The 288,358-nt window shown below is 43.6% G+C and overlaps 1 protein-coding gene across 5 annotated transcripts; it reads right to left on the reverse strand.

The window, feature by feature from the left end:
- Positions 1–42,188: 42,188 nt before the first annotated feature.
- LOC147623534 (pseudouridine-5'-phosphate glycosidase-like) lies at positions 42,189–157,117 on the reverse strand. 5 transcript variants are annotated; one of them, XR_015269393.1, is made up of 14 exons: positions 156,751–156,909; positions 152,630–152,740; positions 152,421–152,541; positions 152,182–152,292; positions 151,994–152,076; positions 147,229–147,288; positions 147,043–147,103; positions 61,134–61,240; positions 60,820–60,897; positions 60,670–60,715; positions 60,252–60,383; positions 42,714–42,799; positions 42,563–42,623; positions 42,189–42,460 (listed from the first exon to the last, which is right to left on the reverse strand). XR_015269393.1 is itself a non-coding variant. In XM_086821717.1 (14 exons), the coding sequence occupies exons 2-14, from the start codon at positions 152,699–152,701 to the stop codon at positions 42,421–42,423; spliced, it is 1,047 nt and encodes a 348-aa protein (XP_086677843.1). In that variant the 5' UTR covers positions 152,702–152,740; positions 156,848–157,117; the 3' UTR covers positions 42,189–42,420. The 5 variants fall into 5 exon arrangements, 3 of the variants coding, with proteins under 3 accessions (XP_086677843.1, XP_086677842.1, XP_086677844.1); XR_015269392.1 differs by having other exon boundaries at positions 60,246–60,383; XM_086821717.1 differs by having other exon boundaries at positions 60,263–60,383; positions 156,848–157,117.
- Between the last annotated feature and the right edge of the window lie 131,241 nt (positions 157,118–288,358).

A 288,358-nucleotide genomic window follows, 5' to 3' on the forward strand; every position in this document is an offset into this window, starting at 1 on the left:
AGAAGATGTTGCGAAGACAGCATTTAGGACCCGTTTCGAGCATTTTGAGTTTTTGGTTATGCCATTTGGGCTAACCAATGCTCCAGCGACGTTTATGACACTAATGGACAGTATTTTACGTCCATATCTGGGAAAATTCGTAGTAGTTTTCCTAGATGATATTCTTGTGTACAGTAAGACACAGAAAGAACACATAGAGCATTTGCATCTAGTGTTCGAGTTGTTGCGCGAGCACAAATTATTTGCGAAGAAAAGCAAATGTGAATTTTTTGAAACAGAAATTCACTACCTTGGCCATATTATATCTGCCGATGGTATGCGGATGGAGCCAGAAAAAGTAGAGGCTATTCTTAAATGGCCAGCGCCGAAGAATCTCGAGGAACTGCAGATTTTTCTTGGCATGTCGGGGTTCTACCGACAGTATGTAAAGGACTACGCGAAGATCGCAGTCCCGTTGACTGACCAGTTACGGTCAAAAACAAAAAACATTAGTTGGGGAGACGCCCAACAAAAGAGCTTTGACAAGCTCAAGGTGACCATAGCAGCTGCACCTGTTTTGACAATTGTCGATCCAAATGAGCCGTTTGTTTTGGAAACAGACGCTAGTAATGAGGCCATTGGGGCCGTACTTATGCAAAGGGGACGCCCAATTGCATTTGAAAGTAAAAAGTTAGATCGTGCGCAGCGTAACTACTCGGCTTACGAGCGAGAGTTACTAGCGATAGTTCATGCACTGAAAAAGTGGAGACACTATTTATATGGTGCCACTTTTGAGGTCCGGACGGACCATGAAAGTCTGAAATGGCTTTCAAGTCAAAATGAACTGAAGGGTAGAAAAGCTCGGTGGGCGGAGATTCTACAGGAGTTTGACCTTCAGATACGTTACCAGAAAGGTAAATATAACGTGGTGGCAGATGCACTTAGTCGCACGCCACAGATAAATGAACTTAGTTTCACAGTCTTCAAGAATGATTTCTTGGAGTCCCTACGTGGTTTATGTGAGCACGATCCATCTTTTACAGAGGTCTGGCGTGCTGTATGCGTACGCACTTCTTCACAGACGCGACCACCTCCCTCGTTGGCACGTATTGCTAGTCCGGAGAGACTGGCCGAAGGTGCAACGGGAAGGGAAGCGAGAGTTAGTCCGGAGAGACTAGTCGTGTCTTCTGGGTATAGTTTGGAACCGGAGAGTTCTGACGTAGGCCCTTCATCACCTTTGACTGCCACGGCTTCAAAGGGGAGTGATAAACTTCGTCGGGGGGAGAAATATGCTAATTACTCCATTGACGACAGGTACTTACTCTACAAGGGTAGAATATGTGTACCAACTATTGGTGACTTTCGGGCCCAAATTCTTAAAGAAAGTCATGATAGTCCAAGTGCGGGTCATCCTGGGATTCAGAAGACCTATGCACTAGTAAAAAGACAGTTTTATTGGCCTAGTTTGTTTAAGGACGTCCAGACTTATGTGCTGAAATGCAATAAGTGCCAGGTCAATAAACATGAACGTCTTAAGGTTGGAGGACTACTCCATCCGCTAGAGATTCCTCAAGGGAAATGGGAAAGCATTTCCATGGATTTCATTACCGGTTTACCCAAGACGAGAGGGAATGACTCGGTGTGGGTGGTAGTGGACAGGTTAACTAAAATGGCAAAGTTTATTGCCACGAAGAAAACTGTTAAAACGCCAGAGTTGGCAAAACTCTTTATTGAACATCTCTACAAGCTATATGGCCTGCCCGCAGATATAGTGTCGGATAGAGATAGAAAGTTCAACAGTCATTTTTGGAGGGAAATCTTCAAAAAGTTGGATACTACTCTGAGTATGAGTACGGCAGATCATCCGGAGTCTGATGGTCAAACTGAAAGAGTTAACCAAATTCTAGAGGATATGTTGCATTCTTATGTTAGTAAGAAGCAATCTAATTGGAAAGAGTACTTGCCCTTATTGGAGTTTGCCTATAACAGCTCCAAACACTCAGCGACTCGATTTACACCATTCATGTTAATGTATGGATTCCAGCCGAGATCTCCGATGGCTGTAGGCCTAGGAAAGGAGAAGATTCAATCTGTCAAGGATTTCCTTGAAGATATGAATGATATGCTCAGAGCCGCACGTGAGAGCATTCGTAGCGCTCAGGATCGCGCTAAAACTTATGCGGATAAAGGACGAAGAAAGGTGACCTTTGCAGAAGGTGACTTTGTATTCCTCAAGGTTCCTGCGCAGTCAGAAACCATGAAAACGGGAAAGTGTAATAAACTTTCTCCGAGATATTGTGGTCCTTTTAAAATCCTTAAGAAGATTGGAGACGTAGCATATAAACTTGAGTTACGAGAGAGTTCTCAAGTCCATCCTGTCTTCCATGTCAGTAAACTGAAGAAATCAGTTCACGGGTTAGAGAACGCAGTTTCTCCAGAGATTTTGGTGGACTTGATAGAGCCACCAAAGATACCACATGAACCTGAAAGGATTCTACAGTATCGTGATAGATAGACCCGACATAAAGTGTACCAGGAGGTACTTGTTAAATGGACAGATAGGGATGAGGAGGTACTTGTTAAATGGACAGATAGGGATGAGGAGATAGCTACCTGGGAACGCCGTAGTGCAATTTCCAAAAGGTTTCCCCAGTTTGTTTTCCAGGACGAAAACTCTTCTTAAGGGGGGGGTAATGTCACGTAGGCTGTAATGCCTGACCGACGGTAGACCGGATGACCATGTCCGGGGTTCAGTGGGAGAGGACGCCCGTGCGGAGTCATGGGCGGCCAGGCTGGTGTGGACGGTAGGCCACACACTATATAGCCTGGGGGATGAGGGGCAATCCTCATTCTTCCTCTATGGCTGGGTGGTGAGCCAGAGGCCGTCCCCTCTCGTGGTAACACCCGTAGTGGCGTTACGGATATCTAACATTTATTCTCCAACAAACCCGTCAGAAGATATTTCAACCAAATGAATCCAGCACCCCGAGCTCAACATGAAGATGAAGGCAACGAAAACACCGAGGGAGAACAATATCTAAACAACAATGAGCTGGGGACTCGAAACAACCTGATTGTGGTTGATGATGATGTGCTAGAACAACAACAACAAGACTACAACACATCATTTCTTTCTGTGTGGGAAAGGACTGCAGACTTCAAGAGATCTATTGTGGAAGGACATAATTTTGTACCTCTATCACCTGAAGTATGTAAATATGTAGGCCTCAGTGAAGAAGATGGTTGTTTTCTATAGGTTTTTGATAGAAAGGCACTTCTATAGTATCAAATGTACAATGTCTCTTTTGTAAATAAGCCTTTCTGTTTGATGTATCGTCTAAGTCAGGTTTTTCTCTCAAATGTACATCTCTCTTTTCTTTATAATGTATATAGTTTGCTTGTATCAAAATTTTGCATATAAAAATCTTCCTTTTCTCTCGCCTAAAATTTACGTTCAAAATTAATTATGTTAAAAATTAATAGCCTTACTCAAATACATCTAAGGTTTCTCTTTTTAATTTTTCCTCCCGTCTAAACCTTTCAACCTTAATACATCTTTAATTTTTTGGACCAAAAATTGAAGCACCAACAACAAAAAATTAATTAATACCAAAGAGTAAATATGCACCCACAAAAAAATGTTGGAATTAGGGTTGCAGGAAAGCACACAAAGCTTGGAGAAGAAGAAGCAAGAATGCACACAACACACAATGTATTAGATTGTGTCAATGTACAAAAGATAAGTTAGCCCTAGAAGGATGGGCGTATATACAAGTCGGGGGTAAAAACCTCCTAAAGAGGGAAAAAGTGCCCCAGCGGTCCTAAGTGTGTTCACACACATCACTGCCTATATATATATATGACAACAAATCCCCCCTGGGAGTGATGGTGTGAACGAGACTGTCACTCATGTATAGGGGAGTGCCATGCCTGAAGTAGATCAGTCCACAAAGGAGAGCAAGCCCAAAGCTTTGCGGAAAGCTTCGAACTTCTCACGAGGAAGCGCCTTTGTGAAAAGATCAGCGAGGTTGTCCTGTGTTGGCACATAGGCCAAGCTGATCTCTCCTGCTGAGAGTCTCTCCCTAACATAGTGATAATGCACCTCAATGTGCTTTGTGCGAGCATGAAAAACTAGGTATCTCGTAACTGCCAATGCACTCTAACTTTTAGTGAAGATAGAGGTGGCAGACTCCACACACACTCAACCGTAGCTGTGAAAGCTGCCCTGTACTCAGCTTCACAACTAGAAGTGGCCACAGTAGGTTGCTTCTTGCTCAACCAAGATATGCATGAGCTACCGAGCATGAAACAAAAATTTCTTGTGGACACTCTTGTGTCATAGCAACCAGCCCAATCTGAGTCTGAAAAAGCATGTAAATCTGGCGGCAACGATCCCCCCTTGGGATAAAATAACCCAAGATGTATGGTGCCACTCAAGTAGCGAAAGATGCGTTTAACTGCCTTCCAATGCTGAGACCCTGGGCTATGCATAAACTTGCTCACCTATGAGACTGCAAACTGAATGTCCGGCCTCGTAATGTATACATAAATGAGGCAACCAACAGCTGTCTGATAGAGTGTGACATCAAAGTGATCTCCAGCATCATGAAGACTCAACTTCAAACCTGTCTCCATTGGAGTAGCAATAGGCTTGCAGTCTTCAAGGCCAAATCTCCGCAACAATGTCTCAATATACTTTGTCTGACACAAAGCAATACCTCCATCACACTGCTTAAATTGTATCCCCAAATAATGATGCAAATGCCCCAAATCTGACATCTCAAAAGAGGCATTCAAATCAGCCTTAAAATCAGCAATATGACTCTCATTTGGTCATGTGAGCAGCATGTCATCGACATAGAGAGCAATGATTAGATGTACACCATCCACACGTTTAACATACAAAGTGCTTTCTGTTGGACTATTCTGAAACCCATGTGCAGTCAAATATGCATGTATCTTTTCATACCAAGCTCGTGGAGCTTGCTTTAAACCATATAAAGCCTTTTTCAACCTGCACACTTTGTTTTCCTGCCCTCTTTGTTTTCCTGCCCTCTTTGAACAAAACCACAAGGCTGCGATACATACACCTCCTCATGCAAATCTGCAACCGGAATCTTATTCTAGAAATTGATTGTGGAAGAGTAGAGAATTCACAAGAATTAATTCAAGCATAGAAACCATTGCTTTGTAAGCTTCAACTAAATCAAATCAATTGGAAAAAATTAAACACTTAAACAAAAATACTTAGCTCAATAGACCATATTGGGTGCAATCTTCCCCCCTCTTGTGCGTGGCCTCTCCCCACATAAGAGTATTTCTTTATTAGCTTTCTTTTTCACCAAAATTAGGCCATAGCCCCCAAAATATACAAGATGTGCTTTTTAGAGAGCACGGCACTCTTCTTTAACAAAAATAGAGTGTCAAATATTGGGACTAGGGTAAAGTCATAGGCTTTAATAAATTCCACATAAATAAATGTATCTTTCCTAAAGTTCAAAATGGAAAAATCATTTGCTAAGGTTACAAGCTACTATGCTTGCCAAAAATGAAATGTGATGAACCAAGACATTTCTTCCAAAGTAAACTCGTCAATTTTCATAGTCTTCATCACCTGAAAATATAAGCCTGATTAATTATTAAATTAATCCCACAAATATTAAACAGGCACAAATCATCACCAACTCATGACTACCAGGCGTAAGTACCCCACGAATCACCCTGCCATACAAACCTAACTGAAATAATCATAGGTGGCCTCAAACATACGTCATATACCGCACGTATTAATATTTATAGTGGTGTCACCCACGATATTAACCTAGCCGGCATGACGCAAGAGTAATCTAGGCGTCCCCAAATTACTCAAGAGGGGATAAATAATATTTTTCTAGAGGACTTAAAATATATTCTCATGACATCTCTCTTGCTTGAGTTTGCAATTGTTCTCAATTGCGGATTTGTTGGGTTTGAAAAGAATGAAGAATTTCAGGGTAAACTCGGAAAAAATTCTCAGGCATCCATTTAGCATCTTCTTGAGGATGATTCTTGAAAGTCAAAAGATACTTGAAGTATTGATTACCTATCCTTGTTGTTGTTATCTCTTGGTCAATGATAGCATCGGGAACTAAGACTTCTTCCTCTCCTTCAATAAGAGGTGGTTCCTCATATGTTGGGTGAGTAGGAAGTGTTCCTCGAAAAGGTTTTCAAGAGATGGATATGAAAAGAATTGTGGATATTCCAATTAGATGGAAGCTCTAGTCTATAGGCCACATCATTAATCTTTTGAAGTATTTTAAATGGCCCATAATATCTAGGCGCTAGCTTCACATTGCAGGGAATTTTTCCACTCTTTAATCGACGTTTTTCAATTCTCAAAAGTACATAATCACCTTCTTGAAATGAAAAATCTTTGCGCTTCCTATTTGCTTGAGATGTATACTTCTCTTGAGCTCTTACAATACAATCACGCACTTCAGATAGAATGCGATCAAAGTCTCTAACATATTGGTCAGCAGCTTCAATCTTATGAGAGAGTCTAGTAGCCGGAATAGGCAATGCTCTTCCATAGATAATCTCAAATGGTGCTCGACCAGTAGCAATATGAGGAGTATTATTATAAGCAAATTGAAATAGGTGTATGTACTTATCCCATGCACTAGGTTGCTGGGAAACATAGGCTCTAAGCATATCTAAGATAGTGCTATTTGTGACTTCAGTTTGTCCATTCGATTCCGGATGGAAAGTCGTGGAAAAATCTAACTTAGTGCCTAAGTTTGAGAAAAGAGCAACCCAAAAGTGAGTACAAAATTTAGAATCTCTATCAAAAACTATCACTTTGGGTGGTCCATAATGAACAAAAATTTGCTTAACAAATATGTTTGCGGCTTGCTGAGAAGTTAGTGTCTTTTTACATGGAATGAAATAGGCTTGCTTACTAAATCTGTCCACTATTGTCCAAATCATGTCATGGTGACTGGAAGTAATAGGGAAGCCAGTAATGAAGTCCATAGACACTTGTTCCCATGGTCTATTAGGAATAGGTAGAGGCATAAGCAATCCTAAAGCTTTGCCTTTGTAGCTTTTAATTGTTTGGCAAATGTTACATTCAGCTACAAATTTAGCTACATCATTCTTCAAATGAGGCCAATAGAATTCTCGAGAAACTACTTGAAGTGTTGCGGAAACTCCTCTATGTTCCACAAATGGTGGTTGGTGCATCTCTTCCAAGACAAGTTGTCTATAAGGTTGAGTAATGCACAATCTTTTCTCAAAGAAAAGATAGCCATCATTATGAGAATAACTTCTGTGAGGTGTCCAATTGTTTTCACGCAATTTGATCCATATTTGAGAAAAATCTGGATCAACTTTGTAAGTTTCTTTCATAAGTACAAATGGTTCACTTTCAATTATGGAAATGTTGTTGATATTTGGTCTTCGACTCAAAGCATCGGCAACAACATTTTCTTTTCCAGGTTGATATTGAATCATAGGTTGGAAACTTTGAATGAAAGCTGCCCATTTGATATGCCTATCTGAAATAAGAGGTTGCGTAAGCAAATGCCTAATGCTTTGTTGGTCTGTCTTGATGAGAAATTCAGAGCCCATTAGGTAATGCTTCCAGATTTTCAAAGCATGCACTACTGCTGCTAATTCCTTGTCATAAGTGCTATAATTTTGCTCTGCAGGCTTAAGCTTTCTACTTTGATAAGCAATAGGATGGTTGTCTTGCATAAGAACAGCTCCAAATCCTTTGCCACTAGCATCAGTCTCACTACTATAAAGAATGGTCTTTGAAAATCAGGTAGTGTTAGAATTGGTGCTTGTGTTAAAGCATTCTTGAGTGTTGCAAAAGATTTATCTTGCTTTTCAGTCCAATAGAAATTTGTAGCTTTCTTAAGAAGTTTAGTTAAAGGATGAGCAATACAAGCAAAATTCTTGACGAACTTCCTATAATAACTACATAGGCCAAGAAAAGATCTAAGATCATGTATGTTTCTAGGCATAGGCCAAGAAGTAATACACTCAATTTTCTTAGGATCTACACGAATCCCTTCAGCCGATACTATATGACCTAAGTATTCAATCTCCTCTTGAAAGAAAGAACTCTTTTCAGGATTGACATACAATTCATTTTCTCTCAAAAGATTGAACACTTGTTCCAAGTGTTGTTCATGCTCTTGTCGATCCTTGCTGAAAACAAGAATGTCATCAAAGAACACTATAACAAAACTTTGAAACTTAAGGAATATGCGATTCATCATACGGCTGAAAGTAGCTGGAGCATTGGTCAAACCAAATGGCATAACCAAAAACTCATAATGACCTGTTTGGGTTCTAAAAGCTATCTTGAAAATGTCAGATTGAGTCATACTACGAACTTGATAATACCCAGACTTTAGGTCAATCTTGCTAAAGACCTTTGATCCTCTAAGCTTGTCAAGGAGATCATCTACCCTAGGAATAGGATATCTGTTCTTGATAGTAATCTTATTCAATGCACGATAGTCTACACACATTCGGTAAGTTCCGTTCTTCTTCTTAACAAGAAGTACTGGAGCTCCAAAAGGTGAACTACTAGGTCGAATAAGGCCTCTCTCGAGCAAGTCTTCTATTTGGCTTTAGATTTCTTTTTGCTCTAAATTGTTGACTCTATAGGGAGCTTTACAAGACGGAGAATTTCCAGGCAATAAGTCAATACTACGATCCTCAGTCCTAGACTTAGGTAATCCTGGAGGTAGATCTTCCATGAAACATTCACTAAATTTGGAGATAAAAAGATCAAACTTTGGACTTTTGGATGTGTCAGACTCAGCATCAAGCTGGTTAACCCATACCATATAAGTCTTGTCTCTTTTTCTTAGAGCTCTCTTTGCTTGAGTGTGACTCAACAAAGGACTCATTTCTCCTTTGACTTAATACTGGAGGATAATATTTTCATTGTCCTTCCTTAGAGAAATGCTATGAGTGTCATAGTCTATAATAGGATTGTATTTGTGTCTCCAAGGCATACCCAAAATTATATCTACCCCTTGTAAAGGTGCAACTAAGAAATCCCTCTTTTCTGTTAAAGGTTTGATGCATAAATCCAAATCTTTCACCTCTTACATGCAATTATACTTTGTTCCAGTAAATGCTACTTTGACTTTATAGTGCGTGGGTGAAGAATGAAGATTTAATGCTCTAAGTGCCTTTTCAGAAATGAAATCATGTGTACTACCATCATCATGCAAAATAAGAACTTCATGTCCATTTATCGTTCCTTTTATTTTAAGCAAAGAATGAACATGAGGTTTACCTTCTTGTTCTGAGTAATCTGGATCGGAATTACCCTCTTGCTCGAATGATTCTTCTTCATTGTCGTCTTCTTCAATCATATTGACTCGAGCTGTTGCTGCTGGTGTTGAATTCTTGGTACGCTCTGGACAATTCGGTGCTATGTGACCTTCTTTGTGGCACTTAAAACATTTGATAGGAGATGTCTTCGGTTTGCCACCATTGACTTTCTTATTGGTACTCATGGTGCCTTTAGCCTCGTCCTTGCCTTTGTCATAACCTGGTTTATACATCTTCTTTGAAACATAAAAAGATTTAGTAAATGGTTTAGAAGAAGTACCCTCATGTGCTTTAATCTCTTTCGAAAAACCATTTTTACATTCTGAATTAGTTGCCAAAGATATTGCAGAAGATAGTGAATGAGGTTGAAACATATTCACATCGGCCCTAACAGTAGATCTAAGGCCCGATATGAACTTCCTTTTTTGGTCTTTCTCGCTAACTCTATCCACAACCTGCACCTGTAATAAAGTATTCCAGAACTTTTCTACATGCTGTGACATAGTTTCCTTTTCCAATTGATGCAAAGTGTCCCATTGGTGCCTAACTTTGGACTTGAATTGTGAGGGTAAAAAGTGCTTTTTAACCAGCCGTTGAAATCTTTTCCAAGAATCTGGCTTGTCACGACCTTGCTTTATTACACTCCACCATAAAGCTGCATTGTCTACCAAATGATTGACTGCACATTTAATCTTATCACTCTGAAAATTTTTCTCCAGAAAAATAGTCATCTAGTTGACTAAGCCAAGCTAAAATGACCCTAGCATCCTTCTTTCCATCATAATTTTGAAATGTGAAAGCTTTCCGACTAATCTTGGATTCTTTTTGTGACCTTTGTGCTTGCAATGTAGCATTTACATCCCTTTGAATAGTGTCATCTTCGTCATCAAAAGATAGCAAAGAGTCACGCTTACGTCTACGACTTGTGAGCTGTCTTTCCAATTCAATACACTTCTCTCTTTCTTCTACAATTTGATGTTGTAAAGAAAGGAGTTGCTCTTGAATTGATGGCGAGATAGGCAAATCTGCCATAGTGCTTGTGTAAATGATGTAGATAAATAAAATTTTACTTTATTTGATGTGAATAAATAAAGCAAAAATAAGTACTTATCTTGTCTTTCTCCCGTAATTTGATCTTGGTTGAAGCTGAACAAAGACGTTGTTCAATGGCTTAATTGAATTCTCGTTGCCTCAAATAAATCTCGAACGATTTCGCGTGATTCAAGAGTCTTGGGCTAGTCGAATTGTTGATGAAATAATTTTTTTGCACTTTGAAACTTGCTGAAACAGTCCTGTAAACCTTGCCCAATCTCTGTAATATTTTTTTGAAATTTTTTCAGAATTTTTCAGAAGCGATTTCGGAATTTTCTGGCCTTTTCTAAGCAATTTTCAAGCCTTTTAAAACCTGTAAATCACTTTTCTGCACCCAGAAATTTTTAGAATTGAAAACCCTTGAAATTTCTCTTCAAATTTGAAAATAGGAGAAGTAAAGGTTCAAAAAGGAGTGATGTGACGTGTATGGGGATTGGGAAAAGTAAGAGTTGATTAAAAAAAAGTGATTAAGCTTGATTAGATATTATGGAGAGGATTAGGCTTGTAGCTTTTTTTTAAAAAATCTCTCCACACGTCGTTTTGCGCCGGCAGGCTGCTGCCGTGCGCCTCCTTCTCCACAAATTTCCTTGGTGATTTTTGATGGCTTTTACAGAGATTTACCTCCTCCGTCCATTATAGATTTACAGAGATTTACCTCCTCCGTCCATTATAGATTTGCTCATGCTTGAATCTTTCTGATTTCTGAGAGAAACCCGTGAGGTTTTTGGCTATGAGGATTTCATCCATACGGTCAGATTTTGATTTCACTGAGTATTTGGAAAAACCACTTTTTGATAGAGAGGGATGGTTTTGCAGGGTGGTGAGTGGGTTTGAGAGTAGATCTAGTTTTGAATCTTTGACCTTTGGATAAAGATCTACAAAACACCCTTCTGTCCACTGGATAAATTCCTGCACTTTCTTGATTTTTGAGAAGTTGAAGCCCTTTCCTACCTTCTCCACAAATCTCCTAGCCCAAGCTCTAATACCACTGCAACCGGAATCTTATTCTAGGAATTGATTATGGAAGAGTAGAGAATTCACAAGAATTAATTCAAGCATAGAAACCATTGCTTTGTAAGCTTCAACTAAATCAAATCAATTGAAAAAAATTAAACACTTAAACAAAAATACTTAGCTCAATAGACCATATTGGGTGCAATCTTCCCCCCTCTTGTGCGTGGCCTCTCCCCACACACGAGTATTTCTTTATTAGCTTTCTTTTTTACCAAAATTAGGCCATAGCCCCCAAAATATACAAGATGTGCTTTTTAGAGAGCACGGCACTCTTCTTTAACAAAAATAGAGTGTCAAATATTGGGACTAGGGTAAAGTCATAGGCTTTAATAAATTTCACATAAATAAATGTATCTTTCCTAAAGTTCAAAATGAAAAAATCATTTGCTAAGGTTACAAGCTACTATGCTTGCCAAAAATGAAATGTGATGAACCAAGACATTTCTTCCAAAGTAAACTCTTCAATTTCCATAGTCTTCATCACCTGAAAATATAAGCCCAATTAATTATTAAATTAATCCCACAAATATTAAACAAGCACAAATCATCACCAACTCATGACTACCAGGCGTAAGTACCCCAGGAATCACCCTGCCATACAAACCTAACTGAAATAATCATAGGTGGCCTCAAACATATGTCATATACCGCACGTATTAATATTTACAGTGGTGTCAACCACGATATTAACCTAGCCGGCATGACGCAAGAGTAATCTAGGCGTCCCCAAATTACTCAAGAGGGGATAAATAATATTTTTCTAGAGGATTTAAAATATATTCTCATGACAAAATCTCCATTCAAGAACGCAGTCTTTATGTCCAGCTGATGTACATTCCAACCATTATGAGCTGCCAATGCACAATACGAATGATAGTCATACGACAAGTGGGAGCAAAGGTCTCATCAAAATCAATGCCCTTTTCTTGAGCATAACCCTTTGCAACAAGTCTAGCCTTATAGTGATCAACACTGCCATCTGGCTTTCGTTTCAACTTAAAAACCCACTTACATCCAATGGCCTTTTTACCAATAGGCAAATCACACAAAGACCATGTACCATTATTCATTATAGCATCATATTCACTTTGCATTGCAGCCAACCAATTTTCTGATTTTTGTGTCTCATCAAATGAAAGAGGTTCTTCCTCTTCACACATACTAGACACAGCCAAAGCATAACAATCTGATGCATAAGAGGCATGCTGAAAACCTGAACGAGTACGACTACATATAGGTGCATCAATTTTACTATCACGCAAGGTTTGCACCAGTCATTTAGGCATACCTTTAGCCTGCTCATTTTCAGCCCTATCCTCAGAAATTACATCCTGTAAATCTGCATCAGAAATAGGCTGATCTATGATGTCGTTTGAAATCTGCATAGGCTGAATATTTGGCTCATTAGGACTTACATTTGAATTCCCACCTGTAAACAGAGAGGCAACAATGTATCAAATATATCCCGTGAGCTCACACATGTCTCTTTGTTACATGATAACAAAGGTTGCACAGCATTTTCTACAAAAACAACATCTCGACTAATCAAGATATACTTTGACTGTGGATGATGCAATCTGTAACCCTTGCTCTCAGCACTGTAGCCAACAAAAATGCATTTGACAGCCTTATCATCCAATTTTCTGCATTGTTGCACAGGCACTAAAGCATAGGCCAAGCAACCAAAGACACGCAAGTGACCAATAGAAGGCTTCCTGCCATGCCAAGCTTCGTATGGAGTAATAGACTGCAAGGCCTTAGTGGGACACCTGTTGAGTACATATGCAGCACACGACAGCCTCAAGCCAAAACGCATGTGGCAAAGCTTGGCTCTTGACCATACATCGTGCCATCTCCATAAGTGACCTGTTTTTCCTCTCAGCAATACCATTTTGCTGAGGGGTATACGGCACTGTACATTGGTGTTTTATCCCGCGACTAGCCAGAAATGCATCAAACTCTTTAGACATGTACTCCCCCCTTCGATCAGAACGGAGGGTGCCCACAGTACAATTGGATACATTTTCAACCATAAGAAAAAACTGTTTGAAGCACAAAAACACTTCGGACTTTGCCTTCAGTTGGATCCATGCATGCCTTGAGTAATCATCAATGAAAGTCACGAAGTACAAGTGTTTACCAAATGACGGAGTTTGCATAGGCCCACATACATCACTATGTACAAGTTGTAATTTGCGAGTGGCCCGCACAGAACCATCCTTTGGAAACGTAGAACGCTGCATTTTGCCCAAAATACAGCCTTCACAAACATGTTTCAATGGTGCCTCAAGAGGGGGCAATGAAGCAACCATATCAAATTTCTGCAAACGCAGCAAACTAGCAAAGTTCAGATGACCAAAATGAGCATGCCATAGTTTTGCATCTGAAACTGCCTTTTCATCAGAAACTACATTTGCCGAATCTTCCACACACTTGTCATAAGAATTGAGCCTATACAACCCACGAAACAAGGTGCCAGATGCAATAATCGTATCACCAGAAGTCAAATCATGAACAGTACATCTGTCATCCACAAATTTGACTACAAGTCCAAGTCTAGCAAGCGTAGAGACAGACAATAGATTCTTCTTTATCCCTGGCACATACAAAGCATCTAAAAGTGTGAAAGCGCTGCCATTTATAACAGTAAGCATAATTTTATCAACGCCCTTCACTGGGTAAGAAGCATTATTGGCACATGTGACAGTATTCCCATTAGAGACAGCCTCAAGACAAGTGAACATATCACGATGCGAGGTAATGTGCTTTGTAGCACCACTGTCAAAATACCATACATTAGAGTCAACAGAAACTGCCAAACATGCATCATGTACAGATGGGTCATACTGGCAATACACGCTAAACGCCCATTCTGTATCCTGCACAACATTTGCAGAATCTGCATTTGTAGAAGCATTCGCTATTGTGGCTGCATTTGACTCTTTCTTCTTTGTCTCTTTAGCCTTTAGCTTAGGGCAATTCTTAATGACATGATCATTTGCCTTACAATAGTTGTACCTGGTCTTTTTCTTGCCTTTATCAAGAGTCTTCTCAGACTTATTGTTGCTACCTGTGGAAGGAGAAGAAGTTGCAGACCTACTAATAGGAGAAGAAACAGTGGAAGGGACTGCCTTACCACTTCTTCTCTGCTGCTGGGCAGCAATAAATGCTTGATCAACTGCACGTTGCCTGGCCCTATTTTGCCTGGACTGCGCTTCTTGCAAGAGCTTGTTGACTAAAGTATCATACTTGACAACATCAGGTCTGTCCTCAGTAAGAAGTCTCCACGTGGAAGCAAAAGTCTGATATGTCTCAGGTAAAGCATCAAGAACAGTCTGCACAAGAGAATGATCAGGAATAATCTCACCTGCAAAAATCAACTGTTCCTTGAGATCTTTAATCTCAGCAAGAAAAACATTCATGTCATCATCTTCCTGCATAATCTTCAATTCTAGCTCTTTACGCAAGTAAGAGATTTTTGCCTCGTTACGACCTGCATACAAACCAGCTAGAATATCCCAAGCCTGTTTTGTTGTTTTAGTTGAACGAATATGTGGGGTGATGTTACGTTTGACAAAAAAAGCAATCAAGGCATGAGCTTGTGTATCTTTACCATCCCAACGAGCTTGTTCAGCAGTGGGTAAAACAGCAGCAACAGTAGAGCTGCTAGAACCTGCAACATCCTCAATAGATCCTACATCCAAAGAACCTAGACGTACATCCATACCCTGCACAATGTTCCACACTCCTTTTGCAACCAAAACATGCTGCATCATGTATGTCCAAAGTGGATAGTTGCTGTCTCCATCCAGTTTGTCTTTAGCAGACAACATGTGAAATACATCATTGTTGTTATCAGCCATGGCCACTGACTGAAACTAATGCAAAAGCTACCTGTAATGAAGCAAAGACTGAACAGAGAACAACTGTGCTATGTAGCACAGTCCACAATAATAGAATACGTATGCTTGTTTTGCAGAAAACTGCACTGTCGAAATTTCTGCACAAAATGACGAAAACACCTGTGCAGAACTTGAAATGCAAAAACGGAGCCCGCGAAACGACCTCAGATGCGATTTCTGAGAACGCTAAGCCCTGCGGGCCTATTTACAGAGTATAGGGACCTGTAAGCGCTCGTGAAAGCTCACCTCAATCGGAGAACGTGAGTCGGAGGGTGCTGGCGGTGTAGCCCTGGGAGCCGATGCCTGCTCTGATACCAATTGTTAGAATTAGGGTTGCAGGAATGCACACAAAGCTTGGAGAAGAAGAAGCAAGAATGCACACAACACACAATGTATTAGATTGTGTCAATGTACAAAAGATAAGTTAGCCCTAGAAGGATGGGCGTATATACAAGCCGGGGAAAAAAACCTCCTAAAGAGGGAAAAAGTGCCCCGACGGTCCTAAGTGTGTTCACACACATCATTGCCTATATATATATATATATGGCAACAAAAAATCTATTGGTTTAATCCATTTAAAACTATTATTAGTAGCTTTAAGCTTTTGTAAACATGCGTTGAGAGTACTTAACATCAAAAATAAAAAATTCATATTTTAGAAGGAGAAAAATAATATCTTACATTCATATGTAGGTGAGATAATCTTTAAGCTTTCTTGATTATCTCATTTTCTCATCTCTCTCTCTCTCTCTCTCTCTCTCTCTCTCTCTCTCTCTCTCTCTCTCTCTCTGTGCAAGACACGAGCAAGGTGGAGAGCTAATGGCGGTGCGAGTAAGAAGGAACATGTCAAGTCCCAACCAGTGGCTCAAGACACACACGACTACCTAAGGATGGTGGAGGCTCAAATCTCTTTACTACTATCAAATGCAATCAATGACTAATCGAAGCCGCTAGACCATCGATCTCGAGCTAGCGAGAAGCTTCTATAGAACCTTGCAAGATAGCCTTGTATTAATATAAATAAAAGATTGCCTCATTGTACGAGGGATGTACTTCATTTCTCTCATTATAATATAATCATTGAGTTTAATATCCTATAGAGGCTTGTATTACACTTGTATACATCTTTCACAACACTATAACATGTCGAGGGCATAGCAACAACATTTATTTTGTCGGGACATCGGGGATTTCAGTCGCTGCCCCGCAGCAAAATTTCACTGCTCCAATAGTGCCTATTAGCAGGGAAATTTTGCTGTTGAGCAGCGCGAGTATAATTGGAAAATTTTTCTACTATACTGTAATTTTGTTGAGCATCGAAATTTCGCTCTGCATAAAATTACAGAGAGTTATTGAGTGCTGAATTTAAGTTATACATGTCACATACACACAGAAAATGATTATAGTTTTAAAAAAACATCCATTAGAACCCTTGGAGCCATGTTTCGAGAAAAAAAAAAAAGATAGTTGAAAACTTTGAGAAGGGAAACAATGTTAAGATCATGAATCTATCCCATCTTGTAATAAATCCATATGTGTTGCTTCATCAATGTTTATATCTAATGGAAGCTCAATGAAAAGGTTCCATATCAATATCACTATCATTATCCAATGAAGCATTGCCATGATTGATAGGTGACTCATCATCTTGCTCGTAAATCGGCCTCCTCCAAAATGTTTTCTTCATCGTCTTCTTCCAATGAGCCGAGGTAGTACTTGCACCTCATCCAAAGATTCGACCTCCACATCTTGATCTTGAAAGATATGTTTTGAACGAGGGGAAACTTGTATAACATATCACCACTTTGGATCAATTTGATTAGTGTGAAACACAACCTAATATCACAAAGTAAAGGGGATACACTTTTATTATACTACATCAAGATTTATTATTAGGATTGGTTGGGTTACTAACCTGTTGACAATGTTGAGGAGGTAGTACAAAAGTATCTTTCTTATCATTCCAAAACTTGGTGGAATCAATTTGACACGACCCATTTGGGTATTTCTTCACAGTTGCTTGAGCACCTCTATATATCACCTTGAACCATTTGACATCAAAGATAAATAGCTCTAAACCCAACCTTAAGAATATCTTAAATAGTTCCACAATACTCAAGATTATCCTCAATGACATTGGTATGTCTACTAGCTCGACTTTCTTGCTCAAAAGTTGCCATCACACCACAATCAAATGTGTTTCTTTTAGAATCCACACGCTCCGTGCGAAAGTGCCTTCCCTCAAAAGTTGCCATCACACCAAAATTAAATGTGTTTCTTTTAGAATCCACACGCTCCGTACGAAAGTGCCTTCCCTCTAACCATATTGCATTATATAGTTTGTACTAACATTAAACAAAAGCATGACATTTGTAGCATTATATGGTAGCAATGTGTGTGAACACACTTAGGACCGTTGGGGTACTTTTTCCCTCACTACTAGGAGGTTTTTTTCCCCCGTGCATATGTACGCCCTCTTATCTATTTATTTTGGTGTGTGTACTTATCTTTTGTATCTAGCACAAATCTGTTCATTCGAATCTAGTGAGTTTGTGTGCTCTCAAGATTCTCTATCTTGTGTGTGTACACTGTTGCAACCCTAACCCTAATTCTAACAATTGGTATCAGAGCTAGCTTCCTTGACACTTGATCTAGTAGTTTGCCTCCCTCCTCACGACCCTGTTTTTCTGTCTCCGATTGAGATACCCTCTTAGGTATAATCGAGGTCTACAGTGCGATTTGGATGCGTTTCGAGCACGTTTTGTGCACCGCACAAGGTTTCTGTAGACGTTCTCGAGAGGCATTTATTTTGGATTGGTTCTACTCGATTTTGCGTGTTTGGGCTGTGTAGCGGCAAATATTTGGTGTGCAGCAACATCTACAGTGTCTTCAACAACATTGACCATCATACTTTCACCAGTAACACTCTTTTCTCTACTCTGTGTTATTTTTCATACACTTTGCATGTGATTTAGTCAGTTGGCAGCCACCCAGGGTTGCATTCAGTAAATGTTGAGTACTTGCAGTGTGTTGAAAGATTTTTCATTTGGTAGACAGTCATGGCTAGCAGTAGTGATGTATTCAACATGCTGTCTGCTGAGGATAAACTTGATGGGACTAACTACCCATTATGGTCCTATATGATGAGGCATGTACTGGTTGTTAAAGGCCTTTGGAATGTGGTCAGTGGTAGTGAAACTCGCCTTGTTTCATAACTACCAGTGCAACCATGTGTTGCAGGTACATCTAAAGTGGAATCTGATACAGTTGTGGCTCCTCCACATGCACTACCAGTACCTCCCACTGCTCCTCAAACGAGATGGGATGGAAGAGATGCACAAGCACATGCATTGCTTGCACTTTCTGTGAAGCGAAGCATTATTTCTCATATTCAGTTATGTAAGACTTCAAAACAGGCATGGGATGCACTTGATGCATTATACCAGGTGCACAACAAAGCACGTGTTGCATATCTACGCAAACAGTTGGAGTCTAAGCACATGATGAGGGAGACTCAATGGACAACTTCGTGACCAAGATCAAAGATTTTAAGGAGCAGCTCGCTAGTGTGGATGAGATATATCCTGATAGTACATTGGTGCCCATAGCTCTCAATGCATTGCCAGATTCTTATCAGAGTTTTGTCTCTACCCTTGGACTCATGATGAAGGGAAATCCAAATGCCCTTACATTTGATGAGCTGGTTTCAATACTCTTGCAAGAAGAGCAGTCTAGGCGCAAAACATATATGTTATGTGAGTTGGTGACCAAGCTTTCGTTGCCATTTAGAAAGGCAAAGGTAAAGCTTCTTCGCATGGTGGCTATAAGCCAAAAATAGAATCCTCAGGTAAGGATGCAGAGAAAGAAGTTGATAAGCCTAAAAAGTAGGACAAGTGTCACTATTGCAAGAAACCAAGGCACTACATAAATGAGTGCAAAAAAGGCTAAAGAAGGAGAGAAAAAGAAAGAATCGAGCATAGCTGTGTGGCTGATGCATCTACACCAAGTGCAGAGAAGAAAGAATCTGTAAGTTTTTCTCAAGATGATTGGGCATAAACTGTACATTGCAATTATGACCCTTCTGTTCATGATGTATGCATGTCAGTGGTAGAATCGAATGCTTGGTACTTTGACAGTGGTGCTAGTATGCACATTACTTCTCAAAAAAAATTGTTCTCATCTCTGGAATCTGTCCCAAGTGTAGGAACCGTCACATGTGCAAATGGTTCCTCATATCCTGTTAAAGGAGTTGGTAGAGTTGTGCTCACTGCTACAAATGGGGGTGTGTTTACTCTTTCTAAAGTTTTATATGTGCCAGGCATTAAGAAGAACTTGCTGTCAGTTTCATCAACCTCGGCCTTATCAGGCTTGATGCAGGCTTGATGGTGAAATTTGTGGATAACAGATGTATAGTTCAAGATAGAAATGATGGTTATTCTATCATTATCTCAGGTACCTTGTTTCATGGCCTATACAAGATGGATGTATTTGAGAAGCTGTAGCATGATGCTTGCTCAGTCTCTACAACTCATGCTATGAGTGATGCAGAATATTGGCGAATATTATTTGGCAAGCTGAATTGTGGCAGTTTGTTATGCCTTTGAAGGCATGATACGGTGTCTATGTTACCAACTCTTGAGACCCCTGTGCTAGACATGTATGTGAGGGGTGTATTCTTGGTAAAATGCAACAAGCATCATTTCCAAAGGATGGATTTGTGAGAGCTGTTAAGAAATTACATCTTCTACATAGTGATGTATGTGGTCCTATGAGAACACTATCTATTGGGGGATATCTCTACTTCATCAATTTATTGGTGATTACTCCAGATATAGCTAGGTTTAAAGCAGAAGTCATAGATTTTTATGTGTTTTAGGCACTTTGTATCCATGGCTGAAAATGCATGTGAATGTAAAGTTGGCACCCTTCGTTCAGATCGAGGGGGGGAGTATATGTCCAGGAATTTCATGCATACATGGCTGAAAAAGGCATCAATGTACAGTGCCATAAACACCTCAGCAAAATGGGGTGGTTGAGAGGAAGAACAGGTCTCTCATGGAGATGGCATGATGTATGGTGAAAGCCCAAGATTTACCTCATGGTTTTTGGTTAGAGGCAACTATGTGCGCAAACTATGCGTTAAACAATGCCTTACCAAGGCCTTGCAATCTAAAACTCTTTATGAAGCTTGGCATGGCAGGAAGCCTTCTGTGGCTCATTTGCATGTTTTTGGTGGTGTTGCTTATGCTCTTGTGCCTAAGCAACAACATAGTAAGCTTGATGATAAGGTAGTTAAATGCATATTTGTGGGATATACACTTCAGAAAGCAAGGGATATAGACTCTACCATCTAGCATCAAAGTGGATTTTGGTAAGTAGAGATGTTTTGTTAAAAAGTCAATTCATCCCATGCTTTCATGCAAAAAATAGTAGAATGTATGCTCACATGACATGTTTGATTTGCTCCTACCTTTGTTTAATGGAGGGCAGCCATATGTAGAGCAATTGAATGCTTAACCAAGTGCTGAAATTCAACCTTTGCAAGTGCAAAATCAGCCTACAAATTAGCCTTTTGATGAGGCAATTATTGAGGATGTAGTGGATGAGGAGAGAGCAGCCATAGAAGAATCTAGGCGTATGCCAAAATGGCTTGTGCAGACATTGAGGGATAGCAAGTTGGAAGCTTCTTTACCTAGCAGAACTCGTGCAGGTTCTCATCAGAACTCGTGCAGGTTCTCATCATGCAGATTATTCTCATCTGGATCATGTTCTCATTTCTACTTTATGTAATGAGGAGGAACTTGTTTCCTTTGAGGAAGCACAGGATGATGATCATTGGATGCATGTTATGTAGGATGAGTATATTTCTATACTCAAGAATGACACCTGGTATTTGATAGATCTACCTCATGGCAAGAAGGCCATTGATACTAAGTTGGTTTACAAGTTAAAATGCAAAGCATATGGTAGCATTGATCTCTACAAAGGCCAGACTTGTTCCAAAGGGGTATGCCCAACAAAAGGGGTATGCCCAACAAAAGGGGCATTGATTATGATGAGACCTTTGCACCCACATCTCATATGACTACCATTAGGTGTCTTGTTGCTTTGGCAACATATCATGGGTGGAATGTATATCAGTTGGACATTAAGACTGCATTCTTGAATAGTGATTTACATGAGGAGGTGTATGTATCACAGCCTCCTAGTTTTGCTCTGAAAGGAGAAGATTCTAAAGTATGCAGGTTGAAAAAGGCTCCTTATGGCCTTAAGCAGGCTCCTAAAGCATGGTATGAGAAGATTCATGCATATTTGGTTACAAATGATTTTTCAATAGTCCAACAGAGAGTACCCTCTATGTGAAGAGGAGTAAGGTCACATTTTTGGTCATCATTCTATACGTTGATGAAATGCTACTCATGGGACCCGATATAGATTAAATTTTAACCTTTAAGGCTGATTTGCAGTCATCGTTTGAGATGTCAGATTTGGGGCCCTTGCATTACTATTTGGGGATTCAATTCATATAGCACAATGAGATGGCATTGTTATGCTGCATTCTAAATATATACAGAAGCTATTGAAGAGGTTTAATCTTGAAGACTGTAAACGTGTGGCTACACCTATGGAGGTACTCGACTTAGTCTTCAAGATGCAAGAGACTCTTTTGATGCTAGTTTGTATCAGTAGGCTGTTGGATCCCTTCTTTATGTGTGCAACACAAGGCCAGATATACAGTATGCAATCTCACAGTTGAGTAGATTTATGCATATCCCAGGTACGAAGCATTGGCAGGCTGTTAAGCAGGTTTTCCGCTATTTATAAGGCACTCAATATTTTGGATTATTTTATCCAAAGGGGGGTGAGTCATAGCTGCATGCTTTTAGTGATTCAGATTGGGCTCAATGTTATGAAACACGAGTGTGGGTTTTGCTTTCACCTTGGTGATTCATGTATATCATGGCTTAGCAAGAAGCAACCTATAGCTTTCACTTCCAGGTGAAGCTGAGTATAGGGTAGCTTTTACAGCTACAGTTGAGTGTGTGTGGCTCAGACGTCTTATGGCTAATTTGGCTAATTTGTGTCTAGCACTACGATTTTCAATGACAGCTAGAGCGCATTATCAGTTACGAGGAACCCAGTGTTTCATGCTCGCACTAAGCACATTGAGGTGCATTACCACTATGTTAGGAAAAGGCTCTCTACATTAGAGATCAGCTTGGTCTATGTGCCTATCCATGACATGGCAGATTTATTCACGAAGGCTCTTCCTCATGAAAAGTTTGAAGCTTTTTGTAAGCTTTGGGCTTACTGGCTTTTTAGGATTGATCAGCCATACCCTGTACATGTTCACATCATCACTCCAGGGGAGATTTGTAGCATTATATGGTAGTGATGTGTGTGAACACACGTAGGACTGCCAGGACACTTTTGCCCTCACTAGAAGTTTGCTTCAACACCTGCTGATATGATGCAATGTCCTATGCTAATTCTGCCTCCAAACATTAGGATTCCTCAGAAAAAGTATTGCATCCTTGTATATCCTAATTCACTTCTCCATGATGGGACTATTTAGAATGCAGAATGTATTCACCTTGTGGTGTAATGTTTCATCTAATCTTCGTTACCTTCCTTTTCCTTGTGGCACATTAGTGATTAGTCGGTCATCCTCCTCATTGCTCCACAATCGTGGCATGGAAGGATCGATGTGAGATAGATGTTTTGAGATATACACAAGAGACTCTTGCATCAACCATCCCTCTGCCATGCTTGCTTCTGGCCTTGGTCTTTGTGTCACAAAGTCCTTTAAGGTTTTCATAAACCTTTCAAGGGAAAACATCCAATCGAACATGAACAACACCACAAAGCGCCACTTCATCAACCAAATGCACCACAAGATGCAATTGGCTAGTGAGGATTATTCTAGGAAAATTATCCTCGATCATACACACTGCCTCAATAGCATTGAGACAAGCCATCTCAATGGATGTAAGATCTATCTCCTTTAAGGATATATACCTACATACATAGTAATCATGTGTACTATTTATTATACATAACTTATGAGCGCATGAGAATACCAAATATGCAATATAACTTAGCTAGTGAATTGAAGAGAAGATTCATACCTCACCAAGCTTCTCATTTTGTAAATAGCCTCTCTCACCTTCTTGTCTCCACAACCAACTATAGCAATTGGAAGAATAAACTATGCATAGAAAAAAATGGAAGTTAGTATATGAGCCTACAAATTATGTACCATAAAGAGAAAATGAATAACCAAATATTATATACTTGTAATATCTTGTGCTCTTGAGGCCGTATAATTGTACCTCTCCTTTCTTTTTGGTCTTCGTGAAGGCACCCTTCCATGAATGCATTACGTCCGTTGGTGTATGAAAAGAAGCAATCACACTTTTCACCTTATTGTGCTCCTTGGTTCATACCCATGGTGCCGTTGGTAGGACCATGTTACCACTCTCAGTTTCAATTGGCCATGCACTTTGAAGGCATCCAATGTTTTGTAAGTCATCCCTTGCACCCTTTGTATCTCTTTTACCAATTAAATGGTCCCAAATATTTGTTGCGACATTCTTGAAGATATACATGGGATCTAAGAGATGATTGTCACAACAATATGGAAATCGAAAGAATTAAACATGTGTTGGATGCGAGGAATGAAATGGAAGTGTCTCAACACCTTCCAAGGAACTTTGTCTCCTTGCAAATCATCCCTATAGTGGCTCTCTCCACATTGTAGACATTGTGTTTATCATTTTATGACACCCATCTTGTGAGTTTGGTAATAGATTTTGAGGGAGAATAATCTTCTTGATAAGCCTACAACAAAACATAAGAAATCATAGATAATAGATTTTGAGGGGAAAGAATCTTCTTGAGAAGCTTACAACAAAACAGAAGAAATCATATATCAAAATATTTTCAAAGAGAGTATATAAAACATGAGACATTTTCTATTTAAGAGAATAGAATGAGGCGATTTTACCTAAGATGATTTGTGACACTTGCATCACTCCATACATAAGTTGTTTGCAAGTTTAATAGCTCTAAGTTTTCTTGCACTGTGGAGTACGAACATCCCTCATACAAAGGGACGCTTGCCTCTCTATGCAAGGTTTCCTCCTCTTGTGACATTGGAGCTTGCTCACTATCATCTATGACCTCCCATCCAAAGAAGTCATTCACCATGTCATCCATGATGAGATTCTCTTCCTCCTCACGTGGCAATGGTGGAGGCACCTCATTCATTGGTTGGCAAAGATGAGTCTCGGCCAAGCTTTTCATATGAAGCCTTCCCACCTTTTGCACTCTACTCGATGTCACCGAATGGTGTGGCATGTTGCCTAGCACTCTCTTATGGTTCTCCTCCATGTCATTATCCGCACTTAGTCATGCCAATGCATAAGGCTTATGTGCATAAGAATATGGCTTATAGTTAAGCCCTATGCTTATGGTTAAGCCCTATGCTTATGGTTAAGTCTTATGCATAAGCCTTTACTTAAGGCTAATGCTTAAGCCTTAAGCCCTAATGCATAAGCCTAATGTGTATTACTATGCATGCATAAAGTTTAAATGTGTAACTAATAACTTTTTCTCATGTTATATTTTGTAGGTCTTACATTGTTATCCTCTCCTTCGGCTTGACATTGTCAAGGTAAGCTCTCTTATTCATGTAACCTCATATTTATTGCACCATTGGGTGTCAGGTTTAGGGTTTAGGCTTATGCATAGAGATATGGGACATTATTGTAGGCCATCTAGAATGTTGGTTAAGTCAAGTTAGGAGTGGTTATCCGAGTAGGTGGTTATAGTGGAGGGGGAGCCCTTGATATTTTAACTATCCTTCTCTTGTAAAAGATAAGTTGTCTTTGGCTTTAATAGTGGGGAGTGTGTGGAAAGTCCTTAAAAGCTATCATCGAAAAGGGACACTATCCACCGTGCTTGTCTAAGCAGTATTGTATTGCCAATGTTCTAATATAACATGTTGCCTCTTTTGTTTAAGCTTTAAGCATTCTTCTGTTAGAGCATTCTTGTGTTGTTGCCTCTTTTATTTTTCAACTCTTGCACTAATCCTCTCTTTTGGGTTCACATAAGAGTGGTAAGCTCTCTTCTTCTTTTGATTGCTTACATGTTTGTCCTTTATATTGCACCCTTGGGTGTTGGGTTTAGGTTTAGCTTATGTTTACCTCTATACATAGGCTCTTACAAGCTCTATGCATAAAGCTTCTATACATAGCCTCTATGTATAATTATTATGCATAGGATTTATTCATAAGGCTTAAAGTGTAGGCTTTATGCATAAGGCTCTATGCATAGAGCTTTATGTATAAGGCTCTATGTGTAGCTCTATGCATAGACCTTTATGCATAAGGCTATATGTGTATCTCTATACATAAGGCTATATGTGTATCTCTATACATAAGGCTATATGCATAGGTTGTATGCAATAAGGCTCTATGCATAAGACTCTATGCATAGGCTTTATGCGTGGAGCTTTATGCATAAGGCTCTAGGCTTAAGGCTTTATGCATAAGGCCTTTATGTTTTATGCTTTAAGCAATTGACTCTTATGCATGTATTTGGGTTGGGTTGTATGTATAGGCAATGTCGATCAACCCATCGCAAGACCCAAATGTCGCAAATCTACTATCTATTATCAACAACGAACGATATGGGCAGCAAGCTTGGTCTCAGTTTACTCAGACATATGTATGGTTCCATCAAATCTTTTCACATACACAAAGTTAACCCTTTATGTATTCTATAAGACTTATCATTTAATCTTATATACAGGCAAGCTTTACCATCGGGCCAATCGACACCATGGGGATAATCTACCCCACTTGTAAGATTCCTCCCTCCAGCTTTTGAGGTGTAAAGGTGTAAGAGCCTCCCCTTCTGTTCTTGTAATTATTCCCCTCTCTGAAATAGGAGAAAGATCTTGTTTTATCCTATTTTGGCCTAGAGAGAGAAAATGTCTAGAGAGATAATCTAAAATTGAGATATATTTGGATATTAAAATCCTCCTAGTGTCTAAGATGGTTTTCCCTGAAATAGAAATTCAAAAAGAACTTTTCAATGTGCAATTGAAATTAATTAAAAATGTGTATAAAGGACCTTAGCCTAAGGGTCTAGATTTTCAAAAAAAATTGGATTATGGTCCTATTAAGGTTCCTATGGGCCAATAGGATTAATCCAAGTGTGGGGATGAGATAAATCCAAAGAGTTAAAAAAACCCAAAAATGAGTAAATGCTCACATAAGATGAAGAGTTGACTGAGTACAAGGTTTATTAGTTAAAAACTATGAGGTATTTTGGAATAATGATATATTTTTGACACCTTGATAAGGAGAGGGGAGACTTTGAGGTAGGCGCCTATTTCACACATGTGGATGAGTTTTTAATTCAAAAAAATTGTGATATTTTTATCTCTCCTCTCTCTTGGATCAAACCAAATCAAAAAGGGAGCCAAACTGATCCAAATCTTGTCCAAATTCAGCCAAACTGAAGCTGAAAAATTCTAGAACTTAGTTGGACTCAATTAGTGGCCTCCCTCACCTGTAAATAGATCCTTATTCTTTTGTATTCTCATCTTTGAGCTATACCATGCCATATTACATTAAAATAATGATATCTTCTATTATCTCTTAAAAATCCTCTACTTTTGGAGAGATTGGAGCTTCTCTCTCTCTTCAACAATCCTTGGAGCTTTCTTCTCTACTAAACTAGTTGATTGGTTGGGGGCTTCCTTCTATGATGATAAAGAAGCAAGCAAAAACAAGAGGTAAGATATAATTTCATGGTTTTCTTTAATATTCTCAATGATTTCACTTCTCAACCCCTCTCAAGCTTGAGAAGTTTTAAATAAATTATTTTTCAATGCAAATTACGCTTTCTATAAGAATTCCAATGATTAATCACAAAAAGTTTGTATTTATGTTTAATTAGGATGCTTTTTATGTATATCTCTCTCTCCCCAAAAGAATGATCATTCCTATGACTAATTCTTATTCAAATGGATGCTTCTCATTGATAAATTCTCAATTCAAAAATCAAACTCTATGCTAGTGAAGCTAGAGGTTAAAAAATGGTTTTTTTTAATGCTCTTATGCTAATAAAATTATAGTAAACTTATGATTTAACTCCATAAATTAGATTTAGGTCTAATGATAGTTATTATATCATAATTATACTACAGTCTTATTCTTTCCAAAAATATTAAAAATTATCAGTAATAGCAACAACGGAGCTATGGCAAAATTTTTAAAAATTAATACATAATTCATTTTTATGCATAATGTGAAAAGAGGACTTCCTACCATATTCTAGGATTTGACATCCTATGCTAAAAGAATGATTTTCATCACATTCTTGGAAAACTAATTTTTAGTATTTATGCATAAATAATTAAATTAAGAAAAAAAAATTATAATTTTATTTTTATGAGAAAAGAGAAATTTTTATGATAATGAAGATCCATGTAATTAAATGAAAAAAAAAATTTTGGTATATTAAGATAATGACTATTTTTATTTAAAGAGAAATTTTAGATAAATTTATTTTATGTATGAAAAAAATTTAAATGATAAAAGAGGAATTCCCATGACATTTGAAATTCAATCATTTAAATGGTAAAAGTAAAATTCTTGGCATATTTGGAATAATGGATATTTTTATTAAAAAAGAGAAATTTTAGATAAATTTATTTTATGATAAAAGAGGAATTCCCATGACATTTGAAATTCAATCAATTATATGCAAAAAGAGGAATTCCCATGATAATTGAGATCCAAGAAATTATATAGAAAAAGAGAAATTTTTAGCATAATTCAAAGTATGAGTATTTATCAAAAGTTGAATTTTGAGCATTATCGAAAAATATGGGTAGAATTGATTTTTGTAAATCCCATGAATCTTTTACACAAAAAGAAGAATATTGAATATATTTCACTTGAGAAAATTGAGAAAGAATATGAAAATATCCGTTGAGAAAAAGAACCTTTACCTAGGCCAAGCAATTGGCAGAAATTTAAAAAAGTCCCATCGGTATCAAAAATAAAAAATGTTACTAAATGAGAAATGGATGTGGATATGAATGAAGAGATGATAACGAGATGTGAGGATATGTGAAAGGATGTGATATAAATGGATGTGGATGTGAATGAAGAGATGAGAATGATATGTGAGGATATGTGAAAGGATGTGATGTGATGTAAATGGATGTGGATGTGGATGTGATAGGATGTGATGTGATGTAAATGGATGTGGATGTGGATGTGATAAGATGTGATGTGATGTAAATGGATGTGGATGTGGATGTGGATGTGGATGTGATGTGATGTAAATGGATGTGGATCTTCACCATGATGATGAGGATGTGGTAGGGAGTCTGGGGGGCTAGTAGACGTGCTAGCGGGGGGGGAGCAGGTTGCTTTTGCTTTGGTAAAAGCAGCACTAGGTCTCCCGATACATCTCCCCAGCATGGGGCTCTTCATTTGCTCATTATGAGACATCCCCCAAGAGACTGATTCCATAAATTATTCCATGGACCCTACCGTACAACGTGGATGTCAATGGTGCCCTCGTGATGGATGCACGAGGGAAGCAAGTCATGAACCGCATGCATGTACTTGCTAACCTGGAGTTCATGAAGCAAGTCATGAACTGCATGCATGTACTTGCTAACCTGGAGTTCATGAACTCCTTCAAAAAGTGGAAAGCACAAGACAAGCTTTCAAAGCAATATATCATCGAAGTTCCCTGTTCCACATGCTGGCCTTTTCTTCTCAGAGGAGTGGATGAAGAGAAGAATAAAGCTTTTGATCTCTAATAGGAGAGCAAAACTCAAGAGATCGACAAAGAATAATTTGAAAAAGCCCAACATTTGAATGCACGAGGAGTGGAGGCATGCACGTGAGAAAGCACCCACATGCTTTTCAACAACAAGGGCAGTGAGTGCTTCCCGTCAACGGAAGCAAGGGCCTTCACACTTTGGCTCGGGAGGAAAGTCTTCCTTCATTGCTCATTTTGTAAGTACCTATTCTACTAATCATTTTCTTCTCCTCTTTCATTTTGTTTTGTATATTTTCTTCTTTTTTTTATAGAGGGATGTTGTTGGGCGTGACTCAACAAAGGAGGAGTACGACTATGGCTACAGAGCCCCTCATCCACAATTGTGGGCATGGATGCGTGCATTAGGCGTACACTTGGACGAGTCTATTTTGGGGACTCAAGAAGACGAGGTAAGTAGTGAAATAAACCTTGTCTTATCTATATCTAATTGTATTTCATTTCCCTATGCTTACCTTGTACTTGATGGCATGTATGTAGGATGGAGGGGAGGAGGAAGAGAAAGATCCAGATTATGAGCATGAAGCAGTAGAAGGAAGTGAAGAGGAGGACGAAGACAATGAGGATGAGCACTCAGAATTCGATGAGGATTCCGATTAGCCACCTCTTCATTGATATATTTTTTGTATATATGGCCAAAGGCCTTGCACTTTGTGAAATATAATAAATTTTGGGCTCACTTGCATTCTTCTCAATCTTTTTTTTCATGTTTATGCTTGTATCATAAAACTATGACTCTATTTTAATTTAAAAAAAGAGTTGGGGTAGACTGGGGAGTCTTGTGCTGCAGACTCCCCAGTCTAGATGTTTTTTATTACGCAATACTTTTGCTGCTGATGAACAGCGAAAATAGCAGCAAAATATCGCTGCTCAACAATGCTATTTTGCTGCTGAACAGCAAAATTTTACTCCTCAACAGCGCTTTTTCGCTGCTTGACAACAAAAATAGTAGTTTTTTTAGCATCAAAAATAGCTCGACATCTCCCTACCCTTCTAGTTATAAAAGCGTTGCTATTTTCACTGTTACACCCTCATTCTCTTGTAGTGCAAGTAATACAATGGAATATCATTTAGTCAATACCCTTTCTCATATGTGCAGGCTTTGTAATGCAGTTATATACATCTTTCACAACAATTAATATGGTTGTAGGTTTTGTAATACAGTTGTATGCATCTTTCACAAGTAATACAATGGAATGTCATTTAGTCAATATCTTGTCTCATGTGTGTATGTGTCACGCCTAATACTAACACTGTAATCTTAGAAGTCTCATGCCAACGAGTAGTATATAACTAGCCAAGTCATACGAACTCTCTTGCAAGTAGAGTAAACGTATATGAGTAATCTAGGATTAGCACTCCTAGTACGCGATAGTAGCTACACGCTACCTAGAAATCCTAGAGCTTATATACTCTAACAAGTGGTTAATAGATGATTGCTACAAGCCTAGGCTGAGTTGAGGAGCATCAAAATGCTAACTATGCTAATAACCAATAGCATACTCATGGGGTTAACAGTAAGTACCAAACTTGACCCTCCACATTTGGCGATCATGCTAGGGATTGAAATCTCCTAGGAAGAAACCTATAATGCGAGGTCAGTTCCAAACTCTTAAAGAAGTAAGAAAATTCTTAGGATTATTCACATATTATAAGTTCACATGAATTACAAGCATTTAAAAAAATATTAGTTGGGGATAACAAGTCTAAGCAAACATAGAGTCCAAAAGCTCAATTAGAATTAGGGATTTTATATTTACATAATTACTTAAAAATTTTACGTTATTAATATGTTTCAATAACACACCAACGTCATTGACATCAAAAATGTTGACCTTGTTGTGGTGACCTACTATTTCTTGCCAGGCCCATTGGGCTTTTGCTATTTCTCGCTGGTCCCATCGTGCTTTTTCTTTTTCCTGCCAAGCCCAGCGGGGAAAAGCAAAACCCGAACGGGCCCGACAAGGTTATAAATATATCCCTCGTCGGGTCCGTCGAGCCCTACGAGAAAAAGCAAAAGCCCATCGGGCCTGACAAGGTTATAATATATCCCCCGTCGAGTCCATCGAGCTCATTTTCACTTTTTGAGAGAGAGAGAGAGAGAGAGAGAGAGAGAGAGAGAGAGAGAGAGAGAGAGCACAAAGAGGGAGTGCAGAGCTACATCACAGGTAAATTTTTTAATGTTTGAATTTAGTTTTTTTTAGAAACCTAATCAAAAATCGACGGTGTAATGTATTTTCGACATGTAGCATCAAGGATTGGCTAGGCTTAAGAGTTATGTCTAGGCCACTCCGTGCACAGTGTGGTGCTTATCTCTCAGCATTATATCGTAATGTTCGATTGTATATGCTGTTAGATAAGTATGTCCGCCATTTTGACAATTGGTCGTATCACTTGACCGTCATTGTCTCGTCATGGACGAGACACCTTCCCTTGTTTGAAAATTAAGATCGACACTAGGTTGTACTTCTTAGTCATACCGTGTCGCCTGTCAGCCATAGGGTGTGGTATATAGGATTTGACTCTAAATCTTATTGCTCCACTGTTTGGGTCATCTCCAGGGTATATATATAGTGTGTTAGGGTTCAACACTGGGTTGTATTGCTCGGCTGTCATGTGTAATTCTAGTTCATATTTTATGTGCATGTAAACTACTTCGACACTGGGTCATATTTCTCGGTCGCAACATGTCATCATTTAATTGTATATGAGTGTAACAATCTCAAATACATGAGATTGTTTTAAAATTTTAAAAAAATCTTATTTTTCTACAAAGTATCCAAACAAGTCATCTAATGTAAAATATATGAATTTACTAGCTAAGATGCTATTTTAAAATATGATGTCATAGTGTTTTTAAATTACAAAATTTAATTATTTGATGCACATCCCCTCCCTCTCTCTCTCTCTCTCTCTCTCTCTCTCTCTCTCTCTCTCTCTCTCTCAATGTGTGGTTTTGAAAATTACCAAAAAACATTTTGATTCATCATATAATTTGCTCCCTCTCTCTCTCTCTCTCTCTCTCTCTCTCTCTCTCTCTCTCTCTCGCGTACAACATCTATTTTTAGTTGAATGATTTTGAAAATTTTGATTTTCTATATAAAATATGATCTTCTTTAAAATTCATAGAATTAGGTTTTGTCAGTATTCACAATAGCATTGTTATTGTGCACGGCAAGGCATAATGGATCCTATGACAAAGCGAATGTACCGTAAAGAACTTTGCTAATAGAATTACTACGCTTGCTGAGGATGACATCGGAGACATCATCTCTAATGAACTCTAACTCTAGGGGCTCGCAAACAAGGAAGATTGTGAAAGCCAAGACAGTTCTACATATAGAAGATAGCTCCCTAGATGAGAATATGCACAATCTCCTCAATAGCATCATAGGGGATATGTACAAACGTGTTGCCGATTCGCGTACTCTCTCCCTCATAGAGTTAACATGCAATAGCTACAGTTTTGGGATGCAAAGTGGAAAGAAGAAAAGGCTAGAAGCAAGAGAGCAAAGGGAGTAGAATCCCAACACACACACACTATCGAAGCGCATTCACTTAGAGCAAGCAGTCCATGGGGAGGCCCCTCAGAGCAAAGAATCATGTCGTGTTTAGACGGAAGTAGTATCAAGTCGTGTTTGGACGGAAGTAGTATTAAGTAGTACGGAGCACTGAGGGATTACTTCCAGAAATGTGCAATGCTCACTCCTAATAGGGGTTCCTCTCACGAGGCCATCCTATAGAAGAGAAAGACCGGAGAGAGTGCCTTAGGGGAGTGTTGGAGAGTGTAATTTGAAGGCCTATCCTGCTTATCCTTTTTCCCTCCTCACATCACCTTTGTAGCAAAGAAAGACAAAGGCTCCTATTTGCAGAAGCATAAGTCATTCACAAAGGAGTATGGAATGTAAATATCACAGAGCAAGGCCTTGTGAGATGCATTGCATTTACCCGTCAGCCCCAATGGGTAACAATATTTCCTTATTACGACGGTGGTACGTCGGGATCCTTACTCATCATGAGCCTCCTCTTTAAGCACGGGACCTTCAGTGTATAATCACGAAGCTATACAACGAGGTATAATAAGATTCCCAAGAGAGGATCTTGTTTTAGAGATTCCTGAGATGGCTCGACTAGATGCCTTTTTGGAGGGGCTACCTAATATTATTCATGCATTAGTTGAGGCCATGGGAGTTGCTCATGCAGAGGGAATCATTCATGGTGATCTCCACGCATACAATATTGTGTTAAGGAATGCAAATATGCTCTACATGCACTTTGTAGAAGATAATCCAGTCACACTTTAGCTCCTGCTCAGATGTAGTGGAAGGAGGTAAACAAAGCAGTGTGACTAACCAAATGGTCTGGACTATCAGCGATAGGGAGATGAAGAAAGGAAGATGGAAAGTGGAGAAATGTTTGAATGATGATATAAGGGAAAATGTGAAATTTATATATCTTCAAGTCAAAGGTCATCCCTTACATCATGTAGATTGTCTTCTTTGGTATGCAAAGATGATGTACATGCACTTTGTAGAAGGTACTCCATTGGACTTTAGCTCCAAAGAAACCCATGAGGTCAGTACATGATATGCGACACTCAAGAGGAGCTTCAGCAGGTTATCCTTGGGGCTTCTTTGGAGGTGCATGATGAAACAAGAGAAGTGCTATGTACACAGCTCAAAAGCCAAGAGACACACCTTAAGAAGTGGTAAGATGTTGCCATGGCGCCTACCAAAGCAACTCAAGATAATGCGTCTTTGAGTAGTGCATTTAAGGAGCAAGTTGCAAGTTTAGAAGAGAAGCTCGATGTTAAGCATATAAGCACACTAATATCTCATCCATCGTCGATCGATAAGGGAATGCCCAATAAATCCTCGCAATGTTTGTCCAATTTGTGATAAATCTTTTAACGAATGGAACAGTTATTACAAATTGCCTTGTGGACATTACTACCATCTATCATGATTAATTCAATCAATGTTATTGGTTGACCGTTGTAAATTATGGGGGAAAACCATTGTCCCTCATGACCAACCCATCCAATAGGACAACTACGTTTCAATCTGCCTTTCCACTATGTTTCATTCTGATACTGTAACCTAGAGTAGAAAGGGAAATCAATATTTATGTGCTCCAAGTGGCCATGAGAGACTCTTGCATGTAGCATCGACCTCTTGCTTAAACCATGGTCCAACTGGCAGAAACCACCAAAGGATATTCACTCTTTCATTTTTTTAAGAAATCTGTGACGTGATGTGTTGTGCAATGCTCAGATGAAAAAGTATGCCAAGAGCGATGTAATGTGCAGGGTAATGCTTTGTACATAGTGGAGGCAACTATTTCAATTTAAAACAACACCCGTGGAACTCCTTTAGGGATTTTTTTTAATTGAAATTCTCCTCTAGCCACTATTTCAATTAAAAAAATGCCCTCCAAGAGGCTGCGTGTCGGCGCGGCCTCCTTGAGGGTGTTGTTTCAAATTGAAATAGTGGCCTCAACTATGTAGGTGAGCAAAAAATTAACTGTTTTGAGCAAAGCCTGTAATGTGTAGCGAAATGCTCTTGGCAAGGATAATGTGAATATTTTCTATTAAAAAAATGCTCTCAAGGAGGCCGATGATGCAGCCTCCTTGAGGGGAATTTTTTTAAATCAACGTTCCCTTCCCACCATCGGCTTGCATCCCATTTGTAGGCCTTCTGACTATAGGGCAGGCAGCTATTTCAATTTAAAAAAATGCCCTCAAGGAGGCCGCACTAGCACAGCCTCCTTAAGGGTATTTTTTTAAATCGTTCCCTTCCATCCGTTTGCGTTCCATTTTTAGGCCTTCTCACTATAAGATGATCCAGGCGACACGATCATGGAGGAATGCCTACAATCTATAAGTCGCGCGTAGCTAGTGTTGATGTAGCTTGTGTCGCTGCTTAGCAGCACTTCTCTAAGTACGTAATATAGCATGTTTTTAATTGAAATAGTTACCTCCTTTATACATAGTGGAGGTAACTATTTCAATTAAAAAATACCCTCAAGGAGGTTGCACTGGCGCGGCCTCCTTGAAGGCTTTTTTTTAATCGTTCCCTCCCCACCGGCTTGCATTCCTTAGTAGAACTTCTATGGTCATGCTAAGCTAAACGTCCTCCTCCCTCTTTAGTCGTGCCTTGTATTGTGTAAACAAACTCCCTTAACGAGGTCGTGCCTGTGCGACCTCCTTGAGGGTATTTTTTAAATCATTCCCTCCCCACCAGCTTGCATTCCTTAGCAGCACTTCTATGGTTGGATAAGCTAGATGTCCTCCTCCCTCTTCATAGTCGTTCCATGTGTTGTGTAGAATATCATCTAATAGCTGCTCCAAGTAGGGAGAATCTATTTAGTGCTAGCTTGTCCAACTCTCAGTGAAATCAAAATGAGTACGTGTAGTGGCATCTGTCAATTATTTCCAGGAAACGAGGAGGAGAAGGATTACACATAGGGATTACCTGGCATGTGTAGCCTTTACCTAGTGGAAGGCATTTCCGACGCCGTCTTTGGCCTTGGTGGCAGTGGATTCCGATGTGGATGTGTGTACCACAGAAATCTGTGATGGCTCTCTGTGAGGTGTCCTGTTGGAACCGGGGTTGTCTCTCAGCATGCTGCCTCAACACTACATCCCTGTGTCATCTAAGCTCCATCAAGTACATGCCCAAGCACCTCTAATCCTCGAACTATATCACCCGTGTGAGTGGTTCGAATCCCTCTCGGAAGGCCAAAAATTGATTGAGAAACAAAAAGAAAGAAAGAAAGAAAGATATATTAAGCGTCTACTAAAGGCCCAATGGGCCTATGAGACCAAAGTGGTACAATAATGTCCATGGCATATCTCATCATTGAATGGAAAATAAAACAGAATGAAAACATAAATATAGCTATCTCACTGGGGTGATACAAAACTGTCCATGGAAACTCGTCATGGAATAATAAGAACATAAAACATGGGAGCAACATCAGCTCTGAGTAGATGGTATACCACTCTCCAAAATGTCAAGCATGGGGTTGACGAGTATGGCCGAGAGGTCTCCCTCAGCTATGTCACGTGGAAAGGTAGCTCGATGGCGGTGGAGCATGTCCTGGATCTGGAGCTGATGAGGTGATTGTGGCCGACGGGGGGGGTTGAGAGAGAGAGAGAGAGAGAGAGAGAGGGAGAGAGAGAGAGAGAGAGATTAAGCATCTACTAAAGACCGAATGGGCCTATGAGACCGAAGTGATACAATAATGTCCACGGCATATCTCATCATGGAATGGAAAATAAAACAAAAAGAAAACATAAATATAGCTATCTCACTGGGGTGATACAAAACTATCCATGGAAACTCATCATGGAATACTAAGAACATAAAAACATGGGAGCAACATCAGCTCCGAGTAGATGGTATACCACTCTCCAAAATGTCAAGCATGGGACTGACGAGTATGGTCGAGAGGTCTCCCTCAGCTATGTCACATGGAAAGGTAGCTCGATGTACTATCTCATTTGGTGGAGAATAACACGGCTATATATTGGATGAAGGTACTCCGAGCTACACCTGTGGTTCGGAGTAATTAGTGAGGGAAAGCTAGTACATCACATGGTAGCCATCTGGCCATTTGTAAAGTAATTTTTTGTAATATATCTTCTATTACAAAGAAAAGAGAGAGAAAGAAAGAAAGAAAGAAAGCTGTATTAACATCTACTAGAGGCGGAACTCGACCTATGAGACAAATCAATGTACAACTGTCAATGTCTTTTGGATGTAAGGTAAGCATTTTGGATGTAAGGTAAGCATCATACACATCACTATCCAAAGATGTCTCTCATCGGTCGATGGCGGATATCCTCAATGTCCTCCATGGTGAGTACTCTGACTGGACGTCTCCCATGCCGTGCCAGTATGGTCCTAATCCTCTGTTGTAGTCTCCGCCGCCTCTCATCTTGGGGCGCCTGGACCGCCCCAGCTCTATAGCCCAATCAATCAGTGTACCTCTGGTCCGGCTATACTCTGGGGCTAGCTGCAATGCCTGCTGGCCTGACTGCTCAATCTCTGGTCGAAAGAAGTCTGTAATCTGCCTCTGTAGGTGTCTCTCCCTCTCTGATCCCCTCCCTCTCAAGAGACCCTCCCTATGTCTACGAAGCTCCAGCAAGTATAATCCGAGGGATCTCTGATCCTGGTATCTCATGACTCTAGAAAGTGGTCCGAAACCCTCTTTAAACAGGCAGTGAAAACGGCCTCGTATCTCATAATATACTGGACAGTGACATATGTAATGTAACTCTGTCTCTGGCTCCATCTGACAGCACAGCTGACAAATCCTGGCCTCAGTTGGTACTCCTTTGAATCTGCCAGTCTCAATCTCTAGTTGGTGTGAGGAAGTGCGCATCTGACCAATAGCACACCGTACCCCATGAGTATCCATGTAGTTGGGTCTAATCACAAACCCATCCTGCGTGAGCTGGAGAAGATGATCTCTACAGAAAGCCATCTTCGTACCAAGCTCGTGTGTCGGCTGTATCCATGTCCTCCTAGTGTCCAGCTGAATCAAGTCCTGCCTGATAAGTCTGGTAACCTCTGCCCGCGTGAGAGAGAGGGAGGGTGCATCCAGGGAGTACTTAAATGGAGGTAGCCTGTCCATACTAAAGCCATGCAGTTGGAACCAAGCTGTCATCTGTGCATACCAACATGATCTGTCTCCCTGTGATGCCAACTATCGTGAAGACTCCATGGCTAAGCGAGCATATCTGTCTCTAGGGAGAGCCCAAGTACTATGTATAAAGGAGACTGATCGAGTGAGTGCCTCTACTACCAATGGGGGGGCAGCCATCTCTGCACGGATAATATCATGTGGTACGGAGGCCTTGGCCCTAATCATCCGGGAAATCATAGAAACCAAGGGCCTCTCCATACGTCTCCATCCATCAGTGCTACCAGCTCGGCTGTGGTGATCCACTGAGGGTCCCCATATCTCCACTCCATACAGCATGGCTGAAGTGACCAAAGTGTCAAAGAGCCAAAGCTTTGTTCGAGGTTCCTGAAACTGAACCTGCGAACACATCCTCTCTAGTCTCCCCAATGCTGCATAAGCTCTGGTCAATCTGGTCTGCGCTGCTCTCCTCAAGGAAAATAGTGGGCCACTAAAAACCACACCAAGGTAAGTATATGCATCTGTATACTCCACTGTCTCCTGACCATATGTAAAGGTGGGTACTGACCTCCTAACCCACTGTGCTGTGGTGTTAAACACCATCACCTTGGTTTTACCAAGGTTAACAGACAATCCACTATCCTGTGCAAACGTGTGCAATGCATCCAAATGACGCTGCATCCCCTCTGGAGAATCTAAGATCAGCACAATATTATCAGCATACAATAACAGCAGAATCCATGTCCCTGCTAGCTGTGCTCCTCTGTCACCCTCCCGCTCTACATAGTCTGAAACCTCATCCACGTACATCCCAAATAAGGTGGGAGAAAGGGGGCAGCCCTCTTTCACCCCAATAGTGGAGTGAACCATCTTAGATATACCCCGAGTAGTACGTACCTGCCCCACAACTGTCCTGTATAAAGCCATGATTCCCCAAATCAGCTCTGTGGGCACTCCCATCTCCTGTAGTCTGCACATCAGTCTGGCTCTCGATACTGTGTCAAAAGCTTTGCGGAAATCCACAAAGCAATAATAAATCCTCCTGCCATATAATCTGCCCTCCTCAATAATAGCTCTGAGTGTCAAGATATAGTCAAGAGTGGAGAAACCTCTCCTGAACCGTGCCTACCCTGATGCACGTATGCCCTCTCTCTCTGCCCATCTACTCAACTCCTGCTCAAGAATAGATGCATATAATCTAGCCAATGTGTGACCAATCATGATGGTACGATAATTCCCAGGAAGCATGGGATCCCCTGACTTGAAGATAGGTACAATCGTGGACATATTCCAAGTCTCAGGAAAACCCTCACACATGGCTTGGTTAAACATCATAGTAATAAGCTCTGCAAGCATATCTCTGGCATGAATAAAGTGTTCTGCTACCAAACCATCATGATCATATGCTCTCCCAGTCCTCATCCTGTCAATAGCTTTCCTTACCATCTCAGCAGTAAAGAAAGCACATGTCTTTGGGCATGGCTCCGATGGGTCTGGCAGGGGCGACTGTCCTGCTGCTGCTGTGTACAGGGATGCTGCATACTCACCCCAAATCTCTATGGAGGTAATGGCTGGTGATGGTGAATGCTCATGGAATAGTCTCCATGCCTCGCCTGAGTCTTGACTCATAAAAAACTAATACAAATCCCTCTCTAATTGAGCAAGATAAGCCCTCTTCTTCCGTCGCACTAGGTGCCGGAAGGTAATCCATGACTGTCTGTGAGTGGTAACACCCATGAGCACACCTCTCTGTAATCTGATCCTCATCTCTCTGCACTCCTCATCATACCAACTGTTCTGGGGCATGTTCCCAGATCGTCTCCGTGTAGGCTGACTATGGGGATATGCCTCTGATGCTGCAGCATGAAGCGTCTCTATCAATATCTGAGTGAGCTCATCTAATGGCCGTCCCGGCTCCTTGGCACATAAGCGTCTGTATATCTCATCCGTGTACACGGTGTCAGTCTCCCTCATAAAGGTATAACGAGTATCTGTGGAGACCTGTCCCAATGGAGCTGTGCTGAACTGAAATGTGAGAGTGAAGGACAAGATAGCATGATCCACTGCTGTTCCAACCGGCCTAGTGCCTACCATAAAATCCTGAAAAAAGGGAATGAGACAGGGCTAAGCCATAACATAGTCCACTGTACTAGCACCATGCCTATGTGGAATTCTAGTGAAACCGCCCAATGTCGGGAATCTCTGTAGGCAATTCAGGATGGCCAATCCATGTGCAGTCCCCATGTCTATCAAATACCGCCCATACACTATATGTTCCTCATCCTGTGAGAGTCTAGATAGGCCCATATCCCTAACATCAAGCTCCCTCAACATCTCCTCTGAGGTATCATAAAATACTGTCTGGTTATGGGCGGTCCTGGCATTGAAGTCCCCAAGGAGAATGATGTCACCATCCTTGGAGAACTCCCAAATGTCATCATCCAAAATAGAAAAGGGAGACTGCCCGCTAGGTGATGCATACATTGATGTACTAGGATCAAAATAGCATATAGCAATGTAGAGATATCTGCCCGTCTCTGCCCTTAGTCTAACCCACATGTACCTAGCCTGCTCATCTCTGCAGACTATATGTATCAGTGGCTGTAGCTCCTCTCTAAACAATACTGCCACTCCTCCTGAGCCCCGTCCTCTATGCTCTGAACGAGTCTCCTGTCTACAAGCTGTCTCCCATCGGTATCCACTAACATGTGGCATGGACTGTCCAGGAGCCTGATGCGTCTCACAGTAGAAGATGATGTCCCTCCCAGTGAAACTATTCTCAAAAGCCCCTACATCAAGGCGTATAGATCCATTACAATTCCAAGTAGCAACTTTGAGTGTAGTCCCATAGGTCTCGCGCCGTCATGAAGAGCACCTCTCCATAATCACCACTCTACCATCTCTATAGAAGGCCACTTTCCCTTTCTCTCGGGCTGTCCTTATCTCTGGCATAACTTCTTTCATGTGGGCAAGTTGCGGGAGTGTGAGGTCATCTCCAAGAAATATTCCCGTCTTCTTGAGTGTAGGACGTCTCTTCAAGAAGTCCTTCTTCGCTTCCATGGAGGGGAAACGAATGATAAGTGCTCTTTCCTTAGAAGATTCGCCACTACCTTCTCTCTTCTTTCCCACTCTCCATGCCTTTGTGTGCGTGGCTTCAATGCCCATCATAGAGAAGAGCTCCTTGGTTTCCCCTTCCGTATCATCACGGTCTTTTAGACCGGACACTCGTACATGTAAGGCCCGGGTCTTCCTCCTTTGCACCTCTTCAAGGGTCATGTTGATGATGGTGGGAGTGGGGATGGGTGGCAATTCTTTACCTTCCCCTTTCTCGGCGACCTCGATCCATTTCTTCGCCTCGTCCATCTTCTTTTGTGTCTTTGTGATCACCTCCACCCATGAAGATGTCTTCTCTTTATGTTGCTCCTCCTCCTCTCGAATGATCCTCATTTGTTCCTTGATGGTATTCAGCTCTTCAATAAAGGAGGGCTGAAATTTTCCATCCTCAAGCTTGCTTTTTGAAGTGGCTTCCAACTCCTTTTTGAGGGCTGAGATTTCAGCCACTTGACTTTTAGCATGCAAATTGGCCTCCACTAGTTCCTCCTTTAAGGCTGAAATCTCAGCCTCTTGCTTGGAAGCTCTCTCTTCGAGCTCTTGGATTTTGTCCAATCCCTTCTCGAGTTTGGAGAGGCGGTTTATGATTGCGGTAACGGAAGAGTCGACCATCTTCTTGTTTTCTTTGATAATTGTGCCAAGCTTGTCCTCCACCTTCACGAGCTCCTCTTTAAACCCGGTCTTGGCCATGACTTTTTGCAGAACTTCCCACAGCCAATGGACTGAAAATTAATCCATGACACCAGCGCGAAACAGTAGCAATAGGGAGGGCGGGGGTTCAAGTCATGTAGGGGAAAGGGAAAGAGAGGAGATTCAGCAGAGAGAGAGAGAGTTATGTTGCTGCCTTGGGGGCCTGAGGAAGGGTGGGTGGGAAAAAGGAGGCGAAGAGACGGGCCAGCCCAGGCGGGAAAGAGAGGCGGCCGAACAGCGAAAAGGGAGAGGGGGAGAGAGAGAGAGAGAGAGCAGGGAAGGGCGGGGCGGCGCAGAAAGCGAAGGGGGGGCAGGGCAGCGCAGAAGCAGGGCAGGGCGGCGTAAGGGGGCAGGGCGGCAGAAAGCGAAGAGAGGAGAGAGAGAGAGATGCAGCGCAGGGGCGAAGGGGGGCAGGGCGGCAGAAAGCGAAGAGAGGAGAGAGAGAGATGCGGCACAGGGGCGAAGGGGGGCAGGGCGGCAGAAAGCGAAGGGAGGAGAGAGAGAGAGAGAGAGAGAGAGAGAGAGAGAGAGAGCGAGAGCGAGAGATGGAGATGGATCAATTGATTGAGGTCTTATGGAAGGCCAAAAATAACCAAAAAGTACATTGTTTATACAATCTATAATAGAAATGACATGGCAAAGCCTCGTTACTAATGAGCAAGAGTAACTGTATTAAAGCCCATTCAAAACCCTTCAAAGTTTATGTCATCTGAATGTAGATTGTTTTGGTGCTCTTCGCTTCATAGATTAGATCCTTTGGCCATGATATAGCTTTCTATCTCACTTCTACCATATCTACTTGTTTCTTCTTGTGTCTAAAACAAAGACAAAAACAAAGTGTGTTACCATTCAACATGACCTTCAAGCCTGAAAATGCCAGATCTAACAATCTAACTGCAAGGCCAGAACAAACTTACCGACTCAAGGCAACGGATATCTGTGCTCCCACCCTAGCATTGTTCTTCACCAGCTCAATATCTGTCATTTAGTTAAGTAGCATCCCTCCACAAAAGTAGAGGTCTCTCAAACAAAAATAGAGCATAAATAAATCTTCTTGTCCAAGGATACTTGCAGCAAGTGAGGCTCCACCAGTAAGTTCACTTACTCTTTTGAGCAGAAAAGGGGTTATTGCACTCCCACAAACATGTTGATCCCTAAGAAATCATAATCACATAAGATGAGGTGAGTAGGCATGTAGTGTACTTCCTTTAAAATTAAAGGGAGTGGTGCCGTGGACGTGCAACTCCTAGAAGCACAGAAGGATATGAGAGAAAGAAAGAAAGATATATTATGCGTCTACTAAAGACCCAATGGGCCTATGAGACCAAAGTGGTACAATAATGTCCATGGCATATCTCATCATGGAATGGAAAATAAAACAGAATGAAAACATAAATATAGCTATCTCACACAGAAGGATGAGAGAGAGAGTCTTTTGATGCCATAGTCAAGCCAGTGAACCGCATACGATATGATGGCTTATACATACAGGGAATGGGACTTTATCCCAGGATCTCTTGATTAGGAGCCTGATAGGTGTGTGCACGCACGCACGCACATGCCTGCACACACACCCACACACACACACATTTTTTTTGGGGTGAAAGAACTGTTATGTTTATTAATTAAATGTAGAAAGGAGTGTGTCTCACTGCAAGACACACACTACTCATCAGAAACAGTGATAAAACCCCTCTCACGGATTGTAAGGAAGCTCTCCAAGATCATGGCAATCTTGAAGAGACAGAAGAGGAGATCTCTTGAAGTGAAGCAAGAGAAATCAGCAATATGAAAGATAAGATGATTCCAGGCCATGTAGATGATCCACAGAGCCCAGAATCTCATCCAAGAAAAGGTGTATAATCTGGTAATGGTGGTGAAACTGTGGAAAACAACTAGAAGTCTTGACCGAATCTTTGACCTAGAAATTTGATGCTTAAACGTGTCAAGAGATTCTAGAGGAACTGAACGAGCAGAGGGGCAAAACCATAGCACGTGGAGGACTGTTTCTTGTGTTCGAGAGCATCTTCTATAATCCGGTGATGCAATGCACCTACGGGCTAAGAAAACCCCAACCGGCAGTGCTCCCACCACACCTCTCCATAGAAAGACCTTTTTCTTAAGAGGGAGATTACTTTTCCAAATACATGAGAGCACATCACGCCACCACCTTTGAGGCTTGTTTAGATGCCATAAGAGATCGCCATGTTGCTGAATCCATGGAGGAGGCAATAACAAGTGATATGCTTTCGCAACAAAAAGCAAAGGCATAGGAAAAGAGCGGAGTTGAGGCCTCCTTGGAACAAATGACCAATCATCTCGTCTCTCTTGGGTTTCAAGAGGAGGCATATAGGTGTAATGGGGCAAGCAATTCCACTACTGTATTCCAAATTTGCCTATGATGCATACCCAATCCAAGTCATTGCCTCACTTCAAGGAAGGAAAGTAGCATGCCATGCATATCAACCAAATCATCTATGCTATGCAATCCATGTGCATGAAGGAAATAAGATCTGCGAGGCTCTAAAGTGGCCAGAGGCTCTTGAAACACCCTACTCCAATGAATGTTTTCGAGCACAAGGAATTACCGATTGATTGCTACTGCCCATTCCAATGTAGGTATTCCAGAATAACTTGACATGGCCCATGGGAGTCTTAGCTTCTCCTGATCGGATAGGCGGAGCATTGGCCCCAACCTCTCTCGGCTGGACAGGTTTTATGTTGACGAGAGGGCTTGCAGCCATGGAGGCATGGTTGGTATTCCGGCAGGCACTACATTTTCAGATCATGCCCCAATTATTCTGTCCTTAGAGGACCCATGGAGGCATGACAAACATGCGAGCTCCATGATTCCAGACAGCCTCATTCAGGACCCCGAGATTTGTAGCCGGATTGAGCAGATATGGGCGGGACTGGACTTTTTCTCAGGATTTGCAGCATGCACTTTGGATGATGGCCTTGGGGAGGTCAGTGTTTTCTTATAGGAGGCAACCCAGAGTAGATGGGAGGGATTTCGGGAGCAGGAGAGGAGTCTGAGGAGAGGCCTAGCCTCTTTACAGTGTCTCCAGGAGAGCTCCCCAGACAGCCCGTGGATTGAGAGTCGGATCGTTGCCGCCCGCATGGAGATTCGGTCCATTGAGGAGAGGAGGGTGGAGTATAGATACCATGCGAGGGCTTCATTTTGGACTCGGGCCGGTGACAGAGTTACTAGAGACTTCTTTGAGATAGCCGGCCCACACAAGAGGAGAGACGGTATTCACAAGCTACGTGGCCAAGATGGAGCTATTGTTTCTGACCCCCCGCAAGTGAGAGCCATCACCACGGATTTCTTCCGATCTCTGCTCATTGGTGCCCCATTATCCCCTCAGGTGACGGATGCGCGCGAGAGAGTCTCGAGGCACACAAGAGAGGTGGTTCCCCCCTCCCTTCGGTCTTTCTTATTGTCCCTTTTCACTGCAGAGGAGCTGGCGGAGGCGGTGAAGGCATTACCCAGGTGCAAATGCCTGGGGGCGGATGAGCTTCCTGTTTCTTTCTTTCTTTGCCATTGGGACCTCATGGAAGGTGGCCTTCGCGCTGCCTTCAATGAGATTATGCTCACATGTGCCATGCCAGAGAGGCTCACAGATACATTTGATTCCCAAGGAGGGTGGTGATAGATTGGAGATCCGGCAGTGGAGATTCTAGGGACGGCCTCCAAGATTCTGGCCAAGGCCATCAGCAAGCGACTTCAGTCTTCCCTCCCAAACTTGATCCATGACACTCAGACTGGTTTTGTTCAGGATCAGAGTATTCTGGACAACATCTTTACCTTTTGGCAGGCAATAGCATTGGCCAAGATGCGACAGCAGGACCTTATTGTGCTACTCCTAGACTTTAAGAAAGCTTATGACAAGGTGGATTGGAGCTTTCTAGAGGGCACTATGAGCCATGGGATTCCCCATGGAGTGGATTCATGGAGTCTCAGAACTTTATTCATCACCTCACAGCTAGGTTCTCATTCACGGAGCCCGAGGCGACAGATTCCCCCTTTCCCGCTCGGTTCGACACGGTTGTCCTCTGGCACCGTACCTCTTTCTTTTTGCCGCCAATGCCACGAGTAGTTTTCTCTCCGCCCAGGAGACCGAACTTCAGGGATTGCGCCTTCCTCTCCGCACATAGGAGTTGCTGGACTCAGAGTTTGTAGACAACACGGCAACCTACCTTACTGGAGATGTTGGGAATCTCCACAGGTTTGTGGAGGCGATAAGAGAGTTTATGTCGTGCATCAAGAGCACAGATCAACTCGCACAAGTCGTGTGGTTTTTGGGTAGGCTCAACACCCACCCCGACTTGGTGACCAGTTGGGGCTTTCCAGTGGATACTGAGGGGCACTCCAGTCCGATACCTCGGTTGTCAAGTAAGCATTGATATCTCTCTCGAGCAGCAGCTCTCTTTTTTTTTTCTTTTTTTTTGGGAAAAACGATCCTTCTATTAGTTAATGAGAAGACGCCATAAAGCTACAAAGCTCACCTCACAAGGAGGGATAATAAATACAGTGAACATCGGAGCTCCACCCCCGTGGCTGGCCGCTCTCTGGGGGGGGGGGGGGGGGGGGGGGGGGGGGGCTACCTAGTAGTACATGCGGGAGGTGAGAAGAGCCAAACTGGAGGCCTATAGTGCCAAGTGACATCCTCGCCCCTCGCGGTGAGGAAAGGGCCAGGCTGCCAAGTGCGGAGGAACGCCTTGCGGCGATCTCTCATGCGATCTGAGTCGCCCTGAAGTTTCCCCCAGTGTCCTCTCAAGGTGTGAATGATGTCCACCCAGAGAGCCTGTATGACCTCCGCCGATGGAGTCGCCTGGCGGTCTATGGCCTCCCTGCATCGGGCTCTCCATATGTGCCAAGCCGTCATGCTGCTAATCATCTCCCATCTGTGCCCGTCCCCCTCCTGGGAGACTGCCGAAGAGAAATCTGATGTTGGAACCACCGCCATCGCCCTGTCAGAGACCTTTTTTCAGTACACAGCGAGGCTGGGGCGGCGGATCCAGAGGCACAGGATAGCGGGCACCCCGGCGACGGCCGAGCATTGGTGGCGACAGGGGCTCTCCCTTGCCTTCCTTAGGGACTTCTGGCAGCGCCTTTGGGACAGCTTCCGGGCCCGGAAGGTGACGCTTTTTCTCTGGCTTACAACGCATAGAGGACTGGTTGTGGGGGCTCGGCTAGCTTTTGGCAGACACCCAGCGTCCTGCCCTCGGTGCGGCCATGCACAGGAGTCGCAGCGGCACTGCTTATGGGATTGCCCACAGGCACAGCAGGTCTGGCAGCGCGCTCTCAGGATGGTTTTTGCAGGCTTGCCAGGTGAGATGATGGTGACGTGGGGTGCGGTGGCTCGCCAAAGCCACTCGCCTGGATCCCACTGAAGGCGAATAAGAGGCCTGCTGTCCCAAGCCCATAATCTCCAAGAATAGTCCTCCCATATCGAGGCCGGTGAGGGGTCTACATGCCACTGTCTCTGATGAAAGCCGACCACCCGCACCCTCTGAGAGATACAACCCTGGAACTCATCCAAATCTAGTCGGGTCCTCTGAAGCTGGCCTCCCTCTCCCACCTCGAAGGTGAGTGGGGCGACTCTCTCTGTTGAGCCGCAGACCGCTAGAAGGATCTCATGCCGAGTAAAGACGCCCATCCACTGTGGAGGTGGAGGGTCCTCTACTGGAGTCCGCCACTCCCGAGGGATGGCCGCCTCAATGTCCTGCCTCATCAACTCTCTGCCCCTCATCCTGCTGAGTCTCCTCTCCTGAACCTCTAGAGGCAGCTACTGAAAACATATCCAGTGGTCTAAGGACTGGGCTCGGCCGGAGCTCAACGGGCCCCACGACACAAGAGATCGCGATCCAACCATATGACCACTGGGAAGTCGGATCAAGGGGTTCCAGATCAATGGCTGCCTCAGGCGCTCCTCATCGGTGCCCGGGGGAGTCTGGAAGAGTGACGGCCTCAGATGCTCCCAGGCCCTCAGAAGGCTAGCTGCAAAACGCTCCTCGAAACCAAGGCCCACTCCTCTGGATCGCTGCTCTGTAAAGATCCACCTGATGCTGGGGGTCCAGGGGCCGCTAAGAGAAGGAGTGCGGCTGAGAATCCTGGAAACAAGAAACTCCTTCCACGGCTCAGCGCCTAGTAGGAGGCCACGAACCACCAACTTGCCAAGCAAAGCTCGGCTCTGACAAATAGGATCAACTATGCCCAGTGAAGACTACACAGGGTTAGGGTTAGGGTTTACAGAAAGAAAACAGACATGGAAAACAAGCAGGGAGTGAACACGACTGCAGTAGATTTCTCAATGATTGAAAAATGTGAAGTACAAGCCACATGATAGTGACCCCTAAAGGATAAGTGTTCACATGACCGGCCATAAATGTGCCGGGTGGACCAAAACACTTATAAACTGCATATAAGTGAAAATGAACTAAACTGGGGGAAAAAACCTCCACTAACTGAAGTAAAAAGTGCCCCAGTAACCTACTGATGATCACTAGCACTCCTCTGGGTGCATACACAGCATAAAACCCAACAAACCCCCCTGGAGTGATATGTGATCACTGTACATCATCCACCAAAAGGAAACAAATTCAAAGCATTGCGGAATGCTTCAAATTTCGGACGTGGTAATGCCTTGGTGAAGATGTCTGCCACATTCTGATCTGTAGGACAGTAGATCAGACTGATATCTCCTGCCTGGAGTCTCTCCCGAACAAAATGATAGTGAATCTCAATGTGTTTCGTGCGAGCATGAAACACAGGATTCCTGGCCACAGCAATGGCACTCTGACTATCAGTATAGATAGGTGTAGGCTCCTCCACTGAAATATCCATATCAGTCATAAGACGACGCAGCCAAACACACTCAACAGTAGTAGTGTAGGCTGCTCTGTACTCTGCCTCACAAGATGAAGTGGCCACAGTGGTCTGTTTCTTGCTAAGCCAAGAAATGCATGAGGCGCCAAGGAAGAAACAATTCCCACTAGTGGAATGTCTGGTATCAAAATCACCAGCCCAATCTGAATCACTGTAAGCATGTAACTGCATGTCACCCCCCTCAGGATAAAGCAACCCAAGAGACAAGGTACCCTGCAAATAACGGAATACACGCTTCACAGCTTGCCAATGTGACAACCGTGGGCTGTGCATGAATCTGCTCAACTGAGAGACTGCATACTGAATGTCTGGCCTTGTATTACACAAGTATATGAGGCACCCAACAGCCTGAGCATATGTAGTGGCATCAAAGGAAACACTGTCATCTTGTAGTGACAGTTTCATCCCAGGCTCCATAGGAGTACTAATAGGCTTGCAATCCTGAAATTTAAACTTCTCCAGAAGTTTAGCAACATAACGTGATTGCAACAACCCAATGCCTCTGTTATCCTGCACAAACTGTATGCCCAAATAGTAATGTACAAGGCCCAAGTCAGACATGTCAAATGTCTGTTGCAGTATCTCTTTAAATGCTGTAATTTTGTCATCATTTGATCCCATGAGCAAGAGATCATCCACATAAAGACTGATGACCAGCAGATCTGTCTCTTCTTTCTTCACATACAAAGTGGTCTCTGATGGACTGTTCACAAATCCCTGAGTGAGTAGAAAAGCATCTATTTTTGCATACCAAGCTCGTGGAGCTTGTTTCAAACCATACAAGGCCTTTTTCAGCCTGCATACTTTCCCCTCATGACCATGTTCTGCAAATCCCATGGGCTGAAAAACATAAACTTCCTCCTCGAGGTCCCCATGTAGGAATGCAGTCTTTATGTCCAACTGGTGAACAACCCAACCACGATGTGCAGCCAATGCAATGACACACCTAAGTGTCGACATACGGGATGTAGGAGCAAATGTCTCCTCATAATCAATGCCCTTCTTCTGTGCATAGCCCTTTGCAACTAGACGGGCTTTGTACGTGTCAATGGATCCATCTGCATGTCTTTTCAACTTGTAGACCCATTTAGTACCAATGGCTTTCTTGCCTTTGGGCAGATCAACCAAATCCCATGTTTGATTCTTTTTAATAGAATCAATCTCATCCTGCATGGCTTTGTTCCAATGCACATTATCTCGTGCATCCACAAATGAATCAGGCTCATCATCATCCTGTAAACTAGCTGCCATAACCAGATTCAAATCTATGATGTGTGCATGCTCATTGGTCCTTGTCTCCCTACGAGTACGACCAGCAAGAGGACCCTCTAAATGGCTGTCCTGTAGTGTCCTCAAATACCATCTAGGTATATGTCTGACCTGTGGTGCCTGCTGTCCCATATTTGGTTCAGCTTCTGGCTCATTTGGCTGCTGAATTTCTGCACCACCTACATCATTTGCTGGCTGTCCATTACCCTCATGAGTTGGATCACCAACTGTGGAATGAAACTCCATGGGTAGAAGACCTTCAAATACATCATTTTCAGCCTGATTTGACTCATAACCAGCCATGGATAATTCTGATTTTTCATCAAAAATCACATCCCGGCTGATAAATATCTTCCTGGAGAGTGGGTCATATAACCTGTAGCCCTTGCTCTCACGGCTATACCCAACAAAAATGCATTTTGTGGCTTTATCATCAAGCTTCCTCCTCAACTCTTTGGGTATGTGTGCATATGCAAGGCACCCAAAGATACGAAAATGCGATACAGAAGGCTTGCGGCCATGCCAAGCCTCAAAAGGAGTAATAGAAACCAATGCCTTTGTGGGACATCGATTCAAAATATGACAAGCACACATTACTGCTTCCACCCAAAAGATATGTGGTAGTCTTTTTGCCTTTAGCATACATCTGGCCATCTCCATGAGTGACCGATTTTTCCTTTCTGCAACTCCATTTTGCTGTGGAGTGTAAGGAGTAGTATACTGATGTTTTATACCTCTACTCCCAAGAAAAGTATTCAGCACATGTGACATATATTCCCCCCCTCGGTCAGAACGGAGAGTCTTCACCTTGCATCCAGACTCTGTCTCAGCAAGTGCTACAAAGGCCAAAAATGCATCATATACCTGTGATTTCTGTGTCAAAGGATAGACCCAGCATATACGTGAGAAGTCATCAATAAATGTTGCAAAATAAAAGCAACCACCTAATGACTTCGTCTGCATGGGACCACAAAGATCACTGTGTATAAGTTGCAACTTTGCAGTTGCTCTTAGAGCCTGATCACGTGGGAAGGAAAACCTGTGCATTTTTCCCAAAATACATCCTTCACAAATGTGATCTGGAGGCTTCTCCATGAGAGGTAGATCTGTAAACATATTATGTCGCTGCATAAGCATAAGACTACCAAAATTTACATGCCCCATGCGAGCATGCCATAACTCCGCATCAACCATAGCTGGAGTAAGAGTGAATGCATGATAAGCAGACTGATCCACTGGCTGAAATGCATCCAACTCATAAAGTCCATGACATAATGTACCAGTAAGCATCAAGGTCAAGGCATTTGCTTTGTCTCTGACCATGCATTTATCATCATCAAAGTGGACTTGCATTCCACAATGTGCTAAAGAAGAAATGGACAACAAATTCTTCTTTATCCCTGGTACATATAAGGCATCTGTAAGGCGGAGAATGGAGCCATCAATGGCTGTAAGCTGAATCTCCCCAATGCCACACACTGGATATGAAGCATTGTTGGCACACTGAACAGTTTTGCCAACAGGGGCAGGGTTAACATGAATAAACAAATCCCTTCGAGATGTGATATGCTTTGAGGCACCACTATCGAAATACCAAGTACATGCATGCTCTGTCATACTGAGTGCCTGTGAAGACCAAGAGGCATCATAGCTGCATGTATAGAAACAGTAATCCCTGTCCTCAACAAAAGAAGCAGTCTCTGGAGGAGCTTTAGGAGCATCATTAACAGACATCCCAGCTTCTTTTGCCTTCTCTCTTTGGCAATCCTCTTCCTACATTCCGTGATGTAGTGACCTGGCTTCTTACAGTAATGACATTTTCCCTTCTTCTTGGGCTGTCCATCACCTTTCTTGGTATCCTGTGAAGAACCACCATCACCTGAATTTTGATTTGCACTCTTTGGCTGAGATTTCCCTTTCCCCTTTTGACCTGTAGTAAATGCTTGTTCAGCATTTGTGTTCATATTCATATTCTTCCTCATTTGCTCCTCTTGTAGTAAGAGAGCAACAAGTTCCTGATACTTGAGGGGTTCAACAGCATTCCTCATGCTGAGGTTCAAAGAGGTATGGAAAGCCAAGTAAGATCTTGGCAAAGAGTGCAAGATGGTGGACACAAGCTGTGTCTCAGGAATAATCTCATCCACATTGATGAGTTGCTCTCTCAAATCCTGCAGCTTGTTCAAGTGGCTAGACATATCATCTCCTTCATTCATTTTCTGATTTTCCAGCTCTCTTTTCAAAAATGAGATCCTAGCCTCATTACGAGCAGCATACATTTGCTCCAAAGTCACCCATGCATTCTGTGAAGTGCCAGCTGAACGAATATGAGGTATAATGGACCTCTGAACTGACAATGCAATGAGTGACAATGCTTGTGCATCCCTGGCATCCCATGTCTTTTGAGCATTTGTTCTCTGAACAGGCAATGGCTGTCCTGGAGCCTGTACCTGTTGTCCTCGTCCACGAGCACCCCCTTGGGGAGGGGTCTCTGGAGCCAATGGACCTGGACGTGGTTCATCACCACTAACAAAATCCCAAAGACCTTTTGCCACAAGCACATTTTTCAGCATAAAACTCCACAAGGAGTAGTTCGTGCCATCCAATTTGTCTTCCTTAGACAAATATGTGAATACATCACTTTGCTGTTGATTTGCCATTATGCTTTACGCACAATGTTGTACCTGTTTACCAAAAAACCCAAAAGCAAAAACCCTGATAACAACTGTACTCCACTGAATACAGTTCACCCAAATCTGCCTGCACTCTCAATCCTCTGAATGTGCAGCTTAATGCACCAATGACTGAGTAGAGCAGCAAATGGCGTACACAATGCCAAAATGCCCCAAAAATGCCCAAATTGGCTGCACCCAAACTGTGCTAAAAACCTGTATATTTTTCTTGCTAGAAAAACTGCCTGTTGTGCCTGTATATTTTTCACAGAGAAAAATAAAAATGCCCAAAACTCAAAACCTGTAATGCTTACCAGCTGAGATAAGAGATGATGAATGTACTCGTAGACTGTTGTACTGTGCAGGTTCTTTCACGAAACCAGTCCTCTGTAAGCAAGCAGGTACTGTACGGATTCTGAGGCGACCACAGTTCTGCAGGTTCAGTCAGCGCTTCAAGTGTATGGCTGCGCAAGTACTCAAGTGACAGTAGGCACTGTCGTGTCTGCAGGCGGCGACTTGTAGTATTGTTAGCGCTGAAGGCTTAAGCGTACGGTGGCTAGTACACTTGCGCTGTACACGTGCGCTTAAGTTATAGGTGGCGTAGGCTATAACTGACGGCGCAGTACCCGACTGAAGGCGACCAGGTACGGGCAGCAGGCGCAGAGTAGATTTGACGGCGCACAGGTGTACGGGCTGAAGGCCAACAGGAGGCGACTAGACTCGGGCAAGTGGCGCTCACGTACAGCAGAAGGCGGCGCAGGCTTGGTGTACGGGCAGCATATGCTGAAGCCGGCGCTGACTCAATGTTTGTAGACTGTACGGGCAGAAGCAGCAAATGTACGGGTGTTGAGCAAAGCTTCAAAAGCTCTGATACCAATTGAAGACTACACAGGGTTAGGGTTAGGGTTTACAGAAAGAAAACAGACATGGAAAACAAGCAGGGAGTGAACACGACTGCAGTAGATTTCTCAATGATTGAAAAATGTGAAGTACAAGCCACATGATAGTGACCCCTAAAGGATAAGTGTTCACATGACCGGCCATAAATGTGCCGGGTGGACCAAAACACTTATAAACTGCATATAAGTGAAAATGAACTAAACTGGGGGAAAAAACCTCCACTAACTGAAGTAAAAAGTGCCCCAGTAACCTACTGATGATCACTAGCACTCCTCTGGGTGCATACACAGCATAAAACCCAACACCCAGGCCGCCTCTCTCCCTCGGCTGAGTGATCACAGCCCATGCCACCTTGGCCCTGGCGGGCCGCCCGTCGCCACCGGACCAAAGAAAGTTCCTGATGAGCCTCTGCACCTGGCCAATGCACGCCCGAGAGAAGGCCCAACAAGAAGTGATGTACCACATGGTAGCAAGCAAAACCTGGTTGGCCACAACCACTCGGCCAGCCAGAGATAAACGAGCGGTACTCCAATACAGAAGCTTCTTCCGAATGCTCAGAAGAAGGGGGGCTATCTGCTGCTCCGGAGATATGTCAATGCCCACATAGCATCCCAAATAGCGCACTGTAGTGCCGGGGGCCAACCACTGAAACCCATCAACTGGCCTCCAAGCGGGGGGGGGGGCACAGAACTGACCCACAACCCACACGACTTGTGCCAGTTGATCAAAGCGCCCGAAGCTCTGCAAAACCTGTCCATGGCTGAGGCGAAGCGGTGGAGGTTCTCCTCCCCTCCCTGAAGATAGACAGCAGTGTCATCCGCAAACTCCGAGTCTAGGAGCTCCTCCGAGGTGCGGATGGGGAGCTGGAGGCCCCGCAAACCTGTATCCTGTGCCGTCAAGAAAGTGCTCATGGCCTCCGCCACAAAAAGAAAAAGAAAGGGCGCCAAGGGGCACCCCTGCCGCACCGAGCGCGAGAGCTGGAACCTCTCTCCGCGCACGCCCTGTATCAGCACCTGGCTATGAGCCGATGTGTAGAGTGCAGAGACCCCATGGATCCACTGAGGGAGGAAGCCCATCCTCTCCATAGTGCCTTCCAAGAAGGCCCAGTCCACCCGATCATATGCCTTCTCGAAGTCGAGAAGGAGCATTGCCAGATCCTCTTGCCGAAATCTAGCCAAAGCCGTAGCCTCCCAGAAAGAGAAGATGTTATCCAGGATGCTCCTATCCTGGATGAAGCCTGTCTGCGTGGAGTGGATGATGTCCGGAAGGTGAGGCTGAAGCCGCCTGCTGATCGCCTTAGCTAGGACCTTGTAGGCCGTGCCTAGCAAGGTGATCGGTCTCCACTGTCTAATCTCCAGTCTGTCTCCTCCCTCTTTGGGGATCAAGTGAATCAACCCCTCTGCCATGCTGTCTGGCATGTCTCCCGACTCCATGATCTCCTGGAATGCCAATCTGAAACCCCTATGCAAGAGACCCCAGTACCTCTGGAAGAAAGCCACTGAGAGACCGTCCTCTCCTGGGCATTTGCCCCGAGGAAGTGCCTGAAGAGCCGCCTCCAGTTCCGCATCCGAGAAGGGGGAGAGAAGGGAGTGCTGCAAATGGGCCGGCACAACCGGTCTCGTGAAGCTCCAGATTGCCTCCCGAGCCTCTCTCACCCTGTCATCTGCTGGCTCAGCAGAGAGCAGATCCCTGTAAAAATCTGTGGCGATCGCCCGAACCCTGGGGGGATCCACCACTACCTGGCCATCAGCCTGCCGAAGACGCCTGAGACCCTCTCGTCTGAAGCAAGGCCCTGTCACCTCAAAGAAATCCTGAGTCACTCTGTCTCCAGCCTGTGTCCAAAAAGATGCCCGAGCATGGAATCGGAACTCCACCCTCCTCTCCTCCATGGATCTGATCTCTGTGCGAGCTGACTCCATCTGCTCTGAAATCCAAGGGCTCGTAGGATCCCTCTCTTGAAGTCTCTGAAGGGAAGCTAGACTCCCCCGCAGGCTCCTCTCTTGCTCTCTGAAAGCCTCCAGACGGTCCAGGGCAGCCTGTCTAAGCATCCTACTGATCTCCTGCAAACCCTTGTCAAGATCGCTGGCTGCCGATCCTCTCCTGAACTGAAGCTCTTGCCAGACCTGCTCAACTCTGGTCGCGATCTCGGGCTCCTCTATGAGACAATATGGAATCCGGACGCTCTGGCCTCGCTCTCCTCTCGTAGGGTCCTCGATCTGGAGAAGCACTGGAAAGTGGTCTGAAAAAGAAGAGCCTGCAAGTATACCCACAGTGCCACCTCTATCGCAAGCCCACTCATCAATGTAAAACCTGTTGATGCGGGAAAGGTTAACTCCTGTGGCCCGTCTATCCGAGCGCAAGAAAGATAAACTCCCCTGCATCCTGCCAAACTCCGAGAGAGTCCACGGATCCTGGCCTCTCACCTGCAGCACTAGCTCCTCCCAGGCAGCGAGCTCCGGCCCATGAATGGTCTCCTGGCTGCCCCCCATCCTGTCCTCTGCATCCTCCAGCATGTTGCAATCCCCCCCTAGGCACCAATGGTCTGCCATGGGGAGGGACTGCCTAATGGTGCTCCAGAACTCAGCTCTCCCGGTCGCCCCATTAGGGGCGTAGAAGTTGAGGAAGCCAATGCGGTCTTCCCCAACACGAAGGATGATCCACTGCGCTCGACCCTGAACCAGAGTGCCAGAATCCACAACCTCGGATAGAAGCTGCTCGCTGACTGAGATGCATACTCCACCCTGGTTCCCCTGGGAGCCATATGCCGGTGACCAAAAAGTGTGACTCCTGCCTGGCAAGATCTTCCCGCAGGTGCGGGTGCGCCCGGCAGAAAGGTGGTGCTCTTGGATGAAAAGGATATCTATGGGCCCTCCAAAGTGAGCCCTCTGGATCTCCTGGCGAAGTCTGCCCCGACCAATGTAGCAGCGATGTCCAACAAGACCCTGGATGTTCCATGAGAGGATCCTCATGGATGAGCTATGGCAAGTGAAGCAGCCGCCACTGGCTCACCCCTCTCAGCCGGCCCGGATGAGCTGTCCTCCACTCTGTGAGTCTTGGGCGCCGGCTTGGAGAGAGAATAGTCACTGTCTTGTCCGGGTGCGGAGTCTCTCCAAAAAGAGGGTGACCTATCTCTGTGTCCAGCCCCACTCCACCTTCGCCCTGTCCAGGGCCTAGGCGTGAGACCAATCCTCTGCATATATGTATCTAAAGGTAGGCTGCATCCTCGTGGAGGAGAATCAGCAGCACCGCCTCAACTGAGGTGTGGACCGGATCCGCCCGCCAATCTCCTATACCAAACAAGCTCATGCGGGCTGAGTGTAATCGGGTCTGCAATAGGTCCGTGAGCCCCAAGTCACTGAAGTGGTGAGAAAACTCCAGTATCTGATCACGCAAAACTTCCTCTACAGAGTTGCAATCCCATGCTGTGTCTGGGGCAACACTGAGAGGAGAGGAGAAGGCCACCGTGCTGCTCACCTCTGAAGGAGAACGAGAGGGATGGCACACCACGCATACTCGCAAGGGCGCGACTAGTGTCTCGTACGGGCCAGCATCCAGCTCGAGACACCTGAAGAAACCGTAAACCACTGGGAGCCCCATCACTCGCGAGGGCCCCCCAGGGGAGGCTCTGTGGCGGGCGAAGCTAGGATCGCCATCTCCACCGGCCCGGAGTGGCGGTGGAACAGCCGCTGAACTGAACTCTAGCCTACCCAGCTGCGCTGCCCCGAGGCAGTGGGTGGTCTGGAGGAGTATCCTGGAGAGGCCGAGGGAGGGATGGTGGCTCGCGGAGAGGGGGGGGGAGAGCGAGGAGAGGATGGAGAGGCATCTACCAGAGGAGAGGTGTCAGGGGGGCCGCCGAGGGAGGCGGGAGGGGGGGGAGAGGGGGGGGGAGAGGGGGGGTGGAAGGAGTGCTCTCCGAGTGAGGGGAAGAGGGGCTGGGGGTCACGGAGTGCGGCCCGGGATCCTCAGGAATCTGCTCCATGGAGGGAGCGGGGCCCCCCGCGGGGGAGGCGGAAGCGGGGTCTCCACATGGGGGGCTCCACCGGCGGCCTTAACGGGCACTGAGACTGAATCCTCGTCCATCGAGGTGGGACCTGCTGGCCGCCTATCCCTGACTGGAGCATAAGTGCGGGTAGGTGCCTGGGCGCCAGCCGGAGTCGCATGTCCGCCATCCTGTGCTGCCTGCAGGCGTCTGCGACGGTCCCTGCGGGCCGGGCGTTTCGCCGGCGAACCTCTCCGCATCGGACGGCTACACACTATCTTGCAGACCAAGGAGGAGGCCTCAAGAGCGGATACTGTGGAAACAAACAATTGATGATCTGCATCTGTGAACTCCAAACGGAGACCGGAATCGGCAGGGGTAGTCGGAGCGGCTTCCATGGAGTCCTCCAGAGGGAAAAGGCCAGAGACCGGGGTCACCAACGGGAGGGACACAGCCCTACGAGGAAACGGCGAGGCGGAAGGAGAGAGGATAGCGGGGGCGAAGCGGGGGGGGGGGGGGGGGGGGGGGGGGGGGAGGGGGGAGCTGAGGCGGGGGAGGAGAAGGGCTTGCACACCAGTTTTCAGAAAGCACTCTTATACCTCAGACCTGGCAGGAAAATTAGCCAGGATGATGCCTCGAGCAGCAGCTCGCTCTGTTTCTTCTGAATATTCGGAAGAAGCTTCTATATTGGAGCTCGGTGAGGCTATCCCTAGCAGGCAGAGTGGTGGTGGCGAACCAAGTACTGCTTGCCACCATGTGGTACATCACCTCATGCTGGGTCTTTTCTAGGGCTTGTATTGGCCAGGTTCAGTGTTTGATCCGGAACTTCTTGTGGGCCAGAAGTGATGGGAGGCCAGCCAGGGCCAAGGTGGCATGGAGGGTGATCATTCAGCCACATGGCAGAGGGGGACTTGGCCTCATTGATCCAGCTATACAGAGCCGTGCCCTGCTGGGCAAGTTGATTGTCAGAGGACTCCTACCTAGTGGTGAGCCTTGGAAGGATTTCCTCTTGGCCTGGATTTCAGCCCGCACTCCGAGCCTTGGAGGCCCGTGGCCGCAGAGTACTGGATCTTCACAAAGATGCGAGCCTATGGTTATAGTCCTACCTTTGAGGACAGATTCGCAGCCAGTCTACTTCATTCCTGGGATCATCTCACGCCGGCCCTCAGACAGAGCCCTCAGACAGATTGTTCTAGTGGCCTCAAAGAAGCAACTTCGGCAACCTTTGATCTAGAACCTTCTGATCCGTTTACCCAATGGCCACATGCTAGGGGCCCAACCGCACATATCCTGGGGCGCCTTGAGCATGGGACCAGCCAGGTCTCTTGGAGATTGGGTTGCACACAGGCAGTTACCTCAAGAGGAGCAGGAGAGAGGCCTGACAAGGATCCGGGGTAGAGAGGCTCAGCATCGACATTGGCTGCTATTCCTCCGGAGTGGCTGACACCGATTCCATACCCGACCCCCCAGTGTGGCTAGGCGTGTTCACCAGACACGATATCCTCGTGGCGGTCCATGAAGCAGATGAGAACAGTGGTCTGCTCACTTTTCCTATCAGATTACATAGCATATTAGAGAGATCAGAGCACCGCTTGGAGGATTTCAGAGGCTACACCTTGCAGAGGGTGAGGGTGATTGGTTTTCGGGCACGGGCATGGCACATAGATCCACCACCGGCCAAGATGGCCAGGGAGAGATTTTGGCGGTTATGGATCTCGGAGTGCTGATCATGCAGTTGTAGTGGGACCCTGGAGAGTGGACATGGCAGATCAAGTGGAGACTCTAGATGCCCCTTTCTTTGCATATACAGTGCGGCTCGGCCGCAGGATCCAGATGCCAGAGAAAGATGGCACACCGGCAACAGCAGCACACTGGCACTCTCAGGGCCTATCACAGCGCTTCCTTTCAGATTTTTGGAAGAGGCTTTGGGACAGCTTTCGGCAGAGGAAGATCGCTCTCTTCCTTTGGTTGACGGCACACAGGAACCTAGCGGTGGGTACTTGGCTGGCAGTCCGAGGTCAGTCAGTAGCTTGCCCGAGGTGTGGCCACCCTCAGGAGTCTCAGCAACATGCATAGCAACCTGGCACATCTGGCGTGCTAGATGTAGCGAGGCCATCGAGGGTACCCACACTCCGCCGTTTGAGATCATCAGGAGCATATGGCTCCACATCATTCACACCCTTCACAGTCAGTGGGGGAAGTTGAAGGGAGGTTCTGACCGTATGCGGAAGCGGCGGGAAGCCTTCTTGAGACTTTGGAGGCCTACCCCTTTCCTCACACTGCACAGATAGAGGCGGTGACCCCATTTGGCATTACAGACCACCTGTGTGGTTGTTCCCCCCCCCCCCCCCCTCCCCTTGCATGAGATAGCCTTCTCCTCATAGAGCGGCCAGCCGGAGGAGAAGCATCTCTTCCCCTTATGATCAATTGTGTTTCCCACCCTTACATGAGGCCAGTTTGTGTTTAGCCCTTCGCGGTTGTACTTAGCCCTTTGTGGCTGTTTTTTTTCTTTAACTAATTGAAGGATCTTTTTCCCAGAAAAAAAAAATGGTGGCGGATTGTCTGCCCATGCACGCTTAATCTCTGAGAAACCTTCCTGTAGAGTGTTTGCAAAATGCTGCACAGCTGAATTATCATAGGAATGATTACTAAGGTCTGAGGTCGAGACACCTGAAGCTTTCATCTTCTTAGATCTACCATAAACATGGAGAACTTCAGAGGAACCACCAAGAAGCTTCTGCGCATAGGATTCCATTATGAGCTTCACTGTACACGGACCCTTTCTCTCTCTCTCACACACACACACACTCACAAGGGGATGTACAGAGAAGAGAAACAAAAGGCAAAAATCAAAGGGTTGCAAGAAGTTACACACACACACACACACACACACACACAGTTTTCGTACGTTGCTTCTAGCAGAGCCCTATCAATTGCTGACTCGATGGGCTTTGCAACTGCTGCATGCTCTTCTGGTATTGGTACTCCTATGAGCACTCCACTTTGCAAGTCCAATGCAAGGCTTGCACCTATTTAAAATATTGGAAATTAGTTATAAATACCAAACCTGGTGCTTTAAATAATCTGTCATAAATACAAAACCTGCTGATTAAATTAATGGCAATCGGTCATAGATAGAAATCCTGCTGCTGCTTCTCCACCTGCCTGTCCCATTTCCCCCCCTCCTCCTCCCTTTCGAGCTAGCAAGAAAAAGCTTTATTTTGTGTCCAAAAATCCTTAATCCCTCACAACTCTCTAACATCATTCCCAGCTCTGTCTAGGCCAAATTTTATAAAGGTGTCAAAGTCAACTTACCAATTAATTCTGCACATTCAACTGGGGTATCCACACAACAAGGAACCTGGTTCAAGCAGTACATCACACTTCAGCGAACTAGTGCAGTGCATAGACATGTTTCTATTGGATGAAGGACAAATAATCACATAATAAAGGTAGGCATCTTACTTTGCATCCACTTCTACGAGTGAAGAAAGCTGGAAACTCTTCAGTCCCATAGCCTATGACCGGAACTCCTTGAGTCTCCTACAGAAAATCAAAGGCAAGAGAATGAGTGCAATTGGTTTTCTGGCTTAAGGTCTTTAATTTGCTAAGAGCTCTACCGTCTCAATGAGCTGCCTATGACATGGAGGCCATAACACTATAATGAAGACGTGCAACAATGGCCTCGCTCAAACCCATATTATATGTTACATGATGTGAAGTAGAGAACAGTATAAGACGCTCAAACATTTTTAAAAAATTGTGTGAAGTTATCTTACAAGATACTCTAGAGTTCTAGGAATGTCAAGAATTGACTTGACACCTGCACAAATGACCGCAACCGGAGTTCTTCCAAGCTCTGTTAAGTCAGATGAGACATCCATTGCTGCACATAAATCAACAAGTTAGAAGCTTCAATCGAGAGAGAGAGAGAGAGAGAAATGTTATGAAATGAAATGTTATATTAACGTCTTCAAAAGGCCGAAGTGACCTATGAGACCAAAGTTACAACCATGTGACATCTCATACACTGTCTGGAAAAGAAAAGAAAGAACTGAAGGTAAGTATCTAGCCCCACAATACATCAGTAGGGGGCATCCGGAAGCAACAACTAGGGAGAGTGGGAAGCTAATGCTACTAGTCAAAATGGGGTACATGAGTACATGGATACATAAATACATGAATATGGGGGAGTACAAAAGTGGCAGTGACTACAACAGTATATGGCTGGAGTCGTAATCATCCTAGAGAGAGAGAGAGAGAGAGAGAGAAAGCTGTATTTTCGTCTACTAGAGGACGAACTCTACCTATTAGACAAATCAATGTACAACTGTCAATATCTTCTGGATGTCTAGAAAAAAAAGGACAAAATCAACATGAAATAAAGTATGAAAGTACTGAGCTAGTGGGGGGGGTGTGATGGATGGAGCACTACTGCTAGAGGCTCAGTATGCAACCTATATGCGCAGGGTATACAAGAATGCAATGCAGATCTGTCTAGCTCCAACCAGTACCATAATGGGGGTGTAATATGTGATACATAGGCGATGGCGAGGCAAAAATACCTCGGAGCATGATCTCCGGGTGTGAGTGTGAGTGAGCTAGCCGCTCTTGGATATGGTGCTGATGTCGAGCCCGTATCTCTATGATCTCCCTCTGATGTAGTCTGGGAGTCAGGTAGCCTGGTGCTCTCGGTCTCCGTCTGGCTCGAAGGTCCGTAGTGCGCTGAAGTGTAACCCCCTCCTGTGTCAGGGTAGGCACTGGGATAGATCTCTGGAAGAAATCAGTGAGTTGGAGCTGTCGCCCACCTCTCCCTGTGGTAAGAGTCCATATCAATGTCTCTCTGTGGCGCTGTGTCTCTAACAAGAACTGGACAAATCTGCGCTAGTCTGCGGACTCCATGATCTGGTGGAGTGAGGGATGTCCATTGAAGATGGTGGTGTATCTCTCTCTAATGACACTATATGTCTGCATACATAATGTTCCTCACTCTCAACCTCCTCCTGGCATAGTTTGCATACCCTCTCTGCTCTGGGGATCCGTGCTGCCCTACCTGCCTCAATCTCAAGCTGATGTGATGACACTCTGAGCTGGCCAATCGCCACTCGGGCACTGTGAGGCATGTACACATCCATGTATCCAGGTCTCTGTATGAATCCATCCGCTGAGATACGCATACGCATACACTAAGAGAGAGAGAGAGAGAGAGAGAGAAATGAAATGAAATGAAATGATATATTAACGTCTTCAAAAGGCCAAAATGACCTATGAGACCAAAAAGGTTACAACAATTGGTGGATCTGATACAATGTCTGTGTAAGAAAAGCTAAAAACAACTAACTGAAACTGAAATAACTATGAGGAAAAGTAAGGTACTAGGAGCTCCTAAGAGAGAGAAAGAAAAGAAAGAAAGAAAGATATATTAACGTCTACGAGAGGCCAAAGTCGGCCTATGAGACAAAATAATACAACTGTGTTCTTCCGGTCATCGGAAGAAAAGAAAGAAAAGAAAAAGTGTGCATGTGTTTGGATACAACTGTGAATCATCATGGATCGGTGGAGCCCATATACAAACAATATAAGGGGGGGTGGGGATGTGGATGGAGTGCTAAGGCAAGATGCATCTCTATATGCTGAAGGGGTAGTACAAGCATGCTATGCAGATCTATGTCTAACTTCATCCAGTGCCATAAGAGGGATATAAGATATCATACATTGCCGATGCTGAGGCTGTCAATGGCGTGAACATGTACCCTAAGTCTGAATGAAAGCGAGCTAGCCTATCCTGTGTCTCCATCTGGTGTCTCATTCGGATAGCTGCTATCTCTCGGTGACGGAATCGGGGTGCTCTATGTCCAGTCTGTCTAGGTCTCCTCCTGGCTCTCAATTCCTCTGTTCTCTGTGCGGTCACCCCACGTGGTACATCAGCTGGCACTGGCATAGCTCTCTGGAAGAAATCTGTGAGCTGGAACTGTCTCCCACCCCTAGTGGAAGCGGGTGTCTGGAGGAGTCTCTCTCGAGAACTATGAAGCTCTAGTAGTAGTCTGCCAAGCTGTCGCTGGTCCGAGGCCTCCAACAACTGATGTAGTGAAGAGTGCTCCTCAAACAATCCTGCATATCTATCTCTGACCCCCTGGTGGGCTCTACATCTACATACAAAGTGATCCTCAATCTCCACCTCCTCGCGGCACAATCTCCATATCCGCTCAGCTCTGGGAACCCGTGCCGCTCTCCCAGCCTCTATCTCTAGCTGATGTGATGAGACAGGACATATGGCAGCACTACATACAGGAGACATGGACAACACCAGAGAGAGAGAGAGAAAATGAAATGAAATGAAATGATATATTAACGTCTTCAGAAGGCCAAAATGACCTATGAGACCAAAAAGGTTACAACAATTGGTGGATCTGATACAATGTCTGTGTAAGAAAAGCTAAAAACAACTAAACAACTAACTGAAACTGAAACAACTATGAGGAAAAGTACGGTATTAGGAGCTCCTAATGGATAACATCTGGGAGGAAAACTCCAACAACAAAGGTAAGCATCATACATATCACTATCCAAAGATATCTCTCATCGGTCGATGGCGGATATCCTCAATGTCCTCCATGGTGAGTACTCTGACTGGACGTCTCCCATGACGTGCTAGTATGGTCCTGATCCTCTGTTGTAGTCTCCGCCGATGTCGAGATGGGCCTCTCATCTTGGGGCGCCTGGACCGCCCCAGCTCTATAGCCCGATCAATCAGTGTACCTCTGGTGCGGCTGTACTCTGGGGCTATCTGCAATGCCTGCTGGCCTGGCTACTCAATCTCTGGTCGAAAGAAAGATGTATTAACGTCTACTAGAGGCCGAACTCGACCTATGAGACATGTAATGTACAACTGTCAATGTCTTTTGGATGTCTAGAAAAAAAAAGGACAAAATGAACATGAAATAAACTATGAAAGTTTTGAGCTAGTGGGGGGGTGTGATGGATGAAGCACTACTGCTAGAGGCTCAGTATGCAATTTATATGCGCAGGGTATACAAGAATGCAATGCAGATCTGTCTAGCTCCAACCCGTACCATAATGGGGGTGTAATATGTGATACATAGGCGATGGCGAGGCAAAAATACCTCGTAGCATGATCTCCGGGTGTGAGTGTAAGTGAGCTAGCCGCTCCTGGATATGGTGCTGTTCCTCACTCTCAACCTCCTCCTGGCATAGTCTGCATATCCTCTCTGCTCTGGGGATCCATGCTGCCCTACCTGCCTCAATCTCAGGGTGGTGTGATGACACTCTGAGCTGGCCAATCACCACTTGGGCACTGTGAGGCATGTACACATCCATGTATCCAGGTCTCTGTATGAATCCATCCGCTGAGATACGCATAAACTCATCTCTGTAGTAGTATAGCATCTTCGGCGGTAGAGGTTGATTGGGTGTAATCCAAGTCTCTTCAGTGTATCGCTGCCATAAATCCTGCCGAAGGACTCTATTCCTCTCACTGTGAGAGAGCTCGATGTGTGGTGCATGTATATCATACTGGAAAGGTGGCAAGTGATCTATGTCAAGATCATGCTGAGTGAGCCACTGTATCATCTGTGAATACCATGATCTCCTATCTCCACTCTCTGCGAGCTGCTTGGACGCCTCAAAAGCTCTATGTGAGAGTCGATCTGATGGCATATCTCTGATCCTCTGTATGAAGAGGATCGTCTGGAAGAGGGCCTCTACTAGCATAGAAGGAGCAATAAACTCCGTCCGGACAATGTCATGTGGGACGGAGGGTTTGCTGCGGATCATCTGTGAGAGCATGAGAATCTGAGGCCTCTCTATCTGAGACCATGTGGAGGTGGCGAGCCCAGGTGCCCATACTGCTGCAGCATACATCAAAGCAGGGGTGACTAGTGTGTCAAACAACCACCCCTTCGTGCGGGGCTCCTGGAAGTGTGCCTGGTGACACTGTCTCTCTAGCATGGCCAGAGCTGCATACCCTCGTGTGAGTCTATCCCTGGCTGCCTGTGCCATAGTAAATCTTCCTGGCGGAGTCCTAAATGTAATCCCCAGGTACACATATGAGTCTACCACCTCTACCTATCCTCTTGCTAGTGTGAAGATGGCATGTCGTCGAACCGGCCCTGAGGTGTGGAAAATCATGGCCTTGGTTTTCCGAAGGTTCACTGTAAGCCCCCTCTGTGTGCAGAAGTCATCGAGTGCATGGAGATGGTGCTGTAGTCCCATCCGCAACTCAGAGACCAGAATAATATCATCTGCATATAGCATAATGTGGACTGTGGTACCTGAGATGTCTACCCCGTCTCCACCACCGTGACCAATGAAGTCAGCCACCTCATCGATGTATAGCCCAAATAGTGTAGGAGAGAGTGGGCATCCTTGCTTCACACCTATGGTGCTAGCAATAACATCAGATAGCCCCCTGGGGACATTGTATGCGCCTGAAGACCTGCTCATATAAAGCATAGATGCCTCAAACCATCTTTGATGGGATCCCCAATGACTGTAGGCGCTGGAAGAGTCTCTCTCGTGGCACCGTGTCAAATGCTTTGCGGAAATCCACAAAGCAGTAGTATAATCTCTTCTCCCACGCCCTAGCCTGGTCAATTAGACTTCTCAGAGTGAATATATGGTCAATAGTGGAGAAAGCTTGTCGGAATCCAGTCTGCCCTGGTGCTCGCAGTCCCTCCTCCTCTGCATATTAGCTCAACTCTGCCTCGAGCACTCCGCCATAAAGTTTGGCCAATGTATGACCAATCATGATAGTCCTGTAGTTGCTGGGGTCTAGCATGTCTCCCGCTTTGTGGAGAGGCACAATGGTGTGCATAGTCCACTCAGCTGGTAGGCCCTCCACTAGTGCCCTATTACGCCTCTTACGGCGTGTGAGGATCCTCATCTGTCGGCTCGCCTATCTGTGTGTAATGGTCCCCAGTGCTCTCTGGGCACGGAGGTGTCTATATAGCTCTCTACACTCATCATCATACCACCGATTTTGGGGCATGCTCCCAGATCTATCTGTGTGTGCAATGTGTGTGTGATGGGGAAAGCTGCGGGTGGCGGCCATATGTAGTAGAGATGACAGCTAAGTGGTGAGTGTGTCTAGAGGTGACAGGGGATCCATCTGGAATAGCCCGTCATATACATAATGCTCATATATGAGAGAGAGAGAGAGAGAGAGAGAGAGAGAGAACAGCGAGCAAGGTAGGAGAGAAAGAAAGAAAGAAAGAAAGAGATTTTATTAACGTCTTCCAAAAGACCGAACTCGGCCTATGAGACAAATCGGAGTACCTGTATGGGGTATCCTCTGTCATCCCAACAAAATGAAAAAGTACTGAACTAAAAAGCTGAATCTGGGTGTGCAATAAGTACAATGAGTGGTGAAGGGTATGGAGCTCCACTACTAGGAGAATGCAAAGCTATATGCATGGAGTATACAATCATGATATGCAACCTAGCTAGCTCCATCCTGTACCATACTGGGGGTATAAAATGGTATACATCAGTGAAGGGGGTGTCCACAGCTCCCTGAAGAACATGCCTGGGTGTGCTCTGAAGCGAGCCAGTCGCTCCGCACCCTCTTTGTGAAACTGAGCTCTGATCTCTGTCATCTCTCTCTGGTATAGGCCTGGTGTCCGAAAGCCAGGTGTCCTCTGTCTCCTGCGGGCTCTAAGTGTCTCTGCTCTCTGGAGAGTAATTCCCTGCCGTGTAGGGGCTGGGAGGGGGGTGGATCTCTGAAAAAATGTAGTAATCTATGTCTGTCACCCCCCCCTCTGGAGCTGTCTGAGCCTGTAATAATGTCTCTCTATGGCGCTGTATGTCTAGAATGAATCTCCCCAGTATGCGCTGGTCTGCTGCCTCAAAGATCTGGCGTCTACTAAAGACCCAACGGGCCTATGAGACCAAAGTGATACAATAATGTCCATGGCATATCTCATCATGGAATGGAAAATAAAACAAAATGAAAACATAAATATAGCTATCTCACTGGGGTGATACAAAACAGTCCATGGAAACTCATCATGGAATACTGAGAACATAAAAATATGGGAGCAACCTAAGCTCCAAGTAGATGGTATACCACTCTCCAAAATGTCAAGCATGGGGCTGACGAGTGTGGCCGAGAGGTCTCCCTCAGCTATATCATGTGGAAAGGTAGCTCGATGGCAGTGGAGCATGTCCTAGATTTGGAGCTGATGAGGTGATCGTGGCCAGCGAGGGGGTCGAGGGCGTCGGGCATGCTGGAGTGCAGAGGCTCGGTTCGAGGTAACTCCTCTCGGGCAAGGTAGGTCCAGAGCAGCTCGTGGAGGGTCCACAAGATCCACTATGTCGGTGTCCCCCACCTCTTGGGTCCGGAAGAAACTGGTGATGGTTGGCTGTCGAGGGAGGGGGCGAGGTGGCTGGGGCATGTGTCTCTCGAAGTGTCCCTGTGTCTACGGAGCTCAAGTAGGAAGAGGCCCAGGCTACGCTGGTCCCGAAGGTCGATGATCCTGGGGAGTGGACCGAATCCCTCACGAAATAGACAGTGAAACCTCCCACAGATCTCATAGTATACTGGGCAGTGGCATATGTAATGCTCCTCCATCTCAACCTCTGTGTGGCATAGTCGGCAGATCCTCTCCTCTCTGGGTGTCCGTACGAGCTTCACGGCTCTGAAGATGCGCTCACCTCCACTTGTCTCCACTCTGAGGCGGTGGGAAGAAACCCGTATTTGGCCAATCGCAATCCGCATGGCATGGGACATGTGAACACTCAAGTTGCCCGGCTGCTGGATGAGTCCATCCTCAGTGAGTGTGAGGAAGTGGTCTCTGTAAAAGTGCATCGTCGTGGGGATCTTCGGGGATCCATGTGCAATGTGTGTAGAGGCTATGAAGATCTCACCGGATAACCCGGTTGGTATCCTCGTGAGACAGTCGAAAAAAGGGGAGTCCAAACTGTACTGAAGGGGGGGGTAGGCGGTCCATGCAGAGCCCATATACTAAGAACCAAGTGGAAACTAGTGCATACCATACTCCAGAGTGCCCCTCAAGTGCTAGCTGTCTGGAGGACTTCACGGCAAGCCTCGAGTACCTGTGGGGATCCATGTGACTGATGTGATGGAGGTATGTGACTGTCTGGAAGAGTGCCTCCACTACCATTGGGGCTGCAGCAAACTCTGCCTGGATAATCTGGTGTGAGACTGATGGTTTGCTGCGGATCATACGGGAGAACATCATGACCTGGGGCCTCTCAACCGGCTGTCAATCCTCATCGAATAAATCTGGCCCCCAAAAAGCTGCTCCATACATCAAGGTTGGTGTGACGAGGGTGTCAAAAAGCCAGCACTTCGTCCTGGGCTCCTGGAAATATGCCTGGAAGCACTACCGCTCAAGTAAGCTCAAGTAAGCTCAAGGCTGCATATCCCCGCCTCACTCTGGCATGTGCTGCAGGAAGCATGGTAAAGCGTGGACCACTGACTCGCTCGCATAATGGCTTGAGCTCTCTCACTAAGAACTCCTCTAGGGCGTGGAGCTGGAGCATGGATACGGGTGGTGGGCTCTGATGTCATAATAGAAGAACTATTGTGGGTAGTAGATTCCGATGTGGATGTATGTACCACAAAGAAATCTGTGATGGCTCTCTGTGAGGTGTCCTCTTGGAGCCGGGATTGTCTCTCAGCATGCTGCCTCAACACTACATCCTTGTGCCGTCTAACTCCATCAAGTACATGCCCAAGCACTTCTGATCCTCAAACTGTATCACCCGTGTGAATTCTTCGAATCCCTCTCGGAAGAGGCAATGGAATCTCCTCCGTATCTCATAGTAAGCCGGGCAACTGAGCATATAATGGGCCTCATCCTCTACTGCTCCTGTGATGCATACTGTGCATGTCCTCTCCTCATGTGGGATATCCTCAGCTCTACCAGTCTCTACTCTGAGGCAGTGGGAGGATACCCTGAGCTGACCGATCGACTACCTCAGAGTACCATGCATGTGTCGGTAATGTGTATACCATGTGCATGAAACCACTCGACTACCTCAGAGTACCATGCATGTGTCAGTAATGGTGGTGGCCGTGTCGCTGAGGAGGAGGGCAGTCCAACTCGTCTCAATCGCTCCCTCTCCCTCTCGCCGTATAATTGCATAGAGGACTCTAGTGCTAGTCGTGGGAGGCGATCTCTGTCAAGCGTGTATACATGCTGAATATAAGTGACAGTCTGAAAAAGGGCATCTATAATCAGTGGGGCCACCCCAAACTCTACATGTAGAATGTCATGTGGTATAGATGGCTTACTCCTGATATGCGTGACATCATCATCACCTATAGCCTCTCTATGCTCCTCCAGTGATCCTTCCCCAGAACTGGCCCCCAAAGGGCTGCACCATACATAGCCACTGGTCGTACTAGAGTATCAAAGAGCCAACACTTAGTGCGGGGTTCTTGGAAATGTGCCTGGAAACACTCTCTCCATACGGGCTAGGGAGGCGTGCCCCCTCGCAAGTCGGTCAGTGGCAGCTGTAGTCATGCAAAACAAAGGGCCTGTAAGAGTGACTCCTAGATACACATACTTCTGCACAATCTCCACTGGGGCATCTCTGTATATGAAAGAAAATCGTGAGGCGACTGAATAAGATGTGTTGAAGACCAAAACCTTGGTTTTGCCCAAATTGACCGCAAGGTCTCTCCCCTTGCAAAATCTGTCGAATGCATTGAGTGTTTCTGTAAACCCTCGGCTGAATCTGAGATCAAGACAATGTCATCAGCATATAGCAATATGGGCACTACTAACTGAGCCAATGGTGAACCTCTACCTCCGAAACTATCCACAAATATTGTGATCTCATCAATGTATAGGCCAAAGAGTGTAGGTGAGAGTGGGCAGCCCTACTTAACCCCAATAGTGCTACATATATCTCCCGAGGTCCCATCAAGTGCACGTACTCGGCCAAGTACTACCTCATTTAGTGCCATCACACCCCATATCATCTCATGTGAGAACTGGAGCTCCTGCAAGCGTCCTATCAAACGAGATCGAGGGACGGAGTCAAAGGCTTTGCGGAAATCCACAAAGCAGCAATACACATGTCTCTTTGAGGACCTCGCCTCCTCTATGATAGCCCATAAAGTAGAGATATGGTCCAGCATGGAGATGTTTCTCCTAAAGCCTGCCTGGCCTAATGCTTTGTTTCCCATCCTCTCTGCCATAGAGCTCATCATGTCCTCTAGTACTGCCCCATAGATTTTGGCCATTGTGTGACCAATCATGATAGTCCTGTAGCTACCTGGGTCCGTGGGATCTCTGGCTTTGTGGATGGAGACAATAGTGTTGGTAGTCCAGGAGGGTGGGAAGCCTTCACAGAGTGCTCTGTTAAAAAAACTGGCAAGAATGGGAGCCAATACGTGGTGCCCATGGGCGAAATTCGACAGCTGAAATGTGGCGGGAGAGGTGGTCCTCATAGATGTGGCCAAGATGATGATGGAAATGAATCCGGGTGAAGGTGGTGACGGGGGGGGGGGGTTCCGATGGGGCATGAGATCGTGAAAGAAAGTAATGCGTGGTCAGCTAGTATGGGGGGGAGGAGGCATGGTGAAGTTTGAGATGTGTGGTATAGGAGCGGGAGATCCATGAGGTAATCCACCGTACTAGTGCCTCCCCCATGGGGAAAAGATGTAAGGCTGTCCGGCTACGGCCATCTGGACAACCCATTATATATAACCAGCTCATGCATAGCCCCCATCTCCAAGAAGTGTCTACCATATGATGTTGCATTCCCTATATCCTGGTTGGCCCTCTGGAGGCCCATCTCAGCCAAGTCAATTTCTGACAACATAATGGCATCTCCGTAGAAGTCATATGTCTGCACTTGTTCCCCTTTTGTCCGTGCATTAAAGTCTCCTAATAGGAGGACCTCTCCCTGCTGGGAGAACTCTGCAATGTCTACAAATAATGGCGCATAGGGAGTGTCCCCTTTCTCTATCAACCTGCATGCATATTATGATTTCTTTGGTGGGAAGTAGCATACTGCAATATGCATCACGCTCAAGCCAGGCCTGGCTAATCACATCCACATAAAACAAGCCTCCCCATTGTGTCTAACCATTGTGAGCATGCCTCTCAAATGAGGGCGAAACAAGCATGCCACTCCTCCCGAGCCACGCACCCCCCCCCCTAGTGGTGCGTGTTTGTCCTCTGAAAGCTGATTCCCATGTATAACCCTCCACTTTGGGTAGCCCTCTCTCAGGACTTTGATGTGTTTCTGTGTAGAAGATAATATCCCTATCTGTGTAAGTCTCTATGAAGCCTCATGTGTCTGACCATAGAGTTCCATTGCAATTCCATACTCCCATCTCAATGCATCTATGGTCTCATAGGCACCGCACCATCATGTGGGGCGTTTATCCATGATGATGACTTGGTCATCACGATAAACGGCCCATTTTCTTGCCTTGTGGGCTTCCATAACTTGAACCATCCTAGCTTTCCACTGTTCCACCTCGGGGGGGGGGGGGGGGGGGGGGGGGGGGGGGGGGGGGGGGGGCGGGGGGGCGGGGGGTGTTGAGGTTATCTCCAAGGTATATTTTGGTGGTTCGGAGGGTGGCCTTCTTCTTCAAGAAAGCCAAACGGGACTCCATATCTTTGAACTTGAGGAGGAGAGGCCTCTTCCTCATCAAGTCCTTCCCGGCTCGCCAAGCATCTACAAAAGGTGTGTCAGTGAGGCCCATCTATCTACATAAAGTCTCACCATCCTCTTTTGGTGAGTTGTCTGCTTGCAAGCCTCTTACTCGCACATGTAACGCCCTAGATTGGCGACGCTTCTCTTCCTCAAGCGTGGCCGTCATGATGGATGTGGCATTCGGGGTGTGGACTGTTTTCTGCTTTTTCACAACCTCAACCCATTTGGAGGTTTCTCCAACCTCTTCTTTGGTTGCCTCCATGTCTTTTCGGAGGCCTACATGCTCTTCCCGGAATCCTAATTTGGCCAAAGAAAGAAAGAAAGTTGTATTAACGTCTTCAAAAGGCCAAAATGACCTATGAGACCAAAATGTTACATCATGTCCATGGAATACATCATCATGGTAATGAAAGTAAAAACATCCGTGAAAAAAAGAAAGCAAACAGCCTCAAGCTCTCGCATCAGCCAAGAATATCTCGAATAGGGCGCTACAACATGGTACCCAATGTAGTCGGGCTGATAGGGCAGGAGAAAGTCCTCCAGTGGTGGGAAATGATGGCTCTGATCCTCTTAAGGTGACATGAGCATGGGCAGCGGCCACTATGTCTAGGGCATCAGGCTTTGCATAGCTCGGTCGGTGGCTTTCTCTAATGTCACTCCTCTTGGCCGGGCTCCTACATCAACCTGGAGGTCGGGGACAGTGGGTGGGTCTACTCTCGGGGATCTAGTCTAGAAGAAGTCAAGGAGAGCTCTCTATGCTGGTCCTCAGGTAGATGCAGCTAATATGGGCTGCAGTAGAGATTTCCTGTGTCTACGGAGCTCCAGAAGAAACAGCACCAAGCATCTCTGGTCTGGAAAATCCATGATCCTAGAGAGTGGCTAAGATGTCCTGTCCTCTGGTGCAGCTCCTCTCAGTCCATATCTGGTTGTCTCAACTGGTGGGATGAGGTGCAGATCTGTCCAATCGCACACCGCACCTTGAATGAGAGATGTGTATCCATGTAGTGCGGGCATATGATGAAGCCGTCCTCCGTCATGTGAAGAAGATGGTCTCTGTAAAAAGCCATCTTCGTCCCTAGGCGTTGGAGGGGTGGATGTCAGGTCCTCTGAGTATCCAATCTCACAATGTCCTTCCTAATCACACTGTTCAGTTCCGTGCAGCTGAGAGCAAAAGAAGGGGCCCCTATGGTGTATTGAATGGTGGGAGTGCCCCCATCTGCATGCCATGCATACCAAAAAAAGGACCCAAAGAGCCTATGAGATGAGAGAAAACCAATACTTCTGAAAATTCTGGAGCCTCATATTTGGCCGCGAAGACTAGCATAAATAAAACATGAACTTTACCAAAGTTAGAATATTTCTAGTAGAGTCCCTGTGAGTAGGAATCTACATTGTTACTCACTAGTAGAAAGGTGTCCAGCTCCTCTTGCACCACTAGGGCCAGGTGTAAGAGGATACAACGTGCAGTGTATGCAACATAACACTTACAAGAAGGATCTTTCACAGCTAAAAACTCAAACTGGACAATAAAAAGAGATAAGAGAAGAATATTCTATTACTGATGTGATACAATAGATGGCAAAGCCCCACACCCGTGCGATCCTGTGAAGGGAGATTCGATGGCTGATCTCGAACTGCTACATCTATGTCATGGCCCATGGGCAATGGTGTGTGAACACTCTAGGACCAGCCAGGCCACTTTTTCCCTCATTACGAGGTTTTTTCCCCGTACAAAGGAACAACTTTAGGTCACTCTCACTTATCTTTTGTATTAGCATTGTGGTAAACTCAATTATCATAAAGTATTGTGCCTCTTGCTCACGACTACTTCATTGAGGTGTGTTTGCGTTGTGCATTGCCACAAACCCTAACCCTGATTCCAACATACTAAAGTGTCAAAAAGCCAACACTTGGTGCGAGGCTCCTGGAGGTGGGCCTAGAAACACTGCCCCTCTAGTCAGGCTAGGGAGGCGTGGCCTTTAGCTAGTTGATTAGTGGTGGCCATGGTCATGCAAAAGCGGGGACCGTAAAGGTTACTTTGACTAGCCAAAGGTGCTAGTCGATCAATGGCGGCCATTGTCATGCAAAAGCGGGGATGACCGTAAAGGCCACTCAAAGGTATATGTACCTCGTGACAATCTCTGTTGACACCAATAGTACTGCATATATCCTCAAAGAGTCACTGCCTCGTATAGGGCCATCACACCCCACATCATGTCATGGGCAGTTGCAGCTCTTGCAAACGTCGTAATAGCCAAGACTAGGGAACAGAATCAAAAGCTTTGTGAAAATCCACAAAGCAACAGTATACATGCTGCTTCTGTGACCTCGCCTCCTCGATGATGGCCCGTAGAGTGAAGATGTGATCCAGGGTGGAGAAATTCCTCTTGAAGTCTACCTACCTTAATGCTCTATCCCAGCCATAGAGCTTATCTCTACATCTAATACTGCTCCATAGATCTTGGCCATTGTGTGGCCAATCATGATAGTGTTGTAGTTAATTCGGATCCATGGGTCCTCCTGCCTTGTAGATGGGCACAATGGTGTTTGTGGTCCAGAGTAGTATGGAAAGCCTTCACAAAGAGCTCTATTGAATAGATTTGCAAGGATGGGAGCAAGCACATGTTGCCCGTGTTCCATGCATAGATATTCACGATTTTTGCTCTCCCCTTATGAAACTTTTTTAGTGCTCCAATGACACTCGTGGCATTGAAGAGGAAAGACGATGTGGATCGCGGAGTGTGTGTCATGTGAGGTATGAGCTATCCGGCACATCATAAAGCTGTCGAGCCTCCCAAAGCCTAGGATTTGCAATGGGCATGGTGATTCTTTTTCCTAGAGAATGTGGCACATGTCTGAGTTATCCATGCTCAAGAAGAGCTGGTATAACTCTTTTCTTCTAGCAAGAAATACACGCATCTTCTTGTGAGTGAGTCGATGGAAGATTTTTTGCATCTCACGTGGTAAGATCAATCCATATTCTCACGTACGAAGAGGTGTCGAAAAGAAAGGAAGAATGAAAGTTACATTAATCGTCTACAAAAGACCCAAAGGGTCTATAAGACCAAAAAGTGTACAATGATGTCCATGGAATCTCATCACCATGTAATCCATGTGGCCTGAATGTAAAGTCCGAGTAGATCATATCGGATCACTTGGTTCCTATTCTCTTGCGTGAGCCTGAGGAAGGGGGCATCTAGACTCTACTGAAGTTGTGGGAGCCAATCCACTTGGAGTCAATGAGCCTCAAACCATGCACATACAATAGCATACCATGAGGGCTGTCCCCGGGCTACTAGGGCTGCTGGGATGACTGTAAAGCAAGCCTCGGAAGTCATGAGGGATGCATGCCTCCACTACCATAGGAAGTGCATCAAACTTTGCCTAACTAATCTCATGTGGGACTGATGGTTTGCCTCCACTACCATAGGAAGTGCATCAAACTCTGCCTGACTAATCTCATGTGGGACGGATGGTTTGCCACACATCACGGGGGAGAGCATCAAGACCTAGGGCTGCTCTAGTCACTGAGAGGCGTCTCCTAAAAGATCTAGCACTAGGGTTGTATCTATTGTACCAGCCCATGTACTTGCTGTACCGGCTGAATGGAGGGCTGTACCGGCTGATTGGAGGGTTGTACTGGCTGTACCAGCCCATGGAGGCACCGTATCAAGGCTTTGCAAAAATCCACAAAGCAATAGTAGATCCGGCAACTGCGTGCTTTGGCCTCCTCCATGATGACATAAAAGGGTAAAGATGAGGTCCAGGGTGGAGAAGGTCCTCAAAATTCTGCCTGTTCAGGTGATTTGTGCCCCTCTCTCTCCACTACTGTGTTGAGCTCAAAGTCAAGTAATGACCCATAAAGTTTGGCCAATGTGTGAGGATCCATGCTCTGGTTTTATGGATGAGAGCAATAATGTGGGATGACCACGTGGTTGGAAAGCCTTCAGAAAGAGCTCTAAGCCAAGAGGGGTGCTAGAGTGTCTCCCAGAAGAGAGATGTGTTCAGCCATGCGAAAGAGAGAAAGAAAGAAAGAAAGAAAGTTATACTAACATCTATGGAAGACCCCAAGGGCCTATGAGACCAAAAGTAATACAATGGTACCATGGATATACTGAGCCATGGAAAACTAAAAGAAAAAGTAAAATGAAAACACCTGACAGTACATGTGATCAGCAGATGATTCTGTGTAGAGTGAGATATGTTGTGATCGGCTAATGACGATACCCGCCTCGGCCAGAACCGATCTGATGGTGGAGTGAATGTCAAGCCTCTGTGATGGATGGGAGCGTGACATGTTGGCGGAGAACCTCACGGCGTGGGTACGGGTGGTGGACTTTGATGTCGTAGTAGAGGAACTGTTGTGGGCAGTGGATTCCGATGTGGATGTATGTACCACAAAGAAATCTGTGATGGCTCTCTGTGAGGTGTCTTGTCAGAGTCAGGGCTGTCCCTCAGCATGTTGCCTAAACACTACATCCCTGTGTCGTCTGAGCTCCATCAAGTACATGCCCAAGCACCTCTGATCCTCAAACTATATCACCCGTGTGAGTGGTCCGAATCCCTCTCGGAAGAGGCAGTGGAATCTCTCACATATCTCATAGTAAGCCGGGCAACTGAGCATATAATGGGCCTCATCCTCTTGCTCCTGTGATGCATATTGTGCATGTCCTCTTCTCATGTGGGATATCCTCAGCTCTGCCAGTCTCTACTCTGAGGCGGTGGGAGGATACCATGAGCTGGCCGATACGCATGGCATGTGACATGTGTATCTGTATGTATCCCGGGATCTCGAAGAGAAAGAAAGAAAGAAAGAAAGAAAGTTATATTAATCGTCTTCAAAAGTCCCATAGGCCCTTTGAGACCAAAAGCTGACATCATAGTCCATGTTATATCTCGCCATGGAACAAAAGAAAGAAAATGAAATTGAAATTGAAAATATAACTGATTAATGAAAAACGAGAAACAGCTGCCTAGAAACTGCCATGAGAGATTTTATTAACGTCTCCAGAAGAACCAATGGGTCTACAAGAACAACATTCCATGTGTATAGACTGTGAACATAGACACAAAAAGTACTGAAAAAGGAGATCCACGCACTATGCGGATGTAGCAGGGCTGGTTGCCCAGTACACACTGTGGTGGCTCTCCTCTAGACCGTATGTCCAGAGTCCTCAATGCTCACGGCGCAACACAGAAGACACTACGCAGCGGGACACAACACAAGAAGAGACAGAAGAGACGAGACTGTGGAAAGCACAAAAACACTTACACAACTCAGAGAACCCTGATACTTGTCCTTCACTGTACCGTGCACACTCAGAAGAGGTCACAGTGAAGAGGATGACATAGCACAAGCTGATGATAGAACAAGCGGTACAAAGTGAGGTGGTATGAAGACTGCAAGATGAGGATGTCCTCCAAGTGAGAGAAGGCTGCAGGATAAGGATGTCCTCCATGATGGGTCAGGAGCCATATATGCCTGCTGAAGTCCAGTCGGTGGCATCACCTATCTTTGGTGGATGCCATGAGGTGGCAGCGTAGCCTCTGGTGGAATCTCCCATCTCTGGAGATGCGGTGGAGTGTCAGTCGGTGGAGATGAGGTGGAGTGTCAGTCAGTGCCGTTGGAGCCTTCATTGCACCGTGGTGGTGCATCTCCACTTGATGATCCATGCTTGTGACTCACCCGTCACGTTTTGCGGTGGACAGTCCACATTGGTGGACAGTCCAGTTGCATCTTGGTGGACAGTTCATGTTGCATCTTGGTGGACAGTCCAGGTGGACAATCCAATGTGTGGGCACCCTTGGTGGCTATAGGTCACCCACCACTAGAGTGCTCACCGTCCTCGGTGAGGATATCAAAGGAGGTTACCATGAGATGACGATTATGCCTGATTACAGTAGTATGCTGAACATGCAAGCATGCAGGGATTACAGAATGCTGATATATAATGAATATGAGAGTGCACAGCATAGATTACATTATGCTTGAGTACAAAGATCAAAATAGTGCAGACAAAATAACATTATAAAAGATGGTATGTAGTACAACTGAATGTCCATCATGAAATAGATATCTAAGTACTGCCGGAAGTGGTGCTAGGGGCACCAGAAGAAGTGCTAGCGCCAGCCAAGGATGTAGGTGGGGAGTCCCGTGAGAAGGAACTCTAAAGGGCGGAGGGATGCACAGAGGGAATCCAACTTGGTAGCCTGGGCTTGTAAAGCGACCAGCTCCTGATTTTGCTGCTCCATGAGAGCACGCAAGCCGACCACCTCGTCGGTGCTGTGCGAAGATGAAGAGCGGAGGTGGGTGAGCTCAGACTGTGTGTCCTGTAGACGCTGTAATGTGGAGACCTGAGACTGGAGACTGCGGATGGTATCCGCAACGTGGTGCGTGCGATCCCGCTGACGACGGCTATCACTGGACAGCTCGAAGATATAGTCGGTGAGATATGCCGAGTAAATGCCAAGATCTGCTGAGAGGCTGTCCAGGCATCAAACGATGCGGCGAGCTCGACGAGGATGTGGTACTAAGAGCTGCTCTGGGGGGTCAGGAAATCGGAGACATGGAAGATCGCCCACCGATATGTCTGGGGCACCATAGGAGAACGGTGAATCAAGAATCTCAATGCACTCCGTGTCCTCGTGATCAACACGGAATATCACCTCATGCAGGACTCCGAGAGTGGAAGTATGCAGTGAGGGCCCACCAGAGGCAATTGTGGAGGTAACTGTAGGAATGGCGGCAGTCACCATCGAGGGTGCCACCTAAGCTGCTGAAGGAGGGCATGTCGAGAAGGAAAAATCCGCCGATGGAGAGGGTGGTGAGGTAGCGAGGGTGGAAGTAGCTGCTGATGAGGATAGGATGGTGGAGGAAGCAGCTGCTGTAAAAGGGGGGGTGGTGGAAAGGATGGAAACAGCTACCGACGAGGATGGAGGACCAGCCCCAACGGAGGCCGAGGGTGTAGGGCTTCTGATAGGATGCTGAGGAGGAATGGGTGACAGGGCGGGGGAAGTAGTGCGGCGACAGGAAGAGGGTGGCACATCACTCTGTACTCAAGGGCGGATGCAAGAAGCACTAGGGTTGGGCGTATGAGGTTGTCGTGGAGAAGAGGATGTAAGAGGGATGGGTGGCTGCTGGAGGATGTATGTGAGAAACCGAGCAGAAGGCCAAGTGAAGGGGTGTTGTCCGAATGGCTGAGTTGGGTACGGAAGCAACGGCAACGAAGGCGGACGCACACATATAGCAGATGATGAAATGGGAAGGGGTGACCTGTGCATAAACAGTAGAAGGCTTCAGTATGATGGATGGAAACGAAGGGAAGAGGAGCAGTGGGGATTTCAGGGATCAGAAAAAAATAGTGGAATAAAACATAGATGGTGCGGGGGTTGGGCAGTGAAGTGGTGGGAGCAAGCAGGTTGATGGTGGCAGCAGAAAGTTCGACTGAGGGAATATCCAAGATGCGAGTGTCAGAGCGGCGACAAAGAATCGAGGAAGCGGAAGAGACAAAGAGGTGTGCAACATACGCGGAGGTGAGAAGTTGCCCATTAGGCAACAGGGGAAAGGTGCTGCGCAGAGTGACGTATCAGGGGGAGGCAGGGGTGGAAGGGACGCTAAACCTTGCAAGCCCAAAGTGGCAAGCTGATCAGAAGTAAAAATTTGTGAGTACTGTGGAAGTTGGAAGGGATGGGGATCGATGAAGTTAATGGTGTGGCAGAAAGGTGGAAAGGTTGGGTGAAAATTGGAGAACAAGAGGGAGGGCGAGGTGGTTGGTGGTAGACAGAATCCCTCACGAAATAGACAGTGAAACCTCCCGCGGATCTCATAGTATACTGGGCAACAGCATATGTAATGTCTCCAGGATCACTGACTTCCAGGACCAGCGTTGCTTGGGCCTCTTCCTGCTTGAGTTCCGCAGACACAGGGACACCTCTTGAGAGAGCCTCGGCCCCAACCACCCCGCCCCCTCCCTCGCCAGCCAACCATCACAAGTTTCTTCCGGACCCAGGCGGTAGAGAACACCGACATAGTGGATCTTGTGGACCCTCCATGAGCTGCTCCGGACCTACCTCGCCCTAGAGGAGTTACCTCGGACCATTCACCCTAGCCAGATAGCTATGTTTATGTTTTCTTTCTGTTTTATTTCCCATTCCATGATGAGATATGCCATGGACATTATTGTACCACTTTGGTCTCATAGGCCCAATGGGTACAGCTGGAGAGACCACAGATCTTGATGCTCTCGAGGATGATACGCAGCAAACCATCCGTCCCGCACGACATTGTTCGAGCTGAGTTTGCTGCACCACCTATGGCAGTGGAGGCATTGTTCCAGACGATCTCCTTTATATACAGGATGAGGGAGATGCCCACGGAGAGATTATCCAGCCGAGCTTTTGAGGCATCCAGACAGCTGGCTGAGGCTGGACACACTGGTATGCACAGATGCTACAGTGGTTCTCACATCATGGGATAGACATTGAGCGGTTGCCACCTTTTCAGTATGATCAGTCTGCTGGTTACCTCTCTCTCAATGAGAGGAACAGAGTGATGAGAAAGGACATATGGCAGCGCTACATATATCACAGGAGACATGGACAGTACCAGTTAGTCCACTACCACCGAAGATGCTGTATTACAGAGACCACTTTATGAGCATCTCAGGGGATGGATTTATACATCGACCGCGGTATATGGATGTATACATGCCACACAGCTCTCGCGTTGCTATTGACAGCTACAAGTCTCATCACATCAGCTAGAGATAGAGGCTGGGAGAGTGGCACGGGTTCCCAGAGCCGAGCGGATATGCAGATTGTGCCGCGAGGAGGTGGAGACTGAGGATCACTTTGTATGTAGAGTAGAGCCCACCAGGGGGTCAGAGATAGTTATGCAGGATTGTTTGAGGAGCACTCTTCACTACATCAATTGATGGAGGCCTCGGACCAGCGCGACAGCTTGGCAGACTACTACTAGAGCTTCATAGTTCTCGAGAGAGACTCCTCCAGACACCTGCTCCCACTAGGGGTGGGAGATAGTCCCAGCTCACAGATTTCTTCCAGAGAGCTATGCCAGTGCCAGCTGATGTACCACGTGGGGTGACCGCACAGAGAGCAAAGGAATTGAGAGCCAGGAGGAGACCTAGACAGACTGGACACAGAGCACCCCGACTCCGTCGAGAGATAGCAGCTATCCGGACGAGACACCAGATGGAGACACAGGAGAGGCTAGCTCGCTTTCATTCAGACTCAGGGTACATGTTCACGCCATTCACAGCCTCAGCATCGGCGATGTATGATATCTTATATCCCTCTTATGGCACTAGATGGAGTTAGACATACATCTAATAGCATGCTTGTACTACCCCTTCAGCATATAGAGATGCATCTTGCCTTAGAACTCCATCCACATCCCCACCCCCCTTCATATTGTTTGTATATGGGCTCCACCGATCCATGATGATTCACAATTGTATCCAAAAACATGCACACTAGGTACGTACTACTCAGGGTATATCTGAGATGGTTCACTCCACTATTGGGGTGAAACAGGGCCTCCCCCTTTCTCCCACCTTATTTGGGATGTATGTGGATGAGGTTTCGGACTATGTAGAGCAGGAGGGTGACAGAGGAGCACAGCTAGCAGGGACATGGATTCCGCTGTTATTGTATGCTGATGATATTGTGCTGATCTCAGATTCTCCAGAGGGGATGCAGCGTCATTTGGATGCATTGCACACGTTTGCACAGGACAGTGGATTGTCTGTTAACCTTGGTAAAACCAAGGTGATGGTGTTTAACACCACAGCACAGTGGGTTAGGAGGTCAGTACCCACCTTTACATATGGTCAGGAGACAGTGGAGTATACAGATGCATATACTTACCTTGGTGTGGTTTTTAGTGGCCCACTATTTTCCTTGAGGAGAGCAGCGGAGACCAGATTGACCAGAGCTTATGGAGCATTGGGAAGACTAGAGAGGATGTGTTCGCAGGTTCATTTTCAGGAACCTCGATTAAAGCTCTGGCTCTTTGACACTTTGGTCACTTCAGCCATGCTGTATGGAGTGGAGATATGGGGACCCTCAGTGGATCACCACAGCCGAGCTGGTAGCACTGATGGATGGAGACGTATGGAGAGGCCCTTGGTTTCTATGATTTCCCAGATGATTAGGGCCAAGGCCTCCGTACCACATGATATTATCCGTGCAGAGATGGCTGCCCCCCCATTGGTAGTAGAGGCACTCACTCGATCAGTCTCCTTTATACATAGCACTTGGGCTCTCCCTAGAGAGAGATATGCTCGCTTAGCCCTGGAGTCTTCACAACAGTTGGCATCACAGGGAGACGGATCATGTTGGTATGCACACATGACAGATTGGTTCCAGCTGCATGGCTTTAGTATGGACAGGCTACCTCCATTTCAGTACTCCCTGGATGCACCCTCCCTCTCTCTCAGACGGGCAGAGATTACCAGACTTATCAGGCAGGACTTGATTCAGCTGGACACTAGGAGGACATGGATACAGCCGACACACGAGCTTGGTACGAAGATGGCTTTCTATAGAGATCTTCTTCTCCAGCTCACGCAGGATGGGTTTGTGATTAGAACCAGCTACATGGATACTTATCTTTGTCATGGGGTACGGTGTGCTATTGGTCAGATGCGCACATCCTCACACCAGCTAGAGATTGAGACTGGCAGATTTAGAGGAGTACCAGCTTCTGAGGCCAGGATTTGTCAGCTGTGCCAGATGGAGCCAGAGACAGAGTTACATTACATATGTCACTGTCCAGTATATTATGAGATACGAGGCCGTTTTCACTGCCTGTTTAGAGAGGGTTTCGGACCACTTTCTAGAGTCATGAGATACCAGGATCAGAGATGCCTCGGATTATACTTGCTGGAGCTTCGTAGACATAGAAAGAAAGAAAGAAAGAAAGATTTTATTAACGTCTTCCAAAAGACCGAACTCGGCCTATGAGACAAATCGGAGTACCTGTATGGGGTATCCTCTGTCATCCCAACAAAATGAAAAAGTACTGAATAAAAAAGCTGAATCTGGGTGTGCAGGGGATGGAGCTCTATTACTAGGAGAATCCAAAGCTATATGCATGGAGTATACAATCATGATATGCAACCTAGCTAGCTCCATCCTGTACCATACTGGGGGTATAAAATGGTATACAATCAGAGAGGGAGAGACACCTACAGAGGCAGACTACAGACTTCTTTCAACCAGAGATTGAGCAGTCAGGCCAGCAGGCATTGCAGATAGCCCCAGAGTATAGCCGCACCAGAGGTACACTGATTGATCGGGCTATAGAGCTGGGGCAGTCCAGGCGCCCCGAGATGAGAGGCTCATCTCGACATCGGCGGAGACTACAACAGAGGATCAGGACCATACTAGCACGGCATGGGAGACGTCCAGTCAGAGTACTCACCATGGAGGACATTGAGGATATCCGGCATCGACCGATGAGAGACATCTTTGGATAGTGATGTGTATGATGCTTACCTTTGTTGCTGGAGTTTTCCTCCCAGATGTTATCCATTAGGAGCTCCTAGTACCGTACTTTTCCTCATAGCTGTTTCAGTTTCAGTTAGTTGTTTAGTTGTTTTTAGCTTTTCTTACACAAACATTGTATCAGATCCACCATTTGTTGTAACCTTTTTGGTCTCATAGGTCATTTTGGCCTTCTGAAGACGTTAATATATCATTTCATTTCTCTCTACTCATGAAGAAATGAAAGATCTCTAGCTCCTGTATCTCTGCGAAGGCCCGCCTTTTGCGGCGAGTAAGTCTCCTCATCTATCTCCTCGACTCCTGCTCTGTGATGGCTCCCAAGGCTCTCTGTATGCGGAGTCGTGAGTATAGGGCTCTGCACTCGTCATCATACCATCTGTTCTGGGGCATAGTCCCAGGTCTCGCAGGCTCTCCTGAGTGTACACGATGTGGGAAGCTCTGTAATGCAGCCGTGTGTAAGAGTGATGCGAGCTGGGCTGTAATGGTATCCATAGATGCCAGGGGATCCATGAGTAGGAGCCCATCCTCTACTCTGCCAGTGTATATGTCTGCCATGTCATGTGTGAAGTAGATGGTAGTGTGGTATGTGGGGGGCTGGTGATACTGGTGATCCGGCTAGTGAAAATGCCAAGTATGTATGATCTGCCCCAATAGGACGAGGTGGAATGGAGAATGAGGTGACAAGCTGTGATGCCTCCAAAGACCCCATAATGTAGTCTACCACCGTGCCTCCGGTCCGTGTATGACCCCCATGTGGGAAGCATGTCAGCCCTCCTGATCCCGGCCACTGTAGCATCCCGTTATAAATAACGAGACGATGCCTGGCTCCCAACTCTAGTAAGTGGTCCCCATAATGTCCTCTGTCTGGTCCAGTGTCCTCTGATGCCCGACTAGCCCCTATCTCCTCTGGATCCACAGGGTGGAGGATCTCCATGTCATCATAGTCATACACCTCACACTGTCTGCTCTGTGTGTGGGCATTGAAGTCACCCGTAAGAAATACTTCCCCTAGTGTAGAATAATGCATAATCTCCTCTGACAGACAAGTGTACGGCGAGGCTCCTATCTCCTCCTCCTGTGGCATGTCCTCTGTAATGACATAGGAGGATCTTGATGGAGAAAAGTAACATAGAGCTATGTATATAACCCTGTCCTGTGAGAGCTGTAAGCTGATCCACATGTATCTGGCCTCTGGATCCTGTGCTACCACTCTCAGTCTCCCCTGTAGCTCCCGTCTGAATAGGACTGCTACTCCCCCCGACCCTCTCGAGGTACCCTGGCGTGTGGTCCTCCTGTATGCTGACTCCCACTGGAATCCTCTACTCGAGGTAGCCCTCTCTCTGGGCTCTGATGTCATTACAGAGATAGCCCTGTCTCATGGCGGCACTTCAGAGAGCCCCCGACCCCGACACCTATTGCAGACCCACAGACATGGCACACATATGCAGAGGGTCTATACCATGCCCCACAGCAGCCACCTATACCTCAGCCACAGGAGCCTCGACCTACCACAGCTAGCTTCTTTACCCACTCGATGGTACAGGAAGCTATCCGCCGCCTACAGCATGGACGGGCCAACGACCATATGGGCCTACAGGGTGAGCATCTCATATATGCAGTAGATTCTTTAGCTCCTTTTCTTGCACACCTGTTTAACAGGGCACTAGCAGAGGGTTTGCCTGCGGAGTGGACGATGCACACCATTGTGCCGATTCACAAAACAGGGGATATGCTCGATCCGAGCAACTACAGGACGGTTATGGTTGGCCACGTGCTGGCCAAACTCTATGGTGCAGTGCTGGAGCAGGAGCTTAGCTTATATGCTGAGCGAGCAGGTTTACGCTCATCAGGGCAGGCAGGCTTCAGGAGAGCTTTCTCTACCACTGACCATGTATTCACTTTGAGATGTATGATTGATCAGGCCAGAGTGAGGAAGAGAAAGCTCTATTGCTGCTTTGTGGATTTCCGCAAGGCATTTGACACAGTACCACGAGAGAGGCTCTTTCAGCGCCTGCAGTCTCTTGGCATACCAGCAGATATGACATGGGGCATCTATGCATTATATGAGCAGGTTTTTGGACGAGTCAGATGTCCAGGAGGTATGTCCGAGACTATTGCTAGCACCATTGGTGTGAAGCAAGGATGCCCATTTTCCCCCACGCTATTTGGGTTATACATTGATGAGGTGGCTGACTTCATTACACGGGGAGGCGGAGATGGAGTTGATTTAGCAGGTACCTCAGTACATATTATGCTCTATGCTGATGATATTGTATTAGTGTCTGAGTCCCCAGGTGGTCTACAGCAGCATCTACATGCACTCCATGATTTCTGCACACAGAGGGGTCTTACTGTGAACCTTGGGAAAACCAAGGTTATGGTCTCTCATACATCGAGACAGGGCAGGAGTCAGCTCACATTCACTCTCGCCGGATGCCAGGTGGAGGTGGTGACATCATACGTGTACCTAGGGGTTACCTTCTCTGCAGCAGCCACACGCTTTACCATGGGTTCAGCAGCCAGAGCTAGATTGACACGGGGATATGCAGCATTGGCTATGCTAGAGAGACAGTGCCACCAGGCGCATTTTCAGGAGCCCCGGACGAAGGGGTGGCTATTTGACACATTAGTCACACCGGCATTGATGTATGGAGCAACAGTATGGGCACCAGGCCTTGCTACCCATTGGTGGACACAGATAGAGAGACCACAGGCCCTCATGATGGCACGCATGATACGCAGCAAACCGTCAGTACCTCATGACATTATCCGAGCAGAGTTTGCTGCGCCTCCTATGATGGTAGAGGCCATATTTCAGACTATATGCCTGCTAGACAGATTCAGAGAGATGCCACAGGACAGATTATCATACAGAGCTTTTCAGGCATCTAGACAGTTGGCTGAGGCAGGAGACAGAGGATCATGGTATGCACAGGTCACACATTGGTTCTCACAGCATGGCCTAGACATGGATCATCTACCACCATTCCAGTATGACAGGGATGCACCACATATCCAACTCTCTCATAGTGAGAGGAACAGAGTATTGAGACAGGATCTATGGCAGCTCTATACACGAGAGACATGGATATCACCTACACAGCCTCTTCCACCGAAGATGCTATACTACAGAGATCACTTCATGAGTATCACTGATGATGGATTTATAGAGAGGCCTAGATACATGGAGGGCTTTTTACCACACGGCTCCCGAGTGGCTATTGGTCAGCTCAGAGTTTCATCACACCGATTGGAGATTGAGACTGGCAGAGCAGCACGGATCCCCCGAGAGGAGAGGGTATGCAGATTGTGCAGAGAGGAGGTGGAGAGTGAGGAGCATTATGTATGCAGATGCAGAGCATATACAGCCATCAGAGAGAGAGATCCCATTTTATTCAGAGAGCCACATTCCCTACGCCAGATCTTTGAGGCAGCAGACCAGCGCATACTAGGGAGATACATTCTAGACATACAGCGCCACAGAGAGACATTATTACAGGCTCAGACAGCTCCAGAGGGGGGGCGGCAGACACAGATTACTACATTTTTTCAGAGATCCATACCCCTCCCAGCCCCTACACGGCAGGGAATTACTCTCCAGAGAGCAGAGACACTTAGAGCCCGCAGGAGACAGAGGACACCTGGCTTTCGAACACCACGCCTATACCAGAGAGAGATGACAGAGATCAGAGCTCAGTTTCACAGAAAGGGTGCGGAGCGACTGGCTCGCTTCAGAGCACACCCAGGCATGTTCTTCAAGGAGCTGTGGACACCCCCTTCACTGATGTATACCATTTTATACCCCCAGTATGGTACAGGATGGAGCTAGCTAGGTTGCATATCATGATTGTATAATCCATGCATATAGCTTTGCATTCTCCTAGTAGTAGAGCTCCATCCCCTCCACACCCAGATTCAGCTTTTTTTTATTCAGTGCTTTTTTATTTTGTTGGGATGACAGAGGATACCCCATACAGGTACTCCGATTTGTCTCATAGGCCGAGTTCGGTCTTTTGGAAGACGTTAATAAAATCTCTCTCTCTCTCTCTCTCTCTCTCTCTGCCCGCTTCCCCCCCAGCTCGCCAGTTCGCCTCTCTGTCCCCAGGCTTTCGCCCCTTCGCTGCCCAGTTCCAGTTCGCCTATTTGCCCCCCTTCGCTGCCCAGTTCCAGTTCGCCTCTCTGCCCGCTTCCCCCCCAGCTCGCCAGTTCGCCTCTCTGTCCCCAGGCTTTCGCCCCTTCGCTGCCCAGTTCCAGTTCGCCTTCCCCCACCTTTCCCCACCCACCCCTGCTCAGGCCCCCAAGGCAGCAACATAACTCTCTCTCTCTCTCTCTCTCCTCCCTGCCTGTGGGAAGGACTGCAGAGTGATTTGGAGGAATGGCCCCGAGTCTCCAAGAGAAACTCGAGGCCCTCGAGATGGCAATGAAGGCATTAATCAAGGAGAACAAGAAGACATCCGATTCCAACCTCAATGAGGTGGAAAACAAACTACACAAGCACATCATAGCTCTCGAAGCACGGGTCACGAACCTCGAACAAGAGAACACGGCACTCAAGGAGGAGGTGAGTGCATTGAAAGTGGAAATGGTAGCCATCAAGAATGCTGAGAAGGAAGAAGGGGAGATCAATGACAACACTCTCACGGCCATCAAAGAAGAGATCTCCAAGGAGATCACAAAGGACATGGAGGGAAAGCTCGAAGCCAAGCAGTCAGGATGGGTCGAGGTGGTGAAGAAGAACATCCGTAAAGAAGTGAGGGAGGAAACTCAAAGGGAAGAAAACCAAATCATTCACACCACCATTGAGGAGGAGAAGATGAGGCATGCCCGCCGCCTCAACATTCGAGTCACAGGTATAGCCGAGACACCCGACTCCACTCCCGAGAAAGATGGACAGCTTCTATGCATGAAGCTCGGTTACAAGGAAGAGCACCCTCTCCCCTTCACCAAAGCATGGAGAGCCGGGAAAGACTCAACACGCAAGCGAGCCCTCATCCTACAGTTTGCAGGAGAGACGGAGAGGGTCACCTTCATGAGGAAGAGGGTCATACTACGGGGTTTAGAGGGAGCTCCTATTTTCTTGGATGATGATCTCACGAGGATGCAGCTTGAGCATAGGAGAGCTTGCATGCCACGAGTCTTACACGCGAGGAGAGAAGGCAAGAAGGCCTTCTATCGAGATGGTCGGGTCATCATTGATGGCCGGCCCATGGATTAGCGGTTTGGGGCCTATGGGACACAGACCAGGCCACTGACAGAGATACACATAGCAGTATGGAACTGTAATGGTTCACTATGGGTGCAGCCTGGACGACTGGAGCATGTTATGGTGGGGAGAGACATCATACTTCTGACAGAGACACATCAGAGCCCAGAGAGAGGGCTACCTCGAGTAGAGGGATTCCAGTGGGAGTCAGCATACAGGAGGACCACACGCCAGGGTACCTCGAGAGGGTCGGGGGGAGTAGCAGTCCTATTCAGACGGGAGCTACAGGGGAGACTGAGAGTGGTAGCACAGGATCCAGAGGCCAGATACATGTGGATCAGCTTACAGCTCTCACAGGACAGGGTTATATACATAGCTCTATGTTACTTTTCTCCATCAGGATCCTCCTACGTCATTACAGAGGACATGCCACAGGAGGAGGAGATAGGAGCCTCGCCATACACTTGTCTGTCAGAGGAGATTATGCATTATTCTACACTAGGGGAAGTATTTCTTACGGGCGACTTCAATGCCCACACACAGAGCAGACAGTGTGAGGTGTATGACTATGATGACATGGAGATCCTCCACCCTGTGGATCCAGAGGAGATAGGGGCTAGTCGGGCATCAGAGGACACTGGACCAGACAGAGGGCATTATGGGGACCACTTACTAGAGTTGGGAGCCAGGCATCGTCTCGTTATTTATAACGGGATGCTACAGTGGCCGGGGTCAGGAGGGCTGACATGCTTCCCACATGGGGGTCATACACGGACCGGAGGCACGGTGGTAGACTACATTATGGGGTCTTTGGAGGCATCACAGCTTGTCACCTCATTCTCCATTCCACCTCGTCCTATTGGAGCAGATCATACATACTTGGCATTTTCACTAGCCGGATCACCAGTATCACCAGCCCCCCACATACCGACGCCACACACTACCATCTACTTCACACATGACATGGCAGACATATACACTGGCAGAGTAGAGGATGGACTCCTACTCATGGATCCCCTGGCATCTATGGATACCATTACAGCCCAGCTCGCATCACTCCTACACACGGCTGCATTACAGAGCTTCCCACATCGTGTACACTCAGGAGAGCCTGCGAGACCTGGGACTATGCCCCAGAACAGATGGTATGATGACGAGTGCAGAGCCCTATACTCACGACTCCGCATACAGAGAGCCTTGGGAGCCATCACAGAGCAGGAGTCGAGGAGAGAGATGAGGAGACTTACTCGCCGCAAAAGGCGGGCCTTCGCAGAGATACAGGAGCTAGAGATCTTTCATTTCTTCATGAGTAGAGATAGCCCTGTCTCATGGCGGCACTTCAGAGAGCCCCGGACCCCGACGCCTATTGCAGACCCACAGACATGGCACACATATGCAGAGGGTCTATACCATGCCCCACAGCAGCCACCTATACCTCAGCCACAGGAGCCTCGACCTACCACAGCTAGCTTCTTTACCCACTCGATGGTACAGGAAGCTATCCGCCGCCTACAGCATGGACGGGCCGCCGACCATATGGGCCTGCAGGGTGAGCATCTCATATATGCAGTAGATTCTTTAGCTCCTTTTCTTGCACACCTGTTTAACAGGGCACTAGCAGAGGGTTTGCCTGCGGAGTGGACGATGCACACCATTGTGCCGATTCACAAAACAGGGGATATGCTCGATCCGAGCAACTACAGGACGGTTATGGTTGGCCACGTGCTAGCCAAACTCTATGGTGCAGTGCTGGAGCAGGAGCTTAGCTTATATGCTGAGCGAGCAGGCTTACGCTCATCAGGGCAGGCAGGCTTCAGGAGAGCTTTCTCTACCACTGACCATGTATTCACTTTGAGATGTATGATTGATCAGGCCAGAGTGAGGAAGAGAAAGCTCTATTGCTGCTTTGTGGATTTCCGCAAGGCATTTGACACAGTACCACGAGAGAGGCTCTTTCAGCGCCTGCAGTCTCTTGGCATACCAGCAGATATGACATGGGGCATCTATGCATTATATGAGCAGGTTTTTGGGCGAGTCAGATGTCCAGGAGGTATGTCCGAGACTATTGCTAGCACCATTGGTGTGAAGCAAGGATGCCCACTTTCCCCCACGCTATTTGGGTTATACATTGATGAGGTGGCTGACTTCATTACACGGGGAGGCGGAGATGGAGTGGATTTAGCAGGTACCTCAGTACATATTATGCTCTATGCTGATGATATTGTATTAGTGTCTGAGTCCCCAGGTGGTCTACAGCAGCATCTACATGCACTCCATGATTTCTGCACGCAGAGGGGTCTTACTGTGAACCTTGGGAAAACCAAGGTTATGGTCTTTCATACATCGAGACAGGGCAGGAGTCAGCTGACATTCACTCTCGCAGGATGCCAGGTGGAGGTGGTGACATCATACGTGTACCTAGGGGTTACCTTCTCTGCAGCAGCCACACGCTTTACCATGGGTTCAGCAGCCAGAGCTAGATTGACACGGGGATATGCAGCATTGGCTATGCTAGAGAGACAGTGCCACCAGGCGCATTTTCAGGAGCCCCGGACGAAGGGGTGGCTATTTGACACATTAGTCACACCGGCATTGATGTATGGAGCAGCAGTATGGGCGCCAGGCCTTGCTACTCATTGGTGGACACAGATAGAGAGACCACAGGCCCTCATGATGGCACGCATGATACGCAGCAAACCGTCAGTACCTCATGACATTATCCGAGCAGAGTTTGCTGCGCCTCCTATGATGGTAGAGGCCATATTCCAGACTATATGCCTGCTAGACAGATTCAGAGAGATGCCACATGACAGATTATCATACAGAGCTTTTCAGGCATCTAGACAGTTGGCTGAGGCAGGAGACAGAGGATCATGGTATGCACAGGTCACACATTGGTTCTCACAGCATGGCCTAGACATGGATCATCTACCACCATTCCAGTATGACAGGGATGCACCACATATCCGTCTCTCTCATAGTGAGAGGAACAGAGTATTGAGACAGGATCTATGGCAGCTCTATACACGAGAGACATGGATATCGCCTACACAGCCTCTTCCACCGAAGATGCTATACTACAGAGATCACTTCATGAGTATCACTGATGATGGATTTATAGAGAGGCCTAGATACATGGAGGGCTTTTTACCACACGGCTCCCGAGTGGCTATTGGTCAGCTCAGAGTTTCATCACACCGATTGGAGATTGAGACTGGCAGAGCAGCACGGATTCCCCGAGAGGAGAGGGTATGCAGATTGTGCAGAGAGGAGGTGGAGAGTGAGGAGCATTATGTATGCAGATGCAGAGCATATACAGCCATCAGAGAGAGATATCCCATTTTATTCAGAGAGCCACATTCCCTACGCCAGATCTTTGAGACAGCAGACCAGCGCATACTAGGGAGATACATTCTAGACATACAGCGCCACAGAGAGACATTATTACAGGCTCAGACAGCTCCAGAGGGGGGGCGACAGACACAGATTACTACATTTTTCCAGAGATCCATACCCCTCCCAGCCCCTACACGGCAGGGGATTACTCTCCAGAGAGCAGAGACACTTAGAGCCCGCAGGAGACAGAGGACACCTGGCTTTCGGACACCACGCCTATACCAGAGAGAGATGACAGAGATCAGAGCTCAGTTTCACAGAGAGGGTGCGGAGCGACTGGCTCGCTTCAGAGCACACCCAGGCATGTTCTTCAGGGAGCTGTGGACACCCCCTTCACTGATGTATACCATTTTATACCCCCAGTATGGTACAGGATGGAGCTAGCTAGGTTGCATATCATGATTGTATACTCCATGCATATAGCTTTGCATTCTCCTAGTAATAGAGCTCCATCCCCTGCACACCCAGATTCAGCTTTTTTATTCAGTACTTTTTCATTTTGTTGGGATGACAGAGGATACCCCATACAGGTACTCCGATTTGTCTCATAGGCCGAGTTCGGTCTTTTGGAAGACGTTAATAAAATCTTTCTTTCTTTCTTTCTTTCTCTCTCTCTCTCTCTCTCTCTCTCTATGCATGAAGCTCGGCTACAAGGAAGAGCACCCTCTCCCCTTCACCAAAGCATGGAGAGCCGGGAAAGACTCAACACGCAAGCGAGCCCTCATCCTACAGTTTGCAGGAGAGACGGAGAGCGTCACCTTCATGAGGAAGAGGGTTATACTACGGGGTTTAGAGGGAGCTCCTATTTTCTTGGATGATGATCTCACGAGGATGCAGCTTGAGCATAGGAGAACTTGCATGCCACGAGTCTTACACGCGAGGAGAGAAGGCAAGAAGGCCTTCTATCGAGATGGTCGGGTCATCATTGATGGCCGGCCCATGGATTAGCGGTTTGGGGCCTATGGGACACAGCCAGGCCACTGACAGAGATACACATAGCCGTATGGAACTGTAATGGTTCACTATGGGTGCAGCCTGGACGACTGGAGCATGTTATGGTGGGGAGAGACATCATACTTCTGACAGAGACACATCAGAGCCCAGAGAGAGGGCTACCTCGAGTAGAGGGATTCCAGTGGGAGTCAGCATACAGGAGGACCACACGCCAGGGTACCTCGAGAGGGTCGGGGGGAGTAGCAGTCCTATTCAGACGAGAGCTACAGGGGAGACTGAGAGTGGTAGCACAGGATCCAGAGGCCAGATACATGTGGATCAGCTTACAGCTCTCACAGGACAGGGTTATATACATAGCTCTATGTTACTTTTCTCCATCAGGATCCTCCTACGTCATTACAGAGGACATGCCACAGGAGAAGGAGATAGGAGCCTCGCCATACACTTGTCTGTCAGAGGAGATTATGCATTATTCTACACTAGGGGAAGTATTTCTTACGGGCGACTTCAATGCCCACACACAGAGCAGACAGTGTGAGGTGTATGACTATGATGACATGGAGATCCTCCACCCTGTGGATCCAGAGGAGATAGGGGCTAGTCGGGCATCAGAGGACACTGGACCAGACAGAGGACATTATGGGGACCACTTACTAGAGTTGGGAGCCAGGCATCGTCTCGTTATTTATAACGGGATGCTACAGTGGCCGGGGTCAGGAGGGCTGACATGCTTCCCACATGGGGGTCATACACGGACCGGAGGCACGGTGGTAGACTACATTATGGGGTCTTTGGAGGCATCACAGCTTGTCACCTCATTCTCCATTCCACCTCGTCCTATTGGAGCAGATCATACATACTTGGCATTTTCACTAGCCGGATCACCAGTATCACCAGCCCCCCACATACCGACGCCACACACTACCATCTACTTCACACATGACATGGCAGACATATACACTGGCAGAGTAGAGGATGGACTCCTACTCATGGATCCCCTGGCATCTATGGATACCATTACAGCCCAGCTCGCATCACTCCTACACACGGCTGCATTACAGAGCTTCCCACATCGTGTACACTCAGGAGAGCCTGCGAGACCTGGGACTATGCCCCAGAACAGATGGTATGATGACGAGTGCAGAGCCCTATACTCACGACTCCGCATACAGAGAGCCTTGGGAGCCATCACAGAGCAGGAGTCGAGGAGAGAGATGAGGAGACTTACTCGCCGCAAAAGGCGGGCCTTCGCAGAGATACAGGAGCTAGAGATCTTTCATTTCTTCATGAGTAGAGATAGCCCTGTCTCATGGCGGCACTTCAGAGAGCCCCGGACCCCGACGCCTATTGCAGACCCACAGACATGGCACACATATGCAGAGGGTCTATACCATGCCCCACAGCAGCCACCTATACCTCAGCCACAGGAGCCTCGACCTACCACAGCTAGCTTCTTTACCCACTCGATGGTACAGGAAGCTATCCGCCGCCTACAGCATGGACGGGCCGCCGACCATATGGGCCTGCAGGGTGAGCATCTCATATATGCAGTAGATTCTTTAGCTCCTTTTCTTGCACACCTGTTTAACAGGGCACTAGCAGAGGGTTTGCCTGCGGAGTGGACGATGCACACCATTGTGCCGATTCACAAAACAGGGGATATGCTCGATCCGAGCAACTACAGGACGGTTATGGTTGGCCACGTGCTAGCCAAACTCTATGGTGCAGTGCTGGAGCAGGAGCTTAGCTTATATGCTGAGCGAGCAGGCTTACGCTCATCAGGGCAGGCAGGCTTCAGGAGAGCTTTCTCTACCACTGACCATGTATTCACTTTGAGATGTATGATTGATCAGGCCAGAGTGAGGAAGAGAAAGCTCTATTGCTGCTTTGTGGATTTCCGCAAGGCATTTGACACAGTACCACGAGAGAGGCTCTTTCAGCGCCTGCAGTCTCTTGGCATACCAGCAGATATGACATGGGGCATCTATGCATTATATGAGCAGGTTTTTGGGCGAGTCAGATGTCCAGGAGGTATGTCCGAGACTATTGCTAGCACCATTGGTGTGAAGCAAGGATGCCCACTTTCCCCCACGCTATTTGGGTTATACATTGATGAGGTGGCTGACTTCATTACACGGGGAGGCGGAGATGGAGTGGATTTAGCAGGTACCTCAGTACATATTATGCTCTATGCTGATGATATTGTATTAGTGTCTGAGTCCCCAGGTGGTCTACAGCAGCATCTACATGCACTCCATGATTTCTGCACGCAGAGGGGTCTTACTGTGAACCTTGGGAAAACCAAGGTTATGGTCTTTCATACATCGAGACAGGGCAGGAGTCAGCTGACATTCACTCTCGCAGGATGCCAGGTGGAGGTGGTGACATCATACGTGTACCTAGGGGTTACCTTCTCTGCAGCAGCCACACGCTTTACCATGGGTTCAGCAGCCAGAGCTAGATTGACACGGGGATATGCAGCATTGGCTATGCTAGAGAGACAGTGCCACCAGGCGCATTTTCAGGAGCCCCGGACGAAGGGGTGGCTATTTGACACATTAGTCACACCGGCATTGATGTATGGAGCAGCAGTATGGGCGCCAGGCCTTGCTACTCATTGGTGGACACAGATAGAGAGACCACAGGCCCTCATGATGGCACGCATGATACGCAGCAAACCGTCAGTACCTCATGACATTATCCGAGCAGAGTTTGCTGCGCCTCCTATGATGGTAGAGGCCATATTCCAGACTATATGCCTGCTAGACAGATTCAGAGAGATGCCACATGACAGATTATCATACAGAGCTTTTCAGGCATCTAGACAGTTGGCTGAGGCAGGAGACAGAGGATCATGGTATGCACAGGTCACACATTGGTTCTCACAGCATGGCCTAGACATGGATCATCTACCACCATTCCAGTATGACAGGGATGCACCACATATCCGTCTCTCTCATAGTGAGAGGAACAGAGTATTGAGACAGGATCTATGGCAGCTCTATACACGAGAGACATGGATATCGCCTACACAGCCTCTTCCACCGAAGATGCTATACTACAGAGATCACTTCATGAGTATCACTGATGATGGATTTATAGAGAGGCCTAGATACATGGAGGGCTTTTTACCACACGGCTCCCGAGTGGCTATTGGTCAGCTCAGAGTTTCATCACACCGATTGGAGATTGAGACTGGCAGAGCAGCACGGATTCCCCGAGAGGAGAGGGTATGCAGATTGTGCAGAGAGGAGGTGGAGAGTGAGGAGCATTATGTATGCAGATGCAGAGCATATACAGCCATCAGAGAGAGATATCCCATTTTATTCAGAGAGCCACATTCCCTACGCCAGATCTTTGAGACAGCAGACCAGCGCATACTAGGGAGATACATTCTAGACATACAGCGCCACAGAGAGACATTATTACAGGCTCAGACAGCTCCAGAGGGGGGGCGACAGACACAGATTACTACATTTTTCCAGAGATCCATACCCCTCCCAGCCCCTACACGGCAGGGGATTACTCTCCAGAGAGCAGAGACACTTAGAGCCCGCAGGAGACAGAGGACACCTGGCTTTCGGACACCACGCCTATACCAGAGAGAGATGACAGAGATCAGAGCTCAGTTTCACAGAGAGGGTGCGGAGCGACTGGCTCGCTTCAGAGCACACCCAGGCATGTTCTTCAGGGAGCTGTGGACACCCCCTTCACTGATGTATACCATTTTATACCCCCAGTATGGTACAGGATGGAGCTAGCTAGGTTGCATATCATGATTGTATACTCCATGCATATAGCTTTGCATTCTCCTAGTAATAGAGCTCCATCCCCTGCACACCCAGATTCAGCTTTTTTATTCAGTACTTTTTCATTTTGTTGGGATGACAGAGGATACCCCATACAGGTACTCCGATTTGTCTCATAGGCCGAGTTCGGTCTTTTGGAAGACGTTAATAAAATCTTTCTTTCTTTCTTTCTTTCTCTCTCTCTCTCTCTCTCTCTCTCTATGCATGAAGCTCGGCTACAAGGAAGAGCACCCTCTCCCCTTCACCAAAGCATGGAGAGCCGGGAAAGACTCAACACGCAAGCGAGCCCTCATCCTACAGTTTGCAGGAGAGACGGAGAGCGTCACCTTCATGAGGAAGAGGGTTATACTACGGGGTTTAGAGGGAGCTCCTATTTTCTTGGATGATGATCTCACGAGGATGCAGCTTGAGCATAGGAGAACTTGCATGCCACGAGTCTTACACGCGAGGAGAGAAGGCAAGAAGGCCTTCTATCGAGATGGTCGGGTCATCATTGATGGCCGGCCCATGGATTAGCGGTTTGGGGCCTATGGGACACAGCCAGGCCACTGACAGAGATACACATAGCCGTATGGAACTGTAATGGTTCACTATGGGTGCAGCCTGGACGACTGGAGCATGTTATGGTGGGGAGAGACATCATACTTCTGACAGAGACACATCAGAGCCCAGAGAGAGGGCTACCTCGAGTAGAGGGATTCCCAGTGGGAGTCAGCATACAGGAGGACCACACGCCAGGGTACCTCGAGAGGGTCGGGGGGAGTAGCAGTCCTATTCAGACGAGAGCTACAGGGGAGACTGAGAGTGGTAGCACAGGATCCAGAGGCCAGATACATGTGGATCAGCTTACAGCTCTCACAGGACAGGGTTATATACATAGCTCTATGTTACTTTTCTCCATCAGGATCCTCCTACGTCATTACAGAGGACATGCCACAGGAGAAGGAGATAGGAGCCTCGCCATACACTTGTCTGTCAGAGGAGATTATGCATTATTCTACACTAGGGGAAGTATTTCTTACGGGCGACTTCAATGCCCACACACAGAGCAGACAGTGTGAGGTGTATGACTATGATGACATGGAGATCCTCCACCCTGTGGATCCAGAGGAGATAGGGGCTAGTCGGGCATCAGAGGACACTGGACCAGACAGAGGACATTATGGGGACCACTTACTAGAGTTGGGAGCCAGGCATCGTCTCGTTATTTATAACGGGATGCTACCGTGGCCGGGATCAGGAGGGCTGACATGCTTCCCACATGGGGGTCATACACGGACCGGAGGCACGGTGGTAGACTACATTATGGGGTCTTTGGAGGCATCACAGCTTGTCACCTCATTCTCCATTCCACCTCGTCCTATTGGAGCAGATCATACATACTTGGCATTTTCACTAGCCGGATCACCAGTATCACCAGCCCCCCACATACCGACGCCACACACTACCATCTACTTCACACATGACATGGCAGACATATACACTGGCAGAGTAGAGGATGGACTCCTACTCATGGATCCCCTGGCATCTATGGATACCATTACAGCCCAGCTCGCATCACTCCTACACACGGCTGCATTACAGAGCTTCCCACATCGTGTACACTCAGGAGAGCCTGCGAGACCTGGGACTATGCCCCAGAACAGATGGTATGATGACGAGTGCAGAGCCCTATACTCACGACTCCGCATACAGAGAGCCTTGGGAGCCATCACAGAGCAGGAGTCGAGGAGAGAGATGAGGAGACTTACTCGCCGCAAAAGGCGGGCCTTCGCAGAGATACAGGAGCTAGAGATCTTTCATTTCTTCATGAGTAGAGATAGCCCTGTCTCATGGCGGCACTTCAGAGAGCCCCGGACCCCGACGCCTATTGCAGACCCACAGACATGGCACACATATGCAGAGGGTCTATACCATGCCCCACAGCAGCCACCTATACCTCAGCCACAGGAGCCTCGACCTACCACAGCTAGCTTCTTTACCCACTCGATGGTACAGGAAGCTATCCGCCGCCTACAGCATGGACGGGCCGCCGACCATATGGGCCTGCAGGGTGAGCATCTCATATATGCAGTAGATTCTTTAGCTCCTTTTCTTGCACACCTGTTTAACAGGGCACTAGCAGAGGGTTTGCCTGCGGAGTGGACGATGCACACCATTGTGCCGATTCACAAAACAGGGGATATGCTCGATCCGAGCAACTACAGGACGGTTATGGTTGGCCACGTGCTAGCCAAACTCTATGGTGCAGTGCTGGAGCAGGAGCTTAGCTTATATGCTGAGCGAGCAGGCTTACGCTCATCAGGGCAGGCAGGCTTCAGGAGAGCTTTCTCTACCACTGACCATGTATTCACTTTGAGATGTATGATTGATCAGGCCAGAGTGAGGAAGAGAAAGCTCTATTGCTGCTTTGTGGATTTCCGCAAGGCATTTGACACAGTACCACGAGAGAGGCTCTTTCAGCGCCTGCAGTCTCTTGGCATACCAGCAGATATGACATGGGGCATCTATGCATTATATGAGCAGGTTTTTGGGCGAGTCAGATGTCCAGGAGGTATGTCCGAGACTATTGCTAGCACCATTGGTGTGAAGCAAGGATGCCCACTTTCCCCCACGCTATTTGGGTTATACATTGATGAGGTGGCTGACTTCATTACACGGGGAGGCGGAGATGGAGTGGATTTAGCAGGTACCTCAGTACATATTATGCTCTATGCTGATGATATTGTATTAGTGTCTGAGTCCCCAGGTGGTCTACAGCAGCATCTACATGCACTCCATGATTTCTGCACGCAGAGGGGTCTTACTGTGAACCTTGGGAAAACCAAGGTTATGGTCTTTCATACATCGAGACAGGGCAGGAGTCAGCTGACATTCACTCTCGCAGGATGCCAGGTGGAGGTGGTGACATCATACGTGTACCTAGGGGTTACCTTCTCTGCAGCAGCCACACGCTTTACCATGGGTTCAGCAGCCAGAGCTAGATTGACACCGGGGATATGCAGCATTGGCTATGCTAGAGAGACAGTGCCACCAGGCGCATTTTCAGGAGCCCCGGACGAAGGGGTGGCTATTTGACACATTAGTCACACCGGCATTGATGTATGGAGCAGCAGTATGGGCGCCAGGCCTTGCTACTCATTGGTGGACACAGATAGAGAGACCACAGGCCCTCATGATGGCACGCATGATACGCAGCAAACCGTCAGTACCTCATGACATTATCCGAGCAGAGTTTGCTGCGCCTCCTATGATGGTAGAGGCCATATTCCAGACTATATGCCTGCTAGACAGATTCAGAGAGATGCCACATGACAGATTATCATACAGAGCTTTTCAGGCATCTAGACAGTTGGCTGAGGCAGGAGACAGAGGATCATGGTATGCACAGGTCACACATTGGTTCTCACAGCATGGCCTAGACATGGATCATCTACCACCATTCCAGTATGACAGGGATGCACCACATATCCGTCTCTCTCATAGTGAGAGGAACAGAGTATTGAGACAGGATCTATGGCAGCTCTATACACGAGAGACATGGATATCGCCTACACAGCCTCTTCCACCGAAGATGCTATACTACAGAGATCACTTCATGAGTATCACTGATGATGGATTTATAGAGAGGCCTAGATACATGGAGGGCTTTTTACCACACGGCTCCCGAGTGGCTATTGGTCAGCTCAGAGTTTCATCACACCGATTGGAGATTGAGACTGGCAGAGCAGCACGGATTCCCCGAGAGGAGAGGGTATGCAGATTGTGCAGAGAGGAGGTGGAGAGTGAGGAGCATTATGTATGCAGATGCAGAGCATATACAGCCATCAGAGAGAGATATCCCATTTTATTCAGAGAGCCACATTCCCTACGCCAGATCTTTGAGACAGCAGACCAGCGCATACTAGGGAGATACATTCTAGACATACAGCGCCACAGAGAGACATTATTACAGGCTCAGACAGCTCCAGAGGGGGGCGACAGACACAGATTACTACATTTTTCCAGAGATCCATACCCCTCCCAGCCCCTACACGGCAGGGGATTACTCTCCAGAGAGCAGAGACACTTAGAGCCCGCAGGAGACAGAGGACACCTGGCTTTCGGACACCACGCCTATACCAGAGAGAGATGACAGAGATCAGAGCTCAGTTTCACAGAGAGGGTGCGGAGCGACTGGCTCGCTTCAGAGCACACCCAGGCATGTTCTTCAGGGAGCTGTGGACACCCCCTTCACTGATGTATACCATTTTATACCCCCAGTATGGTACAGGATGGAGCTAGCTAGGTTGCATATCATGATTGTATACTCCATGCATATAGCTTTGCATTCTCCTAGTAATAGAGCTCCATCCCCTGCACACCCAGATTCAGCTTTTTTATTCAGTACTTTTTCATTTTGTTGGGATGACAGAGGATACCCCATACAGGTACTCCGATTTGTCTCATAGGCCGAGTTCGGTCTTTTGGAAGACGTTAATAAAATCTTTCTTTCTTTCTTTCTTTCTCTCTCTCTCTCTCTCTCTCTCTCTATGCATGAAGCTCGGCTACAAGGAAGAGCACCCTCTCCCCTTCACCAAAGCATGGAGAGCCGGGAAAGACTCAACACGCAAGCGAGCCCTCATCCTACAGTTTGCAGGAGAGACGGAGAGCGTCACCTTCATGAGGAAGAGGGTTATACTACGGGGTTTAGAGGGAGCTCCTATTTTCTTGGATGATGATCTCACGAGGATGCAGCTTGAGCATAGGAGAACTTGCATGCCACGAGTCTTACACGCGAGGAGAGAAGGCAAGAAGGCCTTCTATCGAGATGGTCGGGTCATCATTGATGGCCGGCCCATGGATTAGCGGTTTGGGGCCTATGGGACACAGCCAGGCCACTGACAGAGATACACATAGCCGTATGGAACTGTAATGGTTCACTATGGGTGCAGCCTGGACGACTGGAGCATGTTATGGTGGGGAGAGACATCATACTTCTGACAGAGACACATCAGAGCCCAGAGAGAGGGCTACCTCGAGTAGAGGGATTCCAGTGGGAGTCAGCATACAGGAGGACCACACGCCAGGGTACCTCGAGAGGGTCGGGGGGAGTAGCAGTCCTATTCAGACGAGAGCTACAGGGGAGACTGAGAGTGGTAGCACAGGATCCAGAGGCCAGATACATGTGGATCAGCTTACAGCTCTCACAGGACAGGGTTATATACATAGCTCTATGTTACTTTTCTCCATCAGGATCCTCCTACGTCATTACAGAGGACATGCCACAGGAGAAGGAGATAGGAGCCTCGCCATACACTTGTCTGTCAGAGGAGATTATGCATTATTCTACACTAGGGGAAGTATTTCTTACGGGCGACTTCAATGCCCACACACAGAGCAGACAGTGTGAGGTGTATGACTATGATGACATGGAGATCCTCCACCCTGTGGATCCAGAGGAGATAGGGGCTAGTCGGGCATCAGAGGACACTGGACCAGACAGAGGACATTATGGGGACCACTTACTAGAGTTGGGAGCCAGGCATCGTCTCGTTATTTATAACGGGATGCTACCGTGGCCGGGATCAGGAGGGCTGACATGCTTCCCACATGGGGGTCATACACGGACCGGAGGCACGGTGGTAGACTACATTATGGGGTCTTTGGAGGCATCACAGCTTGTCACCTCATTCTCCATTCCACCTCGTCCTATTGGAGCAGATCATACATACTTGGCATTTTCACTAGCCGGATCACCAGTATCACCAGCCCCCCACATACCGACGCCACACACTACCATCTACTTCACACATGACATGGCAGACATATACACTGGCAGAGTAGAGGATGGACTCCTACTCATGGATCCCCTGGCATCTATGGATACCATTACAGCCCAGCTCGCATCACTCCTACACACGGCTGCATTACAGAGCTTCCCACATCGTGTACACTCAGGAGAGCCTGCGAGACCTGGGACTATGCCCCAGAACAGATGGTATGATGACGAGTGCAGAGCCCTATACTCACGACTCCGCATACAGAGAGCCTTGGGAGCCATCACAGAGCAGGAGTCGAGGAGAGAGATGAGGAGACTTACTCGCCGCAAAAGGCGGGCCTTCGCAGAGATACAGGAGCTAGAGATCTTTCATTTCTTCATGAGTAGAGATAGCCCTGTCTCATGGCGGCACTTCAGAGAGCCCCGGACCCCGACGCCTATTGCAGACCCACAGACATGGCACACATATGCAGAGGGTCTATACCATGCCCCACAGCAGCCACCTATACCTCAGCCACAGGAGCCTCGACCTACCACAGCTAGCTTCTTTACCCACTCGATGGTACAGGAAGCTATCCGCCGCCTACAGCATGGACGGGCCGCCGACCATATGGGCCTGCAGGGTGAGCATCTCATATATGCAGTAGATTCTTTAGCTCCTTTTCTTGCACACCTGTTTAACAGGGCACTAGCAGAGGGTTTGCCTGCGGAGTGGACGATGCACACCATTGTGCCGATTCACAAAACAGGGGATATGCTCGATCCGAGCAACTACAGGACGGTTATGGTTGGCCACGTGCTAGCCAAACTCTATGGTGCAGTGCTGGAGCAGGAGCTTAGCTTATATGCTGAGCGAGCAGGCTTACGCTCATCAGGGCAGGCAGGCTTCAGGAGAGCTTTCTCTACCACTGACCATGTATTCACTTTGAGATGTATGATTGATCAGGCCAGAGTGAGGAAGAGAAAGCTCTATTGCTGCTTTGTGGATTTCCGCAAGGCATTTGACACAGTACCACGAGAGAGGCTCTTTCAGCGCCTGCAGTCTCTTGGCATACCAGCAGATATGACATGGGGCATCTATGCATTATATGAGCAGGTTTTTGGGCGAGTCAGATGTCCAGGAGGTATGTCCGAGACTATTGCTAGCACCATTGGTGTGAAGCAAGGATGCCCACTTTCCCCCACGCTATTTGGGTTATACATTGATGAGGTGGCTGACTTCATTACACGGGGAGGCGGAGATGGAGTGGATTTAGCAGGTACCTCAGTACATATTATGCTCTATGCTGATGATATTGTATTAGTGTCTGAGTCCCCAGGTGGTCTACAGCAGCATCTACATGCACTCCATGATTTCTGCACGCAGAGGGGTCTTACTGTGAACCTTGGGAAAACCAAGGTTATGGTCTTTCATACATCGAGACAGGGCAGGAGTCAGCTGACATTCACTCTCGCAGGATGCCAGGTGGAGGTGGTGACATCATACGTGTACCTAGGGGTTACCTTCTCTGCAGCAGCCACACGCTTTACCATGGGTTCAGCAGCCAGAGCTAGATTGACACGGGGATATGCAGCATTGGCTATGCTAGAGAGACAGTGCCACCAGGCGCATTTTCAGGAGCCCCGGACGAAGGGGTGGCTATTTGACACATTAGTCACACCGGCATTGATGTATGGAGCAGCAGTATGGGCGCCAGGCCTTGCTACTCATTGGTGGACACAGATAGAGAGACCACAGGCCCTCATGATGGCACGCATGATACGCAGCAAACCGTCAGTACCTCATGACATTATCCGAGCAGAGTTTGCTGCGCCTCCTATGATGGTAGAGGCCATATTCCAGACTATATGCCTGCTAGACAGATTCAGAGAGATGCCACATGACAGATTATCATACAGAGCTTTTCAGGCATCTAGACAGTTGGCTGAGGCAGGAGACAGAGGATCATGGTATGCACAGGTCACACATTGGTTCTCACAGCATGGCCTAGACATGGATCATCTACCACCATTCCAGTATGACAGGGATGCACCACATATCCGTCTCTCTCATAGTGAGAGGAACAGAGTATTGAGACAGGATCTATGGCAGCTCTATACACGAGAGACATGGATATCGCCTACACAGCCTCTTCCACCGAAGATGCTATACTACAGAGATCACTTCATGAGTATCACTGATGATGGATTTATAGAGAGGCCTAGATACATGGAGGGCTTTTTACCACACGGCTCCCGAGTGGCTATTGGTCAGCTCAGAGTTTCATCACACCGATTGGAGATTGAGACTGGCAGAGCAGCACGGATTCCCCGAGAGGAGAGGGTATGCAGATTGTGCAGAGAGGAGGTGGAGAGTGAGGAGCATTATGTATGCAGATGCAGAGCATATACAGCCATCAGAGAGAGATATCCCATTTTATTCAGAGAGCCACATTCCCTACGCCAGATCTTTGAGACAGCAGACCAGCGCATACTAGGGAGATACATTCTAGACATACAGCGCCACAGAGAGACATTATTACAGGCTCAGACAGCTCCAGAGGGGGGGCGACAGACACAGATTACTACATTTTTCCAGAGATCCATACCCCTCCCAGCCCCTACACGGCAGGGGATTACTCTCCAGAGAGCAGAGACACTTAGAGCCCGCAGGAGACAGAGGACACCTGGCTTTCGGACACCACGCCTATACCAGAGAGAGATGACAGAGATCAGAGCTCAGTTTCACAGAGAGGGTGCGGAGCGACTGGCTCGCTTCAGAGCACACCCAGGCATGTTCTTCAGGGAGCTGTGGACACCCCCTTCACTGATGTATACCATTTTATACCCCCAGTATGGTACAGGATGGAGCTAGCTAGGTTGCATATCATGATTGTATACTCCATGCATATAGCTTTGCATTCTCCTAGTAATAGAGCTCCATCCCCTGCACACCCAGATTCAGCTTTTTTATTCAGTACTTTTTCATTTTGTTGGGATGACAGAGGATACCCCATACAGGTACTCCGATTTGTCTCATAGGCCGAGTTCGGTCTTTTGGAAGACGTTAATAAAATCTTTCTTTCTTTCTTTCTTTCTCTCTCTCTCTCTCTCTCTCTCTCTATGCATGAAGCTCGGCTACAAGGAAGAGCACCCTCTCCCCTTCACCAAAGCATGGAGAGCCGGGAAAGACTCAACACGCAAGCGAGCCCTCATCCTACAGTTTGCAGGAGAGACGGAGAGCGTCACCTTCATGAGGAAGAGGGTTATACTACGGGGTTTAGAGGGAGCTCCTATTTTCTTGGATGATGATCTCACGAGGATGCAGCTTGAGCATAGGAGAACTTGCATGCCACGAGTCTTACACGCGAGGAGAGAAGGCAAGAAGGCCTTCTATCGAGATGGTCGGGTCATCATTGATGGCCGGCCCATGGATTAGCGGTTTGGGGCCTATGGGACACAGCCAGGCCACTGACAGAGATACACATAGCCGTATGGAACTGTAATGGTTCACTATGGGTGCAGCCTGGACGACTGGAGCATGTTATGGTGGGGAGAGACATCATACTTCTGACAGAGACACATCAGAGCCCAGAGAGAGGGCTACCTCGAGTAGAGGGATTCCAGTGGGAGTCAGCATACAGGAGGACCACACGCCAGGGTACCTCGAGAGGGTCGGGGGGAGTAGCAGTCCTATTCAGACGAGAGCTACAGGGGAGACTGAGAGTGGTAGCACAGGATCCAGAGGCCAGATACATGTGGATCAGCTTACAGCTCTCACAGGACAGGGTTATATACATAGCTCTATGTTACTTTTCTCCATCAGGATCCTCCTATGTCATTACAGAGGACATGCCACAGGAGAAGGAGATAGGAGCCTCGCCATACACTTGTCTGTCAGAGGAGATTATGCATTATTCTACACTAGGGGAAGTATTTCTTACGGGCGACTTCAATGCCCACACACAGAGCAGACAGTGTGAGGTGTATGACTATGATGACATGGAGATCCTCCACCCTGTGGATCCAGAGGAGATAGGGGCTAGTCGGGCATCAGAGGACACTGGACCAGACAGAGGACATTATGGGGACCACTTACTAGAGTTGGGAGCCAGGCATCGTCTCGTTATTTATAACGGGATGCTACCGTGGCCGGGATCAGGAGGGCTGACATGCTTCCCACATGGGGGTCATACACGGACCGGAGGCACGGTGGTAGACTACATTATGGGGTCTTTGGAGGCATCACAGCTTGTCACCTCATTCTCCATTCCACCTCGTCCTATTGGAGCAGATCATACATACTTGGCATTTTCACTAGCCGGATCACCAGTATCACCAGCCCCCCACATACCGACGCCACACACTACCATCTACTTCACACATGACATGGCAGACATATACACTGGCAGAGTAGAGGATGGACTCCTACTCATGGATCCCCTGGCATCTATGGATACCATTACAGCCCAGCTCGCATCACTCCTACACACGGCTGCATTACAGAGCTTCCCACATCGTGTACACTCAGGAGAGCCTGCGAGACCTGGGACTATGCCCCAGAACAGATGGTATGATGACGAGTGCAGAGCCCTATACTCACGACTCCGCATACAGAGAGCCTTGGGAGCCATCACAGAGCAGGAGTCGAGGAGAGAGATGAGGAGACTTACTCGCCGCAAAAGGCGGGCCTTCGCAGAGATACAGGAGCTAGAGATCTTTCATTTCTTCATGAGTAGAGATAGCCCTGTCTCATGGCGGCACTTCAGAGAGCCCCGGACCCCGACGCCTATTGCAGACCCACAGACATGGCACACATATGCAGAGGGTCTATACCATGCCCCACAGCAGCCACCTATACCTCAGCCACAGGAGCCTCGACCTACCACAGCTAGCTTCTTTACCCACTCGATGGTACAGGAAGCTATCCGCCGCCTACAGCATGGACGGGCCGCCGACCATATGGGCCTGCAGGGTGAGCATCTCATATATGCAGTAGATTCTTTAGCTCCTTTTCTTGCACACCTGTTTAACAGGGCACTAGCAGAGGGTTTGCCTGCGGAGTGGACGATGCACACCATTGTGCCGATTCACAAAACAGGGGATATGCTCGATCCGAGCAACTACAGGACGGTTATGGTTGGCCACGTGCTAGCCAAACTCTATGGTGCAGTGCTGGAGCAGGAGCTTAGCTTATATGCTGAGCGAGCAGGCTTACGCTCATCAGGGCAGGCAGGCTTCAGGAGAGCTTTCTCTACCACTGACCATGTATTCACTTTGAGATGTATGATTGATCAGGCCAGAGTGAGGAAGAGAAAGCTCTATTGCTGCTTTGTGGATTTCCGCAAGGCATTTGACACAGTACCACGAGAGAGGCTCTTTCAGCGCCTGCAGTCTCTTGGCATACCAGCAGATATGACATGGGGCATCTATGCATTATATGAGCAGGTTTTTGGGCGAGTCAGATGTCCAGGAGGTATGTCCGAGACTATTGCTAGCACCATTGGTGTGAAGCAAGGATGCCCACTTTCCCCCACGCTATTTGGGTTATACATTGATGAGGTGGCTGACTTCATTACACGGGGAGGCGGAGATGGAGTGGATTTAGCAGGTACCTCAGTACATATTATGCTCTATGCTGATGATATTGTATTAGTGTCTGAGTCCCCAGGTGGTCTACAGCAGCATCTACATGCACTCCATGATTTCTGCACGCAGAGGGGTCTTACTGTGAACCTTGGGAAAACCAAGGTTATGGTCTTTCATACATCGAGACAGGGCAGGAGTCAGCTGACATTCACTCTCGCAGGATGCCAGGTGGAGGTGGTGACATCATACGTGTACCTAGGGGTTACCTTCTCTGCAGCAGCCACACGCTTTACCATGGGTTCAGCAGCCAGAGCTAGATTGACACGGGGATATGCAGCATTGGCTATGCTAGAGAGACAGTGCCACCAGGCGCATTTTCAGGAGCCCCGGACGAAGGGGTGGCTATTTGACACATTAGTCACACCGGCATTGATGTATGGAGCAGCAGTATGGGCGCCAGGCCTTGCTACTCATTGGTGGACACAGATAGAGAGACCACAGGCCCTCATGATGGCACGCATGATACGCAGCAAACCGTCAGTACCTCATGACATTATCCGAGCAGAGTTTGCTGCGCCTCCTATGATGGTAGAGGCCATATTCCAGACTATATGCCTGCTAGACAGATTCAGAGAGATGCCACATGACAGATTATCATACAGAGCTTTTCAGGCATCTAGACAGTTGGCTGAGGCAGGAGACAGAGGATCATGGTATGCACAGGTCACACATTGGTTCTCACAGCATGGCCTAGACATGGATCATCTACCACCATTCCAGTATGACAGGGATGCACCACATATCCGTCTCTCTCATAGTGAGAGGAACAGAGTATTGAGACAGGATCTATGGCAGCTCTATACACGAGAGACATGGATATCGCCTACACAGCCTCTTCCACCGAAGATGCTATACTACAGAGATCACTTCATGAGTATCACTGATGATGGATTTATAGAGAGGCCTAGATACATGGAGGGCTTTTTACCACACGGCTCCCGAGTGGCTATTGGTCAGCTCAGAGTTTCATCACACCGATTGGAGATTGAGACTGGCAGAGCAGCACGGATTCCCCGAGAGGAGAGGGTATGCAGATTGTGCAGAGAGGAGGTGGAGAGTGAGGAGCATTATGTATGCAGATGCAGAGCATATACAGCCATCAGAGAGAGATATCCCATTTTATTCAGAGAGCCACATTCCCTACGCCAGATCTTTGAGACAGCAGACCAGCGCATACTAGGGAGATACATTCTAGACATACAGCGCCACAGAGAGACATTATTACAGGCTCAGACAGCTCCAGAGGGGGGGCGACAGACACAGATTACTACATTTTTCCAGAGATCCATACCCCTCCCAGCCCCTACACGGCAGGGGATTACTCTCCAGAGAGCAGAGACACTTAGAGCCCGCAGGAGACAGAGGACACCTGGCTTTCGGACACCACGCCTATACCAGAGAGAGATGACAGAGATCAGAGCTCAGTTTCACAGAGAGGGTGCGGAGCGACTGGCTCGCTTCAGAGCACACCCAGGCATGTTCTTCAGGGAGCTGTGGACACCCCCTTCACTGATGTATACCATTTTATACCCCCAGTATGGTACAGGATGGAGCTAGCTAGGTTGCATATCATGATTGTATACTCCATGCATATAGCTTTGCATTCTCCTAGTAATAGAGCTCCATCCCCTGCACACCCAGATTCAGCTTTTTTATTCAGTACTTTTTCATTTTGTTGGGATGACAGAGGATACCCCATACAGGTACTCCGATTTGTCTCATAGGCCGAGTTCGGTCTTTTGGAAGACGTTAATAAAATCTTTCTTTCTTTCTTTCTTTCTCTCTCTCTCTCTCTCTCTCTCTCTATGCATGAAGCTCGGCTACAAGGAAGAGCACCCTCTCCCCTTCACCAAAGCATGGAGAGCCGGGAAAGACTCAACACGCAAGCGAGCCCTCATCCTACAGTTTGCAGGAGAGACGGAGAGCGTCACCTTCATGAGGAAGAGGGTTATACTACGGGGTTTAGAGGGAGCTCCTATTTTCTTGGATGATGATCTCACGAGGATGCAGCTTGAGCATAGGAGAACTTGCATGCCACGAGTCTTACACGCGAGGAGAGAAGGCAAGAAGGCCTTCTATCGAGATGGTCGGGTCATCATTGATGGCCGGCCCATGGATTAGCGGTTTGGGGCCTATGGGACACAGCCAGGCCACTGACAGAGATACACATAGCCGTATGGAACTGTAATGGTTCACTATGGGTGCAGCCTGGACGACTGGAGCATGTTATGGTGGGGAGAGACATCATACTTCTGACAGAGACACATCAGAGCCCAGAGAGAGGGCTACCTCGAGTAGAGGGATTCCAGTGGGAGTCAGCATACAGGAGGACCACACGCCAGGGTACCTCGAGAGGGTCGGGGGGAGTAGCAGTCCTATTCAGACGAGAGCTACAGGGGAGACTGAGAGTGGTAGCACAGGATCCAGAGGCCAGATACATGTGGATCAGCTTACAGCTCTCACAGGACAGGGTTATATACATAGCTCTATGTTACTTTTCTCCATCAGGATCCTCCTACGTCATTACAGAGGACATGCCACAGGAGAAGGAGATAGGAGCCTCGCCATACACTTGTCTGTCAGAGGAGATTATGCATTATTCTACACTAGGGGAAGTATTTCTTACGGGCGACTTCAATGCCCACACACAGAGCAGACAGTGTGAGGTGTATGACTATGATGACATGGAGATCCTCCACCCTGTGGATCCAGAGGAGATAGGGGCTAGTCGGGCATCAGAGGACACTGGACCAGACAGAGGACATTATGGGGACCACTTACTAGAGTTGGGAGCCAGGCATCGTCTCGTTATTTATAACGGGATGCTACAGTGGCCGGGGTCAGGAGGGCTGACATGCTTCCCACATGGGGGTCATACACGGACCGGAGGCACGGTGGTAGACTACATTATGGGGTCTTTGGAGGCATCACAGCTTGTCACCTCATTCTCCATTCCACCTCGTCCTATTGGAGCAGATCATACATACTTGGCATTTTCACTAGCCGGATCACCAGTATCACCAGCCCCCCACATACCGACGCCACACACTACCATCTACTTCACACATGACATGGCAGACATATACACTGGCAGAGTAGAGGATGGACTCCTACTCATGGATCCCCTGGCATCTATGGATACCATTACAGCCCAGCTCGCATCACTCCTACACACGGCTGCATTACAGAGCTTCCCACATCGTGTACACTCAGGAGAGCCTGCGAGACCTGGGACTATGCCCCAGAACAGATGGTATGATGACGAGTGCAGAGCCCTATACTCACGACTCCGCATACAGAGAGCCTTGGGAGCCATCACAGAGCAGGAGTCGAGGAGAGAGATGAGGAGACTTACTCGCCGCAAAAGGCGGGCCTTCGCAGAGATACAGGAGCTAGAGATCTTTCATTTCTTCATGAGTAGAGATAGCCCTGTCTCATGGCGGCACTTCAGAGAGCCCCGGACCCCGACGCCTATTGCAGACCCACAGACATGGCACACATATGCAGAGGGTCTATACCATGCCCCACAGCAGCCACCTATACCTCAGCCACAGGAGCCTCGACCTACCACAGCTAGCTTCTTTACCCACTCGATGGTACAGGAAGCTATCCGCCGCCTACAGCATGGACGGGCCGCCGACCATATGGGCCTGCAGGGTGAGCATCTCATATATGCAGTAGATTCTTTAGCTCCTTTTCTTGCACACCTGTTTAACAGGGCACTAGCAGAGGGTTTGCCTGCGGAGTGGACGATGCACACCATTGTGCCGATTCACAAAACAGGGGATATGCTCGATCCGAGCAACTACAGGACGGTTATGGTTGGCCACGTGCTAGCCAAACTCTATGGTGCAGTGCTGGAGCAGGAGCTTAGCTTATATGCTGAGCGAGCAGGCTTACGCTCATCAGGGCAGGCAGGCTTCAGGAGAGCTTTCTCTACCACTGACCATGTATTCACTTTGAGATGTATGATTGATCAGGCCAGAGTGAGGAAGAGAAAGCTCTATTGCTGCTTTGTGGATTTCCGCAAGGCATTTGACACAGTACCACGAGAGAGGCTCTTTCAGCGCCTGCAGTCTCTTGGCATACCAGCAGATATGACATGGGGCATCTATGCATTATATGAGCAGGTTTTTGGGCGAGTCAGATGTCCAGGAGGTATGTCCGAGACTATTGCTAGCACCATTGGTGTGAAGCAAGGATGCCCACTTTCCCCCACGCTATTTGGGTTATACATTGATGAGGTGGCTGACTTCATTACACGGGGAGGCGGAGATGGAGTGGATTTAGCAGGTACCTCAGTACATATTATGCTCTATGCTGATGATATTGTATTAGTGTCTGAGTCCCCAGGTGGTCTACAGCAGCATCTACATGCACTCCATGATTTCTGCACGCAGAGGGGTCTTACTGTGAACCTTGGGAAAACCAAGGTTATGGTCTTTCATACATCGAGACAGGGCAGGAGTCAGCTGACATTCACTCTCGCAGGATGCCAGGTGGAGGTGGTGACATCATACGTGTACCTAGGGGTTACCTTCTCTGCAGCAGCCACACGCTTTACCATGGGTTCAGCAGCCAGAGCTAGATTGACACGGGGATATGCAGCATTGGCTATGCTAGAGAGACAGTGCCACCAGGCGCATTTTCAGGAGCCCCGGACGAAGGGGTGGCTATTTGACACATTAGTCACACCGGCATTGATGTATGGAGCAGCAGTATGGGCGCCAGGCCTTGCTACTCATTGGTGGACACAGATAGAGAGACCACAGGCCCTCATGATGGCACGCATGATACGCAGCAAACCGTCAGTACCTCATGACATTATCCGAGCAGAGTTTGCTGCGCCTCCTATGATGGTAGAGGCCATATTCCAGACTATATGCCTGCTAGACAGATTCAGAGAGATGCCACATGACAGATTATCATACAGAGCTTTTCAGGCATCTAGACAGTTGGCTGAGGCAGGAGACAGAGGATCATGGTATGCACAGGTCACACATTGGTTCTCACAGCATGGCCTAGACATGGATCATCTACCACCATTCCAGTATGACAGGGATGCACCACATATCCGTCTCTCTCATAGTGAGAGGAACAGAGTATTGAGACAGGATCTATGGCAGCTCTATACACGAGAGACATGGATATCGCCTACACAGCCTCTTCCACCGAAGATGCTATACTACAGAGATCACTTCATGAGTATCACTGATGATGGATTTATAGAGAGGCCTAGATACATGGAGGGCTTTTTACCACACGGCTCCCGAGTGGCTATTGGTCAGCTCAGAGTTTCATCACACCGATTGGAGATTGAGACTGGCAGAGCAGCACGGATTCCCCGAGAGGAGAGGGTATGCAGATTGTGCAGAGAGGAGGTGGAGAGTGAGGAGCATTATGTATGCAGATGCAGAGCATATACAGCCATCAGAGAGAGATATCCCATTTTATTCAGAGAGCCACATTCCCTACGCCAGATCTTTGAGACAGCAGACCAGCGCATACTAGGGAGATACATTCTAGACATACAGCGCCACAGAGAGACATTATTACAGGCTCAGACAGCTCCAGAGGGGGGGCGACAGACACAGATTACTACATTTTTCCAGAGATCCATACCCCTCCCAGCCCCTACACGGCAGGGGATTACTCTCCAGAGAGCAGAGACACTTAGAGCCCGCAGGAGACAGAGGACACCTGGCTTTCGGACACCACGCCTATACCAGAGAGAGATGACAGAGATCAGAGCTCAGTTTCACAGAGAGGGTGCGGAGCGACTGGCTCGCTTCAGAGCACACCCAGGCATGTTCTTCAGGGAGCTGTGGACACCCCCTTCACTGATGTATACCATTTTATACCCCCAGTATGGTACAGGATGGAGCTAGCTAGGTTGCATATCATGATTGTATACTCCATGCATATAGCTTTGCATTCTCCTAGTAATAGAGCTCCATCCCCTGCACACCCAGATTCAGCTTTTTTATTCAGTACTTTTTCATTTTGTTGGGATGACAGAGGATACCCCATACAGGTACTCCGATTTGTCTCATAGGCCGAGTTCGGTCTTTTGGAAGACGTTAATAAAATCTTTCTTTCTTTCTTTCTTTCTCTCTCTCTCTCTCTCTCTCTCTCTATGCATGAAGCTCGGCTACAAGGAAGAGCACCCTCTCCCCTTCACCAAAGCATGGAGAGCCGGGAAAGACTCAACACGCAAGCGAGCCCTCATCCTACAGTTTGCAGGAGAGACGGAGAGCGTCACCTTCATGAGGAAGAGGGTTATACTACGGGGTTTAGAGGGAGCTCCTATTTTCTTGGATGATGATCTCACGAGGATGCAGCTTGAGCATAGGAGAACTTGCATGCCACGAGTCTTACACGCGAGGAGAGAAGGCAAGAAGGCCTTCTATCGAGATGGTCGGGTCATCATTGATGGCCGGCCCATGGATTAGCGGTTTGGGGCCTATGGGACACAGCCAGGCCACTGACAGAGATACACATAGCCGTATGGAACTGTAATGGTTCACTATGGGTGCAGCCTGGACGACTGGAGCATGTTATGGTGGGGAGAGACATCATACTTCTGACAGAGACACATCAGAGCCCAGAGAGAGGGCTACCTCGAGTAGAGGGATTCCAGTGGGAGTCAGCATACAGGAGGACCACACGCCAGGGTACCTCGAGAGGGTCGGGGGGAGTAGCAGTCCTATTCAGACGAGAGCTACAGGGGAGACTGAGAGTGGTAGCACAGGATCCAGAGGCCAGATACATGTGGATCAGCTTACAGCTCTCACAGGACAGGGTTATATACATAGCTCTATGTTACTTTTCTCCATCAGGATCCTCCTATGTCATTACAGAGGACATGCCACAGGAGAAGGAGATAGGAGCCTCGCCATACACTTGTCTGTCAGAGGAGATTATGCATTATTCTACACTAGGGGAAGTATTTCTTACGGGCGACTTCAATGCCCACACACAGAGCAGACAGTGTGAGGTGTATGACTATGATGACATGGAGATCCTCCACCCTGTGGATCCAGAGGAGATAGGGGCTAGTCGGGCATCAGAGGACACTGGACCAGACAGAGGACATTATGGGGACCACTTACTAGAGTTGGGAGCCAGGCATCGTCTCGTTATTTATAACGGGATGCTACCGTGGCCGGGATCAGGAGGGCTGACATGCTTCCCACATGGGGGTCATACACGGACCGGAGGCACGGTGGTAGACTACATTATGGGGTCTTTGGAGGCATCACAGCTTGTCACCTCATTCTCCATTCCACCTCGTCCTATTGGGGCAGATCATACATACTTGGCATTTTCACTAGCCGGATCACCAGTATCACCAGCCCCCCACATACCGACGCCACACACTACCATCTACTTCACACATGACATGGCAGACATATACACTGGCAGAGTAGAGGATGGGCTCCTACTCATGGATCCCCTGGCATCTATGGATACCATTACAGCCCAGCTCGCATCACTCCTACACACGGCTGCATTACAGAGCTTCCCACATCGTGTACACTCAGGAGAGCCTGCGAGACCTGGGACTATGCCCCAGAACAGATGGTATGATGACGAGTGCAGAGCCCTATACTCACGACTCCGCATACAGAGAGCCTTGGGAGCCATCACAGAGCAGGAGTCGAGGAGAGAGATGAGGAGACTTACTCGCCGCAAAAGGCGGGCCTTCGCAGAGATACAGGAGCTAGAGATCTTTCATTTCTTCATGAGTAGAGATAGCCCTGTCTCATGGCGGCACTTCAGAGAGCCCCCGACCCCGACACCTATTGCAGACCCACAGACATGGCACACATATGCAGAGGGTCTATACCATGCCCCACAGCAGCCACCTATACCTCAGCCACAGGAGCCTCGACCTACCACAGCTAGCTTCTTTACCCACTCGATGGTACAGGAAGCTATCCGCCGCCTACAGCATGGACGGGCTGCCGACCATATGGGCCTGCAGGGTGAGCATCTCATATATGCAGTAGATTCTTTAGCTCCTTTTCTTGCACACCTGTTTAACAGGGCACTAGCAGAGGGTTTGCCTGCGGAGTGGACGATGCACACCATTGTGCCGATTCACAAAACAGGGGATATGCTCGATCCGAGCAACTACAGGACGGTTATGGTTGGCCACGTGCTGGCCAAACTCTATGGTGCAGTGCTGGAGCAGGAGCTTAGCTTATATGCTGAGCAAGCAGGTTTACGCTCATCAGGGCAGGCAGGCTTCAGGAGAGCTTTCTCTACCACTGACCATGTATTCACTTTGAGATGTATGATTGATCAGGCCAGAGTGAGGAAGAGAAAGCTCTATTGCTGCTTTGTGGATTTCCGCAAGGCATTTGACACAGTACCACGAGAGAGGCTCTTTCAGCGCCTGCAGTCTCTTGGCATACCAGCAGATATGACATGGGGCATCTATGCATTATATGAGCAGGTTTTTCGGCGAGTCAGATGTCCAGGAGGTATGTCCGAGACTATTGCTAGCACCATTGGTGTGAAGCAAGGATGCCCACTTTCCCCCACGCTATTTGGGTTATACATTGATGAGGTGGCTGACTTCATTACACGGGGAGGCGGAGATGGAGTTGATTTAGCAGGTACCTCAGTACATATTATGCTCTATGCTGATGATATTGTATTAGTGTCTGAGTCCCCCGGTGGTCTACAGCAGCATCTACATGCACTCCATGATTTCTGCACACAGAGGGGTCTTACTCTGAACCTTGGGAAAACCAAGGTTATGGTCTTTCATACATCGAGACAGGGCAGGAGTCAGCTCACATTCACTCTCGCAGGATGCCAGGTGGAGGTGGTGACATCATACGTGTACCTAGGGGTTACCTTCTCTGCAGCAGCCACACGCTTTACCATGGGTTCAGCAGCCAGAGCTAGATTGACACGGGGATATGCAGCATTGGCTATGCTAGAGAGACAGTGCCACCAGGCGCATTTTCAGGAGCCCCGGACGAAGGGGTGGCTATTTGACACATTAGTCACACCGGCATTGATGTATGGAGCAGCAGTATGGGCGCCAGGCCTTGCTACACATTGGTGGACACAGATAGAGAGACCACAGGCCCTCATGATGGCACGCATGATACGCAGCAAACCGTCAGTACCTCATGACATTATCCGAGCAGAGTTTGCTGTGCCTCCTATGATGGTAGAGGCCATATTTCAGACTATATGCCTGCTAGACAGATTCAGAGAGATGCCACAGGACAGATTATCATACAGAGCTTTTCAGGCATCTAGACAGTTGGCTGAGGCAGGAGACAGAGGATCATGGTATGCACAGGTCACACATTGGTTCTCACAGCATGGCCTAGACATGGATCATCTACCACCATTCCAGTATGACAGGGATGCACCACATATCCGTCTCTCTCATAGTGAGAGGAACAGAGTATTGAGACAGGATCTATGGCAGCTCTATACACGAGAGACATGGATATCGCCTACACAGCCTCTTCCACCGAAGATGCTATACTACAGAGATCACTTCATGAGTATCACTGATGATGGATTTATAGAGAGGCCTAGATACATGGAGGGCTTTTTACCACACGGCTCCCGAGTGGCTATTGGTCAGCTCAGAGTTTCATCACACCGATTGGAGATTGAGACTGGCAGAGCAGCACGGATCCCCCGAGAGGAGAGGGTATGCAGATTGTGCAGAGAGGAGGTGGAGAGTGAGGAGCATTATGTATGCAGATGCAGAGCATATACAGCCATCAGAGAGAGATATCCCATTTTATTCAGAGAGCCACATTCCCTACGCCAGATCTTTGAGGCAGCAGACCAGCGCATACTGGGGAGATACATTCTAGACATACAGCGCCACAGAGAGACATTATTACAGGCTCAGACAGCTCCAGAGGGGGGGCGACAGACACAGATTACTACATTTTTTCAGAGATCCATACCCCTCCCAGCCCCTACACGGCAGGGAATTACTCTCCAGAGAGCAGAGACACTTAGAGCCCGCAGGAGACAGAGGACACCTGGCTTTCGGACACCACGCCTATACCAGAGAGAGATGACAGAGATCAGAGCTCAATTTCATAGAGAGGGTGAGGAGCGACTGGCTCGCTTCAGAGCACACCCAGGCATGTTCTTCAGAGAGCTGTGGACACCCTTTCACTGATGTATACCATTTTATACCCCCAGTATGGTACAGGATGGAGCTAGCTAGGTTGCATATCATGATTGTATACTCCATGCATATAGCTTTGCATTCTCCTAGTAATAGAGCTCCATCCCCTACACACCCAGATTCAGCTTTTTTATTCAGTACTTTTTCATTTTGTTGGGATGACAGAGGATACCCCATACATGTACTCCGATTTGTCTCATAGGCCGAGTTCGGTCTTTTGGAAGACGTTAATAAAATCTCTCTCTCTCTCTCTCTCTCTCTCTCTCTCTCTCTCTCTCTCTCTCTCTCCCTCCCTCCCTCCGCTATTCGCCCACCTTTCTCCTGCCTGGGCTGGCCCGTCCCTCTGTCTCCCTCGCTGTTCGCGCCTGCTCGACGCCCCCCCTCTCTCCCTTTGTTCGCTTCCGCCGCGCCCCCTCTCTCTCTGTGCATCCCCTTTCCCTTCGCTTCTCTCTTCCCACCCGCCTTCTCTCTCTCTGCGCCCCCTTTCCCTTCGCTTCTCTCTTCCCACCCGCCTTCTCACTCTTCGCCTCCTTTCTCTTCGTTTCTCTCTCTGTGAGCCCCCTTTCCCCACCCACCCTCTCTCTCTTCGCCCCCTTTCTCTTCGTTTCTCTCTCTCTGCCTGCATTTCGCCTGCCTGCATTTCGCTTCGCTTCTCTCTCTGTGCGCCCCCTTTCCCTTCGCTTCTCTCTTCCCACCCGCCTTCCCTCTCTCTGCGCCCCCTTTCCCTTCGCTTCTCTCTTCCCACCCGCCTTCTCTCTCTTCGCCCCCTTTCTCTTCGTTTCTCTCTCTCTGCCTGCATTTCGCCTACCTGCATTTCGCTTCGCTTCACCCACCCTTGTGTGAGCTCGCTTCCCCCACCCACCATTGCTCAGGCCCCCAAGGCAGCAACATAACTCTCCCCTCCACCTGTAGCTGAGCATCTTGTAGGTCGCATTTTCTGAGTTTCCCCCAAAGGGGAGAGGGTACCCTTGAGGGGGGACTCGTTCCACCAACAGCCCTCTCCTTTATCAGCAGCAACACATGGAAAGTAAGAAGTCTTTTGCCTCAGTCACCGCTTCACGATTACCGCCCATTCCTCCACCCGTGAGCAAGCCGACAACATGGGAAGCCTACCTCATGCAAGAACTGAAGAAACTCCAGGGAGAATCAGCAACACTGAAACACGAGACTATCAAGAAAGATGAACAAATCAACGAACTGAAAGTGCAAGTGCAAGCCATGAAGACGAAGCAACAGGAAGCACGAGAAGGACCCATACCTACAACACTACAAACAGAAACGACAAACCATGTTTCAAAGGTAAATTCAGTTAACTCACAAGATTTTGTTAAAGAAGTCATATCAGCGGTCAAAGAAAAGGAACGAATGGAAAGTAACAAAAAGGTAATCAGAGTCGGTGGTCTTCCTCAAGGCTGGGATAGGACAGACATAGCTCAAGAGCTTCGAGAAGACTACATATTAGATACAGATGTACTTACAGCACAACTGAGCAAAGTAGTCCCCTTCGGGGACTTAGGAGACCCTATCTCTATTACAGTAAAGGGTACACAGGCAAAAGTCTCCTATATGGACAACAATGAGAAAATAGCAGTGATGAAGCAAACAAGGTCTCTCCAAGGGACAAAGGTATGGATAGCTGATGAACTCACCCCGCTACAACTCAAGAACAGATCGGCAGAGCTGAATAAAGTTAAAGAAGCAAGAAAGAATGGCAAATGGGCAATATACAGAGGAGGACAAGCAGTCATTAAAGAATTCCGTACCCCACCCCCCTCAAGAGCAAATCCATCCATGGATGAAATATAGCTATTTTTATTTTGAACCTCAATTTCGAACTAGATGCAATAGAACCCATTGTAACTTAAACTCTTAAGAGTCTCAAGAGTTCATTTTGAGTTATTTTTTTTCAGTTTTATGCCTCTTTGGCATCGATACCCAGAGTGGAATGTAAATGGATGTACCTGATCTGTCCCATAGGTCGGATTCGGCCTCCCGTGGGACGTTAATATAACTCTCTCTCTCTCTCCAGACTTCTTTTCGACCAGAGATTGAGCAGTCAGGTCAGCAGGCATTGCAGCTAGCCCCAGAGTACAGCCGCACCAGAGGTACACTGATTGATCGGGCTATAGAGCTGGGGCGGTCCAGGCGCCCCAAGATGAGAGGCCCATCTCGACACCGGCGGAGACTACAACAGAGGATCAGGACCATACTAGCACGGCATGGGAGACGTCCAGTCAGAGTACTCACCATGGAGGACATTGAGGATATCCGCCATCGACCGATGAGAGACATCTTTGGATAGTGATGTGTATGATGCTTACCTTTGTTGCTGGAGTTTTCCTCCCACATGTTATCCATTAGGAGCTCCTGGTACCGTACTTTTCCTCATAGTTGTTTCAGTTTCAGTTAGTTGTTTAGTTGTTTTTAGCTTTCCTTACACAGACATTGTATTAGATCCACCAATTGTTGTAACCTTTTTGGTCTCATAGGTCATTTTGGCCTTTTGAAGACGTTAATATATCATTTCATTTCATTTCATTCTCTCTCTCTCTCTCTCTCTCTCTCTCTCTCTCTCTCTCTCTCCCGTCGCCGCTGCAGCAGGGCCTGCCCCTCCCGTCGCCGCTTCTCTCCCCGTCACTTCCTCTCTCTCTCTCTCTCTCTCCCCGTCACTCTCTCTCTCTCTCTCTCTCTCCCGTCGCCGCTGCAGCAGGGCCTGCCCCTCCCGTCGCCGCTTCCTCCCCGTCACTTCCTCTCTCTCTCTCTCTCTCCCGTCGCCGCTGCAGCAGGGCCTGCCCCTCCCGCTGTAGTAGCAGCCCCCTCCTCTGCTCCTCTGCTCGCCCTTACCCTCTCTTGAGTAGGGTTTAAATTCAGTACCCCCCTGAGGGGGAGGGGGGGGGCTCCCTGTGGGCTATTTTCAGCACCCCCGTGATACAACATGGCCCCTAAACTGAAGTCATTTGCAACCATGGCCTCGAACCCACCCCCCCTTCCACCCCTTATCAAACCTCAATCCCCATGGGAGATCTTCATCATGGGAGAACTGAAGAAATTGCAGCAGGAGGTCTCCACCCTCAAAACTGAGCTGACACACAAGGAAACAAAGATTGCCAGTCAAGAAACAAGGATTGCTGGCCTCGAAGCTCAATTGCAGGACATCAAGAACAAGCAGGAGATTCAGGAAGCAGCCCAAGAAGCAACCCAAAAAATACAGGAAACACAACAAGAAAGCACAAAACCTCAGGTAAAATCAGAGAACTTTGTCAGTGAAGTACTGTCAGTCCTGAAAGAAAATGAAAGGGTCAAAAGCCTGGAAACTTTTGTTCGAATTGGGGGCTTGCCAGAAGATTGGTCAGTAGGTACCAACACAGATGAACAGCTAGAGGGATACATCTTGGATGTAGATATCATAAAGGAACGACTCACTAAAGTGGTACCTTTTATAGACCTTGGTGACCCAACTGACATTCAAATTAAAGGGAAACAGGCTAGGGTTCGATACTATGATATGATTGATAAGATCAAGGTAATGAAGCAGACTAAATCATTGCAAGGTACCTCGGTGTGGATTTCTGATGAGTTGACCCCACTACAACTAAAGAATAGAGCGGGGGAACTGGCCAAAGTCAGAGAAGCAAGGAAACAAGGGAAGTGGGCGGTCTATAGAGGAGGAAAAGCTATCATCAAAGATTTTAAAGGTCCACCCTCCTTTTGAAGGACATGAACTTGATACTTATACATATCTAATCACATTAAGCACATGGTGATTTTACCATTGTAACATGTAACTCTCATGAGTCATGAGAGCTTTGAAGTTAGTTTCTTTTTGATTCCACATGCACTTTTCTTTAACCGATACCCCGAAGTGGATTGTAACCAAAGATGTATTCTGATCTGTCCTATAGGTCAGCTTTGGCCTCGACAGGACGTTAATATATCTTTCTTTCTTTCTTTCTTTCTTTCTCTCTCTCTCTCTCTCTCTCTCTCTCTCTCTCGAAGACGTACAAGTGATGATGAAGAACATCAAGAAGGAGGTACAAGAAGATGTACACATGATGCAGTCTACTCTTGATGAAGAGAAGATGCGACGGATCCGGCGCCTCAACATCCGAGTCACAGGGATACCAGAGAGCACTGCCTCCACGCCCGAGATTGACGAGCGGAACCTATGTACCAAGCTGGGACTAAAGGAGGATGAGCCGCTCCCATTCACTAGAGTATGGAGGACAACCCCAAAGGACTCCACCAAAGGCAAGGCCTTAGTGCTACAGTTCCCGGACGAGGAGAGTAGGATGAGCTTTATGAGAAGACATGCTATCTTGAGGAGCTTGCCAGGGGACCCCATCTACTTCGATGATGACCTCACATGGATGCAACTGGAGCACAGAAGCTTATGCATGCCGAAGATCAAGGCGGCACGCAAAGAAGGAAAGAAGGCACATTATAGGGATGGTCACATCTACATTGATGGGAAGAGGGTCGAATAGCGCCATCTGGCCTGAGACACGGAGGAAACAACATGAAGACAAAGAGATACACATAGCAATCTGGAACTGTAATGGAGTCCTATGGACACATCCAGGGAGACTTGAGGAGGTGATGGAGGGCCGGGATATCATCTTGATGACAGAGACACATGAGAGCCCGGAGGGGGGCTTACCACAGGTTGAGGGTTATCAGTGGGGGTCAGCTCACCGACAGGGGATGAGACAGGCCACCTTCTGAGGTTCAGGAGGTATTGCAGTGCTTTTCAGACATGGGTTACATGAGCATGTTCGAGTCCTAGCACGAGACTTGGAGGCGAGATACATGTGGATTAGCTTACGCCTCTCGGAGACCAGATGGATTTATATCGCCCTTTGCTACTTTCCTCCGAAGGGGTCGCGGTTTGCCACCACCGAGGAGCCGGGTGGAGGAGAGGCTAGTGAGTCTCCATACTCTGTCTTATCTGAGGAGATCTCACACTATTCGACACTGGGAGAAGTCTTCTTGATGGGGGACTTCAATGCACGGACTCAAAGCAGACAGTGCGAGATCTATGACTTTGAGGATCCCTTGAGATTAGAGCCGCTAGCTACAGAGGATACAGGGACCACTCGGATCTCCGCTGACGGAGGAGCTGACAGCTCTGGATATGGGCAACATTTGCTGGAGCTTGGGGCCCAACACCATCTCGTTATTTATAACGAGATGACTTAGTGGCCAGATTCAGGTGGGTTGACTTGCTTTCCAGTGGGAGGCGGCAGTAGTACAGTGGACTATGTGATGGGATCCCGGGAGGCAGCAGATATGGTGTCTCACTTCACCGTACCACCATGCCCCATTGGGGCGGATCATACATACCTGTCCCTCACTTTCAGGAGCTTACTGGAGACCCACCCACCCATCATACAGCCACCACGCACTATTTTCCACTTCACTCAGGTCCTAGCCGATGTGTACGACTATCATGTTCATGATCAGCTATTTGCCTTAGATCCATCGGCACCCATGGCTATGCTCACCTCCCAGCTCTCACATGTACTGCACTCCGCAGCCGCGAGGAGTTTCCCATACCACATACAGACAGGACAGCCACCTACATCTGGGAGCATGCCCCAGAACCGATGGTATGATGATGAGTGCAGAAACCTTTACCGCAGTCTCCGAGTGCAGAGGGCTCGCGGGGAGATCACCCAGAGGCAGGCAGGCAGGCAGGAGGATGCATACTCTCACCCGCCGTAAGCGGCGAGCTTATGAGGAGGCTCAGTACTGGGACACGTATCACATGCTCATGAGCAGAGATGCTGCTGCTGCTTGGAGGAGACTCAGAGAGCCTCGTCCTCTCACACCTATTACCGATCCTCAGACCTCGCAGACATATGTAGAGAGACTTTATGATGTGCCTGCACAGCCCCCTATACCACAGCCCACAGAGCCATGCTCCACAGTCTCCACCTTCTTCACCCCACCTATGGTTAGGAGGGCCATATGCCGACTCCAACATGGACAAGCGACAGATCATACAAGATTAAAGGGAGAGCATCTCATCTATGCTATTGATACATTGGCACCATTTCTTGCTCATCTCTTCAACAGAGCTCCGTTAGAGGGGTTTCCGGCTGAGTGGACGATGCACACTATTGTGCTGATCCATAAAGCGGGAGATGTACTAGACCCCGGGAACTACAGGACCATCATGATTGACCATATATTGGCCAAACTATACGGGGCAGTTTTGGGGGCAGAGCTGAGCACTCATGCAGAGGTTGGGGGATTGAGAGCAGCATGCCAGGCAGCTTCCGTCGAGCTTTCTCGACCATCGACCACATTTTTACATTGAGGTGCCTGATTGATCAGGCCAAGGCACGGAGGGAACGGCTCTATTGTTGCTTTGTGGATTTCCGCAAGGCATTTGATACTGTGCCCAGAGAGCGCCTCTTTCGGCGACTACAGACACTAGGCATACCTTCAGACATCATGTGGGGCATATACAGGCTATATGAGCAGGTCTTTGGGAGAGTCCGATGCCCAGGAGGCTTGTCCGATACAGTTGCTAGCACCATTGGTGTGAAGCAGGGGTGCCCGCTCTCCCCACGCTCTTTGGGCACTATATTGATGAGGTGGTCGATTACATCACACAGGGAGGAGGCTCTAGGGTTGAGCTATCAGGTATTACTGTCCATGTTATGCTTTATGCTGATGACATCGTCTTGGTATCCGACACGCAAGTTGGGCTTCAAAGACACCTTGTGGCTCTTGATGGCTTCTGCGCACAGCAGGGTCTCACAGTGAACCTTGGGAAAACCAAGGTTATGATCTTCCACACCTCACCCGCAGTCAGGAGCCACACTACTCTCACATTAGCAGGAGGGCGGGTCGAGGTGGTGAGCTCTTATGTTGACCTTGGCATCACATTTACTAGCTCAGCTGGACGCTTCTCCATGGCTCAGGCAGTCCGAGACAGAGTGACCCGGGGGTATGTAGCTCTTGCTGGCCTTAAGCGTCAGTGTCATCAGGCACATTTTCAGGAACCCCGCACGAAGGGGTGGCTCTTTGATACATTAGTGACACCAGCCTTGATGTATGCAGCAGCGGTTTGGGCACCAGGGCTTGCAGCCTCCACATGGGTACAGCTGGAGAGACCACAGATCTTGATGCTCTCGACGATGATACGCAGCAAACAATCCGTCCCGCACGACATTGTTCGAGCTAAGTTTGTTGCACCACCTATGGCAGTGGAGGCATTGTTCCAGACGATCTCCTTTATATACAGGATGAGGGAGATGCCCACGGAGAGATTATCCCGCCGAGCTTTTGAGGCATCCAGACAGCTGGCCGAGGCTAGACACACTGGAACTTGGTATGCACAGATGCTACAGTGGTTCTCACATCATGGGATAGACATTGAGCGGTTGCCACCTTTTCAGTATGATCAGTCTGGACAGCACCAGAGAGCCCACTACCACCGAAGATGCTGTAATACAGAGACCACTTTATGAGCATCTCAGGGGATGGGTTTATACATCGACCACGGTACATGGATGTATACATGCCACACAGCTCTCGCGTTGCTATTGGACAGCTACGAGTCTCATCACATCAGCTAGAGAGAGAGGCTGGGAGAGCGGCACGGGTTCCCAGAGCTGAGCGGATATGCAGATTGTGCCGCGAGGAGGTGGAGACTGAGGATCACTTTGTATGTAGAGTAGAGCCCACCAGGGGGTCAGAGATAGATATGCAGGATTGTTTGAGGAGCACTCTTCACTACATCAGTTGATGGAGGCCTCGGACCAGCGACAGCTTGGCAGACTACTACTAGAGCTTCATAGTTCTCGAGAGAGACTCCTCCAGACACCCGCACCCACTAGGGGTGGGAGACAGTCCCAGCTCACAGATTTCTTCCAGAGAGCTATGCCAATGCCAGCTGATGTACCACCTGGGGTGACTGCACACAGAGCAGAGGAATTGAGAGCCAGGAGGAGACCTAGACAGACTGGACATAGAGCACCCCGACTCCGTCACCGAGAGATAGCAGCTATCCGAATGAGACACCAGATGGAGACACAGGAGAGGCTAGCTCACTTTCATTCAGACTCAGGGTACATGTTCACGCCATTCACAGCCTCAGCATCGGCGATGTATGATATCTTATATCCCTCTTATGGCACTGGATGGAGTTAGACATAGATCTGCATAGCATGCTTGTACAACCCCTTCAGCATATAGAGATGCATCTTGCCTTAGCACTCCATCCACATCCCCGCCCCCCCTTATATTGTTTGTATATGGGCTCCACCGATCCATGATGATTCACAGTTGTATCCAAACACATGCACACTTTTTCTTTTCTTTCTTTTCTTCCGATGACCGGAAGAACACAGTTGTATTATTTTTTGTCTCATAGGCCGACTTTGGCCTCTCGTAGACGTTAATATATCTTTCTTTCTTTCTTTCTCTCTCTCTCTCTCTCTCTCTCTCTCTCTCTCTCTCTCTCCAGAGCAGAGAGGATATGCAGACTATGCCACTAGGAGGTTGAGAGTGAAAAGTATTACGTATGCAGATGCAAAGCATATAGTGACATTAGAGAGAGATACACCACCATCTTCAGTGGACATCCCTCACTCCGCCAGATCATGGAATCCGCAGACCAACGCAGATTTGGCCAGTTCTTTCTAGAGACACAGCACCACGGAGAGGCACTGCTGCAGACTCATACCACAGGGAGAGGTGGGCGACAACTCCAGTTCACTGATTTCTTCCAGAGATCTATCCTAGTGCCTACCCTAACACAGGAGGGGGTTACACTTCAGCATGCTTTGCGGACCTCCGAGCCAGACGGAGACCAAGAGCACCAGACTCCCAAACTACATCAGAGGGAGATTACAGAGATACGGGCTCGACATCAGCACCATATCTAGGAGCGGCTAGCTCACTTACACTCACACCCGGAGATCATGCTCCGAGGGATTTTTGCCTCGCCATCACCTATGTATCACATATTACACCCCCATTATGGTACTGGTTGGAGATAGACAGATCTGCATTGCATTCTTGTATTCCCTATGCATATAGGTTGCATACTGAGCCTTTAGCAGTAGTGCTCCATCCAGCACACCCCCCCCACTAGCTCAGTACTTTCATAGTTTATTTCATGTTTATTTTGTCCTTTTTTTTTTCTAGACATCCAGAGGACATTGACAGTTGTACATTGATTTGTCTCATAGGTCGAGTTCGGCCTCTAGTAGACGTTAATACAGCTTTCTTTCTTTCTTTCTTTCTTTCTTTCAATTTCAGTTAGTTGTTTAGTTGTTTTAGCTTTTCTTACACAGACATTGTATCAGATCCACCAATTGTTGTAACCTTTTTGGTCTCATAGGTCATTTTGGCCTTTTGATGACGTTAATATATCATTTCATTTCATTTCTCACTCCAGCACAAGTGGCACACCGGCGTGAGGCGATGGTGACTGTTCATGAGGCCCGCAAAGCAGGCAAGTTGGCTATCTACAGAGATGTTAGAGTGATTATCACTAAGCGCCATCCCAAATAGGGACGCGGGGTCTATGAGACCAAGCACCTGGGGATGGCATGCTGTGGTCGAATCCAGGAGGCTTGAGTGAGATTCTCACGGGCAGGGATGTCATTTTTTATACAGAGACTCATCAGAGCCCTGAGAGGGGCTTACCATACATAGCCGGGTATGAGTGGGAGTCAGCTTTTCGAGGCGAGACCCGCACATCAGGAGGAGTACGTGGCTCTAGGGGGGGTAGTTGTCCTTTTTAGATCCCATCTCCAACAGATTCTCAACATCATCCCCGGAAGGACGAGGATGCACGATATCTTTGGGTGCGGCTACAGCTTAGCAGTGACAGAGTCATCCACATTGCTGTGTGTTATTTTGCACCACGCCACTCCCCTTATGCCACACAGCATGGCCAGTCACTGTACTTACCATTATATGAGGATATCATGGAGTTCTCATAGTTGGGGGAAGTCCTCCCGCTCAGGGATTTCAACGCCAAGACAGGAAGTCAGCAAGTCCCACTACTCGATCTAGACGACCCTATCAGACTACACGAGCTGAACATCACTCACAGGGCTGCAGTGATCATCACAGGACCGTGAGGAGGTCACAGTGTATGGGAGATATTTCTTAAAGTTGGGAGCTGCACATGGTCTCGTTATCTATAACGAGATGTCCCAATGGCCCTCCTCCGACGCCCTCACCTCCTTCCCTCACTCAGGAGGTAATAGCATTGTGGACTACCTTATGGGATCTCCGGCTTTGGCACACCTTATCCCCGAATTCTCCATTCCGCCACCCCCTTTTGAAGCTGACCATGCCTACCTATCTCTCACTCTTACCTGCACACCACCCGTCCCTCCACCCCGCCCCCCCATCTCACATTACACTCAAGTCCTCTTTGATCACGAGCTTGACCTTGTTTACTCCAACCACATCTACCGCCAACTCCACGATGTGGAACCTATTGGCCCCCTATCCACCCTCACAACACAACTCACCACCATACTCCACACATCCGCCACGGCTTCTTTCATCTGCACGCGGCAGTCGACCACCAAGCCACCTTGCGGTTCCATGCCCCATAACGGTTGGTATGATGACGAATGTCGGGCCACATGCTCCCGTCTTAAGCATGAGGTACGGATTGGGCAAATCATGAAGCGCTAAGCGCAACGGATTTCTCAACGGCTCACCCAACGCAAGAAATGGGAGTTTTACGCTCGAAAAGAGGATGAGTTATACCGACTTTTCTTAGGGCCAAACTACAAAGAGGCATGGAGGAAACTCCGAGAACATCGCCCTTATCACCTGCCCGGACACATGGCACTCCTATGCACGCTCCCTCTATCATATCCCCCATCAGCCATCCCTACCCCCACCACCAGATGCCCACCCCACCACCTCCACCTTCTTCACAAAGGGCATGGTCCTCAAGGCCATTTGTAGACTACGCAATGGGCGAGCCCAAGATCATGGGGACTCACTGCCAAGTACATCTCACATGCCCATGATACCCTAGTGCCCCTACTAGCCTACATGTTCAATAGAGCCCTTTGTGAAGGATTTCCACCCTCTTGGTCCACCAACACCATCACCCCCATCCTCAAAGCCGGAGATCCACTTGATCCTAATAACTACAGGACGATCATGATTGGCCACACATTGGCCAAACTCTATGGATCAGTGCTAGAGGCGGAGCTGAGTTCGTTTGCGGAGAGCCAAAGATGCACAGCCTCAGGACAGGCTGGCTTTCAGAGGAGCTACTCTACCCTTGACCACATCTTTACCCTCCATGCCATCATCGAGGATGGTAAGAGCACGACACCAGAGGATTTACTGCTACTTTGTGGATTTCCGCAACGCTTTTGATACTGTACCCCGAGCCCGCCTCTTACACCGTCTACAGGAGATCAGAGTTCCATCTGACATGGTTTGGAGCATCATAGCCCTCTATGAGTCCGTCACCGGACGAGTGAGAGCCCCAGGAGGTACATCACAGGAGATTTCCAGCACTGTTGGGGTGAAACAGGGCTGCCCTCTATCACCTACTCTTTTCGGCCTCTACATTGATGAGATCTCGAGCTTCATTGATGGATTAGGCGGGGCTAGTCCCACACTGGCAGGCATATTGATCCCCATACTACTTTATGCAGATGACATCATCCTCCTCTCAGACTCAGCCGAAGGGCTTCAGAGACAGTTGCATGCCTTACATCACTTTTGTACTCAGCGGGACCTCTCTGTTAACCTTGGTAAAACCAAGGTAATGGTCTTCAATACCTCTCGCCCCGTCACATCCAGATTGAGCTTCACATATAGAGGGGATCCTGTGAAGATTGTCTCATCCTATGTCTACCTTGGTGTCACTTTCGATGGCCCACGCTTTACCATGCTTCCCGCAGCACATGCCAAAGTAGCGCGGGGACATGCAACCTAGAGCTTACTTGAGCGGCAGTGCTTCCAGGCACATTTCCAGGAGCCCAAGATGAAGAGTTGGCTTTTTGACACCCTCGTCACACCAGCCTTGATGTATGGAGCAGCTTTCTGGGGGCCAAATTTATCCGATGAGGATGGGCAGCGAGTTGAGAGGCGCCAGGTCATGATGTTCTCCCGTATGATCCGCAGCGAAACATCCGTCCCACACCAGATTATCCAGACAGATTTTGCTACAACCCCGATGGTAGTGGAGGCACTCTTCCAAAGAGTCACATACCTCCATCGCATCAGTCACATGGATCCCCATAGGTACTCGAGGCTTGCCCTGGAGTCCTCCACACAACTAGCACTTGAGGGGCACTCTGGAGTATGGTATGCACTAGTTTCCACTTGGTTCTCAGTATATGGGCTCTGCATGGACCGCCTACCCACCCTTCTGTACAGTTTAGACTCCCCTTTTCTCCGGCTATCTCACGAGGATACCAACCGGGTTATCCAGTCAGATCTTCTTAGCCTCTACACACATTGCACATGGATCACATCGCCCTCCCACACCTATCACCTACCCGGACACATGGCACTCCTATGCACGCTCCCTCTATCATATCCCCCATCAGCCACCCCTGCCCCCACCACCAGATCCCCGCCCCACCACCTCCACCTTCTTCACAAAGGGCATGGTCCTTCTAGGCCATTCGTAGACTACGCAATGGGCGAGCCCAAGATCATGAGGGACTCACTGCCGAGTACATCTCGCATGCCCATGATACCCTAGGCGCCCCACTAGCCTACATGTTCAATAGAGCCCTTTGTGAAGGATTTCCACCCTCTTGGTCCACCAACACCATCACCCCCATCCTCAAAGCCGGAGATCCACTTGATCCTAATAACTACAGGACGATCATGATTGGCCACACATTGGCCAAACTCTATGGATCAGTGCTAGACGCGGAGCACAATTCATTTGCAGAGAGCCAGGGATGCAGAGCCTCAGGACAGGCTGGCTTTCAGAGGAGCTACTCTACCCTTGACCACATCTTCACCCTTGACCACATCTTCACCCTCCATGCCATCATCGAGGAGGGTAGAGCACGACACAAGAGGATTTACTGTTGCTTTGTGGATTTCCGCAAAGCTTTTGATGCTGTACCCCAAGCCTGCCTCTTACACCGTCTACAAGAGATCGGAGTCCCATCTGACATGGTTTGGAAAATCATCTCCCTCTATGAGTCCGTCACTGGATGAGTGAGAGCCCTAGGAGGTACATCATAGGAGATTTCCAGCACCATTGGGGTGAAACAGGGCTGCCCTCTATCACCCACTCTTTTCGGCCTCTACATTGATGAGATCTCGAGCTTCATTAATGGATTAGGCGGGGCTGGTCCCACACTGGCAGGCATATTGATCCCCATACTACTTTATGCAGATGACATCGTCCTCCTCTCAGACTCAGCCGAAGGGCTTCAGAGATAGTTGGATGCCTTACATGACTTTTGTACTCAGCGGGACCTCTCTGTACCAAGGTAATGGTCTTCAATACCTCTCGCCCCGTCACATCCAGATTGAGCTTCACATATAGAGGGGATCATGTGGAGATTGTCTCATCCTATGTCTACCTTGGTGTCACTTTCAGTGGCCCACGCTTTACCATGCTTCCCGCAGCACATGCTAGAGTGACGCGGGGATGTGCAGCCTTCAGCTTACTTGAGCGGCAGTTCTTCCAGGCACATTTCCAGGAGCCCAGGACGAAGGGCTGTCTATTTGACACCCTCGTCACACCAGCCTTTATGTATGGAGCAGCTTTCTGGGGGACAGATTTATCCGATGAGGATTGGCAGCGAGTTGAGAGGCCCCAGGTCATGATGTTCTCCCGTATGATCCACGGCAAACCATCAATCCCACACCAGATTATCCAGGAAGAGTTTGCTGCAGCCCCGATGGTAGTGGAGGCACTCTTCCAGACAGTCACGTATCTTCATCACATTAGTCACATGGATCCCCATAGGTACCCGAGGCTTGCCCTGGAGTCCTCCAGACAGCTAGCACTTGAGGGGCACTCTGGAGTATGGAATGCACTAGTTTCCACTTGGTTCTTAGTATATGGGCTCTGCATGGACCGCCTACCCCCCCTTCAGTACTTTTTGGACTCACCTTTTTTCCGGCTGTTTCACGAGGATACCAACCAGGTTATCCGATCAGATCTTCTTAGCCTCTACACACATTGCACATGGATCACACCTCCGGAGCTCCCCACGAAGATGCACTTTTACAGAGACCACTTCCTCACACTCACTGAGGATGGATTCATCCAGTAGCCGGGCTACTTGAGTGTTCACATGTCCCATGCCATGTGGATTGCGATTGGCCAGATACAGGTTTCTTCCCACCGCCTCAATAGAGCTGAGCGCATCTTCAGAGCCGGGAAGCTCGTACGGACACCCAGAGAGGAGAGGATCTGCCGACTATGCCACACAGAGGTTGAGACAGAGGAGCGTTACATATGCTGCTGCCCAGTATACTATGAGATCTACGGGAGGTTTCATTGTCTATTTCGTGAGGGATTCGGCCCCCTCTCCAGGATCGTTGACTTCCAGGACCAGCGTTGCGTGGGCCTCTTCCTGCTTGAGCTCCGCAGACACAAGGACACCTTCTAGAGACACAGGCCCCAGCCACCCCGCCCCCTCCCTCGGCAACCAACCATCACCAGTTTCTTCCGGACCCATGAGGTGGAGGACACCAACATAGTGGATCTTGTGGACCCTCCACGAGCTGCTCTGGACCTAGCTCGTCGCCCGAGAGGAGTTACCTCAGACCGAGCCTCTGCACTCCAGCATGCCCCACACCCTCGACCCCCCCGTCGGCCACGATCACCTCATCAACTCCAGATCCAGGACATGCTCCACCGCCATCGAGGTACCTTTCCACGTGACATAGCTGAGGGAGACCTCTCGGCCATACCTCAGGGCCGGTTCGACGACAGGCCATCTTCACACTAGCAAGAGGACAGGTAGAGGTGGTAGACTTATATGTGTACCTAGGGATTACATTTACGACTCCGCCAGGAAGATTTACTATGGCACAGGCAACCAGGGATAGACTCACACGAGGGTATGCAGCATTGCATTCTTGTATACCCTGCACATATAGGTTGCATACTGAGCCTCTAGTAGTAGTGCTCCATCCATCACACCCCCCCACTAGCTCAGTACTTTCATAGTTTATTTCATGTTCATTTTGTCCTTTTTTTAATCAACTCATCAGTTCTCAACCAGAGTTTTTAAAATCATATCAACCACATTCGAATTCATCATATGGATAGCATTTATGCTTATAATTTCAAGTCTTAGATTTACTCGTATATACTGCCAGTAAAGAGCTGCAGTTATATCCTCAGTATATACGGGTAGTCACAGTCCTTGGAATTATACCATCATGTCTAGGCCTCAAGCAAGTCAGGGATTCCATGCAATTGCGGTACTTCCATCTGAAGACCCAATTACTAATTTATGAATTTCAGTCTGAATATCAATTTGTATAAATTTCATCACAATTACAACCTTTTACTACTACTTCATAAATTTTTGACATTTTTGGCTTCTCGGTTGATCCACATTAGCTAATTTGCTCTGATACTACTACATTGATTTCTCTCATAGGTCGAGTTCGGCCTCTAGCAGACGTTAATACAGCTCTCTGCATAGCATGCTTGTACTACCCCTTCAGCATATAGAGATGCATCTTGCCTTAGCACTCCATCCACATCCCACCCCCCTTTATATTGTTTGTATATGGGCTCCACCGATCCATGATGATTCACAGTTGTATCTAGACACATGCACACTTTTCTTTTCTTTCTTTTCTTCTGATGACCGGAAGAACACAGTTGTATTATTTTTTGTCTCATAGGCCGACTTTGGCCTCTCGTAGACGTTAATATATCAGTGCTTTCTTTTCTTTTCCAGATAGTGTATCAGATGTCACATGGTTGTAACTTTGGTCTCATAGGTCACTTTGGCCTTTTGAAGACGTTAATATAACATTTCATTTCATTTCTTATGTACCCCATTTTGACTAGGAGCATTAGCTTCCCCCCTAGTGATGTATTGTGGGGCTATCTCTTTTCTTTTCCAGACAGTGTATCAAATGTCACATGGTTGTAACTTTGGTCTCATAGGTCACTTTGTAATTTTGAAGACGTTAATATAACATTTCATTTCTCTTCGCTATTCGCCCACCTCGCTTGCTGAGCCGCCTGCTGCCCTCTCTCTTTCTTCGAACCTGTGTCGCCTCCCTCTCCCGCCTACTGCCCCGCTTGCTGACGCTCTCTCTCTATGGGACACAGACCACGCCACTGACAGAGATACACATGGCAGTATGGAACTGTAATGGTTCAATATGGGTGCAGCCTGGACGACTAGAGCATGTTATGGTGGGGAGAGACATCATACTTCTGCTGACAGGGACACATCAGAGCCCAGAGAGAGGGCTACCTCGAGTAGAGGGATTCCAGTGGGAGTCAGCATACAGGAGGACCACACGCCAGGGTACCTCGAGAGGGTCGGGGGGAGTAGCAGTCCTATTCAGACGGGAGCTACAGGGGAGACTGAGAGTGGTAGCACAGGATCCAGAGGCCAGATACATGTGGATCAGCTTACAGCTCTCACAGGACAGGGTTATATACATAGCTCTATGTTACTTTTCTCCATCAGGATCCTCCTATGTCATCACAGAGGACATGCCACAGGAGGAGGAGACAGGAGCCTCGCCATACACTTGTCTGTCAGAGGAGATTATGTAGAAAATATGAAAGCAATAAACTAGAAGTGAAATGATAACAAGACTGAAAGACCAAGGGTTACCTTGAGATGAGTGTAGACAAGACACAAGCTTGATTGATTATTGATGTGACACCTACAATTTATAGGTGAGAAGTACAAGATTGAGTAGACTCACTTATGGGATAAATGTAGAGATGCCACATGGCACTAGACTCAAGACACAAAGACTCAACTGAAACTAGACTAAAGAAATAGTACACCTAGTGTGCACTTATTTCCAACACCCTCCTTAAGTGGACACTAGGAGGAAGACAAAAAGACAAGACTATGACATGACAAAAGATAAGACCAAGACAGAGAGACTAGACAAGAATTGAGAGACAAGCTAGAAGACAAGATGGACAAGACTAGAAGACAGACATAAAGACTGATAGACTGAGAGACAAAAGATCCTGAGACACCCCTCCTCAAGTGATATCCTCATATGGGTCCACAAGGGTAGGGACAAGATGGATCTAAAACAAGACACAGTCAGATTGATAGACAGATAGACAGACAACAGATAGACAGACAGACAAGACTAGATAGACAGAAGATTGACTGTAGACAAACAGATGGACCTTGAAGACATCCCCTCCTCAAGGGCAATCTCTGCCTCTTGGGTCAAAAAGCATAATGAGTAAGACACTAGAACCCCTTGACCTACATCATCGGTGGTCAAAGTGGTAGACAAGAAAGGTGAAGTAATCAGAAATCCCATTCCTCATCATGTGAGGAATGAACAGCAAGATCTCCTGATGTAGATGCTGCAGCAACATGGGCTGAGGTAGATGCAGGGGCTGATGTAGAGGTTTTCGAGTAGCAGTCCTTCTCCCGGTGATTATCACGGACACAAATGGTGCATGGATGAGCCTTGAAGCAGTCCTTCTCCATATGATTAGTTTTTCCACAATGGGTGGAAGGCTTTCTTACCTTAGAACCTCTTTTCTTTGCTAAAAATGCAGTGTCAGTTACCTTTTGTTGTTTTGTTCTTTCCTCTTCTTGGAGAGCATTGATGATACCTTCAAGAGTAGGATTATTGTGATACTTGAAGGTAGTGACAAGAGTAGCATAGTGTCAGGTAAGCTTTTGAGAAGCACAGCAATAGCAATATCTTCGGAGATGGGGGACTTCACTGATGCAAGCTGAACCATAAGACTGCGAAAATAATTGACATGAGAGGCTATAGTAGCTCCCTCCTGCATATATAGATCAAAGAATGAGATCATAAGTGCAATCTAGAGCGGGGTCCAAAAAGGGTATCCAAAGTGATCCATGCTCGAGAAGCAGACTGTATGTCGGAGATGTGATGAATGTAATCATCTCCAAGACCGAGCAAGATGATAGCATAGGCTTTGTCATTCTTGGCAGTGGGAGCATAAGTGATAACTTGCTCACTGTCGGAATCTTCGGGAGTAGCATGATGAACAACATCCCACAGGCCTTCTTTCATAAGATGGCACTTGATTTTGATTTGCCAAGTATGAAAGTTGGACCCATTGAATTTGTCGACAGACATGAGAGAATGGGTAGAAGATGCCATGTGGGAAGGTCTTACCTCTTGCTAATGATGCAAGGGCAGTGTCTATTCCCTTACAAGATAGAGTTCAGTTTTGAATTAATTTTGAAAAAAAATAGAACTGAAAATATTGAAGCATACAAAGGATAATCCACTTTGGTTTTTTCCTCAGGTCTTGGACCCTTTCAGGGGTAACCCGAGAGAGAGAGAGAGAGAGAGAGAGAGAGCTGCGAACAGAGATTTTTGCAAATAGAGAGAGATGTAGTACAGGGCCACGATACCCAGAGAGACCGGAGAGCGAGCAGAGGTGGAGAATTTGTTGCAGAACCTCGGGCAGCTCCTGGAGAAGTGCAGCCTGTTGAAGAAGGTGGCGCAGAATTTCAGGAGCAGCACGGGGGCCAGGAGCAGGAGCAGATGTCGGGGCCGATACAGCGCAGAAGATGGCGGACAGATATCTGCGCAGATAGGCAGCAGACCGGCGTCTTCCAGACCAGCTGTGCAAGTCCAATCTTGATGAAGAGGTATAGAAAGGGGGGCAGCAGGTGTAGAGGCTTGCGCAGCAAATGGCGGGGCAGAAATGGGAGCAGCTCCGGGAGAATGGCGGGCAGCAGCAGGGTAGTGGCAAGACTAGAGGAGCAAACCTTGCTCTGATACCATGTAGAAAATATGAAAGCAATAAACTACAAGTGAAATGATAACAAGACTGAAAGACCAAGGGTTACCTTAAGATGAGTGTAGACAAGACACAAGCTTGATTGATTATTGATGTGACACCTACAATTTATAGGTGAGAAGTACAAGATTGAGTAGACTCACTTATGGGATAAATGTAGAGGTGCCACATGGCACTAGACTCAAGACACAAAGACTCAACTGAAACTAGACTAAAGAAATAGTACACCTAGTGTGCACTTATTTCCAACAAATTATGCATTATTCTACACTAGGGGAAGTATTTCTTATGGGCGACTTCAATGCCCACACACAGAGCAGACAGAGTGAGGTGTATGACTATGATGACATGGAGATCCTCCACCCTGTGGATCCAGAGGAGATAGGGGCTAGTCGGGCATCAGAGGACACTGGACCAGACAGAGGACATTATGGGGACCACTTACTAGAGTTGGGAGCCAGGCATCGTCTCGTTATTTATAACGGGATGCTACAGTGGCCGGGATCAAGAGGGCTGACATGCTTCCCACATGGGGGTCATACACGGACCGGAGGCACAGTGGTAGACTACATTATGGGGTCTTTGGAGGCATCACAGCTTGTCACCTCATTCTCCATTCCACCTCGTCCTATTGGGGCAGATCATACATACTTGGCATTTTCACTAGCCGGATCACCAGTATCACCAGCCCCCCACATACCGACGCCACACACTACCATCTACTTCACACATGACATGGCAGACATATACACTGGCAGAGTAGAGGATGGGCTCCTACTCATGGATCCCCTGGCACCTATGGATACCATTACAGCCTAGCTGGCATCACTCCTACACACGGCTGCATTACAGAGCTTCCCACATCGTGTACACTCAGGAGAGCCTGCGAGACCTGGGACTATGCCCCAGAACAGATGGTATGATGACGAGTGCAGAGCCCTATACTCACGGCTTCGCATACAGAGAGCCTTGGGAGCCATCACAGAGCAAGAGTCGAGGAGAGAGATGAGGAGACTTACTCGCCGCAAAAGGCAGGCCTTCACAGAGATACAGGAGCTAGAGATCTTTCATTTCTTCATGAGTAGAGATAGCCCTGTCTCATGGCGGCACTTCAGAGAGCCCCGGACCCTAACACCTATTGCAAACCCACAGACATGGCACACATATGCAGAGGGCCTATACCATGCCCCACAGCAGCCACCTATACCTCAGCCACAGGAGCCTCGACCTACCACAGCTAGCTTCTTTACCCACTCGATGGTACAGGAAGCTATCTGCCGCCTACCGAATGGACGGGCCGCGAACCATATGGGCTTGCAGGGTGAGCATCTCATATATGCAGTAGATTCTTTAGCTCCTTTTCTTGCACACCTGTTTAATAGGGCACTAGCAGAGGGTTTGCCTGCGGAGTGGACGATGCACACCATTGTGCCGATTCACAAAACAGGGGATATGCTCAATCCGAGCAACTACAGGACGGTTATGGTTGGCCACGTGCTGGCCAAACTCTATGGTGTAGTGCTGGAGCAAGAGCTTAGCTTATATGCTGAGCGAGCAGGTTTACGCTCATCAGGGCAGGCAGGCTTCAGGAGAGCTTTCTCTACCACTGACCATGTATTCACTTTGAGATGTATGATTGATCAGGCCAGAGTGAGGAAGAGAAAGCTCTATTGTTGCTTTGTGGACTTCCGCAAGGCATTTGACATAGTACCACGAGAGAGGCTCTTTCAGCGCCTGCACTCTCTTGGCATACCAGCAGATATGACATGGGGCATCTATGCATTATATGAGCAAGTTTTTGGGCGAGTCAGATGTCCAAGAGGTATGTCCGAGACTATTGCTAGCACCATTGGTGTGAAGCAAGGATGCCCACTTTCCCCCACGCTATTTGGGTTATACATTGATGAGGTGGCTGACTTCATTACACGGGGAGGCGGAGATGGAGTTGATTTAGCAGGTACCTCAGTACATATTATGCTCTATGCTGATGATATTGTATTAGTGTCTGAGTCTCCAGGTGGTCTACAACAACATCTACATGCACTCGATGATTTCTGCACACAGAGGGGTCTTACTGTGAACCTTGGGAAAACCAAGGTTCATACATCGAGACAGGGCAGGAGTCAGCTGACATTCACTCTCGTAGGATGCCAGGTGGAGGTGGTGACATCATACGTGTACCTAGGGGTTACCTTCTCTGCAGCAGCCACACGCTTCACCATGGGTTCAGCAGCCCAAGCTAGATTGACACGGGGATATGCAGCATTGGCTATGCTAGAGAGACAGTGCCACCAGGCGCATTTTCAGGAGCCCCGGACGAAGGGGTGGCTATTTGACACATTAGTCACACCGGCATTGATGTATGGAGCAGCGGTATGGGCGCCAGGCCTTGCTACCCATTGGTGGACACAGATAGAGAGACCACAGGCCCTCATGATGGCACGCATGATACGCAGCAAACCGTCAGTACCTCATGACATTATTCGAGCAGAGTTTGCTACGCCTCCTATGATGGTAGAGGCCATATTTCAGACTATATGCCTGCTAGACAGATTCAAAGAGATGCCACAGGACAGATTGTCATACAGAGCTTTTGAGGCATCTAGACAGCTGGCTGAGGCAGGAGACAGAGGATCATGGTATGCACAGGTCACACATTGGTTCTCACAGCATGGCCTAGACATGGATCATCTACCACCATTCCAGTATGACAGGGATGCACCACATATCCGTCTCTCTCATAGTGAGAGGAACAGAGTATTGAGACAAGATCTATGGCAGCTCTATACACGAGAGACATGGATATCGCCTACACAGCCTCTTCCACCGAAGATGCTATACTACAGAGATCACTTCATGAGTATCACTGATGATGGATTTATAGAGAGGCCTAGATACATGGAGGGCTTTTTACCACACGGCTCCCGAGTGGCTATTGGTCAACTCAGAGTTCCATCACACCGATAGGAGATTGAGACTGGCAGAGCAGCACGGATCCCCGAGAGGAGAGGGTATGCAGATTGTGCAGAGAGGAGGTGGAGAGTGAGGAGCATTATGTATGCAGATGCAGAGCATATACAGCCATCACAGAGAGATATCCCATTTTATTCAGAGAGCCACATTCCCTATGCCAGATCTTTGAGGCAGCAGACCAGCACATACTGGGGAGATTCATTCTAGACATACAGCGCCGCAGAGAGACATTATTACAGGCTCATACAGCTCCAGAGGGGGGGCGACAGACACAGATTACTACATTTTTTCAGAGATCCATCCCCCTCCCAATCCCTACACGGCAGGGAATTACTCTCCAGAGAGCAGAGACACTTAGAGCCCGCACGAGACAGAGGACACCTGGCTTTCGGACACCACGCCTATACCAGAGAGAGATGACAGAGATCAGAGCTCAGTTTCACAGAGAGGGTGCGGAGCGACTGGCTCGCTTCAGAGCACACCCAGGCATGGTCTTCAGGGAGCTGTGGACACCCCCTTCACTGATGTATACCATTTTATATCCCCAGTATGGTACAGGATGGAGCTAGCTAGGTTGCATATCATGATTGTATACTCCATGCATATAGCTTTGCATTCTCCTAGTAGTAGAGCTCCATCCCCTGCACACCCAGATTCAACTTTTTTGTTCAGTACTTTTTCATTTTGTTGGGATGACAGAGGATACCCCATACCGGTACTCCGATTTGTCTCATAGGCCGAGTTCGGTCTTTTGGAAGACGTTAATAAAATCTTTCTTTCTTTCTTTCTTTCTTTCTCTCCCTCTGTTTGCTTCCGCCGCCCCCTCTCTCTCTCTCTCTCTTCGTTGTTCGCCCGCCTTGCCTGCTGCCCTCTCTCTCTTCGAACCTGTGTCGCCTCCCTCTCCCGCCTACTGCCCCGCTTGTTGCTGACGCTCTCTCTCTCTCTCTCTTCACTTTCGCCGCACCCCCCTTTATATTGTTTGCATATGGGCTCCACCGATCCATGATGATTCACAGTTGTATCCAGACACATGCACACTTTTTCTTTTCTTTCTTTTCCTTTTCTTCGGATGACCAGAAGAACATGGTTGTATTATTTTTTGTCTCATAGGCCGACTTTGGCCTCTCGTAGACGTTAATATCTCTCTCTCTCTCTCTCTCTCTCTCTCTCTCTCTCTCTCTCTCTCTCTCTCTCTCTCTCTCTCTCTCTCTCTCTCTCCGCTGCCTGCATCTCTGCGCCCCCTGCATCTTTCTCTCTCTTCGCTACTTCCATCTCTGCGCCCCTTTCATCTTTCTCTCTCTTCGCTGTTCGCCCGCCTCCCTCTTCGCCCCTGCATCTTTCTCTCTTCGTTGCTTCCATCTCTGCGCCCCTTTCATCTTTCTCTCTCTTTGCTGCCTGAATCTCTCTCTTCGCCTGCATCTTTCTCTCTCTTCGCTACTTCCATCTCTATGCCCCTTTCATCTTTCTCTCTCTTCGCTGTTCGCCCACCCTTCCTCAGGCCCCCAAGGCAGCAACATAACTCTCTCTCTGCTGAATCTCTTCTCTCTTTCTCTTTCCCCTACATGGCTTGAACCCCCCCCTCCCTGCTACTGTTGTTTCGCGCTGGTGTCATGCATTAATTTCCAATCCATTGGCTATGGGAAGTTCTGCAAAAAGTCATGGCCGAGACCGGAGTTAAAGAGGAGCTCCGCTGTTCGCCCACCCTTCCTCAGGCCCCCAAGGCAGCAACATAACTCTCTCTCTGCTGAATCTCTTCTCTCTTTCTCTTTCCCCTACATGGCTTGAACCCCCCCCTCCCTGCTACTGCTGTTTCGCGCTGGTGTCATGCATTAATTTCCAATCCATTGGCTATGGGAAGTTCTGCAAAAAGTCATGGCCGAGACCGGAGTTAAAGAGGAGCTCCTGAAGGTGGAGGACAAGCTCAGCACAATTATCAAAGAAAACAAGAAGATGGTCGACTCTTCCGTTACAACAATCATAAACCACCTCTCCAAACTCGAGAAGGGATTTGACAAAATCCAAGAGCTCGAAGAGACATCCAAACAAGAGGCTGAAATTTCAGCCTTAAAGGAGGAACTAGTGGAGGCCAAATTGCATGCTAAAAGTCAAGCGGCTGAAATCTCAGCCCTCAAAAAGGAGTTGGAAGCCATTTCAAAAGGCAAGCTTGAAGATGGAAAATTTCAGCCCTCCTTTATTGAAGAGCTGAATACCATCAAGGAACAAATGAGGATCGTTCGAGACGAGGAGGAGCAACATAAAGAGAAGACATCTTCATGGGTGGAGGTGATCACAAAGACACAAAAGAAGATGGACGAGGCGGAGAAATGGATCGAGGTCGCCAAGAAAGGGAAAGGTAAAGAATCGCCACCCATCCCCACTCCCACCATCATCAACATGACCCTTGAAGAGGAGCAAAGGAGGAAGACCCGGGCCTTACATGTACGAGTGTCCGGTCTAAAAGACCGTGATGATGCGGAAGGGGAAACCAAGGAGCTCTTCTCTATGATGGGCATTGAAGCCACGCACACAAAGGCATGGAGAGTGGGAAAGAAGAGAGAAGGTAGTGGCGAATCTTCTAAGGAGAGAGCACTTATCATTCGTTTCCCCTCCATGGAAGCGAAGGACTTCTTGAAGAGACGTCCTACACTCAAGAAGACGGGAATATTTCTTGGAGATGACCTCACACTCTCGCAACTTGCCCACATGAAAGAAGTTATGCCCGAGATAAGGGCAACCCGAGAGAAAGGGAAAGTGGCCTTCTATAGAGATGGTAGAGTGGTGATTATGGAGAGGCGGTCTTCATGACGGCGCGAGACCTATGGGACTACACTCAAAGTTGCTACTTGGAATTGTAATGGATCTCTACGCCTTGATGTAGGGGCTTTTGAGAATAGTTTCACTGGGAGGGACATCATCTTCTACTGTGAGAAGCATCAGGCTCCTGGACAGTCCATGGTGGATACCGATGGGAGACAGCTTGTAGACAGGAGACTCGTTCAGAGCATAGAGGACGGGGCTCAGTAGGAGTTGCAGTATTGTTTAGAGAGGAGCTGCAGCCACTGATACATATAGTCCGTAGAGATGAGCAGGCTAGGTACATGTGGGTTAGACTGAGGGCAGAGACGGGCAGATATCTCTACATTGCTATATGCTATTTTGCTCCTAGTACATCAGTGTATGCATCACCTAGCGGGCAGTCTCCCTTTTCTATTTTGGATGATGACATTTGGGAGTTCTCCAGGGATGGTGACATCATTCTCTTGGGGGACTTCAATGCCAGGACCGCCCATAACTAGACAGTATTTTATGATACCTCAGAGGGGATGTTGAGGGAGCTTGATGTTAGGGATATGGGCCTATCTAGACTCTCACAAGATGAGGAACATACTGTGTACGGGCGGTATTTGATAGACATGGGGATTGCACATGGATTGGTCATCCTGAATGGCCTACAGAGATTCCCGACAGCATGCGGTTTCACTAGCTTTCCACATCGGCATGGTGCTAGTACAGTGCACTATGTTATGGCTTAGCCCAGTCTCATTCCCTCTTTTCAGGATTTTATGGTAGGCACTAGGCCGGTTGGAGTAGCAGTGGATCATGCTATCTTGTCCTTCACTCTCACATTTCAATTCAGCACCGCTCCATTGGGACAGGTCTCCACACACACTCGTTATACCTTTACGAGGGAGACTGACACCGTCGGATGAGATATACAGACGCTTATGTGCCAAGGAGCCGAGACGGCCATTAGATGAGCTCACTCAAATATTGATAGAGACGCTTCATGCTGCAGCATCAGAGGCATATCCCCATAGTTAGCCTACACGGAGACGATCTGGAAACATGCCCCAGAACAGTTGGTATGATGAGTGCAGAGAGATGAGGATCAGATTACAGAGAGAGGTGCTCATGGGTGTTACCACCCACAGACAGTCACGGATTACCTTACGGCACCTAGTGCGACGGAAGAAGAGGGCTTATCTTGCTCGGTTAGAGAGGAATTTGTATCAGTTATTTATGAGTCAGGACTCAGGCGAGGCATGGAGACTATTCCATGAGCATTCACCATCACCAGCCATTACCTCCACAGATATTTGGGGTGAGTATGCAGCATCCCTGTACACAGCACCAGGATAGCCGCCCCTGCGGAGCCATGCCCAGAGACATGTGCTTTCTTTACTGCTGAGATGGTAAGGAAAGCTATTGACAAATGAGGACTGGGAAAGCATATGATCATGATGGTTTGGTAGCAGAGCACTTTATTCATGCCATAGATATACTTGCAGAGCTTATTGCTATGATGTTTAACCGAGCCATGTGTGAGGGTTTTCCAGAGACTTGGAATATGTCCACGATTGTGCCTATCTTCAAGTCAGAGGATCCCATGCTTCCTGGGAATTATCGTACCATCATGATTGGTCACACATTGGCTAGATTATATGCATCTATTCTTGAGCAGGAGTTGAGTAGATGGGCAGAGAGAGAGGGCATACGTGCATCAGGGCAGGCAAGGTTCAGGAGAGGTTTCTCCACTCTTGACCATATCTTGACACTCAGAGCTATTATTGAGGAGGGCAGATTATATGGTAGGAGGATTTATTGTTGCTTTGTGGATTTCCGCAAAGCTTTTGACAAAGTACCGAGAGCCAGACTGATGCGCAGACTACAGGAGATGGGAGTGCCCATAGAGCTGATTTCGGGAATCATGGCTTTATACAGGACAGTTGTGGGGCAGGTACGTACTACTCAGGGTATATCTGAGATGGTTCACTCCACTATTGGGGTGAAACAGGGTTGCCCCCTTTCTCCCACCTTATTTGGGATGTATGTGGATGAGGTTTCGGACTATGTAGAGCGGGAGGGTGACAGAGAAGCACAGCTAGCACAGACATCAATTCCGCTGTTATTGTATGCTGATGATATTGTGCTGATCTCAGATTCTCCAGAGGGGATGCAGCGTCATTTGGATGCACTACACACGTTTGCACAGGACACTGGATTGTCTGTTAGCTCGTGCCTGACATGTCCCAGACTGGGGCTCACAATCGGGTCACGGCATATGACAAAATATTCCTAAAAAAGGTATTCCTACTCTATGAATGTGGCTTGATGTAGAGCCAGTATGTCACATAGCAGTGCAGGGTGCATGTGACATTCTTGCCACTTGGTGCAACGGCACAGGACTCAAGGTGTTGACCCGTGGAGTCAACCTCTTGTTTGATTGGTAATCATTGTACTTGGAGAAATAGGTGCAGGCCAGTGAGGGTTCCCGGGCACCCATGATCTTGTACTTGGGAGCACACTCCTTTTGATAATAAAATACCTAAAAGGGGGGAAAAGGGGGAGAGGGGGGGGAGGGTCGGTCCATCATTCTGGCCCCTAGTGTGGTGCACAGTTTCATTTTAGTCATTTGTGATTTCATTATAGAGGACACCCAAGTTTGACATGTTATAGCACCAAAATTAGGTTAAATCAGCCAAAATTGATCCTCACTATCTCATAACACGATGCACAAGACCCCAAGAGGCCTCCCTGGTGAGTTTCCGTGCACAAATTAGCACGACTAGTTGACTCCAGCTTGCAATCCACACAAAGCAAAATGCAACATTGTTTTTTTGTGTACGCCATGGGTCATTATCAACTGAGACCCCCGGAAAAACGTTTTAAAAACACATTAAAAAAAATACCAATGAGGTGATAGCTCAAGTGGTGAAGGTGTTTGCCTACCCAGTATGTGCAAACCCTGAGCTACTTTGACAGTAACTCATTCAAATGTGTCTTCTTGAGGGCTCACAAAGGTCTATGCTACTATGTACATGTCATCATTTGTCTTGACAAATGCATCTGGGGAGTCCGGACTAATGCATGTAACATTGTTGTGTCAAACTAAAAATCAATTCCTGAATATTATATGCCTAACAAGTGTCTTGCCAAAACCATGGCTTGAACATTCATAAGGAATACAAGTATCCCACATGCAAGGGCGCACATTTCTTTTAAATTGTTATATGCTGTGGTATCTGCAGATACCCTATTAAAGGTGTAACTAATATACAAAAAGCTAGGGACAAGTCTAATATTGCATGGGACCAATACCCCTTCCATGTGTCAAAACCTAACTCATTGATGAGTACTACTAGCCACCTTGATTGTCCCGAGATTGAACTCCTGGGGACACCGAAAACAAGTAGGTAGGATCTCTGACACCTGCAGTCCCATAACACATGCACACTAACATTATGCTGTTTAGTGGATGGCAGGTACCAGATCTTACCTTTGGGAGTTGTCTGGTTTTTATGTTTCGAATTTTGATGTTGTAAATTTTACAATAATGATGTTTTAGTTCTTCAATAATGAGTACTTAGCAGGGTTTACTCAAGTAAAATACTTGACTGTTTGCTTTGAATATTTGTATGAGAGGGGACTGTCTGATTATCCACTAGATTGAGTGGTGGTCCCTGAGTAGGCTAGAACACACACACCCACACACACACAAGGCAGCTTCTGAATGATCTGCAATTCAGTACTTCTCCAACCTTGTTTGAATACATGCCTATCGAGGAAGGCCATTGGACAAGCATATTGACTCTTAAAAAGAGATTATCTAATCATACAAAACAGGAGGAAGAAACGTGTGATACTTACTACTTTCACCTCCTCGATGCACTCCTCCGATACCTCCAGTAACAAAAACATGAATGCCAACCTAAATGCAATCCAATTGAGTCAAGGCTTCAAATATATGACAATTCTGAAGAAACTTATGCACACATACACATTGCATGTCTATAGCATTATATTTACAAATAGAAGAGCCTATGTGGAAATAACCTTAGCGGCAAAAAACATGGTGGCTGAAACAGTGGTAGCCCCATTCCCTCTCCTTGCAACCTGCATGATGCATCACACAAGTTTTGAGTTAAAATTTCAATGTTGTATAGCTAGATATAAGAGCATATATAAAAAATTGTGCCTTCTTTTTTATTACTCTCCTCGTAAAGTAACCAGAAAACTACTCTAAACAATTGCATAAATACTCGCCTCACTTGGCCATCCTCATGGATGCATATCTTGGACAAACTCCTTAAATAGGCAGTAGTGCCATGCAGAAGTCAGGTCAGGTAGACTACAAACAGCCACATGCTTTTTTTTCTTTTTTTTCCCGGAGAAAAGATCCTTTCATTAGTTATAAAAAACGCCCGCTGGGCTACAAAAAACTCTCCTGCTCATAAGAAGGCAGAGCAGAGATCCAATCAAGGCAGCTAGGGAGACTCTCCCTAGGTGCAAAAAGGTACAAATATCAGTACAAATAACTGGGGGCTATATCATACAATAGGAGGGGGGAAAAGCCAAACAAGTGGCCTGTAATGCCAGCGGGGGGTACCCGCGTGTAGTGCATAGAAGGGGCCGCTGCGCCAAGTGGTGTTAAAGGCCTGGCGCCGCAAGATCGCCGCATCCGAGTCGCCCCGGATGCGGTCATACTGTCCTCACAGGGTGTGGATCAACTCCTGCCAAATCCCCCGAATAGTCTCTGCTGGTGGCTCCAGTCTCCCCTCAAAGGCCCTGAAACACCGGGCTGTCCAGGTGAACCAGATGGTGAGGCTGCTGAGGAGCTCCCACCGTAGATCCCTCTCCTGTGTCCAGCCGGCGGACGAGAAATCCAGTGAAGGAACAAGGCGAGGCTGGCCCCTAATGAATCTGATGGCCTGGCTGTCCTGCTCCATCTCGTATCCCAGAGCAGGCCCTGACGAAGTCGACCAAGCAGCGGCACCCCACGTATACATGCCCTCTGGAGAGAGGGGGGCCAAAATGCGCAGCATCCTCAGCCAAATCTGCTACGCCTGTAGACAGTCCCATCATAGGCAGTGTCTCTGTGTCTCCAATGGATGGCCGCATCGGACGCAGGCCGCCGGAAGACCACCGTAGACAAACCAGGTGCCAAAGCCCCTGTGGGCAACCAACCACTGGAAAGTCGAGATCCTGCGTGCCTGTCGACTAGCCCAGAGCCTAGTCCAAAAATCCTCCAGGAACTCCTGTGAGAGTCCCTGTAGCCGCCAATGCTCCGATGCAGCTGGAGAGACCATCCTCCTCGCAGTCAAAATATGCCTCCCCAACCGAACAGTATACTGGAAAAAGGTGATCTCTGTGGCCTCGGGGGACGCATAAGGATCATGCCACTCGTACTCGCCAGGGTCCCACTGGAGCCGGGCCAAGCGGCGCGCAGTATATGCCCATATGCGCCAATCAGAGTCCACATCTGCAGGGTCTGGATCAATATGCCACTTCCGGAAAGCGGCGGCCACTACCCGTATCCTCTGAAAGATGCACTCTACAACCAAAGGCGACTCCGCCTCCACTCTCTGAAGTCTACCCTCATCCTGGATCTCATAGTAGAGGCATCTACCATCCTCAGTGCAAGCTCTGACAGCAATCAGGATCTCCAACTGTGTAAAGGCTCCCATCCACCGTGGGGCCGTTGGCTCGAAAGGCGTGAACCACTCCTCAGTGAATTCCTCCTGAATGTCATCCCTCATATTCAGCCCCCCTCTGAAGTGACTCAGCCTTTCCACCTGGACCTCCTCTGGGAGACTGCAGAAGGCCTGCCAGTCTCCAAAACTGCGTGCTGGGCCTGCCGCCAATGGTCCCAGGCTAGACGCGGCCGAGAACCCAGCATATGACCCTGCTCAATGTGTACCGCGGGGGTCCAGATGAGCGGCTGTCTGGCCCACTCCTCATCACAAGTAGGAGGTCTCTGAGAAAGCCCCGGTCTCAGCAGCTCCCAAGCTCATAGGATACTCAAGGCAAATCTGTCCTCCCATCCTCTACTGAGGCCTGTCCTCCTCATCTCTATGAAGATCCATCGTATCTCTGGTGCCCAAGTGCCCCCTACTAGGGGAGCCCTAGCCTGCAGTCGCGCTGAAAAAGAAGCTCCTTCCAAGGCTCAGCGCTTAGAAGCAGCCCCCGAACAATAAGCTTCCCCAATAGGGCTCTACTCTAATCAACTGGATCTATAATGCCCAAGCCCCCTTGGGCCTGCGGAAGAGTAATAACTGCCCAAGCAACCTTAGCCCAGGCTGGCTGACCATCCCGCCCAGACCAAAGAAAGTTCCTGATCAGCGTCTGTACCTGGCTGATGCTAGAGCTCGAGAAGATCCAGCAAGACGTGATGTACCACATGGTCGCTAAAAGCACCTGATTTGTCACCACCACCCTCCCAGCCAAGGATAGCCGAGCTGTACTCCAGAATGCTCAGAAGAAGCGGAGGGATCTGCTGCTCAGGTGACAAATCAAGTCTAATCTGGCATCCCAAATACCGCACTGCTGTGCCAGGAGGAATCCATCTAAAACCCGGGTCTGGGCTCCATGCTGGAGCGGGAGCGCAACTGATCCAAAAGGCCACTGTCTTGCGTCAATTGATCAATGCTCCCGAAGCTGCACCAAAAACCTGTAGCGACTGCTCTGCCCTCTGAAGATTGGCCTCCTGGCCATGCAAAAACAATCCCGTGTCATCAGCAAACTCATAATCGAGCAGGTCCTCACCCCGGACTGGGAGCTGGAGTTCTCTAAACCAACCTCCTCTGCTGTCAGATACATGCTCATAGCCTTAGCAAAGGAGAGAAAAAGAAACGGGGCAAGAGGGCACCCCTGACGGACTGATCTCATCAACTCAAAACTCGGCTCCCGTCCTCCTGCCATCAACACCTGGCTACGAGCTGTGGAATATACAACCGCCACTCCTCGAATCCAGACTGGCTCAAAACCCAGGCGAAGCATAGTGCCCTCTAGGAAACCCCGATCGACTCTATCGTATGCCTTCTCAAAATCGAGAAGCATCACGACCAGGTCCTCACCGAGAAATCTAGCTCTCGGGCCGTCGCCTCCCAGAATGTGAAAATGTTGTCAAGGATACTGCGCTCCTTGAAGAATCCTGTCTGGGTAGCATGAATCAGCTCCCCAAGGAAGGGCTGGATCCTCAAACTCAAGGCCTTTGCCAGGACCTTGTAGACAGTATTGAGGATCGTAATAGGTCTCCAATGCCGAATATCATCAGACACTCCCTCCTCCTTGGGGATAAGAAAGAACAAGCCCTCTGAAAAGCTCTGTGGCATCACCCCAGTGTCCAAAACATACTGAAAGCCCCTGCGGAGGCTTGGCCCCAAAAGGTCCCAATAGCGCATAAAAAAGGCAGGCGTCAATCCATCCTCCCCAGGGCAACTATGGCACGGAAGGACCCTCAAAGCCACAACAAGCTTATCCTCTGAAAGAGGCTCACCCAGAACTGTGCGCATACGATCTGTGACCCTCCTCTGCACATGGGCCCACACAGTCTCTCTGCAAGCATCACGTGCCTCCGTGGCTGGCTCCCCTGAGAGCAGGTCTCTATAGAACTCAGTGGCAATGGCTCTAATCTCCCCGGGCTCAGTGGCTAACGATCCGTCCTGTCTCCTGAGCTGGCATACACCTGCTCGAGCATGGAGTGGGTCCGGTAATCTCAAAGAACTCCCCAGTCACTCTATCACCAAGCTGCGTCCACTGGGAGGCCTGGCAATGATAGTAGAACTCATGTCTCTACTCCTCTACCTCTCTAACCTCCTGGCGTGCCTGGCTCAGCTGGGACGCCACCCACTCACATGTAGGCTGCTGCTCCTGAAGGCGCTGGAGCGAAGCAAGGCTACGTCTCAAGCGACGCTCCCGCTGTCGTGTCTCTCCTAGCCGTGTCAAGGCTACAGCGTGCAAAAAAGAGTTTAGCTCGATGAGTCCCTGGGCACACTGGCCTGCTGCATCCAGGTCAGAGCTCTAGCTATCATGCCATATCCTCTCAATGTCCTCAAAAAGACTGGGATCTATAAGTATCCTCTCTGGGATCCTCAACTGCAAGCTGGTCTCCCGTGTCCTCTCCTCAAGTGTCAAAATAACTGGCGCATGGCCTGAAAAAGAGGTGCCAGCGAGAATGCCAACAGAGCCCCCATGCTCCCCGAACCTATCGCCCACATAGAAGCGATCAATCCGTTGATAGATTAGTCCCTCCCTGCCTGCGATCCGACCGAGAAAAACTAAGACCGTCCTGAGAGCGAGAGAAAGCCTCATGCTGCCATGCATCAGTGATCCGCAGTGTCATGCAAAATCGCTCCCAGGCTGCAAGCTCCGTGCCGTGCACTGTAACATGACTGCCTCCCACCCTATCAGCCGGGTCCTCAAGCATGTTGAAGTCTCCTCCGACACACCAACCCATGTGCTTTTTGAAAGCCAAACCAAGCTATATTTTCCTATAATTAATTCAATAAAGCTAGTAATACCTTACTGTATATAAAACCTTCCCGCATGTTTAATCTCTATATCAACCTCTATCTCTCTAGAGCCTAAATTAACAACCATTTAATCCATCCTACTCATTTCACTAGATGTCAGCACTGACCTACAGCCAGCTTCCTTGAAGTTTCTAAACCACAAATTCACCAACATTTCTGAAGCATTTATTGAACCCTGCCAGGCTTGAAGGTGGCTGACCAGCAAGGAATGGACCCAGTAAAGTATCGTTGTGATTGCTACATACACAACCGTGGAAAATGACACTGAAAACTTATGAGCAACATACCACATAAGAGATGTCTCTTTGAGCTGTCTTTGTGAAGCTTGACCCATTCTGAGCCAGCTCTTCTAACTCCCTGGCAGATAAACCTAGCTAGATAGCAAAATAAAAAGAGTTCAATCATGCACATGCATACCATGATGCATCCACAAGAGCCAAAAAACAGGCCTCTAATTTAGAGAATCTGTGCTTACCTATGCATGGCACACCTCTAATTATGGCAATAGTTGCAGGAACTGCCCCATTTCCTCTGATGATATTCTCAACTTCCTTGGCAGTTTGGAGATTTTGTGGGTATGGCATTCCTAGAAGTAAAAGACATAGCTTTTTTGAAATTATTTCTTTGAAGAAAGCGCTGCTGGTATTCTAAGGATCAGCTAAGATGCCTGTTAAGTCAAGAGAAATAAAGAATTTATTACTTTTTTTTGCCTACCATGTGTGATGATTGTTGATTCAAGGGCAACCACAGGAGATAATCCATCAAGGGCGTGGCGCACGCTTGGCTCGATCTTGAATCCCAGCTTATCTGCTACCTTTACAAGGTCCATGCTTTTCTGCAAAAACAAGATTCCTCAAATACTTGTCATTTTGAAACTTAACACTGGTTTTGAAAAAATGGCCAAGCAAAAAAGCAACACTTACAACAAGTGGAGTTGAAGAGGAAGTGAGATGATTGTGTATAGTTGCAAGCCGAGATTTGATAGTAGAACCCATGATCGGTGTAAGTTAGCGTGTGACAATGCTACAATTACACTGTCATTACAAGAACAGAGTCTAGGTTATGATCAATATGTATGTATGTGTATTTATGTATGTATGCATGCATGCATGTATATAAGTATATGTGTATATACATATATATGTATCTTTGCACACATCCTCCTTCATTGATAGCTTATTGGTAAAGTTCCGTGAATTTACTGTCGAAAAACTTCATGGAAGCTGGCTGCAAGGTCAGTTGGAAGCTACTTATGTCTTCTTTGTCTTCCTACTCCCTTGTTCAGTGCCGTTTACTAGTCAAGTTGTATGTATGTATGTATGTATACCTATATATGTAGTATGTATGTGTGTATATACCTATATATGTAGTATGTATGTATGTATGTATGTGTATATACCTATATAAGTATGTAGATGTATGTGTGTGTGTAAAAATATGAGTACATGTATACATGCAAATATGCATGTGTGCATGCATATAAATACCTATGTAGGTGATTATGCATCTCAGTATGTATATACGTATGTATGTATATTTGTGTATACACACATAAATATATATATGTATCTAAGTACATGTATAGATGTTTGTAAGAATACACATATGTATGTTGTGTTTGTATGTATGTATGCATGTACGTGTGTATATGTAATTTATAGCAAGGGAAATCATAATAAGAAGCGAGTGCCAACATCATCAGATCAGAGGCGGGGGCAATCTACTCAACACAGCAACTTTAATACTACACGTGCTAGAAGCATTAAGAACCAATAACGGAGTGTGCAGCACGTCCATTTGAAAGTAACAATGCATCTATTTTAGAAGGCACACATGTCAAAGGAACTTGATTCTCTCCATGTAATTAGGATAGCAAGGCATGATAAAGATATGTTTTGCCTGATCCACCTGATTCATCAAGGAAAAAAACACCACCATTGTTTAAATAAATGGCCTCAACGATGGTATCAAATGCTCTTGATTGACAATTATTAAGACTCCTTTCTAGTGAAAGAGCCAAATCAACTTGTTGAACAAAATCAAATATCATCTCTTCCATCAACAAACCATTGTTGACTGTAGCAACACTTGATCTATCAGGAAGACCCAAAATCATGTAGACATTTTTCATATTATTTTAAGAGGTCTTGCATGTGTAAGAGAGCTTAATTCTTCGCTATAGAATGATAAAAACCAACGTCAGCACATCTTCTCTACAAGCCAAGAAAAAAGTCATCTGAAGGTTTGGTGGAGAATTTATTCCAAAGTTGTCCGGGAGATATAGGCTCACAAAATACCACAATAATGATAAAAAGTTAACGCAGTTAGAATTCTGTTTTCTGAAATGTAACTTTTTGAAGACACATATACCACTCCTCATCACTCTCTAGCGCTCCTCTGGCTTCACACATGCAGCCTTGAAACAAGGATACAAATGTCCATTCACTGTTCATACATCCTCAAAATAGTTGCAACCTTTACACACTATGAGTAACATACATAAGTTGCACTTGGACTAACATAATACATACGTCTAATAATATTTTTCCTTTTTCTTTTAGTCCATGATCGAGAATCTGTATTCCACACCCACTTACAAGGAAAATCAACATATAGTAAGCTATTTGCATCTGCATGCAATTGATTACCTTTGAACCATTCAGTGAGAGTAGTTCTTTGGTTTACATCACGCAAATCATCATCGACATTGAATATAACATGATTTTTCATCGGAAGATGAACATGCAACCTTTGTATATCTGGTTTTTCATCATACAAGTAACAAATTATATTGGTATAAGCACCAACTTTCCTCTAACACAGACACATACTGTGCATCCAAATATTGACTAACACAGACACATACTGTGCATCCAAATATTGACTAACCTCATCAATAACCCCATATGCATCTTGCAACTATATAATAGCTCTATCATATCCTTTGTATATATAGTTATACAAATATTTCACAATAGTAATAATGGTAGAGCATACTTCTATGTTAATATGGGCTTTGTATCTCATAGAGAGAAAAGGATTATATGGAACAATCCATCAACTATCCACCCTATGATCCTTTACTTATATGAAAATACCATCGTCTCGCCGCATGTAAGTTGGATATCCATTGTCATCAATGAGCGATAGTAGCGTGAGAAAACTTTCGAGGATAACGATGTTTGCAACTCTCATAAACCATGCAAGGAGAGCGTATATTTAGTTTCCCACATGATCCATAGACATTACCATGAATAATTATGTTGTGCAACAGAGAGCTAATTAGTTGGTTAATGAATTGGCCGGTGAGGAAATAACCTATATGAAGTCAAAAAGAGAATCCCACACTTAGTTAGTGTGGTCATCAATAGATAAAGCAATTTGTATAATAAATAAAGCTAGTTGTTTGCTTTGGTAAAAGTCAAAAAATAAAAGGGTTATCCAAGCATTTCTTCAAGAGATACTTAGGAAAACATCATATCTAGCTGTACTAAAAATAACAAAAGAATGCAATTTCTAGGAATTCTATCCTAGCAACAAACCTCTATACGAAACATTTGTATAAAGTCGTAAGCAAACCTTTATACAAAACATTTGTGTAAAGGCATAAGGAGGAGTGTGTGTGTGTGGGTGTTTTTTTTTTAAATACAAATAACATATCCATAGCCAAACCCAAAGTATTTAGGAACCACACCAGTCTTGATAACTGAAAAGTTTAACATGATTAAAAAACCAAAAGTATAGCTACAATAATCATGTTATTAGTATTGAGAGAGACAGTATCTCCATTAGTACACCATGTTTCAAAAAGCTTAGACTGCAAGATATTTGAGAGGGTAGAACCTGTTACTTGCATCCATCCAACACAGAAAAATAAATCGTTTGCCTATGTGTGTTTTACAGTGTTTTAGGCCCTACCACATGTTATAGATATCACTCAAGTATCCCAAAGTTTAAGCTAGAGTTGGGTCAATTAGTCCCCAAATAATCCAGTCACAAGTCCATAATTCGGATAAATCACCCGTAAAGCTATAATGTAATCTTCCATAAGAAATGAATAGCAAACCATAGAGTGGATAGACACATGTGCCCTCATCTCCATGCCCATGCCCATGCAAGCCATTAGTACTCTAGTTCGTCAATCAACATACATATTATCGAGCCAATTAGCAAAGGCCACTGAAGCAAATAACCATAGCTGGCAAGAAATACAAAATGTCCGAAGACCCAAACAAGTTTGGGGCCCAAATCCATATGCTATTAATTCACTTGCTGTCATGTAATAGGAGCAAATCTATATATACCAAATAGTAGATCCTACAAACCGTCACTAATCGTATGCTTGATGAGATTCAAAACACAACTCCAAAGGATACACCAAACTGTCTGGTCTCAGTAACCAACTAAGCAAATCCCATGGGCAGTTACATAATAATATGTTATCTAATATTCAGAGCATATACAAACAGTAAAATCTTCAAAAATTAGCAAAAATCTAATCCATGAACCCACCACAGTTAGAACATTTGCACAAAGAAGTTTAGCCTAATCTTCCCAAACAAACAGCTTGGTTAATAAAGCTTGGTTAATGATTCGGACCGTACAGACAATTTCAATCCATTTCTAATAGCTAGAAAAAACTCTAAAAGGTTACTTCAGGTTATAACCCATATTACTAATGTAATCCAGAATTACTTATAGAATTAAGAATTAAACGATTCCACAATAAATTTATTATAAAAGCCTAACATATAAAAAATACAATATGTTTATCACTATTCACACTATTTGTGAATATCACCTTCAACATCATGCATGTGCAGCCATGTTATGCCCAAATCCTAATTAAAAGCATTATGCATGTAGGTTTTATAGTTTATAAAAAATCCCATGTCTCAATGGCTAAGATGGAGCAATACCTACAGTGTGTATATTTCATAACCATAAATATTAAATGGGATTCACAAGCGTAAAAACTTGATAGGATTCATAAACTATCCAAGACCATAAGGCAAAGCCAGCATCATGCCCCAAGCAAAAATACCTGAGAGGAAGAAGATCCGACAGTAGAAACCAAAACCAGTGCCATGGTAAAAGAACCCTTAAAACCCACAAAGGCTAAGTGAGTATTGTAAACTCACACAAACAGTGGTGGCCATTTTATACTCTCCACCATGAACCGATGGCACAGGTTATTAATGAGAATCCATCACCATATATTTCGCAAAGCTCCATCGCCAGGTCCCGCCAAGCAATCCATAGAGTTGCATAGCCCACCCATAAATAGAAATTGCCAAGCAGCTACTAATAGGGCATTTTACCTCCACAAATTATTCATGCAAGAAAAGTGTGTCATTGTGTGTGTAAACGTGCTCTAGCATGCAGTGCATTAAATTAATCCCATGCCAAAATTGATTTGATTTAGACCAACCATAGCACCCCATTACAAGGCCTTGAGATCTAATAAATTTATCAGTATATTCATAAGTAAAATTCTAAAAATTCAAGTCTTTAGGCATTGATTATCATAAACAAAAATGTTGGTTTAAAACCAAAGCTATCTGGAATGTGTGTGTGTGTGTGTGTATGTGCATTTATATATGTGTGTGTATATGTGCATCCACATGTGTGTGTGTGTGTGTGTGTGTGTGTGTGTAGCTAGGGCCACTAGTCCAAAATTTGCCTTCAACCTAGATATAGTTATATGTGTGTGTGTATAGCTAGGGCCCCTTGTTCAAAATTTACCTTCAACCTAGATATAGATATGTGTGTGTGTGTGTGTGTGTGTGTGTGTGTGTGTGTGTGTATTTATTTATAAATTATATAAACCTACATCCATTCACTATTTATATGAATACACAATTATTAATACCATGTGTGTGTGAGAAAGAAAGTGAGAAAGAAAGAGTAGTGTATGTGCGTGTTTATGTGGGAATCATATACAAGTAGTGTATGCATACATCACATACATATATACATATATAAACACTCATACATAATGTGTGTGTGTGTGAGAGAGAGAGAGAGAGAGAGAGAGATTATTCTATGTACTTATACACATGTGTGTGTCTTTTTAAATATAAATACACGATTACTAATTCTGACCTAAACAATCCACCCATCATCATTGATTCCTAATCTCAAAGTTTCTTGCACTCTAGAGTATCTAAACGCACGAGAGAGAGAGAGAGAGAGAGAGAGAGAGAGAGAGAAATGTTTTTTAGTATAGTTTTTTTTTCATTTTATAAAATTCTTTGAGAGCATATGAGTGAGAGAGAGTATTATGTTTTTTAACATATACATTACTTTTTAATTTTTATGTTTCTTTTTTGAAATCGCATGTGTTTATATATATGTTGTTGCATACATACACATATCACATCTACATACATATGTCGTACATCTTATTGTATATGTATGTATGTTTGTATGACATAGATGGAAGAGGTGACTTGCATATATTTTGAGCACATACGGAGCACTCTTTCCTATGAGGAAAGGGTGAAATTGGCTAAAGCATTCGAGCACCATTTCTTTTATAGGGATGGGTTATGCCATCATGGAGTGTCGAAGCTATTGGATGGGATGATAGATATCCCATAAGTATTATACATCTAGGGCTTTAAAAAAATTAGATGAAAATATAGACCTTATGTATATTAAATAAAATCTAGGTTTAATAGATTTTTATGAAATAGATTATAAGGTTTATAGAAACCAAGATCAAGTAAGACGGGTATTTGACAAAGTAATTAAATGTATCCCGAAGCATAAACTCATTAAAAATTAAATATGGGTTTTATTTTCATGATCATACATGTGATGCTTATTTTCATGATGAATAGTATAGCTAAGTTGATATAAGGTTTTTATCCTTTTGTTAGGGTGTGTCTTTCATTTGTGATTGTGACCATTGGTGCTAGAAGGTTTTTTAATGTATTTGAATTGTTTGTAATTTTAATGTTTTTTTTATATATACTGCCTCTGTCTCTCTCACTCCTTTCCTTTCTACTCTCTCTCTCTCACCCACTTAAAAAAAATCATGATTGTTATTTAATATAAAGTTTTGTTTACGTTTTATGCATAGATCCATCATTAGATATTTTAAAGGTGATCTATGAAAATAATAAATTGTTAGATACGTTATTTTTTGACGAGGTTCCACAATTCGGTGATCCTGAATACCATGTATAACAACCCAGCCCGAAATGGGAAGTTCATGGATTGTATGATGCTAATCCATGGTATGTTTATATAATGCTAGACCCCTATAGGCTAGATGACAATCTTAAGCTCCTCTTCATCAAAGAGGCATTAGGATTACTAGATGGGTTTTATATTGTGGGTAGTATATGTAGGACCTCTTCTACGGAAAAGCATTACAATTTTTAGGAAAATATTGAAGTACATTCTGGCAAGGAAACTTGTAAGATTCCTCCCCAGCCTCTCAAAATGTCCAGCATCTTTCCCTGTAATCAATCCCCTCTTCAGAAATATAAAAGATCTTATTTCTAACTGTTTTAACCTAGAGAGAGAAAATATTCTAGAGAGAGAATATTCATATTTTTAATATTTTTGGATAAAAAATTATCTCATCTTATTAAAATAAGTTCCCCTAAAACAGAAATTCAAAAAAGAACTTCCAATGTGCAATTGGAATTAAATGGAAATGGATATAAAGGACCTTAGCCTAAGGGTCTAGATTTTCAGAAATTTTTAGATTATGGTCCAATTAAGGTTCCTTTGGGCCAATAAGATCAATCCATGTGTGGGGGGGAGATAAATCCAATTTTGTAAAAGAAGATACCCAAAAATGAGTAAATGCTCACATAAGATGAAGAGTTGACTATGTACAAGGTTTATTAGTAAGAAACTATGAGCAATATTAAAAATATGAGATATTTTGGGTATAAGGATTCCATTTTGACACCTATGTAAGGAAGGGATTCCCTTCAATACTCACATAAGATGAAGAGTTGAAAATGTACAAGGTTTATTAGTAAGAAACTATGAGTAATATCAAAATATGAGATATTTTGGGTATAATGATTCCATTTTTGACACATCTGTAAGGAAAAGGAGGGCCTTCAATGAGGCGTCTAATTCACATGCTTGAATGAGTTTTAAACTCAAAAATAATGTGATATTTTTATCTCTCCTCTCTCTTGAACCAAATCAAATCAAAATGGAACCAAACCGAATCAAAAAGTAACCAAACTAGGTCCAAATCTAGTCCAAATTCAACCAAACTGAATTTGGAAAATTCTAGAATTTAGTTAGCTTTGGTTAGAGCTTCCCTCTCCTATAAATAGAACATGAGTCCTTTGAAAAAAATAGAAGAATTTTACTATACTAGAGTTATGCTGAAATAATGCTAATTTCTACTATTCTCTAAAATTCTCTCCAAATTGAAGAAATTGGAGCTTCCCTCTTTCTTCAATCCCCATTGGTGGCTCCATCAACATACTTAACCAATTGATTGGTTGGGGGCCTCTACCGTGAACAAAGAATCAAGCAATTTGTAAGGTAAATGGTGAATTTTGATCTTTTCTATAATTTCTCAATGCTTCTCTCTTCTCAACCCCTCTCAAGCTTGAGAAGCTTAATTGGAATGGTCTTTGAATGCTATTGAAGTTAATTGATGAATGGTAGTGAAGAGTTACATAATTTGATGAATGCTATTGAAGTTAATTGATTAATGATAGTAAAGAATTACATAAATTTTCATTTATGCTTAATTCTAATGGTTTTTATGTAATTTCTCTCTCTCACTCAAGAAATGGTCATACTCATGATCCATTCTCAATCCAAATGAAGCTTTTCATAAAGCTTTTTCTTAATCCAAGATTGATCTATGCTTGAGGCCAAATTAATGCTTTTTTCTATGCTTTTAGTTTATGTATTTCATGAATATTGATGATTCAATCCATTATTGGGTTAATGATCCAATTAGGGATCATTCTAATCATTCTCTTAATGAGCTTTATCCTTCAAAATAAATTGAGATTTATCAGTCAGTAGCGGAGCTATGGTAAAATTTTTATAAAAATTACACATAAAATAATTTCATTCAAAGCACTTCCTACTATATTCTAAGAATTATCATCTAGATTATTTGAAAGAATTTTATTGTAATCATGGAGAAATTGATTTTTATGTTATGCATAATTGATGATTATTTTATTATAAAAGTGTTACTTTTATCATATTTGGATTTCATGCATAGAGGTATGCATAAAAGATTATTATTTTAATATAAAAGTGTTCTTTTATCATATTTAGATTTCATGCATAGAGGTATGCATAAAAGATTATTATTTTAATATAAAAGTGTTTCTTTTATCATAATTGGATTTCATGCATAGAGGTATGCATAAAAGTTGATTATTTTATTATAAAAGTGTTACTTTGATCATATTTGAATTTCATGCATAGAGGTATGCATAAAAGTTGATTATTTTATTATAAAAGTGTGACTTTTATCATAATTGAATTTCATGCATAATTGGATTTCATGCATAGAGGTATGCATAAAAGTTGATTGTTTTATTATAAAAGTGTGACTTTTATCATAATTGAATTTCATGCATAGAGGTATGCATAAAAGTTGATTGTTTTATTATAAAAGTGTGACTTTTATCATAATTGAATTTCATGCATAGAGGTATGCATAAAAGTTGATTGTTTTATTATAAAAGTGTGACTTTTATCATATTTGAATTTCATGCATAGAGGTATGCATAAAAGTTGATTATTTTATTATAGAAGTGTGACTTTTATCATAATTGAATTTCATGCATAGAGGTATGCATAAAAGTTGATTATTTTATTATAGAAGTGTGACTTTTATCATAATTGAATTTCATGCATAGAGGTATGCATAAAAGTTGATTATTTTATTATAAAAGTGTGACTTTTATCATATTTGAATTTCATGCATAGAGGTATTCATAAAAGTTGATTATTTTATTGTAAAAGTGTTACTTTTATCATATTGAATTTCATGCATAGAGGTATTCATAAAAGTTGATTATTTTATTGTAAAAGTGTTACTTTTATCATATTGGATTTCATGCATAGAGGTATGCATAAAAGATATTCTTTTTATATATATACTAAAAGTGTGATTTTTCATCATAAATGGATTTTATGCATAACTTAGATACATAAGAGAAATTCTTTTATCTAAAAAGTGTAATTCCTACCAAATTGAATTTATGCATAAGAAGATGCATAAAAATTTGATTTTTAATTCAAAGTATCATTCTCATCTAAATTGAATTTATGCATAGGAAGATGCATAAAAGAATAGAATTTCAATTCAAAAGTGTTATTCTCATCCAAATTGAATTTATGCATAGGAAGATGCATAAAAGATGGATTTTTAATTCAAAAGTGTCAATTCTCATCTAAATTGAGTTTATGCATAGGAAGTTGCATAAAAGATTGAATTTTAATTCAAAAGTGTCATTTTCATTTAAAATGAATTTATGCATAGGAAGATGCATAAAAGATTATTTTTTAATTCGAAAGTGTTAGTCTCCTTAAATGGAATTTATGCATAAATAAATGTGTAGAGAAATCTTATATCAGATATAAGAATTCTCTTGTATTCTATAAAAAGACATGAAATGTGATAAGAGGTGTATGAGATGTGATAATATGTGATAAGATGCGTATGGGAAGTGATAGGATGTGATAAGAGGTGTATGAGATGTGATAAGATGTGATAAGATGCGTATGGGAAGTGATAGGATGTGATAAGAGGTGTATGAGATGTGATAAGATGTATATGGGATGTGTTAAGGCGAGAATGGATGTAATATGGATGTATGAATGTAGATATGGATGCGAATGTGAATGTGGATGTGTGGATGTGGATGTGGATGTATGAATGTGAATGTGGATGTGTGGATGTGGAAGTGGAAGTATGGATGTATGAATGTAGATGTGGATGTATGCATGTAGATGCATATGTATGAATGTGGAAATGGATGTATGAATGTGAATGATGTGGAAATGGAAGTGTGGATGTATGAATGTGGATGTGGATGTATGCATGTAGATGTGTATGAATATGAATGAAGATGTGGATGTGGATGTATGCATGTGGATGTATGAATGAAGATGTGTATGTATGAATATGAATGAAGATGTGGATGTGGATGTATGCATGTAGATGCGTATGTATGAATGTGAAAATGGATGTATGAATGTGAATGATGTGGAAATAGAAGTGTGGATGTGGATGTATGCATGTAGATGTGTATGTATGAATATGAATGAAGATGTGGATGTGGATGTATGGATGTAGATACATATGTGGATGTATGTATATGAATGTGGATGTGAAAATGAAAGTATGCATGTGAATGTGGATGTATGAATGTAAATCTGGATGTGTGGATGTGGAAATGGAAGTATGGATGTATGAATGTGGATGTGGATGTATGCATGTAGATGCGTATGTATGAATGTGAAATCGGATGTATGATGTGGACGTACGAACATGGATATGTATGTAGAATAATGAATGTGAATGTGTATGTGAAATAATGTGTAGTCTATATGAGTGAATGGATGAGAATGAGTACACATTGAATGGAATGTGGAATAAGTAATGTGGTCCGAGAGTGGATAATGTGGAAAGACAAGAGTTCGTTATAGAAATTGTATTTTGTGACTGTTTGTAAATGACTGTTTTATGTCAAGAATGCTGGGGAAGCATTTTGACCGTCTTGAGGATTAAGGTCATGAAGACCGAACTAATAAAGTTGCAACTACTAACGGAGAGTCAAATGAGGATATCTCGCGTCGCAAGGTCGATCGAGGTCTTGACCAGCCTTGGTTCGATTTAAATGGTGAGCTTCCGGTATGGTGGATGAGGGACCAAGGAAGCGGCTTATGAGTGAAGCGCTAGGTCACCTGCGAAGGATCCTAGAGGGTGCTGACCATACGGTGCTCGGGCTCTGGGTCGCCGACGATACCCACACGTGCGTCGTGGAAGATATTAGAACAAGGAATAAGAGTTGTTTTCTGAAATCGGGTATGGATCTGGTTGATTGACCTTGCTGGTCCTCAACGGATGAGTCCATGGCTCTTTTATATGGATCTGTGGGTTGATCTTGCTGATCTTCCACGGAGATTCCATTATGTTATATGAATATATTGCCGGTTACTATGAGCTAGGAACTATGGAAAAGGCCCCTGTGAGTGAACAGGTGGTGAGCGTTTTGGTTGCCAATGATGCCATAATGTTAACCTTGACGGACATTGAGACGTACTATGTTTTACGTCATTAATTTAAATATTCTGAGTCATGGGCCGGGCTTGTTGGCACCATATGTTAAGGATGAAGGGATTGGGTGATCGCCGATGAGAGGCGCACCTTGAATATCAGTAGGATAAGGGTTAGGGTCGGCCGGCCATGTATGGGCGCCCAAGTGTGAACGGCCAAGTCACCTATAAGAGTCAAATGTAACCCTAAAATCCTCATTCTCATGTGTTGTGAATACAAGAGTGCTCTTGCCTTATCTCTTTGGTTTCCTTCTCCTGTGTGTGTGTGTGTGTAAGAGAGAGAGAGAGAGTGAGAGAGCGATCGAGCACTGTGTAGCGGCACGGCGGCGGAGAGGCGGTAGAGCGGCGACGACGGCTCCTTCTTCACCACGACGCGGTAATCCTTCAAGGCGGCGGTTGAGCGGTGAGTGACACACCCTTTGCATTCTGTTTGAGCTTCCTTCCCTGGTTGTATGCTTGCAGCCATTCGTGGCTCGCATACGGTGTCTGGCAAGTCCCCAGCTACGACTTGTGCGGCAAAAGCGCCCATTTTTAGCGCCGCTGCCGAGGAGTTGCCCTGCACCAAGCTCCAGTTTGCAGCTTGGCTGCTGCGTGAAGTTTTTAATCTGCACTGTAGGAAAGCGACTGTGTGTTTGTTGTTGAGGTGTTTCTGTGTTTTGCAATCTGTCTTCTGCATTTCTGTTTGTTTTGTTATTTTTCCACTCCGCGTGTGGGCATGCATTCTGTTATCTGGTTATCTGAGTGCGGGGGGGATTTCTGAATCCCCAGATCTGTGCTGTGTGCGAACTGCGTCGCGGCCAAGGTTGAACCCTAAAGAAACCCTAGAAAACCTATCTTTAAAAAAACAGAAAATAAAAATTTTAAAAAAATTAAAAAATAAAAAATAAAAAATTAAATTTTATTCTTAAAGAAAGAACCAAACGTGTGGAGAGGAAAGATTTTCTAATTGGAGAAAAAAAAATTGAAAAGAAAGATCCCCAATTGTCCCACGACCCCGGTCTCGGTCTCTTGATATATATATATAGGAGAGTGAGCCTCCATAGCTTTCTTTCAAGTGAGAGCTTATGGGAAGTCGTGCCCTATATGTAGCCCACTCCCCAAGGAGTAAAGTGAGCATGTGGGATAAAGCCCTCACCCTTTCCTCCACAAGCAAATAGGCTTTTGCCCCTTCCCCCCAAAGGAAACGGACTGTTTTGAGGACTACAGGAGCTCTAGATAGGCGAACACGGTGCTGTAAAGCACACTAGGACCCTTTAAACGATACGCTCGTTTCGAGCTATCACACGCCCTAGCCCGGGTTCGACCATAAGTAAGGGGGTCAAAAACGGGTTAAAAACAATCTAAAAACAAGTAAAAACGGGGTGCAAAACACCTAAGAAACCACTTGTGTGAGTTTCAAGGGTAGTTACCAACGCACGTAGGGTACCCACATCACATGCATCTACGTTCTGGTCGGGTGCTAGAGCCTGAACCACTAGAAAGTGTTTCAGTTTACACAGGCTCACATCATCCCTCCACGTTAGCATCTTGGCCTTCGGCTGGAACCCAAGGGAGTGCAACCCAAGATCCACGAATAGTGGATAGTGACTCGTCCTCTGACTCAGAAGCCATGGAAGGACACCCTACTAAGAACCCTGAGGAGACAAGCCAAAACATGCTAGGTTGGGCCCCACAACCCGGATCTAGCATGTTTAGTTGTCTAATAGAGACCTTTAGTAGAGCTATACGCTCTGAACATGCGACAAGCGAAGTAAATGAAGAGGGTGGGGTAGTGGATTCGCCATTCACATCTCATGTAGACCCTACCCTCCCAAAGAGTGTCCATGTGGATATTCTACCCACTTCATTTAATGAGGGCCCTACTGAGCTACCACATTCCGATGCTCTTCCTAAAGTAAAGGTCCCTAGAAGCCAATCCATAAGAAGTGACATTGCGTCCACTTCAAGAGAACCGTTTGGCACACCAAGTCTAGATGGGATATTTCTCAATGAAAATTGGGAATATGATCTACACACAGAGACTCTAACTGACCTATACACGGGTTACACATACCATGTAGGTTGGTTAGAAGTCCTACGATCTACATCTAGCGCCACTAATCTAGAAGAGCAACAACAAATGATATGTGAGGTCATTCATAGAATTATCCAATTTGAGAGGCAAAATAGGGGAGTGAACCTAGTTTCCACTGGCCCTATGAGATTTTTGGATACGGGCAAGGCCAAACAACCAACCCTATCACAATTGGAGACTCCCTCGGTGAGTCCCATAGACCCTTCGTATGTTGTTTCGCCTGGAGTCTCAATACAGGTTGAGCCCACGAGTAGTAACTTTAGCTTTCCAACCTTGGCTCAACTTTCCATTCAGGAATCCACAATGCCTACCCCAATGATGAGCATAGCGGAAAATGCACCTGTTACCGCTGTAGTTAGTACAACACCGCTACCTAGTGGAACAGTACCTACAACAGTGCGTGCCAGTGCCTATCAACCATATGTACCTATCGCTACTCATGCTCATGTAGCTCCTACGCCTCTTAGTATGCCAATGGCGTATGCTCCACGACCACCTTATCATAACCATTATCCAAGGGGAGCTAGGCCTAGTCACATATCATATCCTACGTCATTTGCCAACATACTCAGACCAACGCCAACTCCTATCAGCCAGGCTATCCCAGAAGTGCCTCCACCAACTATGCCTGCTCACTTAGGTGATCTCACAGCATTTGCTCAGACGATCGGACGATCCATTGCGAAAAACATGCGGGGCATGCCTGAGAGAGAACCTAGAAGCAAGGCAGTACAAGTGGCTAAGCTCACTCAAAACTTTAGTGGTAACGAGGATGTTAGGAAGCACATTGAAGTCTTTGAACACGTGTGTGATTCCTTGGAAGAGCACAATGAGTTGCATAAGTGTAAAGCCTTAGGCTTAACCTTGAGTGGGAAGGCCGGAGATTGGTATCGAACCTTAAGGGTTGAAGAGCGCACTCACTACCCCACTCTCAAGAGATTGTTCTTGAAAGAATACATACGCGAGGGTGTGCTTTGGGGGGTAGCATCTCAACTTCAAAAAGCTGAACGCGAGGAAGGGGAGTCAGTGAGAGACTTTATAAGTCGATTGAAGCATCTAAATTCTCGCTGCACTCCCGATGAACGCTTCAATAACAACCAACTCCTCGATAGATTCATCCGAGGATTGCGCCACGAGGACATTTATAATGGCCTAGTCATTAGAGGTCTTACAATGTGGGAAGCAGTCACTGCCAATGCAATCCAGTTAGAAGACAACTTGATGATTGCAGGTAAAAAGGTGTCTTCAGAAACAAAATCCGTTAGTTCGCAAGTATCTGGGCACGAGCCAATGACGGTAAAACCTATTGCCAAGGAGCCCAAGATATCTGAAATGTCTGTGACCGACCTTACTAAGGCTCTCCAAGAATACTTTAGGGGTAATCGAGCTCCTCAGAATAGCCATATGTACCCAAGGAGAGAGCAACAATGGTGTTCGTGCTTAGGACCACATAGCACGAGTGAATGTCCCACATTCAGAGTCAAATTCAATGGGAATTGCAATGCATGTGGTAAGTATGGCCATCAATCTAAAGATTGCCTAGTACTTAAGCGAATGTTGGCAAATCAGGCACCACTAGCCTGGTCAAACACACCTCAAGTACCCGCGCTGATGCCTGCACAACCTGTCGAGCAACCGTCACAGCACATAGTTCCAAGGAATCCGAATGTAGTCCAGTCTGTGCCGTTACCACCGCCAGTGCTAGGACCACAACCTCCACATCCAAGGATTACCCCTGTAAACCAGATGGGTTGTGAGTCACATAGTGCATGTGGGAATTATGAAGAGGAGATAGACCCCACTGCTCCATATGGGATTGATACGTTTGAAATGATTCCCGAGTACTACATGGAGGATCATTTCGGGCAAGTTAAGCCTGTATATCAAGCGGCTGCTCTCGCCACAAGAGGGCAAAACCTTAATACCTTGGCGAGGAGACCACCTCTTCAATGCTACGATTGTGGTGGACCGCATCGTGTAGCGGAGTGCCCTAATAGGCTACAGAAGATCGCTACTCAAATGCAACCAATTCAAGGGGGCACATCAGGAATGCCGGTACTTACATGTAATCGTTGTGGCATAGATCATTTGATCGCTCAATGTCCACATAATCCTAATGCACCCAAGATTACGCCATTGAATTTGGTTGAGGTCACCAACCAAGCACGAGGAACCACACCTGTTGTACCCGCGAATGTAGTTACATGGTCAATGCTTCAAAATCAAAACTACATTCTTGAAGAGAGGGATACTGCATCAATCGCTCAGGCAAAGAAAAAGAAAACACGACGAAAGAGATCGCTTAATGCCACGAGCTCCAAGCCTAGTTTAAAGACTAACATAGGGACAGGAGACGACCCCGTGTATATGAATGATCCTGAAGATGATTCTGATTCAATAGAAACCATGGGGACCAAAGCCACTACCTTAAGGGAGGAGCCCACTCGGGAGCTCAATGAAGGAGAATCAAGCGAGTACATAAATAAGGGAAAACAGAAGGAAACTTCCTCGGCCCCACAACCAAGTCAGTTAATGCCCTCTCGACCACCCAAACTGACTGAGACCCCCCAAGACAAGCCACGTGGGCCAAAAACCCTCAGAGAAAAATCAAAATTCCAGACACAGTGTTTCCTATGCAAGTTCAGCCTCACCGGAACCATAAACCGTTAGCTACACCGAGTATCATTCGGGAAGAAAGTGAGGATAGGACATCCGGAAGTGGGCAAACACCCTTCTTGCTGGAAAGAATGTTTAGTGAGGGAATGCCTGACCCCATCGAAGAGAAAGTGATTCCATCTTCACCAGTCCCTAGTCAAGGGGCGATGTCTCGAAAAGTACCGTTGAATGTGTCCAAGCTAATGGATTTCATCCTCCGAGATCAGAACCACGATCATATCCAAATTATACGGAGATCCTGAGCTATTCTTAGCTCTTCGGGCATTTCTCAATGGAGAACCAAAGGCGGGGCTACCACAATTTGCAAATATGGATAGAGCCGACACGCTTCAAGATGAGGAGGAACATTGGGATCTACAACCCAACCAAGATGAAAACTCGGTCGCGTTGAAATACCTGTTAACAAGTTGGGACAGTACTTTGAAGGTGACGAATCTAATGCAACCCTCCCCATTACTACCAAGGGGTTAACTCTAAAGGGAATCCTTGATGGTGGTGCTGGCGTGAGCATTGTGACTAAAAACTGTTGGGAATCTATGGGAAGACCTCACCTTGAAGTCACAAACATAGTGGTTAAGATGGCAAACGGAACCATAGCTAAACCTATTGGAATGTTAAGGGACCTTAAGATCAAGGTCCTGGGATATAAGGTAAAACATACCTTCATTGTAATGGATTTCTCCAAGCATCCTATGTCATATCAAATGATCTTAGGACGTCCTTTCATGAGGGAAGCACAAATGGTACATGGCTGGTCGAAAAACCATGTCTACCTACAATTCTAGGACTCTGTCATTCGAGTTGATCTTGAGAATGGTCGTGCACATCCTTTAGGAAGCAAGGTTATCATTGATAATCAATCGGATACCACTATTCACTCCGCCCCATTAAGGTATTGCTATACATGCAAAAAAGAGACTGATGATGGGAAAGATTCTCCTTATATGGATGTCCTACCGGGTATGACTGAGTCGGATAACGTGGATTGGGTACACTTAGCGGCAAGCATAGACACATGGGGAAATAGAGGCACAAGTTGGGTAACACCTGAGGGGCAAGATATGCCACCGTTAGTGCCAATAAACATGATAGGTGTTATGCACTTGACTCCTGATGGCGAGAACGTGGCAAACTCCACCGACACTGTGAAAGTAGCGAAGACTCTGACCAATGCAACTCTGAGTATGAATCTCAAGAAGAAACTGACCCTGAGCCTGATGGGGAAAATGAATCAAATATTCACCCAAATGTGGAAGCAAGGTGCTCAAGGCCTAGGACAGTGGCCTCCTGCAGCTCATCCGAAAGTGAAGATCGACCAAGTGAGTCCGAATCTGATAGAAACAAAAATCAAAAACTTGGTAAGAAGAAAACGAGACATAAGCGCCAACGCTATCGAGCTAATGTACGAACTGCAATAAATAAGGAGAGATCCACTGCAGAATGGCTTAGTTATGTAGGAGCCATTGACGCTCATCGGAAGATAGCGGATAATTGGGGACAATACCTCCAAAGTGTCATGTGGTGTATTCCGCAACCTCATGACGTCGCCCAATTAGAAATCGAAGAGAAGCCAAAACTAAGTCGTACTGCAAGAAGGCGACAAAACCAAGAGTTGGCTCAGCAGCAAAAGGAAGCGGAATTGAAAGAAAAAAGCCTGGCACAACAAGAACCAGTAGACTTACACCCCGCCCCCGAGCATTTCAAATCATTCACTACAGGGGAACGTAAAGTGGTCTACACAAAAGCCCAACGAACACCTACCAATGGGAGTAGCGGTGTCTACGATGGTCCTACGGTAGTTAAGGAGATAGACTTAGCAGATTCGAGTGAGGAGTCTAAACTAGTTTTTATTGCTCAAGACCTCACCAAGGCAGAAGAATCTGCACTTACGAAGCTTCTTAAAGAATTCAAGGACATATTTGCTTGGACATATCATGATATGAAGGGTGTTCCACCCTCGGTGGTGCAACACACGATTCCAATGATTAGCACTGCTAAACCAGTTCAGCAACGTCCCTACCCAATGAATCCTAAGTACGCAAAGATTGTATAAGAGGAAACTGAAAAGCTGGTAAAATGTGGATTCATATACCCAATTGAGCACTCAGAATGGGTTTCTCCGATAGTCATCGTGCCAAAGAAGAATGGGAAACTCAGAGTGTGCGTTGATCTCAAAAAGGTTAATGCAGCCACCAGAAGGGATCATTACCCCTTGCCATATTCTGAACATGTGCTTGAAAGAGTGGCAGGCAAGGAGGCATATAGCTTTTTAGATGGGTACTCGGGTTACAATCAGATCATAATTGCAGTCGAGGACCAAGCTAAAACAGCATTTATCACGGAGTTTGGAGTGTTTGCCTTTCGCGTCATGGCTTTTGGCTTGACCAATGCACCTGCAACATTCCAACGATTGATAAACACGGCCTTTAAGGAATATCTAAGGGACTTATGTGAAGCTTTCTTAGATGATCTTTGTGTTCATTCCTTTTGGGATGAGCACTTGATGTGTTTACGAAAAATATTTGAAAGGTGTAGGTTATATCGCATCTCATTGAATCCTTTCAAATGCCAATTCTGGGTTAAACACGGAGTTATCTTAGGGCATATAGTGTCCAAAAATGGGATTTCCACGGACGAGAGTAAAATCAAGGTCATTCTGGAATTGCCCCCACCCACCAACTACAAGGGAGTCCAACGCTTTATGGGCCACGTTGGTCATTATCGAAGATTTATTCTATTCTTCGCCGAGATAGCTCGACCATTGTATAAGCTTCTCATCGAGTTTATTTGGACCGAAGAATGTGACCGTGCCTATGAGCTATTAAAGAAGGCCTTGGTGAGTGCTCCAATCTTGAGAATGCCTAACTGGGATTTACTTTTCCATGTGCATATTGATGCATCAAACTTTGCTATTGGGTGTGTGTTAACTCAACCTGGAGAACACAAGCTAGACTACCCCATTAGCTTTGCCAGTCGCCAGTTGAACGATGCTGAGATGAACTACACCACTACGGAGCGAGAAGGGTTGGCAATGATATATGCAGTAAGGAAATTTCGTTATTACCTCCTTGCCACCAAGTTTGTTTTCTATGTGGATCATCAAGCATTGTTGTATCTGGTAAACAAACCATGCTCCACAGGAAGAATCACACGATGGCTATTGATTCTTCTTGAGTTTGATTTCACGGTTGTTGTGAGACCTGGCAAGAAACATGTTATGGCTGATCATTTGTCTCGCATACCCAATGGTGAGGCTCCTACGGGGGTTGATGATGACTTACCTGACACTTCCCTATTCATGGTGGAGACAATGCCTGAATGGAGTGAGAAGATTGTTAACTTTTTGGTTAATGGCTTTCCACCCAAGGAGCTTCGTAAAGATCTAGCTCGAAAGCTAATCAAAGAATGCGAACCCTATTGCCTGATAGCCGGGACTCTTTATAAAAGAGGAAAGGATGACGTTCTTAGGCGTTGTGCCCGAGAGGATGAGTATCTATACATTTTGCAAGAGGCACATATGGGCGTAGCCGGTGGTCACTTCTCAGGAGACTTAACTACGCGAAAGATCTTACAATCAGGGTATTGGTGGCCCACTATGTTCCAAGATGCATCACTCTTTGTGAAGGGTTGCGATGAATGCCAATGATACAAGAAACCCCAACGGAAAGATCAGATGCCCCTACATCCAATCAAAGTAAACCAACCATTTGAAAAGTGGGGTTTAGACTTTGTAGGTCCGATTAGCCCAGCGGCCCGAAACACACAATCTCGCTATATTATTGTGGCCACTGACTATATGACCAAATGGGTTGAAGCGAAAGCGACACGTAAGGCAGATGCGAGGACAACAGCCAAGTTCCTTTTTGAAAATATAATCACACGCTTCGGTTGTCCTTTTGAACTTGTGAGCGACAATGGTACGCATTTTATAAATGAAGTGATTAAGGAGCTCACAACAAATTTCATGATATCCCATCATAAATCTACTCCTTACTATCCGCAAGCGAATGGCCAAGCTGAGAGTACCAACAAGACTTTAATCTCTGTTTTGACAAAGACAGTTGAAGCTCATTGCACGGATTGGGATCTAAAGCTTACGACAGCTTTATGGGCCTATCGTACTGCGTACAAAGTGGCTATTAATTGCACACCATTCAAAATGGTATATGGCCAAGAAGCAGTCATGCCGTGGGAATTTGTCATTCCTAGTCTTCGTGTTGCTACTCAAGAGGGTTGGGATGGTAATTCCTTAGCAGAGCGTCTGTATATCCTTGAGCGGCTAAATGAAGAAAGACAATTGGCTGTGTACAATGCCCTTGTGGAGAAGGATAGAAGGAAAAAGTGGTTTGATCGCCACCTAAAGGACAAGGACATCAAGGTTGGGAATAAAGTCCTGATGTATGGAGTGCGAAACGAAAAGAAAAAGCTCAAATATGCTGGTAAGGGACTGTATAGAGTATGTGAAATTACCCCGCAAGGTACCATCAGAGCGGAGACTCTCGACGGAGTTGAAACCATTGGATTCCTTAATGGGAGTAAATTCAAAAGATACTATGACCCCCTGAGCCAGGAGGAGTTACATGCAATCCATCAAAAGAAGGCAGCTAAAGAACAAGCTGAGCTTAAAAAGATACAAGCGAGAGTCGAAGCCAAAGAACGTCAACAGCGTGCTAGGAGACAACGAGAAGCCAACTTGGGAATTACGCAAGTATTTTTCGAGGAAGCAGAGGAGGATGCACTGGAATCTGACCCACCTCTAAGATACCCAATTGAGTTACAGAGTCCTTACGGGAAGGTGCTGTATAATGCATTATTGGATACAAGAGCTCAACACAATTTGCTATCATATGGCGTGTGGTGTCAACTGGGAAAACCACCTTTATCTAAGAGTTCTATCCAAGTTCAAGGAATCAACAAGAAGAAAACCCCTGTCTCAGGAATTCTACACACTCCGGTTGCTTATGACAAGGGAACCATAATTCAAAGCTTTTTGGTTATGCCTACTGGTACCATGGAAGGGACTGTAATCTTAGGGTGCAAATGGATGATGGCCACCAAGTGCAATATCGATTGGGCAACCAGACAAGTCACAACGCAAGAACCAACACTAGGTCTGACCGCTCAAAATCCCGTACCTAAGTCATCCACTCAAATATTAGATAATGAAAAATCACAAAGTCCAGTGGCAAAACCATCTTCGATTATTGGCCACCCCTCTAACGCTTCAACGCCAAGAGTGGAAACAGGCAAGGTGGTCTCTAAAGCTCTGCTTACTATGCCAAAGAGTATTTACAAATGGGTCCCTAAAGCTTCGTTAACAGCTACTTCCCCTGCTCAATCTCGTTCAGCCACCAAGAAGCCTCGTAAAAGGAAAGCAGCTACCCACCCGAGAAAGGGCAATGTAACATCGCGATGGATCCCTAAAAAATTATTAGTAGCCCAAGGGTACTACGAGGGAAATGACCAGATTTGGGTCCCTAAACATAAGCTGAATCCCTCTACATCACCTGTAAAACCTTGAAAACCAATTGTTGCCACCCCAATGACAATTCAAGACCGTGGTAAGGGAAAGGTAACAGAGTGCTCCGCACCACTTCTTCCAGAGTTAGTTTGGATTCCCAAACGATATCGATCATTACCACCTAGCTCAGGAAGGGGGGAGCCACATGAAGCTTCTAGCTCCTCATGCCAGGCACACACTCATATAGAAGTTTCTACATGCTCTACACCTACTCTTGTCAACACCCAACAAAAAACCGATGAGTCTACGTCTCCCCTTGTAATAGTATCGTCGGAAACCATTTCCTCCATTCGTCAATGGGAGCGTACACTACCATCTCTACAATTGGATGTGGCCACAAGGGTCATAAAAAGCTATCTGCCCACATCACAACCTATGACCCGCTGGACAAATTGGTTCCAAGAGGCTGCAACATCATTGCAAATAATATGATCTACCCAAGGAAAGGGGGAGCATGTACTCACGCTCGACATTCTAATGCTTCCTCCTTAACCTTCTCCCCTGACCATGTAATTTTTGCCAAATTCAAGGGGATGTATATATATAGCTTCATACATTTAAAAAAAAAACAAAAAATAGTAAAAAGAGCAAGAGCACAAAAACAAGAGAAATATCCGTATACAATCAAGAACTAGATTGACCTGTCATAAACCTACTGATGCTATATCTGTGTTGCAGATATGGCAGATGCCCGATCATCATACACTTCATCCACTCCTACCTTTGGTGAGAGGTATCATCTGTACCTTTCTCAGATATTCCACATGTGCTATCCCGTAATTGAAACTGAATGGGATCATATAGATGTACTAGCCAGAGAGGAAAATATTGAGGAATTAGAATGGCTAATTCGCCTATTGACCATGACTGACCCCTACTCCGTAGGACATATCCCCGATAGCCCAATGCTTTCCTTTTCCACAAGATGACTATCCTCGCATGGTTACATTTTTGATGAGTTTATGTGGATGGGAAAATGAAAAGGAAATATCTGACAATGATGAATGGACGGATGAAACTCATGGCACTACTGAGGTTGACTTTATTTGTTTGGATGATGCGGATAGAGGCTTAGCCTTAGGGCTAGAGCCAGGACTCTACAACATCCTCTTACCGTATCCTCAGTAGTAGTGTGGTGACTGGTAGGTAGGTTAGCGTTTTCAAGTTTTTTCTAGTTTAGATTCCTTAAACAAGTCTTGAAATTTTCACACTGATGTGCCTCTCGAGGTATAGTGCTTGTTAGTTGATTGTACAGGATGAAAAGTTTGCGCTTTCAAGTCCTGAGAGACTGCCGCAACGTTCATCAAAATATATCTACATCAAATTGCAAGCTGTCTCGTCAAATCAAGGAGATCTCCAATTACAGGTGTAATTCTTCCATACCCACTCTCTTTCGTTTTTACTGTTCAATTAATTGCATAAACTATAATGCATGACCACATGGAAATTGTCAATGTACTACTTAGTTTTTGAAGTTGCTTGCATGCTAGTGTAAATCATTAATGAGCTAAACTTTATTGGAAATATTCCTAGGCAGCATGACATCTTTAGTTAACCTTGGAATACGATTGTCTTAGGTCTAGGGTCAAACCATCTTAATGTTTGACACCTGGCCATGTGTGTGTTGACCTCTAGGACATAGCTATTACCCCTTTGTCGAAAGGATGCAAGACAAATTATAGTTCAGGAGCGAAGATCAAAAGAAATAGATTTTTTTTAAAAAAATAGCCTACAATAAATGGCAATAGAAGTCTATGATGTGCTTTAGTGTTGGCCTATCGCCTTATTGATACTTGGTAGGCGAGGAGTATTCTACTCCAGACCGATGCCTTGGTTGGTAGGGGGTAGCCTTGCCTAAAGTGAGCTAATAGATTCCTGGATAATGCCTTGTGTTAAACATGGTACTAGGATTGATGTTAGTTTTGCCTTAGGAAGGTCGCCATTGTGTGTAAAAATTGTCACGTGCAAAAAAAAAGAAGGCAAAAAGCTCCTGTAACTCTGATGTTTCTTGTTTCCCTAGGCTTGTGGTATTAACTTGTTCTTAGAGTAGACACAGTGTGGTCATGTGTTTATTTATTATGCTTGGTTATTTTCCTTGACTTCGGCCAGTTATAAACCTTGATTAACCTTTGACACCTTGCTTACTCTTGATTACTTTCAATAATTTTAAACTCTTGTTAATTTGCTACACTAGCTCATTCATGTGACCCTTAAACTAAGTTCTCATAGCAACATCCATTGTGGTCTAACATGCTTGAACTTATACACTTTATATCTTTTGAATTCCAGCATACCTTCACTCTACTTTCCTGTTTTGCAGACGGTCTACCACAACAACCCTCTCGAGCTTACCATACCATAGCTTCCGAGGACGGAATCTACATCAGGAAGGGGGCATGTTAACCTAACGGACATTGAGACGTACTATGTTTTACGTCATTAATTTAAATATTCTGAGTCATGGGCCGGGCTTGTCGGCACCATATGTTAAGGATGAAGGGATTGGTTGATCGCTGATGAGAGGCACACCTTGAATATCAGTAGGATAAGGGTTAGGGTCGGCCGGCCATGTATGGGCGCCCAAGTGTGAACGGCCAAGTCACCTATAAGAGTCAAATGTAACCCTAAAATCCTCATTCTCATGTGTTGTGAATACAAGAGTGCTCTTGCCTTATCTCTTTGGTTTCCTTCTCCTGTGTGTGTGTGTGTGAGAGAGAGAGAGAGAGAGTGAGAGAGCGATCGAGCACTGTGTAGCGGCACGGCGCGGCGGAGAGGCGGTAGAGCGACGACGGCGGCTCCTTCTTCACCACGACGCGGGAATCCTTCAAGGCGGCGGTTGAGCGGTGAGTGACACACCCTTTGCATTCTGTTTGAGCTTCCTTCCCTGGTTGTATGCTTGCAGCCATTCGTGGCTCGCATACGGTGTCTGGCAAGTCCCCAACTACGACCTGTGCGGCAAAAGCGCACACATAAGTATACCGATGAATGAATGACTGGAAATAAGGATTCAACCAGAGACTATGAGAATTGTCATCAGTGACATAATGGTTTCATTAAAAGAATTGTTTTAAAGTTAGCTGATGCTAAGAAAAAGGCAATTTCATATTGGGTGTGTAAATGGTGTGACTAGTTTTATGTTTGCATGAACTTCTGGCTAGGGGGCCTTGGAACTCTTTTCCTTGGTACCCGAGACAAAACCTAACCAAATTTTTAATTAGATCCCATCACTACAGTGGTTGGGCGGCTGGTTAACCCTTGGGACTGGATGGGGTTAGGCTGGACTGATGGATCCATAAATCGAGATTCAATTTCTGTTATTACGATAGATAAAGTAAATCCCGGATAGTAATTGTTCTATGGATACGAATCAACGGCTGTGCCTCTTGATGGGGAAAAAAGCGTTGATCCCAATGATCCAAGTGCAAGTTTCTTTCTTGATTTGACCAAGTATCTTTATAATTGCGGTCGGATCAGCTTGATCAGTAATGGTCTTGACTACGTTAGAGTAAAAAGTTATCCTGGTGGAATTGCTCGTGCTTTCCGGATAAGGGAAGTTTTTCCAAGGTTTGGTTTTGGAAAAATCGACGGATTAGTCTCTTGTCCGGATATCCGTGGGCGAGGCCCCGAGTGTGGGACCCTGCCCCACGCAAGAAGTGCTACTTCCGCTGCTAGTACCCTGAATCCATTGCGCGGTGGGGACAGGGATCTCACAAAACTCATAAAGATAATGATTTATTAATCTTTGAGATTATTAATGGATCTCTCTCTCTCTCTCTCTCTCTCTCTCTCTCTCTTTCTCTCTTTCTCTCTCTTTGTAACTGTTATGCACTATGCAAATTTCAATGAGCACCTTTATTATTCTCATTATCTCTCTCTCTCTCTCTCTCTCTCTCTCTCTCTCTCTCTCTCTCTCTCACACACACACACACACACACACACACACACATGTAACACACAAATAGTTCCTCTTACCTTTTGTGTGAAACGTAGCAGGGACAGTGTGAGAGAGAAAAAAAGAGAGAGGGATAGAAAGAGAGAGACCATAAGTTTTTTATTGTTTTGGTTTGTGTGTGTGATTGTATAGAGGCAAGACACAAGGTTGATAGCCAACAAGTTGGTGGTTTGGAATATCATTCTCTCTTACAACTTGAGGTTAGTTTTATTATAGCCCTTTCTCTCTCTATCTATTTGTGTGTTTATAGTTAATATGTGATGCTAATGTCAAAGATTTTATTTTTGTAAGACATATATGAGAGAGAAAGAGAGAGAGAGAGAGAGATAGAGACATAGACAGAGACAACAGAGACAAAGACAAAGCTAGTGAGAGAATAGAGCCATCTCACACATTCTCCTGTCTTTTTTCACACAAATCAATTATATTTTGTGTGTGCCTAGATAAAGGGATTTATTTATGGCGATATGTTTGGGAGAGAGAGAGAGAGAGAGAGAGAGAGAGAGAGAGAGAGAGAGAGAGAGAGAGAGAGAGAGAGAGAGAGAGAGAGAGAGAGAGAGAGAGAGAGAGAGAGAGAGAGAGAGAGAGAGAGAGAACGCACATAAAAATACGTTATATCTCTCATTGTTTGTTTTATAATTGATCATTAGTATGGCAAATGTGAATGTAATAATTGATTTTTGTGTGTTTAATACTTTAGGGTGTGCATATAAATAGAGTTTATTATAGTATTGTGCAAGGCTGGTTAATTGATAATTGGTAGGACAAATCTGAATGTAATAATAATTTTTGTGTATTTAATACTTTACTGTGTGCATATAAATAGAGTTTATTAGAGTGATGTGCAAGGTTGGCTAAGCAAGAAACTTTTCATTTATTAGCTCATTGTGTTTGATTGCAGAGAGAGTTCTAGAGAGAGAATATCATGGGCTTAAGAGAATATACATGCGTTAAATTATTTAAGTACTTTTACTTAGACTATATTAGCCTTAAAACAATAGAAAAATGTGCTTTAAAAATTAAGAAACTTTCTTTATGGTTGTTATAATACTAGACTTTTAGAGAGATGATTATATAGCATGCTAAGAGTACATATTGTTTCCTCTTTGCAACTACGAGGTATCTTCATGTATATAGTGGTCGTATATAGTTGGGTTATTAGGATTATGTTATATGTTGACTAAGGTTTAAAGAGATTTTTGGAGAGACTTAAGATGTGCATTTTGGATTTCAGCCAATGGAGATCTAGAATGATAACAATGGCTCAATTGCCATAGTGTCTACATATGGACCTTCCAATTCTAATTTAGCTTTATCTACCCCGCCTAAGATGATCAATGTTCGAGTTGTGAAACACCTTGCTCCATCAAGGTCTCCATCAAGACAGCCAAACTCTAAATGTCTACATACTATTACAGACATATACGAGCACACTGAGAAAAATTGGGTTGCTTGCAACAAGGAGTACTTAAATGCCCTTGGGATGTGATCTGTGGAAGAGTGGCACCCAAAGAGGAGATATGCTAAGAGATAAGTTGACACATCATCTTCATTGTGTTCATGATAGTAGTGGTCGCATGGAGGCCAACCAACTAGACATGATTTCATAATGGAAAATTTGCATGTTGAAATTGGGGAACGTCTAGGCGGAAGTATTAAGGAATGTAAAGAACAAATCAATTCTTTAAAAGAGCAAGTACTTACTCTAAGCTTGGAGGTATTGAGTCTAAAGATATATGTTAATTGACTCAATGTTATTATGAAAAAGATGAGCCATATTTTTGAAACCAAGGTAGTTGCCTAAAGATTTCATGAGAGTAATGACGTTTTGTTATTTAGTAGCTTTAAAATTGATGTATTTGTTCAAGGGGAAAATCTTATAACAACTTTCTAGCTTTGGCTTCTTCGTGGTGATATTTATGAATTCTCTATTTTCTCATTGTCTTTATATCTCTCTTTATATCTATATTCTCTTGCTCTCTCTTTTTCTACACTCAACATGTTTAATAGTTTCTATATATAAAAGGAGAACGTTGTCGTTCATGGCACGTGTCTATTTCTTTTGCCTCACTTGGGCCCTCACCTACAATGCCACATATGCCACTTCTTTTGGTTCCCTTGGGCCCTCATCTTCGACGCACCCTTTATACCTATATATGTAGAGCCATCACCGCCCTTTGCATGCATGCACTCCAAACATGCAGATTTGCAGAGTCACCCTTCCCAATTTGCAGAGCTGTCGATGCTGCCAATCCTCAAACGTGAATCCAAATTCAAAAATCTCCTTCTTCACGTTTCCTCCTCGCTTTTGGTTTTCATCTTGGCTACCGATTGTGTCTGTGGCTACTGCCTGTGTGGGTGAGGATGGGTTTGTGATTAGACCCAGCTACATGGATACTCATCTTTCTCATGGGGTACGGTGTGCTATTGGTCAGATTCACACATCCTCACACCAGCTAGAGATTGAGACTGGCAGATTCAGAGGAGTACCAGCTGAGGCCAGGATTTGTCAGCTGTGCCAGATGGAGCCAGAGACAGAGTTACATTACATATGTCACTGTCCAGTATATTATGAGATACGAGGCCGTTTTCACTGCCTGTTCAGAGAGGGCTTTGGACCACTTTCTAGAGTCATGAGATACCAGGATCAGAGATGCCTCGGATTGTACTTGCTGGAGCTGCGTAGACATAGAGAGGGTCTCCTGAGAGCGAGGGGATCAGAGAGGGAGAGACACCTACAGAGGCAGATTACAGACTTCTTTCGACCAGAGATTGAGCAGTCAGGTCAGCAGGCATTGCAACTAGCCCCAGAGTACAGCCGCACTAGAAGAGGTACACTGATTGATCGGGCTATAGAGCTGGGGCGGTCGAGGCGCCCCAAGATGAGAGGCCCATCTCGACACCGGCGGAGACTACAACAGAGGATCAGAACCATACTAGCACAGCATGGGAGACGTCCAGTCAGAGTACTCACCATGGAGGACATTGAGGATATCCGCCATCGACCGATGAGAGACATCTTTGGATAGTGATGTGTATGATGCTTCCCTTTGTTGCTGGAGTTTTCCTCCCACATGTTATCCATTAGGAGCTCCTGGTACCGTACTTTTCCTCATAGTTGTTTCAGTTTCAGTTAGTTGTTTAGTTGTTTTTAGCTTTCCTTACACAGACATTGTATCAGATCCACCAATTGTTGTAACCTTTTTGGTCTCATAGGTCATTTTGGCCTTTTGAAGACGTTACTATATCATTTCATTTCATTCTCTCTCTCTCTCTCTCTCTCTCTCTCTCTCTCTCTCTCTCTCTCTCTCTCTCTCTCTCTCTCTCTCTCTCTCTCTATCTATCTATCTATCTATCTATCTTTTACATGCCATTCTTATATTATCGATCACGTTCTACAAGCTATTTGAGAATTGTGCTATTGTAATTCCTTTTTATTGTTGTTTGTGTAGGCAATCCTAAGCTCCAGTGCCCCTAAGTACTTCTCCAAGTATTATCCTCTCTCTCTCTCTCTCTCTCTCTCTCTCTCTCTCTCTCTCTCTCTCTCGTTCTCATTTTTTTTATTTTTTTGTTTGTGTAGGCTAGCCCATCTTTGAGCCTTTAGTCTCCAAGTGGCTCTCAAGTGGCACTTCTTCTTCATTTAGACATATTTGTAGTGGGACAACATCTTTGAGGGAGTGGTCATGTCTTTCTTTGATTATACATTCCCTTGATTACTATGTAATGTGTGAGCAAGAAGGGGTTTGAAGAGAGAGAGAGAGAGAGAGAGAGAGAGAGAGAGAGAGAGAGAGAGAGAGAGAGAGAGAGAGTATTTGTTGCAGCTATGTGTGTAGAAGGAGATAAGGTGGAGCACTACATAAGCCATGGCCATTTAGCATGTGATATACATATAGTTATTTGTAACATAGTGCACGTGCCTAGAGAGATAATTAGTTGTTGGCTGTGGTGAGAGGAAATAACTTACATCATGAAGCCCGAAAAGACAATCCCACACTTAGTTATTATGGCCATAGATAAGGTAATTTTTATAATAAATAAATCCAGTCGCTTTAGTAAAGTAAAAAATAAAAGGGTTATCCAAGCATAGTAAAGTAAAAAATAAAAGGGTTATCCAAGCATTGCCACCATTCCAGAATTTACCTTCAACCTAGATATACTTGTGTGTGTGTGTGTGTGCATGTGTGTGTGTGGGTTTGTGTGTGTATAGCTAGGGCCTTTGTTCAAATTTACCTTCAACCTAAATATAGTTATGTGTGTGTGTGTATTTGTCTCTTATTTTGCTCCTCCAATATTCCCAACCGTTTATGAAAAAGGTGGTAGAGAAAATTTCAGATTTGGTACCTCTTTTCCTAAGTCTTCCAATGTTGATGGGTGGGAAGAAATTTGATGCAAAGGAGGTTAACAAGAACAAGGTATTTGGTGAACATCGTATCAATGACTTGAAGAGCAAGGGTTTATGCTTCAAGTGTGGGAAAAAATGGGACAGATTATTGGAAAGTGTGCAAAGCTAAGAACATGACTCTTGTCATGATCCTCACCAACACTTGCAAAGATGGGCAAAAGAGAAACCGAAAGACTATGAAGAGTGCCTTGAAGATGCCAATTATGCAAATGAAGTTGAAGATGAGGGTGAGTTTCCTTTTGATCTAGGTGAGTCAAAGAAGGGAAATTTTGATTATGATGATGATTTTTCCTATTTATGTGTGCTCATGTGATAACAAAGACCATGTGGCTGCTCATGTGGCTGCTTTGTGCAATTTATCTAGTGATACCTATGTGTCGGATGCAAAGGTGCACATACGTTAAGGCTCAAGGCATGCATTAATGAAAGAGTAGCACATGTTTTGGTTGATAGTGGGAGTACACATAGCTTTGTCAACAAGAGGTCTATGTGCAGTCTCAAATTTGTAAGGTCCCTCCCAAGTCATGTATGCATGTGTCTCTTTTAATATAGATTTCAATAAGGAAAGAGAGTGCACTTAGAGAAGAGTGAGACAATAAGGCTAGAAACATTAGGAAAGTGTTAGAATAAAAATATTAGCTCCAAAAATCCTAAAAGAAATAAGAAGACAAGAATAGTTCTATTAAGAGATAAGTATCTCCAAAAATATAAATTTGAATTTAGGTGATAGGAGGTCATATTTAGAGTACTTTAGCATATTTAGAGTCCATGCATACTAAAAATATGGAAAAGCAATGCGTTTTTAAAGATGGCGCGTTTGTGGCTATATACAGACGTTTTTGCCACGATAGCTTGTAGACTAAATACCTTCCAGTTCTTTTGACTGGTTATATAACCATATTCTGAGTTTTTATCAGAGTTATGGCCGAAACAATTTGTTGATTCTGTCAGGGTCTCTACACAGGAAAAACTGTAAGAAGGCAGCAGAGCAAGTAGCCTCAAGGTAATCCTAGAGCTTGAGATGTATATATCCCTTCATTCTTATCTAATATCTTAGAAAAGAAGGTTAGATTGCTATGGTCTTTCGGAGGAAGAGACCAAAACTCCATAGCTTTTCTTTCAAAGAAAAGAATAGTATGTCGTAATCCTGCAACAAGAGAAGGCTATTTTGCCATAGACCTTCGAAAGAGAGAAAAGCCACAGTATGAGTAAGAGGAGATAAAGCTTGAGGATGATCGGATGATTTCAATCGTAAGAGAAGGTATTAGAATACTCTATTCTCATATGTCAAGTTCTAAAGCTCTTGTTAACGAGCAAAGGCAATGATAAACAACAAATTTCTATAAGGTATATACATATTGTGTTTTTCAATTATATATCATTCTTAGGGGTTGAGGTATGGCCTCGACTTCTCTATTAATTGTTAATAGTAATCTATTTTATTGATTTACTAGTTAAAGTTTGTATTCTTTTAAACAACAGCATATGCCTTAATAAAGAATGTCTTATCGTAATCTCAAGTTGAAATGCTAAAATCTTTGTGGAAAGGATTGTTTTCTTAAGAAGGTAACATGGCTTCTAGTCCTATGGTTTAGTTGAGTAAATGGATTGTTATCTTGGTTAAATTAAGGTACAGGTACAACTTCTCCTTGCCTTGATGCTGCCCCGTTCTTGTGCTTATGTAGCCGGACGACGGAGACATTACTAAGGCCTAGAGAGTTGACCCATGGTATCCCTTATACCATTGGGAGAATGAGGTTCGCCGATTGAGGTGAGTAATTGTGATGCTACCTAGTTCTGAGGGCCCAGGATAGTGCGGTGAATTAGCCCACCCTAGTGTGTAGACATCCCTTTGAGGGGCGAGAGGATCGAGCGACGGAGCTTGAGAGGGCGACAGACTGGCTTAAGTCCTCACTAGTGGCCAATGATGAGGTGTATAGTCCTGTAGGGTTTTGCCTAGCATGTAGAGGCTGGAAGGCCGAATTCTAGATCATCGGTAGTATAAAGGAAAAGAATAAGAGAGCCGATTTTGGCGTGTATAGAATTGATTCTTGTATAAAGTTTTTCTCTATAAATCTTATCTTTGGCATTATTGTATTGTGGAAAGAGGCTGCTTAACAAACCTTGTAAAAGGGTCTTAATTAAAGAACATGTTTATTTATGTCAAACAATGTGGTAGGATCAATTAGAAAATAAATTGACACATGAGTAGGGTGGAAAGTGGGAGGATGGAATGCCCCCATGGCACCATCCTACACGGACGGGTGGACCCGATTAGTCAGGTAACTTTCCAACAAATTACTACGCTAGATAAATAGGTTCTCGGGCAATTCTATTCTAGAAGACTAGGCCAGCGGCTGTGCCTTGCAGCATGGATGAGGAAAAAAGCATTGTCTCTAGGAATTAAGACTATTAGTTATCCAAATTATGATCAATTACCCTATGGGTGATTTGATGTTTAGAAGATCACGCTCCCCCTGCTGATGAGTAGGAAATTTTCTCCAAGTTAAGACTTAGTGGACTATCTTAATAGTTTTTCCTATTTTGGAAGGGGGGAACCTTATAAAATTACAGCCCATAACTTTACCTTCATGGCATGAAGTTCAAGTGGCTAATGGGGCAAAAATGGATTGCACATTGGTATGCAAGAATGTGGATTTGGTCCTCATAATAAGTGGTTACACTTGCAAAGTTGATTTACTTGTTTTTGATATGGGTCCCATTGACATTGTATTGGGTTGTAATTGGTTGGCAACTCTTGGATTATTCCACATAAATTTACAACAAGGACATATGAGTTTCATGTATAGAAATGATGAGGTTACATTGACTGGAACTCATGTGCTAAGTATCAAGTTGATCAATGCAACACAACTTAAGAGGGAGCTTAAGAATATGGTATGCATATATGTTTTATAACTTTGCAAGAAATAAAGCAATGAGAAACCAAGGGAAGTTATGCATAAAGGAATTATTAAAGGAGTATGAAGATGTGTTTCAAGTGCCAAAGTGCTTGCCACCAAAATAGGAGGTGGATCATGGGATAGAGCTTGAGCCGCATACCAAGCCCATTAATAAACCAGCCTATAGATTGTCAAAAGTGGAGAAGGATGAAGTGGCAAAGCAAGTGCCAGAGCTTATGGACATGGGATGGGTTACTCTAGCCAATCACCTTTTGTATCACCCGTACTATTGGTCAAGAAGAAGGATGGTACTTTTCGTATGTTTGTGGACTATAGGGACTTGAATAAGTCTACAATCAAGAATAGATCCCTATTTCAAATATTTAAGGGTGCTTGTTTCTTCTCCAAGATTTATTTAAGATCAGCACCAATTAAGAATCAAAGAAGGTGATGAGTACAAGATGACATTTCAGATCAAGAGGGGTCTCTACCATTATTTTGTTATGTCATTTGGGTTGTGCAATGCACTGGCAAAATTTCAAGCCCTAATGCACAAAGTGCTTGGACCCTTTCTCTATAAATGGGTGCTTGCATTCTTTGATGATATTTTGATACATAGCAAGGTGGAGAAGTAGCACACTTAATGCATGTAAGGTTTGTTTTGTATGCCTTAAGTGCCAACAACTTGCATTCTTTGATGATATTTTGATACATAGCAAGGTGGAGAAGTAGCACACTTAATGCATGTAAGGTTTGTTTTGTATGCCTTAAGTGCCAACAACTTGTATGCGAAGGAGAGAAAGTGTACATTTATGGATCCTAAGAAGGTGGAGTGTGTTAAGAATTGGCCCACGCCTACAAATACCACTCAATTGAGGGGATTGTTGGGCTTGTGATCATTCGATATAGGAGGTTCATTAAACAATATGCTCATATTACCACTCCTCTTACCGCCGACAAGCTTAAGAAAGAGGCTTTCTTTTGGGATGCCATAGCCAATATGAGCTTCCAAGAGCTTAAGGAAATGCTCACATCAGCCCCAATACTTGTATGCCTAGACTTTACAAAGCCATTTTACGGTTCAAGTGGATGCATGTGGAAGAGACATTGGAGCTATTTTATTTTTTAAGATCATGGAGTGATTTTGAGAGCTGAAAACTTGATGAGAAAGAGATGGTTATGCATGTCTATAATCAAGAGATGTTAGTAATATTTCATGCAATAAAGAAGTGGCATCATTACTTGTATGGGAGTCACTTTTTTTGGGAAGAGTGATCATAGAATACTTCAATAGTTTTTGTCTCAACCTACACTATTTCCCAAGCAAGGATATGGGTGGCTACATTACAAAATTATGATTTCAAAATCTCTTACATAAAAGGGAAAGAGAATGTTGTGCGGATGCAAATTTTAGAGGTACATAAAGATTGGATATTGGATATCCAAGAGTCGTACCTATTGGACAAGGACGTGGCACCAATGTGGCAAAATTATAGCAAGGGTTTAGAGGTACATAAAGATTGGATATTGGATATCCAAGAGTCGTACCTATTGGACAAGGACGTGGCACCAATGTGGCAAAATTATAGCAAGGGTCCCATGATTATTTACTACATTTTGAGCTTGGTAATGGACTTATTTACTACAAAGTCAAAGTCTACCATGTTCCTACATCAAGCTACAAAAAGAGGGTGTTAGAAGAGATCGATTATCAGGGCACATAGGGTTGTTCAAGACCTTGAGAAGGTGTGGAAGAGTTTATATTGGAAAGGAATGTGGAAAGATGTGTATGCTTTTGTGACAAGTTGCTTACCTTGTCAACAAAACAAGGATCCCACACATAATCCCGATGGTTTTCTTTAGCCTTTGGCCATTCCTGATGGTAAATGGATGCATATTTCTATAGATTTCATCATGGGGCTACCTCACATGAGGAGGGGATGGGATAGCATATATGTGGTGTGGTGGACCACTTGACAAAAGTAGCACATTTTATTCCTTCCAAGGTTAAATTTTCAACATCTATGGTTGCAAAAGAGTTTGTGGATCATGTGTTTAAGTTACATAGAGTGCCACAACAAATTATTAGTGACTGAGATGTAAAGTTTATGAGTACATTTTGGAGAACATTTTTTGAGAGCATGGGGACTTTTTTGACACCTAGTGCTACTTATCACCTCAAAACCGATGGGCAAACCAAAAGGGTGAACAAGTGGGTGGAGACTTACTTGAGGCATTATTTCCATAATATGCAAGGTGTTTGGGATGACTAGTTTCACTTACCAAGTTTTCTCATAATAGTACGCATCATGAGAGCATTGGCATGTCACCTTTTGAGGCACTCTATGGGTACAAAGTTAATATGCCAATGATGGTTTAAAAGCAAGAGGGGGTGAATCCTAATACCAAAGAGGATATGGAAAAGTTGGATGCACTCTTGCAACAATGCAAAGCTAATTGAAGCAAGCTCAAGAAAGGATGGGACACTATGATAATACTAATAGGAGACCATTGGAGTTCATTATGGGTGATTGGGTGTTCCTAAGGATTCCCAAGACAAGATATGGTACTCTCAAGGAGGGTAACACAAATACCAAGTTAGCTCATTGCTACTATGGGCCATACAAGGTGGTGAGGCATGTTGGTGAAGTTGCTTATCGATTAGCACTTCCATCAACCTCAAAGATTCATGATGTGCTCCATGTGTTTCATCTCAAAGCTTACCTTGGGCCAGAGGTATTTGTGCAAGATGAGCTACCTCTAGTGAATGAGGAGGGCATGATTGAGTATGTTCCGGAATAATTTTGGGTACAAGAGAAAGAGGTCTTCGTAGTAGCCGTACATTAGTGGAGTACTTGGTCAAATGATGGCAAGGACTACCTAAGGAAGAATCTTTTTGGCAACCCGCTTCTACATTAGAAGGGTTTGAAGGGTTGTTGGATGCATTCTGGAAGTCTAATGAAGGTTAAGAACAGTGAATCAGCTTGCTAGAAATTCCTGGAAATTCACTATGGAGATAGCCCTATACCCTTGGATTTTGGATGCACAATGTTTGGAAGTTACACAAGGCTCTTATGATATTATGGGGTAGATATTATGGCTTGTTTTGAAGGCTTTTGGGCAAATTTATATCCATATACATGCAATTTGGCTTCCCATACATGGTGTGAGCATGAGCTTAATGTTTGACATAAGTCCATTGACATATACTCCATCCATGTGGATTGTGATTAAGTGGTATGGTCTCATATATAATAATGGGCCCAAGGCCAATTGACCATGCCCATGGACATTATTAATCATAGTGTGAAAAGGGTGGTCATGTATATATACCAACATATACCATAATTGGGGGCTAACTTTGATAATCACTTTGATAATGAGAAAACACTCTTTCTCTTCCTAAACTTTTGTTAATTATTTTCTAATGCTTGTCAATCCATGTTCCTAGGTTAATCTAGGTTTTGAGGCTAGTTACTTTCTTTCAATGTTAAAGATAAGTTTCACTTCATTTACATTTTAATTTCATGATTGCGATTCACAATATGATTTTAAATAAATTTATGAGTTATCCATTTCTATTGTAGATTTAGAAGGATTGTACTACGTGCTTCTAGAAACAACAATACAGTGCAAGGTACAAAGTCCAGTATTTTAGATTTGAAGAGATAATGCACTTTTGAGTTCTTTTATGGTAGTCATTTTCCAGCAAGCTTTGGATAAGTCAGAGAGGTACTATGCATTTAAAATGTCAACCAGCGCCCATCTCAAGTTTAGACTTACTGAACCGTATACATCAAATAGGAGCTGGTGATTTAAAAAAGCCATGGGTTTTCTTGATCACGTTAGCCATGTGCAAGGATGGATAACAATGGCTATACATTTGTATGATCCAAGGCACAATATGATCTTGTAGAACTACTAAAACTTGTTTACTTCCTTATAAATGTTACAAATGTTATATAATGGCATACAACTTACAATAACTTTTTACTTCTTGTTGTGTGAAATAAAAGAAGAAGACATAGATCCACAAGTTTTATTCTGGGAGATGATCAATGATGTTGTGGTGCACAAAGGCTTTCCAAATTGTATTTTTATGACTTTATAGCCGATGACATAGGAGCTAATTGGAGGTTATAGTCTATAACAACAAACCAAAAAATAAATTGGAAGGTCGTGAGTGGTCATGTCCTTCTCATTGGGAACAAATCTTAAATATCCATACAATTTAATATGTAGTCAAGAATTTCCAAGATGAGAACAAGAGACTTTGCCATCTTTGGCATTGTGCATTGAGTGAAGAAGAGACACTTTCGCAGTACAGGTAACAGGAAAGTCGTCGATGGTGGAAATTTACTAAAACCATGGATTGCTAGCTTAGTTGGTGCTTAGTTGATAGCACATAAGATACCTCCATTGGTGGAATCACCTTGTAAGGGTAAGTAGTACTCCTTCTGTTTTCAGAACATAGAGCTTGTGGTTTGGATCCTTATATGTTAATCTTTTTTGTAGGATGTGGATGACACCGCTTTGTCACACCGCTAACCACCAATATATGTGGTTTGGATCCTTATATGTTAATCTTTTTTGTAGGATGTGGATGACACCGCTTTGTCACACATGCTAACCACCAATCTAGCTGAAACAAAACATGCAAGCTAGCTAGCAAGAGAGGGTTTCAAGAAAACCATCAGTTTATATGATGCTATCATGGTGCAAGCCCTATATAATAACAAAGTTGATGGAGAAGGCTAGATCATCAAAAGCTTCAAGCCCATCAATAATCACTAGCACATTTGTGAGAGAAAGCAGTGAGTGGTACGCTAATGCATGAGTAGCCAAACTATATTGTTGATAACATTATAGTTACTCGGCATCGAAAACCAACATTTATATACCTTAAGGATGACAATGCATCACATTGTGTCATAGAGAACCAACCACTAATAAGAAAGAAAAAGGGTAAGAGGTTAAACTTTCCACCCCCTATTCCTACAACTACACAGGGTGGTTAGCACAATGAAAAAGGATTTTACAACTAAAGGTCAGAACACCTCTACAAGGATGGTTAGGTGGACAAGATGGCAAGCATAAGAACATTAAAAATTGTGGTTGAGGTGTTGCAAATCCTTCTTTCTATGGTATGAGAGAGTAGTCCAGGAGGACAGAAGAATCAGTTCCTATGGTTTTGCAACAATAGTATGGATTAAACTTGGAGAGTATGCAATACTATCTATCAATCACCTACAAGACTCCCAGTTGTATGGCCAGTTGTTGGAAGAGATACAAACCTTACTTTAGATGGATCTGAGCACTGGAGGCTCAAGGATTTATGTTCCGAAAGGGATTACAGCAATAAGCAAATGATGCAATACATTGGTCAAACAAGGTATAGACATGGCACATCGAATATGGCAGCTAAGAGGATAAATTTAACAAATTCAAAGATAGCACTGTCTTTGAGCATTTGGTCATTAAGGCCGTGAATAAGGCAGTTCTCTTTCTGGCTATCCTAGAGTCTTCTACGAGGACGTAGACAACCACCATAGGTGGTGGCTTCTTTTTTAGGGTACTGGTAACTTCAGCTTGTGTAACTAGGATCAAAAGAAAGAACTAGGGACTGTTGGATTTTGGGAGTGTGTTGTACCTCATGGGGTGTGGGTGTACAGATGGGTGGTACTTCATTTTTGGCTATAAGGGTTGGGTTTTCTAGGGTTAGGAGTTGGGGCCTTGGGTAGATATATGGTATGTCATGATGGTGATGGATGCTCAGGTAGTGAATTGGTGGTGCTATTGCCATAATGAAGGGGTTCCATGGCATCGAGACAGCGTGTGATAGGGTCGCAGGTGATAACCGTTGACTAGCTTCTAGAAACGTTTGCCATTGAATGTGCCAAGAAGGAAGGTGTTGTCATAGAATTTTTCAACTATCCACCGGTGCTTTACTTTTTTAGGATGCAGACCCATGTGAGATTGAAATAATAGAACTGGATCTTCTTCCTTGAATATGCAGATTTCAAATTGGCGGCGGTCGACCCGTTTCTTCCTTCTTTTCTAGATGACTATGGTGGTGATGAAAAAACTCTTGAAGCATGCTTCATCCAGCACAAGGAGCTGATCCAGGCGATACTCGCGATGCTGCAGGGACTCTTCTAGGCTTAACTTTTCAACAATGGCAATGCGGAGACTTGGTACTAGGTATTCCATTGGTACAACTACCTCTGTGCCATAAACTAGTTTGAATGTCATTCCGGTCAAGATCTTGTAGGCTGTGTGGAATGCCCATAAAGCGGAATACAACTTTTCTTCCCAGTCATTGCGATTTTGATTGACCAACTTTGTGAGGATCTACTTGAGGATTTTGTTAGTTTGACTTAGCTTGACTATTGGCTTGCGGGTAGTACACTCTGGAGTGTTTATTATTATGAATGATGAGATGTTGGGTGACCAGTTCTTTAATGACATCATTGACAAAGTGTTTACCTTGGTCACTAATCCACTTGATCAGGCATCCAAAACGAGTGATTATCATATCATAGAGGACTTTGGTAATTGATTGTGTTGTATTATCCCAGAGAGCATGTGCTTCTACCCATTTGGTGCTGTAGTCTGCAGCCACCAAGATAAACTTGTGACCAGTGAAATGGGCTGGGCGCTTAAATGGGCCAACAAAGTCAAGGCCTCATTTTTGGAATGGTTCTAGGGAGAGGATTGGGTTGTGTGGCATCTTGTCTTTATCTGTAGCCGAGATATTGGCATACATCACACTGTTTGGCCCATCTGTAGGCATCACCGAGTAGTACTGTCGAGCCACTAGAGTCCTACTTGGAGGATTTTCCTTTCGATTATTTCTCCGGCAAAGAGTCCTCCACTAATTCCTTGGTGAGCTTCTCTGAGGATAGCTTCCTACTAGTGTGGTGGGATACTCCTCCGGAGGATTTGGCCAATCCCTTTCTTATATAACTAGCCGGCTATGACTTGGAAGTGCTAGTTGTGGGCATGGCAATCCACTTTTGCTGATGTCTAGAAATATTATCATTCATTAGACCTGTAGCAACAAATGTTAGCACTTCATCATACCATGTCTACGGGATGGGAATGATTGTGTCAGTTTTGTGAACAACTTAGCATCCGGTAGGTCATCTGCTACTCCGCTTGGGGCTTCTCTCTGAACTCTAGCCATGATAGAAAATCTGCCACTATATGATTGGCACCTAGGGTGTGCACTATTGTGAACTCAAATTCTTGAAGTATTAGTATCCGTCTAGCTAGTTTTCTTGCTAGACTCTGCTTATCTACCAAATATGGCAAGGCGGAGTGATCCACATGAAAGGTAAACTTATTGCCCATTAATGCTGAAATTTGTTAAACTGAGTAGATCATGCCAAGGGCTTCTCTGTGTGTGGTTGAGTAGTTCTGCTCAACATTAGAGAGCCTTTAATTTGCATAGTAGATAGGTTGGAACCATTTCTTAATGGACTCTTGCATCAAAACACTCCCACCAATTGCCACATCAGAGGCATCTACAAAGACATGAAAGGGCAGTTTTTACCAGTTTGGGGGCTAGACAACAGGTGCTTTTGACAACATGATTTTGAGATGCCGGAATGAAATGTCGCATTCCTCTGTCCAGTTAAAATTTCATGCCTCAATTTCTTGGTCAGAGGTGTTTTGATTCTACATCTTTTTATTTAAGGGGGCTACTACATGGGCGAGGTATCTGAGCATTCAGCTGTGCCATCTGACTTGCCCCAAAAATCTTCTCAGCTCTTTCTCATTTTTTGGAGTTGGGGCTTTTCGAATCACCTCGACCTTGGTCGAGTCGATTGCTATTCCTTCCTTGGAAATAATGTGGCCTAATTGTTAAACAATCCTAAAATGGGATTGATCATGGTGATAGACATAGATTAAGCAACATAATTAAGGTGGATTAAACCACACAAAGAACTCCAAGAGAGAGAGAGAGAGAGAGAGAGAGAGAGAGAGAGAGAGAGAGAGAGAGAGAGAGAGGGATTGATCATGGTGATAGACATAGATTAAGCAACATAATTAGGGTGGATTAAACCACACTAAGAACTCCATGAGAGAGAGAGAGAGAGAGAGAGAGAGAGAGAGAGAGAGAGAGAGAGAGAGAGATATTGCACACTCAACACTCAATTCTATTGCTTTATTGCATTCACAAAATGAACCATACAATGATATAGGCTTTCTAGCCTTATCCCACTTTACATGTCATCATCCATGTGGCAACTCCTTTTCCACTCCTTTTGGTCAACACTCACACACCATTCAATATTACATGTGGCATTCTTATCTTGCCACAATATCTTGCACCTCTAGGCTGCTTTCCCACATACACAACACTGCAATTACATCTCTCAGCACCCCCTCTTAATTGAGGTGTTCCACAACTCACCATCACCCATATTAATGTAGCATTGTACAAACGCAATCACTACCTCTCAACACTCCCCTCAATGATACATTGGAGTGTCCATCAAACGAACATGTGTGCATGTGTCTACCATCTTAGACACCAAGTCCATTTTGAGCCAACTCGCTCACAGCGGAACCACGAGTCCGATTTGAATGTAGAAGTTCAGGTGGGAACCAACCCATGCGCATGCACCTCACATGTGCATTGCCATGCACACATCACAACAACCATTTTGAGCTTCTCGGTGAGCTGGGGTAGGGCAACCCTCATACCAATGGGTGATTACAAAAAAAATCCTCATTTTGAGCTTCAAGCTCGGGTACGTTACCCTTCTCATTCATGGGTGAAAAAAAAAGAACAACACATTTTGGCCAAAGCCAGGTAGGGCACCCACATATGTGAACATATAGAAGATTTTCCTTTACTTCATAAAAAACAAGCTTTCAAAAGCTTTTGACTAGAAAGTTTTGTGTGTGAATCAACCCTTGGTTTATTAAGGGTTATGGTAAAAAGAAATTTAAGCTTTAAAATTTAAAGCTTATGCTAGCACCACACATTCAAGGTTCATCCTACACCCAATGTTGTTGCACGCGGCCGTGCATTGAATACGCTACAGCCAATTTGGACCCATGATCTTCAGTTTTGTTTGTTGCTTGCCAGACTTTGCAGAAGCTAGTTGGAATTGGGTCCCTCAAGGTCTTCTTCTTCTCCAAGGCAATCAGTGCAACTACGCTGCTCCTTGCTCCTTCCATGGGTGGCGAGCTTACTTGCAGCAATCGTTGGCTTTCTTCACCAACTTCTTCAGAAGCAAGCTTACTTCCGTCATCTCCACAATTGACTCCATGGCTATCCGTCGCACTCCCACCGTGCCTCTGTTCATCATACTTCTCTACATAGTTGCTGTTAATAGAGCTTCTTTTATTGCAAATGCCATAGCCAAGATCTTGTGATACCTCTGCTTACTAGCACTCTCAACTGCTCTACTACATGCTTGTGCTGCCCTTGAATTCTTTTGCCATTCTGCGTGCCTCAAAATTTCTTTAATGATAACACCATACCTTAGCTGCTTCATCTCTACAGCCTTCTCCTATGCATTTTGGCATAAATATGACTTTGGTTATGTTGCCCTCATACTTTCCTTTGTGCTACCTATAGCGTAACTTCAACTGCATAAATTGATGCTTTTGCTTGGCATGTGAATTTACCATGTCTTGTACTGCTTGCTTCTATACAAGCCATCATAATTGTGACCTCTTTATTTGAGCACCAACTATGGGCGCATATATGCTCTCTCAATCTCCTTTCAATGAAGCGTCTTGGATAGGGACTTGACAGTGCTGACTCTTGGCCTTCTGTACACCCAAGTCTCCTTGCCTCAATCGGAAAACGTTTCCATAATAACCATCAACATGGCCATTGTAGCTATAATTTTGATGCTCCAAGTGATCTCTCCAAACTTCTATAATCTCCTTCTTGAGGTTAACCAACCATCACGAGCTTCTCATTGAGCTCATAAATCTTCATGCTTTCTTCCTTACATGCACAATCTTCAAGGGTGCTTCACTTAAGGTTTTCCACAAGAAACCGAGGTGCATAAACCATTGTGAAAGTTCCCACAGTTTTCACGATTTTTCTCATCTCCTTAAGTAACATCCACAAGTGCATCCTCTTCTTGATGCACACACATGTGAACTCCATTGAGTCCACCATCTTACTTGCTATCATCTTGACAAGCATGCACCTCCACAAGAGCATCCTCCCATGCTCAATAACCAAAAACATTGAGACAAAACGTCACAAATTACCTTCACAAACTTCTTGGCAGCTTCCTTGTTGACATCGAAGACTCCATAGTCTTCACACTTGCTGAAATCTCTATTTTCAACTTTCATGATGATGAGCAGGTTTCCATGTTACAACAATCCCATTTGCAACTCTTAGGCAGCTTCTATGCAACTCCTTGTTACAAATCTCCTCTCAAATCCTCACAAATGCAAATCCAAATGATAATATGAGTGTGCATTTTTTTTTCCATAAAATAACTGAAAATAATGCTTAATCAAAGAACTCATAACCAAGAAAAACTATACATGAATAATCACCATGACCAAGAGCCCACCCAAGCTCTGATACCATGTTAAACAATCCTAAAATGGGATTGATCATGGTGATAGTAGACATAGATTATAAGCAACATAATTAAGGTGGATTAAACCACACTAAGAACTCCATGAGAGAGAGAGAGAGAGGGATTGCACACTCAACACTCAATTCTATTGCTCTATTGCATTCACAATGGACCATACAATGATATAGGCTTTCTAGCCTTATCCCACTTTACATGTCATCATCCATGTGGTAGCTCCTTTTCCACTCCTTTTGGTCAACACTCACACACCATTCAATATTACATGTGGCATTCTTATCTTGCCACATGTAATATTCTTATCTTGATATAGGCCTTCTAGCCTTATCCCACTTTACATGTCATCATCCATGTGGCAACTCCTTTTCCACTCCTTTTGGTCAACACTCACATACCATTCAATATTACATGTGGCATTCTTATCTTGCCACAATATCTTGCACCTCTAGGGTACTTTCCCACATACACCCAATACCACGATTACATCTCTCAACACCCCCTCTTAATCGAGGTGTTCCACAACTCACCCATCATCCATCACCCATATCAATGTAGCATTGCACAAATGCAATCGCTATCATAATTGTGACCTCTTTCTTTGAGCACCAGCTATGGGCTTGTATATGCTCTCTCAATCTCCTTTCGATGAAGCGTCTTGGATAGGGACTTGACAGTGCTGACTCTTGGCCTTCTGTACACCCAAGTCTCCTTGCCTTAATCGAAAAACGTTTCCATAATAACCATCAACATGGCCATTGTATCTATAATTTCGATGCTCCAAGTGATCTTGTCAAACTTCTATAATATCCTTCTTGAGGTTAACCAACCATCAATATGGCTCCCACGAGCTTCTCATTGAGCTCATAAATCTGCATGCTTTCTTCCTTACATGTAGAATCTTCAAGGGTGCTTCACTTAAGGTGCATAAACCATTGTGAAAGTTCCCACAGCTTTCACAACTTTTCTCATCCCCTTAAGCAACATCCACAAGTGCATCCTCTTCTTGATGCACACATGTGAACTCCATTGAGTCCGCCATCTCACTTGCCATCATCTTGACAAGCATGCACCTCCACAAGAGCATCCTCCCATGCTCAATAACCAAAAACATTGAGACAAAACTTCACAAATTACCTTCACAAACTTCTTGGCAGCTTCCTTGTTGACATCGAAGACTCCATAGTCTTCACACTTGCTGAAATCTCTATTTTCAGCTTTCATGATGATGAGCAGGTTTCCATGTTGCAACAATCCCATTTGCAACTCTTGGGCAGCTTCTATGCAACCTCCTTGTTGCAAATCTCCTCTCAAATCCTCACAAATGCAAATCCAAATGATAATATGAGTGTGCATAATTTTTTTTTTCATAATAACTGAAAATAATGCTTAATCAAAGAACTCATAACCAAGAAAAACTATACATAAATAATCACCACCCACCATGACCAAGAGCCCACCCAAGCTCTGATACCATGTTAAATAATCCTAAAATGGGATTGATCATGGGTGGTGATAGACACAAGATTAAGCATGTGAATGAGGACTTATAATAGAAAAAGGACGTGTGTGAATATTCCCTTAAAACCTTAATTTAAAAAATTCTTTAAAAAAAAATTAAAGTCCTTGGCACAACACTTGCACTACTGCCCATCGCCCGTTCACTATACAAGTTCCCCGGCACCACACATTGCCTGCCATTCACTGCAACTGAATTGTCTTTTTGTCTGTAGCCCGGGTCCCACTCACAAGTACCATTAGGAAAATTTTGGACTCAAAAGAGGACTGTTTCAACAATAATATAATAATAGACACATAGATTGAGTGACATGTAATCTACGAACGATATTCACCGGTGGTGGGACCTCTGTACAAACCCACCCAAAACGTGGAGAAACTCTTATCTTCATGAAATATTTAAAAAAACCATCACCTTGTCTTAAAATATTTAAAACCGTTTTTTTGTCAGCACCTAACACAATAAAAGAATGTTTTTCACATTCCTGTGTTAGACGTGGAACACTAAAAAAATCTTTCCACCACCCCTAGAACTAATGAAGCTTGAATGCTTGGAATAGATAGATACACATTCTCCTGGTTATTCCCTCAACTTGGTTCCACTTTTGAATCTTGAAACATCTTTGGCGCCAAAAGAACACACCATCCCTCATTTCTTCTTCCCTCCTTGATCCACAAAAGCGGTTAGCTCAGTCATCCACTTTCTGCTACTTCTTCTTTCTCATACGTCTGTTAATCTATCATGGCAACCGAAAGTGGACTGAAACGAGCAAGGAGCAGTATCTCATCTGTTGTGTTGTATAACATAAAAGACGAGAACGAAGAATGGATTCCCCAAGTATACATGAAGTACTCTTGGGTCACTATGCAGCCAGGAAAACAAGGCCACTACCGAGTGAAGGGAAAGGCATCTGAAGACTTGGCCAAACATTGGAAAGGAAGGATCCTTGACTTTAAGATGGCACTAGGAGGGAAAACTGTCAAAGAAGTGTTGATCCAGCATGTATTCATGCAAAAAGAGATCAATGTGGGACCATTGGAAGACACAGACCACATTGTAAGTGCTTGTGTTTTGTATTTCAATGTTGTAAATAAGGTGATTGATATACATTTTTCTGCCTTGCACATATTTGTACCCATCCAATCTTCAGGAGTGGGAGCCTGCACAATGCTTGACGGGATTCTTGAATGTCGTAAATGGTGAGGTGGGGGAACTTCAATATGAAGGTCGTGCACCAAGTGATCTCGCAAGAAGTAGAACATATTTCTATGACTCATTTTATACCTTGCCCACTCAATCGAGTCAACATGGAAAGTTGGAACATATTTCGTTGCCCGCACTTCATAGTCCTGAGTGGCCATTGCTTGACACAGAAGTGATAGAGTCATACAGGACCAAAATGTTTAATGATATTAAATGTGCTATGAAGCCTAGCATTGGTGCAAGAAATGTCCACTTAAGTTTGTTTGTTCCAATTGCATGCTTTATTCATTTATTTTCTGATTGTAAACAATTGAGAAAAACTAGAACAACTTTTGTGTGCAAAGATATAGATGAAGCCTGGCTTGATCATTTGTTTTGTTGACAAAGGTTGGAGAGTGAAATCATCAAAGGGAGATGATTTGATCGAATGTCGATTGAACACCTCCAACATTGCATTTCGGTGAGTGTTATGACATTCAAATGTATTTTTGTGAAACAGTTACAACGCTTATTTGATTATACTCGAAAAATTATCCTAATGATATTTTGGAATCAGATACTATATTGCCAGGCAACATCTGTGCATGTCATTTACTTATAGAAGGTGGTGATGGATCAACAACAACTGGGAAAGCATGGACCAAGATACAAGAGATGGCAGCCACTCTTGCTTGATAGATATAGTTATGATTGGATAGGGTCACCCATCTTTGACATTGGAAGTGGAAGAGAATTGGACTCTCAAATATGTTAGGAAGGAATTAGAAGTAGCTATTCAGAATCCTCCAGATCAATTTTGCTTCAGATTATTTGTAAAGATGGTCGGAAGCTAAGTAAAAGAAGAGAGCATCAGATTATTTGTAAAGATGTTGCAGCCCCACATGAATTGGAGGCACTAGAAGATATATGATGTGACCATGTATACGATGACAATGTATTTTCCATATGCAATAAACTTATCTATTCAGAACATTGCTTTTGTAATGCTTTATTGTTTAAAACAATGTAATGAAGGCAAAAATTTTCCAATTGAATTTTTATGTACACAAAAAAGGCTTAAAGTAAGAAAACAAGCAGTGAAGGAACACAGTATCAAATTTGATCCTCTGATTTTCAAATTAAAAGTGCATTTAAAATTGATGTTCTCTCTCCAATAACACTAAATATGTGCAAGAAAATATAAATGTACATGTATAGCTGCATATTTACAAATGTACATTTGTTGGAAGAAGGAAAAAACTATTTATTACTGGAACCCATAGGTATCGGCTTCAGGATGGATCCATGGCTCTTCTCCCAAGTACGGAGCCCATGTAAGAGGCTCAGGGGGGCCTATCCTCCCTCGTGGATTGGGCGGGATGAAGTCCACTGGGCCGTCTGGAGGCATAACTTCAGCGACCTCGATCAATTTCGCAATCGTTTCCTCCCTAAACGTTTGGACGTCTAGGTCCACGTAGCGAGACATTGATGGAAACTGCCATCACAATTCATCAAGGCATAAATAAGATCAACATGACAATATACAAGAAGATAAACAAGAGTACGCATGCGTATGGGAGCTGAAAAATGCTTACATCCTCTGAAGGGAGCTGAAAAATGCTCCGTAGCAGCAACATTGCATTAAGTGCAACCCTCCACCCACAGCTGTAGCCATCTTCTTGTTTGGGGACACTAACCCTTCGGATGGTCGATCGATCTAGGGTGTCGATGTCCATGCTCAGGCTCTCGTAAGCTGCCATTAGTTTCCTAACACCACTGTAAACAAAGACCAATCATTATCCTGATCAATCCGGACTTCTAACTCAAACAATAATATGTATCTTAATGATTTTTACTTACAGCAAAACATTGCCATGGACACCAGATGTCGAATTTGCAAGGTAAATGACATTGTCTTGCACGTCGACTAGTACAAGACTCTAATGGGAACTGCATCACATCCAAACAGATTTCTATTAGTTTCAATCCAAAGGAAGCACTATATAACTCGTGTACGGTGATTCGTATAAACATCATGCAAGAGAGATAGAGAGACAAACTCACTTTTCATGATATGCCAAAAAAAATACTCGAGCATCGTCCAGCTGGACCTCCCGAAACCAGTTGAGCACATCGAGGTACAAAACTGACTCTACTAGCAATAGTGTTGAGACCAGTGAATCAATCTGGAACACTCATTGGCTGTACATCCTCGGGCAATTGTGAAATAACAAAACTTCACAAGGAAACATATCAAGAGTGAGGCATAAACTTTAAGAGCCAAGAATGAAAAATTGTGGGAGGACAGAGAAAAGAGTATACCTTAAAACACATCTGAGCACTTTGTCGTTGACTTCAGTTTTAGGATCAAACAAAATGTTGATTTCCTCAGCATGAATTGGGAAATAACATCTATGCCCTCTAATATTAAAGGGTACATAGAACTCCGGCAACAAAAATTACAGCGCCTCCCGATTCATGGCGTGGAGTGCGCGAACATTTTCCCTTTTTGTTTGCAATGCAAGCATTGCAGCTTGATGTTCCCTTTGAGCGCTTGTCATTAAATTTGCCCGAGTCTGATGTTCATGATCTGGACCTCCCTCGGTCACCTCTTCAATTCTCACTTTTTGTACAGGGCGGACATCCAAAATTTGTAACATTCATTCATCAGTAAACGTAACTGGTCTAAGTAACTTATTGTATCTGAAACGAAGGGCTACTAGGCTGAAAAAATCTTTGTTCATCACTCACTGTCACCCTATGTGCATGGGCAGCAAGAACGTAACTATCCAAAAAAAATTTGATCATCCAATCTTCTGTGGCCTCCTGCAAGCAAAACAGGGCCGATGCCTTCCACCTAAACAAGATTCCATTTTGCTCATAAATTCTCCTGGCAAGCCTCTGGAAAGGCAATCTTGGAATAGTAGCTATCATAAACTTTGTGATTTCTCGCAGAGCTGACGAATGCTCTGCGAAATGCCTTAGTCTAGGCTGCGTTTTGGATAATCGAGAAGGACTGCTTGATTTCCTCGATCTTGAGGCTTTCAGCGCGCCCATCTTCTTCCCAGTAGATGAGGGAGCTGCATTGTCAATGGGTCTAGCTCTATGCCTTACACGAGCCATCTGAAAATGCAAGAAAGAGCAGAAAGCTTAGCTATTCAGTAGTACACGATTAACAATTCACCATAAAGCGAGAGAGGGTGGCCAAGAAAGCAATATGCACTTCCTCACGTTATGGTGAATCCATTCACCATAACGCGAGATGAAGGTCCACAGAAACACAATAATCCTCCTCGCATTATGGTGAATTAATTGACACCAATAAGAGGCAGATTATCGTGCATCCTTTGAGCTTTGATCTTGCATTATAGTGATTTGATTCACCATAATGCGAGACTAAGAACCAGTCAAAGCAAAACAATCCTCCTCGCGTTACAGTGAATCGATTTACTCTAATGGAAGGAGGATTCTCGCGAATCTCTTACCATTCTGTCTTGCATTTTGGTGATTTGATTCACCTTAACACATAGAGCCGTATTGAGATTCTAATGACTCGCCGTCTGCTTTATGGTGAATCGAATCACCATGGCAGAGGGCAAATAGTCGAAGAGAAAACAATGGCAGAGGACAAATAGTCGAAGGAAAAACAAAACAATCAAGGATTATACAAGAAACTCACAAAACAATCAAGTAATACACTTTCATCACATTCTATGAGTGGGAATGGATGGAGACTGTCGTATAGGAGGTGAATTAATTGACATCAATAAGAGGTGGATTATCGTGAATCCTTTGTCCTTTGCTCTTGCGTTATAGTGAATCGATTCACCATAACACGAGACTAAGGGCCGGTCAAAGCAAAACAATCTTCCTTGCATTATAGTGAATCGATTTACTACAACGGGAGGAGGATTATCGCGAATCTCTTACCATTCCATCTTGCATTTTGGTGATTCGATTCACCATAAGACATGGAGCGTATTGAGATTCTAATGGCCCGTCGTGTGCTTTTAGGTGAATCGAATCACCATGGCAGAAGACAAACAGTCGAAGAAAAAACAATGGCAGAGGGTAAACAATCGAAGAAAAAGCAATATACAAGAAAGAGGTGGAATATTGTTCAGTACTGTGGCGGTAGTTGGAAGTCACCTAGAGGCAAGCAGGAGGACGGACAAGGTAAAATCGATAAGAGGACGAAAAGGTGGTGTGATTAACGGCTTTGATTAGTCTTTAGAGCGAACACACCTGCTGGTGGGCTGCCAGGGCGACTAGGCGGTGCTGATGTGTCGCATAACATTAAAAAGGGCTTTGATTAAACTTTATAGCTTGTACACGTGCCAGGTACACGACGGGCTACCACATGGCATTCATGGAATGGCGGGTGAAAACACGGCACTGACGTGTCGCATAGCATTAAAAACGGTTTTTAATTGCTTCTCTAGGATACCCATCTCATTTATTGCCTCTCTTAGAGTTCGTATTCTCATTTATCTCCCCACCAAAACGGCCTTCATCTCCATCAACTACTGACTATCTCCTCCAACCCTCCTTTATCAATCATCCTCCTTCATCCTCCTGTATCAAACGTCAAAGACAAACCTCCAACCTCCTTCATCTCCATCAAAGATAACGACAAACTCCATCTCCATCTCCTGTGACGTTTGTATACAATTCGTTTTCTTGGTATTTTTATCTCTTTTGTGCTTCCTTCTTCTTTTGTTATTTCGTTCTTTTGGTTTCATTCGTGCAGAACTCCTTGCTTTGTCTTTTCATCGCGTTAAGGTGAATTGAAAACCTACGACTCCTCGCCTTATGGTGAATTGACTGCGAAGAAGACTATTTTAATTCGTTTGACACCTCCTCTCTCAGTATGGGTACTTGAGAACTATCTTTATTTGTAATTCACCATAACGTAAGAGGCGACGCCAAAGGATAAAAAAGTCATCATGTTGCGGTGAATCAATTCACCATAACGCGAGCGAAGGTCCCATAGGGAGCACAATATTCCTCCTCGCATTATGGTGAATCGATTCACCATAACGCAAGAAGAGGTCCTTGACTAAACTGCAATTTTATTTGCGTTAGGGAAAATAGATTCACTACAACACGAGGAGGAATACCTTGATTCCTCTGCCATCTCCTCTCGTGTTATGTTGAATCCATTCACACCACACAGAGATTTGTTGTTTAAGACCGACTGTCTCTTGATTCATTGCTTGAACTAATACTTTCCATGTCTTATCTACACCCTTGAATTCAGCCATGGCGCAAGTTCAAGTCGAGTTTGATGTGGACAAAGAGATTAAAGAAACACCTGCAAACAACTGTGTTGTATGACTTCCTCTACAAATGTCGATGTCATGATTTGCACCCTGCAATTTCGTTGATGTTCAATTGCGATTTTTCTCTGGAGGATACATTTTCTAGCCATCATGGATACTTTGAAGAGGCAAAGCAAGAGTTTGACGAGCTCACAAATGAAGAACCAATGATGATTGATGGGAAAAATCATATTCATTTTAATCTCAAGGTGTCGCCGGAGAAGAAGCAGAGGTTAAACAGGGATTGGCACAAGGTACCATGTGATAAGAAGAGCTTTGCTATGCCCTTTTCACAAAAGAAAATGCCGCTTGATGGAATACTCTTATGCCTTCTTATGCTTCTTACACATGAACGTGCAATTAACAGATGAAGAATGTACAGAGCCGCATGCAACAAATGAAAGTGAAGACACGATTTCTCGTCAGGCTAGTCCTACCGTTGAGGATGTTGCTGAGAAGAGGAGGACACTCCTCATGTGATTGAGGAGTTCAATGTTGAAGAAGAGAGGAAGCTCAGTTTGGCGGTTGATATTGAGGCAGTGAGAGAACAAAACACTGATATAGGTCAGCTTGTGATTGAATCAGATGACTCCTCCCCCATTCCAATGCCATTACTCCCCTCCTACCAAGTAGGAGATTCAGAGGATATATTGCTGATAGACATACAACATGTATTTAACTTAAGGGAGGACCATTGCATAGCTTTCATAGCCCAAAATCTGGAGGTCGATGACAATTTTGTAGATGATGATGGGATAGATAAGTACTTACTAGTGGATAGCCATGTGAAAGACACCGAGTTCCTATCTGCTGCAGCAACACTAAAGATGATCTATGCTGATGCCCTTAAATATGAAGGAAAAGATGCCACAGAGGAAGAGCTACAAGAAGCAAGGGAAAGACTGAATATTACCAACATGGGAGGGTTTAGGGATGTGCCAAGTAAGTCAATAGAAATCGTTCCTAGTTTGAGCACTAATTTATGGCAAGACGCCTTGCTTGAAGCAGATGAGAACCAAGAGGTTAGTTTTTTTTGTTGTGTTTTCGTACTTTTGTTGGGGATTTGGCTTTATCAACTTTGTCCTGAAATGTTTGGTGATGTTGTTTCTGGCTAATGCTCCTTTATTTTTTCAGTTGAAAATATATGAAGACACATTCCTCAAACGTGCTTCAGGCAAGCGTATGGCGGGATTGGGCCACGATTCGACACTAGGAACATATATACATCGCCTAAAAATCCCTCAAATTGTGATATTTCACGCTAGCTTCTCCAAGGACAATGCAAGTTTTCCTCTGATGGCGATAAAGACTCTATCCAGGTATTTAGGTGGCTATCACTTAAGGCTGAATGCAAACAAGGCAATACTTCTAGAGCGACAAGCAGCTGTTCGAATTTTTGGAGAGGGACCTGGAGTATATTCGTTGTTGAGATGTAAATATTATTTCACATATGCTGCTTATGGGTTGGCATGTGGAATCACAGATCCTAATCTGTTGAGTGATTGCAGGAAGAAGCATCTTCTTAGAACAGCAAGGCCAAAGGTCCCTGTTGTGCCATTGATAGAGGATGAAGAAGATGATGCAGAAACTTCATCAAAAAAGGCTCAGCTGGGGGAAGTCTCTGCTCCAGATTAACAGATTTAGATTGTTCCAGTTGCTAAGAAGTTTCTTCATATTTCTCAATACTCTTCTTGCTTACCATTAAAAACTATGAAATGTATATATATTGAAAACATTTATATGGGACATAGATGAAAGCTCTTGTTCTTTTAAAATCTTTCACAGTTACATCATTGTTTTATAATATGTATTTCAATGATCAATTTTCTTCCACACTCTGCCCTATCTTTGTCGTTGTCTTAGCCATTCAGCATGATTCTGCTTTCCCTGTGAGGAGACATATATTGATCGTCTCCGTTCAGCCTGCATCTTTCTTATTGCACATGACACAGCTGATTCAGAGACTGTTTGATCTTCACACGAGCCCTCACTTGAATCTGCCTATACCACCACTGACATAGTTACTTCATGGGATTACTTTTCTTTCATTCCTCCTCCATGTTGTTTGATAGGCACAACGTGCTTGCCAATGAGATCTTTCCATGCCTTGGGTAGACCAAATCCCAAGGCTTCCAAACTCTTCCGCAAAAAAGGTTCCATGTGCATGCAAAATGTGCTACAAATGCTCAACAACAACAAGACATTTAGTATCGTACAATATTTTTTGAACAACAAAAAAAACTCAAAGCTATAGGTTTTCAAGTAATAACCATGTATTGTGTCAAGTTTGTCGCACCCCATGCCTTTTCATAGCTAGTGTAGAACTCTGTCACAACTGCCTCAAATTTCTCAACATCCCCATCTTCAAACCTTGCTTTTTGCAACAAAGGTGCTAGGCGAAGTGCCAACCACGCTTTGGCCTTTGCCACCCTTGCTTGTCCTGAAGAGCCTCGATTAGGTACAGTTGCATGAAGCTTCCTCCACACCTCAAAATCTGTACCCAGATGACCTCTCTAGGTATGATTAGATAAGAACTTTCTGGCTTTTGCACCTCCAAAACATGGTTTGCTAGGAACATTTCCGGTCTTCCCTGATCTTCTCAAGTCCTTCTCAATCTTCACTTGACCACAATGTAAACCTGCATCTGAAAGCACTTGCTCTATTTTTTTAATAGTTCTTTCACTCTCTAATGCTAGTTTCATATTCCATGAAAATTCGATGTACATGTAGACTAGTTTCTCATTTATTCTAACTAGCGCATGCAAAACACAAATATGAACTCTGATCAAAGGGATAGGAAGAATTGGATCCCAATTAGGATCCACTCCTGGAGCATCACGATTTGGGGCTTCACGCCTATTATTGATTGTATTTAGGCATTTCCATTCTCTCTCTTTTCCTCCTTTGGAGACACCTCGTTCGGTCATGCAATACAGGCAAGGATACTTGGCCATTGCTCCTTGGGAAATACCAAACATGCATTTCAAGGTTTTAAGATCTGCAGTCAGGTGCCATTCAACCTCATATTCACCATATCCTTCTACATAAAGCTTTTCGCCATTCGACTGCTGCTGGATAGTGGAAGGAAGCTCAGTCTGGTTGAAGCACCACTTTAGAATTTCATGGGTCTCTGTTGGAACCTGTTAACAACAATAGTTAAATTGTCTACAACATCATAACAAGAGGATAGCAACATAATATTCTTTTTTAAAAATGGATAGCAACGTCACCTCAAATGCAGCCAGCCACCAAATCTCATTTTTGGATTATACACTAAAGTGCTTCTCATCAGCATTAGTAATACTTGCATCCAAAGCTCTATTCATTAAAGTCATGCTAACCCTTTCCAGCTTCTGTCCTTTGATCACCTCACTCTCATCAAGTTTTAAAACAAATTTCAGCCTTCCATTGCACTCATGTACACTGATGTCATAAAATTTCACCATAGCCATTTGTAATTTCCGAACATCCATAATCAAATTGTTGAACTCTGTAAGCTCTATGATTTTCTGTTCCCCGCTCTTTTTAGTCACTGTCAATGTACTAGACAAGTGACAAGGCTCTCCAACAAGTTCAACCATTCCCAAGTTGAGAATATTTCGAGCTTTGTTCACGTGAAATGGTTTTGGAATGGGAATTACTGTTTTTTTTCCAAGCTTACAATTGAAACCCTCTTCAACTTTATTAAACAACATCCTGTAAGACTTTGTGCTTATACCAGCCATGTCACATATACCTTGTGCATCTGCAGGAGTGAATGCTTCACTCACCTCCTGCAAGGATTGCTTTGCTATGTCTGATCGAAGTCTTGCAAACTTAGGATGCTGTATTGCTGACTCCACAATGTCTTTTGTCAGTATATCAGAACCTTGCTCTTTTGGACCCACAACATCTGTGACCATCCTGAAGCAACAACGATAGCTATTTCAGTCCATCATTCATCTAACTAGACCACCCCCACCCCCAATCCCCCATCTCCAAAAAAGGAACTAAAGATGAAAATGAAAAGTGAGTGCTCAAAGAAATTTAAGCTCAAAGAAATTATAGATCCCAATACCTGCAAGCTTTTACACGACGCTTCCATTGGCCACCTCCAACATTGAGTTCTTCCAATGGTTTGATCTGTCTCTTGCGTAATCGAGCACCCAATGGAGTGTCTTTCAAATATTGTAATTTTTTGTTGAACTTTTCAAGTTGTTTTCGAAGGTGTGCATTTTCACTCTCCAATGTGAAATTGTTGATTTCTCGAACTGCCAAAATTTCATTCTTCTCTTTAATAGTGTCCTGCATCTTACAAATAGTCTGCTGCAAATGATCAAACTCTTTTTGTAACCGAGCACAAACTTTTGCTTTGTCCTCATTTGAAGCTTGCAAAGCTGTTGTGATCGATGCCAAGTAAAAATTCGTACCTTCAAGCATTTTTATTCTAGCATCTCTATCACTCAAATGTCTTTCAAAGATACTTTGACATTGGCCAAACAGTCTTTTGTAATATCCAAGCAATCCATTTTCACCCTCACACACAAACTTGAAGAAACTTGTCAACCCAAAGAATGACGGAGATTGAGAGGAGGTTGGATCTGGTGGGTAAATACTACCATCCAACCATAGGTCCATATTTTTCTTTCCTTCATTTCAAAGCTCAGTAATGTGGGCTTCGCATGCTGGCCTAGACTAATTTCTCTTATAGTAGTAGGGAGCATAATCGGCTTCTACTTAGAAGTGGATGTCCACCCTGAGAAGTGAGGTGGTAGTCGAGAGTGTTCATTCTTAAAATCCTCCTTTTCTTTTTGTAGTCTCTCACGTCGTTCCCTCTCATCTTGTTTACGGATTCTCTTATGGCTCTTACAGCATTTACGTTTAGGTCGGCTTCGAGGGATCTCTACTTGAACCTCCCTTCCTCTCAAGAGCAGGCGTACCTTTCCTAACTCTTCCTCAGGGATTATCACATCATTATCAAAATCAGAGTCCCATCCATCTTCCTTATTAGCATCATTAGTAGATTTGAGTGTTAAATCCTCCACTGAGACTTCCTCTACATGCAGTGCTGTTGTGGATGCATCCCCATAGTACAAAACATCTAGAAGGTCACGTGGTTGTACCATTCGTATAGGAATAATGTCATATCCATCTGAGTCACAAAATTGAATTAGCTTAGGTAAAGCACATGTCGATAATGTTGCAAGGACATGACTCCATTCTAGTGGATCAATTAAGTGCTCAAGGAAGGGTTGTGGAATGTATGCCTCATCTAATACACTTCGATTACCCTTAAGTCTCTCAGTGTTGAAATCCCTACATGAGGCTCCACACATCCACAGATCTTCTCGCCCATCAGCCCTCAGATGAAGCAGAATCAAACTCATCTATTGGAGACCTTGTTACATCACGATATGAGTGATTTTTAGGTTGACCCTTGTGATGACAGAATCATGTTGGAGGTATAAATAATTGTATCCCCAATCTTGAATCATTTGAAATTGTTGCATGAATGGTCTACCCAATATCACTTCATAGTTTGGATGTTTTCCAAAATCCACTACTGCAAAGGTGTGCTCATATTCAATCCCACATGTGGTGACCAATATGTTCTCAAGCAGCCCAAGGGGATGTTCTAAGCTTCCATCTGCTAGCTGCAAGCGCATCTTGGTACTCCTAATAGCTGGTTTGCCCCACTTTTCCCAAATGGACCTTGTCACAATGCCCACTCCTGCACCACTATCAAGTATTGCAGTTGAAGCTACTTTTCGCACTTCTAATGGGAGGGTAGCATTTCCCTGATTGTCCTCACAAAATTTTCCTACTTTGTTGATGGGAACTGGCATAACATGCTTTATCTCAGGGTGTATAGTACAATGATGGTGACCCTTTTGTAGCAATACCTGCTCTGACAAACATGTGGCAATATCATTCCACAACTCAGGTCGAAGCTTTATCAAATCAAGCAAAGGTAAGGTACAAGCCACTGGTGCTGACAAAATAGCTTGCACGATACCCATATCCATCTCCTTTGTCAACCTTCTATGCATGGAGGGTATCCTCAAGGTTTGAGAACAGTTCTCATATTCTCCCAAATATGATGGTAAGGTTTTCATTGTATGCTTACTTCTAGGAGAAACAATTGTTTGAACTTCCTCCTGGATGCTTGGGCGTCTAAAGTTGTCAGAGAATGGAGGTGAAATAATAGAGGACATATTCTCATTAACTTTCTCATGAACTGCTGCCCACATCTCATTTGCCATCCTCGTTAGCATCAATAACTTCATCATTGCATGGGAAGGCAAGGCTAGGTGGTGGAAGAATACCTTCTTTCAATGGGGTGGCAATTGGTGCAAACTTCTCGCTATGAGATTGTGAGATGAGCTCGCTTTTCATTTCCCAACTTGATGACACTTCTGGTATGGTTTTTAATGTTGGCTTAAGAGAGGTTGGGCCCCGAGGGATAGGTGGAGGTGGTCCCTCAAGTATTGATTGAGCTTCCCTAATGAGTTGCTGATGTACAGCTAGATTGATCTTCTCCTCACGAGGGTTTGGGTATTCTTGAAGCTTCTTGGGTAGCTCAGATAAAGCTGCAATGCGACTTCTATGAGCATCAATGATGGCATCTAGAGTCTCGTTCACCTTATCCATAAAAATAGAACCCCTAGAACTATCCTCGGTCGTACTAGCCTCATCTTGTTTAGCACTAGGCCCAGGTTGAGGTTGATGCTCCTCATGCACTTCTTGGGATGTAAAAGCTTGATCCCTCATGTTTTGTTTAGAGACTTCTTGAAAACTAGTGGATGCACTCTTAGTTTGCTTGTTGGGGTTCTTTTTCCTCCTAGTGGTCCTTTTTCTATTGGAATGTAGGGTCTTGTCCACTAGATTTGCCTTTGCATCCCTAGTTCAAGGTGTCTCATCAATCTGCATTTCGGCATTTCATGTCTGTGATCTAGTCATGACTCTAAGTGGCACGACATCCTCATTCTCTGATGAAGGTGGCGATGGAACTGCCCCTACAAAGTTGAGTGAGACCTTTGGTTGAGAGGTGCCTTCCTCATGTGGTTTCAACAAACAATCCTTTGGGAAGTGTTCTACACAACACCCTAGACAATATCTTTCAATTGGTGGAAACTGTGGCATTGTTGTATTGGATCGAGCTGCTTGCCTTGAGCGATGTGGACAATCACGAGCCCAATGGGGTTCTCCGCACTCACAGGGGCCCATTAGTTTGGCTTCTACTTTCCTTTGCTGCCATTGACCTGAGGGGCCTGGAGTCCTAGGTTGGTGGCCTCCTAGCAACATCAAAGAATTTTGTTCCGCTGGTTGAGCCTCCAGTGCTTGGCTTGGATATGCGGGACTTTCAAAGAGATTTTCTTTGGATGAATATGATGCATATTCCTCCTCCACATAGCCTGGGTTTACCAAGTCTCTACACATATTTGAATTGTCGTAGTCAACAACCCTCACAGGAGTAGTCCCAAGAGCAGGAGGTTGAGCTCCAAGAACAGGTCGTGCTTGCTCTTGTGCCATCGGTGGCTTATGTTCAAAATTAGTATACTGTTGATGCATTTGTGGAGTCACTCCACCCCTTTGCTGCTCACGCTCCTGTCTCATTCTTGCAATGCGAGTACGTTCCTGTGTTGTGTGCGTAAAGTTCCAAGCACAAGCCTGGCACCACTTCTTTGTGGGTTGGTTTGTGACTAGAGGAGAAAAGGTATTACATTCTTCGGTTTTATGGTTACCACCACATGCTCCACAAAGATGAGGACCTGTAGGTAGTACACTCCTCATTCGCTGCTGCTGTTGTTGTGGCTGCATGGGTGGGCGATAGGTTTGTCCCAATCTCCTTAGTACTAGGTTAGCTATCTAGTCTGGATTTACTAGCGCACTAGACCCTGAACTTTGGTCATCACCTCACTGATCCCTAGGTTGCACCTCAGGGCCAAAACCATCTTGGAATTTGAAGTTATCTGTGAAATCCATAGCATCATTGGCAACACTCATTGAAATTTGTATGCTTCTTTGCATAGAGATGTGTATGCAATGTTGAATTTTTGAGTCCTTTTAAGAAGAGAGAAATTAATCGACTCTGGGTGGGCTTCTCATCTTTTGGGCAACGATTACTACTTCATCCTATTTACACAATCTCTAACACTCTCAGTCTCGCCTTGCTTGAAAGAGCAGATGTTTGCTACCGTGTCATGTTGAATCCCCATCAAGGAAAAAGCAGCAATGAATCTCTCTTCCAGAACTCGTAAAGAAGATTTGTTTGAAGCCTCTAGTGCCTGAAATCAAGCAAGGGACTTTCCCTCAAGAGTGAGCCCAAATCCTTCAATTTGAGTATGCTTGTCAGTCACTTGCTCAGCCGGAACTGCTTGCCTAAATGCTGCTACATGGTCATATGGATCTCCCGACCCCTCGTACTTCTTTACCAGTTTCTGAAGAGTTGATGGCCTTACTTGTCTTGAATACTCATCATAGGGCCTACGGCCTCTCACTCTCAGTGGGAATTGTTCCTCTCTTTGGTAAGATGGTTCACATGCATCCCAAATTGGTGTGGGTCCCCTATTACCTGCCTCACCAACCCCCTCCAAAGATCTTGTTACCCACATTTCAAGAGGTGCATTTATGGGAGGCCGAGTTGGCTCCCCTACCCTCCGATTGTCATAGTGAGAGAAATGTTGTTGTGGTGTGATCTGTGGTCGCACTTTTGGTGTAGGATAATATCTTGGTGCTAGAGTTGGGCTACTTGCAGTTGTCCACTTTGATGTTGAGGGTCCCTCTCTAATGAACTCTCATAGGGGAGGAGCAGCAGTTTCTCCAAGAAAGACTCTCTCTCCTGGTTTAGCTGTATTTGTTGAGAACACTTCCATAAATAATGGTTGTCCTTTCCACGTGAGCTCCCGAATCTCCTTCCAATCTAAGGTTCAGTATTCATTGGCCCATTTATCAATGATTCGGTTCTTGTGTTCTGCAAGCTTCTCGACTACCACCACAAGTGCTAGAGGAAGATCTAGCTCTGGCAATCTAGTTGTGGCATAATATCCTTCTAAAGAGTCCTTACAGACCTCTTGAAGTGGGTCATCCTATAAGACCTTTGTCACTGGAATTTGTCGTACAAACTCCCATTGGTTCTCAGCCCCCTGATCCATTTTGCTCTTGCCTTTCCTATCCCTTTCCAAATTTAGATCTACAAGAAGTAAATCATCTATGGATGGCTTTGAGGACTGGGCATTGGATGGTCCAAGCATGTCCGGCTCAATGAGCCAATCATCTCTAGACTCCCTTGCTCTGGAAAGCTTTGATAAGTCTAAGAACTTGCTTTTAGAGAGCTCCCCTAATTTGTCTACATTCTCTGGATGATAGGTGACTTCGTAGAGTGAACACCATCTCCACCCATGTACATGTTACCCTGGTCATTGACTAGAGGTGCTCTATCAAGCTCTGAGAAAAAGTCTGCGGTCTTAACAAGATACCGTTGTTGTGGATCCCTAAAGATCTCAGCTCCTTGAGCATTCGTGTAGACATATTGAAGTCTCACATTGAGTGGTAACCCCATGGTGTCGGCTTCAAAATGGATTAAAAGATCTTGTGGGTGTCTTATTTGGGGCTAAGGGATGACTATTTGACGGCCCTAGATTGTCCATGGACAATGAGCTAGTTGTTCTGGAAAAGGTATCAGATTGGGATTCGAAAAAGTTTTCAGCAATATCTGCCAAATTTCCTACTGATTGGGTCCCACTTTCTTGCGTAGGTACTCTAGAAGGTGCCCTAGGCCCTATGGCAGTGTCTATATGACGTCCTGATCGCAAGTGCATAAGGTCAAATTTTAAAGTTATATATATATATATATATATATATATATATATAAACCCTACCTAACCACTAAATGCAACTAACATGAATATGTGTGTAAATACCTATCCTATTTTTATTTTTTTATTATTTTTTTATTTTTTTACTAATTACACAAAAATACTAATTATGCACAAAATTACAAAATTCTTAAAAAAAATGCAAGTTACACTAATTATGCAAAAAAAAAATTTACAAAAAATTAAAAAAATGCAGATTATGCAAAAAATATAGACTCAAAATAAAACACATAATTTTTTTCTTTTTTTTGTTTTATTGTTTTTTTCTTCTTATTATTATTATTATTTTTATTACAAAGAACATGAAAATTAACAGAAAATAAAAAATAAAAAATAAAAAAATTAAAAAATACTAACCTTTTTCTTCCTTATCGCGTCCGGATCGTGCGCTGGCTCCGGATTTCTCTGCTGCGCCGGCCGCCTTCACGTGCTTCGCCTTCGCCTACAGCCCCACCTTATCTCCAGATCTCTCCTATGCTCTCAGCCTTTAGTGGCCACCTAACCACTGCAGTAGAGCCGGCTTCAGCCACCTTCACCACCACCGGCCAGCCTTCGGCCTTCTTCTTTTCCACTTCTCTGCCTCTGCTTCTCAGTTGTGCAGGCGCCTGTGCTTCTTTGCCTTCTTGCTGCCGTCACCTTCGCACTGTGTTTTCTGCTTTCAGTCGACCTTTGCGCCCCTTTGCAGCTGCTCGTCGGCCCTCACCCTTCTGCAGTTGATGCTCGGCCAGCTCTTCGCCACTAGTCAACTCACCGGTGTGCTGACCGACATAGCCCCTCGCCGCCTTCCAACAGTCACCTTCTTTTCTACACCCCGCCAGCCTTCGGCCTTGGCTTCTTCAGATGCAGCCTTCAACGGCTACCACTTTCGCTCTCAATGTTCCACTGGTCATTTACCGCGACTTCAAATCATCCAACATTTTGCTGGACGAAGGCTTCTGTCCAAAGCTATCCGATTTTGAGCTTGCCAAGCTCGGTCTTGTGGGCGACAAATGCTCGGCCAGCTCTTCGCCACTAGTCAACTCACCGGTGTGCTGATCGACACAGCCCCTCGCCGCCTTCCAACAGTCACCTTCTTTTCTACACCCCGCCAGCCTTCGGCCTTGGCTTCTTTAGATGCAGCCTTCAACGGCTACCACTTTTGCTCTCAATGTTCCACCGGTCATTTACCGCGACTTCAAATCTCCAACATTTTGCTGGACGAAGGCTTCTGTCCAAAGCTATCCGATTTCGAGCTTGCCAAGCTCGGTCTCGTTGGCGACAAATCGCATGTCTTGACGCGGGTGATGGGAACTTATGGTTATTGTGCTCCTGAATATGCCATGATTGGCTAGCTCACAGTGAAGTCTGACGTTCAGCTGAGGCTCACCTTCGTCAGCTCCTTCACAGTTGTAGCCACCGCTTCGTCGGCCACCTCAGATGCAGCCGACGAAGCCGCCTTCTTTTCCTCCTCAGTCACCTTAGCCGCAGCCGATCAACTTCTTGCTGACCTTCGCCTCCTTCGCAGCCACAGCCACCGGCGGTTGGCTTTTTTTTGTTTTTTACCGCCTCGCCTTCTTCGCCACCGTCAATGCTGTAGTCGCCTGCTTTGCATTTGTTCATGTGAGCAAACCAAATTCAACCGTCTCCTAATCATTGCTACCTTGTTACATGTCCTCGTGGAGATAGTGGGCATTTTACAAGCATAAGACAGAAAATTTCTATACAATATCAAAAACATCATATGGAAGGGTGTGGACACATAGAATGCTACCAAACAAAGCAAAATCAGCCGAAACTGCTAGTGTACTATGCAAATTTCGTTTCCAATCTATGAACAAAACATGAACACAACAATGAAAGCAACCATGGAAAGCATAAACATGAATGAGAAAACATTAGCGGGAGTAGATCTCAACCGCACAAGTAAGTACTAATCTATTTTTTCCCTTCTAATCACTAGCTCTGAGATTCCACACTCATGCTAACCCTAAACCTAAAAACAAAAAGAAATAGTGGTAGTAATGCAAGCTTCTCAACCGGTTTTGTGTCTTCTCCCCAACAGCGGCGCCAATGGAGAGACGGAAACTCTCTCACTTGTAGCATGAGTAGTACGATCCGTGTGTAGCTCAATCCAATGGGATTTGCATCCCTTTTGGAGCTAGGGATTCAACCCGTACCGGTGCACAAAAGCTTATCCACAAATGGAGAGAATGCTAAGAACACCACTACCTTGACATAGACTTAACACACACACAAGCTCAATCTTGCCATAACTCATTCACTCATCATCCCACTCATTCATGCATCCAATACAAGAAGAAAGCTAAGCTAATGCATACACAAGCTCAAAGCATACTTCATTCTCAAGCACTTACTTCCCTAGCATGCACACAAACCTTGAAGCTATCAACAAAGAAACATGCACACTAGAGAATAGACATGAGAAGAGAGACAAACATCATCTCATTGCATTGAAAAAAAAAGAACATTGCTCATACAATAATGTAGATGGGGAGAGAGAAGAGCTTGCACCTCTATGAAAAAAGAGGGAGAGCTAGTCTCAAGAGAGCTCAAACATGAGTTTAGCCCAATGTGTCCATAAGCTCTCAAATGAGCCACTTTTTATACAAAAACTCTAAAACTCCCAAAACTTCCCATGTGGGATTATTCTTAAGTCCACTCCCACACTCATCTATACAACTTGGAACTCTTTACAGAATGTCACTTGTTTTCTTGCTCTTGCATCTTTGTGTTGCATCCTTGCATTGATCACCACTCGTCACACAACACCATCCTTTTTTGAGAATGATATCTTTCGACATTGTATCGATAGTCATAACATAAAAACTATCTTCCATGGGGTAAGAATTGATGTGGAAATTGAAAAGATGTAGGGGAGACGAGAGCTTGAGCTCTTGCAAGCACACACACACTCACAAAACCCTAAAAGAGAACACACAAGGTGAGAGGCTGAAAATCTTCTTCTTCTTCACACAACACTCAACACACCATATACAAAGATAAGAGTACACCACATATGAAAAGGTACTCAACTAAATACATACTAGGGTTCTCTATAGTGTGAACCCAACTAAATGAGCTGGCACTATAACTATGCTAGTCTCTAGAATGGCTGTCACATAGCCTGTCATCCCACTGGCTGCATATCACCCATGATCTCACCAACCATGCCAGTGGTGTAAGTGTGGGGCCTATCCTCCAGGCGGGTCATCAGTGTCCTCACTAGATGAGGTCGATATCTCAACACTCCCCCTCGAGCTCAACTCCATCTCATGTACACCAAGCCTTGAATCTACGGAGCTTCTTTGTACCCAATGCTTTGGTGAAGATGTCAGCAACCTGATCCTCTGTGCTGACATAAACAAGGTCAACGTCTCCTACCAAAATCTTCTCTCTGAAAAAATGATAGTGGACCTCTATATGCTTTGGTACGAGCATGAAAAACTGGGTTCCTGGCCAACTGTATATTGCTAATGTTATCACAAAAAATGACAACTTGTCTATCACTGATAGACCCAAATCTGCAAGTAGCTTTCTCAACCAAGCTACCTCACATGCTACCATAGCAGCACCTCTGTACTGGTGGATAGAGCAACCGTAGGCTGCTTCTTGCTACTCCAAGTCACAGCAGCACTCCCCAAAGAAAACATGAAGCCACTAGTAGATCTTTTATCTGAGGAGATACTACCAGCCCAATCAGCATCTATGTACCCATGTACACATATCTCTGTCCCAATTTCATAAAATAGTCCACAATGCAAAGTAGACCTCACATACCTCAGTATGCATCTCAATGCATCCAAATGCAGCTTCTGAGGAGCCTGCATAAACTGACTCACCTTCCGCTTCCTACTATGCACCTATACATAGTAGGATCCTCCCCAAAAACTCTCCTAAATCTACACTCACATTAGGGGAAGGTTGAGGTCTATAGGGGCCCTTTAAGATGCCATGTGATTAAAAGGTTATTAAGGAAAAGAGCCAATTGTGTGATGCCATGTATACGAAAATGTTGGTTGATTAAAGATGGTCAAAAGATTCTTTAGAAGATGCCTTTTTGTACTTTTCATTTCCAAAAGTGGGGGAAAAGTTTTTGAAATTTCGGACGTCCATAACTTCTACATATGAGCTTAAAATTTGTCGGAGATTTCAAATCTAGAATCTACTCATCGAGCTCTTTCCATAGATATGTCACATGATATAGTTTTGCTCGCTCGATTTCAAATTCAATTTTGGCGGGAAACTTTGAAATTCAACCTTCTAGCTGTTTGAAGAACAAGAAGGTATCTGAAGTCAAAGAAACTTAACGTTTTAACAAAAAGTCATTAAAATCATAATATGGTAGCTTAAAGGGCCCCCATAGACCTCAACCTTCCCCTAATGACTCGCCATTCTGATCCAATGGCACTGAGATAGGCTTACAACCTATCATACCATGCTTTGACAACATGTCCAAGCCATACTGCCTCTGCAGTAATCCAATACCATGTGGTGACCTAATCACCTCAATGCCCAAGAAATATCTAAGCTCCCCCAGATCCTTCATCTCAAACCTCTGTCTAAGCAAGATCTTTACATCAAAGATCTCTGCATCATGGTCCCCTATAATGATCAGGTCATCTACATAGATGACAACAAGCACAACCCCTCTATCACTGTGTCTCACATATAACGAGAAATCTACATTGGCTACATGAAAGCCAATAGTGACAAGATATTCAGAAATCTTATCAGACCATGCTCTTGGTGCTTTTTTTAAGCCATACAAGGCTTCTTCAACCTACAAACATGCTTGGGGTGACTCACATCCTCATGACCAGGTGGCTGCAACATCCTCATGACCAGGTGGCTGCAACATATACACCTCTTCTTGCAAATCCCCATGCAAGAATGCATTCTTTACATCCATCTAATGTAAAGACCATTGCTTTGATGCAGCCATTGCTATCACAACTCTCACTATTGCCATCTTGGTAATTGGGCTGAAAGTTTCCTCAATCAATGCCATATGTCTGCGCATATCCTTTGGCTACCAATCTAGCCTTGTACCTGCTTACGCTTCCATCACTGTTATGTTTTACTTTGTACACCCACTTGCATCCAATGGCTTTCTTGCCTTTAGGCAATCGCACTAGATCCCAAGTCTCATTTCCATATAGTGCATCCATCTCCTCATCCATAGCTTTCTCCCAACACACATTTCCAACAGCCTCATCAATGCATGTGGGCTCTACAACCTGCACAACTTTTGCCATGTATGCATAATGATGTGCCACATAACCATCATAGGTAAACCTCTACACAGGATTCTTCACTCTCCCAGATCTTCGCAGCTTTGCATTCATGGCTTCCATAGCCTTCTTTACACCAGGTGTTCTCATAGCTGGTATCCCAAGATCCTCATCAAGGCTCATCTCTGAGTCACTAGACTCTCCATGAACATGAGAATGCCCTACAAAAATGTCAGGCATACTAAGGGGCTCAACCACTTTCTCTTTGCCTTTATGTGATGTACTAATCACATTTGTAGGACTGGTATTATGACACAGCCTGCCACTCCATGGTCTATCAACTGAACCACTAGATGAGAACTCTTCTGGTCCACTGAAAGACTGTGATTGCTGACTTGCATTCTGTGCAACCACATTTCCACTCACATCAGCCCCAACAGCTTCTTTTTCAATAGCATACCAGTTGCTCATCTCATCAAAAACAACATCCTTGCTTACCCTTAACTCACATGTAGCAGGGCTATAACACATGTATCCCTTTTGCTCAAGGGAATACCCAATAAACACACATTTTTCAGCTTTTGGATCCAGCTTAGTTCTTAGCTCATTTGGCACATGAACATATGCAATGCATCCAAAGACTTTTAGATGAGACAAATCAGGTTTTCTACCAGTAAACCTCTCCTTTGGAGTTACATCATGTATGGCTACAGTTGGAGTCCTGTTCAACTGCTGTGAAAACAGCCTCAGCCCAATAGCTATGCGGCATATTCTTCTCTCCCATCAATGCTCGTGCAATCTCAGTAATGTGCCTGTTTTTTCACTCAGCAACTCCATTTTGCTGCAAAGTGTATATGCATGTAAACTGTCTCCAAATACCATTCTTCTTCAAAAAATCAGAGAACTCATTGGAGAAGTACTCTCCCCCTCCATCTGACCTTAGGCACTTTACATATTTTCCTGTTTGCTTTTCAACCATAACTCTGAAATTCTAAAAATGAGTGAACACCTCACTCTTCTCCTTCATGAAGTATACCCACACTTTCCTTGTGTGGTCATCAATAAATGTCACATAATACATGCAGCCTCCCATAGACATGGTCTTCGTAGGACCCCATACATCTGAATGCAGAACATCTAGTGCATTTCTGCTCACATTTCTGTCACGTGGAAATACATGCTTTGTTTGCTTTCCAAATTGGCATGCTTCACATATTTTCTGCATACCTTCAACTTTAAACTTTGGCAGCCCTGTCACAGTTCCTTTAGTCTACATAGACTTCATTCTTTGCACATTCACATGTCCAATTCTTTTATGCCAAATGTTTGTGTCTGCAACAATTCCTGAACCATTTGCAAACATCGTAGCACTTACTTCAGGCATGTTTACATTCAATGTAAACAATCTACCCACTCTGTTGCCTTTTGCAACCAGGCACTTGTCTTTAAAGTCTTTAACATAACAACCATTAGGATTAAACTGAACCTGCAAACCCTGCTCAATCATCTGGCCAACTAAAACTAGATTCTTTGTTATGTTCGGAACATGAAGTACATCTACAAGGTACTTCACTTTGCCATCCTGCATAGACAATGGCATATCTCAAACATGGACAATTGGATGAGCCCTGTCATCCCATGTTTCCACAAAACTTGGTCTTTCAAGGTTTTTTATCTCCTTGAACCACTCCCCACATGACTTGTCATATGGTTCGAAGCACCTGAATCAACGTACCATACATCATCTTTATGTGCTGGTTCAACATTTTCAGACATGGCATTAATGACATGTTGCATAACAAGCAACCTTTTATTATCCTCATTGTTTCTGCTCGAGGATGCATAGTTGTTTTGCTGCAATTTTTCATTTTGCATGTCAGCGTGCTTCTTATAGCAATCTGCCTGCACGTGTAGGCTTACCACAATAAAAGCATCCATGCGTATCATTATACTACCTTTGCCAATTTTCACGACCTCTTTGACTCCCCCTGTCTTTGAATTAGCCTCTTCCACCTGCGTGTTGTTGTTGTGAATTCTGGGCTGTTGTTGTTGCTGCTGGCCATAATTCTGATTACCTGTTCGGCCACCTCCTTGGCCGCGTCCACGGCCTCCTCTACCTCATTCTCTTTCTGAACTTGTGTAGAAGGCCTGTTGCTCTGAATTGTTTTTGTTTTGTGAAGACTGTTGGTCTTCACCCAAGCTCCTCTTCTATAATCTACATAGACACCAAATCTGTGAAATTAGGAATGTTTTCCCGAGTCTGAATAGATGTCTTGAATGCCTTGTATTGTGGCCCGAGACCACGTAGACAGACTTCCACCTTATCATCATCATCTACTACTGAAATGCCAATAGATGCAAGGGATTCCACAATACCCTTGATCTTCAATGCATAGTCATTCACAAACATACTCTTTTTCTCCACAGTATGAAGTTCATTCTTCAACTGTATCTTTCGTGCTTTGGTATTCGTTTCATAGAGTTTTACCAAGGTGTCCCACACTTCCTTGGGGGACTTGGCATCCTGTATGTTCCCAATCATGGTGTCCTGTATACTAATAGAGAATCAATACATAACTTTTCTGGCTCCTTGGTTCCAATCCTTGAACTCTTTCACATCTGTAGCAGTCAGATTGATCTCCGGTATCTCCCATGCCTCTTCATGCTCATCTTCTATATAGTCCCAATAACCCTTTCCCATCAAAAAATTTATCAACCTTAACCTCCAAGCATGGAATTTGTTCTTATCAAGCTTCTCAGTAACAATCTGGTTTATGCCATCATTTGACATCTTGCCAGATACACAAATTTACCAAAAATAGCACTTTGTTTTTTCCTGCACAAAGTGCTGTATTTTCTGTAGCGGTACTGTACTACACTCAAATGTCACAACCAGTGACCTCAATGTGTATACATACACCCACCAATGGCAACTGTTGACCTCCTTGCAGCACACACAATGTATGCACAGCCAATCTGTCTTCCTGCAGTTCTTAAAACAGAGTTCTGCAGAGAATCGATGACTTACCCGCAGTGCTCGAAATCGCCTGCTTTCTGAAAAATGGAGGCCCTAACGCGCCCAAAACGTGTTTTCGGCTTGAAAAATTTTCGTTTGATATAGGAATGTATAGTTGCCCTATAGCTTTACTCCCACACGAAGAAAGCTCCTCAATCAGAGATCGTTTGCCGATGCCTTCCGTAGAGCTCCCGAGACAAGGGTGTAGTCGGCAACACAAATAGGGAAGAGTAGATGAAGCTCTTACCTTCGTACCGCTTCCTGTGCTTCTCTTGCTTATAGCTCAGCCCTTAGCATGAACCAGGCTCTGATACCATGAAAAGATGCAGGGGAGAAGAGAGCTTGAGCTCTTGCAATCACACACACACTAACAAAACCCTAAAAGAGAACACACAGTGTGAGAGGCTGAAAATCTTCTTCTTCTTCACACATATACAAAGATAAGAGTACACCACATATGAAAAGGTACTCAACCAAATACATACTAGAGTTCTCTATAGTGTGAACCCAACTAAATGAGCTGATGCTATAACTATGCCAGTCTCTAGAATGGCTGTCATACAGCCTGTCATCCCACTGGCCGCATATCACCATGATCTCACCAACCATTCCAGTGGTGTAAGTGTGGAGCCTATCCCCCAGGCGGGTCATCAATGTCCACCGCCTCACTAGATGAGCTCGATATCTCAACAGAACTTAAGCTTTAACATCCTTTTACATTCATTATAAAGGCTTGAGACTATTTATACCAGAGCTTTGTTTGGATCAAGGGTAGGCTTACCTAATGAGACCCAAGTCTTATATGTGATATTCAGCTTCTTATTGCTTCTCTATCGAATAAAGCAAGTCTAGCTTTTATCTCCTTACTTACAAGGAAGTCCAAGTAAAACCTTGCAGGCTTCACCTTGCCCTTACTTTTAGAGGTGCTACTAGGCTTAAGGTCTTTGATGAAGCCTTGGATTGGTGTTGTTGGTGGCTTCATTTGAAGACATTTTTGGCTCTCCTTACCCTAGTAGGATAAGGTCTATTTTGAGAATCTCTAGTATTATAGTTCTAATATTAGCTTCTTGTTGTTTCCACGCTCTTCTCACAAGGTCAATTCTCGTGGTAGATTCCAGATCTAAGTCTCCCTTGAGATTTTTTTTTGTGAGGCACTTTTTTTTTGGATGGTCATGTTCATATTCCAATCTCATTCTTCTTGGTGGTTCAACCCCCACATGAATGGTGTCTATAAGTCTTCTTACTTTATAAGGAATATGAGCATGGGCACTCTCTTTTGTTGGTTCAATAAAATAGGTTCAGGAGTCATGGCATTTACATAATGATTTTATATCCCTATAGTCTTGCACCCCTAGTAATGTTTCTCATTGAGGTTTTGGAGGTATGACTATTGTATGTATTATGACTATTGTATGTATGTATTTTTGGAGGTATGACTATTGTATGTATTATGGGGTATCCAAGGCTGGTATCCAACTAGTCATAGGTACACTTTGCAACACTATGTTTCTTGTTAAGTTTTTGGAGGTAGGACTATTGTATGTATCATGGGGTATCCAAGATCCAAGACTAGTATCCCACTAGTCATAGGACTATTGTATGTATCATGGGGTATCCAAGATCCAAGACTAGTATCCCACTAGTCATAGGTACACTTGTAATACTATGTTCCTGGATTCTTGGTCTATTTACTTCTTGTTTTGGGTGAATACATAGGTACACTTGCAATAGTATGTTCCTAACTTCCTGGTCTATTTTCTCCTTGTTCTAGGTGAATACATATGACAGTTCTATGAGGGTAGCACTTCTCGTTCTCTCAAGAGGCACTTATTCCCTTTGCATGGATTTGGCCTCTAATTGAACTTGATGCTTTTCCTAGATCAGGTCTACAATGAAAAGAAGTTAGAACTCACCTTATTGTTTCTAGATTGGTTCATTGGATTGGAATAAGAAGTCATGTCCAACTACTATTGGCCTACCAGGTTTTGAAGTTATCTTTGCCTAGGAGGTCCTTCCTTCATTAGATCTTGAAGCTTCTTGTCCTTGGTTGACTATGGGTGGAAAGACTCCCCCTACTTAGACCCATTTAGTATCCCTTTCCTTGATAATTTTTGGGTGATAGGTGTTACCCTCTTTGTCAAAGTACATGGTTTCATTGGTGGCTTCATGGTAACCATGGGAAGCTGGGGTATAGAGGTCCTCATGGGCATCTTCATATTGTGTTGTTTCTCCCATGTTATTTGTTACTCTCCAAGAAGAAGTTACCTATAACACTAGGAGGTTGAGCTTAATTAGATCAATTTTAACCCTTGCCTCTTGCACCCTTCGAGGTATTGTGACTTTGGCTACCATTGCTTGTAACCTAATGCTCTCAAGGTACCAGGTAAGAATATACATAGATCCATGGAAGTCTATACAAAACTCCGAGTCATCCTGTGATGTTGCTACCACTATCAAGTTATCTAAGACTGCTCGTTCATTTCTAGGCAATGTCAACAATGTCTATATCTCTAAGAGTGTCCCATTTGCGTCAATACATACTAGAACTTTAGCAGTTTCATAACCATAGTGTTGTATCACACAGGTTCCCCTGGCTCCACTATGTTGAGCTCTTACCCTTATCCCTTATCTCCCCTATTGGTCTTATGGCTTGGGGCCTTTCGGCTCCTTCCGTGATGACTCTCCTATAAATACTGTGCTCTCATTCGACCACTCCTATTTTCAAGTGTTGAAATGGGCTATTATCCTACAATATCGATCTAGTGTGTCCTTCATTTTGAAGGATTCCTGGTCTGCATTTGAACTGGAATCTAGAGCTACTAGGATGGTTAGATCGAGCCTTGGTCCTATCCCACTCCCTAGTGTTGGCATGTACGATAATGTTTTATGCTCATGCTCAAATGTTTGGTCCAAGAATGAAGTTATAAATTGATTTGGCTCGAATGTAAATGCATAAGCAATTAGTCCAATGCCAGATCATTTGCTAGGATTCTTTTTATGGTGTTTTGATGTTTTTGGGTTTTCTATTCATTTTATATATATTTTAAATCCCTTTTTGGTAAAATTTTGGTATTTTTAGGTAATTTTTCTTGATTTTCTAGTGTTTTTGGTATTTATAAAAGGTTTGATATTTTTATGTTTTTCTTTAAGATTTAGAAGGTCAAAGTTTGAGGTTATGGTCAAATTCTTACATTGATAAGTTTTAATGCCTCTAGAATTTTATCACAATAAGATTGAACGATCCTTCTCGAGTGATTCACCTTTGAACGATTCTACTATAAAACAATCCTCCTCGAAGACGATTCCACTAGAAATGATATCATTAGTGATCAAACTAAAATGATTCAATTGTAGAATGATTCAAGAATTGGGTAATCCCATGTGGGATCGGAACGAATCAGACCAACATTTCTAGGTTTTGGATGGTTTCGTGTTAACCCACAATCCAAGACTAGGATCAGATGATTTTACTCTAGGATCGGTGATTGTATTTTTAGGATCAATGGATTCGATTGTCCAAACTGACAATGTCAATCAAGCGATGCTTGGACTGTAGTGTAATTATTACACCTTGACCAAATTATTCCCTGGAGATTTGGCAGGTATTGTGGCACTGACCCCTCCAACATTCATTAATGATTACTATTGCCATTAATGGCTCATTATGGCATGATCATGTCAGCCTAGTTAACGATCCAACACCAAGAGTTGGATGAGGCAATTCCACCCTAAACAATCCTGCTACTAGGATTGAAATGATTCAACTTTTTCTTAGTTTTTTGCTTGATACCAAGATAGTTATTCTACCATGCAAACATCAAAATGAATGATTTTTGGGGATAAATTGAAAGAATGGGCCAATTTTTACCCTTTGGACACACAGTGAAAAAAATAATAGTTTAACGTAATTAGCCTATTTAACCTAATCTAATGCTCATGACGTCAAGGGAAAGCCTACCAGAGAGATTACTAGCCTCAATTTTGTAAACAGGGAGCTCAACTTAACTATTCATCTTCACTTATGAGATTAAAAAAAATAAAAATCATAAAAAAGGGGTTATGGTTTAGAAAAAGCTTAATCTAATCACACAAAACACGCTTTTACACTTTAAATTACACTCCAAACTCAACACACAATCACTCTACCACTATTAACCACATTGATTAACATTATTTTTAAGCATGGTTACGCTTCATGTAACTCATTTTTATTTAAACCATGCTAAGCGCTTCATGTAAAAGATATATGGGATGACCGAGCTTACAACTTGTGTAATTCCGGCCATGACCATTTAAGCCTAGGTGTACATAGAGCTAGAAGAACCAGTTTTGGGGCCCCAATTGTTAAATGGGTAGCCGCTCATTGTAAAAAGAGAGCTCATGTATATAAGTGACTTATGAAATATGAAAAGGGACAATCCCATTATCACAATTGAGTTCCCCTCTCTGTCTCTGTCTCTGTCTCTCACTCTCCATTGGCTATGGTGGTAAGCTTGTGTGCATGCATGCTTGCTTTCTTGATTGTGCGTGTGCGTGTAGGTGATGTTCTCTTTGCTTACCTCTTCTTCTTCTCCTTGCTCTCTCTCTCTCTCTCTCTCTCTCACACACACACACACACACACACCTTCACTCTTGCACACATGAAGGCATTAAGTAGGAGTTGAGCTCTCCATAGCTCCTTTTCTCATTGCTCCTCACCTAGCTTGTGGAAATCTCCACTTGAGCAACACAAGTGGTGGTGGAGTGACAAGTGGTGGTGGAGTGAGGCCCTAGCAGCTTCATATCAAGGAGTTAACCCTCATTAGGGTTGGCTAAATGCTAGTCCTTAAACCCACCCTTGCAATTAATCTTGGGACATTAGATTTAATTAGGCATTCTAGGCATCATTGGATAGCTTGGGATTAGCCTAAACCATCCACAAAAAGAAAAACACAAAAAAAACATATTGGAAGGACTGAAATGAGTGAAAAACTAGAGGAGAATTTGGGCGCATTTCAGTCTTGGCCTGATTTTTTGAGAAGTGATATGCCCTTCACTTCTCAGAGGTACGACCATATGCATTTAAGCTATGCTCGTTCACTTCCTCTAGTAAAATCTTACCATATCTTCCTCATCAATATGAGTAGTGTGCATTAAAGAGAGCATAAAGTAGAATAAAGAAGGCATAAAGTGCATTAAAAAGGGTATAAAAGGAGTACACCTGTACTTTCAGGGGAATATCTAAAGATAGCTGTCAGAAGATACGTTGTTCTAGTGCATTTAAGATACCTGACAAGGTCTGTAAGTGTACGTCCGTACCTTCACAGACGTACATCCATGCCTTGACATGTGAACACTCATACTTTCCCAAGTGAATGCCCGTACCTGCACTCAAAATCCTTTTGCTGAAACTAGACATGGTTGCACCTTCCCTAAGTGAACGACCATTCCCTCACCAAGCAACGTCCGTTTCTGAGCATATCCATGGTATGTCCATGCACTGGGCAACCAATCCTCTTGTCTGGATGTTCGTGGATGTTCTTTGCTTTCACTGGTGATGTCAAGGACTAACACCGTTTGACTCCATATTCAGTTGACCGAAGGGTCAAATCTCACAAGTGATTGTATGTAGGATGGTTCAACATCGTCAAACAAAGGGTTGTTTCACACCAATTTCTTTGAGCAATGGTGCATGAATGTGTTGACTGACACTCCAAACAGGGAAATTTTTGCCCTCTGGAACCCAGAGGAACGGACATTCTTTCATGAAGGTATAAGCGTGGCTTAGTGAAAGTTACAATTGTATGTTAAAGTTGGTACGGTTGTATTTTAAAGTTATGGTTGTATGTTAAAGTTGGTACAGTTGTATGTTAAAGTTATGGTTGTATGTTAAAGTTAGTACCATTGATTCCCGAGCAAGACCTCGATCCCTTGCATATTTGCAAATGAGTGTTACTATGAGACTAAGAAAAATATCTTGGGAAATGTGCAATCAAAAGAGCCTCACCCAAGGGACATATGCATGGAACTATCACACTACTCTACACCCAAGAGAGTGGTGGGGTAGTGCACAAGCAATCAAATCTAGACTAATCCAGTAGAGAGAACTATCACACTACTCTACACCCAAGAGAGTGGTGGGGTAGTGCACAAGCAATCAAATCTAGACTAATCCAGTAGTATGGGGAGCCTTGCCAACTACTATAACAGTAGATTCATACTAAGACTGTAGGCTAGCATGAAACCTAGGTTAGGAGCTAGCTCACTAAGGTCCATAGACCTCTTATCAAAGAGAATGAGCCCTAGTGTTAAGTGCATTGTACTAGGCCATGACTCTGACATTCCGACAGCGTTCTAGATTGGCAATTGTCTAGCTTGGTGGTTGCCTAGCCTACCGACCCCAGCACCTGGCATGCTCGGTGGGTCAGATTCCCAATCCAATAGCTCAAACCCTTAGTCTTCCTCGATGTTGTTGGTATAATGGAGTAAATCAACTGGAGATAGCTCAAACCCTTAGTCTTCCTCGATGTTGTTGGTATAATGGAGTAAATCAACTGGAGATAGGGACCATGTTAGATGCTCCTTAGCATCCTCCTCAGCCTGTGTACATTCCTGATTTTGGATTGCAAATAGCCATACCGTTTAATCCTCCTCTGCAACCTTAGTGGCCAGGCTTGTGAACCCAATGACAGGCACATCCACAGTAGTGACATAGGTGTACAGATCCTCTTTGGCATCCTCCTCCACATTGCGCTTCTAAGCAATCCAAACCTTGACATGCTTGGGCACATTCCTGATCCCATAGGTCCAGAAGCTCTAGTCTTTGACTCTGCCCATCTCATCATCATCGTTGCTAGGAGGAGCAGGTGGGCTCGGATTGTTCGGGTTGGGTGGATTCGGGGCGAGGTTGGGGAGGGGCTGATGGTTCAGGGAATGCTAATGTAGAAAGGTTTCCATCCTCCTTTAGGCTTGGGGTTTGGGTAAGTTGGTTGCAACAACCCTGGCAGATTGTTGGCATTAGGTTGCCCTTTTACCGGATTACTACTTGCTGCAGGTCTGTGATCTCTGTTCGGGCAGAGGCGAGTTTGGCGGAGGGTCACATTCTTGGTCTCTTCGATGCTGGCAATGGCCGACTGGATATCCTTGTGTGTCTCATTGGGCTTCTTCTGCCGAGTTATGGGGGCCTCTTCCCTGTGACCTTGGATTTGAGCTCATCAATGTGAGCTTGCATTTTCCCCCTATACTCCATGGCCCTGGATTTGAGCTCATCAATGTGAGCTTGCATTTTCCCCCTATACTCCATGGCCCGCTGATGCTGGTCTTTGTAACAAAGACCATCTTTATGGCTACCATCTTGTCTTGCAGCTCGTCATAGTTCTTCTGGAGGGCCGTCACATGGTCTTTTAGGAGGGCTATGGTTGAGTCTTCCCTTGATGTGTCTCCCCAGAGTATGGCACCATTTCCAATTGGTGTGCAGGTTTTGCATGTCAATCGGCTCCTCCAAGTGTCGCTCAGGTTCGTGGATAGGGCAGTGAAGTTTGGCATTCTGCTCTTTGTAGTGGGTAAGCTCTTTCTGCACACCAACTAGTCCGTGTTAATGAGGAGGTCGTCATGGTCTACAAAGGTCGATGCTTTCAGTGGTGGTGGGCGGGGACTGGGTTGGAGCTATCAGGGCTCTCAGTACTACCGAGTGCTATTGGGCGGGCGTTCGGCTCGACGCTCCGGATTGAGCATTCCCTTTGTCATCCGAGTCAGCGACCTCTCTTGGTTGGATTGCCGGTCGCTTGCACTGGCCGATGAGGATCAAGCAGAGATCATCCATGAGGTGGTTTGAGAGATGAATTAGGTCATCCACTCTGTTGGAGAGCTCGAGAAGGACTTTGGTATCAATCTGGATGATACCAGAGGAGGGGCCGATAAGCGCCTTAAGCTGGGCATCCAGGATGTTGATTTGTGTTTTGTCCAGGATGTTGATTTGTGTTTTGTCCTTGAGGACGTGATCTTTGAGTGAGTCCAAGAAGAGAAGCCAGTGAAGAGGGCGGCAGCTTGGCTTTCAGCTTCCCTACCATGGTCACCTCGCTCTGTACATCTGCCACCTTCTCTCTTAGGGTGTTGTTCTCATGTTAAAGTTGATTGACGATGTCTTGCAAGCGGAGCGTTTGGGCCTCAAGTTGGTGGATGCCAAACGAATCCTCCCCCTGGAAGCACTGGGCTAGGTACTCAGCCGTGGGGATGTCAATGTGGCGGGTGTTAGGTGGAGGGACCCGCTGGGCTGGAGATGACAATCGACTGTGCAGGGGCGCCTAGGGCTATTGGGAGGGGGGTCTGTCAGTCGGCTTCATGGATGGCAGCTCCACCAGGATGCATAGCTTCTTTTATTTGGAGACTTGAGAGGCCAGCACTAGCTTGCATTTGAACTAGGACACCATGGCCATGGATTGGGTGCATCCCATTTCAGTGTTAGGCTGACGGTTCTCTCTGAACTGGCCATTTTGATCGGGTTTTGTGTAGTTTGTGCCTACGGCTATGATTTTGGAGGGTTTTGCACTTCGGCTGGTTGTTGGGATGGGTTTTGCACTAACTAGCCTATCTCGTTGAACGGAAATAGCACTGTGAGCAACTATCCTATCTTGGTGTGTGGGTGTTTCTCTTCTATAGGCGGATGGCTTCCTTTTGTAGCTTTGTGAAGCAGAGGGTGGCTAAACTGATATCCTCCCATTTCTCCGCCTTCCGGATCCATCCCATGGCTGTTGTTGCCAAGAGGGTTTCCATGAACATCCTCTAGCAGACAATGGTGGTTGCCCTCTTGTGGTTTCCCATGCTCTCCACTGACACAGTCGCCGCCAAAGTGTCGGACCATGCACTCGTGCTTAGCATGGGCAATCTCTATCAAGCCATCGAGGGGCAACTTTAGGCTCTCAGCCACATCAAAGCTTATGTGAGCTTTGTCTTTATGTCACTCCGATTGATGGTCATGCCCACACGCAGTTGGCTAACCTGGCCATCAGCTTTAGGGTGCACCGGGATCGTGTGCCATGGCATATTGAGGAAGTCAGCAAGTCGGGTGATTCCTAGCCATCCTTGCACATTAGCGCTATCTGTGGCAATGCTATAGAATGGCTTGAAGGTCATCATCGTCGCTGCAAGAGAGGAAGGTGTTTTGTGAGAAGAGAAGGCAACAAATGTCACAGGTGGGGCGACGGTTGTAAAGAGTTGGGCACAGGTGTAGGGTCGTAGCTTTGAGGGTTTTCTGTGAGAAGATGTGCTGCATGCAAAAAGATAGATACCACAAAAAAGTTAACGACATTAAATGATAATCTAAAAATAATTACCGTGCATTGTTCTGTACATGATTTCCATGCAGCTGTTGAGTGATCATGATGAAGAGGTATCAAATCATTTTGTAAGATTCCTCCCCAGCCCCTCAAGATGTCTAGTATCTTCTCCTGTAAATCATTCCCCTTTTCAGAATAATAAACGATCTTGTTTCTACATGTTTTGGACTAAAGAGAGAAAATATTGTAGAGAGAGGTAATTCAGGTTTTAGATATCTTTGGATGGAAAAATATCCTTTCTTATTATAAAAACTTCTCCCAAAATAGAAGTTTAAAAAGAATTTCCTAAGGTGCATTAGAAATAAATTATAATATGCAAAAAAGACCTTAGCCTAAGGGTCCAGATTTTTTGAAAATTTTGGATTAAGGTTGTGAGGGGCCAATAAGATTAATCCAAATGTAAGGAGGAGATAAATTGAAGAATAAAAGAAAACCCCCCCAAAAATGAGTAAATACTCACATAAGATGAAGAGTAGACTAAGGACCAAAGAAAACATTTAAAAAACTGAATTTTGACACCTTAGAGTGGGGATCTCCCCTCATGAAGGAGGTGCCTTTTTTCTCATCATTACCCCCCAGTTTTAAATAAGTTAAATGAGATATTTCATCTCTCCTCTCTCCTATTTCAAGTCTAGTTCCAAAAAGTAACCTGAACTGACCCACCAAAAATGGTCAAAAATTGACCAAACTGATCTGGAAAATTCTAGAACCAGTTTGCTTGGTTTGAGGCTCACTTTTTCCTATAAATAGAAGCCTCCCCCTTTGTGAAAGCTTAATGGTGTTTATGCACTGTTACTCTACTCCTATCCTGAGTCATTTACATTGAATTTCTTGATAATTCAATTATTTTTGGCTTAATCCTCTCCAAAGTAATTGGTGGCCACTCTTGCTTCAAACAAGAGTAGAACCCTCAATCCCTCAGGCCAAAGGAAAGCTTACAACTCCATGTAAGCTAAATTTCTTACTTTTTAATTTTAAATCTATGGTTTTCTTGATTTTCTTGTTTTATAATTGATTGAAGTAAATTCTAATGCTATGTCTTGAGGAAAAGGCCACACCCTCTCTTCTTTACATTCTAGCCTTTCTTAATCCTAGAAAGATTAGTTAAATGATTAATTAAACTCTTCTTATTGTTTACTCTCTTGCTTTTTAAAAATTGAGTAGATTAAAGTCCTATACATCCTAGATTGAGTTAATTTAAGTTGAAATTAGAATGATAAAAATGAGAAATGGTCAGCCATACAAAGGAGGTTATGGCAAAATTTTCTAAAATTTTATGGAAAAGAAAGTTTGTTTTTATGTTATTCCAAAAGAGTAATTCCCACCATTTTTGCATTCTAAAAGAAATATTCTAATTTATTCCATGTACATATTCACCTATGAATATGCATGGATATCACTGGTTTTTGTTATTACAATTGATTTCTATGTATAGAAAGATGCATAATGAAATTTTTTTATTATAAAAGTGTTATTTTCATTGAATTTAATTTCTATGCATAGAAAGATGCATAATAGAATTTTTTTAATTATAAAAGTGTTATTTTCATTGAATTTAATTTCTATGCATAGAAAGATACATAATAGAATTTTTATATATTATAAAAGTGTTATTTTCATTAAATTTAAATTTTATGCATAGAAAGATGCATAAAGGAAGTTTTTATTATAAAAGTGTTATTCCTATTAAAATTGATTTTATGCATAAATAGATGCATAAAAGGATTTTCTTTTATATAAAAGTGTTATTCCCATTGAAGTTGATTTTTATGCATAAATAGATGCATAAAGAATTTTTATATCAAAATTAGATTTCTCGTTAATTCTATGTTTAATTTCTATGAGTATTTGATAAATGAATAAGTAATTACTCTAAGAGAGAAATTTCTATGTTTAATTTCTATGAGTATTTGATAAATGAATAAGTAATTACTCTAAGAAAGAAATTTCTATCGTTTTATACTCTCACGAATTGAAAAAAAAAAAGAAAATTCAAAAAATCTATCGAGATCAAAATATTCAAATAAATGATTAATTTAGTCCTCATTGAAATTCGTAACTAATTTAGAAATCAGTTAAGTGAATATCCAAAGAATGAAATTCAGTAAATTAGTAACTTAATTATCAATCCTTTTTGAGAAAGATAGTTCAAGAAAAATCTTATTAGACTCGAACCTTGAATCAGACTATGACCAAGACCAAACTCCTTCGTCAGTTTCGAGGAAAGAAGATGTGACCAGTTTAAAAAAATACACTCAAATCTCCCGCCAAATATGAATCTAGGTTTGAGAACCTTCGAATTAATCTATGGATCAAGGTTACAGAATTCGAGGAATTCTGTTATGGAATTCAAAATTATACTCAAGAAGTTTTGGGGATACTGATTCAAGAAATACCTCTTGTATTCAAATGAAAATCAAAGTGAAATCTTGCATAGAAACCCTGTTTTCTTAAACGACTATCTTACGCCAGATTGCTAGAGGGAGCATTTGGTATGTGTTTTTCTGAGGAAAGTTCGGTTGCAAAATAGCTGGTGGTTGGGGAGTGTTCAAAGGACAGCTCACGTAGCAAAGCCTTGACTAGCCTCGGTATAGTTAAAATGGTGTATTTCCAGTACGATGGACGAGGGCCGTCAAAGTAGTCCCTGAGTGAAATGCCAGGACACCTAAGGAGGATCATGGAGGGTTCTGACCATGCACGGGCTCGCGGTGCCTAGGACACCCATGCGTATGTCGTGGAAGATATGTTGGATGGACAAATGATTATTGTAATCTGTTATTGGATCTTGTTTGCTGACTAGCTAGTCTAAACGGAGAGTCCAGAGTGATACTCTCCAGAGTGATACTGTTTTTTTGGGAAACAAGGGACTGGATGGAAATTTTGAGTTATAACATCTGTAACCAATAACTGTTTGTCAATGGATTGTTTTATAAGTTAAAGTTTTAAAGAGGAGTGTGTGCATATTTGTATTCAAAAGCAAAAGTTAAGATAGGCATTCAATTATGGGTGGGTGACTAATTGTCTGGTTCTACCGATTCTAGTGGTTGGGTGGTGGCTAACCCATGGGCCGGATGGGATTAGGCTGGAATCAGTGGAGTTTTAATAAAATGAAATTGAAAATATAGGAATACACTTAGAACTCAAGTAGTTAAAAAAAACCTAAAGAGTTTCTCAAATGATTAGATCAATGGCTATGTGCTTGATTTCGGTTAGGAAAAAAGCGTTGATTTCTTTAAGTTAAGTCTGGTAATAGTTTTCCTTCTATCTGGTTTAATCAAGTGAAGGATAGTTTAGCCTCTTGACCCCGTTAGAAAATTCGTTAAGAAAAAAAAAGAGGTGGAATCGTCCCCATTTTCCAGGCAAGAAAAAATTTTCTAATTTCGATTTCGGAATGACCACCAGTTTAGTCTCGTGTCCGAACATTCGAGGGCGAGGCCCCAAGTGGGAAACCCTGCCCCCAGCACAAGAGGAAGCTACTTCTGCTGTGCTGGCAACAACTGAGAATCCAGTGCACGGAGGGGGCAGAGGGATCTCACACGTTTGACTTTCCAGGCGAATCTGTGATGATTAACCCTGGAAGTGTGCCCATATTAATGTGATGGATTAGTGGCTCCCCCTCATAAATGAAAGGATTAGCCCGTTGTTCGGTTAAAGGTGGTAATCGTTTATCAGCTTTTGGAAGTGCTCCCCTGTGAGCATCTTGAGCAGGAATGTTCCATTGTAGAATTTTTCCACAATCCAGAATGGTCCAGTCCACCTTAGCTTTAGTTTCCCTAGATGCAAACCCACTCATGAGACTGGAACAGTAGAATTGGATGTTTTTCTTCGAACAGTCGAAACTAGGAATGGCGGTCCACCCACTTCTTTCTCCACTTTTGGATCATTGTGGTTAGCAAAGAAGCTCTTGAATCTATCCTTATCCAATTGGAGGAGCTGATTCAGGAGATGTTGTAGGGATTCCTTAGGGCTTAAATTTTCGACTATGGAGATCCAAAGGCTTAGCACTAGGAACTCCATTGGCACCAGTGCTTGAGTGCCATATACCAGCTTGAATGGAGTCATCCCTATGTGGAGACCCTATAGGTAGTGCGGAATGCCCATAGTGCCGAATATAACTTCTCATCCCAATCTTAGCGATTCTCATTTACTAGCTTCTTGAGGATCCGCTGTTGTATCTTGTTGGTAGACTCCGCCTTACCATTGGCCTGTGGGTAATAGATTGTGAATTTCTTATGGGGATGATCAAGTGTTGGGTGACCAGTTGTCAGATGATGTCACTCACAAAGTATTTTCCCTGATTAGTGTCTATCGGTGGGCAATCGAACCTGATGATCATCTCATAGAGGAATTTTCCGGTGGACTTGGCTGTATTATCCTGAAGGACTCTGGATTCCACCCACTTGGTGCTATAGTTTGTTGTTGCCACCAGAATGTATTTGTTACCGGTGAATCGGGTTGGCAGCTTGAATGGGCCCATGAAGTCAAGGCCCCATTTTTGGAATGGTTCCAGTGGGAGGATCGGATTGTGAGGCATCCAGTCTAGGCTGGCCGAGTTGCTAGCACACATCACATTGTTTGGCCCATTTGTAGGCATACATACGACCACAAGAGACCAGCTTACAGGATCTTCCTTCCTGGTACTTCCCATGCAAAGTGACTGCCGCTGCCGCTAATCCCCTGCTGATGGGCTTCTCAAAGGGCAGCTTCTTGCTCATGAGGTGGAATGCACCTCTGGAGGATCTGATCAATGCTCTTCTTGTATAGTTATCCGGCTATTACTTGGAAAGACTGGCTTTGAAGAACTATTTGCTTTCTCTGATCTCGAGAAAGGTTATCCTCCATCAGACCTACGGCCACAAATGCGAACATTCATTGTACCAGGTCTAAGGTATCAGTGTCACTGCTTCTATTGTAAACAGCTACGTATCAGGTAGATCATCCGCCACTCCAATCAAGGCTTCACAAGATTCCAGTCAGGATAGGTAGTCCGCCACTGTATGGTTGGTTCCCACTAAGGTGTGCAAAATGCTGAACTCAAACTCCTGAAGGATCAGCATCCATCAAGCCATCTTTCATGCCAAGCTCTACTTATCAACAATAAGATAAAGCAAGGCAAAATGATCCACATGGAATGTGAACTTGTTGCCTAGTAGATAGTGGCGAAACTTCCCAACTGAGTAGATCATGTTTTCACTTGCTAAGATTATGTTTGAAATGAATTTATAAATTGAAAAACTCATAAATTGAATTGGATTTTTAGATGGATACCCCAAATCTGTCTAGCATTCTTGGACTTTCCCAAAGACAGGATATGATCACCTTTGCCTTCGAAAATCTTATCAATCCTACTACAACCCGAGAAAGTAGAGTGAGACTTGCTCGTCACTTTGAGGATCTATACTTTCCTGATCTAGTAGAGTGACATTAGCATATGTGGTTCTTTGGAGGGCAAATTATTAATGTCAATACCAATTAGCACCAGAGACTCAGACAAAATATCTCGCTAGCCACCATGATCTTAATAAGACTAGGAGTTATTCATTATCTCCAACTCTATAATCATTCACCCTGGAATTTTAGTAATTCTTGCCGTATTTTCAGACTTCTTAGCTGCTTTATTCCTAGGAGTAGAATTACAGCACCATTATCAGTGATGAATCGTGTATATCATAGCATGTCTCCATGGCAGTATCGCCTTTTTATGCGTACGCGATTGAGGCAGTGACTTTTAGAGCCGAGACGCTCTATGTATATATCAAAAACTTTTGATAATAAATGATGTTTTGCAAAAGATTCCAAATTGTTTTCGTGGTTATGAATATTGGTTAGTAAAATTATCAGAGTGAATCTTGTTTTTAAGAATCATGATGAAATAATTATTGTTTAAGAAATAAATCTCAAAAATTAAAGTCATAAATTTGATGACAAAGTTAAGTTGACAAAAATCTCGTTTTGTCAGAATCATGAGGCATGTGGCCCATGGTAGGCAGCCCGATCCTCTTACCGACGATGACAAAGAGTTAGATCTGAACATTAGTAAAGCCCTGCACTGATCGCAACTTGGTCCCTTCAATGGCGAAGGGGAACAGTTAGGTGAAGTAGTGGAAAAATGGATTGAGGCAATAGAAGACTATTTTGATGTAATTCGTTATAACCAGAGGAGCAAGATGGCTCTCGCCAGATTGAAAATTGTGGAAACGGCCAAAATCGCATGGAGAAACCATTGCAAGATAAACCCTCTCGACTGAAATACCCAGACCTGGTCAGATCTTAAATCTTACCTCAGAACGAGGTTCTGTCCTCTGGGCTTCCTGGAAACTAAAATGAATGAGTTCTTGGAATCAAAGTAGGATAGCTGAACAATTGAAGAATACCATCAGGCATTTGTCCTTCTCCTCAAATATTCTCCACTTTTGGATGAAGAGAAGCTGATGTGGCCAGATTCATTCGATGGATGAACGAGCCATTGGACACTTTAGTGAAAAATGCCAAACTAGTCTCAATGGCAAAAGCTGTCAGAATGGCAAAGGACTTTGCCAAAGCATTTGTTGTTAAGGTCCTGCCAAAGCCTGCACCCTCAATCTTTAAAAGGTCCCGCCAGAGCCTGCACCCTCAATCTTTAAAAGGTTCCAAACCTCGGGAAGTGCTTCAAACTTTCCACCCCCAAAGAGGCAGCAAGGCCCTAATTAGAATCAAGATGTTGGGAGATTCAGAAGTGTAGGAAAACCCTTCCCTTAGAACACTTTCTCAGGAGCCCCACCTTTTTAAAGGATTCAGAGGGATGAGCTTAGAAGTGAGAACATGTGTTTTGGGTGTCAGGGTTTTGGTCACCAGCTTAAAGACTGCCCGACTCCTGCCATGTCAAGAGGACAGGGAAGTGAAGGACCCAGAGTGCAGAGACCAGTCCCTTCGTATCAATCAACAAATCACGGTCTATCTCATCAAAATCAGGGCAATCCCAGGAGGACTATAGCTTAGCCATTTGCCTTTGTTCAGAGTAATCTCAGAACTCCCTCCCAGAACTGGGGTAACCAAAGAGAAAGAGTTCCGCCCCAGTCTGCGCTGCTGTCTGCAGCCAGAGCAGTTACGATAGCAGAAGTAGTGGAAGAGGAAAGAGGTCAGATTTATGCCGCAATTGAGAACCAAGGGCCAAATTGTCAATTCTCTGTCATCCATACTCTAGCTGAGTATAAGGGTAAGCCATTTAAGCTTTTGATTGATTCAGGCAGCAGTACTCATTCATTTATTTCCCCAGGATGCTTGCATAAGCTAGTCTTAGAATAGAAATCAGGGAAACCTATGCAAGTTGAATTGGCCCCAGTGGGTGGGAAGATTCTTTTCACTCACCATGAGACTGATCGTATTCAGCTTAATCTAGATGGGAATGTAACTGACTGCCAGTTTAGAGTCCTACCTTTGGGAGTTTTTGACGGAATCCTTGGAATGGATTGGCTCCACAAAAATCAAGCTAACATTCACTGTCACAATGGAACCATTTCCTTCCGTGACCTTCACGAGAACAAAGTTCAAGGAACCAAAATTTCCGGATCCCTTGATCTACAATTAGTAAAAGCTTCTAAGTTACTGAAAGGACTTAGAAAGAAGCAGCTCATTTATGTTGTAAAAATGAATCCACACACACAAAGTTAAAGGCTAAAGAACCAGAATGGTTAAGTGAGTATGATGATTTATTCCCAGCAGAGCTAACTGAGATGCCTCCGATTCGGGAAGTAGATCATGTGATAGAATTGACCCCCGGAGCTCAGACAGTAGCCCAACGCACGTACAAAATGGTAGTCCCTGAAGCCATTGAACTCAAGAAATAGTTTAGGCAGCTGTTAGAACAAGGGTTTGTAAGACCCAGTGTTTCACTTTGGGGAGCGCCAGTTCTCTTTCAGAAAAAGAAGGATGGAACGTTAAGACTCTCTGTAGATTACAAAGGTCTCAATCAGCTGACTATTAAGAATAAGTATCCTATCCCCAGAATTGATGAGCTTCTGTGGACAAGCTAAGTGGAGCCTAGATCTTCACAAAGATAGATCTCAAATCAAGGTATTACCAGATCAGGATTAAGGAGCAAGATATCCCGAAGACAGCCATCAATACTTGCTATGGGCACTATGAATTTACAGTCATGCCGTTTGGATTGACAAATGTCCCAGCTACATTCAATCGCCTAATGCAGCCATCAATACTCGCTATGGGCACTATGAATTTATAGTCGTGCTGTTTGGATTGATAAATGCCCCAGCTACATTCAATCACCTAATGCAGGACATTCTCAGAGAATACATGGATGATTTTGTTCTTGTTTTCTTTGATGATATTCTGATTTACTCAAGGAATGCAGTTGACCATGAAGCTCACCTTCGTAAAGTTCTTAAGATTCTAAGGAAGCACCAACTCTTTGTAAAAAAAAGAGCAAATGCACTTTCTCTATCGACCATGTTGAATACTTGGGCTTTCTGGTATTATCCAAAGATGAAATTTCTCTAGCTTTTGCAAAAGGTCCAAGCAGTCATAGATTGGCCTGAACCAAAGACAGTGAAAGAAGTCAGGGGATTCTTGGGATTAACTGGTTGGTATAGAATTTTTATACCTAAGTATGCTCTCATATCTTCTCCCCTGACTAATCTTCTCAAGAAGAATACCCCGTTTCAATGGTCTACCAGGTGTCAGAGCGCTTTTGATAAGCTGAAGACCGCCTTAGTAACCAACCTCGTTCTGAAGTTGCCAGATTTCTCTCTACCCTTTGACTCTACTCCTACCTTGAGTCATTTACATTGAATTTCTTGATAATTTAAATGTTTTTGGCTTAATCCTCTTCAAAGTAATTCGTGGCCACTCTTGCTTCAAACAAGAGTAGAATCCTCAATCCCTCAAGCCAAAGGAAAGCTTACAACTCCATGTAAGCTAAATTTTCTTACTTTTTAATTTTAAATCTATGGTTTTCTTGATTTTCTTGTTTTATAATTGATTGAAGTAAATTCTAATGCTATGCCTTGATGAAAAGGCCACACCCTTCTCTTCTTTACATTCCAACCTTTCTTAATCCTAGAAAGATTAGTTAAATAATTAATTAAACTTTTCTTATTGTTTACTCTTGATTTTTGAAAATTGAGTAGATTAGAGTCCTATACATCTAGATTGGGTTAATTTAAGTTGAAATTAGAATGATAAAAATGAGAAATGGTCAGCCATACAAAGGAGGTTATGGCAAAATTTTCTAGAATTTTGTGGAAAAGAAAGTTTGTTTTTATGTTATTCCAAAAGAGTAATTCCCACCGTTTGTGCATTATAAAAGAAATATTCTAATTTATTCCATGTACATATTCACATGTGAATATGCATGGATATCACTGATATTAGTTATTAAAATTGATTTCTATGCATAGAAAGATGCATAATGAAAATTTTTTATTATAAAAGTGTTATTTTCATTGAATTTAATTTCTATGCATAGAAAGATGCATAATGGAATTTTTTAATTATAAAAGTGTTATTTTAATTAAATTTAATTTCTATGCATAGAAAGATGCATAATGAAATTTTTTTATTTATAAAAGTGTTATTTTCATTAAATTTGAATTTTATGCATAGAAAGATGCATAAAGGAAGTTTTTATTACAAAAGTGTTATTCCTATTAAAATTGATTTTATGCATAAATAGATGCATAAAAGGATTTTCTTTTATATAAAAGTGTTATTCCCATTGAAGTTGATTTTTATGCATAAATAGATGCATAAAGAATTTTTATATCAAAATTAGATTTCTCTTTAATTCTATGTTTAATTTCTATGAGTATTTGATAAATGAATAAGTAATTACTCTAAGAGAGAAATTTCTATCGTTTTATACTCTCACGGATTGAAAATAGAAGAAAATTTAAAAAATCTATCGAGATCAAAATATTCAAATAAATGATTAATTTATTCCTCATTGGAATTCGTTAACTAATTTAGAAATCATTAAGTGAATATCCAAAGAATGAAATTCAGTAAATTAGTAACTGAATTATCAATCCTTTTTGAGAAAGATAGTTCAAGAAAAATTTTATCAGACTCGAACCTTGAATCAGACTATGACCAAGACCAAACTCCTTCGTCAGTTTTGAGAAAAGAAGATGTGACCAGTTTAGAAAAATACACTTGAATCTCTCGCCAAATCTGAATCTAAGTTTGAGACCCTTCGAATTGATCTGTGGATCAAGGTTACAGAATTTGAGGAATTCTGTTATGAAATTCAAAATTACAATCAAGAAGTTTTGGGGATACTGATTCAATAAATACTCCTTGTATTCAAATGAAAATCAAACTGAAAACTTGCATAGAAATCCTGTTTTCTTAAAGGACTATCTTATGCTAGAATGCTGGAGGGAACATTTGGTAAGGGAAGTTTGGTTGCAAGCTGGTGGGGCGGGGAGTGTTCAAAGGACAGCTCACGCGACAAAGCCTTGACCAGCCTTGGTATGGTTAAAATGGTACTCTTCCGGTATGATGGATGAGGGTCGACGAAGCAGTCTTTGAGTGAAGTGCGAGGATACCTAAGGAGGATCCTGGAGGGTTCTAACCAGGCAATGCACGGGCTCGCGGTGCCTAGGACACCCATGCGTATGTCGTGGAAGATATGTTTGATGGACAAATGATTATTGTAATCTGTTACTGGATCTTGTTGTTGCTGACCAGCTAGTCTCAATGGAGAGTCCAGAGTGATATTGTTTTTTTTTGGGAAACAAGGGACTGGATGGAAATTTTGAGTTATGACATCTGTAACCAAAACTCTTTATCAATGAATTATTTTATAAGTTAAAGTTTTAAAGAGGAGTGTGTGCGTGTAAGATTCCTCCCCAGCCTCTTAAGAAGTCTAGTATCTTCCCCTGTATTCAAATCCCTCTTCAGAAATATAAAAGATCTTGTTTCTACCTACTATTTTAGCCTAGAGAGAGAAAATCTTCTAGAGAGAGGTGATTCAGTTTTTAAATATTTTTGGATGGAAAAATATCTCATCTTATTAAAATAAATTCTCCCAAAATAGAGGTTCCAAAAGAATTTCAGAAGGTGCATTAGAAATAAATTATAATCTGTTTAAAAGGCCTTATCCTAAGGGTCCAGATTTTCTGAAAATTTTAAATTAAGGTTCCTATGGACCAATAAGATTAATCCAAATGTAGGGAAGAGGAGGTAAATAGATGAAATAAAGAAAATCCCCCTAAAAATGAGTAAATACTCACATAAGATGAAGAGTGGTGGACTTAGGACCAAAGGAAATACTAAAAAAATGAATTTTTGACACCTCAGAGTGGGGATTCCCTCTCATGAAGTAGGCACCTTTTTCCCATCATTGCTTTTGAATTTTAAATCAATAAAATTAGATAAAAACTGGATACAAAAGTGAACTAAACTGACCCAAAAATAGTCAAAAATTGACCAAACTGATCTGGAAAATTCTAGAATCAGTTTGCTTGGTTAGAAGCTCACTTTTTCCTATAAATAGAAGCCTCCCCCTTTGTAGAAGCTTAATAGTGTTTTTATGCACTGTATCTCTACTCTTCCCCAGAGCCAAAAACAGTGAATTTATTGATAATTCATTAGTTTTTGACCATTTCCTCTTCAAAAGAATTGGTGGCCACTCTTGTTGCAAACAAGAGTAGATCCCTCAAACCATCAAGCCAAAGGAAAGCTCACAAAAATTCATGTAAGCTAGGAATCCTACTTTTTATTTATTCCATTTAATGGTTTTCTAATTTCTGTTTTCTTTAAAATAAAAAATGATGTTATACCTTGTTGGAAAGGCTTTCCCCCTCTCTTCATTCTTGAATTCAGCCTTTCTTTATCCTAGATATGTAATAAAATTCTTACAATTAAACTTTTCATATTGTTTCTCTTTAAAAAGTGGAATTTGATTAGTTTAGAATGCTTTAAACCATTTGGGATAATTTCTAAGTAGCTTGAGAATGAAAAAAATTTAAAAATGGTCAGCCATACAAAGGAGGTTATGGCAAAATTTTCTTAAATTGTGTGAAATAAGTTTTATCTTTTATTATTCAAAAAGAGTAATCCCCACCATTTGTGTATTCTAAAAGTGTCATTTTCATTCTATGCATAGAAAAATGTATTTTAGAAACATTTTTATTATAAAAGTGTTATTTCCATTAGAATTAATTTCTATGCATAGAAAGATGCATATTGGCGAATTTTTTCAATATTCTAAAAGTGTTACTTTCATCAAAATTGATTTTTATGCATAAATAGATGCATAAAATATTTTTTTAATTATAAAAGTGTTACTTTCATCAAAATTGATTTTTATGCATAAATAGATGCATAAAAGAATTTTTTTATTCTTAAAGTGTTACTTTCATCAAAATTTATTTTTATGCATAAAAGAATTTTTTTTATTTTAAAAGTGTTACTTTCATCAAAATTGATTTTTATGCATAAATAGATGCATAAAAGGATTTTTTATTATAAAAGTGTTACTTTCATCAAAATTGATTTTTATGCATAAATAGATGCATAAAAGGATTTTTTTAATTATAAAAGTGTTACTTTCATCAAAATTGATTTTTATGCATAAATAGATGCATAAAAGAATTTTTTTATTATAAAAGTGTTACTTTCATCAAAATTAATCTCAATCACTGACAATTAAGAATAAGTATCATATCCCCAGAATTGATGAGCTTCTGGAAAGGCTAAGTGGAGCCCAGAACTTCACAAAGACAGATCTCAAATCAGGGTATTATCAGATCAGGATTAATGAGCAATATATCCCGAAGACAGCCATCAATACTGTCAATGCCTGATATGTCACAAAGTCAAAGTCGAGAGAGTAAAAATGCTTGGGAAGTTACATCCATTAGACATCCCCCAGATGAAGTGGGAATGTATCAGTATTATGGATTTTATTACTGGACTACCTTCAGTGGAATCAGGTTACAACTCCATCTTCGTGGTAGTTGATAGACTAACCAAAGTTGCCCATCTGATTCCAGTAAAAGAAACCTACACTACTGCAATCGATGTGGCCAGAGTGTTCCTCAAGGAAATCTTTAGATTGCATGGCCTACCTAGGAGAATAGTAAGTGACCGAGATCCCAAATTCATGTCAAGATTCTGGACTGCATTCTTCAAAGCAGTAGGAACTTTCTTGGATCTCAGCACATCTTACCACCCCGAGACCGATGGTCAAATAGAAAGGGTAAACCAAGTAATCAAAAATATACGTCGTTCATGCTGTGTGCTGCAGGGAACCCAAGAAGTGGCTAAGCTATCTACACCTAGTTGAGTTCGCCTACAATGCCTCTTATCGCCGAAGTATCAGGATGAGCCCTTTCAAAGCTCTATATGGACAAGACTGCCTAACACCATTAACTTGGTCCCCGACCCATTGATTAGGGTTGAGATGTCTAGACAGATGCTTGACGACATGGAGTAATAGATGCAGTCAATCCGTAATAGATATAAAAGCTACCCAAGATAGATAGAAGTAGTATGCAGATAAGAAGAGGTCAGATAGAAAATTCGAAGAGCACATATGGTCTTCATTCGAGTACACCCCAAAAGAAGTTCTCTATCTCTTGGAAAGTACAAGAAGTTATCCCCCTGATACTGTGGGCCATATTTGATTACAAAGAAAGTAGGTGACTTAGCCTATGAACTTCTTCTGCCTCCTCATCTCAACCTCATCTCAAAGTACATAATGTATTTCATGTCAGCCTACTTAAGAAATATGTACCAAGCCCGAATCATGTGCTTAATGATAAACTCTTAACTTCTTAAACAACCCAAGGGCAGATGGAACTCCAACCTGAAGAAATCCTTAATTTTCGAGAGAAGGTTCTAAGGAACAGAATTCTGAGAGAATTATTAGTCAAATGGAAGTTCTATCCTTTTGAGGACGCCACTTGGGAGAAAGAAGCCAAATTGATGCGAGATTACCCTGAGTTTGAAAGATGAGAACATCTTGCATTTTTCAAGTGGGAGAGGATGTAAGATTCCTCCCCATCCCCTCAAGATGTCCAGTATCTTCCCCTGTAATTAATCCCCTTTTCAGAATAATAAAAGATCTTGTTTTTATATGTTTTGACCTAGAGAGAGAAAATATTCTAGAGAGAGATATTTCAGTTTTTAGATATCTTCGGATGGAAAAATATGCTTTCTTATTAAAAAAATTTCCCCAAAACAGAAGTTTAAAAAGAAATTCCTAAGGTGCATTAACAATAAATTATAATCTGCACAAAAAACCTTAGCCTAAGGGTCCAGATTTTCTAAAAATTTTGGATTAAGGTTTTAAGGGACCAATAAGATTAATCCAAATGTAGGGAGGAGATAAATTGAAGAATAAAGGAAAACCCCCCAAAAATGAGTAAATACTCACATAAGATGAAGAGTGTGGACTAAGGACCAAAGAAAACATTTAAAAAACCGAATTTTGACACCTCAGAGTGGGGATCTCCCCTCATGGAGGCGCATTTTTTCTCATCATTACCCCTCAATTTTAAATCAATTAAATGAGGTATTTCATCTCTCCTATTCCATCTCTCCTATTTCAAGTCTAGTTCCAAAAAGTAAGCTGAACTGACCCAAAAATGGTCAAAAATTGGCCAAACTGATCTGGAAAATTCTAGAATCAGTTTGATTTGAGGCTCACTTTTTCCTATAAATAAAAGCCTCCCCCTTTGTAAAAGCTCAATGGTGTTTATGCACTATTACTCTACTCCTATCGTGAGACATTTACATTGAATTATTTGATAATTCAATTGTTTTTGGCTCAATCCTCTCCAAAGTAATTGGTGGCCACTCTTGCTTCAAACAAGAGTACAACCCTCAATCCCTCTAGCCAAAGGAAATCTTACAACTCCATGCAAGCTAAATTTTCTTACTTTTTAATTTTAAATCTATGGTTTTCTTGATTTTCTTGTTTTATAATTGATTGAAGTAAAATCTAATGCTATGCCTTGATGAAAAGGCCACACCCTTCTCTTCTTTTACATTCTAGCCTTTCTTAATCCTAGAAAGATTAGTTAAATGATTAATTAAACTTTTCTTATTGTTTACTCTCTTGATTGCTTATTGTTTACTCTCTTGATTTCTTAAAATTGAGTACATTAGAGTCCTATACATCTAGATTGGGTTAATTTAAGTTGAAATTAGAATGATAAAAATGAGAAATGGTCAGCCATACAAAGGAAGTTATGGCAAAATTTTCTAGAATTTTGTGGAAAAGAAAGTTTGTTTTTATGTTATTCCAAAAGAGTAATTCGCACCGTTTGTGCATTATAAAAGAAATATTCTAATTTATTCCATGTACATATTCACCTATGAATATGCATGGATATCACTGATATTAGTTTATTAAAATTGATTTCTATGCATAGAAAGATGCATAATGGAAATTTTTTATTATAAAACTGTTATTTTCATTGAATTTAATTTCTATGCATAAAAAGATGCATAATGAAAATTTTTTTATTATAAAAGTGTTATTTTCATTGAATTTAATTTCAATGCATAATAAGATACATAATGGATTTTTTTAATTATAAAAGTGTTATTTTCATTAAATTTGAATTTTATGCATAGAAAGATGCATAAAGGAAGTTTTTATTACAAAAGTGTTATTCCTATTAAAATTGATTTTATGCATAAATAGATGCATAAAAGGATTTTCTTTTATATAAAAGTGTTATTTCCATTGAAGTTGATTTTTATGCATAAATAGATGCATAAAGAATTTTTATATCAAAATTAGATTTCTCTTTAATTCTATGTTTAATTTCTACGAGTATTTGATAAATGAATAAGTAATTACTCTAAGAGAGAAATTTCTATCGTTTTATACTCTCACGGATTGAAAAAAGAAGAAAATTCAGAAAACCTATCGAGATCGAGATATTCAAATAAATGATTAATTTATTTCTCATTGGAATTCGTAACTTATTTAGAAATCAGTTAAGTGAATATCCAAAGAATGAAATTCAGTAAATTAGTAACTGAATTGTCAATCCTTTTTGAGAAAGATAGTTCAGAAAAAATCTTATCAGACTCGAACCTTGACAGACTATGACCAAGACCAAACTCCTTCGTCAGTTTCAAGGAAAGAAGATGTGAGCAGTTTAGAAAAATACACTCAAATCTCTCGTCAAATATGAATCTAAGTTTGAGACCCTTCGAATTGATCTATGGATCAAGGTTATAGAATTTAAGGAATTCTGTTATGGAATTCAGAATTACGATCAAGAAGTTTTAGGGATACTGATTCAAGAAATACTCGTATTCAAATGAAAATACTCCTTGTATTCAAATGAAAATACTCCTTGTATTCAAGAAATACTCCTTGTATTCAAATGAAAATCAAACTGAAAACTTGCATAGAAACCCTGTTTTCTTAAAGGACTCTCTTACGCCAGAATGTTGGGGAAGGAGCATTTGGTATGTGTTTTTCTAAGGGAAGTTCAGTTGCAACAGATCCGGGGAGTGTTCAAAGGACAGCTTACGGGGCAAAGACTGCCCAGGTCTTGACCAGCCTTGGTATGGTTAAAATGGTGCGCTTTCGGAGGATGAGGGGCAACGAAGCGGGTGAGTGAAGTGTCAGGACACCTAAGGAGGATCCTCGAGGGTTCTGACGAGGCGATGCACAGGCTCGCGGTGCCTAGGACACCCATGCATATGTCGTGGAAGATATGTTTGATGGACAAATGATTATTGTAATCTATTTACTGGATCTCGTTTTGTTGACGGGCTAGTCTCAATGGAGAGTCCAGAGTGATACTGTTTTTTTTTTTGGGAAACAAGGGACTGGATGGAAATTTTGAGTTATGACATCTGTAACCAATAATTGTTTGTCATGGATTTTTTTATTTGTTAAAGTTTTAAAGAGGAGTGTGTGCGTATTTGTATTCGAAAGCAAACTTTAAGAAAGGTATTCAATTATGGGTGGGTGAGTATTTGTCTAGTTCTACCGATTCCAGTGGTTGGGTGGTGGCTAACCCATGGGCCGGATGGGGTTAGGCTGGAATCAGTGGAGTTTTAATAATGAAATTGAAAATATAGGAATACGCTTAGAACTCGAGTCTTTAAAAAAAAACCTGAAGACTTTCTAAAATGATTAGATCAACGGCTGTGCTTGATTTCGGTCAGGAAAAAAGCGTTGATTTCTTCAAGTTAAGTCTGTAATAGTTTTCCTTCTATCTGGTTTAATCGGGTGAAGGATAGTTTAGCCTCTTAACCTCGTTAGAAAACTCATTAAGAAAATAAAAAAGGTGGAATCATCCCCGTTTTTTGAGCAAGGAAAATTTTCCTGATTTCGGTTTTAGAATGACCACCAGTTTAGTCTCGTGTTCGGACATTCGAAGGCGAGTCCCCGCGAGTGGGAAACCAATTCCCGTGCACGAGGAAGCTACTTCCACTGTTGCTAGCAACCGGGAATCCGGTGTGTGGAGGGGGCTGAGGGGTCTCAGAATTGGTATCAGAGTGCTATTGTAAACTTATGAAACAGTAGCAGAAATCGCCTAAAATTTTAAAGAAAATCTAGGAAATAATGTTTTCACTTGTTGTGCTAAGATTATGTTTGAAATGAATTCATAAATTGAAAAACTCATAAATTGAACTGGATTTTTAGATGGATACCCCAAATCTGTCTAGCATTCCTGGACTTTCCCAGAGTCAGGATATGATCGCCTTTGCCTTCAAAAATCTCATCAACCCTGCTACAACCCGAGAAAGTAGAGTGAGACTCGCTCGTCACTTTGAGGATCTATACTTTCCTAATTCAGTAGAGCGACATCAGCATATGTGGTTGTCTAGAGGGCAAAGTATTAATGTCAATACCAGTCAACGACAGAGACTCATACAAAATATCTCGCTAGCCATGATCTTGATAAGACTAGGAGTTATTCATTATGTCTAACTCTATAATCATTCACCCTGAAATTTTATGAATTCTTGTCGTATTTTTAGAATTCTTAGCCGCTTTTTTTCTAGGAGTAGAATTACAGCACCATTATCAGTGATGAATCGTGTATATCATAGCATGTCTCCATGGCAGTATCACCTTTTTATGCGTACGCGATTGAGGCAGTGACTTTTGGAGCCGAGATGCTCTATGTATATATAAAAAACTTTTGATAATAAATGATGTTTTGCAAAAGATTCCAAATTATTTTTGTGGTTGTGAATATTGGTTAATAAAATTATCAAAGTGAATCTTGTTTTTAAGAATTATAATGGAATAATTATTGTTTAAGAAATAAATCTCAAAAATTAAATAGTCATAAATCTGATGACAAAGTTAAGTTGACAAAAATATCGTTTTGTCAGAATCATGAGGTACGTGGCCCATGGAATGCAACCAAATCCTCTTACCGATGATGATGAAGAGTTAGATTTGGACGTTCATAAAGCCCTGCACTGATCCCAACCAGGTCCCTTCAAGGGCGAAAGGGAACATTTAGGTGAAGTAGTGGAAAAATGGATTGAGGCACAATGGAAGAGTATTTTGATGTCACTGGTTATAACAAGAGAAGCAAGATGGCTCTCGCTAGATTGAAAATTGTGGAAACGGCCAGGGTTGCATGGAGGAGCCATTGTGAGACAAACTGTCTCGATCGAAATACCCAGACCTGGTCAGATCTTAAAGCTTACCTCAGAAAGAGGTTCTGTCCTCCGGGCTTCCTGGAAACTAAAATGAATGAGTTCTTGGAATTGAAGCAGGATAGCCAGACAATTAAAGAATACCATCAGGCATTTGCCCTTCTCCTCAAATATTCTCCACTTTTGGATGAAGAGCAGCTGATGGCCAGATTCATTCGAGGGATGAACGAGCTATTGGACACTTTAGTGAAAAATGCCAAACCAGGCTCAATGGCAGAAGTTGTCAGAATGGCAAAGGACTTTGCAAAAGCATTTGTTGTTAAGGTCCTGCCAAAGCCTGCACCCTCAATTTTTAAAAGGTTCCAAACCTCGGGAAGTGCTTCAAACTTTCCACCCCCCAAAGAGGCAGCAAGGCCCTAATTAGAATCAAGACGCTGGGAGATTCAGAAGTGAAGGAAGATCCTTCCCTCTCAGAACACTTTCTCAGGAGCCCCACCTTTTTCAAGGATTCAGAGGGATGAGCTTAGAAGTGAGAACAGGTGTTTTGGGTGTCAGGGTTTTGGTCACACTAGCTTAAAGACTGCCCGACTCCTGCCATGTCAAGAGGACAGGGAAGTCAAGGACCTAGAGTGCAGAGACAAGCCCCTTTGTATCAGTCAACAAATCAGGGTCTGTCAAATCAAAATCAGGGCAATCCCAAGAGGACTCCAGCTCAGCCATTTGCCTGAGCCTAGATCTTCACAAAGATAGATCTCAAATAAGAGTAATACTAGATCAGGATTAATGAGCAAGATATCCCGAAGACAGCCATCAATACTCGCTATGGGCACTATGAATTTATAGTCATGCCGTTTGGATTGACAGATGCCCTAGTTACATTCAATCGCCTAATGCAAGATATTCTCAGAGAATACTTGGATGATTTTGTTCTTGTTTTCTTTGATGATATTCTGATTTACTCAAGGAATGCAGCTGACCATGAAGCTCACGTTCGTAAAGTTCTTGAGATTCTAAGGAAGCACCAACTCTTTGCAAAAAAAGAGCAAATGCACTTTCTCTGTCGACCATGTTGAATACTTGGGCTTTCTGGTATCCAAAGAGAGAATTTATCCAGATTTTGCAAAAGGTCCAAGCAGTCATAGATTGGCCTGAACCAAAGACAGTGAAAGAAGTCAGGGGATTGTTGGGATTAGTATAGAATTTTTATACTTAAGTATGCTCTCATAGCTTTTCCCCTGACTAATCTTCTCAAGAAGAATACCCCGTTTCAATGGTCTGCCACATGTCAGAGCGCTTTTGATAAGCTGAAGACCGCCTTAGTAACCAATCCCGTTCTCAAGTTGCTAGATTTCTCTCTACCCTTTAAGGTAGTAACTGATACCAGTGGTTTTGCTCTGGGAGGTGCGCTCATGCAGGAAGGTCATGCAGTGGCCTATGAATCCTGAAAACTCAGAACGCATGAGATTAATTATGCTGTCCCATGACCTGGAGCTACTTTCAGTAGTCTATGCCCTAAAGTTGTGTGGAGACATTACCTACTGGGTCAAAGATTCACTTTGATGACAGATCATCAAAGCTTAAAGTGTATCTTCACGGAGAAGGATCTCAACATGCGCCAAAGAAGGTGGATGCAAACCGTGGAAGAATTTGATTTTGAAATCAAGTACCTCCCAGACAAAGAAAATGTGGTAGCAAATGCCCTCAGCAGAAAAGCCTCCTTGCTTGCAATCACAGTGGTGTCAAATCCATTGATTAATGAAGCAAGAGAGAATATCATGCATGATAGATTCTTTGGCCCTATTGCTAACCTACTTATGCAAGAAAGAAAAACCCCTCAGGAGTTGAATTGAGTTCAAGGGTACAGCCTGGATAAAGGAATTTTGTATTACAATAGCAGGCTATGCATTCCCAAAATGATGAGGGAACTAAGGGTCAAATTTTGAAGGAAGCCCATGATAGCTTCTTTTGGTGTGGACAAAAAAAGGATGTACTTAACCATGTACGTCAATGCCTGATATGTCAGAAAGTCAATTTACTGGACTACCTTCAGTGCAATCAGGTTACAACTCCATCTTCGTGGTAGTTGATAGACTAACCAAAGTTGCCCATCTGATTCCAGTAAAAGAAACCTACACTGCAGTGGATGTGGTCAGAGTGTTCTTCAAGGAAATCTTCAAATTGAATGGCCTACCCACCAGGAGAATAGTAAGTGATCGAGATCCCAAATTCACGTCAAGATTATGGACTGCATTCTTCGAAGCAGTAGGAACTTTCTTGGATTTCAGCACAACTTACCACCCTGAGACCGATGGTGGTCAAACAGAAAGAGTGAACCAAGTAATCGAAGATATACTTTGGTCATGCTGGCAGGGAACCTAAGAAGTGGCTAAGCTATTTGCACCTAGTCGAGTTCGCCTACAATGCCTCTTATCACCGAAGTATCAGGATGATGAGCCCTTTCAAAGCTCTGTAAGGCTGCCTAACACCATATTAGGGTCGAGATGTCCAGACAGATGCTTGACGACATGGAGTAGCAGATGCAGTCAATCTGTAAAGACATAAAAGCTGCCCAGGATAGACAGAAGCAGTATGCAAATAAGAAGAGGTCAGACATAAAATTTGAAGAAGCAGATATGGTCTTCATTCGAGTATGCCTCAAAAGAAGTTCTCTATCTTTTGGGAAGTACAAGAAGTTATCCCCCAGATACTGTGGGCCATATCTGATTACAAAGAAAGTAGGTGACTTAGCCTATGAACTTCTTCTGCCTCGTCATCTCAAAGTACATAATGTATTTCATGTCAGCCTACTTAAGAAATATGTACCAAGCCCGAATCATGTGCTTAATGAGATGAACTCTTAACTTCTTCAACCCAAGGACAGATGGAACTCCAACCTGAAGAAATCCTTGATGTTTGAGAGAAGGTTCTCAGGAACATAATTATGAGAGAATTATTAGTCAAATGGAAGTTCTATCCTTTTGAAGATGCCACCTGGGAGAAAGAAGCCAAACTGATGCGGGATTACCCTGAGTTTGCAAGATGAGGACATCTCACGTTTTTCAAGTGGGAGAGGATGTAAGATTCCTCCCCTGCCCCCCTCAAGGTGTCCAGTATCTTCCCCTGTAATCAATCCCCTTTTCAGAATAATAAAAGATCTTGTTTCTACCTGTTTTGGCCTAGAGAGAAAAAATATTTAAGAGAGAGGTAATTCAATTTTTAGATATCTTCAGATGGAAAAATATCCTTTCTTATTACAAAAAATTTTCCTACAACAGAAGTTTAAAAAGAAATTTCTAAGGTGCATTATAAATAAATTATAATCTGTACAAAAGACCTTAGCCTAAGGGTCCAGATTTTTTGAAAATTTTGGATTAAGGTTTTGAGGGGCCAATAAGATTAATCCAAATGTAGGGGGGAGATAAATTGACGAATAAAAGAAAAACCCTCCAAAAATGAGTAAATACTCACATAAGATGAAAAGTGGACTAAGGACCAAAGAAAACATTTAAAAAACCGAATTTTGACATCTCAGAGTAGGGATCTCCCCTCATGAAGGAGGCACCTTTTTTCTTATCATTACCCCCCAATTTTAAATCAATTAAATGAGATATTTCATCTCTCCTCTCTCCTATTTCAAGTCTAGTTCCAAAAAGTAAGCTGAACTGACCCAAAAAGTAAGCTAAACTGATCTAAAAAGTAAGCTGAACTGACCCAAAAATGGTCAAAAATTGACCAAACTGATTTCGAAAATTCTAGAATCAGTTTGCTTGGTTTGAGGCTCACTTTTTCCTATAAATAGAAGCCTCTTCCTTTGAATGGTGTTTATGCACTATTACTCTACTCCTACCCCCCTGAGTCATTTACATTGAATTTCTTGATAATTCAATTATTTTTGGCTTAATCCTCTCCAAAGTAATTGGTGGCCACTCTTGCTTTAAACAAGAGTAGAACCCTCAATCCCTCAAGCCAAAGGAAAGCTTACAACTCCATGTGTAAACTAAATTTTCTTACTTTTTAATTTTAAATCTATGGTTTTCTTGATTTTCTTGTTTTATAATTGATTGAAGTAAATTCTAATGCTATGCCTTGATCAAAAGGCCACACCCTTCTCTTCTTTACATTCCAGCCTCTCTTAGTCCTAGAAAGATTAGTTAAATGATTAATTAAACTTTTCTTATTGTTTACTCTCTTGATTTCTAAAAATTGAGTAGATTAGAGTCCTATACATCTAGATTGGGTTAATTTAAGTTGAAATTCCTATTTAAATTGATTTTATGCATGAATAGATGCATAAAAGGATTTTCTTTTATATAAAAGTGTTATTCCCATTGAAGTTGATTTTTATGCATAAATAGATGCATAAAGAATTTTTATATCAAAATTAGATTTCTCTTTAATTCTATGTTTAATTTCTATGAGTATTTGATAAATGAATAAGTAATTACTCTAAGAGAGAAATTTCTATCGTTTATACTCTCACGGGGATTGAAAAAAGAAGAAAATTCAGAAAATCTATCGAGATCGAAATATTCAAATAAATGATTAATTTATTCCTCATTGGAATTCGTTACTAATTTAGAAATCAGTTAAGTGAATATCCAAAGAATGAAACTCAGTAAATTAGTAATTGAATTATCAATCCTTTTTGAGAAAGATAGTTCAGGAAAAATCTTATCAGACTCGAACCTTAAATTAGACTATGACCAAGACCAAACTCCTTCGTCAATTTCAAGGAAAGAAGATGTGACCAGTTTAGAAAAATACACTCAAATCTCTCGCCAAATCTGAATCTAAGTTTGATACCCTTTGAATTGATCTATGGATCAAGCTTACAGAATTTGAGGAATTCTCTTATGGAATTCAGAATTACGATCAAGAAGTTTTAGGGATACTGACTCAAGAAATACTCCTTGTATTCAAATGAAGTTTTAGGGATACAGACTCAAGAAATACTCCTTGTATTCAAATGAAAATCAAACTAAAAACTTGCATAGAAACCTTGTTTTCTTAAAGGACTGTCTTACGCCAGAATGTTGGAGGGAGCATTTGGTATGTGTTTTTCTAAGGGAAGTTCGGTTGTGCAACAGTTGGTGGGGAGTGTTTAAAGGATAGCTCACGCGGCAAAGCCTGCCAAGGTCTTGACCAGCCTTGGTACGGTTAAAATGGTGTGCTTCTGGTACGATGGACGAGGGCCGACGAAACGGTCCCTGAGTGAAGTGCCAGGACACCTAAGGAGGATCCTAGAGGGTTCTGACCAGGCGATGCATGGGCTCGCGGTGCGTAGGATACCCATGCGTATGTCATGGAAGATATGTTTGATGGACAAGTGATTATTGTAATCTGTTATTGGATCTCGTGTTGCTGATGAGCTAGTCTCAACGGAGAGTCCAGAGTGATACTGTCTTTTTTGGGAAACAAGGGATTGGATGGAAATTTTGAGTTATGACATCTATAACCAATAACTATTTGTCAATGGATTGTTTTATAAGTTAAAGTTTTAAAGAGGAGTGTGTGCGTATTTGTATTCGAAAGCAAAAGTTAAGAAAGGCATTCAATTATGGGTGGGTGAGTAATTGTCTGGTTCTATCGATTCCAGTGGTTGGGTGGTAGTGGCTAACCCATGGGCCGGATGGGGTTGGGTGGTGGCTAACACATACGCTAGAATAAGTGGAGTTTTAATAATGAAATTGAAAATATAAGAATACGCTTAGAACTCGAGTAGTAAAAAAAAAAACTGAAGACTTGCTTAAATGATTAGATCAACGGCTATGCCTGATTTCGGTTAGGAGAAAAGCGTTGATTTCTTCAAGTTAAGTCTATAATAGTTTTCCTTCTATCTGGTTTAATCAGGTGAAGGATAGTTTAGCCTTTTGACCCCGTTAGAAAATTTGTTAAGAAAATAAAAAAGGTGGAATCATTCCCATTTTTCGAGCAAGGGAAATTTTCTCGTTTTCAGTTTTGAAATGACCACTAGTTTAGTCTCGTGTTTGGACATTCGAGGGCGAGGCCCCGGCGAGTGGGAAACCCTACCCCGCGTAAGAGGAAGCTACTTCCACTGTTGCTAGCAACCGAGAATCCCGGTGTGTAGAGGGGACTGAGCGGTCTCACAGCTGGTATCAGAGCGCTGTTGTAAACTTATGAAACAACAGCAAAAATTGTCGAAAATTTTAAAGAAAATCTCGAAAATAATGTTTTCACTTGTTGTGCTAAGATTATATTTGAAATGAATTCATAAATTGAAAAACTCATAAATTGAACTGGATTTTTAGATGGATATCCCAAATCTGTCTAGCATTCCTGGACTTTCCCAAAGTCAGGATATGATCGCCTTTGCCTTCAAAAATCTCATCAACCCCGCTTTAACCCGAGAAAGTAGAGTGAGACTCGCTCGTTTCACTTTGAGGATCTATACTTTCCTGATCCAGTAGAGGGACGTCAGCATATGTGCTTCTCTGGAGGGCAAAGTATTAATGTCAATACCAATCAGGGGGGGCAAAGACTCAGACAGAATATCTCATGAGCCATGATCTTGATAAGACTAGGAGTTATTCATTATGTTCAACTCTATAATCATTCACTCCGAAAATTTAGGAATTCTTGCTGTATTTTTTGACTTCTTAGCCGCTTATTCCTAGGAATAGAATTATAACACCATTATCAGTGATGAATCGTGTATATCATAGCATGTCTCCATGGCAGTATCACCTTTTTATGCATACGCAATTGAGGCAGTGACTTTTGGAGTCGAGACGCTCTATGTATATATCAAAAAATTTTGATAATAAATGATGTTTTGCAAAAGATTCCAAATTGTTTTCGTGGTTGTGAATATTGGTTAATAAAATTATTAGAGTGAATCTTGTTTTTAAGAATTATGATAGAATAATTATTATTTAAGAAATAAATCTCAAAAATTATATAGTCATAAATCTGATGACAAAGTTAAGTTGACAAAAATCTTATTTTGTCAGAATCATGAGGCGCGTGGCCTGTGGGGTAGGCAGCCGGATCCTCTTACCGATGATGAAGAGTTAGATCTGGACATTCGTAAAGCCCTGCACCGATCCCAACCTAGTCCCTTTAAGGGCGAAGGGGAACACTGTAGTGGAAAAATGGATTGAGGCAATTGAAGAGTATTTTGATGTAACCGGTTATAAAACGAGAGGAGCAAGATGGCTCTCGCGAGATTGAAAATTATGGAAAAGGCCAGGGTCGCATGGAGGAACCATTGCAAGACAAACCGTCTCGACCGAAATACCCAGACCTGGTCAGATCTTAAAGCTTACCTCAAAAAGAAGTTCTGTCCTCCGGGCTTCCTGGAAACTAAAATGAATGAGTTCTTGGAATTGAAGCAGGATAGCCGGACAATTGAAGAATACCATCAGGCATTTGCCCTTCTCAAATATTCTCCACTTTTGGATGAAGAGCACAGCTAATGGCCAGATTTATTCGAGGGATGAATGAGCCATTGGACACTTTAGTGAAAAATGCCAAACCAGGCTCAATGGCAGAAGCTGTCAGAATGGCAAAGGACATTGCCAAAGAATTTGTTGTTAAGGTCCCGCCAAAGCCTGCACCATCAATCTTTAAAAGGTTCCAAACCTCGGGAAGTGCTTCAAACTTTCCACCCCCAAAGAGGCAGCAAGGCCCTAATCAGAATCAAGACGCTGGGAGATTCAGAAGTGAAGGAAGACCCTTCCCTCCTCGGAACACTTTCTGAGGAGCCCCACCTTTTTCAAGGATTCAGAGGGATGAGCTTAGAAGTGAGAACAGGTGTTTGGGTGTCAGGGTTTTGGTCACCAGCTTAAAGATTGCCCGAGTCCTGCCATGTCAAGAGGACAGGGAAGTCAAGGACCCAGAGTGCAGAGACCAGCCCCATTTCCTTCCGTGAACTTCACGGGAACAAAGTTCAAGGAACCAAAATTTCAGGATCCCCAGATCTGTAACTAGTAAAAGCTTCTAAGTTACTGAAAGGACTTAGAAAGAAGCAGTTTATTTATGTTGTCAAAATGAATCCGGTAGACACAAAGTTAAAGGCTAAAGAACCAGAATGGTTAAGTGAGTATGATGATTTATTCCCATAATGGTTAAGTAGATCATGTGATAGAATTGACCCCTGGAACTCAGCCCTAGTAGCCCAACGCAGGTACAAAATGCCAGTCCCTGAAGCCATTGAACTCAAGGAATAGCTTAGGTAGGTGTTAGAATAAGGGTTTGTAAGACCCAATGTTTCACCTTGGGGAGTGCCAGTTCTCTTTCAGAAAAAGAAGGATAGAACGTTAAGACTCTGCGTAGATTACAAAGGTCTCAATCAGTTAAGAATAAGTATCCTATCCCTAGAATTGATGAGCTTCTGGATAGGCTAAGTGGAGCCCAGATCTTCACAAAGATAGATCTCAAATAAACGTATTACCAGATCAGGATTAATAAGCAAGATATCGTGAAGACATCCATCAATACTCGCTATGGGCACTATGAATTTACATTCATGCCATTTGGATTGACAAATGCCCCAGTTACATTCAATCGCCTAATGCAAGACATTCTCAAAGAATACTTGGATGATTTTGTTCTTGTTTTCTTTGATGATATTCTGATTTACTCAAGGAATGCAGCTAACCATGAAGCTCATGTTCGTAAAGTTCTTGAGATTCTAAGGAAGCACCAACTCTTTGCAAAGAAAGAGCAAATGCACTTTCTCTGTCAACCATGTTGAATACTTGGGCTTTTTGGTATTCAAAGACGGAATTTCTCAGATTCCACAAAAGGTCCAAGCAGTCATAGATTGGCCTGAACCAAAGACAATGCAAGAAGTCAAGGGATTCTTGGGATTAACTGGTTGGTATAGAATTTTTATACCCAAGTATGCTCTCATAGCTTCCCCCCTGACTAATCTTCTCAAGAAGAATACCCCGTTTCAATGGTCTGCCAGGTGTCAAAGCACTTTTGATAAGCTGAAGACCGCCTTAGTAACCAATCCCGTTCTAAAGTTGCTAGATTTCTCTCTATGCTTTGAGGTAGTAAACTGATGCCAGTGGTTTTGCCCTGGGAGGTGCGCTCATGCAGGAAGGTCATGCAGTGGCCTATGTATCCCGAAAACTCAGAACGCATGAGATTAATTATGTTGTCCACCCACGACCTGGAGCTACTTTCAGTAGTCTATGCCCTAAAGTTGTGTGGAGACATTACCTACTGGGTCAAAGATTCAATTTGATGACAGATCAACAAAGCTTAAAGTGGATCTTCACGGAGAAGGATCTCAACATGCGCCAAAGAAGGTGGATGTAGACCCTGCAGGAATTTGATTTTGAAATCAAGTACCACCCAAGCAAAGAAAATGTGTTAGCTGGTGCCCTCAGCAGAAAAGCCTCCTTTATTGCAATCACAGTGGTGTCAAATCCATTGATTAATGAAGCAAGAGAGAAGATCATGCAGGATAGATTCTTTGGCCCTATTGCTAACCTACTTATGCAGGAAAGCAAAACTCCTCAAGAGTTGAACTGAGTTCAAGGGTATAGCCTGGATAAAGGAATTATGTATTACAATAGCAGGCTATGCATTCCTAAAATGATGAGGGAACTAAGGGTCAAATTCTAAAGGAAGCCCATGATAGCCTTATAGCAAGACATCCAGGTTTCATCAAGACCTACATGTCTGTAAAGAAAAGCTTCTTTTGGCCTGGACAAAAAAAGGATGTACTTAACCATGTACGTCAATGCTTGATATGTCAGAATTTCAATGCCGAGAGAGTAAAAATGCTTGGGAAGTTACATCCATTAGACATCCCCCAGATGAAGTGGAAATGTATCAGTATGGATTTTATTACTGGACTACCTTCAATGCAATGAGGTTACAACTCCATCTTCGTGGTAGTTGATAGACTAACCAAAGTTGCCCATCTGATTCCACTAAAAGAAACCTACACTATAGTGGATGTGGCAAGAGTGTTCCTCAAGGAAATCTTCAGATTACATGGCCTACCCACCACTAGGAGAATAGTAAGTGATCGAGATCCCAAATTCACGTCAAGATTTTGGACTACATTCTTTGAAGCAATAGGAACATTCTTGGATCTCAGCACAACTTACCACCCCGAGACCGATGGTCAAACAGAAAGGGTGAACCAAGTAATCGAAGATATACTTTGGTCATGTTGTGGAGGGAAACCAAGAAGTGGCTAAGCTATCTGCACCTAGTCGAGTTCGCCTAAAATGCCTCTTATCTCACCGAAGTATCAGGATGAGCCCTTTAAAATCTTTGCATGGACAAGACTGCCTAACACCATTAACTTGGTCTGACCCATTGATTAGGGTCGAGATGTCTAGACAGATGCTTGACGACATGGAGTAGCAGATGCAGTCAATCCGCAAAGGTATAAAAGTTGCCCAGGATAGAAAGAAGCAGTATGCAGATAAGAAGAGGTCAGACATAAAATTCCAAGAAGCAGATATGGTCTTCATTTGAGTACGCCCCAAAAGAAGTTCTCTATCTTTTGGGAAGTACAAGAAGTTATCCCCCTGATATTGTGGGCCATATCTGATTACAAAGAAAGTAGGTGACTTAGCCTATGAACTTCTTTTGCCTCCTTATCTCAAAGTACATGATGTATTTCATTTCAGCCTATTTAAGAAATATGTACCGAGCCCGAATCATGTGCTTAATGTGATGAACTCTTAACTTCTTCAACCCAAGGACAGATGGAACTCCAACCTGAAGAAATCCTTGATGTTCGAGAGAAGGTTCTTAGGAACAGAATTCTGAGAGAACTATTAGTCAAATGGAAGTTCTATCCTTTTGAAGACGCCACTTGGGAGGAGAAAGAAGCCGAACTGATGTGGGATTACCCCCAGTTTGCGAGATGAGGACATCTCGCGTTTTTCAAATGGGAGAGGATGTAAGATTCCTCCCCTGCCCCCCTCAAGGTGTCCAGTATCTTCCCCTGTAATCAATCCCCTTTTCAGAATAATAAAAGATCTTGTTTCTACCTATTTTGGCCTAGAGAAAAAAATATTCTAGAGAGAGGTAATTCAATTTTTAGATATCTTCGGATGGAAAAATATCCTTTCTTGTTAAAAAAATTCCCCCAAAACAGAAGTTTAAAGAGAAATTCCTAAGGTGCATTAGAAATAAATTATAATATGCACAACAGACATTAGCCTAAGGATCCAAACTTTTTGAAAATTTTGGATTAAGATTCTGAGGGACTAATAAGATTAATCCAAATGTAGGGAGACGAGATAAATTGAAGAATAAAAGAAAAACCCCCTAAAAGGGAGTAAATACTCACATAAGATGAAAAGTGGACTAAGGACCAAAGAAAACATTTTAAAAACTGAATTTTGACACCTCAAAGTGGGGATCTCCATGAAGGGGGCGCATTTTTTTCTCATCATTACCCCCCAATTTTAAATCAATTAAATGAGATATTTCATCTCTCCTCTCTCCTCTAGTTCCAAAAAGTAAGCTGAACTGACAAAATGGTAAAAAATCGACCAAACTGATCTGGAAAATTCTAGAATCAGTTTGCTTGGTTTGAGGCTCACTTTTTCCTATAAATAGAAGCCTCCCCCTTTGTAAAAGCTCAATGTTACTCTCCTCCTACTCTGAGTCATTTATATTGAATTTCTTAATAATTCAATTGTTTTTGGCTTAATCCTCTCCAAAGTAATTGGTGGCCACTCTTGCTTTAAACAAGAGTAGAACCCTCAATCCCTCAAGCCAAAGAAAAGCTTACAACTCTATGTAAGCTAAATTTTCTTACTTTTTAATTTTAAATCTATGGTTTTACTGATTTTCTTGTTTTATAATTGATTGAAGTAAATTCTAATGCTATGCCTTGATGAAAAGGCCACACCCTTCTCTTCTTTACGCTCCAGCCTTTCTTAATCCTAGAAAGATTAATTAAATGGTTAATTAAACTTTTCTTATTGTTTACTCTCTTGATTTCTAAAAATTGAGTAGATTAGAGTCCTATACATCTAGATTGGGTTAATTTAAGTTCAAATTAGAATGATAAAAATGAGAAACGATCAACCATACAAAGGAGTTTATGGTAAAAGTTTCTAGAATTTTGTGGAAAATAAAGTTTATTTTTATATTATTCCAAAAGAGTAATTCCCACCGTTTGTGCATTATAAAAGAAATATTCTAATTTATTCCATGTACATATTCACCTATGAATATGAATGGATATCACTGATATTAGTTATTAAGATTGAGTTCTATGCATAGAAAGATGCATAATGAAAAATTTTTATTAAAAAAGTGTTATTTGCATTGAACTTAATTTCTATGCATAGAAAGATGCATAATGAAATTTTTTTATTATAAAAGTGTTATTTTCATTGAATTTAATTTCTATCCATAGAAAGATGCATAATGGAAATTTTTTAATTATAAAAGTGTTATTTTCATTAAAGTTAAATTTTATGCATAGAAAGATGCATAAAGGAAGTTTTTATTACAAAAGTGTTATTCCTATTAAAATTGATTTTATGCATAAATAGATGCATAAAAGGATTTTCTTTTATATAAAAGTGTTATTCCCATTGAAGTTGATTTTTATGCATAAATAGATGCATAAAGAATTTTTATATCAAAATTAGATTTCTCTTTAATTCTATGTTTAATTTCTATGAGTATTTGATAAATGAATAAGTAATTACTCTAAGAGAGAAATTTCTATCGTTTATACTCTCACAGATTGAAAAAAGAAGAAAAATTAAAAAATCTATCGAGATCGAAATATTCAAATAAATGATGAATTTATTCCTTATTAGAATTCATAACTAATTTAGAAATCAGTTAAGTGAATATCCAAAGAATGAAATTCAGTAAATTAGTAAATGAATTATCAATCCTTTTTGAGAAAGACAGTTCAGGAAAAATCTTATATCGGACTCGAACCTTAAATCAGATCATGACCACCAAGATCAAACTCCTTCGTCAGTTTCGAGGAAAGAAGATGTGACTAGTTTAGAAAAATACACTCAAATCTCTTGCCAAATCTAAATCTAAGTTTGAGACCCTTCGAATTGATCTGTGGATCAAGGTTACAGAATTCGAGGAATTCTGTTATGGAATTCAGAATTACGATCAAGAAGTTTTGGGGATACTGATTCAAGAAATACTCCTTGTATTCGAATGAAAATCAAACTGAAAAACTTGCATAAAAACCCTGTTTTCTTAAAGGAATGTCTTATGCCAGAATACTGGAGGGAGCACTTGGTATGTGTTTTTCTAAGGGAAGTTCGGTTGAAATAGCTGGCGGCGGGGAGTGTTCAAAGGACAGCTTACGTGGCAAAGCAGCCTGCTCAGGTCTTGACCACCCTCGGTACGGTTAAAATGGTGCACTTCTGGTACGATGGACGAGGGCCGACGAAGCGGTCCCTGAGTGAAGTGATAGGACACCTAAGGAGGATCCTGGAGGGTTCTGACCAGGTGATGCACGGGCTCTGGTGCCTAGGACACCCATACGTATGTCATGGAAGATATGTTTGATAGACAAATGATTATTATAATCTGTTAAATTACTGGATCTTGTTGGCTGGCCAGCTAGTCTCAACAGAGAGTCCAGAGTGATACTGTTTTTTTTGGGAAAGGGAACCCTCAATCTTTAAAAGGTTCCAAACCGTGGGAAGTGCTTCAAACTTTCCACCCCCAAAGAGGCAGCAAGGCCCTAATCAAAATCAAGACGCTGGGAGATTCAGAAGTGAAGGAAGACCCTTCCCTCAGAACACTTTCTGAGGAGCCCCACCTTTTTCAAGGATTCAGAGGGATGAGCTTAAAAGTGAGAACATGTGTTTTGGATGTCATGGTTTCGGTCACTAGCTTAAAGACTACCCGGCTCCTGCCATGTCAAGAGGACAAGGAAGTCAAGGATCCAGAGTGCAGAGACCAGCCCCTTTGTGTCAGTCAAATTAGGGTATGTCTCATCAAAATCAGAGCAATCTCAGGAGGACTCCAGCTCAGCTATCTGCCTCTGTTCAGAGTAATCTTAGAACTCCCTCCCAGAACTGGGGTAACCAAAGAGAAAGAGTTTCACCCTAGTCTATAGTAGCCAGAGCAGTTATGATAGCAGAAGTAGTGGAAGAGGAAAGAGGTCAGATTTATGCCGCAATTGAGAACCAAGGGCCAAATCGTCAATTCTCTGTCATCATCCATACTCTAGCTGAGTATAAGGGTGAGCCATTTAAGCTTTTGATTGATTCAGGCAGTACTCATTCATTTATTTCCCGAGGATGCTTGCGTAAGCTAGTCTTAGAACAAAAATCAGGGAAACCTATGCAAGTTGAATTGGCCAATGGGAAGATTCTTTTCACTCACCATGAGACAGATCATATTCAGTTTAATCTAGATGGGAAATTAGATCATGTGATAGAATTGACCCCCCAGAGCTCAGCTTGTAGCCCAGTGTACATACAAAATGCCAGTCCCTGAAGCCATTGAACTCAAGGAATAGCTTAGGTAGCTGTTAGAACAAGGGTTTGTAAGACCCAGTGTTTTACCTTGGGAAGCGCCAATTCTCTTTCAGAAAAAGAAGGATGGAACGTTAAGACTCTGTGTGGATTATAGAGGTCTCAATCAGTTGACAGCTAAGAATAAGTATCCTATCCCCAGAATTGATGAGCTTCTGGACAGGCTAAGTGGAGCCCAGATCTTCACAAAGATAGATCTCAAATCAGGGTATTAATAGATATTAGGATTAATAAACAAGATATCCCGAAGACAGCCACCATCAATACTTGCTATGGGCACTATGAATTTATAGTCATGCCGTTTGGATTGACAAATGCCCCAGCTACATTCAATCACCTAATGCAAGACATTCTCAGAGAATACTTGGATGATTTTGTTCTTGTTTTCTTTGATGATATTCTGATTTACTCAAGGAATGCAGTTGACCATGAAGCTCATGTTCGTAAAGTTCTTGAGATTCTAAGGAAGCACCAACTCTTTGAGCAAATGCACTTTCTCTGTTGACCATGTTGAATACTTGGGCTTTCTGACATAAAAATCAATAATGATGAAAGTAACACTTTTATAATAAAAAAATTCTTTTATGCATTATTTTATGCATAAAAATCAATAATGATGAAAGTAACACTTTTATAATAAAAAAATATTCTTTCATGCATAAAAATCCATTTTGATGAAAGTAACACTTTCACAATAAAAAATTATTCTTTTATGCATAAAAATCCATTTTGATGAAAGTAACACTTTCATAATAAAATTTATTCTTTTATGCGCATAAAAATCCAATTTGATGAAAGTAACACTTTCATAATAAAAAAATTTATTCTTTTATACATAAAAATCTATTTTGATGAAAGTAACACTTTCATAATAAAAAAAATATTCTTTTATGCATAAAAATCCATTTTGATGAAAGTAACACTTTCATAATAAAAAAATTTATTCTTTTATGCATAAAAATCCATTTTGATGAAAGTAACACTTTCATAATAAAAAACATTATTCTTTTATGCATAAAAATCCATTTTGATGAAAATAACACTTTCATAATAAAAAAAATTATTCTTTTATGCATAAAAATCCATTTTGATGAAAGTAACACTTTCATAAAAAAATTATTTTTTAAAGCATAAAATCCATTTTGATGAAAATAACACTTTCATAAAAAATTATTCTTTTATGCATAAAAATCCATTTTGATGAAAGTAACACTTTCATAATAAAAAAATCATTTTTTAATGCATAAAAATCCATTTTGATGAAAGTAACACTTTCATAATAATAAAAAGTATTCTTTTATGCAAAAAAATAATCAATATGCATCTTCTATGCATGAAAACGACACTTTTAGAATATAAAAACGATAGGGATTTGTCTTTTAGAATAATAATAGACTATACTTATTTTCAATTTTTTTTAAAAATTTTGCCATAACCTCCTTTGTATGGCTGACCATTTTTTAAATTTTTCTACTTATTTTTACTTAACAATTAACCTCAATTGTTTTTAAGCATTCTAAACCAAATAATTTTCACATTTAAATGAGAAATAATATGAAAGTTTAATTCCAACTATTAGTTCACTTAACTAGAATAAAGAAGGGATGATTTTAAGAATGAGAGAGGGGGAAAGCCTTTCCACTAGGCATAGCATCCATTTATCACTTCAAACAACACAAAAATTAGAAAGCATAAAAAGAATAAAGAAAAATATAAAATTTCTAACTTACATAAATTCTGGAAGCTTTCCTTTGGCTTGATGGTTTGAGGGTTCTACTCTTGTTTGTAACAAGAGTGGCCACCAAATCTTTGGAAGAGGGAAAGGTCAAAAAACTAGTGAATTATTAAGAAATTCACAGTTCTTGGATCTTGGGAGGAGTAGAGTAACAGTGCATAAACACTATTATTTTTCAACAAAGAGGGAGGCTTCTATTTATAGGAAAAAGTGAGCTCCTAATGACCAAAACTGATTCTAGAATTTTCCAAATCAGTTTGGTCAATTTAGGTGAGTTTAGCTTACTTTTTGGAACTCTACTTGAATTAGGAGAGAGGAGAGATGAAATATCTCAATTTTTGAAGATTTAAAACTCCACCCCACATGTGAAGTAGGCGCCTCATTCATGAGGGGGGAATCCCCATTGAGAGGTGTCAAAATTTTATTTTTTTAGCTTTTCCTTTGGTCCTTAGTCCACTCTTCATCTGATGTAAGTATTTACTCATTTTTGGGGAGATTTTCTTTATTTCTTCTATTTATCTTCTTCATACATTTGGATGAATTTGATTGGCCCTTCAAAACCTTAATTTGAAATTGTTCAAAAATCTAGACCCCTAGGATATGGCCTCTTGAACAGATTATACTAGATTTCTAATGCACCTTCTGAAAATCTTTTTGAACTTCTGTTTCAGCGAAACTTATTTTAATAAGAAGGGATATTTTTCCATCCAAAAATATTCAAAATCTGAATATTCTCTGTCTAGAACAATTTCTCTCTCTAAGTCAAAATAGGTAGAAATAAGATCTTTTATATTTCTGAAGAGGGATTTGATTACAGGGGGAAGATGCTGCTAGACATCTTGAGAGGCTAGGGAGGAATCTTACACTATGAATCCCGAAAACTCAAAATGCATGAGATTAATTATGCTGTCCATGGCGGCCTGGAGCTACTTTCAGTAGTCTATGCCCTGAAGTTGTGGAGACATTACCTACTGGGTCAAAGATTCACTTTGATGATAGATCATCAAAGCTTAAAGTGGATCTTCACTCAGAAGGATCTGAACATGCGCCAAAGAAGGTGGATGCAAACTTTGCAGGAATTTGATTTTGAAATCAAGTACCGTCCAGGCAAAGAAAATTAGTAGCAGATGCCCTCAGTAGAAAAGCCTCCTTACTTGCAATCACAGTGGGAAGTTACATTCATTAGACATCCCCCAGATAAAGTGGGAATGTATCAGTATGGATTTTATTACTGGACTACCTTCAGTGCAGTTAGGTTACAACTCCATCTTCGTGGTAGTTGATAGACTAATCAACTACCTTCAGTGCAGTCAGGTTACAACTCCATCTTCGTGGTAGTTGATAGACTAACCAAAGTTGCCCATCTGATTCCAGTAAAAGAAACCTGCAGTCCTTCAGTGCAGTCAGGTTACAACTCCATCTTCGTGGTAGTTGATAGACTAACCAAAGTTGCCCATCTGATTCCAGTAAAAGAAACCTACACTGTAGTGGATGTGGCAAGAGTGTTCCTCAAGGAAATCTTTAGATTGCATGGCCTACCGAGGAGAATAGTACGTGATTGAGATCCCAAATTTAAGTGAAGATTGTGGACTGCATTCTTTGAAGCAGTAAGAACTTTCTTGGATCTCAGCATAGCTTACCACCCCGAGGCTAATGATCAAATAGAAAGGGTGAACCAAGTAATTAAAGATATATTTCAGTCATGCTGTTGGCAGGGAACCCAAGAAGTGGCTAAGCTATCTGCACCTAGTCGAGTTCGCCTACAATGCCTCTTATCAACCGAAGTATCGGGATGAGCCCTTTCAAAGCTCTCTATGGACAAGATGGCCTAACACCATGAACTTGGTCCGACCCATTGATTGGGGTTGAGATGTCCAGACAGATGCTTGACGACATGGAGAAGCAGATGCAGTCAATCCGCAAAGATATAAAAGCTGCCCAGGATAGACAGAAGCAGTATGCAAATAAGAAGAGGTCAAACAGAAAATTCGAAGAAGCAGATACGGTCTTAATTTGAGTATGCCCCAAAAGAAGTTCTCTATCTTTTGGAAAGTACAAGAAGTTATCCCCTTGATACTGTGGGCCATATCTGATTACAAAGAAAGTAGGTGACTTAGCCTATGAACTTCTTCTGCCTCCTCATCTCAAAGTACATAATGTATTTCATGTGAGCCTACTTAAGAAATATGTACCGAGCCCGAATCATGTGCCTAATGATGAACTCTTAACTTCTTCAACCCAAGGGTAGATGGAACTCCAACCTGAAGAAATCCTTGATGTTCGAGAGAAGGTTCTCAGGAACAGAATTCTGAGAGAATTATTAGTCAAATGGAAGTTCTATCCTTTTGAAGACACCACCTGACCGGGAGGAGAAAGAAGTCAAACTGAAATAAATTATAATCTGCACAAAAGACCTTAGCCTAAGGGTCCAGATTTTTTAAAAATTTTGGATCAAAGTTCTGAGGGACCAATAAGATTAATCCAAATGTAGTGAGGAGCTAAATTGAAGAAAAAAAACCCCCCAAAAATGAGTAAATACTCACATAAGATGAAGAGTGGACTAAGGACCAAAGAAAACATTTAAAAAAACTAAATTTTGACACCTCAAAGTGGGAATCTCCCCTCATGAAGGGGCACCTTTTTTCTCATCAGTACCCCCCAATTTTAAATCAATTAAATGAGATATTTCATCTCTCCTCTCTCTTATTTCAAGTCTAGTTCCAAAAAGTAAGCTGAACTGACCCAAAAAGTAAGCTGAACTGACCCAAAAATGGTCAAAAATTGACCAAACTGATCTGGAAAATTCTAGAATTAGTTTGCTTGGTTTGAGGCTCACTTTTTCCTATAAATAGAAGCCTCCCCCTTTGAATGGTGTTTATGCACTATTACTCTACTTCTACCCCCCTGAGTCATTTACATTGAATTTCTTGATAATTCAATTGTTTTTGGCTTAAGCCTCTCCAAAGAAATTAGTGGCCACTCTTGCTTCAAACAAGAGTAGAACCCTCAATCCCTCAAGCCAAAGGAAAGCTTACAATTCCATGTGTAAGCTAAATTTACTTACTTTTTAATTTTAAATCTATGGTTTTCTTGATTTTCTTGTTTTATAATTGATTGAAGTAAATTCTAATGCTATGCCTTGATCAAAACGCCACACCCTTCTCTTCTTTACATTCCAGCCTCTCTTAGTCCTAGAAAGATTAGTTAAATGATTAATTAAACTTTTCTTATTGTTTACTCTCTTGATTTCTGAAAATTGAGTAGATTAGAGTCTTATACATCTAGATTGGGTTAATTTAAGTTGAAATTAGAATGATAAAAATGAGAAATGGTCAGCCATACAAAGGAGGTTATGGCAAAATTTTCCAAAATTTTGTGGAAAAGAAAGTTTATTTTTATGTTATTCCAAAAGAGTAATTCCCACCGTTTGTGCATTCTAAAAGACATATTCTAATTTATTCCATGTACATATTCACCTATGAATATGCATGGATATCACTAATATTAGTTATTATTAAAATTAATTATTATGTATAGAAAGATACATAATGGAAATTTTTTATTATAAAAGTGTTATTTTCATTGAATTTGATTTCTATGCATAGAAAGATGCATAATGAAATTTTTTTATTATAAAAGTGTTATTTTCATTGAATTTAATTTCTATGCCTAGAAAGATGCATAATGGATTTTTTATATATGATAAAAGTGTTATTTTCATTAAATTTTAATTTTATGCATAGAAAGATGCATAAACAAAGTTTTTATTACAAAAGTGTTATTCCTATTAAAATTGATTTTATGCATAAATAGATGCATAAAAGGATTTTCTTTTATATAAAAGTGTTATTCCCATTGAAGTTGATTTTTATGCATAAATAGATGCATAAATAATTTTTATATCAAAATTAGATTTCTCTTTAATTCTATGTTTAATTTCTATGAGTATTTGATAAATGAATAAGTAATTACTCTAAGAGAGAAATTTCTATCGTTTATACTTTCACGGATTGAAAAAAGAAGAAAATTTAAAAAATCTATCGAGATCGAAATATTCAAATAAAAGATTAATTTATTTCTCATTGGAATTCGTTACTAATTTAGAAATCAGTTAAGTAAATATCCAAAGAATGAAATTCAATAAATTAGTAACTGAATTATCAATCTTTTTTGAGAAAGATAGTTCAGGAAAAATCTTATCGGGCTTGAACCTTGAATTAGACTATGACCAAGACCAAACTCCTTTGTTAGTTTTGAAAAAAGAAGATGTGACCAGTTTAGAAAAATACACTCAAATCTCTCGCCAAATCTGAATCTAAGTTTGAGACCCTTCGAATTGATCTGTGGATCAAGGTTACAGAATTCGAGAAATTCTGTTATGGAATTCAAAATTATGATCAAGAAGTTTTGGGGATACTGATTCAAGAAATACTCCTTGTATTCAAATGAAAATTAAACTGAAAACTTGCATAGAAACCCTGTTTTCTTAAAGGACTGTCTTACGCCAGAATGCTGAGGGGAGCATTTGGTATGTGTTTTTTTAAGGGAAGTTTGGTTGCAACAGTTGGCAGGGAGTGTACTTCCGGTATGATGGACGAGGGTCGACAAAGTGATCCCTGAGTGAAGTGCCAGGATACCTACGGAGGATTCTGGAGGGTTTTGACTAGGCGATGCATGGGCTCGCGGTGCTTAGGACATCCATGTGTTTGTCGTGATATGTTTGATGGACAAATGATTATTGTAATCTGTTTTACTAGATCTCATTGTTGACTAGCTAGTCTCAATGGAGAGTCCAGAGAGTGATACTGTTTTTTTTTGGAAAACAAGGGACTGGATGGAAATTTTGAGTTATGACATCTGTTACCAATAACTGTTTGTCAAGTTACCGGTTCTTCTTTTGGTTCTTTTTCTTGTGGTGATTTGAAGCTGGATCTAGTAAACTTGAGTTCCCAAGATTTGACTTACGCTAAGTAGCACAGTTCACGTGCTGACACGAATGATTGATTTGAACACAAAAAAAATTGATTCAAACACAAAGGAAATCAAGCAGCAAGATGCATCATGGTTGCCAAAATGTTGTCAGATGACCACTACCTATAAGATTCCTCCCTCAAGCTTTTTAGTAAGATGAAGAGTTGACTTAAGAGTTGACTAAGGACAAGGTTTATTAGTTAAAAAAGAAGAGATATTTAGAGGAAATGATGCATTTTTGACACAGTGTGGGGAATTTTCCTCATGAAGGAGGCACCTATTTCACATGTGTGGATGAGTTTTAAACTCACAAATAATGAGATATTTTCATCTCTCCTCTCTCATATTTCAACTAGATCCAAAAAGTAAGCTAAACTGACCTAAAAATGGTCAAAAAGTGACCAAACTGATCTAGAAAATTCTAGAATCAGTTTACTTGGTTAGATGCTCACTTTTTCCTATAAATAGAAGCCTCCCCCTTTAAAAAAGTTTAATGGTGTTTATGCACTGTTACTCTGCTTCTATCTTGAGCCATTTAACATTGAATTTCTTGATAATTCAATTGTTTTTTGGCCTAATCCTCTCCAAGTGAATTTGGTGGCCACTCTTGCTGTCTGTAAACAAGAGTAGAACCCTCAATCCCTCAAGCCAAAGGAAAGTTTACAAGCTCTATGTAAGCTTAATTCTTACTTATTTGTGAATTTTTAAATTTATGGTTTTCTCAAATTTTATGCCTTGTAAATGTTGAATTAAAATCTGATGCTATGCCTTGATGGAAAGGCCACCCCCTTCTCTTCTTTACATTTCAACCCTTCTCAATCCTAGAAAGTTTAATTAAACTCTTTTCATTCTTTACTCTCTTGATTTTTAGAAAATGGACTAGATTAGAGATATTAGAATTCAAATTGGATTAATTCAAGTCATAAATTGAATGATAAAATTGAGAAATGGTTAGCCATACAAAGGAGGTTATGGTAAAATTTTCTTAAATTTTGTGGAACTAAAGTCATCAGGTTATTCTAAAAGATTAGAGATATTAGAATTCAAATTGGATTAATTCAAGTCATAAATTGACTAAGAAAATTGAGAAATGGTTAGCCATATACAAAGGAGGTTATGGTAAAATTTTCTTAAATTTTGTGGAACTAAAGTCATCAGGTTATTCTAAAACGGTAATTCCCTCTGTTTGTTCATTCTAAAAGAATTATTTTTATATCAAAAGTCATATTCTCATTAAAATTGAATTTATGAATAGAAAGATGCATAAAAGATTTATTTTTATTTCAAAAGTGTCATTCTCATTAAAATTAAATTTATGCATAGAAGGATGCATAAAAGATTTATTTTTATTTCAAAAGTGTCAAAAGTGTCATTCTCATTAAAATTGAATTTATGCATAGAAAGATGCATAAAAGATTTATTTTTATTCCAAAAGAGTTATTCTCATTAAAATTGAATTTATGCATAGAAACATGCATAAAGGATTTAATTTTATTTCAAAAGTGTTATTTTTCTTAAAATTGAATTATGCATAAATAGATGCGTAAAGAATCTTTATATCAAAAATTAAAATCCTCTTAAGTTCTACATTTAAATTCTGTGAATAGAAGTGATGAGCATATGAGGCGAATAGATGTGAATCAGATAGATGATTGGATGGATGGGTGTGATATGAATAGAGGTGATGAGATATGAGACGAATAGATGTGATGCGATAAGATGTGAATCAGATAGATGATTGGATGGATGGGTGTGATGTGAATAGAGGTGATGAGATATGAGGCGAATAGATGTGATGAGATAAGATGTGAATCAGATAGATGATTGGATGGATGGGTGTGATGTGAATAGAGGTGATGAGATGTGAGACGAATAGATGTGATGAGATAAGATGTGAATCAGATAAATGATTGGATGGATGGGTGTGATGTGAATAGAGGTGATGAGATATGAGGCAAATAGATGTGATGAGATAAGATGTGAATCAGCAGCAGATAGATGATTATTGGATGGATGGATGTGATGTGAATTAGATAGATGCGAATTAGATAGATGTGAATTAGATAGATGCGAATGAATGGATGGATGTGATGTGAATAGAGGTGATGAGGATGAGAGGTGAATAGATGTGATGTGAATTAGATAGAGGAGAAGAATGGATGGATGGATGTGATGTGAATAGAGGTGAATAGATGTGATGAGACAAGATGTGAATAGATGTGATGAGACAAGATGTGAATCAGATAGATGATGAATGAATAGACGAGATGTGATGTCATGTGAATCAGAATGTAAACGAATGATATGGGATGTGAGTGAATGTATGTGGTGATGATAATGAATGTGACTCTGTATGTGAGGAAAGGATGTGAAAGAATGGATAAGGATGTGTATGAGAAGAATGGATGTGAATGAGTATGTGAAAGAATGGATAAGGATGTGTATGAGAAGAATGGATGTGAATAAGTATGTGAAAGAATGGATGTGGATGTATGTGAGAGAATGGATATAGATGTGTATGTGATGTGATGTAAAGAGATAAGATGTGACATGAATATATGTGGATGTGAAGTGATAGTTATGAATGTATGGATAGATGCGAGTAGTCGTGCATGTGAACGATTGGATGGATGTGGATGAATGAGATGAGATGTGTATGAATGAGATATGATAAGGATAGAAGTGATGTGATATAATGGTGATGAGAATGAATGTGAAGGATATGAATGAATGTGATGTGATGGGATGTGAATCGGGATAGATGTGAACAAATGAGATGTGAGGTAAAATGAATGAGATGTGATGTGAGTGAATGTGATGTGGTCTGAATGGATGAGATGTGAGTGAATGTGATGTGGTCTGAATGCATGAGATGTGAATGAATGTGATGTGATGAGATGTGGATAATATTGGTAGATGCGAGTAGTTGTGCATGTGAATGTATGGATAGATGAGAGTAGTCATGCATGTGAATGATTGGATGGATGTGGATGAATGAGATGAGATGTGTATGTATGAGATATGATGTGGATAGAAGTGATGTGATATAATGGTGATGAGAATGAATGTGATGGATATGAATGAATGTGATATAATGGTGATGAGAATGAATGTGATGGATATGAATGAATGTGATGCGATGTAATGTGAATCAGAATAGATGTGAATGAATTAGATGTGAGGTAAAATGAATGAGATGTGATGTGAGTGAATGTGATGTGGTCTGAATGGATGAGATGTGAATGAATGTGATGTGATGAGATGTGGATATGGGTAGATGCGAGTGGATGAGATCTGATGATGAGGATAAATTGAGGAAAAAATGTGATGAGATGAAAATGATGTGATTGGATGAGAATAGGAGTACTTATGAAATGGTTGTGGACTTAATTAATGTGATTTGATGTGGAGCAAGGTGGAAAGACGAGAGTTTGTTATAGAAACTATATTTTTGAACTGTTTTTAAATGACTGTTTTATCTCAGGAATGCTGGAGAAGCATTTTGACCGTCTTGTGAATGAGGTCGTGGAGACCTAATCTGTTAAAGTTGTAACAGCTGACGGAGAGTCAATGGAGGACATCTCGCATAGCAAGGTGGCCTAGGTCTTGACCAACCTCGGTTGGATTAAAATGGTGAGCTTGCGGTACGGTAGATAAGGGACCAAGGAAGCGACCTATGAATGAAGCCCTAGGTCACCTGCGAAGGATCCTAGAGGGTGCTGACCATACGGTGCTCGGGCTCTGGGTCGTCGGACGATACCCACACGTGCATCGTGGAAGATATTGGAACAAGGAGTAAGAGTTGTTTTTTGAATTCGGACATGGATCTGGTTGATTGACCTTACTGGTCCTCCAACGGATGAGTTAATGGCTCTTTTATATGGATTCATTGGTTGATCTTGCTGATCTTCAACGGAGATTCCATTTTTTATATGTGAATATATTGCCGGTTACTATGAGCTAGGAACTATCGAAAAGGACCCTAAGTTGACAGGTGGTGAGCGTTGCCAATGATGCCGCCATAGGTACACCGATGAAGGAATGATTGGAAATAAGGATTCAACCAGAGATTTTGAGGATTATGATCAGTGACACAATGGTTTCATTAAAAGATTATTTTTTAAAGATAGTTGATTCTGTGAAAAAGGTAATTTCATATTGGGTGTGTAAGTGGTGTGACTAGTTTTAAGTTTGCATGAATATCCAGCTAGGGGGCCTGGGAACTCTTTTCCCCAACACAAAACCCAACCAAATTCTTAATTGGATCCCATCACTACAATGAATGGGGGGTTGGCTAACCCACGAGGCTGGTAGGCGCTGAACTGATAGATCCCTAAATTGTGTGATGTGAATAGAGGTGATGAGATATGAGGCGAATAGATGTGATGAGATAAGATGTGATGAGATAAGATGTGAATCAGATAGATGATTGGATGGATGGGTGTGATGTGAATAGAGGTGATGAGATGTGAGGCGAATAGATGTGAATCAGATAGATGATTGGATGGATGGGTGCGATGTGAATAGAGGTGATGAGATATGAGGCGAATAGATGTGAATTAGATAGATGATGATTGGATGGATGGATGTGATGTGAATTAGATAGATGCGAATGAATGAATGGATGTGATGTGAATAGAGGTGATGAGAATGAGAGGTGAATAGATGTGATGAGATGTGATGTGAATTAGATAGATGAGAAGAATGGATGGATGAATGTGATGTGAATAGATGTGAATCATATAGATGATGAATGAATAGATGAGATGTGATGTCATGTAAATCAGAATGTAAATGAATGATATGGGATGTGAGTGAATGTATGTGGTGATGATAATGAATGTGACTGTGTATGTGAGGAAAGGATGTGAAAGAATGGATAAGGATGTGTATGAGAAGAATGGATGTGAATGAGTATGTGAAAGAATGGATAAAGATGTGTATGAGAAGAATGGATGTGAATAAGTATGTGAAAGAATGGATGCGGATGTATGTGAAAGAATGGATATAGATGTGTATGTGAAAGAATGTGATGTGATGTAAAGAGATGAGATGTGACATGAATATATGTGGATGTGAAGTGATAGATATGAATGTATGGATAGATGAGAGTAGTTGTGCATGTGAATGTATGGATAGATGAGAGTAGTCGTGCATGTGAATGATTGGATGGATGTGGATGAATGAGATGAGATATGATGTGGATAGAAGTGATGTGATATAATGGTGATGAGAATGAATGTGATGGATATGAATGAATGTGATGTGATGTAATGTGAATCAGAATAGATGTGAGGTAAAATGAATGAGATGTGATGTGAGTGAATGTGATGTGGTCTGAATGGATGAGACGTGAGTGAATGTGATGTGGTCTGAATGGATGAGATGTGAATGAATGTGATGTGATGAGATGTGGATATGGGTAGATGCGAGTGGATGAGATCTGATGAGGATAAATTGAGGAAAAATGTGATGAGATGAAAATGATGTGATTGGATGAGAATAGGAATACTTATATGAGATGAAAATGATGTGATTGGATGAGAATAGGAATACTTATGAAATGGTTGTGGAATTAATTAATGTGATTTGATGTGGAGTAATGTGGAAAGACGAGAGTTCATTATAGAAACTGTATTTTTGAACTGTTTTTTAATGATTGTTTTATGTCAAGAATGCTGGAGAAGCATTTTGACCGTCTTGTGAATGAGGTCGTGGTGGAGAACTAATCTGTTAAAGTTACAATAGCTGACGGAGAGTCAATGGACGACGTCTCGTGTAGCAAGGTCGGCCGAGGTCTTGACCAGCCTCGGTTTGATTAAAATGGTGAGCTTCCAGTACAGTGGATGAGGGACCAAGGAAGCGGCCTATGAGTGAAGCGCTAGGTCACCTGCGAAGGATCTTAGAGGGTGCTAACCATACGGTGCTCGGGCTCTGGGTTGCCACTGATGATACTACCCACACGTGCATCGTGAAAGATATTAGAATAAGGAGTAAGAGTTGTTTTCTGAATTTGGGCATGGATTTGGTTGATTGACCTTGCTAGTCCTCAACGGATGAGTCCATGGCTCTTTTATATGGATTCATTGGTTGATCTTGCTGATCTTCAACAGAGATTCTATTTTTGATATGTGAATATATTGCCAGTAACTATGAGCTAGGAACTATTGAAAAGGCCCCTGATGAGTGGACAAGTGGTGAGCGTTCTGGTTGCCAATGATGCCATAGGTACACCGATGAAGGAATGATTGGAAATAAGAATTAAACCGGAGATTTTGAGGAAATGATGCATTTTTGACACCTCATTGTGGGGAATTCCCCTCATGAAGGAGGCAATGTGGAAAGACGAGAGTTCGTTATAGAAACTAAATGTGTGAACTATTTTTAAATGACTGTTTTATGTCAAGAATGCTGGCGAAGCATTTTGACCGTCTTGTGAATGAGGCCGTGGAGACCTAATCTATTAAAGTTGCAACAGTTGACGCAGAGTCAATGGAGGACGTCTCGCGTAGCAAGGTCTGGCCGAGGTCTTGACTAGACTCGGTTGGATTAAAATGGTGAGCTTCTGGTACGGTGGATGAGGGACCAAGGAAGCAGCCTATGAGTGAAGTGCTAGGTCACCTAAGAAGGATCCTAGAGGGTGCTGACCATATGGTGCTCGGGCTCTGGGTTGCCGATGATACCCACACGTGCATCGTGGAAGATAGTGGAACAAGGAGTAAGAGTTATTTTCTGAATTCGGGCATGGATCTAGTTGATTGACCTTACTGGTCAACGGACGAGTCCATGGCTCTTTTATATGGATTTGTTGGTTGATCTTGCTGATCTTCAACTGCTGATCTTCAACGGAGATTCCATTTTTGATGTGTGAATATATTGCCGGTTACTTATGAGCTAGGAACTATCGAAAAGGCCCCTAAGTGGACAGGTGGTGAGCGTTCTAGTTGCCAATGATGCCATAGGTACACCGATGAAGAAATGATTGGAAATAAGGATTCAACCAGAGATTTTGATGATTATGATCAGTGACACAATGGTTTCATTAAAAGATTATTTTTTAAAGATAGTTGATTATGTGAAAAAGGCAATTTCATATTGGGTGTGTAAAGTGGTGTGACTAGTTTTAAGTTTGCATGAATATCCAGCTAGGGGGCCTAGGAACTCTTTTCCCTGGTACCCAGGACAAAACCTAACCAAATTTTTAATTGGATCCCATCACTACAGTGGTTGGGCGGTTGGATAACCCACAGGGCAATTGGGTCTTCAGATGGAAGTACCGCAATTGCATGGAATCCCTAACTTGCTTGAGGCCTAGACATGATGGTATTTACTTTATAATTCCAAGGATTGTGACTACCCGTATATACCGAGGGTATAACTGCAGCTCTTTACTGGTAGTATATACGAGTAACTGCAGCTCTTTACTGGTAGTATATATGAGTAAATCTAAGACTTGAAATTATAAGCATAAATGCTATCCAGATGATGAATTCGAATGTGGTTGATATCATTTTTAAATTCTGGTTGAGAACTGATGAGTTGATTTGGATTCTGATTGAAATTATAAGCATAAATGCTATCCAGATGATGAATTCGAATGTGGTTGATATCATTTTTAAATTTTGGTTGAGAACTGATGAGTTGATTTGGATTCTGATTGAAAAATGATGATTCTTGAAAAATGATGATTCCTGAATTTTGATTGAAATGTAATTAGCTGAGCAAAACCATAATGAGGATGAATGGGACAAGTCCTTGTGATGATGTTCATAAAACAACTAGAATGACGTTAATTACTTCAGCAAATCACTATGAGATTAGTGGATTGTGCTGACAGATTGCTGCTGTTAACACTTGACCCAGTAAATCAAGTTAAGGGATGTCAAATTAGAAATCTGTATAATTAAAAATTCCCATGGAGGACTGTTCAGATAGAAAGTTCAGTCTAATGGACCATTATTGTGATAAGAATTTGAATGATATGATATGAGTGAATTGTTATCTAATGATGAGTTCTATATAAGGGATCTTTATCCTGGGATTCTGTTGGGCTCACCAGACTATAAGGAACCCCAAAATCAATTGGATCTTAAGGAAAAGAGTTATCCTCAAACTTTGCGAGATGAGGACATCTTGCATTTTTTAAGTGGAGTAGGATGTAAGATTTCTCCCTCCAGCTTTTGAGATATGCAGTGTAAGAACCTCCCCTTCTGATCTTATAATTATTTCCCTCTCTAAAATAAAAGAAAGATCTTGTTTTACCCTGTTTTGGTCTAGAGAGAGAAAATATCTAGAGAGAGATAGTTCAAAATTGAGATATTTTTGGACATAAAAATCCTCCTAGTGTCTAAAATGATTTCCCTTGAAAAAGAAATTCAAAAAGAACTTTCCAATGTCCAATTGAAATTAATTAAAAATAGGTGAAAAGGACCTTATCTTGAGGGTCTAAATTTTTTTTAAAATTTTGAATTAAGGTTCCTTTGGACCATTGAGATTAATCCAAATGTAGGGAGGAGATGAATTGAAGAATAAAAGAAAATCCCCCCAAAAATGAGTAAATACTCACATAAGATGAAGAGTTGACAAAGGACAAGGTTTATTAGTTAAAAAAAGAAGAGATATTTAGAGGAAATGATGCATTTTTGACACCTCAGTGTGGGAAATTCCCCTCATGAAGGAGGCACCTATTTCACATGTGTGGATGAGTTTTAAACTCACAAATAATGAGATATTTTCATCTCTCCTCTCTCCTGTTTCAACTAGATCCAAAAAGTAAGCTAAACTGACCTAAAAATGGTCAAAAAGTGACCAAATTGATCTAGAAAATTCTAGAATCAGTTTGCTTGGTTAGAGGCTCACTTTTTCCTATAAATAGAAGCCTCCCCCTTTGTAAAAGCTTAATGGTGTTTATGCACTGTTACTCTATTTCTGTCCTGAGCCATTTAACATTGAATTTCTTGATAATTCAATTATTTTTGGCCTAATCCTCTCCAAGTGAATTTGGTGGCCACTCTTGCTGTCTGCAAACAAGAGTAGAACCCTCAATCCCTCAAGCCAAAGGAAAGATTACAAGCTCTATGTAAGATTAACTCTTACTTATTGTGAAATTTTAAATTTATGGTTTTCTCAAATTTTATGCCTTGTAAATGTTGAATTAAAATCTGATGCTATGCCTTGATGGAAAGGCCACCCCCTTCTCTTCTTTACAATTCACCCCTTCTCAATTCTAGAAAGTTTAATTAAAAGATTGATTAAACTCTTTTCATTGTTTACTCTCTTGATTTTTGGAAAATGGAGTAGATTAGAGATATTAGAATTCAAATTGAATTAAATCAAGTCATAACCTGAATGATAAAATTGAGAGTTGGTCAGCCATACAAAGAAGGTTATGGCAAAATTTTCTTAAATTTTGTGGAACTAAAGTTTATCATCAGGTTATTCTAAAAGGTTTAATTCCCTCCCTTTGTGCATTCTAAAATAATTATTTTTATATCGAAAGTTCTATTCTCATTAAAATTGAATTTATGCATAGAAGGATGCATAAAAGATTTATTTTTATTTCAAAAGTGTCATTCTCATCAAAATTGAACTTATGCATAGAAGGATGCATAAAAGGTTTATTTTTATTTCGAAAGTGTCATTCTCATCAAAATTGAATTTATGCATAGAAGGATGCATAAAAGATTTATTTTTATTTCGAAAGTGTCATTCTCATCAAAATTGAATTTATGCATAGAAGGATGCATAAAAGATTTATTTTTATTTCGAAAGTGTCATTCTCATCAAAATTGAATTTATGCATAGAAAGATGCATAAAAGATTTATTTTTATTTCAAAAGAGTTATTCTCATTAAAATTGAATTTATGTATAGAAAGATGCATAAAGGATTTAATTTTATTTCAAAAGTGTTATTTTTCTTAAAATTGAATTATGCATAAATAGATGCGTAAAGAATCTTTATATAAAAAATTAGAATCCTCTTAAATTCTATGTTTAAATTCTATGAATAGAAGTGATGAGAATATGAGGCGAATAGATGTGATGACATAAGATATGAATCAGATAGATGATTGGATGGATGGGTGTGATGTGATGTGAATAGAGGTGATGAGATATGAGGCGAATAGATGTGATGAGGTAAGATGTGAATCAGATAGATGATTGGATGGATGGGTGTGATGTAAATAGAGGTGATGAGATATGAGGCGAATAGATGTGATGAAATAAGATGTGAATCAGATGAATAGATGTGATGAGATGTGATGTGAATTAGATAGATGAGAAGAATGGATGGATGTGATGGATGTGATGAGATGTGATGTGAATTAGATAGATGAGAAGAATGGATGGATGTGATGTGAATAGAGGTGAATAGATGAGAAGAATGGATGGATGAATAGATGAGAAGAATTAGATGGATGAGAAGAATGGATGGATGTGATGTGAATAGAGGTGAATAGATGTGATAAATCAGATGAATAGATGTGATGAGATGTGATGTGAATTAGATAGATGAGAAGAATGGATGGATGTGATGTGAATAGAGGTGAATAGATGTGATGAGATAAGATGTGAATCATATAGATGATGAATGAATAGATGAGATGTGATGTCATGTGAATCAGAATGTAAATGAATGATATGGGATGTGAGTGAATGTATGTGGTGAATGATAATGAATGTGAATGTGTATATGAGGAATGGATGTGAATGAGTATGTGAAAGAATGGATAAGGATGTGTATGAGAAGAATGGATGTGAATGAGTATGTGAAAGAATGAAAAAGGATGAGTATGAGAAGAATGGATGTAAATAAGTATGTGAAAGAATGGATGTGGATGTATGTGAAAGAATGGATATAGATGTGTATGTGAAAGAATGTGATGTGATGTAAAGAGATGAGATGTGACATGAATATATGTGGATGTGAAGTGATAGATATGAATGTATGGATAGATGCGAGTAGTCGTGCATGTGAACGATTGGATGGATGTGGATGAATGAGATGAGATGTGTATGAATGAGATGAGATGTGTATGAATGGAATAGAAGTGATGTGATATAATGGTGATGAGAATGAATGTGATGGATATGAATGAAAAAGTGTGATGGGATGTGAATCGGGATAGATGTGAATGAATGATATGTGAGGTAAAATGAATGAGATGTGATGTGAGTGAATGTGATGTGAGTGAATGTGATGTGGTCTCAATGGATGAGATGTGAGTGAATGTGATGTGGTCTGAATGGATGAGATGTGAATGAATGTGATAAGGTATGAATGGATGAGATGTGAATGAATGTGATGTGATGAGATGTGGATATGGGTAGATGCGAGTGGATGAGATGTGAATGAATGTGATGTAATGAGATGTGGATATAGGTAGATGCGAGTGGATGAGATCTGATGAGGATAAATTGAGGAAAAATGTGATGAGATGAAAATGATGTGATTGGATGAGAATAGGAACACTTATGAGATGAAAATGATGTGATTGGATGAGAATAGGAATACTTATGAGATGAAAATGATGTGATTGGATGAGAATGGGAATACTTATGAAATGGTTGCGGAATTAATTAATGTGATTTGATGTGGAGCAATGTGGAAAGACGAGAGTTCATTATAGAAACTACATTTTTGAATTGTTTTTAAATGATTGTTTTATGTCAAGAATGCTGGAGAAGCATTTTGACCGTATTGTGAATGAGGTCGTGGAGACCTAATCTGTTAAAGTTGCAACAGCTGACGGAGAGTCAATGGAGGACGTCTCGCGTAGCAAGGTCGGCCGAGGTCTTGACCATGGATTAAAATGGTGAGCTTTCGGTATGGTGGATGAGGGACCAAGGAAGCGGCCTATGAGTGAAGCGCTAGGTCACCTGCGAAGGATCTTAGAGGGTGCTGACCATATGGTGCTCGGGCTCTGGGTTGCCGCCGCCGACATGGATATCACCTACACAGCCTCTTCCACCGAAGATGCTATACTACAGAGATCACTTCATGAGTATCACTGATGATGGATTTATAGAGAGGCCTAGATACATGGAGGGCTTTTTACCACACGGCTCCCGAGTGGCTATTGGTCAGCTCAGAGTTTCATCACACCGATTGGAGATTGAGACTGGCAGAGCAGCACGGATCCCCCGAGAGGAGAGGGTATGCAGATTGTGCAGAGAGGAGGTGGAGAGTGAGGAGCATTATGTATGCAGATGCAGAGCATATACAGCCATCAGAGAGAGAGATCCCATTTTATTCAGAGAGCCACATTCCCTACGCCAGATCTTTGAGGCAGCAGACCAGCGCATACTAGGGAGATACATTCTAGACATACAGCGCCACAGAGAGACATTATTACAGGCTCAGACAGCTCCAGAGGGGGGGCGGCAGACACAGATTACTACATTTTTTCAGAGATCCATACCCCTCCCAGCCCCTACACGGCAGGGAATTACTCTCCAGAGAGCAGAGACACTTAGAGCCCGCAGGAGACAGAGGACACCTGGCTTTCGAACACCACGCCTATACCAGAGAGAGATGACAGAGATCAGAGCTCAGTTTCACAGAGAGGGTGCGGAGCGACTGGCTCGCTTCAGAGCACACCCAGGCATGTTCTTCAAGGAGCTGTGGACACCCCCTTCACTGATGTATACCATTTTATACCCCCAGTATGGTACAGGATGGAGCTAGCTAGGTTGCATATCATGATTGTATACTCCATGCATATAGCTTTGCATTCTCCTAGTAGTAGAGCTCCATCCCCTCCACACCCAGATTCAGCTTTTTTTTATTCAGTGCTTTTTTATTTTGTTGGAATGACAGAGGATACCCCATACAGGTACTCCGATTTGTCTCATAGGCCGAGTTCGGTCTTTTGGAAGACGTTAATAAAATCTCTCTCTCTCTCTCTCTCTCTCTCTCTCTCTCTCTCTCTCGCTCTCTCTCTCTCTCTCTCTCTCTCTCTCTCTCTCTCTATGCATGAAGCTCGGCTACAAGGAAGAGCACCCTCTCCCCTTCACCAAAGCATGGAGAGCCGGGAAAGACTCAACACGCAAGCGAGCCCTCATCCTACAGTTTGCAGGAGAGACGGAGAGCGTCACCTTCATGAGGAAGAGGGTTATACTACGGGGTTTAGAGGGAGCTCCTATTTTCTTGGATGATGATCTCACGAGGATGCAGCTTGAGCATAGGAGAACTTGCATGCCACGAGTCTTACACGCGAGGAGAGAAGGCAAGAAGGCCTTCTATCGAGATGGTCGGGTCATCATTGATGGCCGGCCCATGGATTAGCGGTTTGGGGCCTATGGGACACAGCCAGGCCACTGACAGAGATACACATAGCCGTATGGAACTGTAATGGTTCACTATGGGTGCAGCCTGGACGACTGGAGCATGTTATGGTGGGGAGAGACATCATACTTCTGACAGAGACACATCAGAGCCCAGAGAGAGGGCTACCTCGAGTAGAGGGATTCCAGTGGGAGTCAGCATACAGGAGGACCACACGCCAGGGTACCTCGAGAGGGTCGGGGGGAGTAGCAGTCCTATTCAGACGAGAGCTACAGGGGAGACTGAGAGTGGTAGCACAGGATCCAGAGGCCAGATACATGTGGATCAGCTTACAGCTCTCACAGGACAGGGTTATATACATAGCTCTATGTTACTTTTCTCCATCAGGATCCTCCTATGTCATTACAGAGGACATGCCACAGGAGAAGGAGATAGGAGCCTCGCCATACACTTGTCTGTCAGAGGAGATTATGCATTATTCTACACTAGGGGAAGTATTTCTTACGGGCGACTTCAATGCCCACACACAGAGCAGACAGTGTGAGGTGTATGACTATGATGACATGGAGATCCTCCACCCTGTGGATCCAGAGGAGATAGGGGCTAGTCGGGCATCAGAGGACACTGGACCAGACAGAGGACATTATGGGGACCACTTACTAGAGTTGGGAGCCAGGCATCGTCTCGTTATTTATAACGGGATGCTACCGTGGCCGGGATCAGGAGGGCTGACATGCTTCCCACATGGGGGTCATACACGGACCGGAGGCACGGTGGTAGACTACATTATGGGGTCTTTGGAGGCATCACAGCTTGTCACCTCATTCTCCATTCCACCTCGTCCTATTGGGGCAGATCATACATACTTGGCATTTTCACTAGCTGGATCACCAGTATCACCAGCCCCCCACATACCGACGCCACACACTACCATCTACTTCACACATGACATGGCAGACATATACACTGGCAGAGTAGAGGATGGGCTCCTACTCATGGATCCCCTGGCATCTATGGATACCATTACAGCCCAGCTCGCATCACTCCTACACACGGCTGCATTACAGAGCTTCCCACATCGTGTACACTCAGGAGAGCCTGCGAGACCTGGGACTATGCCCCAGAACAGATGGTATGATGACGAGTGCAGAGCCCTATACTCACGACTCCGCATACAGAGAGCCTTGGGAGCCATCACAGAGCAGGAGTCGAGGAGAGAGATGAGGAGACTTACTCGCCGCAAAAGGCGGGCCTTCGCAGAGATACAGGAGCTAGAGATCTTTCATTTCTTCATGAGTAGAGATAGCCCTGTCTCATGGCGGCACTTCAGAGAGCCCCCGACCCCGACACCTATTGCAGACCCACAGACATGGCACACATATGCAGAGGGTCTATACCATGCCCCACAGCAGCCACCTATACCTCAGCCACAGGAGCCTCGACCTACCACAGCTAGCTTCTTTACCCACTCGATGGTACAGGAAGCTATCCGCCGCCTACAGCATGGACGGGCTGCCGACCATATGGGCCTGCAGGGTGAGCATCTCATATATGCAGTAGATTCTTTAGCTCCTTTTCTTGCACACCTGTTTAACAGGGCACTAGCAGAGGGTTTGCCTGCGGAGTGGACGATGCACACCATTGTGCCGATTCACAAAACAGGGGATATGCTCGATCCGAGCAACTACAGGACGGTTATGGTTGGCCACGTGCTGGCCAAACTCTATGGTGCAGTGCTGGAGCAGGAGCTTAGCTTATATGCTGAGCAAGCAGGTTTACGCTCATCAGGGCAGGCAGGCTTCAGGAGAGCTTTCTCTACCACTGACCATGTATTCACTTTGAGATGTATGATTGATCAGGCCAGAGTGAGGAAGAGAAAGCTCTATTGCTGCTTTGTGGATTTCCGCAAGGCATTTGACACAGTACCACGAGAGAGGCTCTTTCAGCGCCTGCAGTCTCTTGGCATACCAGCAGATATGACATGGGGCATCTATGCATTATATGAGCAGGTTTTTCGGCGAGTCAGATGTCCAGGAGGTATGTCCGAGACTATTGCTAGCACCATTGGTGTGAAGCAAGGATGCCCACTTTCCCCCACGCTATTTGGGTTATACATTGATGAGGTGGCTGACTTCATTACACGGGGAGGCGGAGATGGAGTTGATTTAGCAGGTACCTCAGTACATATTATGCTCTATGCTGATGATATTGTATTAGTGTCTGAGTCCCCAGGTGGTCTACAGCAGCATCTACATGCACTCCATGATTTCTGCACACAGAGGGGTCTTACTGTGAACCTTGGGAAAACCAAGGTTATGGTCTTTCATACATCGAGACAGGGCAGGAGTCAGCTCACATTCACTCTCGCAGGATGCCAGGTGGAGGTGGTGACATCATACGTGTACCTAGGGGTTACCTTCTCTGCAGCAGCCACACGCTTTACCATGGGTTCAGCAGCCAGAGCTAGATTGACACGGGGATATGCAGCATTGGCTATGCTAGAGAGACAGTGCCACCAGGCGCATTTTCAGGAGCCCCGGACGAAGGGGTGGCTATTTGACACATTAGTCACACCGGCATTGATGTATGGAGCAGCAGTATGGGCGCCAGGCCTTGCTACACATTGGTGGACACAGATAGAGAGACCACAGGCCCTCATGATGGCACGCATGATACGCAGCAAACCGTCAGTACCTCATGACATTATCCGAGCAGAGTTTGCTGTGCCTCCTATGATGGTAGAGGCCATATTTCAGACTATATGCCTGCTAGACAGATTCAGAGAGATGCCACAGGACAGATTATCATACAGAGCTTTTCAGGCATCTAGACAGTTGGCTGAGGCAGGAGACAGAGGATCATGGTATGCACAGGTCACACATTGGTTCTCACAGCATGGCCTAGACATGGATCATCTACCACCATTCCAGTATGACAGGGATGCACCACATATCCGTCTCTCTCATAGTGAGAGGAACAGAGTATTGAGACAGGATCTATGGCAGCTCTATACACGAGAGACATGGATATCGCCTACACAGCCTCTTCCACCGAAGATGCTATACTACAGAGATCACTTCATGAGTATCACTGATGATGGATTTATAGAGAGGCCTAGATACATGGAGGGCTTTTTACCACACGGCTCCCGAGTGGCTATTGGTCAGCTCAGAGTTTCATCACACCGATTGGAGATTGAGACTGGCAGAGCAGCACGGATCCCCCGAGAGGAGAGGGTATGCAGATTGTGCAGAGAGGAGGTGGAGAGTGAGGAGCATTATGTATGCAGATGCAGAGCATATACAGCCATCAGAGAGAGATATCCCATTTTATTCAGAGAGCCACATTCCCTACGCCAGATCTTTGAGGCAGCAGACCAGCGCATACTGGGGAGATACATTCTAGACATACAGCGCCACAGAGAGACATTATTACAGGCTCAGACAGCTCCAGAGGGGGGGCGACAGACACAGATTACTACATTTTTTCAGAGATCCATACCCCTCCCAGCCCCTACACGGCAGGGAATTACTCTCCAGAGAGCAGAGACACTTAGAGCCCGCAGGAGACAGAGGACACCTGGCTTTCGGACACCACGCCTATACCAGAGAGAGATGACAGAGATCAGAGCTCAATTTCATAGAGAGGGTGAGGAGCGACTGGCTCGCTTCAGAGCACACCCAGGCATGTTCTTCAGAGAGCTGTGGACACCCTTTCACTGATGTATACCATTTTATA

Source organism: Cibotium barometz, chromosome 27, assembly GCF_041138505.1.
Source record: "Cibotium barometz isolate CiBa-2024 chromosome 27, ASM4113850v1, whole genome shotgun sequence".
Lineage (NCBI taxonomy): Eukaryota > Viridiplantae > Streptophyta > Polypodiopsida > Cyatheales > Cibotiaceae > Cibotium > Cibotium barometz.

Coding starts and splice junctions, on each gene's coding strand:
- LOC147623534 (XM_086821717.1), bottom strand. CDS start 152,701: ATGGGTTCTACTATCAAATCTCGGCTTGCAACTATACACAATCATCTC. Junction 152,293..152,420: donor ATCAACAATCATCACACATG/GTAGGCAAAAAA, acceptor TTTTACTTCTAG/GAATGCCATACCCACAAAAT. Junction 42,800..60,262: donor AGGGCTCTGCTAGAAGCAAC/GTACGAAAACTG, acceptor ATGATTTCTTAG/GGATCAACATGTTTGTGGGA.